A 238,609-nucleotide genomic window follows, 5' to 3' on the forward strand; every position below is an offset into this window, starting at 1 on the left:
TAGCATTTCTAATGCCATCTACCGAGCCCTATCTGACTTCTTTGTCAGGAACCTTGAAGAGGGCATATAGCCAGCCATTGTGACCATGGCTGGGGACCTGTGCCAAGCTGGAGTCTTTTAAATTCCGAATGGGCTTCTTTGAAACTTTCCTTTGTTAAATGTTGGGACTGGCTATGGCTGGGACCCAGGCACTGTGCTACAGTGGAAGGAAGGGCTCTGGAGTCAAAGGACCTGACATTTACCATCTGCATGACCTTGCGTAAGTCACCTAACCAACTTGGGTCTCAGTTTCCTTATTTATAAAATTGAAGGGATTGGATTAGATGACCTTTCAGGCTGATGATGGTCCTGGAGCAGTGTGCACATGAAAGGTGTCCCAGAGTGGGAGGGGATGCTGGGATGAAGGAAGAAGAGGGTGTGGCTGTGAACAATAATAACGAACTCCCATTTCTATATTGATTTGTAGTTTGCCAAATACTTGGATTCATAGTGGTTGGGTCGGCCCTTGCCTCTGGAATCTCACATCTCTCCAGTTTCTCCCTGGATGCAAACCAAAATTCTTTCCTTACGGCCTTGGGAAGTAGGCAGTGTAACTCTTATTATCACCATTACACAGAGGGACAAGCCAAGGCACAGAGTGGTAAGGCAACTTGTCCCAAGATCACACAGTTAACAAAGGGTGGATATTAGAAGCCAGGGCTCCCGAGTCCAGGGCCACTTTGTCTTCAGGGACCTGAATGCCTCTAGAGCTGAATGGTCCAGGGGAGGAATAAAGGTTTGGAGGTGGGTCCCTTCTCACTCCCATCTCTATCCCCCAGGTAGAAAACTTTACTAGCCCAGTCCCAGGCCAGGACTTTTCTACTCTATGCCCTCTCTACCCACTGGCTCTGGCATCCGAATTCAAATCCCTCCTCTGATTGGGCCTGTGTGACTTGGCTCAAGTCAATTCACCTCCCCTGGTCCTCAGTTTGCTTCTCTGTTAAATGGGCAGAAGAGTTGACTTTCTAAGGTCTCTTCTATCTCTAGATCCTATGATCCCAGTTCCTCCACCTGCTTCCAATAGATAATGGGCCTTCCCATGAAAGTTTTAGAACCACTAAACCTCAGAAGGGACCTCAGAGATTATCTAGTTAAAACCATACCAGACTGATTGCACAACACAGCTGTGCATCATCTCTTGTGCAACATACCTGACCTTTGGTCATCCAGCTTTTGCTTGCATACCCCCATGATGGGGAACTCACTACTTATCCAAGGTGGCCCATCCCATTTGGACTCTTCCAGTTTGGTCCCTAATGTTCACTTGTCTCATCTACCTCAAACCTTTTTTGGGCAGACCTGCTCCCTATTCAGGAGTACAGTGGATGCCATTGGGTTCCCCTGATCCACTCTGGGGATGATTTTAGTGGGTGGCTTCACCCCACCCCTGTACTTGGGAGTCAGCATCCTGCTGTCTATCAAATTTGTGAGGAAAAGAAGTGAAGAGCTGGGGATGGAGGGTGGGAGAAAGGTACCGGGGATTGTTTTCCTGAGGGGGAAAATATTGCTGCTGCTGCTGCAGAGTGGCCAGTACATCATTCTCATTCCCCATTAATATTTATGGAGGCTCTGATGATGGGCCGAGGCCTGAGAGCCCAAGAGCCTGAGAGCCCTGTGTGTTTGGGCCAGCAGCAAAAGCCTCCTTGTGTTAAGCTGAGTGCTGTGGGCTGCCCCTCCTTGTCCAGCTCTGTTTAAAGTGATTACCGGCATTGGGCCTTGGCCCTGCCACAGCAAAGAGTTCCTGTGGGCCCGGCCACAGGAGCCAAGGAAGCTGAGGCTTCTCTAAGTCCTCGCTGCCGGGTTGGCCATGTGCCTCCCCTCTGTCAGGCCATTTTGAGGGTCTTCTAGAGCTCCATCTTTACCCCAGGCTCTCCCACATATGGGGAAAGCCCCTTCTTCCCTCATTCCACCCCTCAGGCTGTAGACCCCACAATGTCCCTGTTCCCTTTTCCCACTGAGATGCCCCACCCTTCTAGCTAGGCCTTCTCCTGCCTTACCAAGCAATCCTTCAAACTAGAGCTCGGGCTCCCTGTGATTCACAAAACTTCCCATGATCTCCCCTTCCCACATTAGGCCTGATTTTCCTCCTGTCATCTCAGAGAACTTTATATTCCTTTTTTGTACTTATGTTTCTTGTGATAAAAGTAAATTTTTGTTGATGTCTTTTTTTGTTTGTCTGTTTTGTTTTGGTATCACCAGAATTTCCCCTAGGATCTCTCCCAGTTCCCTTCCCAGGAAGCCATTCTCTCTATAACAAATAGTATTTCTTTCAAAGACCAAAAAAGGGGGAAAACCAACATAACTCTTTAGTACACAGAAAAGAATCTGAAAATGTGTGTAACACTAAAGGACCTCCCACCTCTGCCAGGCTCTTCTATATCTCGTTTTTGGAGCCACACTTGGTCTCTAAAATTCTGCAACATTCACTCTTTTTTTTTTTTTGGTGGCTTGTGTTCTAATTTTTATTGCAGTTATTTGCATTTATTCCATCTGACCTGTCAGAGGTGATATGACATAGGAGATAGAGAGTGGTCCTTGGGCCCAGTAAGACCTGCTTTGAGACCTGCCTCCAACACATACCTATAGGAGATGGGGAAAGACAGGAAACCTGTGAGAATGTACATGTTCCTTAGTATCTCTGACTTGCTGGTGAGAGGCTCCCGGGAAAGGAAAGAGCCACCAAGTCACAGAGCTGTTTGACTCTGGACAGATTCCTGAGAGTACAAGTTAGAGAGAGAGGTTGCCTTCCTGTTGTAGAGGGAATTTCTTCCTCTGGGACTTCCCTATATCAATGAAATCACAGGTCCAGCCATTATCCCTCTTTCGATGCCCATGACTTGTCTCTCATCCCAGACTATAAATTGTAAATACTGCAGACTGTAAATTGTAAACATCATAGATGGCAAACTGTAAACACCAAGAAAACTGTAAACTGTAAACATCACAGACTAAACTATAAACACTGCAGACTATACGTTGTAAACCTCAAATTGTAAACACTATAGGCAATAAACTGCAAACATTACAGACTGTAAACTATAAACACTGTAGATTGTAAACTGCAAACACCACAGACTATAAATTATAAATACTGCAGACTGCAAACAGCCAAACTGTAAATTGTAAACATCCAAAGACTGAAACCTGTGCAGACAGCAAACTGAAAACAGCATAGACAGTAAACTATAAACAGCACAGACAGTAAAGTGTAAACACTGCAGATTGTAAAGTGAAAACATCATAGACCATGAATTGTAAACACTGCAGACCGCATATTGTAAACACAATAGACAGTAAACTGTAAACATTGCAGACCATAAAACGTAAACATCATTGATTATAAACTGTAAACATTGAGGACCATAAATTGTAAACATCATAGATTGTAAATTCTAAGTAATGTAGACTATGAATTGATAACATTATAGACTACGAACCCCCTGACAGTAGAGAACTTGTATGTTTTTCTGTCTCGAACAGTGTCCAGAGCTGCCCATGATAGTACATCATAGGTATTTAATACATGTATGTCAAATGAATGAATGATCTAATCTGAGCCTCACTTTCCTTTTCTATAAAACATGGGGAATAATCCCTATTTAGGGAAGTCCCTGAGTACCCTCCTATCTCCAACAGTACCACCTTTCCTGAAGGGCTCCTGCCCAGCCCTTGCTACCACAGAACATCTCATCAGTCCAGCAATTCCTATGCCCCAGAAGGAGAAATCCAGGCTCCTCATAGACTTGAAAGGGACACTAGCTCTCCCCCTAAAATGATGAGTTGTTATTTATATAAGGTTTATGAAGGAGTTTACAAATGTTACCTAATTTGAGCTTTGCATTAACCCTGTGAGGTAGGTAATCCAGGTGTTACGATCCCCATTTTATAAAAGAGGAAGATAATGTTTGGGCAAGCTTCTGACTTGCCCACGCTCACACAGCTGGGGAGTGTTGGAAACAGGATTTGAACTCAGGTCTTCCCTAACTCCAGGTCTGGGATCCTGACCACTAAGGAACACCATCTTCTCCTTCCAGGGATGGTAGGAGGTGAGACAGCAAAGGGATTTGGAAATAGAAGTACCATAGAATTACAGGATAAAATTTCACTCAGAAGTCCTGCTGAGGAAGTCAGTTTTCAGAAATTTGTTGGGCTGTCTGAAAACTTGGGTCCTTTTTCTGAAGAATTAATAACAATAGCTAGCATTTATATAGCACTTTAAAATTCACAAAGTACTATACAATATTATCTCATCTGATCCTCACAAATACCCCAGGAGGTAGGAGTTTTTTTAAAAAATTAATTCCCATTTTACGGATGAGGAAACTGAGGTAGACCAAGGTTCATTGATTTGCCCAGGGTCGCATAGCTAGAAAGTGACTGGAGACCACATTTGAACTCAGGACTTCCTGACTCCAGGGCCAGTGCTCTATTCACTATACCACCTAGCTACCTTATATATAAGAGTACTTTAATAGATTCCTGCATTCCTTAATGGAGGTACACCCTACACAGATTCAGATTGCAGCCTCTCCATTTGGTAGTAGCTGTGGCCAAAAATAGCCATCTCCTGGTGGTCAGTACTCTGGTGCTGCACTTGGTTGGGCTGGTCCTTGGACGACTCAGTGGCTAGGCCTGTGAGCAAAGCCCTTTTATCCTGGCAGAACTATAAAGGGATGTTTAGAGAAGAGATTGTTATTACAACCCAGAATCCTGGCTTCTATCCTCAGCCATCCAGAGGATCAACAATACTGTTCCTTCAAGGAAGAGGCAATGGAGGCACCATAGTACAATGGAAAGAGGGAAGGAAATAAGCATTTGTTAAGATCCTACTTTGTTGGGGCAGCTAGGTGGTACAGTGGATAGAGCACCGGCCCTGGAGTCAGGAGGACCTGAGTTCAAATCCGGCCTCAGACATAACACTTACTAGCTGTGTGACCCTGGGCAAGTCACTTAACCCCAATTGCCTCACTAAATTAAAAAAAAAAAGATCCTACTTTGTGCCAGACTCTATGCTAAGGGCTTTACAATTTATTATCTCAGTTGATCCTCACAATAATCATGGGAAGTAGGTGCTATTATTATTCCCATTTTATAGTTGAGGAAATTGAAGCAGACAGAGATTAGGTGACTGGCCCAGGGTCACATAACTAGTAGTCAGTTAACATTAATTAAGCATCTACTGTGTGCCAGTGCACTATGCTAAGCAATGGGAATACAAAGAAAGGCAAAAGACAATTCCTGCCCTCAAGGAGTTTACAATCTAATTGGGGTGGGGGCAACACATAAAAGGAAGCTGAAGAGTAGGGGAAGGGAAGGAAAGATACCCAGATGATAGCATGATGAGGTCCAGGGGAGTGTAGGGGTGGTGGTGGTAAATGATAAGATGGTTGCCCTGGGTGACCCCCATAAATGGAAGACTGTCAGAAGGAGGGAGGGGCCCCAGGGGCAGAGGGTTCAGAGGAGGTGTGAGTTTCAGGACTGATAGGATCTTATTGCATGATGAGATCTGGATAAAGTGTAGTAGTGCTGTAAGTGTCTAAGGTTGGAATTGAGCTCAGGTCTTCCTGACTCCAGGGCTAGTATTTTATCCCCTAGACCACCTAGAACTCATAATTTGAAGTAGGGGGAGCTGGGGTTCAATCCTGGTACCCTGTGCAATCTCAGACCATCTGGTACAATGGAAAGAGGGCTGATTTACGAGTTAGAGGGTCTGGGTTCAAATCCTGACTTACTGCCTTTGTAAGCTTAGGCAAGTGACTCTACCTCTCTGGACCTCAGTTTCCTCAACTGTAAAATGGGCAGAGTTAGATTAGATAGCCTCCGAGGTCCTTTCCAGCTCTGGAGCTATAATCCTTGGGGAGAAGAGTGAGGGGAAGCCCTGTGTGCCCCATTCTTGGATTCTCTAGGGAGTTCATGTCTGAGGGGGGAGAGATGGGGCATGCTTGTTGAATCTGAAGATAACATGAGGCAGGGGAATGTAGCTAGCATATTGGATGACAGCCAGGACCCTGGCTGGGGAATCCTGATCAGACTATAAACAGATGGGTCAAATTTAATAAGATTAGATTTAATAAGGATAAATGTCGGTCTACACCAGAGTTTAGAAAAGTCAAGGGCACTAGTATAGGTTGGGAGAGGCACAGCCAGAGGAGAGCCTGTAGGGAAGAGGTCTGGAGGTTTTTGTGGACTCTGAACTCAGGATCCAGTGAAAGATGGAAATAACAGTGAGAGATGGAAATAAAAATGGCTTCTGTGATCTCAGACGGCTGTGAAAGCCATGGCAGTGGGGAACCGCAGGGAATAAACAGTCCTGCTCTGCTCTGCTCTGCCCTGCCCTGCCTTGCCCACATCTGCAATTTTATGTTCTGTCCCAGGCACCTCATTTTAGGAAAGAAATCCATGAATTGTAGAGGGTTCAGAGGATTTATCTGGGTTTAAAAACCACCTTTAATGCTTAGGAACTGTGTGGCAAGTCAATCAAATCTCTTTGCAGCTCAGTTTTCTCAACAAGGGACTTGTATTTGACTCCCTCTGTGGTCTCTTCTAGGCCTACAACCATGATCCCATAATGATGAATAATAATAATAATAATAATAATAATAATCTTCCATTTATTTAGTCCTTTAAAGTTTGTACGACACTTCACATGTATTATTTCATTGGATTCTCACAAAAATCCTGGGAGGCAGGTACTATTATTACCCCCATTTTACAGTTGGAGAAATTGAGGCAGGCAGATGTTAAGTGACTTGCCCAGGATCATTCAGCTAGGAAATGTCTAAAGCAAAATTCCAACTCTGGTCCTTTCTTACTCCAGGGTAGAGAGATGTGTTTCATCATCAGCCTTCTGGAATTATAGTGTTGGTCACTCAAAAATCTGAGTTTCTGGGGCAGCTAGGTGGTGCAGTGGATAAAGCACAGGCCCTGGATTCAGGAAGACTTGAATTCAAATTCGGCCTCAGACACTTGACACTTGCTAGCTGTGTGACCTTGGGCAAGTCACATAACCCTTATTGCCCCCCCCCCATCTGAGTTTGTATGGCTTTTGGGGTTATTTTCTTTTGCATTACTATAATTGTGTATATCGTTTTTCTGGTTATGCTTTCTTCTCTCTGTGTCACATCAAATAAGTTTTCTCAAAGTACTCTGAATCCTGCAAATGGCCTGGAGTCAGGAAGATTCAAATATATTATTTTTATTGTCCAAAAAAGTACTGGTATGACTATTTGGGTGTGGGTGGGACTTTGCTTTATGTATTTGAGCTCTTTGGGATACATGCCTGGAAGTGAGATCAGAGAACCAAAAGACAGGAACAATTTTCTAACTTCTCACTTATTGCAAATTAATTTCCAGAACAGCCAGATGAACTCCCAGCTCTAATCTCTGTGTGTCTGAGTTTCCTGTCTTCCCAATGTCCCTCCACTACCATTTTTATCTTGTCTCATCTGAAAAATCAGATAATATATGTAAAATGCTTTCCAAACCCTAATGTGCTCAGAAAGGTTAGCTGGCATCATCCTTATCCCCGGTCTTCTCTGGCTTAGCTCAGCTCTCTCCTTCTTAGATGCAACGGCCAGTGAGGAGCCAGTAAGGACTTTGGCTGGGTCAAAACAAGAGGTCAGAGGGATCCTTTTGAATCCTGGATACTAAGGGGACCTAATAGAGAATTCACTTTTTAAACTGGTATATCACAACCTGAACTCATATTCAACTTTCAGGTCCCTAAAACCTTCCCATCTTTTCAAGATTAACTGTTGCCAGGGATTCTTAAACTTTTTGCCCAAGAAATTTTTACATGATCCCAGGTATATGGGTATATAAAATAGGTATACATACCCTTTTACTATTGCCAAAGTTTTCATGACCCCCACATTTCGTTACATGAGACAACCCACAGTTTAAGAAGCTAGGGTTGGGGGCAGCTAGGTGGCGCAGTGGATAGAGCACCAGTCCTGGAGTTAGGAGTACCTGAGTTCAAATCTGGCTTCAGACACTTAACACTTACTAGCTGTGTGACCCTGGGCAAGTCACTTAACCCTGATTGCCTCACTAAAAAAAAAAAAAAAAGAAGCTAGGGTCTACGCACATAATTCTCCCATTGTGGGTTTTTTTTTTGTTTTGTTTTTTTGGTGTGAGGCAATTGGGGGTTAAGTGACTTGCCCAGGGTCACACAGCTAGTAAGTGTTAAGTGTCTGAGGCCGGATATGAACTCAGGTCCTCCTGAATCCAGGGCCGGTGCTTTATCCACTGTGCGACCTAGCTGCCCTCCTTGAGCCAATTCTAATGAGATGGAGGTCTTTGAGCCAATTCTGATGAGTGTTAGGCTCATTTACTGCCCAGATTAAACAGATTACTACACCCAGTTGAGTGTGTCTGTTAGTCCCTCCTTGAGGCTGCTCTGATGAGTTTAAGGTCATTGAGCCTTTTCTGATGAGTATAAAATTCATTTACTGCCCAGATCCTCTCTCATCTCTTCCCCAACTCCATAAGCCTTTTCCTGTTACTTTCATGTAGGATTTCACTTCTGCCCTTCCCCCTCCTCCAGTGAATTCCCTTCACCCCTCAATTTAACCCTAAAGATGTCATCACCTAGCTAAATGACACAGTGGACAAAGCATCACCCCTGGACCCAGGAGGATCCCAGCCAAAACCCAGCCTCAGACACAAGACAGTCGCCCACTGTATGACCCCAGTTATGTCCCCCAGCTCCAATTTTTTATGGTTCTCTAGAGTCTTGTATTTGAAAGTCAAATTTGCCATTCAGTTCAGGTCTTTTCATCACAAATATCTGAAAGTCTTTTTCATTAAAGTCCCATTTTTTTTCCACTGAAAGATAATGCTGAGTTTTGCTGGGTAGGTGATTCTTGGTTGAATCCCATTTCCTTTGCCCTTTGGAATATCATATCCTATGCCCTCCGGTCCTTTAATGTAGAAGCTGCTAGATCTTGTGCTATTCTGACTGGGGCTCCACAGTACTTGAATTCTTTCTTTTTGGCAGCTTGCAATATTTTCTCCTTGACCTGAGAGCTCTGGAATTTGGCTATAATATTCCTAGGAGTGTTCCTTTTGGGATCTCTTTCTGGAGGTGATCAGTGGATTCTTTCAATTTCTATTTTAGCTTCTTCTTCTAGAATTTCAGGGCAATTTTCCCTGAGAATATCTTGGAAGATGGTGTCTAAGCTCTTTCCTTGATCATGGTTTTCAGGTAGACCAATAATTTTCAAATGATCTCTCCTGGACCTATTTTCCAGGTCGGCAGTTTTTCCCAGAAGATATTTCACATTGCCCTCTATTTTTTTATTCATTTGGATTTGCTTTATTGTGTCTTGGTTTCTCATAAAGTCACTAGCTTCCATTTCCTCAATCCTAATTTTTAGGCAATTATTTTCATCAGAGAGCTTTTGTACCTCCTTTTCCATTGGCCCATTTGACTTTTCAAGCTGTTGACTTTTTTCTCATGTCTTTCCTGGATCACCCTTATTTCTCTATCCATTTTTTCCTCTACCTCTCTAACTTTATCTTCAAAGTCCTTTTTGAGCACCTCTATGGCGTGAGACCAATTCGTATTTTTCTTGGAAGCTTTAGATATAGGGGCCCTGATGTTGACATCTTCCTCTGAGGGTGCCCCTTGGTCTTCCTTGTTACTGAAGAAACTTTCTATTGTCCTCACCTTTCTCTGTCGGCTTATCTTGCTTTTCTTTAACTAGACTTTTAGCTCCTTAAAGTGGGGCACTGTTTCCAGGCTGCAGTATCCCAAGCTTAAGAAGTCCCAGGTGGTATGATTTAAGGAGAATCAGGTTCTTCACTCACCAGGCCTGTTCCCTGGTCCTTAGAGCCCCAGAGCAACTTGCCAATCAACCAGCTTTGTGTGTTGTGGTTGTTAGCTCCTTGTGTGTTCTAAAGACCCTCCCAGCTCTGACATTCTGTGTTCTAAGGGCCCTCGAAGCCCTGACATTGTGTGTTCTAAGGCTACTTCCAGCTCTAAAATGCTTTAAGTTCCCTTCCAACTTTGCCAGCCTATCTTATATGTACTGAGTTTGTTAGTGGGTATGTACAGAAGTTGGGCAGCAAACATCCTTCATTTTGTGCAGGATTGCTTGGGAATTTATGTGTATGCATGGCAGGGTAGTGTGTATGTGTATGTATGTATGTATGTGTGTGTGTGCATGCAAATGTGTGCATATGTGTGTGTCTTGACATGGATCACAGGGCAGGAAATAGCCCCAGAATGGAGGCTGCAGGTAGGATGCATTGAATTGTATTCGTATTTAGAAGAAAGAGTGGCCAGGTCCTGTTGTCTTGGAAGATCAGGTCGCTAGTTATTTAATAGAAGACAAAACGTAGGAAAGTGACTTTTAGAAAAGGGAGAATTTGCAAAATTGCCCAACTTCCCCCAAAAGGAGATGAGTGCCACACCCTTGCCTCTGCCTCCTCTTCCTTCCCCAATGCTGATCCATTTAGCAATGCTCTCCCCTGATTCTCCCCACCCCCACCCAGTGTCCTTGTCCAGTTCCTTCAGGGACGGAAGTCAATGCCCTCTGTGGGAGTCCTCTGAACAATTAGTTCTATCTGAGAAAGAAAAGGAGTCAAACACAGGGTTGTGGCAAGAGCTCAGGTCTTTGAGTCAAGCAGACCTGGGTTCTTGCTCCATTCCTGTTACTAGCCACGTGACTTGGGGCACGCAGTAACTTCATCTTTCTAGGCCTCATTCCCCTGTTTTCTTTTTCTTCTTCTTCTTCTTCTTCTTCTTCTTCTTCTTCTTCTTCTTCTTCTTCTTCTTCTTCTTCTTCTTCTTCTTCTTCTTGGCAGGGCAATGAGGGTTAAGTGACTTGCCCAGGGTCACACAGCTAGTAAGTGTCAAGTGTCTGAGGCCGGATTTGAACTCAGGTCCTCCTGAATCCAGGGCCAGCGCTTTATCCACTGTGCCACCTAGCTGCCCCTTATTTTTCTTCTTCTTGCCCCTCAGCCCAATGTTAGGACTTCTTGTGTACCTTTGAGGATGTTCGATATCTGGGAAAGAAACGAAAAGATGTTTTCCTGACACATAGCATCTTAGCTACTCACTGTCCCAAGGGAAGGGCTTGTCTAGGTTGTTCTTATCTTTTTTCTTCTTTCTTGTATTGGGAAGTGAGAGTGAGTAGGAGGGGAAAGAGATTAAAGAGGTTAAAGGAGAGGAGTGAGAGAGGAAAACTTTTGTCCCACCCAGGAAATGGAGTCAGATATGGAACCCTGTAGTCCAGAAGATGTTGCCTTGGCCACATCTATTTTCTGGGTGAGGGTCTCTCTAATGTGTAATAAGTATGCTTACTCTTGTGGAATAGTATGTCCTAGGTACTACTTAGTAGGAGATGTTTTGATGCTACTGTTTTTACTATATCATTTAGTAAATGCCTTTGCTTTGAGATGATTGTGTCAACTGACTATCGAAGGTAAACACATTGGTGGGGACTCAGGAGTTATACTTTTAGGTTTGTAGATGCACTGAGTACCTTGAACCTATGTTAGCCTTCCCTCAGTGGAATCAACTTGTGTATGCAAATTTTTTTGGGGGGGTCTTACCCCAGAGATGGGACAACATAGGGAAAACTAGAGACACAAGGTTTAACAGAAAGAGATTGTGGTTTCAGAGCAGCTATTGGGCTTGGACGTTCTCAGATGGCTCATGGGAGTTGCAGTGCCAAGGATGAGAGGTGGCAGCTCTCCAGAGGAGATATTGACACCAAAGAGGGCTGGCTCATCAGCTTATGCTTGTTATACAGTAATGCTTCATAAAAGGATGTGAGCATAGGGCGGCTAGGTGGCGCAGTGGATAAATCACCGGCCCTGGATTCAGGAGTACCTGAGTTCGAATTCGACCTCAGACACTTGACACTTACTAGCTGTGTTGACCCTGGGCAAGTCACTTAACCCCCATTACCCCGCAAAAAAAAAAAAAAAAAAGGATGTGAGCATAAAAGGACCAGTGAGCATAGTTCTTCATTCTTATCTCCTGTCTTGGTCTGATACCTGTAGAAGCTAGGGTGCTACAGAAACTTCTCTGGGACTAAAATGAATACAATCATAATAACAGAGAGAAATCTTTCCAGCAAGGGGGAGGGAGGGTGGCAGGAGAAGGCCAAATAAAGAGTTATTAATAACCTAGATAAATGCAGAAACAATCAAATTATCCTAAGGAGTTGTCTTTATCTTCCAGATAGTTTATTCCTTCCCCATCTATTGCCAAGGGCAATGTCCTTGTCCTTGAGGCTTGCTACTTTCTTGGGAGGACAATACAACTTTTGGTCTAAAGATTTTATAACTTTCTCTTGAGATTCTACTTAAATGTTGCTCCAAATGGCGGGGATGGGAGGGCCAGGAACACTGCACAGATCTTAAAAAAGGAGGTCTCAAAATGAAGGTTAAGTGACTTGCCCAAGGTCACAAAGCTAGTAAGTGTCAAGTGTGGGATTTGAACTCAGGTCCTCCTGAATCCAGGACTGGTGCTTTATCCACTGCACCACCTAGCTGCCTCAACATAGATGTTTATAAACTCCAGTCTCTGATGAAATGGTGGCCCTTCTCCTGGATAAGGCCAACTGCTCTGTATATGACTTGGATCCTGTTCTTCACCAGATTCATTCTTCCTTTCTGATCTTCAGTCTCTTCTTAACTAGTTCACCCTTCCCTGTTGTCTATGAACATGCCCAAATCTTTTTTTTTTTAAGATTATTTATTTATTTACTTTCTGTGGGGCCATGGGGGTTAAGTGACTTGCCCAGGGTCACACAACTAGTAATTGTCAAGTGTCTGAGGCTGGATTTGAACTCAGGTACTCCTGAATCCAGGGCCGGTGCTTTATCCACTGCGCCACCTAGCTGCCCCAACATGCCCAAATCTTAAAAAACAAAACAAAACAAAAAACCAAACCCTCACTAGATCTTACCTCTACTCAAGGTATTTTCCTATTGATCTCTCCTCCCTTTCTCAGCCTAATGCCTTGAAAAAGTCCTCAGTATTCCCTATTTACACTTCCTCTTTTCTAAATTCTGTAATCTGGCTTCTTACCTTAGCATTCTTCTGAAACCATATTCTCTCCCATATCACCACTGATCTCTCAACTGCCAAATATTTTTTCTTTTTTCTTTCTTTCTTTCTCTCTTTCTTTCTTTCTTTCTTTCTTTCTTTCTTTCTTTCTTTCTTTCTTTCTTTCTTTCTTTCTTTCTTTTTTTTTTTGTGAGGCGATTGGAGTTAAGTGACTTGCCCAGGGTCACATAGCTAGTAAGTGTCAATTGTCTGAGGCTTGATTTGAACTCAGGTACTCCTGACTCCAGGGCCAGTGCTCTATCCACTGCACCACCTAGCTGCCCCCTTCTGACTCTTTTAGATAATTGATTAAATATATTGTGTTGTCATATCATTAAAGAATTCCCCATTTAGCCATGTGGGTCTCTTTAGACAGCACTCAGTTCTCTCTCTCTCTCTCTCTCTCTTTTTTGGCAAGGCAATGAGGGCTAAGTGACTTGCCCAGGGTCACACAGCTAGTAAGTGTCAAGTGTCTGAGTCTGGACTTGAACTCAGGTCCTCCTGAATCCAGGGCTGGTGCCTTATCCACTGAGCCACCTAGCTGCCCCCTCAGTTCTCTTTTTCAGAGAAGTCACCTGTCTTTGTGACATAAACATTTCAGAATCATCTTCCTAGCATTTCTTTTTTTTAAAGTTTAGTTTAAAATATTGGTTTTTTTAAACTGATGTATTTTGTTTTTATACCATTTTCCTTTGCACATTCATTACCCTCATTCTCCCTTATCCATTGAAACTTCCCTGGGATCATACACATGTGTTTGTGCTTATGTGTATATGTATGTATGCATATATGTATACAATATGTTATATATAATAGGATATATAACAAATATATATATATATAAAATAAATGTTCTATATAATATATTTGTTGTTGTTTAGTCATTTTTCAATTGTGTCTATCTCTTTATGACCCCATTTGGGGTTTTCTGGGCAAAGATAGTGTAGTGGTTTGCTATTTCCTTCTCCAGCTCATTTTATAGATGAGGAATTAAGGCAAACAGGGTTAAATGACTTACCCAGAGTCACATAGCTAGTAAGTGTCTGAGGATGGATTCTTGAACTCAGGAAGATGAGTCTTTCTGATTCCAGGCCCATCACTCTATTCACTATGCTACCTTGCTGCCTCTCTCTCTCTCTCTCTCTCTCTCTCTCTCTCTCTCTCTCTCTCTCTCTATATATATATATATATATATATATACATATATATATATATAACATATGCATGTATCTATATCTATAAATCTACATAGATATATTTAAAGGAATCCCAGACTTGAATTTAACTTCATATACTCTCATTAATAAGAAATAATCTGTCATCTTTTAGGCCCAGAAAAGTGGTGGTCAGCTGCCTTTTTCCTATTCAGAGTGATGGATGAAGAGAAGTCCTTCCGGGTAGATTCAGAATTCAGATACACCCTCTTCCCCATTGTTTATGGCATCATCTTTGTGCTGGGTATCGTCTCTAATGGCTATGTGCTTTGGGTGTTTATCACCCTCAACCCTACCAAGAAATTAAACGAGATCAAGATCTTCATGGTCAACTTGACAGTGGCCGATCTGCTCTTCTTGATTACTCTGCCCTTGTGGATTGTCTATTATTTTAACCAGGGCGACTGGATCCTCCCCAAATACCTCTGCAATGTGGCAGGCTGTCTCTTCTACATCAATGAGTACTGTTCTGTGGCTTTTCTTGGGGTCATTACTTATAATCGCTTCCAGGCTGTGACAGACCCCATTAAAGCAGCCCAATCCACCATGCGCAGGCGGGGCATCATTCTGTCTTTGATCATCTGGGTGGTGATTGTGGGGTCTGCCTCATATTTCCTCTTTTTGAATTCGACCAACAATGTTCCCTCAAAGGCCAATGGGCAAAATGTCACCCGCTGCTTTGAAAATTACGAAACGAGAAGCATCCCTGTGCTCGTCATCCATGTCATCATTGTTTTTTGCTTCTTCATCGTATTCTTTGTGATCCTGGTCTGCAATGTGATCATTATCCGGACCTTGTTGTCTCAACCCCTCCAGCTGCAAAACAACGCTAACATTAAACAGAAAGCCCTCTGGATGGTTTGCACAGTGATGGCTGTCTTCTTCATCTGCTTTGTGCCTCACCACATTGTCCAGTTGCCCTGGGTCCTGGCAGAGCTGGAGATGGCTTTTCAACATGATAGCCATGTCCATCAGCTCATCAATGATGCCCACCAAGTGACCCTCTGCCTCATGAGCATCAATTGTGTCTTGGACCCCATCATCTACTGTTTTCTCACCAAGAAATTCCGAAAACACCTTTCAGAAAGATTACAGAGCATGAAAGGGAGTCGCAAATGTTCCCGGGTCACTATGGACACAGGTGTAGAAGTCTCTGTGCCCCTCAACAACTACCCCATCAATCCCATGGACAATTAGCCCATGACTCCCCTGCCCCAGAGAACTATTGCCCTTGCAGGGGTTATTCTGGGATCCAGAAAGGAAAGAGAAGGCACTCCACTTGAGCCTGGACAGTACCCTCTGCATGGTTTCTCTGGACAACTCCAGGTTGAGTCAGAGTGAAGGTGAGACAACTTCCTCAAACCAGTATGGGAAGATCGAAATCTTGCCTGAACAGGCTGCTCCCTCTTCCCTTAGAAAAATGTCCCTGATCTTAGGAAATCCTACTCTACTGAGATTCCACGATCATGTTAGAGAGTCTGCATGTGCTAGTGCGATGGTTCCCCTTTAGTGGTTCACAAACTCCTTGGGGGTTTAGCACGATGCTGCTAAATAGAGTACCAGGCCTGTGTTCAAAAGCAACTGTGTGACCTGAGCAAGTCATTCAGCCCTGCTTGCCTCAGTTTCCTCATTTGTCAAATGAGCTGGAGAAGGAAATAGCAAACCACTCTAGTATCTTTGCCAAGGAAACCCCAAATGGCATCATGAACAGTCAGACATGATTGAAACAACTGAATTACAACAACAATAATAACAACTAAATAGTAAATTACTGTAGGATATCATAATTAGCACATAAAATTAATGTGAGAGGTTTGCAACACGTGTTCTTGGAGCAAAAAAATATTGGAAACCACTGCTCTAGGGAAAATAACACATGATTTGGTACCACAGGACTAGGATTCAAATCCTGGCTCTTTTACTTGTGGTTTTCATAGATTTGGGCAAGTCAATCATCCTCTCTGGGCCTTAGTTTCCTCTTCTGAAAAATGAGGGAGTTGGACTAGATGACCTCTGAGGTCATCTGTGACTCTATGACTCCCAATACTGGGAGATAATGTCAAAGTCAAGGTCAGACCCAGAACCCCAGTCATCTGTTTCTTCCCCCATTCAATGACTAGATTACTCCCTGTGAATCGTCAACATCTCAATAATCCTCTGGGTAAGAGCTCCCATAAAAGGTGCTTCTATGAAGGGCTAACTCGAAGTGGTGGTTGGAGTTTACAGGACAAAAGGAGGGATTGGGAATCCAGCCCAGTAGAAATTTTCCCTTTGGTGATGGGGGAAAGTGATGAATTTACTGCTTTATGCCATCCTCATTGGAGTCCTGAGCCACATTTCTCATGAGGAGGAACCAGGGGGCTGCAACTTAACCTACCCAGCTGATGAATAAAAGAGTTGAGCCAGATTTAGAGATCTCTGTGAGTCTGTAAGCCCACAGAACCTGGTGCAATGTCTTGAATGGAGGAAGAGTCTACTCATCATTTGTTGAGAATTTATGAAATGTATAATGGGAAGGGTAATGCACTTTGAATTCAGTTTTATCTGCAGATGTGTGCAGAAAAACACCAAATGAGATCACCCCAAAGAAATGTAGGGGAAAGAGCACTGGCTTCAGAGCCAAAGGACCTGAGTCTTAGGTCTGTGCTGGATTTAGACCTTAGGAGAGGAAATGGATCCCCACTTAGGGGAAATGACTTGCCCTTGGTCACTCAGGTACTAAGCAGCAGAGCTAGGATTCTAACTCTGGTCTTTCATTTTCTTTTTTTATTTCTTTTTTCTTTTTTTGGTGAGGCAATTGGGGTTAAGTGACTTTCCCAGGGTCACAGAGCTAGTAAGTGTTAAGTGTCTGAGGTCGGATTTGAACTCAGGTCCTCCTGACTCCAGGGCTGGTACTCTATCCACTAGCTGTCCCTCTTTCATTTTCTAAAACTAGTGTTTTTCCCACTTGGTCACAGCCTCTCTTTGGATCCCTGCTCCAAGTCTATTGGTATAACTTTGGGCCAGTCCTGCCTCTGAGCCTCATGTGCCTCATCTGCAAAAATGAAGGGATTCTGTTAGAGGATTCTTCTCAGGCCTATAGCCACAGAAAACCTGGGTAACAGTTACATAAACTTTGGTGATTTGCCAGCCCCAATGCTTCAGAGGGACATCTCCCATGATTTAGACTAAGATGTCTGGTCATTGATGTCCCTTCCAACTCTTAAATGCTGTGCTCTTCCTGCTTTATGAACCAAAGATGCAAAGGGGGCTTTTGGCAGGGATATGCTGGCGAATATTTAACCACTGGCTCTTTGGAAGAAAAATGTATACATCACACACTTTTGATATGCGTTATTAACATTTTCCCCATCACTTTCTTAAGTTGAGACAACCGACAAAACAATAAAGCAAACCCTGATTTCTGAGGTATAAATGCTCTCATGGAAAGTTGGACAGTCTGTCAGCCGGTTAGAGTTGGTTCCAGAATGGTCTCAGGGAAGGCTTGGGTCATAATCGATCAATCAACAAACATTTAAGAATCTACTGTGCCTGGCACTGTACTGGTCAATGAGGATACAGATACAAAGGATGGAACAATCCCTCTCCCGAAGGACCTCACATTTTAAGCCATGAGAAGCCAGGACTTACACAGAGCTCTGCACCTGAAGGCCTGAGTTTGAATTCTGCCTCCAACATTTATTAGCCATGTGATCCTGGGAAAGACACTCTGCCTCTCTGAGACTCTTTTATAGAATAAATACTTTATGGCCTCTGGATGGTTCCTTCCAGGTCTAAATCTATAATCCTATGCTGGGGGGTAATGTGCTTAGGTAGGACAGAGATGGTCAGGGGCAAGGAGAGGAGGTTGGGAGGAAGGCTCACTGTTCCCTAAGTGGTTGGCATCTAGCCCATGCCATGGGGAAGGTGGGCTGCCTGCCAGAGTTCCTGAGGTTTGTGACCATCCCTAATGATGCTGCTACTTTGAACTCTATTTCTGTCCCAGATTTCAGCAGAAGCAGGGTTACACTTGAATTTTTCCTGCGAATTAATTTTTTTCTATTCTGTTTTAATTAAATACTTTGCTGTTTGAGTTATGGTTTCTGCCTGATCTTTTGGGTAAGAATGTACTGAATGGGATCAGGCCAAACAACTTCCATCTTGAACCCAAGTAGCAATGTGATTCTGGAGTTAAGTAGGATACTTATTATTATAGTCAATATAGTTGGGAAAATAGGACAGAGTGAGAGTCCTGACATGTTGTTGTTCAGTCATTTCATCATGTCCAACTCTTGGTGATCCCATTTGGGGTTGTAACAATTGGAATAATTCTACCTGCTGGAGAGTTACTATAGGAAAGCTCCACCATGAGGAGAAGGCATCTGAGGGCAAGCCATGTGGCTTTCCTTGGCATCAGGAAGTGATGTTTGCTCGTGGGTGCTGTCAAACAAGGCTACCATCCAATCAACTTGAGGAGCCTCCCATTTCTGGGAGGAGGACTTGAAGTAAGAAGTGAACCCTTGGGAAGGGCTTCTTCCTCTTTTGGTTTGAGACATGGGCATGGTGGAAGGACTTCACATGGGCTGGTAGGAAAGCTAGAATTTCCATGCTATAAGAAATCTGTTCTCAATCTTTCTTTCTCTTTATTATCTTAAATATTTTAATAAATCCTTAAAAGCCTAAACTCTTGGTGAATTTATCAGTGATTTTAGCCAATTTCCCCCCAAAACTGGGGGGGGACAGATTAGAACCCACATTTAGATTTTTAAACAACACAGTTTGGCTAACTATGAAGAGGAAAGGTGAACCTCGATTTTCTGATCTTACAGTTGGGTAAGAAATTTCCCCTCCCCTGTACCTTTAAATTCAAAAGTATTGCTAAGTATTGGCTGTTCTCCCTTGTAATTTTCAAATGGATTTTTAAAAATTCGTAAGTACCCCTTTTCTAACTTTAACTTTGCTAATCAGAGAAGTGGAGATTAAGTCGGTACTTGGTCAGTTTGAATTTAATGAATATTTTTTTATTTCTATCCTTGGTTTTGTTGGGCTTTATTATGTGGTATGGAAAGTTTGGCATGTCATGGAGGACATTAGAATGAAGATTATTCCTCAGGATTCCCCATTAGGAAAGCTACTTATGGATTGGAATAAGGGAAAACTTAGAGCAAATACAACCATGACCAGAGGAGAGCTTATCAAACTGTGTTTTATGTGGCATGAGGCATTACAGGAAGAATGGCCCAAACATGAGTCATTTAATCCCCAAACGTTGAGGCATTTGCAAGGAATCCTATGCCAATGTCCACCTGAACATTCACTTTATTGGGAAATCTGTGCCAAAGTAAGCAGGGATTATCATACTGAAAGTATAGAACAAGGAGAATCCAGGCCCCAGCTTAAATCTGAGTCTGTCTTCCAAACTGAAATAATAAATGATCTGACTCAATCCAAGCCCAAGCTTAAAAACAAGGACTCTCGGGGCAGCTAGGTGGTGCAGTGGATAGAGCACTGGCCCTGGAGTCAGGAGGACCTGAGTTCAAATCCGGCCTCAGACACTTAACACTTACTATCTGTGTGACCCTGGACAAGTCACTTAACCCCAATTGCCTCACTAAAAACAACAACAACAGGGGCAGCTAGGTGGTGCAGTGGATAGAGCACTGGCCCTGGATTCAGGAGGACCTGAGTTCAAATCCGGCCTCAGACAATCAACACTTACTTGCTGTGTGACCCTGGGCAAGTCACTTAACCCCAATTGCCTCACTAAAAAAACAAAAAAACAAACCAAAACAACAACAACAAAAAACCACAAGGACTCTCAAATCGAAACACCCGATAATACAACTCAATCCAAACCTGAGATTGAATGCAAGGCCATTCAGCCTGAAATTCCAAATGACTCAACTCCTATTCCCTCTCCCTCTATTTCCTCCATGCCAACCAAACAAATAAATAAAGAAATAAATGATTCTCCTGTAGAGGAGACAGAGAAGATAAAAATTTTTCCCCTTCAAGAGAGCCTCACCCATGGTCAAAAAGGTACTATGTGTAAGCTCAGACAATACACACCTTTTACACACAATGATATGATTTCATGGAAACAAAACACTCCTAAATTTGATGAGGATCCCATAGCAGTTATCAGCCAGTTTAGGACAATTTTTAGAGCATATCAGCCCGCTTGGAATGATGTTACTGAGCTTATGGAAACAATATTATCCCCAGGGGAAAGAGCAGATATAATAGCTGCAGCAAACATCCTGGAAGCCACAGGTTGATATTGGGTGGTCTATTCAAGACCCTGACTGGGACCCCAGTAACCCTAGGCACTTTGATATGTTGAAAGATGCAAGAGAAACATTGCTGAAGGCAATGGAATCCTGTACTAGAAAGAGTGATAACTGGCAAAAATTTATAGATACAGTTCAGGGACCTGATGAGAGACCTAATAGGTTCTATGACAGGTTGTGTAAGTATGCCAGGCAATATGCTGGACTAGACACATTACACCCTAGAGACACCTGTATTGTATGTTCTCATTTTGTATACCAGTCCTTACCAGAAATTTGGAAATATTTCAAAAGGCAGTGTCCAGGTTGGAATAGTTTGAGTCCTGACAGACTTAAAGAAATAGCAACATATATTTATGAAGGAAATAAGAGAGAAGAAAGGAACAGACAAGACATTTTAGCTCCAGTACAGGAAACAACAAGGCAGTGAGACCGGACAGTTGACAATCACTATCAACCCCCTAGATTTTGCCATTACTGCAATAAACAAGAACACTTGTTGAGGGAATGTAGGCCTAGAAAACAGGAAATTAAGAGGGCAATGGCTGAGAGCCTTGAGGAATTTTTGGGGGGAAATTGGAATAATTATGGAAACTTTTATCAGAAAGGAAACAACTGAGGTAATTATAAGCCTTGTTACAGGTAGAATCAAAATGGATATAAATCTTTTCAGGGGAATAGAAAGAAATAGTATCAGGATAACAGTAGACCCTATCAGGGAGGTACAGAAGGACCGAATCAGAATCAGGGTAACCATGGACTCCCTCAGAGGGGGGCACAAGATTGACGAGATGAAGGGGAGGGGTAGAAAATAGATACTGAGAGCTACATATTCCCAGACCCTGATTATTTAAACCCCCTTATACCAATCTATTCACCTCCCCAGAGTAACGAACCTCATATGACCCTCAAAGTTGGGGACATATATTATGATTGTCTGCTAGATACAGGAGCCTCTAAATCAGTATTAGTGAGTAAACCAGACCCTGGATGTAAGGCTGTAGGATCTCTAAACGTGGTAGGAGTCTCAGGAAAAACCCAAAGAGTGGCAAAATTAACCCCTCACATGGTATCTATGGGGACTTTAACGGTGGAACATTCATTCTTACTTATGCCTGATGCCCCTATAAATGTATTAGGTTGTGATCTCCTTTGCAAGCTTAGAGCAACCATATCTTGTGCTCCAGATGGGGCTGTCTCCCAACAATTGCCAGAGGATACTGTTCATTTATTACCAATTTTGGTTACAGAAGCTCAAGGAGCAGTACGGGATACATCCAAAATCCCCTCTGATATTCCTGAGTCCTTATGGACCTCATCTCCTACTGAAGTGGGGCTCCTTAAATCTGCCATGCCTATTACCTTTAAAGTTAAAGGGGGACCACCCCATCTATTCCACAGTATCCATTGTCTAACAAAGCTATAGAAGGAATCACCCCTGTAATTGAGGCTTTGAAAAGCCAGGGTATTATTGTTCCATGCCATCATTCTCCTTGCAATATTCCCATTTTGCCAATTAAAAAACCCAAGCCTGGGCCAGATGGTAAATGTGTTTATTGTTTTGTATGAGATCTTAGGGCGATAAACTCTTATGTTATACTGAGACATGCCATAGTTTCAAGCCCTGCCATGATAGTGTCTTCCATACCATGTGCTGCTACATGCTTCACAGTGTAGACCTTTGCTCTGCCTTTTTCTCCATACCAGTACATGAGGACTTCCAATATTTATTTGCTTTCACCTGGAAAATACACAGTGGACCTGGACTAGACTCCCACAGGGATTTGTAGTCCCACATTATTTTCCCAAATTTTACAGCAGGATCTGGCCTCCATTACCTTTAAAAGCTCCACTTTAGTACAATATGTTGATGACTTACTTATAGCCTTCCCTAATGCTGAAATCTGTCAGGAAGATAGCTGTCACTTATTATTAAAGCTACACAAGAGAGGCCACAAGGTGTCCAAGTCAAAGGTACAATGGTGTTTGCCCCAGGTAGAATACTTAGGCTTTATTTTGGCTGCTGGAACTGGCTCTGTCTCTCCCTAATGCTATCCCTTATGCTATCCCTAACCCTAACCCTAACCCTAACCCTAACCCTAACCCTAACCCTAATGCTAACCCTAACCCATTCAACAACTTTCTGCCCCCACTACTAAGAAGCAGTTAAGAGCTACTATGGGAGCTACGGGGTTCTGCTAACAGTGGATCCCTTCTTTTGGGGAGCTCACTAAACCCCCGATATCCTTAATAAAAAATAATGTTCCAGAGCCTTTGCAGCTGAAAACCCAACATCTCTCAGCTGTAAAAGAATTGAAACAGGCCCTATTATCAACACCTGCCATAGGCCTCCTAGATTACAGTAAGCCTTTCACTCTCTTTGTGCATGAGCAAAGTGGGGTGATTTCTGGGGTTCTGACTCAATCACTGGGGCCCAACCGACGTCCCATAGCTTACTATTCAACCCAACTGGACCCTATAGCCTCTGGGGTGCCACCTTGCCTTAGGGCAGTGGCGGCCACAGCTCTTTTGGTAGAAAAAGCCTCTGATTTGGTCTTAGGTAACCCTCTAATCATGCAATGCCCTCATGAAGTAGAGGCTCTCTTACTACATCATAGGACTCAAGCCTTTTCAGATCAAAGGCTGGCTAAGTATGAAGTAACCCTGTTAGGCAATGAGAATATCACTCTAAAATGCTGCACAGTCCTTAAGCCAGTAACACTGCTCCCTAACTTACCACTCTCCAGGGAGCCATTGCATGACTGTGCTTCTTTAGTTGATATAGCTAAGAAAGGCCTGTGATGATCTTTTAGATACACCTTTAGAGAAGCCTGATATTGTCCTCTATACAGACGTTTCTTCATTTATGAAAGATGGGACTTGTTTCACTGGGGCCACTGTAGTTTCTGATTATGATACTGTCTGGGCAGCTTCTCTGCCTTCCCATTTTAGTGCTCAAGCTGCTGAACTTGTGGCTCTTACACAAGCCTGTAATATAGCCAAAAGGAATAGTGCCACCATTTTTACTGACTTGAAATATTCTTTTGGAATATGCCACTCGGTGGGCATGCTTTGGCTACAAAGAGGTTTTTTTTTTTTTTTTTTACATCTTCGGGCAAGGCCATTGCCAATGGGGACCTTATCAAGAACCTCCTAGATGCCCTGAAACGCCCCTCTGCTCCGGCCATTATTGTACATTGCCCTGCCCACACAGGGAATAGTGATCCTGTTTCAAAGGGGAATGCACGAGCTGATTCTGCAACCAAGCTCGCTGCTTTAGGAGTTCCTGAACACATATTTAACCTCTCACCTTCTGAGGATGTTCCTCTCAACCTAACTTATGGTGATTCAGAAGTGGAAAAATGGAGAAAGAAATTTAAGGCAAAACAGATCAATAGCATCTGGGTGTCTCCGGAAGGTAAGCCACTTCTTTCTTGGAAATTCTATCACTAGGTATGCCTCTCTATTCACATAAAAGGTCATTTTGACACACAAGACATTGTAGACTCAATTAAGAGGACCTGGATAGCACCAGGTGTGACTAACACAGCATTTCGAATCTGCTCAGGCTGCTCCACATGTCAATCTTATAATCAACATGCTTTCAAGACCACAGTTTATGGGGGACATCCTTTAGCATGCACACCCTTTGAGCACTTGCAAATTGACTATATTACAATGCCAAAGGCAGGACATTATAAATTTTGCCTTGTGATAGTTGATGAACTCACTGGGTGGAGGCACTTCCCAGCCCCCAAGCCTCAGCTGCCTTAGTTGCCAAGACTCTCCTTAAAGAGATAGTTCCTTGCTTTGGCTCACCAGCCTGCATTGATCCTGACAAAGGAACACATTTGACTGATTCTGTTTTATCCCAAATCTACTCTTTCTTGGGAGTAACTCCAAAATTACATACATCCTACCACCCACAAAGCTCAGGCCAGGTTGAACATATGAAATGGCCTGATGTTCTACCATTGGCATTATTCTATCTCCGCAGTAGACTGAGAACTTCATATATCTCCTTATGAGATGCTTTTTGGTCACCCTCCTATCCCAGCTAAAACTTTTCCCCAGTTTATACATCACTGGTGGGAGGTGATAATTCTGTTGCCTCCTATATACAGGAATTACAAACTAGGCTATGTGAACTCCATGAGGCAGGAGTTGCTGTACAAGCTGGTCCTTTAGATTTTTCTTTGCATGATTTAAGTCCTGGAGACAATGTATATATTAAGAATTTTCAGCAAACCAGTGGGACCCAGCCCACTTGGGAGGGATCCTTTCGTGTATTATTGACAACCCCCATTGCTATTAAAATTGGAGAAAAAGAATCTTGAATTCATTGTTTTCATATAAAGCCTGCACCATTTATAGGTAAAGAAATTTCAAATAAAACTCAAAAAGATGCTAGAGAGCAAAAAACCCTAACAATAGCAGCTGCTAAAGAACAAAGAACCCTAACAGGGTGCAGAGGCAATAGGTAGTTCCCATTTGATAATCCTATGAATCAGTTACATGCCCTGGGACTTAGTCTCTGTAAGGTATTAGGAGATGGAAATTACCTCTTTAGGGCCCTGGAAGATCAATTAGAAGGTCACTCTAGAAATCATCTCAGACACAGACAAGAAACTGCTGATTATATGCTCAATCATAGAAAAGACTTTGAGCCTTTTAGAGAGGATAACACTCCCTTTGAAGAATATGTTGCTGATTTGAAAAAAGATAGTATATGGGCTGACAATAATATGATTGTAGCCTTTGCAAAACATAACCAGCTGAATGTAATCATCCACCAGTTGAATAAACCCCTATGGCAAATTAGTGGTACGGACAAAGCCAATGCTAAAGAACTCCACATTTTCTACCATAAAGAACATTATGACAGCATTAGAAAAATCGATGACAATTTGGAAACCCCTGCCACTTTGGCATGCAGAGAATTGGGGAACCAGTTAAAACAATGTGCTGTGCCCCAAACTCTAGCAATATAATAACTTAGCTTTAACAATATTTTCCTTCTACAGGTAAACCACTGAGAGCACATGGCCTTGTTTTCTGGCCTACCTCAATCTCCCCAACCCCTTTCCCTTTCCCCTACTGAACCCTACTTCCTTAAAACCTCTTTTTTTTGGTTTGTTTTTTGAAAGGCATTGAAAAAGCCTAGAATTCACCACATACTTAAGTTTCCTCATGAACACAAAAGGGTACTTAGCAAACCTTTTGCTTTTTTGTTTTTGTTTTGTTTTTGACTTTTGTTTCTTTTGCTTTCTTTTTAACTCAATTTTGTAAACTGAGTGAATTTTCAAAGACATTTTAAGTATATGCTGTGGGGTCATTGGGCCTCAGAAGCTGAAGCTACAAAGAACCATGGGTTTAATGAGTTTGTTTATGGGATTATGTTTTTTAAAAAAGGGGGATTATTGAACCCTATTGCTTGATTGATCAAGGAGCATACTGAATATTGAGTCTTGCTGATTGAAGTTGTCTTTCTTTCTTTCTTTTTTTTTTTTTGGTGAGGCAATTGGGGTTAAGTGACTTGCCCAGGGTCACACAGCTAGTAAGTGTTAAGTGTCTGAGGCCAGATTTGAACTCAGGTCCTCCTGAATCCAAGGCTGGTGCTCTATCCACTGTGCCACCTATCTGCCCCGGTTTTTTACTTTAATGTTTTATTCCCTCCCAGTTACATGTAAAAACAATTTTTTTTTTTTTGGTGAGGCAATTGGGGTTAAGTGACTTGCCCGGGGTCATACAGCTAGTAAGTGTTAAGTGTCTGAGGCTGAGTTTGAACTCAGGTCCTCCTGAATCCAGGGCCGGTGCTTTATCCACTGCACCACCTAGCTGCCCCCATGTAAAAACAATTTTAACATTCTTTTTTTTCAAATGTTGAATTCCAAATTCTCTCCTTCCCTTCCTTTCTCCGCTCATTGAGAACATTTGTCAAATATTTATCATTTTTCTTTTCTGTCATATTAGCCAGTCTTATAGGTGTGAGGCAGTAGTAGCTCAGAGTTGTTTTAATTTGCATTTCTCTACTCAATAGTAATTTAGAGCATTTCTTCATATGACTATAGATAGCTTTTATTGCCTGTTCATATCCTTTTACCATTTTTCAGTTGAAGAATGGCCCTTAGTTATGTAAATCGACTTGGCTCTATACACTTGAGAAATGAAGTCTTCATCAGAGATAGTTGCTGTAAAAATTTTTTCACATTTATGATTACTATGTATTTCCCTTCAACATATTTCCTTCCTGTTTATCCTGTTCTCTTTCACTCTCCTTTCATTCTGTCCATTTTCAAAATTGTTTTGCTTCTGACTTTTATCTCCCCAAATCCTCTCTCCATCAGCTGCTCCCACCTCACCCCTTTCCCTTCTCTCCTTTTCCTCCTACTTTCCTGTATGGTAAAATAGATTTCTACACCCAACTGAGTGTGTATGTTATTCCCTCTTTAAGCCAATTCTGACAAAAATAAGGTTTACATGCTCCTATTGCCCTACCCACCCCATACTTCCCTTATCTTCTCCTCAACTGTAAAATCTCTTTCATGTTTCTATTATATCAAATAATTTACTTTTTTTCTACCTCTCCTTTTCCCCTTCTCCCAGTGCATTCTTGATAATATCCCATCATATTCAACTCACACCTGTGCCCTCTGTCTATGCATACTCCTTCTAAATGCCCTAATAATTTTTCCATGTAGGAATGTAAACAGTTTCATCTTATTAAACCCCTTATGATTTCTCTTTCCTGTTTATCTTTTGATGATTTCTTTTGACTATTGTATTTGAAAGTCAAATTTTCTACTAATTCTGGGGATCTCTAAGTTTTTGGTTCTTTCAAGGTGGCATGATCTATGGAGAAGTGTATTTACCACTCTCCAGTTCTATGCTCTGGTCTCTGAGAGACTTCAAGCACTATTTTCCACCCTGGAACTGTGACCAGTGTCCCCCACTTCCCTGAGGCCACAAACTCTGGAGTGCTAGTGCTCTTCCTCACCCCGGGAGTGAGACCCAGGATGAGACCCAAATCCAAGTATGGGCAATGTAACAGAGCCTTCAGTGCCAGCAAAGGGACCCCTGTAATCTCCTTCTGACCAGTTGTCTGACGCTCTTGCCATCTGTGGGCTGAGAGGTCTGGAAACCCGCACTGTCCCTAGTGATTCAATCACTCCCAAAGCTTGTTCCTGCTTTGCTGGGGTGTGATCTGTGCTGGACTATACTCCACTCTCACACTCTCATCCCTAATACAACAAACCTTTCCTGCTGTCCTCCTGACAATAATTGTCCTTTTGTTGGTTCTGCCTCTCTAGAATTTGTTTTGAGACTTTTTTTTTTTGGTGAGGCAATTGGGGTTAAGTGACTTGCCCAGGGTCACACAGCTAGTAAGTGTCAAGTGTCTGAGGTCGGATTTGAACTCAGTTTGTCCTGAATCCAGGGCCAGTGCTCTATCCACTGCACCACCTAGCTGCCCCTTGAGACATTATTTAAAGGCATTTGGAGAGATTTTGAGGAGAGCTCAGGTTAGTTTCTGCCTCTTCTCCACCATCTTGGTTTGCTTCTTTCCCTTATTTCTTTTGAGAGCACATTCTAGTCATTCTGGCTCACAAACTTGCTGTCTTTCTTGACTCTTTACCTTCACTTATCCCACTTACTCTGAGACTCTCATGGATTCCTAGCTGCCATATCTAGACATTCTATCATATTTCAAAGATCTGTGATTCCATCCATGCAGACTGCAACTTTTGACTTGTTGAATGACTGCTGAAATTCAAGGCAGCCACCTTAGCGGCAACCTGGTCATGAGACCCGATGGTCCTCAGACACATAATAAATGTTGAATTGTTTTGACTCCATCCCTGGAAGCCTTTTTTAGCTTGGTAGGACCTGGCTGGCATAACCTTCAAGAACCTAGGTAGAATTTTTTTTTTGATCTCCACCTAGGATTTCACTGGACTAGGGGATTCCCAGTGTGGAAACTCCTTACATGGACAAAGATTATCAACTACTCTGTAAGTTGTTTCTTAGAGTTGCAGAGAGAAATTGTGACTTATTGTTGGATTCCAGAGCTAGTATGCATGAGAGAAAGGATTTGAACCCAGATCATGGGATCATAAATAGGGACTCTTCATCTCCTGTGTCCATGCCTTTGCACTATCTGTCCTCCATGTCTGGAGTACATTCCTTCTTCACCCTTGCTTCATGCAATTCCTCTTTCTTCAAGAGTAGCTTACCATTGCTTTCTACATTAAGCCTTTCTTTTCTTTTCTTTTCTTTCTTTTTTTTTGGGGGCTAGGCAATGAGGGTTAAGTGACTTGCCCAGGGTCACACAGCTAGTAAGTGTCAAGTGTCTGAAGCCAGATTTGAACTCAGGTCCTCCTGAATCCAGGGCTGGTCCTTTATCCACTGTGCCACCTAGCTGCCCCTATGAAGCTTTTCTTGATCCCACTAATAGCTAGTTCCCTCCGTACTTCATATTTGTTGTTCTTGATCAGTCATCTTCAGTCATGCTCTACTCTCTGTGACCCCATTTGAGATTTTCTTGGCAGAAATACTGTAATGGTTTGCCATTTCCTTCTCCAGCTCATTTTATAGATGAGGAAATTGAGGAAAATAGGGTTAGCAACTTGCCCAGGGTCACACAGCTAGGATGTCTGAGGCCACATTTGAACTTCAGTCTCTCCTGACTCCTGGCCTGGCACTCTATCCACTGTGTCACATAGCTGCTCATCTATTTCATATTAGCCTCTTTATATTTATTCTATGTATACTCATAGTGGAGGAAGCATGTCTTTTTTTTTTTTTTTTGGTGTGAGGCAATCAGGGTTAAGTGACTTGCCCAGGGTCACACAGCTAGTAAGTGTTAAGTGTCTGAGGCCAGATTTGAACTCAGGTCCTCCTGAATCCAGGGCTGGTGCTCTATCCACTGTGTAATCTAGTTGCCCCGAAGCATGTCTTATAAAATAGAGAGCTGGTCTTGAAGCCAGGAAGGCCTGACTTTGATGCAAGCTAGATATGTGACCTTGGTTAAGTTAGTTAAGCTCTCAGTGGTCTCAGCAACTCTCTTAGTCTATAAGTTACAGAGCAAGTACCAAGCTTCATCAGTTGAGTGCATTTCCTTATCCAAGGAGTTCTTTTCATAAATAAAATCACAGGTCCAGTCCCTATATATGTATAGATGCACTGGTCTCCCATTAGAATGTATGCTTCTTGAGAGTAGGGATCATATAATTCTTTGTGCCTTTATCCCCAGTGTATGGATCATGGTAGACATTTAAGAAATATTTGTTGATTGATTTTTTTTTTTGGTGGGGCAATGGGGGTTAAGTGATTTGCCCAGGGTCACACAGCTAGTAAGTTCTGAGGTCAGATTTGAACTCAGGTACTCCTGAATCCAGGGCTGGTGCTCTATCCACTGTGCCACCTAGCTGCCCCGATTAATTTTTTTTTAAAGGGGAAATTTGATATATCAAATATCCATTATATGCCTGACCTCAAGAAACTTCTATTTTATTATTCTTTTTTGGGGGGACAGGGCAATGAGGGTTAAGTGACTTACTTCCCTAAGGTCACACAGCTAGTAAGTGTCAAGTGTCTGAGACCTGATTTGAACTCAGGTCCTCCTGAATCTAGGGCCAGTGCTTTATCTACTGCGTCACCTAGCTGCCCCCAGTTTCTATTCTTTTTTTTTGGTGAGGCAATTGGGGTTAAGTGACTTGCCCAGGGTCACACAGCTGGTAAGTGTTTAGTGTCTGAGGCCAGATTTGAACTCAGGTCCTCCTGACTCCAGGGCTGGTGCTCAATCCACTGTGCCACCTAGCTGCCCCTACCCAGTTTCTATTCTATTGTGAGGCTACAGCACATTTACAAGGAAGTAAACTCCAAGTCTGTATCCCACATAGTTTCAAGAGTGAGAGAACTGGGGCAGATCAGGACCAGCAGAGTATATGACGAGACATTTGAGTTATATGCTGAAGAAAGCTATGGATTCTGTGAAGCAGAGGTGAGGAGGGAAGATACTCCAGGTATCAGGAAGCACTTTGGCAAAGGTACAGAGACAGGGCATAGACCATGATATGTGGGTTGGTCTGGCATGATTTGCTCTTTATGAACACATGCTGGCCCACAGCAATCACTGTTTCCTTTTCCAAACTCTCATAAATGATAGTAAAGTATAATGTTAGAGATTAAATAACTCCTAAAGGGCAAGGATTGGGTCAACCTCATCTCCTTTCCTTTAATTGTTTTTGTTCTTTTTTTGTTTTTATTGTTGTTTTTTGGTGAGGCAATTGGGCAATTGGGGTCAAGTGACTTGCCCAGGGTCACACAGCTAGTAAGTGTCAAGTGTCTGAGGCTGGATTTGAACTCAGGTCCTCCTGACTCCAGGGCCAGTGCTCTATCCACTGTGCCACCTAGCTGCCCCAATTGTTTTTGTTCTTAAAGGACATTTATTATGTTTGTTGAATACCTGCCAGCATGGTAACTTCCCTGTTCTCTTATTAGCTCTAGGAGAATGTGTGTTCCAACAGGTATAACCTCAGAGAAGCCACCCATGCCAGCACCCATCCGAGTAGCAATCCTTTAGCAAAAAGGACTGCTGCCAATCTGATATACCCTGGTCCCATCCCAGCTCAAGCCATTAGCTTGCTTTTTCTTTAGGGTTGAAATGTGACACCCCTCCCCCAACCCACCTTCTTTTTATAGCATTTTTATTATTCGTATTTTTGTTTACATTACAATCATTTTCCTATATACTGTATTACTCTCCTATCCTCCCTAATACTAAAGTAAATCTCTTCATCAAAACAGACTGATATCCTCATCAGTCAGCAAGCATTTATGAATTATTTACTTTAATGGGTCAAGAGTTAGATTTGGAGTCTGGAAGATCTGATTTTGAATTCTATCTCAGACACTTTCTGGCTGCGTGATCCTAGTTGTTGTTCAGTCGTGTCTGATTCTTTGTGACCCTGTTTGGAGTTTTCTTAGCAAAGATACTGGAGTGGTTTGCCATTTCCTTCTGCAGCTGATTTTACAGGTGAGGAAAGTGAGGCAAACAGGGTTAAGTGACTTGTCCAGGATCACACTGCTAGTAAGTGTCTGAAGTTGGATTTGAACTCAGATCTTCTTGACTCTAGACTCAGTGCTCTATCCACTGAGTCACCTAGCTGCCTAAATGATCCTAGACAAGTCACTTAATCTGTCTGAGCCTTAGTTTCCTAATCTTTTAAATGAGGATAAGAATAGCACCTCCCTCACTGGCTTGTTGTGAAGATGAAATGAGAAATAGGTAAAGTGCTTCACAAATCTCAAAGTGCTATACAGATACTACCTATTACTATTATTATTTGCCTGATCTCTCAGTGCCTCCCCTCCATTCATAATCTCCAATTTATTGCATACATAACTTATTTGTACATAGTTGTTGGCACATTGTCTCTCCCCTTAGACTTTGTATTTCTTGAGAACTTGGACTATCTTTTGCCTTTCTTTGTATCTCTGGTACTTAGCACGTACCTACTACATAGTAAGTATTTAATAAATGTTTTTTGACTGACAGGTGTTGTTATCAGTGCTAGAGAGACAAAGAGAGGCAAAAACATGATCTTGGCTCTCAAGGAGCTCTATAGAGTAGTTGTGTTATGTCTGTTTCAGCCACATTTGGCACCCATAGTTATCCGACTTCAAGATTCAGTATTGGCTATTACATTTATTTTGTCCTCAGTAGCCTTTCTCTGTTGTTTTTATTTCTATTATTGTAGTCATTGTGTAAGTCATTTTGGTCCTACTTTGCTTTGCATCAGTTCATGCAAGTCTTCCCAAGTTTCTCTGATGACATTCAGCATTTCTTAGGGCACAGTAGTTGGCTATTCATATGTATTACTTTGTTAAACTATTCCTCAATGGATGGACAATTTGTTTCCTGACCTTTACTACCCCAGAAAGTGTTGCTATGACTATTTTTTTTTTGGTGGGGCAAAAATGCCCTGCTATGACTATTTTGATACATATGGGAAATTTCTTTTTGACTTTGAATTTCTTGTAGTATATATGCAACTGGGAGTGGAGTTGAAGGATTAAAGGGTAGAAACATCTTGGTCATTTTTCTCATATTTTTCCAAATTGTTTTCCAGAATGGTCAGCTCCACCAGCAATGAATTAATTTCCCTGATCTGCTTGACTCATAACCCCTTTAGCACTATTTACATTCCCCCCCCCCATCTTTGAGAATCTGCTAGGTATGAAGCGAAACATCAAAGTTGTTTTAAGTTACATTTCTCTTATTATTTATTCAGAGCATTTTACAAGGTTAATTAATGATAGTTTACACTTTCTCTGAAAACTATTATTATCCTTTGCCCTTTTATCTTTTCCCCATAATCCTAGTCATACTGCACCATCTAGTAGGACATTTATTTTCTACAACAAGAAACAAGGCTTTAGGGGGAAGGGGGTAGCCAAGATAGAGCAGAAAAGACATTAAACACACAGAGCTCCTGACACAATTACCCCCCAAACAGCAATAAAACAACCCCTGGAGCAGCAAAACCCACAAACAGATGGGCTGAGATTATTTTTCCAGCCAAAGACAGATTAGAGGGGGCTGTGCTGGGCTGCAAGAAGAGTCCAACCCCGCGATCATGCTGACACAGACCCCAGGCACACTGCACCAGAGGAACTTGCCCCTGAGCCTCTGAATCAGCTGCAGCACTGGCATCTTCTGGAACTAAGCTTATGGTTGGGTGAGAGGGCTGAATGACTGGTGGGGTGGGGCGAGGAAATACAGGGGTATCTGTGGGACACTCCATAAGCTTTTTCTTGTTTCTTTTATGTGAGATACTTTACCCCATTCCATCTCTCCCTTTCCCTTTCTCCCAGTGCATTCCTCTTACTCCTTATTTTAAAGATGTCATCATGGGGCAACTAGGTGACACAGTGGACAAAGCACCAGCCCTGGACCCAGGAGGACCCAAGCCCAAAAGCAGCATCAGACATAAGACACCCACGAGCTGTGCAACCCTGGGCAAGCTGCCCAACCCCGACTGCACCACAAAAAGAAAAAAAAACAACCCTGATAAACAAAAAAAAATGCTTTACAGATATCATTCCTTCATATTCAATTCATACCTATTCCCTCTGTCTAAATATATTCCATTCAGCTGCCCTAATACTGAGAAAGTTCTTATGAGTTAGAAGTATTATCTTCTCATGTAGGAATGTAAACAGTTTAACCTTTTAACATCCCTCATGATTTCTGAAGAATTCTTCTTAAAAATTTTATCAGAGGGGCAGCTAGGTGGCGCAGTGGATAGAGCACCGGCCTTGGAGTCAGGAGGACCTGAGTTCAAATTTGGCCTCAGACACTTAACACTTACTGGCTGTGTGACCCTGGGCAAGTCACTTGACCCCAATTGCCTCACTGAAAAAAAAATGATCAGACCTTTAGTTTTTTTTCAAATTACATGTAAAGATAGCTTTCAACATTCACTTTTGTGTGTGTGTGTGTGTGTGTGTGTGTGTGTGTTTGTGTGTGTGCTGGGCAATGGGAGTTAAGTGACTTGCCCAGGGTCACACAGCTAGCAAGTGTCAAGTGTCTGAGGCCAGATTTGAACTCAGGTACTCCTGAATCAAGGGCCATTGTTTTATCCACTGTGCCACCTAGCTGCCCCCAACATTAACTTTTTATAAGATTTTGAGTTTAAATTTTTCTCTCATCCTCCTTTCCCTCTCCACTCCTGATGTCAGCTATCAAACTGATATGGGTTATACATTATAGTCATGTTAAACATATTTTCACTTTAGTCAGGTTGTAAGAGAAGAGTCAGAACAAAGGGAAAAACCCCCACAAGGTAGAAGAAACAACAACAACAAAAAAGCAACAAGAAAAGTGAAAATAGTATGCTTTGATGTTCATTCAGACTCCATAGTTCTTTTTCTGAATGTGGAGAACATTTTCCATCATAAGTCTTTTAGAGTTGTCTTGGTTCATTATATTGCTGAGAAGAGCTAAGTCTACTACAGATGATCACGTAATGTTGATACTGTGTACAGTGTTCTCCTGGTTCTGCTCATTTCACTCAGCATCAATTCATGTAAGTCTTTCCAGGTTTTCCTGAAATCTGCCTGCTTATTGTTTCTTATAGCACAATAATATTCCATTACATTCATATTCCACAACTTGGTTAGCCATTCTCCAGTTGATGGGCATCCCCATAATTTCCAATTCTTTGCCACCACGAAAAGAGAAGCTATAAATATTTTTGTACATGTGGGTCCTTTTCCCTTTTTTATTATTTCTTTGGGATATAGACCTAGCAGTAGTATTGTTGGTCAAAGGGTATGCACAGTTTTATAGCCTTTTGGGCATGGTTCTAAATTGTTCCCCAGAATGGTTGGATCAGTTCACAACTCCACCAACAGTGCAAGACTGAACAATTCTGATCAAGACAAGGACAAAAAAATTATTTCAGAGGTTTCGCAATGAAATATGCCTTTCACTTCCAGTTAGAGAGCTGATGGGCTCAAAGTGCAGATTGAGCTCTATATATTTTATTTCTCTTGAAAGTAATTGCATATTTGTTAGGAGGGTTTTACTTTTCTTTCTTTTTCAGTGGAGGATTTGGGAGGTGGGAGGGAGAGAAAGTGGATTTGTGTTAATTAGAAAAGAAAAGGGATTCTGGGTTGGCCATGTTATGAGGATGTTGTGCAGCAGATGGTCCTTCTGATTTAGAGCATGGAACCCACAGGATTGGAGCTGGCTAACTTAGATCCAGGGAACTCCACAGGAATAGACCATCCTCCATGTTCTTGGCTAAAAGTTGAAATAGCCAGCCTGAAATCTTCTATTTTTGTATTCAGCACATTGGCAGGCCCAGATCCTCACTATGTCTAGTGATGGTAGACACTTCTGAACATGTGACTGTTGATGCTATTGTCTGTTTGCCTGTTGAAAGTACCTCCACACCAGAGTATCTCAAAACCCCTAGAGGATGGGGTTTTGATCACCATTAAGCACTCATCATATTACAAACTATATACAAGAACTTAGGAGAGGTTTTCCTTAAAACAAACAAATAAGCAAATGAACAAACAAACAAACAAACAAGGACTAGTAGCTGACCCTGGATGACCTCTTTCACAGCTAGAAAGGAAATGTCCTACTAAATGGGGCAGTAGGACTGCTGGAAAATGAGTTGTAAATATGGCAGCATAGGGCAGCTAGGTGGTTCAGCAGAGAGAGTATGGGCTCTGGTGTCAGAAGGACTCATCCTCCTGAGTTAAATCTGGCTTCAGACACTCAGTTTTGTCATCTGTAAAATGAGATAGATAGATAAGGAAATGGCAAACCATTCCAGTATCTCTGCCAAGAAAATCCTAAAAGGGGTCATTGAGAGTCATTCACAACTGAATAACAAAAATGGGGCTTTGCTCCTGGGCAGAAAATTTCAAGGGGCCTGAAAATATCTGATTGGGTATACTTCCTCTCCTGGAGGAAGTGTTTGTTAAAATGACTTTCTCTTGGTAGGATCACTTTTAGCAGTGTAGAAACCTCTGTGCACTAGGGTGTGATTCATCTAACCCTTCTCCCTTCCCTGCCCCCTACTTCTAATGAAATTCTTGCTAATTACAGATCTGTCAGTGGATATGGCACAGCCAATCAAGTAGGGATTCAGTTCCATGGGTGTCTTAACTATCTGCCAGCTAACTTTTTTGAAAACTAATTTGACATTTCCTTCTAAGAAGTTTGAATTCCCCCAGTTTCCTGTCCTGCAACAGTTTGGTCTTCTTAGAATCAGCCCTCAATTAATTTCATCATAACTTAGAAACAAAAAGCAACAAACATGAAACTCTCTCTTCCTGTCTTCTTCAATTTCCTGGCCTTCCTGGGACTAGATCTGTGTCAGGGTGACTGTGGGGTTGGGCTCCACTCCTGTCTTGCCACAGCAGCTCCCTCCTCCTGGCTTTCCAAGCCATCCTTGGTTGGAAAATGATCTCAGCGAGTTCTTCTTGGATTTTGCTGCTCCAAGAATTGTCCTATGGCATTATTTGGAGTTTTTTTGGAGAGACTGCATCATGAGTTCAAGAGCTCACTGCCTTTCCTACACCATCTTGGCTCTGCCCCAGAACTCCCAAAGGTAGAAGTTCACCAAATTTTTTGTGACCCCCATATTCAGTTATATGATCCCAGGTGGGGTCAAAACCCACAGTTCAAGAAACTTTGGTGTAGTAGAGTTGAGTCAGGATGACAGACTGACCCCTTTTCACCTCCTGTCTCTGACACAGCCCAGTGGCTGTGTGACCTTGGGAAAGTCACTTAAACTCTTATGGTCACAAGTAATTCCCTAAGAGTCTAAGTTGAAAAGTAGGAGCTGGCCTGAATTGAGGTACCCATGTTCTCTGACAGGGAACTGCTTGTACCAGTAAAGTCATGGGTTTGGTTTAAAAAAGAGGGAAAAAATCATCTTTTGTAGCCTGAAGTCTCAGGTATATTGTTCTTGAAAAGGACCATGACAATGGAGAGATGTCATGACTTGCAGTGAATTGGATTTAAGTGAGGGAGGGTTGTGCAAGGTCACCAACTTCACTCTCTCCTCTAGAGCCATCTAGGTCCAGGGGCAATGGATAACTGGAGATGGCTCTGGAAGTTTCAGGGAAATTGGAGTTAAGTGACTTGGCCAGGGTCACACAGCTAGTAAGTGTCTGAGATGAGATTTGAACTCAGGTCCTCTTGACTCTAGGGTCTGTGTTCTATCCACTGCACCACCTAGCTGCCTTTCAGATAAGTAGTTTTCAAATGTGTGTAGTTATTGTTGAGAACTTTGAAATACAAATTCACTTACTGAATTCATAGCGACCTTTTGTTATTAATCTTCCCAATCGGTGAATACTAATAATCCAATTTATACTCTGGGGTGGAGGAGTGAAATTTACTGAGATTTAAGAGAGTTCCTCATAATAATAATAAAAAAAGATTTGGAGAAGCACTGAGCTAGAGAGAGGGGTATGGGGTGGGGGTGGGGAAAAGGAACTCCTTAGGGACATGAAATTAGAAGTTGTGATGAAAGTCTGTCTGGGAAGGAGAGATCACAAACTGGGGTTGGAGGGCAGGAAAGAATTTGGTCTATAGACAGCCTGCCACATAAGCTCTCTGTAAAATTTAGTGGCTGAGCGTCCTAGACATGGAGCTGGAAGTCAGAGCAGTAACTAGTACAGAGTAATCACTTCCTATGGCAATGATTGTTGTTAGTGTTTGGACATTTTTTCAGTCGTGTCCAACTGAGTGACCCCACTCGGGGTTTTCTTGTCAAAGGTAGTTTGACAGGAGCAGTTTGCCATTTCCTTCTCCAGCTCATTTTATAGATGAGGAAACAGAGGCAAACAGGGTGAAACATCTTGCCTTGGGTCACCCAACTAATAAGTGACTGAGGTCAGATTTGAACTCAGGAAGATGAGTCTTTCTGACTCTGGGCCTGGCAGTTGTATGCACTATCGTGCCACCTAGCGCCCTATGGTGATTATGCTAGGTGGTAAAAGGCTAGCAGGGGACCAAGAAATTTGGAGAACTGCTCCAGGAGGACATTCAGGACCTACTCCCATGTTCTGTCCTGGGAGAAATTCCTTAGAGGAAGGTTGGTCCTCCCTTTATGTGGGAGGAGGAGGGAGGAAAGGATTTGTATAATGCCTACTATGCCACCAGGCCCTGTGCTAAGCACTTTACAAATACCTCTTTTGATCCTCACAACCACCCTGGGTGTTGTCATTATCTCCATTTTACAGTTGAAGAAAATGAGGAAAACAGAGGTTAAGTGACTTACCCAGGGTAACACAGCTAGAAAATGTCTGAGGCTGAATTTTTTTTGGGGGGGGGGGCAGGGCAATGAGGGTTAAGTGACTTGCCCAGGGTCACACAGCAAGTAAGTGTCAAGTGTCTGAGGCCGGATTTGAAGTCAGGTCCTCCTGAATCCAGGGTCAGTGCTTTATCCACTGTGCCACCTAGCTGCTCCCTGAGGCTAAATTTAAATTCATATTTTTCTGACTCTAGGCCTGACTCTAGGCCTGTGCCTCCTATCTGCCCTATGGATCACCAACTATTTTTTAAAAAATAATAAACATTTTTATTTATAGTTTTGGGTTCCAATTTTTATCCTTCTTTCCCCCTCTCCCCTCACCCCTTCCTGAGGTGGCAAACAATCAGATATGGGTTATACATGTATGATTATGCAAAACACTACCATATTTGTCATTTTGTACAAGGAAACTTGATTAAAAGAAAAAAAATGAAAGAAAGTGAAAAATAGCATGCTTCAGTCTGTATTCCATCAATATCAGTTCTTTCTTTGGAGGTGGATAGTATGTTTCATCAATAGTCCTTTGGGATTGTCTTGGATCATTGTATTGTGAATAGTCAAGTCATTCACAGTCCTTCATCAAACAATATTGCTGTCTCTGTGCACAGTGTTCTCTTGGTTCTGATTACTTCACAATACATCATTTCATACATGTCTTTCCAGGCCTTTCTGAAGTCATCCTTGTCATTTCTTACAGCACAATAATATCCATCATCATCATATACCACAGCTTGTTTAGCCATTCCCCAATTGATGGGCATTCCTTTGATTTCCAATTCTTAAGCCACCACAAAAAGAGCTGTTATAAATATTTTAGAACTTATATTGAATTGCTTGATTTCTCAAGGGGAGAATAGGGAGGAAGGATGAAGATTTGGAACACAAAGGTTTTTTGTTTGTTTTTGTTTTTTCTTTCTGTTAGACTTTTATTTTCCAAATTACATGTAAAAGCAAATTTTGACATCAATTTTTTTAACTTTGTGTTCCAACTTCTCTTCCTCACTCCCCTCCCACCCCCACCCCAAGAACTCAAACAATTCAACATAAATTATACATGAGTAGTCATGGCAAATAATTCTACCTTATCTAGGTTGTGGGAGAAAACAGATAAAAACAAAACTTCAGATTAAGGAATTGTCAAAAAAAAATGTGTTTCAGTCTGTTTTCAGATACCATCAGTTCATTCTCTGTAGATGGACTGCAATTTTCATAAGTTCTTCAGAGTTATATTGGATCATTGCCTTGCTGAAAATAACCATGTGCTTCCCAGCAGATCATCTTATACTATTGCTGTTATTTTGTACATAGTACATTTCTCTCTGCTTCAGTTCATGTAGGTCTTTCCAGGTTTTTCTGATAGCATCCTGTTCATCATAATTTTTATATAGCACCTTGAACTTGACCGAGAATTTTCTTCACAATAGCCCAGCAGAGTAGGTACCATACGTTTTGATATTGTAGTCAATCATCATAACTATTTCCCTCCATCCCATTCCCTTCCAATGATATTTATTCTATTATCTATCTTATTTTGCCCTAATCCTCCTCAAAAGTGTTTTGCTACTGACTGCCCCCTCCCCCGCTCTACCCTCCCTTCATTCACCCTTCCCTCCTTATCCTCTTCCCCTTCATACTTTTCTATAGGGTTAAATAGATTACTCTTCCCAATTGGGTGTGTGTGTTATTCCCTCCTTGAGCCCACTCTGATGAGGTTATGGCCTTTGAGCTAATTCTGTTTTCTAAATTTTTTTTCCTCCCTCCGTCCTCAACTCTCCTTATGAAATCAAGTAATTCAATATGGAACACAAAGTTTTAAAAATTGATGTTACAATTTGTTTTTACATGTAAGGTGGGAAAAACTCTAAATAAATAAACAAATAAATAAGTGAATAAATAAGTAAATAAGTGAATGAATAAATAAATAAAAATATTTGTGTACAAATAAGTCTTTTTCTCTTTTTGGGGATGTCTTTGGGATATAAACCTAGCAGTGGTATTGCTATATCAAAGGGTATACACAGTTCTATAGCCCTTTGGGCAAAGTTCCAAATTGCTCTCCAGAATGGCTGCATCTTTTCACAACCCCACCAACAGTGGATTAGAATCACAGTTTTCCCACATCCTCTCCAACATCCAATATTTTCTGTTTTTGGTATATTTGCCACTCTGATAGGTGATGATGAGGTGAATACCTCAGAGCTGTTTTAATTTGCTTTTCTCTGATCAATAATGCGATCACCAACTATTGAAGAGTTCCATTATTGGAATGGTTTGCTTTCATCTACCACTCTACACCAGCATGACTGCACTTGACTGTACTGTACATCAGAAGATTGTCCACATGACTGTGGCCTGGGGGCCCATGCCATGCAAGATCGGAAGTGATGGTTTGGTTGCGAAAGGTTCCTTTGTTGTGTGCCATTAACTCCCAACTGAATCTATAGCCCCATGCCACAATTTCCAATTGTGGCTCTTTTACAAGGTACTTTAGAGATCATTTTGTCTGACCCCACATTTTATGAGGATAAAACAGGCATGGACAGATTAAATAATAAAATTTGTTGGATTCAATATCCCCATAGCAAAGATGGAATTTGAACCTAGAACTTCTTGATTCCAAGGGATATCATTGCCTACCCTATCAAAATGTATTCTCAATTCTATAATATTATCACAATAGAGATAGGTAGTAGTACAAGTATTACAATGGTTCTTTTTTCCAGATGAGGAAACGAAGGCAAGTTGACTCATCTACAATCATATAGCAAGTTATTGCTAGAACCAAAACTTGCACCTGGGCCTACTGAACCCCGACTTCCTTAATCTTTTTGCTACGTCATGTTGCCTACAAAGGATATTTACTATCTTTAATAGAGGTCAAGTGACTTGCTTAGTCACACAGCAAGTTAGTGGCAGAAAGTGGACACGAGCCTAGGACTTCTATATAACCCTCTTCCACCCTCCCCTCCTTCCCCTCATTCGAAGTTCTTTCTTCTTTTTTTTTTTAGGCAATTGGAGTTAAGTGACTTGCCCAGGGTCACACATCTAGTAAGTGTCAGGTGTCTGAGACTGGATTTGAACTGAGGTCCTCTTTACTCCAGGGCTGGTGCTCTATCCATTGCACCACCTACCTGCCCTGAAAGTTCTTTCTTCTATCTCACTGTTTCCTACAGGATATTGACAGTCTTATCAGAGTCCCTTCAGGCCCCATGAATTATTATATTTTCATACAGCATCTACTCCAGAAAAAGTCTCCAACCTAGAAATCGGTGAGTATGACATTAAGTCTGTGATCTTGGGCAAGCCACTTAAATTTTCTTGGCCTCATTTTCCTCATCTGTTAGATGGGGATAATAATAGCATCTACCTCCCAGGGCTCTTGTGAGGATTAAATGAAAAAACATATACAAGGTATTTGCAAATCTTAAAGCACCATCCAAATGCCAGCTATTATTGTCGTCGTTGTTGTCAATAAAGATAACGATTATAAATCCATCCTGTTTGTCCATGTACTGAGGTTGGTGGAGGGGACAGCAAAGTAGGGGAATGCCAGCCAGCATGATGTACAGAGTGGACTATTTGTCTGCTATGATATACGTGAAGGCGTGGCAGAAATCCTGAAATGTTGGCCAACTGGGCTCTCACGATATCACTGACTGGGTTAGCAGTCCAGCCAGTGTGATGAAACTACTTGTATGAATCTAAGAAATAGAGAACATTACCTAATGTTGTGGGCTGGCCTGACCAGAAACGGTTGTAAGAATCAGCTTGAAACAGGTGACAGTAGAGTGGTCCCTTGGGTGAGAGAGCACTCTTACTTCCCCCATCCCTGGTGAAAGTCTTCACGCTAGCACAACACTTTACCACCTTGGTCCCTGATGCCATGGTGACTCTTTCTTAACAAAAGGCATCCTATATCTATTACCAAAAAATGAGAACATCTATGAATCCTCCAAATATAGGACAACTATGTGTTTATGTACTTTACACAAAGTATTCCCAGCCTGTATTTTTCAAGAAGAAAAAATAATCTATGAACATTTAGAAGAAAATAATATATTGGCTGAGAAAGAAAAAATGTGTGCCAAAGAGTCTCAAGGAGGGGCAGCTAGTTGGCACAGTGGATAAAGCATGACTGCTAGATTCAGGAGGACCTGAGTTCAAATTCAACCTCTGACACTTGACACTTACTAGCTGTGTGACCCTGGGCAAGTCACTTAACCCTCATTGCCCTGCAAAAACAAAATAAAAAACAAACAAACAAACAAAAAAGTGACTTAAAAAGTCTCAAGGGTGTAAAGAGTAACTTATTATTGATCACTGAACAAGCTACCTGAAAGCACCATAATATTTTAACTGCCTTTATTGATCATCATATGAATTTCTTCTCTAAGAACGTGTGGACACTTATTTACTTTCTGGGGTGGCTTGCTCATTCTCACCTGTCCTATCATTGGCAGGTCTAGTTTTCCAAAGAAGAACCACTGTTGTACTCAAATTCTCTCACAGTCTTAGGGATAATTCTTTTGTGGAGACAATAGAGTCTTCCTACGTACCACTTTAGCTCTCAATCTCCTACCAACATGTTGCCATTTATATAAACCCCCTTCTCATGATGATGACATTTTTAGATCTTAACTATAAAAACTCAGCAATAAGGCAAAATAAATAATAATAGAGATATCTATATATTTAAGCAAATGCAAGAATAATAAATATGTCACTCTTAAATCTGGGACATACTTTCCCAACAAAACATTCAGTATCTGCAGGGAAAGGTGGAAACACATAAAAACCTGGCAGGGAAGCCCATGATGGAGGAAAGTCTTTGTGCTTAGGGTCTGCCAACTTTCATGTCATTCATTTATTCAGGAACATCTGTATCACCCAAAGCCGCTTCTCTGTTATCTTCTTCACCTCTTCTATTCCATACTGCTGTCTAGCTAAGCAAAGCCTCTTCTTCTTCTTCTTTCAAAACAACAAACTATTTGCAATATCTTTCAACTTCACTCACCCTAAAAATGATTCTGAAAAAGCGTTATGTTCTTCATCTAGAGATCAATTTCTTTTAAGCCAGAAAACTACAAAGTTCATCATGATGGTTCTCTCTGGACAGTACAGACAAGCCCACAAGGATGCCATGCCATCCAGTTAATTTGTAGCAAAGTGAATCCCCAGAAAAGCAGATCAAGTTGAATCTCTGGCCAATACAGATATACATGGCAAGGTACCCACTCCTCAGAATCCTGCCTCCTCCAGTTAAATGTCAGCTTCTTTTTTTCCTGTACAGTAAAACAGCTGCAGAATCTTCTGCTTTTTCCTCTCAAATTAGAGAATAGCAGACACTTTTGAGAGGCATCTCTGATCTCAAACTAGGTGACACTGAAAGACAATAGCTGACTCTGAAGCTGTCATCTAATGAGACTCAGTTTCTCTTCAGATAATTAGAAATTTGATAGATGAAGTTTTCTATCATCTGCTTGCTCCTCAGTTGCTACTTGACATAGCTCTGACCCAGCTGAGATTTTTTGCACCCTGATGATTCTGCAGTTACTTTTTTTACTCTTCACTTCTTCATCCTTCACACACTTCTCTGAATGAAATAAACCAGAGCCTTCTGGTACTCCGTGATTCACCTTTCACTTATGAGGTAAAATCTCACCAAATTTACCCTTAAAAATCAATGGGGGTAGGGGCAGCTAGGTGGCGCAGTGGATTAGAGCACTGGCCCTGAATTCAGGAGGACCTGAGTTCAAATCTGCCCTCAGACACTTGACACTTACTAGCTGTGTGACCCTTGGCAAGTCACATAACCCCAATTGCCTTACCTAAAAAAAAAAAAAATCAATGGACATTATTTAATCATTCTGAAATCTTCAAGAACTTATATGGTTTTTAATTTTGTGAATTTTACCCATTTAAACTTTAAAACAGTTATAAGAAAATGACTAGAGGGGCCACAATGTCCTATAACTCTAGCCATTTTGTAATCCCCAAATTGTACTTTTCCATGGTCTTGTCCCTCAAAACTATCTTTCTTTATACTTACATTTTAAGTTTTTAATAAACAGAAGTTATTTTTATGCCATTTTTAACCACCAAAATGTTCACATATGATGGAAGCATCATCTTTCATCCAAGATTATTTAAACCTTTTTATTTATGCAAAAAGCTAATTTTCTGCGCCAAACTGCTTATATCCTGTCTAAAAACTGCACCACAGATGATATCCATATGAAAGAGATGAAAACTATGTTTCTTTACACTTTGAGCAGTTTTTATTAAACAAAAATTTTTTTCCTATTCCTTCCAGGTAGGAAACCATTTATGAAAGCAAAAATATCTTACATCCTTTGCCAGTTGATTGAAATATTTTTCTTTATGCAAATGTAATTTTTTCTGTCCTTTTTAGTACCAAACTGCTTCATATGAAAAGGCAGTGCATTAAAGTACCTCATATATATATAGCAAATATAAAAAATAGATCCAAGCATAATTCTGGAGTATTTGATATTTACATGGAAAACGGTTCTCGGGGCAGCTAGGTGGCGCAGTGGATAGAGCACAGGCCCTGGAGTCAGGAGTACCTGAGTTCAAATCTGGCCTCAGACACTTAACACTTACTAGCTGTGTGACCCTGGGCAAGTCACTTAACCCCAATTGCCTCACTAAAAATAAAAAAATTAAATTAAAAAAAAAAAGAATCATAGAAAACGGTTCTCTATTTAATATGCACTACTAATTCAGTAATATTAAGAACTGATATAAAAAAGCTTCCGAATAATTAGAGTTATCCAAAAGTGGAATGAGTATGATATAAAGTAAGGCATCTTCTAGAAAGACAGTTTAAGCCCACTATAATTCTGCCTGACTTTAAACTCACTATCATCACTCCTGAATAGAGCTAAGTATGGTTTTTAAATCAAAGAGGGAATTATATCAAAATATCATAATTATCACTTAATGGACATAGAGGTCCTTGAGTTATATGAGTCTACTAAAAATCTCACCAGAGTTTTTTATTTCTTGGGGTTTTTTTTTTCTGAAAAGCACATTAAACAGTTGCTTCATCTCATGGAAACTTAGTTCAATATCAACTTGTCATTTGAACTCAATAAACATAAAATTTTTAATATGCATCAGGAAAAAAAAAAACAGGACCTAAAGGCTTTGAGGTACATTTTGAGGTTTAATTGAATCAGTGGATGAAGGCAATGGCTAAAAATGCCTTTTGTTTTCTCCAAGCAAGACACATCTTTGCACAAGGCTGTCAAAGAGGAAACTAAAACTATATATTCAGAGACAGACTGGCAACAGAAAATCAAAGTTTAATGGAAAGAGAACACTTAACACAATTAATACCTATCCAATATATCCATATATATCCAATATGTAGTCTTATGTATTGCTATACCTCAGGAAATTAACATTAGAGCTAAATGGATTCTAAACAAATACCAATACAAAGATAATAAATCACAAGGCTTGCCACTCCAAGGTAGTTATAAGGAAAGGTGAATACTTCTTTATCAAAAAGCAGAAAGGAGGGCAGCTAGGTGGAGCAGTGGATAGAGCACCGGCCCTGAAGTCAGGAGTACCTGAGTTCAAATCTGGCCTCAGACACTTAACACTAACTAGCTGTGTGACCCTGGGCAAGTCACTTAACCCCAACTGCCTCACTAAAAAAAAAAAAAAACAACAACAACAAACCACAAAGGAAATTAATTGGTTAATTAATTAATGTTCTCAGAGGACACAATAAACAGGTTAAAAATTTGTAGAAATATTTTTGGAACAAAGAAACTTCATGAAGTAATAGTGAAGACTGGCAATAGGCATATGTCATTGGATTTGTGAAATGTAAATGAAAATGGTTTATTTCCAGTTGGACCCTGTGAAATCACAAAGATCCAAGAGTAGAATTTAAAAGCTTACCATGGGTGACATTCATATGAAGTTAACCAGTAATATGTTGAGAATGAAGTTTAGACCATATGGGTTGGTCATCTGGGCTTGTTTTTAGAAGCGGAGGGGTTTTTGATAACAATTCATGGTCAGGTTATTATCACTAGAAATTATAGAAGGATTATTTTTAAGAAGACTGGTCTTATTGATCAAAGCAGATTATGCAATGAAATGATGGAAACTGTGAAGCATATCACTGTAGAGTGCAAAAATTTAGCATCTATCAGATATGTAGCAAGACATGATCAGGGGAGTAGAATTAAACACCGGAAGTTTGTTATCCTTTATAAATTCACATCCAACAAATTCCTCTAATATAAACAGAAACCTCAAAATACCCTTGAGAATTCAATAGATAAACTGTACTGCAACTGCAATGTCATTAGACGTAGAACTGTTTCCCACGATCTCTTGGATATAATGTTAATTTCTAAACATTAAAGAACATTTAAAAAAGATGTTATACCAAATACTCATAATCTCCAAACAAGATGGAATGAAAAGCTTTCAAAACAAAGAGATCTAGGGGCAGCAAGGTGGCACAGTGGATAGAGCACAGCCCTGGATTCAGGAGGACCTGAGTTCAAATTCAGCCTCAGACACTTGACACTAGCTGTGTGACCCTGGGCAAGTCACTTAACCCCAATTGCCTCACCAAAAAACAAAAACAAAAACACAAAAAAACCCCAAAGAGATCTAGTGGGAGGAACTAAAACTATGTAGAAATAGTAAGAGTTATGTGTTATGCTGATTGTTCTGTCTGCTTCTGGAATTTTTATGGAGATGCTTTCCATGATCCTGCAGAAGATGAGCTTATATTTTATCGCTCTTATTTGATTACAAAGTATTATTTTATCTACCTGCTCATTTATAACTGAATATTAATATATAAAACATTTTACCTACAAAAATATGTTAATGATAATAGGGTAGCAACTTATCCTCAGAACATTTCTATCTGATCTCCGTTTAAAAAAGATGAGACAGGGGCAGCTAGGTGGCGCAGTGGATAGAGCACCGGCCCTGGAGTCAGGAGTACCTGAGTTCAAATCCGGCCTCAGACACTTGACACTTACTAGCTGTGTGACCCTGGGCAAGTCACTTAACCCCAATTGCCTCACTAAGGAAAAAAAAAAAAAAGATGAGACAGGGGGGCGGCTAGGTGGCCCAGTAGATAAACCACCGGCCCTGGATTCAGGAGTACCTGAGTTCAAATCCTGCCTCAGACACTTGACACTTACTAGCTGTGTGACCCTGGGCAAGTCACTTACCCCCCCATTGCCCCACAGAAAAAACAACAACAAAAAAACAAATAAAAAAGATGAGACAAATGAGATAATAGCTGTGATGTTTAAAATCTAAATGTGTGGTTGCCTTAAATTAGAAGCTTTAATACCAGTCTTTGGGCATTAAGCATTTATTAAAGCAAATTAGGTATTAATACAAAGGAAATCTCATGGAGTTCAGAAAGTTAAGAAAAGGCCTATCTAGCCTAGAGTTCCTGCCTGGTCTGATTCTTCCTCAAGTCCTCCACCATGAGCCTGCTTCAGTCACAAACTCTTCCCAAACTGAGTGTGGAAGCTTTTTATAGGTTTGGAGCAGAGGCGGTCCTTACACACTGCTTCAAGCTGGATTGGTTAGCATCATCCAAATCCATTGGTTCACTGGACTTGAAGGTGGTCTCGAGTTGAGTTCAAAGTCCTTAGCTTCTGAGAACAAAACCTTCTTAAGGGCCGGCCAGGTGTGGTTACAATCTAATTAACTTGAAGTAGGCTAACCAGAAAAGTCAATCACTCTCACTTAATTCAATCAGTTTAGATTCATCTCCAGGTGGGCCTTTGAGTATCTGACAAATTCCATTATTTTCTCACATTGCTAACATTCATGATGAACTTTCTTTTTTGTATCCCCAACGTATCATAAAATCATAGATTTTTTTTTGAAGTGTTTTGCTTCTTTTTTTGGCGGGGGGGCAATGGGGGTTAAATGACTTGCCCAGGGTCACACAGCTAGTAAGTGTCAAGTGTCTGAGGCTGGATTTGAACTCAGATACTCCTAAATCCAGGGCTGGTGCTTTATCCACTGTGTCACCTAGCTGCCTCAAAATCATAGATTTTAAATACACAGATAGTATCAGAGATGGAATTTGAACCTAGGCCTTTTGAGAACAGAGTCAATGCAATTCACTATATTTTACTAGTGGTTACATAGCCAGTGAGGGTCAGAGGTGCAATGTGAACAAAGATCATATAGAAATTGAGCACTCGATTCATAATATTTAATTCTTCTTTTTTGCCTATAGCATCAATTCCAGACTCCTTTGCTTTACAATGTGAACTTTCTGTAATTGATTCTCAATTTACCTATCCACTTTTATTTCCCACTAGTAACCAATACTGACTATCCATTCATATCTTATCTTCTAATCAGTCACCCTGCAGTTCATCTAATGGTTTTCTCATGGTCACAGAATCTCAAGGTTAGAAGGGACTTCTGAGGTCATCTGATACAATACACATGTAAACAGGAATTTCCTCTCCAATATCATTGACAAGGGTGTAGCTAGGTGGCATAGTGGATAAAGCACCCACCCTGAATTCAGGAGGACCTGTGTTCAAATCCAGCCCCAGACACTTACTAGCTGTGTGATTCTGGGCAAATCACTTAACCCTCATCGCCCCCCCAAAACAAACAAACAAACCAAAAACCAAACCAAAAATCCAATACCATTGACATATGATTATCTAGTCTGTTTATGGAGTGCATGGGGTATTCAGGGAGGACCAGCACCTCTGGTGTAAGGGCTTGCTGAGCCCTTTTCAGGGCTGCTCATCCACCTTTGGTGACTGTTTGATTCACCTAGCTCTCACTTGTGGCTCTAAAAAGCTGTAGAAGCAGCCGTAGCCTGGTAAAAATGTCTCAACAGACAGGCTAAACCAGGTCAAAGGTAACTGATGGGCCTCAAACCTGTTGGAGAGTTAGAGGGATATCTACCCCAAGCACATGAAAACCGTTCCCCAGTGGAATAGGCGGATGAGAACAATTTGTTCCAACGGCCATGGAGGTGGCTGAAGCAGGTGCCATGGAGTACTTAGAACTTGGTCAGACATCGAAGATGCCAAGGTCATCTGCTGCATCCTGGGCCATTGACAATCCTCCTGACTTTTGTCCTGCCACTGGACTTCCATGACTCTAGAAGAGAGAATGAGGCTGACAGCTTTGTGCAACTCTGCCTCGCTTAAATCCAATTATTGAGCAGGTCAAGACACCACCCTGTGATGTCATTGGTCCTCTTTGAAAATGAAGGATGGAGGCAGCTAGGTGGCACAGTGGCTAGAGCACCGGCCCTGGACTCAGGAGGACTTGAGTTCAAATCTGGCCTCAGACACTTGACACTTACTAGCTGTGTGACCCCGGGCAAGTCACTTAACCCCAACTGCCTCACCAAGAAAGAAAGAAAATGAAGGATGAACAACAACAATCTACTTAAAGAATTCTGCTGAGAGGAACCCACTTGTCCAGATGCAACTCATTCCACTTTTGCATAACTAATTATTCAGAAACTTTTTGAGGCTGAAAGTTGTTTCCTTGCAATTTCTACCCATTGGTCCTAGTTCTGTTGTCTGGGGCAAAGCAGAAAAGGTGTCAATTCTTAAAACATGTTAGGCTCTCAATGACTTGAATTTCCTCCTATGTCTTACCTTCTTCATGCAAACTATCTCCAATTCTTTCATCCCACCCTTAAATAGAATAAGGCATACAATTCCTCTTATCACCTTGGTGGTTCCATTCCTTTAGATGCATTCTAACTTATCAAGGTCCTTCCTAAAATGTAGAACCTAAGATTCTTCTCTGCCTGAAGGAAAATCACATGACTCTAGAACAACCTAAAACTAAATTGAATAGCAAAAGGATAGGGGCTATAATTTCATTGTTGTAGAAACTCACAGATAAAGAAACTCCTTCTACCAAATCAGACCAGCTCCTGCTCTATAACATATTATTGGAGAGTTGTCTAGAGCCCCAAGAAGTTAAGTGTCTTACTTATCCAAGGTCATATAGCCAATTTGGGTCAGAGTCAGTATCTGAACCTAATTCATCTTGGCTCCAAGGCTGGCTCTCTGTCCACTGTCTTTTGTCAAACTCACTCCTATTTTACTATTGAATAGCAGAATAGAGACAGAAAAGCAAAGTGAACAACAAATAAAATCAAGCAATCCTTAACTGTCACCATGGTGTGGGGGGGGTGTGATTTAGCTCATTGTTTGAAAAAAACAGGGCAGCCCTTCTTTGGTTAAGAGTATTGTAGTAGTGCCTCTCTTACCACTGCTTTGCTGCTGACCATTTCCTTTAGCCACCTGACCACTGAATACCTACTTTCTGCCTCCCAGCACTTTGATCTCACTTGCTTCTTTCTTCTTCATGTTTTTGGCACCATCTCCTCTTGTCTCCATTTCCTTTTGCTTTCCCAGCCTGCTCTGCTGAACAACCCTGAGGTTGAAGTGGGCTTCATTCCCTCTCTACCCCCCATGAGCTGGCTCAATGACCCTTGCTTGTTTGCTCTCTCAAGGGGTCCTAGACCATGAAGAGTGTGGTTCTGCTACTTACCTCTTTAGTCCTTTTTTTCTTGGCCTTCTCTTCTACCCTTCCAGCAAGCTTATAGCCAGGTTTTTCTCTTCTTATTACAATGCTTTCCTATTTATTCTACATGAACGGAGTCTTCCCTTTCCAATCTATAATGTACATTGTCATTAGGCAAATATTGCCTTTCTCATTTCAATATTCTACTTAAGAACTGGAAATGAGCCCCTATGGCCTTTTGTATCTGGTCTAAACCCCTCTGTGTAATTTTTTGGGTTTTTTTTGGTGAGGCAATTGGAGTTAAGTGACTTGCCCAGGGTCACACAGCTAGTAAGTGTCAGGCACCTGAGGCTGGATTTGAACTCAGGTCCTCCTGACTCCAGGGCTGGTGCTCTATCTACTGTGCCACCTAGCTGCCCCTTCTGTGTAGTTTTAAACACAGGTCTCCCTATATTCTATCTCTCCCATTGACCATGTAGATGCCCCTTGAAGACAAAAATGAGGTCATAGTAATCAGGGCTGAGGATGGGAATGGAGAAAAAGGAGGAATTCTCTATTTCTCACCTGGTGCAGAGGGAGGGCAACAAAGGGGACATTATGTTGGATTGAAAGTCAGAAAGCTCTGGAAGGGAATTCTACCTCTGATATTTGCCATAAGCAAAGGGGTATAATTTCATCCTTGCCAGTAGGGAAGGGAACCCTTCCAGGACAACTCATGTGCCAACATGAGGAAGGCTTATTTGGTAGCTAGAAGACCTCTCAAGGCTCCCCTTCCTGGTTGCTGTTCCATCTTGTGCCCATTCTTTTTTTTTTTTTGCGCAGGGCAATGAGGGTTAAGTGACTTGCCCAGGGTCACACAGCTAGTAAGTGTCAAGTGTCTGAGGCTGGATTTGAACTCAGGTCCTCTTGAATCCAGTGCCAGTGCTTTATCCACTGCACCACCTAGCTGCCCCACCCCATTCTTTCTCTGTAATCACTCTACCCTGTATCTGAAATTGTCACTCACACTTCTAATACAGAGCTTTGGCTGCTGTGGCTTCTTCCTGGTAGAAGGAAGTGTTATTGCTCTTTTATGGTGAATGGTGGGTTGCTGTGATGCAGCTAAAATTCTAGTTATACTGTCTTTAAATTTTTTTTTTGGTGAGGCAATTGGGGTTAAGTAACTTGCCCAGGGTCACACAACTAGTAAGTGTCAAGTGTCTGAGGCTGGATTTGAACTCAGGTCCTTCCGAATCCAGGGCCAATACTCTATCCACTGCGCCACCTAGCTGCCCCATGTCTTTAAATCTAATGAGTGGTTGCCAATAAATTAGAAGCTTTAGCAAGAGTTTAGACTTTTAAGCATTTATTAAGGAGCATAAGAATTTGGTGAAGGGAGAGAAAGAGGCCTAGATGCCTACATCTATCTCAGGGAGCCTGCGTCTCAGCTCCACTTCACACCAGGTCCCAGCAAAAAAGAGAGCCTTGCTCCTTCTCTGTCCCACAAGCCTCCTGTCTAAACCAGAAACATCAAACGTCCCTTACTGACTCCAAGGAACTGACCTTCCAAGCCACATGGCTTGCTCTCAGATGCCTTCTCCTCATGGCGGAGCTTTCCTACAGTGTCTCTCCAGCAGGGGATTTCACTCCAATTGTCACAATGGGGAGTGCTAATCAACATATTTTCAACTCCTCTTTGTTTTTTAAAAATATCTTTATTATTTTGTTGAATATTTCCCAATTGTCGAATATTACATAATTACATGTAAAATTTTTTTTAACATTTATTTTTAAAAATTTTGAGTTACAAATTCTTTCCCTCCCTCCTACCCCTTCCTACCCTTTGAGAAGGCAAGCAATATGATATAAATTATATATGTGGAGTTATGCAAAACATATTTCCATATTAGCCATATTGCAAAAGAAAACACACACACTCAAGAACAATAAAGAAAGTTAAAATATGCTTCAATCGGTATTCAGAGTTCATCAGTTTTCTCTTTGGAGGTGGATAGCATTTTTCTTTTTCTTTCTTTCTTTTTTTTACTCCTTAACTTTATTTTAAAGATGCCATCCACCAAAAAAAAAAAAAAGTCATCATAGGGCAGCTAGGTGACACAGTGGACAAAGCATCAGCCCTGGACCCAAAAGGCCTCAAGCCCAAATCTGGCCTTAGACATAAGCCACCTCACTTTGCCTGCCCCACAAAAAAATAAAAAAGGATAAACAAAAAAAAAGCTTTACAGATATCATCTCTTCATATTCAATTCACACCTGTGCCCTCTGTCTAAGTATTTTACTTTCAGCTGCCCTAATACTGAGAGAGTTCTTATGAGTTAGAAGTATCATCTTTCCATATAGGAATGTAAACAGTTTAACCTTTTAACATCCCTCCTGATTTCTTTTTCCTGTTTACCTTTTTATGCTTCTCTAGGGTCTTGTATTTGAAAGTCAAATTTTCTATTCAGTTCAGGTCTTTTCATTACAAATGCCTGAAATTCCTCTTTTTCATTGAAGTCCCATTTTTCTCCCTGAAAGATTATACACAGTTTTGCTGGGTAGGTGATTATTGGTTGTAATCCCAGTTCTTTTGCTCTCCAGAATATTATATTCCATGCTCTCTGATCATTTCATGTAGAAGCCGCTAGATCTTGTGTTATCCTTACTGTAGCTCCACAGTATTTGAATTGTTTCTTTCTAGCTGCTTGAAATATTTTCTTCTTTACCTTGGAGCTCTGGGATTTGACTATAATATTCCTGGAAGTTTTCATTTTGGGATCTCTTTCAGGAGGAGATTGGTGGATTCTTTCAATTTCTATTTTACCTTCTGCTTCTAGAATATCAGGGCAATTTTCCCTGAAAATTTATTGGAAGATGATATCTAAACTCTTTTTTTTGATAATGGTTTTCAGGTAGTCAAATGACTTTCAAATCATCTCTCCTGGATCTATTTTTCAGGTCATCTGTTTTTCCAAGGAGATATTTCATATTGCTCTCTATTTTTTTTATTCATCTGGATTTGCTTTATTGTATCTTGATTTCTCATAAAGTAATTAGCTTCTATTTGCTTTATACTAATCCTTAAGCAATGATTTTCTTCAGAGAGATTTTGTACCTCCTTTTCCATTTGGCCAAACTGGCTTTTTAAGCTGTTAACTTTTTTTCATGACTCTCCTGCATCACTCTTATTTTTCTTTCCATTTTTTCCTCTACCTCCCTTACTTTTCCTTCTACTTCTCTTACTTTATCTTCAAAGTCCTTTTTGAGCACTTCCATGGCCTGGGACCAATTAATATTTTTCTTGGAATCTTTAGATGTAAGAGCTTTGACTTTGTTATCTTCTTCTGAGGTTGTATTTTGATCTACCTTGTCACCAAAGAAACTTTTGGTGGTCCGCTGCTTTTTCTGCCTGTTCATCTTGCCCGCCTATTTCTTGACTTTTAACTCCTTCTTAAAGTGGAGCACTGGGTGGATAACATTTTTCATCATGGATCTTTTGAAATTGTCTTCAATGAACTCCTTTTTGTTAAAGAGGCCTCATCATGACTGGCCAACTGGTCCTCACAGACAAGTAAGCCCATGAGTCCTCAGAATAACAGTGCCCCTTTCACCACCCAGCCCTGTACACCACAGGCTCTGCTTCCAGTTTGGTTCAGAAGTCATCATTCAGAGTAACTGCCCCTGTGGAGAAGGGGCCAGCCAACATAAGTGCCACCCATACCAATTGCCATACACAGGACCAACAAACCAACCTTGCTAAAGCAGCAAGGCACCCCAAGAGAGGGACAAGAGGTGGCATGTGTCAGGTGGGACAAACTATCACCACCACACCTTAATCACTATCTCTCCTCATATCCCAAAGTAGACAGCCCAGGATCATAGTCACTTTGTTTATATAATTCCAAATAGCTTTCCAAGATGGTTGTATAATTTTTTTTAAATTTTAGGGTTTTTTTGAGGGGCAATGAGGGTTAAGTGACTTGCCCAAGGTCACACAGCCAGTAAGTGTCAAGTGTCTGGGGCTGGATTTGAACTCAGGTCCTCCTGAATCCAGGACCGGTGCTTTATCCACTGCGCCACCTAGCTGCCCCCAGCCCAGGATCATAGATCCAAGAGCTGCTGGAAATGCCAGTGTATCCAGGACCTTTGGTCCTGTTTCTAGGCTGAACCCCCACAGCTATATTCTAAGCAATCAACCCTTATAGAAATGTATCTGGCAATGTTCTCTGCTCAGTAGCCACAGCAACTGATGTCATGGAAAAAAGACAAAAGTCCTTACCACCAAGTGCTTGACACTGTCAGTTTCAACATCAGATATGGATGTGGTTTTATCAATGGAAATAACATTAAAGAATATGCTTTACTGTTCACTTTTCAGCAGTGTCCTAAGGACCACAGGGCCTTTCCATCTGATTTACCACTGAAACCTTATATGTGTTTCCTCCCCCAATTAGAACATGAGATCTTTGAGAGCAGGGACTATCCTGCTTTTCCATTTGCTTGGCATTCAAAGCCCTTCATAACCTAACCTTCTTCTACCTTTCCAGTCTACTTACATCTTACTGGAAAGTATCTGAGGCTGGATTTGAACTCAGTTCCTCCTGAATCCAGGGTTGGTGCTTTATCTGCTGAGCCACCTAGCTGCCCCTCTCCTTTATTTTGTTTTTTGTTTTGTTTTGTTTTTTTGTGGGTTTTTTTGGTGAGGCAATTGGGGTTAAGTGACTTGCCCAGGGTCACACAGCTAGTAAGTGTTAAGTGTCTGAGGCTGGATTTGAACTCAGGTCCTCCTGACTCCAGGGCCAGTGCTTTATCCACTGCACCACCTAGCTGCCCCTCTCTCCTTTATTTTTTAACTGCAATTTAAAAAATTTCACAAGTGTTTGTTTTCTCTCCCTTCCACTTCCCAACAATTTGAAAAGGAAAGAACAAAACAAAACAAAACAAAAAAACCTTGTTACAAAAAAGGAGCCGGTTAAAACAAATTCCCTTCTTGACCATGTCCAAAAATGTATGCCATCCAACTCTTTGTGAGGTGGTAACATAGTGCATAAGTAGTTGCCTAGAATCCTGGTTGGTCATTTCATTGATCAATGTTCTTAAGTCTTTCAAATTTGTCTGTCTTTATAATGTTGTTATTGTATGAATTGTTCTTCTAATTTATTGTAATTTTTTGCTTTGTATCAGTTCATACAAGTCTTCCAAGGCTTTTCTGAAACGATTAAAAATATGAGAGACATAGTTTCTGGGTAATTTAATATCTTTTTATTAATAAGACCATCAGGTTATTAATAAAAGAATGATCATTAGCTGTCTCTCTCTGACCAAAAACCAAAATGGTGATGGATTCACAGTTTATATACCCCTCTAACTATAGGTGGTCCATCAAATAGCAATCAAATCTAATTGATTTGACATGATTGGAGGTGGGTTATATTAAAATGAGGTATTGGGATACTGTGACTTAGGTCACTCAAATCTTGGTCAAAGAGCTATCAGAGAAAGAAAGCAGACCACACTGAAACTGAATAGAACACAATAGCTTTCACCTTGGTGTGGTCTGGTGTAAGAAAGTCCAAATCTTATCAGTAAAATCCTTCAGAAAAAACCATGAAGGACTTCAAAGGAAGGGGGTGATACTGAACCTTCCCAAGATACAGATCATTAATATTCATTTCTCACACGTCCCTTTCATCATTTCACATAGCACATGAGTATTCTCAGCACATCCACACTTTCCACCTGGAACAATCATGCCCACCACCACCATGGTTTGTTCCTTCATTCCCTAACTGATAGGTGTCCCCTTAGTTTACAATTTTTTGCCACTATGAAAAGAATTGCTAGAAATATTTTGTACATATGGTTCCTTTTCTTCTTCTTTGATCTCTTTAGGCGAGTGGGTCCCTTCTCTATGAAGGTTGCTCTTCTCAGTGATGGCTTCAGGGTCTTACTGTAAAAAAAACTGGTGGTCTGGGGAGCATTGTTTTTTACCAGGATTCTTGGGTTTAGGGTCCTGTGCTAGGGTCCTTCCACTAAGGTCTGAGAGGAGATGGTGGTCAGAGTGGTTTGATCCACCTGGCAAATGCTACTTCTTGCTTCTGCCTCAGCACATAGTAGGTGTTTAATAAATGTTTATTGAATGGTAGTGGTGGAGGGAGGTGATAGTTGTTCCCCTGACTGATGGCTGCTGGAACCAGACTGGAAGTATGGCTGGTGGTCTAGGGAAAGGCCTCTTAAACTTTTTCCACTCTTGACCTCTTTTCTCCCAAGAAATTTTTTATGCAACCTCAATTATACAGGTATACATAACCTTTTAGTGTTGCCAATTTTTTCCATATAAATATTTTATTATTTTCCAGTTACATTTGGAGATAATTTTCAACATTTGTTTTTATAAGATTTCTAGTTTCAAATTTTTCTCCATCCCTCCCCCTTCCCCAAGACAGCAAATAATCTGATATAGGTTATATATGCACAATCACATTAAACATATTTCTGCATTAATCATGTAATGAGAGAAGAATCAGAGCAAAAAGGAAAAACCTCAAAAAAGAAAAAAAAACAACAACAAAAACAATAGAAATAGTATGGTTCGATCTGCATCCAGATTCAATAGTTCTTTTTTTCCCCTGGATTTGGAGAACATTTTCCATCATGAATCCTTTGGAACTATCTTGGACCATTGTATTGCTGAGAAGAATCAAGTCTATCACAGTTGATCAACACACAATGCCATTGATACTGTGTACAATGTTCTCCTGGTTCTGCTAACCTCACTCAGCATCAGTTCATGTATGTCCTTCCAGGTTTCTCTGAAATCTGCCTGCACATCATTTCTTATAGCACAATAGTATTCCATTACATTCATATACCACAACTTGTTTAGCCATTCCCCAATTGATGGACAACCTCTCAATTTCCAATTCCTTGCCTTCACAAAAAGAGTTGCCAATTTTTTTGTGACCCCCTCCACATTCAGTTACATGACCCCATATGGGGTATGGAGCCACAGTTTAAGAAGTGAGGGTCTAAGGGTCACTGAGGATCTAGGGGTTCCCAGAGCTCTCGTTTCTACCTAATCAGACAATTGATTGATAACTAGTCTTAATGTTTGCTGGGATGGCAAGCCCCTTCCGCATAAAGGTTGCTCACCTCGATGACTGCAACGGTCTTGTTAGAAGCAGGACCAATGATCATAGAAGCCAGTGCACAAAGGGACCTTAGAGACAACCTCGTCCAACCTTCTTATTTTACAGATGGTGAAACTGAGTTCCATCCAGAGCATTCCTAGGCACATAGAGATAAAGTGACTTCCCCAAAGTCATACAGGAAGTAAGTAGCAGAGCTGGGATTTGAACCCAGGTCCCTTGACTCCAAATTGAGTGCTTTTCCCCTTACACTACACAGCACTGTCCTACATTTAGGTTTGAGAAAATCCTGGGGTTAATCTGGCTTTGGTCTGGCTAGGTATCCTTGGAACCACCCATGGAGCTTAATGAGCCTGGGGGACAGTTGGCTCAGCATCTTTTCTTTTCTTTTAATTTTTAGATTTTATTTTTTCTAATTATGTGTAATAACAATTTTTAACATTCATTTTTTAAAAATTTGGAGTTCCAAATTCTCTCCTCCCTCCCTTCCCCTTCCCCCTCCATGAGAAGGCAAGCAATTTGATATAAATTATACATGTGCAATCATGCAAAACATATTAGCCACATTGCAAAACAAAACACAGACCAAAAAGAAAAGAAAAGAAAGAATGTAAAAGAAAAGCATGGCTTTGATCTATTTTCATTCTCCATCAGTTCTTTCTCTGGTGGTAGATTGCATTTTTTACATGAGTCCCTCAGAACTGTCTTGGATTATTGTATTGCTGAGAATAATCCAGCATCTTTTCTTTCCTAGTCTTCTGATCTCATTCCTTCACACACACTCACACTTGATTTATCTATCATAAAAAGGTGGAAACCAGGGTGCAGAGGGCAGGAAATGACTCATTAAGGCCTTCTGCAAGTCATGGTTACTGAAAGAAGGAAACCTTATTTCCAGGGTTTGCTTCTTCAGACACAATTTTAATTTGTCTCCCAGGGGAAAAAGTGATAAGGATAACCTTTGGGAGCCAGACAGTGGCAGACCTGATATATTTGTAAGACCATGAATATTGTCCATGAATATCATCCTATTTCATTGAATATTTCCAGGCCCATAATCTTGGGTAGGTAATGTGGTATACTGGATTTGGAGTAGGTAGAAACTGGGTTTGGAGTAGGAGCACCTGGGTTCAAATTCTGACTGCTATTTACTGTGGGAAAATGGGTAGTTGTCTCCTCTCAATGAGGATATAACAGTCAATCATACTCCTCCTGACCTGTTTTTAGGACAAAGGTCTCAGATCCCCTCCTCCCCCTCTGGCTAACAAAATCACATGGTTCAAGGATTCCTGGTCTCAATAAGGTCCACTCCTGAATTGTGTTTATATAAGGAAGAATAAGGTTCACTCCTGAGTTATGCCCATATAAGGAAGAGGGATAGGAATACTGCATTCTGATCAACTGGTTTTTGTGGGTAGATTGTAACCCTTGAGTAATGGGATCAATGATGAAAAAGGGGAGGGTCCATTTGAGTTAGGGACAGGGCCTACAAGCCCCCTTTCTTTGCACCCACTAGGGTGCCTCCTTTTCAGGAGAAGGAAATAAAAGAGCTTTTGTCACGTTGCTGCTGAGTTCCTGAGAATTATTGAGAAGAGGATTGTTTCCCCTCACATTTACTATCTGGGTAATGTTGGCAAGTCACGATGACACAGTAGTAAAACTTCTGAGGGCATAGTTTTCCCTTGTATTCTTTGATCTGGTGACATTGGTCTCGTTGGTTTTTAAAATAAGATCTGGGCATTTGTATTGGCACTCAATGTACACTATGGGACTTGGGTGTGGGATAGCCTTTATTTCATACCCCTCACTCTCCCATCAAAGCACTTGTTATTACCCAGACCAAAGCCAGATTAACCCCAAAATATAAAGCACTAAAATGGCCTAGTAAACTCCCTCTGGAAGGTAAACACATTTTATTCAACACTATTGAACAAATACTGCCCAATAACCTCAGACTTGCCCTGACTGAAAAATTGAAGGTAATAGGAGGGTTGGCAAAGTCCAGATCTCCTGCCTCCCCATGGCTTGGCTTTTTTTCATTGGCTGGCAGTCCTTCTTTTCCAAAGAAGAAATGTCCCTTGAGGAGGCTTAGTGTTGGACCATTGAACTCAGGAAATCTCAAACTTGCCTAGAGATTTTCTCTCTCTCTCTCTCTCTCTCTCTCTCTCTCTTTCTCTCTGTTAGTCAACCAGGGTTAAGTGACTTCTCCAGGGTCACACAGCTAGTGTCTGAAGCTGGATTTGAACACAGGTCCTCCTGATTCCTCAGCTGGTGCTCTATTCACTGCACCACCTATCTGCCTGAAACATTCATTCTCATTTTAAATAGGGGACTAGCCAATAGAAGTTCAGTGCTTTGGTTATGTCCAGTGTACTCTGCCTACTACCAACTCACGTCAACGATTGGGAAGCTTGCTTCTAGAAATATGTTATGATGTGTAATGCAGGGGGTCCCCATTCCTGATTCAGATTATGTATAGAATATCTACACTGCATTGACCAAGAAAAAATTTTTAATTATTCGTTAAGCCAAAACTGAGGAATGTACAACAAACTCTAACAGAGAAACTCATGCTTTCTCTTTCTTGGTGGTGATCAGATTGTAAGCCTCCTGGTGGGAAGAGTGATAGGGAACATCAGCAGCTACTCTCCCCATCAAGGCTGTCATGTGACTGTAAATGGATGGCTCCTCTTATTTCTCCCTCTTTCTTGCTCTCATGAGAATGAGTATTTCATCTTTTCAAGACCCTTAAATGAATGAGTATTTCTGTAACCTTGTGAGCTCCAAAAGGTCTGAAAATCCAGGAGAAATCCAGAGAATGCCATAGCTGATGGAGTCAAGTCAGATGAGGAACTAGTGCAACCGCAAGGAGCAACCTGTGTGACCCCATCCAGCAGAGAATGTGCCTGGCAGTTGAGAAATTGTACCTTGAAGATAAGGGAGAGATTTGTTCCAAGGTTATGACACATTCAGGAGTGAACTTGGTGGGGTGAACTTTTTCAAGTGTAAGTCCTCTCTTTCCAGGGACTGAGGTGGTATAAGGGAGAGGGTACCCTAATTTGAGGGAGTATATGTGATTTCTATATTTTGGTCCTTGAGATATGTGTGTGTGGGTGTGTGATTTTTGTAATTTGGTTCTGTGTGTGATTTTTGTATTTTGGTTCTGTGTGTGTATGTGTGCATGTGTGTGTGTGTGTATACATATATACAGGGTGGGCCAAAAGTCAGTAAGGGGTCTAATGTTTTAATAATTGTTTGAAAATTATTTTTTCTTTATTTTTGCCATTTATAAGATTTGATTTTTCACACATAATATAAATTCATTTCCTATATATACTACGTATGATTTTATGGTATTGTAAATGAAAAACAAAAAATAAAGGAGTTATTAAATATCTATGATTTTTGGCCCACTCTATACACACACACACACACACACACACACACACACGCACAAACATGTGTTTATACATAGTATTGCAGTTAGATGGCTCACTGGATATAGTGTCAGGCCTGGAGTTAGGAAGGCTCATTTTTCTAAGTTCAAATCTGGCCTCAGACACTTACTAGCTGATTGACCTTAGGCAAGTCACATAACCCTATTTGCCTCAGTTTCTTCATCTGTAAAATAAACTGGAGAAGGAAATGTCAAACTACTCCATTATCTTTGCCAAGAAAACCCCAAATGGGATCACGAAGAGTCAGACATGACTGAAAAACAACAGCAAAATATATATTTCAGTAAATATTCCTTTATAAAAGCTAATTGGTGCATTTTATTACTATCACGGAGATATCAACTAGTTAAATGATACTGGGGAGATACTAGCTATCACTGGTGAATGGTACTAGGGAAGTATTTCTTTTTTTTTGGAGGCAATTGGGGTTAAATGACTTGCCTAGGGTCACACAGCTAGTAATTGTTAAGTGTCTGAGGCCGGATTTGAACTCAGGTCCTCCTGAATCCAGGGCCGGTGCTCTATCCACTGTACCACCTAGCTGCCCCTAGGGAAGTATTTCTGACAATTGAAACTGAGGGGAACACATTGGATGGGGGCTCAAGGTGATAACATTAGAAGAATTCCACAAACACCACAATCCTTTAGGGGCATCCCTAGAACTCTAGGAGGAAGATGGAGTGGTAGCCCTGCTCTGGGAACCCAACCTATCAATGCTCATGTGGGTTAGAAAAGAAACTCTGGAGTCTTGAAGGACACCATTGGTGCTAATCTGTGACCTATGCTAATCTGCATCTCTGCTCAAAATAAGGAAAGAGAAAGGGAGGAGATATCCAGGAACTTGAAGTCCCTAACCTCCCCTCTCAGGATACCTGGACAGGCATAGGCAGCTGACCCTAAAAGACTTCTTTCATCTGCCATTTTTGTTTGTTTGTTTTGCTCCTGGATAGCGGGAGGATTGCTGTTCTCCATCCCCACTTGCTGTATTCCAGTCTGGAAATCCAAAGGAGAGAACCTGTAAGGGAGGAGATGGAAGAAGAGGGATAAAAAGAGAATGAGGGGGCAGCTAGGTGGCACAGTGGATTCAGGAGGACCTGAGTTCAAATCCGGCCTCAGACACTTAACACTTACTAGCTGTGTGACCCTGGGCAAGTCACTTAACCCCCATTGCCCCATAAAAAATACAAAAAATAAAATATAAATAAATAAAAGAGAATTGACTTTTATGATTCCATCACCAGTGATCTTCTGTAGGTAGCTCCAGTCATTAGGGACCAATCAAAGGGGTTCCCACTACCCTTTTAGTCCAATTTGAGGAGCCACTCAGACACAGGGGAGTGAAGGGCATGTTAAGGAACCAGAGCAGTCTAGTTTGACCAGGACTGAGAGTTCTGGGAAGAGAGGAATATGAAATAAGAGGGAAAGACAAAGAGACAGAGAAGCTACAGGGTCAGCATTGGAGTCTTCCCTCCTAGACTGAACTCAGGTTTTGCCTATGACACATATTGGCTGTGTCATCATGGCAAGCCAATGAACATCTCAGTGCCCTTGTTATTGTTCTGTCATTTCAGTTGCATCTGACTCTTCAGGACCCCTCTGGGGATTTTCTTGGCAGAGATAGTATAGTGGTTTGCTGTTTCCTTCTGCAGCTCATTTTACAGATGAGGAAACTGAGGCAAAGAGGATGAAGTGACTTGCTCAGGGTCACTCAGCTAATAAGTGTCTGAGGCCGGATTTGAACTCATGAAGATGAATCTTCCTGGTTCCAAGCCCAGTGTTCCATGTACTATGACACCACCTAGCTGCCCCTTTGGTGCCCTAGGAAGCTATAAATCCCAGATAAATTACCAATCTACACCAAAGGAGAGTTTGCACACTTGGATTTCCCCATACCCATGTAATCTCAGGTTCAGACCCAAATAAATGAAAAATCTATTCTGAATGACCTTGAGAACTATGGACAGCAGACTCAGGTGGGTTCAACCTCAGTTTCTGGGTAGGGCTAAAGCCTTTGGTCATACCTCAAAGATATGCATAGATCCAGAGCTGCAAGGGATCCCAGAGACCATCTAATGCAATTCTCTTATTGTACAGATGAGAAAACTGAGGTCACAGATGGTTAAAAGTGAGTGCCCCAAGGTCATACTGTTGGGAAGCATCAGAGACATGATTTGAACCCAAGATTCCCTGTACCCCAGAAATGTTATATAGAAGACATGGGAAAGAAAATTAAGGACAGACAGTATGACAGGGACATTGCTCAAAATGAATAGCTATCTCCTCTGGGAAAGTTCATTTCACAGAAAAAAGTCCCAGAGGAGAAGGACTTAGCAACACAGCTACCGATTGCTCTCTCTAGACTTTTCCCTATCAGTTCATTTTACCCATTAAGTGCTAGGGAACTAGACATGTTGCTGCCACAAACCAACCCTAGTCTGCCGAGAAGCAGTATGGTATGTATCATAACAGTAACATCTAACATTTATGTACCCAACAACCCAGTGTGGTATTATCCTCATTTTACAAACAAAGAAACTCAAGTTAAGTAATTTTCCCAGGATTCCACCACTGGTGAGTGTCTAAGGCAGGATTTGAACTCCTTTTATCCTGTTTCTATACCAGAGGTAGCTGGTGGCACAATGGACAGAATGCTGAACCTGGAGTCAGGAAGACATGAGTTCAAAATTGACCTAGATACTTACTAGCTGTGTGACCCTGGGCAAGTCACTTAACCTCTGTTTGCCTCAGTTTCCTCAACTGTCAAGCGCAGATAATAATAATATTTACCTTGTGGTAAGGCTCAAAATGAGATAATCTTTGTAAAAAGCACTCAGTACATAGTTGGCACTATATAAATCCTTATTCCCTTCCCCTGTGTCCAAGTTCAGTGCCCTAACCCCATGACAAACTTCCTAAATGTAGAAATACTGGGTTTGGAATCAAAGGATCTTAGTTCTAATTCCTCTGGACTCTCTCTCTCTCTCACTCCTCGTGGGGCTGGCCCTTGGCTTTCCTTCCTTTATTCTAGGGTTAGGGCTTTCAGACACTAATGCTGCAGCCTCTTTTGTATCTAGAGGCTTCAGCGCTTCCATATACAAAGTGATGGAAGTAAGACACACCGGCGCATCATTCATTGGACCCTGGAATTCTAGGCACAAAAACTTCATCAATTGTCCATCTGGCACATCATTGATATCCCCTTCTGTTCCTTGGCTCAGGGTCTTGGGCTGATAAGACAGGACTGGGAGCAGAAAGAAATTGACTCTGACCTTCCTGGGATTGTAACTTGGGTAGAAGTATTTGGGGAATTAGATAATGAAGTATTGGCTGATTGTTTTACTTCCTTGTTATTTACTCGACCTTTGATTAAAGTCAATATCCTTTTGTTTTATTAAGTCACATCATAATTCATTTTAGCCAGGCCAAAGAGATTCAGGGAGAAAAGGGGGCTCTGTAAACAATCATTTTGAAAAGATAATGGCCTAAGATAGCTTCTAGGAACCTGATTGTGGGAGTGGGGCATTACATCTGCAAAATGGGACCAATGAAGCTAGCATGGGGTGCCTTGAGGGTTGTTGGATAGAGTGCTTGGGAAAACCTGAAAATGTGATATAAGCATCTGCTGTTGCCTTTTTTTTGGGGGGGGTTGAGGCAATTGGGGTTAAGTGACTTGCCTAGGGTCACACAGCTAGTAAGTGTTAAATGTCTGAGGTTGGATTTGAACTCAGGTCCTCCTGACTCCAGGGCTGGTGCTTTATCCACTGCACCACCTAGCTGCCCCTGCTGTTGTCATTGTTAAATTGCTCCCCATCCTGTTCAGTGCAAAGGTGGCGACTAGGGAGGAGGGTGAAAAAAAGTTGGCAAATAAGTCTCAGGAGTAATAAAGGAGAGTACCCGTGCTTAACATAGTAGCTAGCACGTGTTGTTGAGTTGCTTCAGTCACATCTGACTCTCTGTGACCCCATTTAGGGTTTTCTTGGCAAAGATACTGGAATAGTTTGCTATTTCCTTCAGTTCATTTTACAGATGAGGAAACCAAGGCACACAGAGGTAAGTGACTTGCCTAGGGCCACACAGCTAGTAAGTATCTGAGGCCAGATTTTAATTCAGGTCCTCTTGACTCCAGGGCTTGTGTTCTTTCCACTAACACATAGTAGGCATTTAATAAATACTAGTTGAATGATCAACTGACTTGAAGCACATATTCCTCAATTTGGAGGCTGTGGTGGAGGGACAGGCAGAGGCAGTAGCTTCCTTTATGGCCACAACACACATTTCCTTCTGGAGTCTCAATGTCCACCCCTCCATTCCTCTACTATACACATTCCTTTTTGAAGTCTCTTCTCTGTTCGCCCCAACCACACACCTTCCTTCTTGGAGTCTCACTGTTCTCTAGCTGTTGGCCTCTGTCTTGCTGTTCCCTTAAAAGCTGTTAGGTGGTACTGTGGGTAGAGTTCTGGGCATGGAATCAGAAAGACTGGAATTCAAATCTGGTTTCGGACACTGGCTATGTGACCTTGGGCAAGTTACTCAACTTTTCTCTGCCTCAGTTTCCTCAACTGTAAAATTGGGACAATAATAGCACCTACCTCTCCATTTTCTTGTGATGAGATAATATCTGTCAAGTGCTCAACTCAGTTCTTGGGATATTAATAAATGCTTGTTTCCTTTTCTTAAAATTTGTAAAGAATTAATTGTTATTTGAGGTTTTTATGCCTCGCTGCGCACTGGCCTGGGGCTCTGAAAACCGCATGGTGCTCCACCCACTGGTTGTAGCTGTTGCCAGGGATCTGGCACCTCAGGTCATCACCACTCACAGGCCCTACATGGGCTTGGCAAAATTATAATGATTGGAAGCCTAGTGAGGGCAGTCATGTGACTGTCAGAGTGGTCCTCCCATTGGCTGGGGCTGTGTGGGGTGTTTTCTAGGTTTGGGGGAGGAGAATTGGGCATTCTAGGTGGAAGCTGGAAAGCTACAGGCGTTCTGCTGCGTATTTTCAGCTGATTCCTGGGCGGTGGTATTTTTTCAGGTATTATAATTTCCCTTTCCCCATTTTATTTCCTTTCCCTTGATCCTACTGATCCTATTTGTGTTTTTTGTTGTTGTTGTTGTTGTTGTTTTGTTTTGAGGGAGGCTGCCGGTCTCCTTCCTTGCCCCAATATTGTGGCGAGCCGCTTAGCTAGCACTCTACAATTAAAAATTGGTCCCCACAGTTTTTGGAGTCAACCAGGAGTTGATTAACCCAGTGAATTTCTTTAACCAGCTCCCCCTCCCCCTTATTTGGCCACGAGCCAACTAACCTGGGGGACCTTCTTGCCCCTCCCCAACTGCCCCCTTAGGCAATCTCCCTTGCTCTTAAAAAAAACCCCAAAACCTTAGCGTTTATCTTGCTGGTCAGAGAAAAGCCAGTTCATTTTGAACTGCACCATGATTGAATATTTGGCTCCCCCCTTGTATATTCTAATTGGCATATTTTGGGACAGCATATTGTCCCGATTTAAACTGTTGGTCTGCTCAATACTTATTCATGGCATTGCTGGTTTCCTCCTCACAAACACAGTAAAAAATCTTTGGAACAATGGTATGGAAGAGTTTCTTTCCCACTGAGCACATATACAATATTACTGGAAGCGTTACAACTAAATTAGAACTTTACTATACCACTATCATTATAACTCAAATGGCTATAAATTTTATTCTCATTATTGTCATTATTGCAATGTGGTATTTTTTCCAAAAAAGCTGTAAAGAGAGGAAGGGATATGATCATAGCAGACCACGTGTTTAGAGGGATACCAGTACAGGTCCCTCTATTGGAGATGACCTGAGTTCAGAAACAGATTTAGACCAGTCTTTAGAATCAGATCAACAGAAACTGCTCCCCCTACAGAATGTTACAGCCCGCAGAGCAGCACAGCGTAAAATATATAGCCCATTCAGTCCAAAGGATCTATGTGCAAGGAAGAAACTTATACCTAGGTTTGATCAGAATCCGAAGTCAGTAATTTCACAGTTAAGGTCTATATTTAATACATATCAACCCACTTGGGCCGATGTCACTTGTCTTATGGAAATGATACTATCCCCAAGTGAAATTGCAGATATTGTCACAGCAGGAAATTCCTTGGTGGCCTCTGGGGAAACGTTTTCAGAGTGGCCTCTCCAGGAGCCAAACTGGGATTATAATGATCCACAGCAATTCCAAGAATTAAAAAATGCTAGGGAAACGCTATTGAAAGGAATGTAATCCTGTTCTAAGAAATCTGACGACTGGCAAAAGTTTTTAAAACTTGCTCAGGAGCCTAAGGAACAACCCTAATAGATTTTATGATAGACTTTGTGAAGCTGCTAGGCAATTTACAAGACTGGACCCACTAGACTCAAAAGATTCCTATATCGTACGGAATATATTCGTATATCAATCATTGCCAGAAATATGTAAATTTTTATGACACAGTGTCCAGGCTGGAAAGATATGGCTGTAGAAAGGCTTAAAGAAATTGCCACCTATATCTTTGAGGTGAATGAAGACAATATGGCTAAGCAAAGCATTCTGGCCCCAGCACTTTCAGGTCAGGCATTTAAAGGTCAGGACAAAACTCCTAAGGTGTGTCAGTACTGTGAAAAACACGGACACTCTTTGAGAGAATATAGAATTAGAAAGCAAGAACTCAGGTGGGCAGTAACTGAGGGTCTGGAATATTTTTTCAGGAGAAACCAGAATAAATATGGAAATTTTTACCAGAAAGGAAACAACCAAGATAATTACAGACCTTATTACAACCAGAATCAGTATACTCGTAGACCCTATCAGGGAGGTACAGAAAGACAGAATCAGAATCGGGGTAACTCTAGAATCCCTCAGAGGGAGACACAGGACTGACGGTGTCCAGGGGAGGAGTGGAAAATAAATACTGAAAGCTTTACTTTTCCAGATCCTGAATTTTTGAACCCCCTTATACCAATCCATTCACCTCTCCAGAGTAACGAACCCCATGTGACCCTCAAAGTTGGGGACATGCATTATTATTATCTGTTAGATACAGGAGCCTCTAAATCAGTCTTAGTGCATAAACCAGACCCTGGATGCAATGCTATTGGATCTTTAAATGTGGTAGGAGTCTCAGGTAAGGCCCAAAGAGTGGCAGAATTAACCCCTTGCGTGGTATCTATGAGGCCTTTAACTGTAGAACATTCGTTTTTACTTATGCCCGATGCCCCTGTAAATTTATTAGGTCGTGATCTGCTTTGTAAACTTAGAGCAACCATATCTTGTGCTCCAGATGGGGCTGTCTCTCTGCAGTTGCCAGAGGATACTGTTTGTTTATTACCAATTTTGATTGCAGATGCTCAAGGAGCAGTACGGGATACATCCAAAATCCCCTCTGACATTCCTGAGTCCCTATGGGCCTCATCCTCTACTGAAGTAGGGCTCCTTAAATCTGCTATGCCTGTTACTATTAAAGTTAAAGGGGGACCACCTCCATCCATTCCACAGTATCCATTGTCTAAAGAAGCTATAGAAGGGATCACTCCTATAATTGTGGCTCTGGAAAGTCAGGGTATTATTGTCCCATGCCATCATTCTCCATGTAATATTCCCATTTTGCCAGTTAAAAAACCCAAGCCTGGCCCAGATGGCAAACCTGTTTATCGTTTTGTACAAAATCTTAGAGCTATTAACAATTATGTTATTCCTAGACATGCTATAGTCCCTAATCCTACCACCATAGTTTCTTCAATCCTATGTGAGGCTACATGCTTCACAGTGGTAAATCTCTGGTCTGCCTTTTTCTCTATACCAGTGCATGAGGACTTTCAGTATTTGTTTACCTTTACCTGGAAAAATACACAGTGGACCTGGACTAGACTCCCACAGGACTTTGTGGACAGTCCTACATTATTCTCTCAAATTTTACAACAGGACCTGGCCTCTATTACTTTTTTGTTTGTTTGTTTTGTTTTTGTTTTTGTTTTAGTGAGGCAATTGGGGTTAAGTGACTTGCCCAGGGTCACACAGTTAGTAAGTGTTAAGTGTCTGAGGCCGGATTTGAACTCAGGTACTCCTGACTCCAGGGCCGGTGTTCTATCCACTGAGCCACCTAGCTGCCCCCCTCTATTACTTTTAAAGGTTCCACTTTAGTGCAGTATGTAGATGATTTACTTTTAGCCTCCCCTGATGCTGACACCTGTCAGGAAGATAGCCGCCATTTATTATTAGAACTATACAAGAGAGGCCACAAAGTCTCTAAGTCAAAGGTGCAATGGTGTTCACCTCAGGTAGAATATTTGGGCTTCATTCTGGCTGCTGGAACTCATTCTGTCTCTTCTAAGCGAGTCCAGGCTATTCAACAACTCACTGCTCCCTCTACTAAGAAGCAATTAAGGGCCATTCTGGGAGCAGCTGGGTATTGCAGACAATGGATACCCTCTTTTGGTGAAATTACTAAGCCTCTTATAACTCTAACCAAAAATTCTGTCCCAGAACCTTTACAGCTGTATTCCCAGCATTTCTCAGCTATAACAGAATTGAAGCGGGTATTGTTATCAGCACCCGCACTAGGACTCCCAGATTACAGTAAGCCTTTTACTCTTTTTGTGCATGAACAGAAGGGAGTGGCTTCTGGGGTCCTGACTCAATCATTAGGACCTGTCCAGCGTCCAATAGCTTATTATTCCAGCCAACTAGATTCTGTGGCCTCTGGGGTGCCACCCTGCCTCAGGGCAGTGGTGGCTACAGCCCTTTTGGTAGAAAAAGCCTCTGATTTGGTCATAGGTAATCCTCTTACAATACAATGTCCCCACAAAGTAGAGGTCCTCTTACTACGCCATAGAACACAAGCCTTTTCAGATCAAAGGCTGGCTAAGTATGAAGTAACCCTGATAGGTCATGAAAATATCACTTTAAAATGCTGTACAGTCCTTAACCCAGCAACACTGCTCCCTAACTTACCACTCTTGGGGGAGCTGTTGCATGACTGTGCCTCTTTAGTTAATATGGCTGAGAAACCCCGTGATGACCTTTTGGATACACCTTTAGAGAAGCCTGATGTTGTCCTCTATATGGATGGTTCTTCGTTTATGAAAGATGGCACCTGTTTCACTGGGGCTGCTGTAGTTTCTGATTATGTTATTATTTCGGCAGCTTCTCTGCCTTCCCATTTTAGTGCTCAAGCTGCTGAACTTGTGGCTCTTACACAAGCCTGTAACATAGCCAAAGGGAAGAGTGCTACCACTTATACCTACTCCAGATATGCCTTCGGTGTATGCCATGCTGTAGGCATGCTTTGGCTACAGAGGGGCTTTCTAACATCCTCTGGCAAAGCTATTGCTAATGGAGACCTTATCGAGGACCTCCTATCTGCCCTGAAACTTCCCTCTGCTCTAGCAATTGTACATTGCCCTGCCCACACAGGGAATAGTGATCTTGTTTCAATGGGGAATGCACAAGCTTATTCAGCAGCTAAGCTCACTGCTTTAGAAGCCCCTGAACATGTATTTAACCTCTCACCTTCTGAGGATGTTTCTCTCCACCTAACTTATGATGATTCTGAAGTAGAAAGGTGGAAAAAGAGATTCAAGGCTAAACAGATCAATGGAGTCTGGATGTCTTTGGAGGGAAAACCACTCCCCCCCCCCCCAGAAATTCCATCACCAGGTCTGCCTCTCTATTCACAAGAAAGGCCATTTTGGCACACAAGGCATTGTGGAGTCAGTTAGAAGGACCTGGTTAGCACCAGGTATAACTAACATAGCATCTTGAATCTGCTCAGGCTGCTCCACATGTCAGTTTTACAATCAACATGCTTTCCGTGCTAAAGCATATGGAGGGTGCCCTTTGGCATATACACCTTTTGAACATCTACAAATTGACTTTATTTCTATGCCCAAAGCAGGACAATATAAATTTTTCTTTTTCTTTTTCTTTTTTTTTTTAGTGAGGCAATTGGGGTTAAGTGACTTGCCCAGGGTCACACAGCTAGTAAGTGTTAAGTGTCTGAGGCCGGATTTGAACCCAGGTACTCCTGACTCCAGGGCCGGTGCTCTATCCACTGTGCCACCTAGCTGCCTCAAGGACAATATAAATTTTGCCTTGTTATTGTTGACCAGCTCACTCGATGGGTGGAGGCTTTTCCTGCCCCACGAGCAACTGCTGGCTTTGTGGCCAAAGCTCTCCTTAAAGAAATTGTTCCTCACTTTGTACCACCAGCATACATTGACTCTGATAGAGGTACACATTTTACAGATTCAATTCTCTCCCAGATTTATTCTTTCTTGGGAATAACTCCTATATTTCATACTCCTTACCACACTCAAAGCTCAGACCAAGTTGAATGTATGAATAAAGAGCTTAAAAGCATGATTGGCAAATTATGTACTGAAACCCATTTAAAATGGCCTGATGTTCTACCCTTGGCATTATTCTATCTGTGCAGTAGACCAAAAGGTGAACTCCACATATCTTCTTATGAGATGCTTTTTGGTCACCCTCCTATCCAAGCTAAAACTTTTTCCCCAGTCTATACATCACTGGTGGGAGGTGATACTTCTGTTGCTTCCTATTTACAGGAACTACAAACTAGGCTATGTGAACTCCATGAAGCAGGAGTTGCTGTACAAGCTGGTCCTTTAGACTTTTCCTTGCATGATTTAAGTCCTGGAGACAATGTATATATTAAGAATTTTCAGTGGACCAGTGGGACCCAGCCCACTTGGGAGGGACCTTTTCAGGTATTATTGACAACTCCTACTGCTATTAAAACTAGAGAAAAAGAATCTTGGATTCATTGTTCCCAAGTGAAGCCCGCACCATTTGTGGATAAAATAATTTCAGATAAAATTCAACCAGCTGCTAAAGAGCAAAGAAACCGAACAGAGCAGAGGGGTAATAGACAGTTCCAATTTGCAAGCATTATCACTCAATTGCAAACCCTGGGACTCAAACTCCGTAAGGTATCAGGAGATGGAAATTGTTTTTTCAGAGCCCTCGGAGACCAGTTAGAAGGTCATTCCAAAATCCATCTCAAACACAGACAAGAAACTGCTAATTATATGCTCAGCCATAAAGAAGACTTTAGGTCTTTTATAGAAACAGATATTCCCTTTGAAGAATATGTTGCTGATTTGAAAAAAGCTGGTACTTATGCTGGGAACGACGCCATTGTAGCCTTTGCCAAACATAACCAACTGAATGTAATCATACATCAGTTGAATGAACCTCTATGGAAAATTTGTGGCACAGACAAAGCTGATGCTAAAGAACTCCATATTTTCTACCATAATGTTCATTATGACAGCATTGGAAGAATCAATGATGATTCAGAAACCCCTGCCACTTTGGCATGCAGAGAATTGGGGAACCAGTTTAAAAAATGTGGTGTACCCCAAATTCTAGCATTATAAGTTTTTACCTCAAACAAGCTTTTCCTCCTACAGGTGAAGAACTTCTCCACCAAGAGCACATGGCTCTGTCTTCTAGAAAGGGTTATTGAACCTTATTGCTTGATTTATAAGGCAATTAATGAACATATTGAGACTCGCTGATGTTTTATTTCCTTTTGATAAATTGTTTATCATTTCAAGTATCTGTTATTGCCATTGTACTAGATAGAGAATTCATGGACAAGATGATGTGGTTTACTAATGTAAAGAATTAATTGTTATTTGAGGTTTTTATGCCTCGCTGTGCACTGGTCTGGGGCTCCGCAAACTACATGGTGCTCCACCCACTGGTTGTAGCCATTGCAAGGGCTCTGGCACCTTACGTCATCACCACTCGCTGAGGCCTACATGGGCCTGGCAAAATTATAATGATTGGAAGCCTAGTGAGGGCAGTCATGTGACTGTCAGAGCGGTCCTCCCATTGGCTGGGGCTGTGTGGGGTGTTTTCTAGGTTTGGGAGAGGAGAATTGGGCATTCTAGGTGGAAGCTGGAAAGTGACAGGCATTCTGCTGCGTATTTTCAGCTGATTCCTGGGCGGTAGTATTTTTTCAGGTATTATAATTACCCTTTCCCCATTTTATTTCCTTTCCCTTGATCCTACTGATCCTGTTTGTGTTTTGGTTTTTTTTAAAGTTCGTTCTTGTTAAAATAAATCTTGTTCTGTTTTGAGGGAGGCTGCCGGTCTCCTTCCTTGCCCCAATATTGCGGCAAGCTGCTTAGCTAGCACTCCCCAATTAAAAATTGGTCTCCACAAATTCATATATTGAAAAAAAGCTTATGTTTCAGCCCTTGTTATTTTCTGGGTCTTTTAGGTATCAGATAAATGGAGGAAATGCTGGGGGATAGGAACAAAATTGCTGGGAACTGACTATGAAAAGAGAATTGTTTAAGGCCAATGTTGCATGGAGTGGGTCCTTTAAAACAAAGATATTAATTCGTCTGTTTTATAGTAATCCCATCTTCACCTCTGATCTGTGCCTGCAACCAGGACATCCCTCCAGCTTCCTTGATGCCTTAATCACCTCAATCATACTCTTCCCTTTTCATCCTGTTCCTGCCCGTCAGCATGAGAATGCTGAACCCGATGCTCTGTGTATGCTGATGACACCTTTTAACAGCCTGGCCTCATTGTTTCTGGCCCTCTTCAACTCCAGTGACCTCCATCTTTACTCTACTCAGGCTACCTGCCTTCTTGGTCTCACTGAGTACATCCCTGTCATCTGGAATGATACCGTCTCTAAGATTGGCTCCTGAGCCTGAGTAAGAAACCAGATATACAGAGAGTTGATTTTCTCAGCTCAAAGGACTGGTCTTCCGGGAACTCAGTGATTTCCTGCAGAAGTAGAAAGGGTATTCCCACTCAACCCAAATTCAAGTTTCCAAGCATGAGCATTCTGGGATCAGACCTTTCGGTGAAAGAAAGGGATTTCCTGCTATAGAATACTTTTCAGAGAAAAAAAAGAGGAGAGTTTATATAATTACACTACAGTTTCCTACTTGGAGAGCAAAACCAGTGAATGATTGCTGGGAAGGGGATTGCTTTTTCAGTAGTCCATAAAGGATGTGCACCACCCTGAGGAGCTTAATTCACACTGTTACTATGAATCTTCAGGATCCCGAGTAAGATTTCATGGAAAAGAAAGACTTACTGGAACATCAATGAGTTGTCCTACTAATCAGCTATATGACCTGAGATAAGCCTTGTCATGTTCCTGGGTTTCAGTTCCCTCATATGGAAAAGGAGGAGATTGGACTAGATCAGAGATTTCAAACTTACACCCACAAAACTCTCCCCAGGGAACCAAATTAAAATGTACTTGGCGGGGGGGGGGGCAGCTAGGTGGCACAGTGGATAAAGAACTGGCCCTGGATTCAGGAGGATCTGAGTTAAAATCCGACCTCAGACACTTGATGCTGTGATGAAATAATGGGATTTAGCAGATACTCAAAGACCCACCTGGAGATTAATCTAGACTGATTGAATCAAGTGAGAGTGATTGACTGCCGATTAAGCCCACTTCAAGTTAATTGGATTGTAATCACACCTGGCTAGCCCTTAAGAAGGTATTGTTCTCAGAAACTAGACTGTGAACTCAACTTGAGAACACCTTCAAAGCCAATGGATTTGGATGACGCCAACCGATTGGTACACACCTTGAAGCAGTGTGTAAGGACCGCCTCTGTTCCAGAACTATAAAAAAGCTTCCACAGTCAGTTTAAGGAGGAGTTCCTGATTAAAACAGGCTCGTGGAGGAGGACTTCAGGAAGAACTCAACCAGGCTGGAACTCTAGGCTAGGTAGGACTTCTTTTTCATAACCTTCTGACCTCTTTGTAAATATCTGTTGCTTTAATAAATGTTTAATGCCCAAAGACTGGTACTGAAGCTTTTTAATTTTTGGTGACCACAATTAAGATTTTAAACATCACAATATTTACTAGCTGTATGACCCTGGGCAAGTCACTTAACCCTCATTGCCCTGCCCACCCCCAATGTAATTGGGAATGTTTAACCAATTAAGAAAAATACAATGTAACATAGATAATATTAATTTGTGGTTTTCTAAGTCAATATGTGGCCCAGATGTTCACTAAGATTTATTCTAGCTCCAAATCTATGACCCTATGACATTATCAACTATGTCAAAACTCTAAAGTGTAAACAGTATGAACAGCAAGCCTGCCATGGGGCATTTGGGGACAGCTTCTCTGTCCATGAAAAAGGGAGCCTTCCCTGTGTTCTCTATCTCCTCCTACTCTAATAGTAATAGTAATAGTAATAGTAATAATATAATAGTAATAGCAGCTAGTATTTATATAGTGCCTTAAAGTTTGCAAAGCATTTTTATGAATGTCTCATTTGGTTCACCAAATGAAGGAGGTGCTATTATTATTATCCTAATTATACACATTGGGAAACCGAAGCAGGCAGAGGTTAAGCGACTTGTCCAGAGTCACACAGCTAATAAGTATCTGAAGATGGATTTCAACACTGTTCTTTCTGACTCCAAGTGCAGCATTCTGTCCACTGAGCCACTTTCTTATCTATTCTAGGCTTCCATGTGTAAGAAACAGAAGCCTTCAATTTCCAGCATGTCTCCCTAAAGACATTGGGAAATTTCTCCTTGGCTGAGATTGGGGTCCCTCCTTGGCTAAGCTGAGATATCTCTCTCCCAGCGGGAAAGCTCATTCGCTCTTTGTACTTTCTGGTATATTCTAATCTGTATCACTTTCTCGGATTTCTGTTTGCTGTCTGCTTGGATAAGAGTTTATATGCTATTCACTATTTGTGATGGTCTCTGTGAAATTAGCATTTGGTGTGAAGGTGTCAAGCTTGGGGTTAATCTGTTTCCTTTAAGAAACAGTGACCTAGGGGCAGCTAGGTGGCACAGTGTATAAAGCCCTGGATTCAGGAGGACCTGAGTTCACATCCAACCTCAGACACTTGACACTTACTAGTTGTCATTGCCCTGCAAAAAAACACACAAAAGAACCCCCCCCAAAACCAAAACAAAAACCCCCCAAAAACAGTGACCTAGAAAGTGACTTGAACTTTACCAGCAATATTTAGGGGACAAATAGATCATTTTTTTTTAGTGAGGCAATTGGGGTTAAGTGACTTGCCCAGGGTCACACAGCTAGTAAGTATTAAGTGTCTGAGGCTGGATTTGAACTCAGGTCCTCCTGACTCCAGGGCCAGTGCTCTATCCACTGTGCCACCTAGCTGCTCCCAAATAGATAATTTCTAATCTAGGACCTCTCTCTCTCTTTTTTGTTTTTTGGTGAGGCAATTGGGGTTAAATGATTTGCCCAGGGTCACACAGCTAGTAAGTGTCAAGAGTCAAGTGTCAAGAGTCTGAGGTTGGATTTGAACTCAGGTCCTCCTGACCCCAGGGCCAGTGCTCTAACTACTGTACCCTATCTCTCTCTCTCTCTCTTTTTTTTTTGGTGGGGCAATGAGGGTCACACAGCTAGTAACTGTCAAGTGTCTGAAGCTGGATTTGAACTCAGGTCCTCCCGAAGCCAGGGCTGGTGCTTTATCCACTGCACCACCTAGCTGTCCCCCCACCCCCTCCCATCTCTCTTTAAGAAAAACAGAATGGCTCACCTCATGACCCCTTCTCCTGCTTCCCTCTAGGGAGGAACCAATGTTTCCCTTGCAGATAAGTGGAAAAGATTCCAGAGATATCAATGCTTTCCCTAAAGCTGCATCAGACAACCCATGTGGAAATATATAACCTACATGGGTAGCATACCTACCTTATACCCAAAAGGTCCCTCAGTACTACTCCTGGAAATCCCAGGTAGAGCACAGGATTTTTTTTGGGGGGGGGGGGTGAAGTGACTTGCCCAGGGTCACACAGCTAGTAAGTGTCAAGTGTCTGAGGTTGGATTTGAACTCTGATCCTTCTGAATCTAGGGCTAGTGCTTTATCCACTGCACCACTTAGTTGCCCCTAGAGCACAGGATTTCACTCCTTTGCTTAAGCAGGGTTATCACTGAAAGTTTTAATGCTGTATCTTTGTTTTTGCAGTTCCATTCCCTAAGTGCATTCTAATCTCTAATAAGAATTACATTCCTTTGGGTCACACAAAGTTGGAAAGAAATATGACTGAAACATTTATGATAACTTAATAAAATATTGATATGCTAATATGACAGTTCATAAAATATTAATTTGCCAGTGATCTCCACACTTTAAACCTCATGTCAAGCCTAAATGAAATCCAAGCAAAAACTAGGAGTTTGGGATTGAGAAGTGACATGGAGAAAATGGGGTTGGGGGTTTGGGGGTCCTTAGGAATTCCTCTTTAAAGAATTACACCCTCTTGCACACAAATAGATATCTTAGAATAAGATGGTAGTTTATTAGGGGCAGGGTAAGGGAAGGGAAAACAAGAGAGAAATCCTTGGACTTCTTCTCATGAGGAGAAGGCATGGCACAGAGCATGGCTCTGAGATACCAATCTCTCCGAGCAGAAGACAGGCAGGTTCTTTTATAGAGGACTGATGGAGGTGACCATCTGACTGTGGAAAGTTCCCTTAATGAGAGGAACATCCCCCACTGGTGGTGGCTGGAGGAGTTGGGTGAGGGGTGGTTGCAGATCTCTCAAGCCATCTCTCCTAAGGACACAAAAGCAGCAGCCACACCTAATCTTATCTCCCCAGGGGTGAGGGAGACTAGAATGAAGGGTGGGGGTCCCAGAGCTAGCTCCGTTGAGATCTGGTTCCACTTGAATAAAAGAAAAAATGAAAGAAAGTCTGTGTTCAATCAATATCAGTTCTTTCTTTGGAGGTGGATAGTATGTTTCATCAATAGTCCTTTGGGATTGTCTTGGATCATTGTGTTGCTAAGAATAGTTAAGTCATTCACTGTTCTTCATCAAACAATATTGCTGTTTCTGTGTACAATGTTCTTTTGGTTCTGCTCACTTTAGTATACATCAGTTCATACAAGCCTTTACAGGCCTTTCTGAAATCATTCTGCTTGTCATTTCTTATAGCACAATAATATTCCATCACCATCATACAACACAGGTTGTTTAGTCCTTCCCCAATTGGTGGCCATTCCTTTGATTTCCAATTCTTAACCCTTCAGAATTCTTTTTTTTGGGGGGGGGGCAGGGCAATGAGGATTAAGTGACCTGCCCAGGGTCACACAGCTAGTAAGTGTCTGAGGCCAGATTTGAACTCAGGGAGATGAGTCTTCTTGACTTCAGTCCCAGCTCTCTATGAACTATGGCGCCACCTAGCACAATTTAGCCCCTACACCTAAGTGACTTTGGACATGTGGCTTCACCTCTCTGGGCCTCAGTTTCCTTTTCTGTAAAATGATGGGACTGGACTAGATCAAAGCGTCTTCTTTATTTTTTTGCAGGGCAATGAGGGTTAAGTGACTTGCTCAAGGTCACACAGCTAGTTTGTGTCAAGTGTCTGAGACCAGATTTGAACTCAGGTCCTCCTGAATGCAGGGCTGATGCTTTATCCACTGTGCCACCCAGCTGCCCCTAGATCAAAGCTTCTTAAACTGTGGGTTGCAACCCCATGTAGCGTCACATAACTGAATGTGGAGGTCGTGAAAAATTTGGCAACAGTAAAAGGTTATGTATACCTACTTTATATACTTATGTACCTGAGGTTGTGTTAAAATTTCTTGAGAGAAAAGAGGTCATGAGTGGAAAAAACTTAAGAAGCCCTGGACTAGATGACCTCTCATGTCCCTTCTAACTCTGAATGTGTGAGGCTATGATTTAGGATCTCTTCCAACTCTGAGATTCTATGATGCTGAAAATTTCAAATAATCTTTCTCTCTGTAATTGTTGCTCTTACTATTCTTAGACAATAGCGGATGTTGCATTTCTTCCTGTTGCCTATTTCTACTTCTCTTTTCTGAAATATCCATTTATAGGGCTTGTCTGGTTGCTTCAGTTCTGATGGCTCTAGACCTAGAGGTAGTCTAGTCTGGAAGAGTGGGTAGACAGTTGGATTTGTAGTCAGAAAAACCAGGATCCAAATCTCACCTCGGAAATTTATTAGTTATATGACCCTGGGCAAGTCACTTAACCTCTCTGTGACAGTTTCTTCTTCTGTAATATGATAAGGCCTCTAGGATCCCTTTAAGTTCTAAATCTATAATCCAATGAAAATGGAAGGAACCAGAAAATGAAGAAGAGTATATGTTCCTTATAAGACCTGAATTTTCTTCCTCCCTCAATTAACAACTTTTTTCAGCAGAACTATATCCCAATATTTCCTCCCCTAATTAAATCCTCCCTTGTAACAAAGAAAAATTTGAGCAATATCTACCTGACCAAATGTCTGCATCCATCCATTCATCCATCCACCCATCCATTTGTCCATCCGTCTATCTATCATCTATCTTTTACCTATTTCTATATATAAAAAACTATATACATATATATCTTTACATATATCAGTATCTATATACACACATATGTGTATGTATTTACATGCACATACATATACATGCATGTATATGTATATTTATGTAAAATTTCATAACCATACTATCCTAATTCTCTTCTGAGAAATATATTTTTTTATCTTTTCTCTGGGACATTGCAATTTTTAGGGGGTGTGGTGTGAATTGCCTATGTAGTTAGTTACATGTGTCCACTTGGATGTGACTGAGGTGAGCTTGGGTCTTAGGTTTTTCTGTTAACCCCTTTTAGATACTATTGATAGCTACTATTTTGTTTTTGGTTTTTTAAAAAAAATTTTGGTGAGGCAATTGGGGTTAAGTGACTTGCCCAGGGTCACACAGCTAGTAAGTGTTAAGTGTCTGAGGTCAGATTTGAACTCAGGTCCTCCTGAGTCCAGGGCCAGTGCTCTATCCACTATGCCACCTAGCTGCCACAATAGCTACTATTGATAGGTTATCTATTAACCTTCCATCACATGGAAGAGAGCTAAAGGAAGCTCAGAGACATAGATTAGCAGTATTGTATTGGAATTACTGTGTTCATCATATACTTAAAAATGCCCAAAGTGTACATAATTGAAATTCATGGTTTTGACATGGGGAAAAATTTGGTAGGGGGTTTGGGGTAGGGGATTGGGGTTGGGATCCTTAGGAATTCCTCTTTAAAGTATTACACCCTCTTGCACACAAAAGCAATTAGAATAAGATAGTAGTTTATTTAGGGGCTGGGGAAGGGAACAGGGTAGCAAAATGAATTAGAAGGCAGAATCTTGTAATATGTTGTTTATAAGAAACATACTAGACTGATATTGAATTAAAATGAAGAACTGGAGCAAAATTTACTATGCAGCAGGTGAATTTTTTAAAGCAGGGGTAGCAATCATGGTCTCAGACAAAGCAACAGTAAAAATAAACACTTAAAAGAAATGAGCAGAATAAACATTATGCTTAAAGGCACCATAGATATTGAAATATATCGATATTAAGTATATAGGGACCAAACAGCATAGCATGTAACAACTTAAGGGAAAAGTTAACTAAATTACAGGAAAATATTGACTTTAGAACTATGGTAGTTGGGTATTTCAACAGACCCCTTTCAAAATTAGACAAATCTAATAAAAATATAAATATGAAATACATTAATGAACTTATTAGAATTTTAGAAAAGTTAGATATGATCAATTTTGTGTGATTATTGAATGGTAATTTAAAGACTAGGACATAGAGAGCCCACCCCAGAGTCAGGAGAACCTGAATTCTAATCTGGCCTCAGATACTTAGTAGCTGTGTGACCCTGGGCAAGTCATTTAACCCTGTTTGCCTCAGTTTCCTTAACTGTAAAATGGGCTGGAGAAGGAAATAGCAAACCATTCCAGAATCTTTGCCAAGAAAACCTCTAATGGGGTCATGAAGAATCAGACACAACTGATCAACAAAACAACAAAAATTTAAAGAATAAGCCTATTTCTCTGCTGTGAATAGCACCTTTACAAAAATTGATCATGCGTTGAGGCATAAAAAACCCATAATCAAAAGCAGGAAATAAAAAGTACTAAACACATACTTTGCTGACCACAATGAAATAAAAATTATAGTAAATAAAGTGTGTCTGAAGAAAGAATTCAAATTTAAATGGTTACTAAATAGTTTAATCCCAAGAATTGATAGGTCAAAAACAAATCATAGAAATAATAAGTTATTTCATAAAAAATTAATTACAACAATGAAACAACATTCTAGAATCTTTGAGGTGTAGTCAAAGAAATACTTAGGAGAGAATTTATATCTCTAGACTTTTCTATCAATAAAAGAGAGGGAATAGATCAACTGAAAATAAAACTTGAAAAAACTAGAGAATTAACAAATAAAAAATCCCAATCAAGCACAAAATAGACATTTTAAAAAAGAAAAAGACTTGTTCTGAAAAAGGAGATTAAATTGAAATCCTGCTCCCCCATGTCTCACTTTTTTTCTAAATAAAGCTAGGGTCTAAGTTTATTTAAATTTAGAAAATAGATTAATCTGTTGGCTAATCTGTTAAAAATCAAGAATTAAAAACAAATTACTGATATAAAAAATTAAAAAGAGATCTTACAACAAATGAAAGGGAAAGAAAAATAAAAATGCTTTTGCTTAATTATATGCCAATAAAATTAATAATTTAAAGGTTTTTTTAAATCACAAAAATATTAAATATTCAGATTAATAAAACAATAAATAGAAAATCTAAATATTCCAATCTCAGGAAAAGATATTGAGCAAAAGCAAAGAGACATTGCGCAAAACAAAAGGCAATTCCCAAAGGAAAACCAATCTCAGATTTAAGGGAAGGGATACAGGGGAAATTTTAGGTGATATTTAAAAAGATGCTACTGTGCTAGATTCAGAGAAATCTGGAAAGACTTGTATGAACTGATGCAGAGTGAAATTTATACAATAATTACATATCAGTCATGTTGTGAAAGAAAATGCAGATCAAAAACCAAAAAAACCAACCCATGAACAAAATAAAGAGAATGAAAAATAGTATGCTTTGATCTCCATTCAGACTTCATCATTTCTTTCTCTGGAGGTGGATAGCATTTTCATCATGAGTCTCTTGGAATTGTCTTGGATCATATTGCTGAGAATAGCTAAGTAATTCATAGTTGATCATTGTACAATAGCACTGTTACTGTGTACAATGTTCTGGTTCTGCTTACTTCACTTTGCATTAGTTCATATAAGTCTTTCCATGTTTTTCTGAAAGCATCTTGTTCATCATTTCTTATAACACAATAGTATTCCATCACAATCATAAAACTACAACTTGTCTATCCATTCCCCAATTGATGGGCATGCCTTCAATTTTTATTTCTTTGTAATTACAAAAAAATGCTGCTATAAATACTTTTGTACAAGTTGGTCTCCCACCCTCCCCCCTTTTTAAAAAAAATCTCTTTGGGATACAGACCTAGTAGTGGTATGGGTGGGTCAAAGGGTATGCATGGGGGCAGCTAGATGGTGCAGTGGATAGAGCACCGGCCCTGGAGTCAGGAGTACTTGAGTTCAAATCCGGCCTCAGACACTTAACACTTACTAGCTGTGTGACCCTGGGCAAGTCACTTAACCCCAATTGCCTCACTAAAAAATTAAAACAAAACAAAACAAAGGGTATTCACGATTTTATAGCCCTTTGGGCAGTTCTAAATTGCTCTCCAGAATGGTTGGATCAGTTCACAACTCCACCAACAATGCATTAGTGTCCCAATTTTCCCACATCCCTTCCAGCATTTCTCATTTTCCTTTGATGTCATAGTAGCCAGTCTGATAGGTGTGAAGTGGTACCTCAAAGTTGTTGTAATTTGCATTTTATAATCAATAGTGTTTTAGAGCATTTTTTAATATGACTATAGATTGCTTTGACTTCTTCATCTGAAAATTGCCTCTTCATATCCTTTGACCTTTCATATCATTTGGGAAATGACTTGTATTCTTAGAAATTTGACTCGGTTATCTATATGTTTGAGAAATGAGACCTTTATCAGAGACATTTGAGGTAAAAAAATTTTTCCCAGCTTTCTGCTTTCCTTCTAATCTTAGGTGTACTGGTTTTGTTTGTGCAAAAACCTTTTGATTTACTATAATCAAAATTATCCATTTTACATCTTGTAATGTTCTCTATCTTGTTTGGTCATAAATTCTTCCCTTATCCATAGATGTGACATGTAAACTATTCCATGCTCTCCTACTTTGCTCATGGTATCACTCTTTATGTCTAAATCACGTATCCATTTTGACCTTATCTTGGCATACAGTGTGAAATGTTGCTCTGTACCTAGCTTCTGCCAAGCTGTTTTCCAATTTTGCCAGTAGTTTTTGTTTCTTGTTCCAACTGGGGTCTTTGGGTTTATCAAACATTAGATTGCTATGCTCATTTTCTACTGTCCTGTATACTTATTCCACTGATCCACCATACTATTTCTTATCCAATACCAGGTAGATTTTGATAATTACTACTTTATAATATAGTTTGAGATCTTGTATAGCTAGGCCACACAGAAGATTGGCATCTTGACAGAGATAATGAACTGAAAATATTGTAGAACAAGTCATACATTCTCTGACATGGCCAGTGTATAGATTTGTATTGCTTGACTATACTTATCATAAAGAAGTGTATTATTTTGTTTTATTTGGTAAGTGGGCAGAGTTAGGGAGGAAAGAGGGTAATAATAGCAGTGCCAGAAAGAAAGAGAGGGAGAAAGAAAGACATGTGAGAATTGGAATACCACCCCCCTGCTGGAGAGATACTGTAGGGAAGCCCTGCCATGACAAGAAGCCTAGTGAGGACAAGTCAGGTGGTCTTCAGCGTCTGGAAGCTGGCCAGCTTGCATTTGTAGAGCTGCCTGTTAATTCTGTCAATCAGGGCTGCCAGCCAATGAGCTTGGGGCTGTGTGTGTGTGGATGGCCCTGTTTCCTATGGGAGAGGAGGCTTTTGGGAGAAAGCCAGGGAAGAGAGAGCTCACTTTGGCACGTGCAAGAAAGGGAGAGGGATGCTGCATAGCTGGTTATTTTTGGAACTATGGATTCTGGGTGGCGATGAGTTTGTGTTGTTGAGGCAAAGCTAGCTTTTTTGGAGCTAGTTGGGCTGGAGGCAGGTTTGGGGTGCCTGGGGCATTTTTACCCCAGAGATTTAGATTCTAATCATCTGGGAAGCGGGTCATATATTTTTCCTTCCCCTATTCCCTTTCTCATTGTCCCTAGCTCTATTAACCTCACTTATGTTTTAAGTTTGTTCCTATTAATAAACCCTGTTTTGTTTATTGAAAAGAGGCTGTTAATCTCCTTTCTTACCCCAATATTATGGCGAGCCACCCAATTAACTCTCCCCATACTAAATTTTGCCCTTACAGGAAGAATGAAGTAAAGAAAGGAAAAGGGAAGGAGGGAGGAAAGGAAAAAAAAAGAGGAAAGAAAGAAAAAAGCAAGGAAGGAAGGTAGGAAAGAAGGAAGGAATGGAGGGAGGGAGGGAGGAAGGAAGAAAGAAAGAAAAAGTCATCAATGAAGCATTTGTAAAATACATGTGATGTGGGATGGAATTAATTGATCAGATTGATTGTGAATCATCCCAAAAGAATTACAAGACTCAGTGACTCAGTTTCCCAAGTTTTATTGCAATACTATAAGTGAACACAGGGAGAGAACCAGAAAAGTGGAAAGGTATCTCTCAAATAAGGAAAGAAGAGACAGTTATATTTACAGTATGGATAAATTGATTATCAGTCTCATAATAATCTCTTCCTTAAGGAGGTACAGGGTAGGGCTTTTCTTAATTAGGAGTTCCTGGGGGCTTGAGTCAACTCCCAAGGTGGGTACCTTTTTCCATGGAGGTGTGTTTTGAGGGTTTACACGTCATAAGGTGAATCTGGGGACAAATTTGGCTTTTTCTGCACGTCACCTTTTCATTCCCAAGTCTAGTTTCAAAATATTTTCATTTATCAGTTAGAATTTCTATGCCCTGTCTGTATATCATTGTTTTTTTTTTTTGGTTTGGTTGGGTTTTTTTTGTTTTTTTTTTTAGTGAGGCAGTTGGGGTTAAGTGATTTGCCAAGGGTCACACAGCTAGCAAGTGTTAAGTGTCTGACGCCGGATTTGAACTCAGGTACTCCTGACTCCAGGGCTGGTGCTCTATCCACTGCGCCACCTAGCTGCCCCTGTATATCATTGTTATAGTTAAGGTCTCTATGACCTGCCTCTTTATGTTCTTGTTATGAATGCTGATTAATGTGGGTAACAAGAGCCTAGGCCCTGATTTGTATTAATGAAGACTTAAGTCTTTTTTTTTTTTTTAGTGAAGCAATTGGGGTTAAGTGACTTGCCCAGGGTCACACAGCTAGTAAGTGTCAAGTGTCTGAGGCCGGATTTGAACTCAGGTACTCCTGAGTCCACAGCCAATGCTCGATCCACTGCGCCACCTAGCTGCCCAAGACTTAAGTCTTAAGTTATCTTTTAACTGGGATCTGAATCCCTCTTAGAGCTCAGATCTAAATTAGAGCTTGGGTCTTAGGTTTTTCGGTTAACCCCTTTTAGGTATCATTGATAGCTACTATTAATAGGTTATCTATTAACCCTTTTAGCTTCCTCCATCACATGGAAGAGAGCTAAAGGAAGCTCAGAGACATAGATTAGAAGTATTGTATTGGAATTACTGTGTTCATCATATACTTAAAAATGCCCAAAGTGTACATAATTGAAATTCATGGTTTTGACATGGGGAAAAATAGGGTAGGGGGTTTGGGGTCCTTAGGAATGCCTCTTTAAAGTATTATACCCTCTTGTACACAAAAGCAATTAGAATAAGATAGTAGTTTATTTAGGGGCTGGGGAAGGGAAGGGAAACCAAGCGAGAAATCCTTGGACTTCTTCTCATGGGGAGAAAGGCATGGCACAGAGCATGGCTCTGAGATACCAATCTCCTCGAGCAGGAGACAGGCAGATACTTTTATAGAGGACTGATAGGGATGATCATCTGACTGTGAAAAGTTCCCTTAGTGAGGGAGGATCCTCCCCCACTGGTGGTGGCTGGAGGAGTTGGGTGAGGGGTGGCTGCAGATCTCTCAAGCCATCTCTTTGCTCCTCAGGCCACAAAGGCAGCAGCCACACCTAATCTTATCTCCCCAGGGGTGAGGGAGACTAGAATGAAGGGTGGGGGTCCGGGAGCTAGCTCAGTCTGATCTGGTTGCATTTATCTCTCTAGGCGTGTCTGTCCTCTGGTTTAGTTTCTCAAGGAGAAGGTTCTTTGATGTGTCTCAGAGAACTTCTGGAGTGCTCTAGGCCCATAACAGTTTCATATGATTTTTCTTTTTCTCTTCTTTTTAAAATATGGAAATGATCAAGTTTGTGGAAAATCAAGTTCATAATACTAAAATATAAAGAAGTGCTTTCTGCACAGCAACCCTGTGAGTTAAGTAGTGTAAGAAGGGTCAGAGTGGAGTTATGGAGCCAGGTCTTCTGGTTCCAAACCTCTTGCTCTTTCCATTATCTTCTGTGGTCTCTTTTTCCCAGCCCCTTCCTCTGGTAGATGGAGGGGGCTGTGTCTATAGCCCTTAAGCCTTCTTAAGTGCTGGGTACTTGGAAAAGCTTTGTTTTTATTCACTATCCCAGGCTCTGCTCAGGACTGGGGATGGATGCTAGGATGATGCACCCCATGACCCTTTATTTGTTCCTATGCCTTCATCTATTCATCCTCTTGGAGGAAGGCCACAGGTGGGCTGCTTGTAAGCAAGTAAGGATACCCTTGGTAGTTTCCAATTTTCTTTTCCTAAAACTACTATTGGCATCTGAGCAAACTGTACAGAATATTCTTCAAATTTTATTTTCATCCTATTGTGTTCCATAACCCACAGTTTTGTCTTTCCCAGATTCAAACCTGACCTAACTTTCTTTTCCCCCTGAAATACCTGATCCCTGACATCAAGGAAGGCTGCACATTGTGGTTGAAAGAAAACTGGGTGACCAAATGAGATAGAGAGCATTATGGGATATAAAATGGATAGCTTTGCTTACATTTAATTAAAAAGTTTTTACACAAACAAAACTAATGTAGTCAAGATTAGAAAGAAAGCAGGAAACCGGGAAAACTTTTTTTACATCTAGTGCCTCTGATAAAGGCTTCATTTCCCAAATATATAGTGAACTGAGTCAAATTTATAGGAATTTCCCCATCATTTTCATCAAACCAATATTGATATTTGTGAGTGTTCTGAACCAGATGAGTAAATGTAGTTGCTGTGCAGAAAACACTTCTTTATATTTTAGTATTATGAACTTGATTTGCCACAAACACTATCATTTCTGTTAAAAAAAACCAGAAAAATAAAAATCATATGAAATCATGAATTTCAATTATGTACACTTTTGGCATTTTTAAGTAATTGTGTGTTGGCTCATCTTTTCCTTTAAGTTAGCTCCCAACTGTTCAACCTTGGAGAAGTACTCTAGTCTGTTGATGTTAAGTCTTCTAGTAGTAGTCCTGACTTGGGACCACTTTGGTTGAAAGTAAATGTTTAGCCGAGAGGATAAGTCTATGGTCAATCCTGTTTCTGTACCACACATCACCTTTATCTCTCTCACATTCTGTCTGTCTCTTTTCTGTACAATGACATAGACTATTAAATGCCAATGTTTGGGGGCAGCTAGGTGGTGCAGTGGATAGAGCACCGGCCCTGGAGTCAGGAGTACCTGAGTTCAAATCCGGCCTCAGGCACTTAACACTTACTAGCTGTGTGACCCTGGGCAAGTCACTTAACCCCAATTGCCTCACTTAAAAAAAAATACCAATGTTTGCTGTGAAGGTGCATCCATGAAGTTTTATTGAGTTTAGGTAAACAGAAGACAGTGTTGGTGATGAGGTCATGAGATGCACAAGTCTTCAATAGTGACAGTTGCTGTTGCTGTTTCCAATTCTATTCTTCCCAAGGACTCCCATCCATGTCTGATAGTCTGTGCCTTTCACAACATGACTAATATGGAAATATATTTTGCATGACTGCACATGTATAACCTTTATCAAATTGCTTGCCTTATCAAGGAGGGGAGGAGAGGGAGGGAGGGAGAAAATTTTGAGTTCAAAAATATTATAAATGAATGTTAAAATTGTTTTTATATGCAATTGGAAAAAAGTTTTAAAAATCCAAATTACTTAAGTAATAAAATTGCACTTATTTGTATTTTTTTTAAAAGAGAACTGAGTTTGAGTCAGATGATCTAGTTTCAAGTCCTAGCTCTGTTAATTACCACTAGTGTGATCTTTTGCAAATTGCTTAACTGATTTGAGTTTCCGTTTTCCCACATGTAAAATAAGGTTATATGGGGGTTATCACCCTCATTCGAGAGATGACTAATCACATAGGTAGGGAGTTGCAGATGTCAGAGCTAATCTCAAAGTTGTCCCTGGTAGGTCATGCCTGGAAAGTTCTCAAGAAGATGTGATCAAGATGGGTTTCCTGTCCTCCCTAGCCCTAAAGAAAAGGAAGTCCCATCACTCTCTAGAGTCTATGATGAGGAGGGAGAAGTGTAAACATGTTTCCCACTCCATCTCTCAGAGGCCAGGGACCTTTGAAATGAAGAAAAGAATGCATGGATGAAATAAGCATTAATTAAGCACCTACTATGTGCCAGGCACTGTGTTAAATGCTTTACAATTATGATCTCATTTAATCCTGACAACAGCCCGTAGGCGCTGTTATTATAATCATTTCACACATGAGGAAACCGTGGCAAACAGATTAAATGACTTTCCCAGGTTCAGATAGCTGGTAAGAGCGCAAGGCTGTTTTTGAAATCAGGTCTTCCTAACTCCAGGTCCAAGCAGTTAGTATTCTGATTTTTTTTTTTAAGTGAGGCAATTGGGGTTAAGTGACTTGCCCAGGGTCACACAGCTAGTAAGTGTTAAGTGTCCGAGGCCGGATTTGAACTCAGGTCCTCCTGACTCCAGGGCCGGTGCTCTATCCACTGCACCACCTAGCTGCCCCTAGTATTCTGACCTGGTGTGGTTGACATAGGGTTTCTGAGAGGTGATAGACCTGGGTTCAAGTTCTATCACTAATACATACTAGTTATGTGACCCTGGAAAAGAAATTCTCAGTATCCCAGACAACTCTCTAAGGCTAGAAGGCACAGAGAAGATGGGGACTTGCATCGGTGGAGAATCTTTCCTCACCTGGAGAGTTCCCTATGCTATTGTAATTCTAGGTCCTGGCCCTATCCCTGTCTGAGAGGTGTCCTGGGGCAGTGGAAAGACGGAGCCAAGAGACTTGGGTTCTAGACATGGTTCTGCCATTAACATAGACAATAAGATTGTAGGACCTTGAGGAAGTTACGTAGTCTCTTTGAACGTCAGTATTCTCTTATGGAAAATGAGATGCTTACACAAGGTATATATCTAAGATACCTTCTCATTCTAGTACTCTGTGTTGTAGTGGTCCCTCCCAGCTTTGACATTCTATGTTCTAAGTACTCTCCCAGTTTTGATATTCTGTTCTCTAAGGGCCCTCCCAGCTCTGACATTCTGTGCTCTGAGGTCCTTCCCAGCTCTGACGATGTCCTCTTGGCTCTGACATTCTGTGCTCAGAGGTCCTTGGCAGATCTTTTCCTGTTCCACCTTCCCAGCTGCTAGTACCTTCATCCTCAAGGCTTCCTTGCATCTGTTTAACACTTATTTTCCATTTACTAATATAATGTCCCCTCTAGAAAATAGTCCTACTCCACCCCCAAGTTAGCCATCAAAGGTTGAAGGTTAGGGTTGGATAGAAGAGTGGGTGGGCAATTTCTACCCAGATTAAAAAGTACTTTATGGCTACACACTTTTAAAACTATCACTTACAATACCCCACTGATGAGTTTACCTTTAGTAGTCAGCTACTAGACATAATTAACTCAAAGCAAGGTGACAGAACAGTAACTATAAAATATTCCTCTGTAAGCCTGGAGTATACTCTAAAATACATAGAGACACAGGAAAAATGTATGATACCTATGGTACATAGATAACACTGGTGTAGGTAACGCATGTGGTCAAGGCAACTTATTTCTCTGGCCCATCAGGGTCCCAATGTACTTTCCCCTCTTTCTTTTTAAATACATTTTCTTTTTTCCAATTACCAAACATTTCTTTTCTCTCTCTGTCTCTTTCTGTCTCTCTCTCTCCCACCTCCCACCCCCTCCATTAAAAAAAGAAGAAAAATGAAACCCTTATAACAATATACACATTCATGCCACATACTAGTGCCTATCTCATTCTTCATCTAGAGTTCATCATCTCTCTCTCAAGGGATAGATAGCATTCTTCATTACTGGTCCTCTGGAATCATGGTTGGTCATTACATTGATTAGAGTTCTTTAGTTTTTCAAAATTGTTTTTACAGCAATCTAGAAATTGTTGTCTTGGTTCTACTCACTTCACTCTGTATCAGTTTATACAAGTCTTCCTAGATTTTTCCCTTTCATCATCTCTTATGGCACAATAACATTCCATTACATTCATATTAAGTTGCTCCACCATTCTCCACTTGATGGGTACCTCCTTAGCTCTACTAATGGTACAGTAATTTTCCTTTTTTCCTGCAGCACCTTCAACATTTATCATTTATTTGTTTGGGCAACTTTGCCCAGCCAATGTGTGTAAAGTGGAGTCACAGAATTGTTTTGATATACAATCCTCTAATTATCAGTGGTTTGGAACCTTTTTATATGGTTTGGGATAGCTTGCTTTTCTTGTTTTGATAACAGCTGGCTCATATCCTTTGACCATTTACATATTGAGAAAAACTCTCATTTTTATAAATTGGAGTCAGTTCTTATTATATATTCTTTTTTTTTTTTTAAGTGAGGCAATTGGGGTTAAGTGACTTGCCCAGGGTCACACAGCTAGTAAGTGTCAAGTGTCTGAGGCCAGATTTGAACTCAGGTACTCCTGACTCCAGGGCCGGTGCTCTATCCACTGTGCCACCTAGCTGCCCCCATATATTCTTTATATATTTTGGAAATGAGATTCTTATTAGAGAAACTTACTGCAAAGATTTTTGCCCAGTTAACTATTTTCCTTGCGTGCATTTGTTTTGTTTATGCAAAATCTTTTTAAGGTTACATAATTAAAACTGTCCCTTTTTCCTTTTGTCATCTCTCTCCCTTGTTTAGTTACAGACTCCTCCTTTATCAATATGTAATTTCTTCCTTGGCTTCTCTAATTTGCTTATAAAGTCACCTCATGTCCTAGTCATGCATTAGAGCATAAAAATGTCCCAAACAAATTCAGAAAAATAGTTATTAGGCACACTTAATGACCACAATGCAATAAAATTATGTTCAATAAAGGGCCACTGAAGAAAGAATTTAAAATTGTGTTCATTGTTTTCAGTCGTGTCGAACTCTTTTTGACTCCATTTGGGGTTTTCTTGGCAAAAATATTGGAGTGTTTTGCCATTTCCTTCTTTAGTTCATTTTACAGATTGGAGACAGTAATAATAGCAAGCATTTGTATGGTTCCTTAAGGTTGGCCATATGCTTAATTAGTATTATGGGGATGCATGTGAAAACTTCCCCAGGCGGAATGGGCAAATGAGAACAACTTGTCCCAATGGTCATGAAGGCAGTGGCTGAAGCAGGTGCTATGGAGATTCTAGAGCTTGGTCAGACATCAAAGACACCAAGGTCACCCACTGCATCCCGGGCCATCACCAGTCATCCTGACTTTTCTCCTGTTATTGGACTTCAATGACTCTGGAAAAGAGAGTGAGGCTGATGACTTTGTCACACAGCTAGTAAGGACCTAAGGCTGGATTTGAACTCAGATCTACCTGAATCTAGGCCTAGCACTACTTAGCTGACCTAATGGATAAAGAGTCAATAGTTCTAGAAAGCAATTTGGAATTATCCAGAAAAAAAATGGACTAAAATATTCCTACCGTTTGACCCAGATATCCCACTGTTAGGTAGCTATCATAAGGAGGTCAAAGACAGATCCTAAATACACAAAAATATCCATAGCAGTCATACAAAACTGGAAACAAAGTAGATAATCATTGATTGTGGAAAGGTTTAAAAAAAACTGTGGTGAATGAATGGAATGGAATATTATCATGCTGTAAGAAAATCTTGAATCTGAAGAATTCTGAGAATGAACTGTATACTCTACGAACTAAGGCAGAGTGAAGTAAGAAGAAACAGGAAAATAATCTACAGAATGACTACTATAATTAAAGTGAAAAGTAAAAAAAAAGAATTTTGTGTAATTATAATGACTTTTATAAAGCTTGGCCTTGTACAGTTCTGGGAAGATGCACCTCTTCCCTTCATTGGTGAGGTAGGGGACTATGGGTGTGTAGCATCGCATAGACAGACTGTCAGACTTGTCGATGCATTGCTTAGTTTTCCTGAAACATTTTAGAAAATGTCTTTCTTTTTTATTTTTTGTTTACAAGGGATAGCTCACTGGGTAGGAAAAAGAGGATATATTCCAAAATGAAGATGTAAAAACAAAAATTATCAATATAACATTTAAAAAAATAAAGGGGGGCAGCTAGGTGACACAGTGGATAGAGCACCGGCCCTGGAGTCAGGAGGACCTGAGTTCAAATCCGGCCTCAGACACTTAACACTTACTAGCTCCGTGACCCTGGGCAAGTCACTTAACCCCAATTGCCTCACTAAAAAAAAACAAAAAAGAAGGAAAGAAAGAAAAGTCTTAATCATCTTCTCCAAGTTTTCTTTTGAACTACAGAGATCTGGCATAAGACTGGCACTGGGTCAAATGGCTTCTCAGCATTTAGGCAGTAATAGATCCAAGCAACAGGCCTCTTTCCTCTTCCTCAGTATGTCATGCAAATGCCGCCTCCACTTGAAGAGTGGAGTAACATGAAAAATAGAAAACAATTGTTATTTTCTAAGGAAGTAGCTACCACTCACATAACCCTTGCACTTGTGGGCAACAAAATAAAATTAAATAAACAAACAAATCAATAAATAGGTGAATAGAAACAAATATAATAAATTAATAAAAGCACCTTAGGATGCCTGTGGAAAATATTCCTGATAATATGCTCCCCAAACTATTAAATTGCATTTACCCTTTGACCCCATAATACTACTCCTTGGTTTACAGCCCTAAAAAGATCAAAGAAAGACGAAAAGGACCCATATATCCAAAAATATTTGTAGTAGCTCTTTTTTTTTTTTTTGTGGTGGCAAAGGATTGGAAACTGAGTGGATATCCATTCATTGGGGAATGGCTGACCAAGTTATGGCATGTGAGTGTGATGGAATACTATTGTACTTTAAGAAATGATGAGCCAGATGGTTTTAGAAAACCCAGGGGATATTTCTATGAACTGATACAGAGTGAAGTGAGGAGGACAAGGAGAACAATTTATTCATTAACCACAAAGATTCAGCAACTCTGATCAACACAACAGTTCCAAAGGACTCCTGATGAAACGTGCTATCCACACCCAGGTAGAAAGCTGATGGACTCACAGTGAAGGTTGAAGCACATGTTCTATTTATTTTTCTTGTGTTTAAAATATTTGGGGTGGGGGGAGTAGAGGGATGGCTAATGTGGAAATTTGTGTTGTGTGACTATAATTAATAATGGGATCTGATATGGGGTTGGGACTATTAAAGTTTAAACTGGCCAACCTGCTATCAGGGCAGACACACCTAAGAAGTAAGGGGAGATTAAATTCTATAGCAGGAAAGTCAGGCATGGCTCCTACCTGAGCTAGGATACAGAGATAACTCCAGAGGTCAGGATTATCATTCCAAAAGAAAATTCTCCTTGACATTCAGGAATTCCCCGCCCCCAAAAGGGAACTTTCCATTGTCAGGTGGTCACTCCATCTACCATCTCTAAAAGCTTTTGCCGTTCTTCTGTTGGAGGAGAAAGGTGTCTCAGAGAATCATGTTGTCTTTAAGCCACCTCCTCTCCTCTAGAGGTGAGGTCTTTGACTTCCCTCTTGGTCATATTCTCTAAGTACCCCCAAAAAAGACTATTTTATTCTAATTGGGTTGTATGTGAGAGGTGCAATTATTTTTTGACACATATTCTTTTATTTCTTTATGAAAACATATTTTATAACATTGGCTGTTAAGTTTACTTTTTTCTTTTTTGTGGGGCAATGGGGGGTTAAGTGATTCACTCAGGGTCACACAGCTAGTAAGGATCAAGTGTCTGAGGTCATATTTGAATTCAGGTCCTCCTGAATCCAGGATCAGTGCTTTACCACTGTGTCACCCAGCTGCCCCTTATTAAGTCTACTTTTGACACAGTTCCCTTTTCCAAGTCTTGGAGAGGTGTAATTCTTGAAAGAAAAATACCTATGGGGCAGCTAAGTGGCGCAGTGAATAAAGTACTGGCCCTGGATTCAGGAGTACTGGAGTTCAATTCTGGCCTCAGACACTTGACACTTACTAGCTGTGTGACACTGGGCAAGTCACTTAACCCCCATTGCCCCGCAAAAAAAAAAAAAAAAAAAGAAAGAAAAGAAAAGAAAAGAAAAAACCCCACAAAAATACCTAAGGATCCCCACCACTTATTTGCCCCATGACAGGATCTATTCTTCTTGCTTTCTCAATGGATGGGGGAGGGAGAGAATTTGGAACTGAAAATAAAATAAAATTGATTTTAAAAGAAAGAAGAAAGGGTGGCTAGGTGGCACAGTGGATAGAGCACCGGCCCTGGAGTCAGGAGTACCTGAGTTCAAATCTGGCCTCAGACACTTAACACTTACTAGCTGTGTGACCTTGGGCAAGTCACTTAACCCCAATTGCCTCACTAAAAAAAAAAAGATGAATAAATAAATAAAAAGAAAGAAGAAAATATCCCTAACAAATGATGTGCTGCAGAGGACCTTTGCAAAGCATATACTTTGGGACCTGGAATATGGACAGATCACTGACTACTTCCCTTTCCCAGTTTCTCTCCACCCAGGTGGACTGTGGGAGGAAGGAAGGGTAAGAAACAGCCCTTGTTCCAGTTCCTCCCCATTCTAGATTAGCAGAATCAGAGAAATCCTTCTTCTCTTTTTCTCTTAGTTTCTCCTTCCTTTCTTGTTCAATTGTCACTTAGGGTATGAACAACAAAGTGAACCATACCATGAAACAACAGTTAGGAAAAAGGAGAAAGGAGGCAACCCCCTCTTGTATGTTTGTTGTTCACTTGTTTCAGTCACATCTGATTCTTCGTGACCCTATTTGGAGTTTTCATGGCAAAGATCCGGGAGTGGTTTGCTGTTTCCTTCTCAAGCTCATTTTACGGATGAGGAAACTGAGGCAAACTGGGGTTAAGTGACTTGCCTGGGGTCGCACAGCTAGTAAGTGTCTGATGCTGGATTTAAACTCACATCTTCCTGACTTCAGGCCCAGAGCTCTATTCACTGTATCACCTAGCTGTGGTGGGTCTCTAACAGTGGTGGTCTTGGGGCTGTTTTGTCCAAAATCATGACTAAAGCTGGCTAAATATAGGACTAACATGCTGGAGAGCACAAGGAAAGATGTTACCCTATGTGGTTTTTTTTGGGGGGGTGGCAATGTGCCCAGGGTCACACAGCTAGTCAAGTGTCTGAGGCTAGATTTGAACTCAGGTCCTCCTGAATCCAGGGCTGGTGCTTTATCCACTGTGCCACCTAGCTGCCCCCCTTTTTTTTATATAAAGGCATGTGTGCTTACTTTCCTCAATTCTTCACCTTTGAAATGAGCTACAGAAGCAAATGGCAAACTTCTGCAGTTTCTTTGCCAGGAAAACCCCAAATGGGGTCAAGAAGAGTTGGGCATGACTGAAACGACTGAATGACGATGACAGATATGGTCAAGGACATAAGATTCTGCATGCCACAGCATGTGGAGTTTATATTTATATAAGTAAAATTGTATGGGTTACAGTGAATGCTAACATGGCCCAGGAGGGGCTTCGAGAAAACAGATACATCAGTGCATTGTTGGTGGAGCTGTGAATTGGTATAGCCATTCTGGAATGCAATTAGGAACCATGCCCAAATAATTGCCAAGCCAGTTGACCCAGCCATGTCACTAGTAGGCCTAAACCCCAGAGAAAAGGGAGAAAGAAGAAAACGACAAAATATTTACAAAAATATTTATTGTAGTTCTTTTCATGATGGCAGAAAATGGGAAACTAAAGGAGTATTCTCCTGGGAAATGGCTGAACAAACTGGGGTGTATGAAAGTGATGAGAATGACAAGACAGATAGTTTTAGAAGAATCTGAGAAAACCTCTGTGAACTGATGCAAAGGAAAGTGAGCAGAATCAGGAGGATAATTTACAAAATGACACTAACATTATAGAGGAAAAAACTTGGAAAGTCTTTCAATCTCTGATATATACAATGATAAACCCTGGGAACAAAAGACCAAAGATAAAACTCACCTCCTTCCAGGGAAGTGATGAACTTACAATAAAGAGAAAGACATACATTTTGGGGCATGGTCAATGTGGAATGTTGTACGTTTGTATATTTATGATGAGGGTTTCTTGAGGGGAGAGAACTTGTTTTTGTTTAAAAAAGGGACATTGGAAGAGATAGATAATGAATACATATAAAGTTAATTACTTGACTAAAAAAAAACACCAAACACTCCCCATACCCCAAATGATAAAGTAACACAGAACACAATTTTCCAACTGATTTTCATACACACACACCCGTGCAGTTTTCTTGTCACATTAACATCTTATCCCTTACTGTGTATAGTTTTTTTGTTTGTTTTTTCGGTGAGGCAGTTGGGGTTAGGTGACTTGCCTAGGGTCACACAGCTAGTAAGTGTTAAGTGTCTGAGGCCGGATTTGAACTCAGGTCCTCCTGACTCCGCTGCGCTACCTAGCTGCCCCCCCTTACTGTGTTCTTGCCCATTGGATAATAATACAATTTAACCCACATAAGGAACTTTTTGGATGTCTCCTGGATACTTCCTGCTCTGATCAATCCATATGGACCATCACTTCACATCTTCCCAGAAAATTGGACTCTAATCCCAGAACCATTCTGGGCTTTGATAGGCTAGCTTTGGAGGCCAGGATTTGTGGAGGTCTCCCGAGACATCTACACTGGTTATTTTATACCTTCCCTCTTCCCACTTTCCAATTCTCCTTTATGTGTTGTCTTCCCCCATTAGAATGTAAATGTCTTGAGGGTAGGAAATATCTAGTATAATGGTGGTTTGGTAAACGGGCAGAATGGAGACAGCATCTCTACAAGGAGAATCTGGGAAGCCTGCTTCTAGGAGAATTGTGATCTGCAGATGTGTGAGGGAAATGTCTTGGAGAGAATGGAGTATATGTTGACTTTCTGTAACTGGTTTCAGTTGGATAACTATATGTTTTATATATATATATATATATATAATTTTATTTATTTATTTATTGCCGGGCAATGAGGGTTAAGTGACTAGCCCAGGATCACACAGCTAGTAAGTGTCAAATATGTGAGGCCGGATGATTTGAACTCAGGTCTTCCTGAATTCAGGGCCAGTGCTTTATCCATTGTGCTATCTAGCTCCCCCCTTTTCAAAACTTTCTTTTTTTGCTAACTATATGCTGAAGAAGAGGCATTTGGATGGGTTCATCCAGCAGAGATGAACTTGGTGGGACCAATGCTATGTAAGGACTGAGCTAAGTTGAGCCTATTCTCCCCAAACCCCTCCTCACTCCTCAGAAACCAAGGTGGTGAGATGGTATGGTGTCAGGGGAAATGTTTATATGGTTGTTCTGACTCTGCCTTTAAAGTAAATATTCCTTTGTAAAAGCAAATATGATATTAAGTACTTAAATGGAAGTAGAGGTGCTAGTTACTTATTGGCTCACTAACAATGGGGAGAACATAGCCCATCAGGGTTCAAACCAATGGCAGCAGAGAAAAAGCCAGACACAAACTCTTCAGGGTAACTTGGAACCCTGAAAGGCAAAGGAATAGGCTTAATTCTGGGATAGATGCCCAGAACATATATGCTATGTTAGCATGCCTTTATTTGTATCTCCACTGCTTAGCATTATGCTGGGCACAATAAATTCTCTCTCTCTGTATACATATACATATATGCATATATGTATTTATCTATATCTATTTATCTACATATTTATCTATCATCTCTATGTATATCTCTCCATCTGTCTCTCTATATGTATATCTCTCTCTCTATCTACATCCATCTCTGTCTATCCATCCCCCCTCCTCTCTCTCTCTCTCTCTCTCTCTCTGTCTTTCACCATACCACAACCATAAGAAGACTGGAACAAGTAGCTGAATTTAGAGGTTATCTCATTCAAAAAGGACTGACGATACTTTTATTTCATCAGCAGCATGGAAGCAACATAGCCTGGCCATCAGTTAATAAACATAGGTCATTGAAACAAGAAGCCAACAGCCAACAGGAGCTTGTGAACTCTGCGACTCAGCTCCCCTTCCATATGGGCTGCTCTCCTAGGGTCTCTAAGTCCCCATCCCTCCTCCCCTCCCCTCCCCTGCCCCGGCTCAGTTTATGTTGCTTTCCCCACAAGGAATAACTATTTCTAGTCACAGTTATGCCTCTTACTTAGTCTCTCCCTTATATTTCTTTTTGTTTTGTTTTGTTTTTTTTGTTTTTGTTTTGATGAGGCAATTGGGGTTAAGTGACTTGCCCAGGGTCACACAGCTAGTCAATGTCAAGTGTCTGAGACCAAATTTGAGCTCAGGTCCCCCTGAATCCAGGGCCGGTACTCTATCTACTGTGCCACCTAGCTGCCCCCCCCATATTTCTAAATACTGTCTTTTGTTCTTGGCTTTGTAGCTCCTATGAAGAGAAGTCACATGGCACAGTGGATTGAGAGTCAGCCTCGAAGCTCAGAAAAGCTGCAGCCATTGTCAGCCTCTGACATGAATTGTTTGATGTTTGGGCAAATCATCACACCTTTCAAAGTATTAACTGACTCTCTAAGATTCTATGGCAACTGGTGGTACAATGAATAGAGAGCAATGGCTCTGGAGTCAGGAAGACCTGAGTTCTGTGAGGGAAAATCAATCCTCTTCTCAATAATTCTCAGGAACTCAGCAGCAATGTGACAAAGGCTCTTTTATTTCCTTCTTGTGAGAAGGAGGCACTCTAGTGTGCAGCTAGTGGGTACCAAGAAAGGGGGCTCACAGGCCCTGTTTTATACCCTAGTTCCTAACATGAATGGACCCTCCCCTTTTTCATCATTGGTCCGATTACTCAAGGGGTTATAATCTACACGCAAAAACTAGCTAATTGGAACGCAGTATTCCCACCCCTCTTCCTTGTATGGACATAACTCAGGAGTGGACCTTATTGAGATCAGGGTTCCTTAAACCATGTGATTTTGTTAGCCTGAGGGGGAAAAGGGGATCTGAGACCTTTGTCCTACAAACAGGTCAGGAGGAGTATGATTGACTGTTTGTTTGTTTGGGTTTTTTTGTGAGGCAATTGGGGTTAAGTGACTTGCCCAAAGTCACACAGCTAGTAAGTGTCAAGTGTCTGAGGTTGGATTTGAACCCAGGTCCTCCTGAATCCAGAGCCGGTGCTCTACCTGAATCCAGAGCTGGTGTGCCACCTAGCTGCCCCATGATTGACTGTTATATCCTCATTGAGAGGAGATAACTACCCATTTTCTCACAGTTCAATTTTGGACTTTGACACTTGATAGCTGTGGAACCATGGGCAAGGCTTTTAACTTCTGTTTGCCTCAGTTTCTTCAACTATAAAGTGGGAATAATAATAATATCTCCCTCCCAGGGCTGTTCTGAGGATGACATAAGATATTTGTAAAGTGAGTTGCAAACCTTAAAGCACTATATAAATGCTAGTTATTAGGATTAAGTTGCAGAGAAGGTGCTGACATATCTTGATAGAAGGAATTTCCTTGCTTGAGAGTTCCTTATGCCAATGAAATCATAGGCCCAGTCTCATCCCCCTCAAGTCACAAATGTGACCAGGTATGCATCTAATATTAAACTCCTAATAAAAAGGTAAAAATCAATATTTTCCTGATTGATCTGTGATTTCACTGACATGGATACTCCCTCCAACAGTGCAGATTGCAGCCCAACCATGCCTATTCATTCTGTACTACTTTTGTCCATGTCCTTAAGTGAATGAATCCTCACCTAGTGGCTTTCTGGACTTCTCTGCAAACTTTGATACTGTTGTGGTGGAACGCAAACCCTAAGAAACTTAGAGACCTTGAACTTTAGCAGAAGTGAAAAACAATCCTTAAACTTTAAACACTGAAACCAAAGATTTCAGAAATGAAAAACAATCCCTGTTTCCCACCTCAGGAATGTGATTTTGCCAGGACACAGGGACCAGGGGTCATGAAGACCCTGGGATATTTAGAGAGTTCTATCTATGATATAAACAGTGATAAACATATAAAAGTCTGCAAGGAACATAGATGATATGTGAGTTCCATACTTGCATGTCAGTAAAATGTGTACATCACCTGACCCTTGAATACTCCCTCCCAATGCCCCCTCCTTAGTAGTTTTTGCAATCTCATTACTCTTGGCATGAAGCCTTCTTTGTCTGAAACTATATAAAAGGTAAATTCTCCTTCCATTCAGAGAGATAGTCTCCATCATGACTCTGTCCCAGCCATGTATTCCCCTCTCCTAATAAATCTCTCTATTTTACAAGATTTGCTGTGAGTCTGCCAATTCTTTGGATGAGCCAGCTCCTCAAACCAGCTTCCATTGTTCCACTGTAACAATCGAAAATTAAGGTAAATTGAGAGACAAGAATCTGGGCATGATTCATTTATTAGTTGGGCTAGCAGGAACCAATAGATTTGGTAAACGGCCTCTCTAAATGACTAAAGACCCTGAGTGATGGCTGACAGTCTTTTATAACAATTAGCAAGATGACAGAGCAAAATCTCATGCAATAAGTGTGTTTTCCAATTGGTCTGATATTACATCATGTTAATCCTGAGAGAATCAAATGTGCTCTCCTTAGATAGGGCAGGCTATATTGTTCAAGCTCCAGGGGCTTCTCCCCTTCCCCAAAATTTGCTTCCTTTTCCTGCTAAGCTAACAGTTACAATTGAAAGGAACCAGTGGAATATGTTCCCCTCAGATAAGGCAGGCTACATTGTTCAATTCCCAGGGACTTCTCCCCTTCCCCAAAATTCGCTTCCTTTTCCTGCTGTCAGCAGTCAGGAGAACTATGAAATCCCCGTCCAGAAGTTGTCCCATGGGTTGGGGTACATGTTTAGGAGTGTCACGAAGAATGTGAATCTGGAGTAGCCAGTTAGATGGCAAAATGGGGAAGGGAATCTTTGCGTAGGGATCTACTATATAAAGCTCCCTGCAACAAGCATGCTTTGCACAACTTCATTGAAAGTATGTGCCCTTTCTTGCAAGATCATAATGTTGTGGGCCCAAAGTACCCCAGAAGTTCTCTGGGGCACATCGAGGAAACTTCTCCTTGAGAAACTAAACCAGAGGACAGATATGCCTAGAGAGATAAGTGGAACCAGATCAGACTGAGCTAGCTTTGGAACCTCTACCCTTCATTCTGATCTCCCTTACCCCTGGGGAGATAAATTTGGGTGTGGCTGTGGCCCTTGTGTCCTGAAGAAGAGAGAGATGGCTTGAGAGATCCATAGCCACTCCTCACCCAATTCCTCTAGTCACTACCAGTGGGGGATGGTCCTCCCTCAACTAAAGGAAAGGGCAGGGGGAAGGGAAACCATGAAAGAAATCCTTGGACTTCTCATGGGGAGATAGATATGGCACAAAGCACGTGGCTCTGAAGTACCAATCTCCTCGAGCAGGAGGCTGGCAGGTGCTTTTATAGAGGACTGATGGGGGTGGGGGGTGACCATTTGACTGTGGAAAGTTCCTTTAGTGAGGGAGGACCATCCCCCACTGGTGGTAGGGGTAAATGGGTACTGTTGTGCTCTTGAATCCATTCCAGTGCACCACATCACTACAAAAAGGAGTGTGTCAGTTCAAATAGTAGAATCTGATACTTGTAAGGTTACCCTGTGTAACCATGATCTTGGGGTACAGCAGAGGATTAAGGAGTATAAGAGATACATGTGCTCAGAACCAATTTACAATACTAAGGGAAGTATCCAGGGAGATGAGTATAAAAAAGAACAATGCAACCCAAATAGAATGATTTTTGTAACATATGGATTTGGTATATGGTCATCAGAAGGAGGAACTGACCCGGTAGGAAGAATAGGAATATCCTTTGAAAATCCCATGGATCCTACATCCCCCTATCCTTTTAAAACTCTGGAAAAGACCTCCTCCAGAGGGGGAATTAGGAAACCCTGAGACTCCTGAGTTACAGGCCAGTGAAGTTAAGGATGCGAGACAGACAGTGGAGACAGACTGGGTTTGGAGATTCAAATGCTCAGACGGAATGGGTCAGTACTTTGGGAAGACCAGCTGCCCATACTCTAAGTCCAGATTTTAGTCTGGAGGGGTTCTTGTGTCTCCTTCAATTATACCAGAACGGGCTGGCAAAGGGTGAGAGTTGCAGGGATGTGGAGTTACTTTTCCCTGTAAAAAGGACAGCATACAAGATCATACCCACCTTTTTTGGAGTCCCAGGAAACCATCTCTCAAATAAGGAAAGGAAAGACAGTTATATTCATAGTATGGATAAATTGATTATCAGCCTCATTATAATAATCTCCACCCTGGGGAGGTACAGGGGAGGGCCTGTCCTTCTCATTATAATATTCTCCACCTTGGGGTGTTTCAGGAGAGGGCTTATCCTAATCTGGGGTTCCTGGGGTCCTAAGCCAACCCCCGATGCGGGTACCTCTTTCAGTGGAGGTGTGTTCTTGGGGTTTACACGTCATAAGGTGAATCTGGGGACAAATTTGGCCTTTTCTGTGCATGTCTCTTTCTGACTCCCGTGGCAAGTTTCAAAATATAATAATTTTTCATTAGAATTTCTATAGGTTATCTTTTTCTTTATTGTTATTTTGACCTGACCTGTTCTGATCCATTATGGATGTTGATCACTATGGGTACGAGAACCTAACATTAACTGGGATCTGACTTCCTTTTGGAGCTAATATCTGAATTAGAGCTTGGGTATTAGGTTTTTCTATTAACCCCTTTTTGCCTCCTACATCAAAGAGATAAGTGGCACCAGATTGGGACTGAGCTAGCTCCAGGACCACCACTCTTCATTCCAGTCTTTCCCACCCCTGGAGAGATAAGATTAGGTGTGGCTGGTGCCTTTGTGGCATGAAGAGGAGAGAGATGGCTTGAGAGATCCACAGCCAACCCTCACCCAATTCCCCCAGCCACCACCAGTGGTCTCAATAAAGTCTGCTCTGGTGTTGTGTCCATATAATGAAGTATAAGGTCCACTCCTGAGTTATGCCCATACAAGGAAGAGGGGTGGGAATACTGGGTTCCAATTAGCTAGTTTTTGCGTGTAGATTGTAACCCTTGAGTAATCGGATCAATGATGAAAAAGGGGAGGGTCCATTCATGTTAGGGACTAGGGTATAAAACACCCAATACCCCTGCAAAAGACATATAGCAGTGCCTCCCCACCATGAGCCTAACAAGCCAGAGTGCTGGCTTTTCCTTCCTCCCCATGGCAGTCCCTCAATCCCAAGGCTTGCAGCCTGAAGGCAAAGAATCCAGCTGAATGCTGAAAGTTTGGCCTTCTTCAACCTGGACATCAGGAACAGTTCTCACTCACAGCCGTCTCCAGCCTCAGCAGCTGCAGCAGCCTCGGTCTCCCCTCTTTGAGGCCAACTTTTTCAGGTCTCTCCACTCTACTTGGATTCATGCCCTCCATGCACCAACAAGTCTTTTCTTTCCCAGATTCTTTTTAACTACATTGCTCCATACACAAATCTCCTTTCCCTATAATCCATCTCACTATGGGTGTTTTTCCTGCCCTCTCTGTCCCTGTCTGTCTCATGGAAAACCACTACCACAATTAATTAAATTAGAACATCACAATGGTAAATTTTAACTACACCTGACATCACATAGAACCTTTGCAATGTCTCTGCTTAATTCCTCAGGCTCAGGAGTCAGGGGGGGCCCCTCTGGGCTCCAACAATCACTGTCAAAGAGCGCTGGGAGTACTGGAACATGGAGGGTCACTGCAGCTCCTTACATCTCAGTGGAACCTCCAATTGTGAGGGAAAATCAATCCCCTTCTCAATAATTCTCAGGAACTCAGCAGCAATGTGACAAAGGCTCTTTTATTTCCTTCTTGTGAGGAGTCACCCTAGTGTGCAGCTAGTGGGTGCCCAGAAAGGGGGCTCACAGGCCCTGTTTTATACCCTAGTCCCTAACACGAATGGACCCTCTCCTTTTTCATCATTGGTCCGATTACTCAAGGGTTATAATCTACACGCAAAAACTAGCTAATTGGAACCCAGTATTCCCACCCCTCTTCCTTGTATGGGCATAACTCAGGAGTGGACCTTATACTTCCTTATATGGACACAATACCAGAGCAGACTTTATTGAGACCAGGGCTCCTTGAACCATGTGATTTTGTTAGCCTGAGGGGGAGGAGGGGATCTGAGACCTTTGTCCTACAAACAGGTCAGGAAGAGTATCATTGACTGTTATATCCTCATTGAGAGGAGACAACTACCCATTTTCTCACACTCAACAAGGTAAGTGATCATGTGGTTTCTATGGGCCCTGTCTTCTCTATCATGATAATCCCATCTTGGGTCTACAGTTGGAACTGCTGTAGTTCCAGGGACCCCAGCCCAATTTCCAACCTGTGAGTATTCATCACCCACTTGTACAGCCAGTTCCCAAATCTGTTTTTTCTCATGGGGGTATAACATCTGGCAAGGATAATTTGCAAGTCGGTCCAGGAAAGGTCAAACTGCACTGTCACAGACTTAAAGCCATCTATGAAATTTGTGGGGTTGTCTGAGTAACACCCCAATTTCTCTTTAATCTGAGACAAACTGCTCATGGAAAAAGGAACCTGTATTAGGGTTGTACCCTTCCCAATGGGAAACTCCCTTAATGGAAACAGGGGAGCAGTGGAAGATGCTGGTAGGGACCTGGGTGAAGCCAGTTGGGGAGGGGATGAGGAGGCTGATGGAATATGTATAGTCACATGCAGAGGGTCAGATGGAGGAGCCAGGTTAGTCTGTGGAGTGGGTAGGGGATGGGTAAAGGGGACTGGGGGAATGGGCGTAGGCAACTGCAGATTAGGGAAAGCAGATGGGAGCAGCTGCTGAATGGAAAAAATAGGAGAATAGGAGAATAGGGAATGTATTAGAGCCCCCCCCCCCCGCCCAGATTGTAACAGGGGTACAGCTGAATAGATTGTGGAGACAGCTGTTGGGTGGGTGTGGGAAATGAGGCCTCCCCTCATAAAAGTTGAAAATGCTAATGTCCACAACTAGGGGCCAGGCTCCTCCCAGTCTAAAAAGGGGCTGCCTCCTCTCCCCCTCCCCAGCGAACTGAATCACATGATGAGGGAAACCCAAGGCTGGTTGTATGGGGGAGGAGTTTAGAGGGCTGCGTCTGTGTCGTTTCCCTGCATTGGCTACACTGAGTTTTGATTGGCTAATTTTTGGTGCCAGTGTCTTGGTTCGCAGATTGTAACTGGGGAAGAAGGGAGGGGATAAAAGGGCTCAGGGGCCCATGTTTTGCCACCATCTTACTCCATTAGGGAACAGCCCATTCTTGCAAGAATTTAAATAAAGACCTTTGATACTTCTCCAACCCTGAGTCCCAGAAATTTTATATGGAGTTTCTCATAATTGTAACAATTGGAATGACGCCACCTGCTGGAGACTTAACTGTAGGAAAGTTTCAACATGAGGAGAGGGCCTCTGAGGGTAGGACCATGTGTCTTTTCTTTGGCATCATGAAGTGACGTTTGCTTGTGGGAGGAAGAAGGGGGAGGCTGGTGCTCTGTCTGGGTGTGTGGACTCTGGTGGAGAGTGGAGCTAGGAATGCTCTCTCCCTTTAATAGATAGATGAATCTAGGCCTTTCTCTTTCTCTTCACCAAATTCTTATTCTCCTTAATAAATACTTAAAAGTCTAACTCTTGCTAAAGCTTATAATTTATTGACGACCACTTATTAGATATTTTAGACAGTATAGCTAGAATTTTAGCCCTTACACAATTTTGGTGCCCAGCATGGGGCTGGTCTGGGATTTTATGAAATTATGATTTGAAAGGAACCCTTTGTCGGGCCTCCAAGCCCAATTCTCCCTGACAAGGACATCTGGCTGAGCTCTTATCAGTTGTAGGGTGAGAACTGGGCATGGAGGCCTGAGTGGTTCCAATTAAGGGAAGGGACTCATGCAGTTGTTGGAAAAGTCTCAAATGCAGATGGATTATGTGAGCTCACAAAAAGAATTAATCAGAAAAAGGAATGGGAAAAATATTTTGGGGTGAATAAGGATATATCAGAGAAGGAATCAGGAACTGAGGAAGGGTGCTGAAGGACCACATAAGTCCATGCACATAGATCCTCATGGAAAGAAAGGGGCTGTTGAATGAATTCTTTCTGGGGGTGGTCTTGGCAATTTGGGGAAACTGAGGCAAACCCTAGCTGTGTCTGAGGCCGGACCTGAACTCAGGTCCTCCTGACTCCAGGGCCAGCACTCCATCCACTGCGCCACCTAGCTGCCCGATCCATTGTTCTTTAAAGCTATTCTTCAATTGTTTCATGCCTCTATGTGTCTTGACCTCCCAGATAAATTACAAGTTGAGGCTATGGACAATACCATACCTGTTCTATGTATCTGCCCCAAATCACCTGTCACAGTTCAGTCCTAGGGCTAATGCTCAATAAATGTTAATTAAATAAATAGGCACTGAGGTAAATTTCATAAGGAATAAGTGGGGGGGGGAGGGGGAGGAATGCCACTAACAATTCTAGCCATTCTTCATGTAGAATATAAACTCTCTGGGAGTTTTTTCATTTTGTCTTTATATCCCTAATACCTAGCACATCAGTAAGTACTACTGTGCCCATAGTAAGCCTTGTAAAATTGAATTTTTTAATGATACAGGCCAGTGGTTTAAGTGAAGGATTACTTTTTAAATCAATTTAAAAAAAATGTTTCCCCCCAATTATATGTAAGAACAATTGTTTTTGGGCAGGGCAATGAGAGTTAAGTGACTTGCCCAGGGTCACACAGCTAGTAAGTGTCAAGTGTCTAGGGCCAGATTTGAACTCAGGTCCTCCTGAATCCAGGGCCAGTGCTTTATCCACTGCTCCTCCTAGTTGCTCCCAAGAACAATTTTTAACATTGTGTGATGATCAACTGTGATAGAAAATATCTTCTCAGCAATACAATGATCCAAGACAATTCCAAAGAACTCATGATGGAAAATGTCCTCCACATCTAGAAAAAAGAACTGTGGATTCTGAATGCAGATTGAACCATACCATTTCCACTTTTTTGTTTTTTTTTTAATCTTTTTTGAGGTTTTCCCCTTTTTTTCTGATTCTTCTTTCACAACATGACTAATGCAGAAATGTGTTTAATGTGACTGTATATATATAACCTACATCAGATTGCTTTATGTCTTGGGGAGGGGGAAGGGAAGAGAGTGAGAGAAAAATTTGGAACTAAAAATCTTATGAAAACAAATATTGAAAAATATTTTACATGTAACTGGAAAATAATAAAATGCTTTTATGATTAAAAAAATAAATTTTTGAGCTCCAAATTCTATTCCTCCCTCTCTTTTCCCCTCCTCCTTGAGATGGTAGCAATCTGATATGGGTTATACATGTACAATCATGTAAAACTTTTCCATATTAGTAATTGTATTGTTTAAATCAATTTTGATTGATAGTTTTTGGTTTTGCCTGGCCTAGATTTTCCCTTATATACTTACCCTTCCGTGGAAATGTTTTGCATGACTGCTCATGTATAGCTTATATTGAATTGCTTGAGTTCTTTGGAGGGGGAGGGAGGAAGAGAATTTGGAATACAAAGTTTTTTTTTTTTAAATTGGTGTAAAAATTGGTAATTGCATGCAATTTGGGAAAAATAAAATTCTAAATAAATAAATATCCTTATCCTTCCCCTTCCCCTTTTTAGAAAGTCATCCCTTTTAACAAAGAAAAAAAGAAATAGGAAAATTCAACAAAACCAATCAATGCATCAAAAAATAAATCTGATATCATATGTAATGTTCTCTACCCTTATATTTCCCACTTGTGAAGAAGGATTATTTATACTTGTTGATTGTTGGGTTGAATAATTATAAGTACTACATTTTTCTTCAGTTTCCTCATCTGTAAAATGAGCTGGAGAAGGAGGTAGCAAACCACTCCAATATATCTGCCAAGAAAACCCCAGAGGAGGGTCATGAGGTGTGGGGCATGACTGAAACAACTGAACAACAACAACAACAACAATTTGTTCCAGCTACTAAATGATTACTTGAGCACAGAGATCAAGATAAGGACATCTTGAACTCTAATGTCCAAGTCTGGTTCCTTAGGAAAATGCTGGCATGTATTAAGAAGGATGTGAGAGCCAGCTAGGTGGTGCAGTGGGTAAAGCACCGGCCCTGGAGTCAGGAGGACCTGAGTTCAAATCTGTCCTCAGATACTTGACACTTACTAGCTGTGTGACCCTGGGCAAGTCACTTAACCCCAACTGTCTCACTAAAAAAAAAATTTTGGAAAAAAAAAAAAGAAGGATGTGGACTAGGAAAAGCTCAATTCATTTGGTATTTAGGAAGTTATTAGCAATCTAGGGAAGAGATTTGATAGAGCAGTGCTGGGAGCAAGTTGGGTAACATGTGGTTTAGAAGTGGGTGGGGTTAGCTTTGCTTCATCCACAGATGTGACAAGCGAGTCATGTATGGTCAAAAAAAATGTGAAACACTTGGATCAAAGATCAAGGACTATATTCTGAGGCACCTCCCAAAAGACCTCTCTCTAGGCTGACATATGTCCATTAACTATGATATTGGGGATCATTCAATCAGTTCTAGGTGCACCTGAATATACTGTCATCTAGTTGACCTCTCTCCATCTTTTTCACAAGGATATCATGAAATATTTTGTCAAATGCCTCGCTCAAATCAAAATATATGTAGTAAGTCATCACACTTACAGCTCTTTATCTTGTCTGCAAGGACATCCCTAGAGATTTTGTCAAATGCTTTGCTGAAATCAAGGTATACTGGGTCTATAGCATTTTCTCTGATATACTGTGAGAAAATGGGTAGTTGTCTCCTCTCAATAAGGGTATAACAGTCAATCATACCCCTACTGACCTGCTTGTAAGACAAAGGTCTCAGATCCTTTCCTCCCGCTCCGTCAAACAAAATCACATGGTTCTGGGAGCCTGAGCTGGTCTCAGTTAGGTCCAACTGGTCTCAGTTAGGTCAATAATTAGGGTTGGGAATACTGCATTCCAATTAGCTAATCTTTGCTGGTAGATTGTAAACCTTGAGTAATCAATTAGTGATGAAAAAGGGGAGGGTCTATTCGTGCTAGGGACTAGGGGATAAAATGGGACCTGTGAGCCTCGTTCTGGGCACCCATTAGCTGCACACTAGGGTGCCTCCTCAGGAGAAGGAAATTAGAGAGCCTTTGTCACATTGCTGCTGAGTTCCTGAGGATTATTGAGAAGAGGATTGATTTTCCCTCACATATACTAATCCCCCCTCCCAAAAAAAGTTATTTTGGTATAAACTGTTGTAGTCTTGATATTCTTGGGGGTTCCGTATCCCAATTTCTAGTAGTACTGGTAGATTGACTCTCTAGAAGGCTATGTTTCTCTTTCAAGGTTCAAGGGGGATCCCTGAAGGAAATGGGGCACTTTTCTAATTCTGTCAGCTCAAGTGCCCATTTCCCCTGATATCAATCACCAGTTACAGTTATTTCCTCTCTGTCACTGCTTGATTCAGTGGTTAGCCCCTCAATATCTAGCAAGATCAAGCAAGTTACAAAGCATTTCCTTCAACACTCTCCCCTTAGGCCCTGGGGAGAGTGGGCTCTCTACAAAGTGTTTGCCCCACCAAGTTCACCAAATGTGGCATAGCTACTGGACAAAGCACTGTCTTTTGTTTTAGGAGGGGGCAATGAGGATTAAGTGACTTGACCAGCTGGGGTCACACAGCTAGTAAGTGTCAAGTGCCTGAGGCCATATTTGAACTCAGGTCCTCCTGAATCCAGGGCCAGTGCTCTATCCACTGCACCACCTAGTCACCCCCTGTATTGTTTTTTGTTTGTTTGTTTTGCAGGGTAATGAGGGTTAAGTGACTTGCCCAGGGTCACACAGCTAGTAAGTATCAAGTGCCTGAGGCCAGATTTGAACTCAGGTCCTCCTGAATTGAGGGCCAGTGCTCTATACACTGTGGCACCTCGCTGCCTCCAAAGCACTCTCTTGATGAAGCAGGACACAGTGTCTCAGACCCAACCAACTGATGGCTGCCTAGGGCACTGAGCTTTTTAAAACAAGGAGCAAAAACAAAACAAAACAAAAAAACAAACAAACAAGGGGGCAGCTAGATGGCGCAGTGGTAAAGCACCGGCCCTGGATTCAGGAGTACCTTGAGTTCAAATCCGGCCTCAGACACTTGACACTTACTAGTTGTGTGACCCTGGGCAAGTCACTTAACCCTCATTGCCCTGCAAAAAAACCAAGGAGCAGGGTTCTCCTCATTATCTTATGCCCTCAGTCTTAGTCCTTTTTTGAACTTTCTTTCCTGGTCCAGGGCCTTAGGTCCCCCAGGGAGACCTCACCTTAGGTTATTGTGAACATTCCTAATCTTAATGTCTTCAAACTAGACTATGTCAAGTAATGGTTATTCACCCACTTCCATGAGGTTTGAGGTTCTTCAAATGTCAAAACCTGTCTCTTTCATTCTTCCTGGTAGTTGAGTGGGTCAAATCAAAAAGTATTTATTAATCATTTGCTATGTGGCAGACACTGTTAAGTGATGGGAAAAGATGGTTACTGCTCTCAAGGAGCTTACACTCTAGTTGGGGTAGACAATACAGAAAAGGGAGCTGAAAGAGGGACTGAGGGAAGGGAGAAGGAAGCAGACTATAGTGATGGGAGTCTTGAGACTCTAAAATGGAACTGGGAGAGGAGTGAAGGATGCATGGCTAGGACAGTTCCTCAAAATGGACTTTCTGGGAGGAACTCATCAATGGGAGGAGGGAGTTCAAGGCTGGGTAGAATCTTTCTGTGTTCAAAGCTGAGTGTGTGGACAAAAGGCACAACACAAGATAAATGAGGGGTAGGGGAAGGGGAAGAGGGTCATTGTTTTTTGTTGTTGTTTTTGGTGAGGCAATTGGGGTTAAATGACTTGCCCAGGGTCATACAGCTAGTAAGTGTTAAGTGTCTGACGCCAGATTTGAACTCAGGTCCTCCTGACTCCAGGGCTGGTGCTCTATCCACTGCGCCACCTAGCTGCCTGGGTCATTGTTTTTTTCTACCAATATAATCATATTCTCAGCTTTTTCACATTCAGAGACAGCCAGCTAGCTCAGAGCCTTTGAGGGCCTTTTCATTATTCTTTTACATGCAAAATTATAGTAAAAGGAGGTAAACAAAAGCACATGTAGCAGCCTTCTCCCAACTAATACATGTACCAGAAGGGTGGGTACCTAAAGGGGCAACTACCACCTCCTCCTATTCCAGGTGGTAACCATGAGAGGTTAGGCTTTTAACATTGTAGCTCACAAGCTCCCCCTAGCGTCCCACGAATAATCAATCTGTAAACTCATTGCTTAGAAAAGACATTGACTCTAATGGCACAGCAAGAACAGTACAGCTATCCTTTTAACATTGCAACTTTCCCCATCATGGTTTCGATATATCTCAGGGAGGCATAAGAAATTAAATGGGATTTGGCGGGGGGAGCTTTGTGGAAGCTGCAGATGAAACGTGAAGGTCAGCAGATGACACAGAGCCTATGGCTAAATAAATACTTAACCCAAATTTTACAGTAAGGTACTGTAACCACCCCATAAAAGAAAAAGAACAAATTCAGACTTTTTCTCTGGTATGAAGGAGGGCCAAAAAATTTGACGCAGATTTTCCAGATTGTAGGGGTATGGCACCCCTAATCTTCCTCTCCCCTTTTTGTTAAGTGGAAGGGATAACTGGAGTTATAAAGCATTCCTCTCTCTGCCCTGAAGTATTTTATTTTATTTTGTGGGGCAATGGAGGTTAAGTGACTTGCCCAGGGTCACACAGCTAGTAAGTGTCAAGTGTCTGAGGCCAGATTTGAACTCAGGTCCTCCTGCATCCAGGGCCAGTGCTTTATCCACTGCACCACCTAGCTGCCCCACTAAAGCATTCCTCTCAATCTGGGGTACAATGTGCCACTAATATATACAGAAGCCATGGGTCAAAGAGTCAGCACCAGCCTAATGTGCAATTGTAGTGAGGCATATGTGTAAGAAGCACATGTAGCCCAGGTAACTCACAATTCTTGAACCAATAGGCTTTGAGAACCTTAAGAGCCTCGAGATCCTTTCTCTCCTGAAGAGTTATCATGAAGTTTACTGAGGAGCACTGCGGTAGTGATGGAGAGGTCAGTTACTTTATGGTGAGGGGCACAACCTCTCAGCAGGACAGATATAGCTCAGCCGGCTTGCTCCTCCTGAGACTCTCTGCTGGAGAGGCTGAGATCTGCTCAGAGCAGTCTCTGTAGAGACCTAGCTTGGCCCCCCCTACTCCAGGTACTGTAGCTCCTTCTCCCTCAGTTACTGAAGACACAGAAAAGAAAGCTATCTGAAAAGTCCTTGACATTGTCAAATAGTACAACTTCAGTAATGGATGTGGTTTTATCGGTGGAAAATTTCACTAAAGAAGATGCATTACATTGTGTGTTTTTTATTATAAAAGTATTTTATTATTTTCCAGTTACATGTAGAGATAGTTTTCAACATTTGTTTTTATAAGATTTCTAGTTTCAAATTTTTCTCCTTCCCTTCCCTTCCTCCCCCCCCCAAGACAGCAAGTAATCTGATATAGGTTATATATGTACAATGCCATTAAACATATTTCTGCATTAGTCATGCTGTGAAAGAAGAATCAGAGCAAAAAGGAAAAACCTCAAAAAAGAAAAACAACAGCACCAAAAACAAAAGAAATAGTATGGTTCAATCTACATCCATATTCCACAGTTCTTTTTTTTTTCTGGATTTGAAGAGCCTTTTCCATCATGAGTCCTTTGGGACTATCTTGTACCATTGTATTGCTGAGAAGAATCAAGTCTATCACAGTTGATAAACACATAATATTGATACTGTGTACAATGTTCTCCTGATTCAATGCATTACATTGTGCAATGATCAACTGTGATGGACTTGGCTCTTCTCAGCAATACAATGATCCAAGACAATTCCAAAGAACTCATGATGGAAAATGTTCTCCACATCCAGAAAAAAAGAACTGTGGATTGTGGATACAGATTGAACCATGTGACAAATGCAGAAATATGTTTAATATGATTATACATATATAACCTATATCAGATTGCTTTCTGTCTTGGGGAGGTGGGAGGGAAGGGATGGAGGGAGAAAAATTTGGAACTAGAAACCTTATAAAAACAAATGTTGAAAACTATCTTTACATGTAACTGGAAAATAACAAAATACTTTTATGATAAAAAAAAAAAAGAAGATGCATTACCCTCAGCCTTATCTCAGTACCTTAAAGACTACTGAGTCTTGCCATCTGCCCTACAGATAAATACTCCTAAATGTGTTTTCTCCTTTAATTAGAATGGGAGCGCTTTGAGAGCAGAGACTGTCTTGATTTTTCTCTCTGCATCCCCAGCAGATAGTATAGTACTTGGCACATGGTAAATGCTTAATAAATGTTTCTCCATTTATTCATCTATCTCCCCCCATACAAAATGAAGGGAATATCTCCAGAGTTCTCATAATCTCTTGGAAGTTCATTACTTTCTCTCTATTGTTTTTCCCCCCTCCAAATTCTACCAGTTATGAATCCTCCCTCCCTCATATATGTACCATTCATTCAACTCAATACTTGGGACAGGGCAAAGGGGCAGGGGAGATCCTAGTACCTATTACATAATGAAAAATTACTTGAAAGCTGATCTACTCATATTTTGGATGACTACTCTCCTTCTACCAATTTGGGAAATTACTATTTTACCAACTTTGTTTTCAACTCCCCGTCTTACTGGGATCCAGCTGGGATATGGGAGTTTGTTTTAATGGACTACAAGCTTGTTATTGATATAGAAAATCACACAGCCTCTGATCTTGTCTATCTCACACAGACTCTGGCCTGGCTGTATTCTAAGATGCAGCTGCACAATCTCAGCTTTCCCACCTTGTCTGTCTCAGACAAGCTTTGGCCTTGAGGTACCCCAGCTACAATGCCAAGCCTCTCTTAACTCTCCCTTAACAGTATGCCAGCTGCAATGCCAAGCCTCCCCTAACCACTAGGCACCACTATGCATCCTTTGTTCGGTGAATAACTGACCTCATCTTCATTTGATAAACTTGCCACTATATCACACCTACTCTTGTTGTATATAACCAGGTGGGCTACAAGACTCATTGCGCATTGTTGGAGGGATGAAATCCTCCCCTTGAGTCTGAGCGTAATAAACAATCTCTCTCTCTCTCTCCACCTGGAGTACCTGGCTGAGTATTTTCTATGTCAATTGTGCCGTAACATTATGAGTCAATGAAGTAATATCAGCTAAGAATTTTGTGTGTGTGTGTGTGGGGCAATGAGGGTCAAGTGACTTGCCCAGGGTCACACAGCTAGTGTCAAGTGTCTGGGGCTGGATTTGAACTCAGGTTCTTCTGAATCCAGGGCCAGTGCTTTATCCACTGTGCCACCTAGCTGCCCCTAGCTAAGAAATTTAATATCATCTTGGGTTGCACTGAGAAGTGAGAGTCCTATTGTCCCCGGTCCTGGTCTGCCCACATCTGGAATGTTATTTTCAGTTCTGGGTACCACATTCTAGAAAGGACATTGACAAGCTAGAAGAAGGCAGCCTTGATGATGGGTGCAGGTTCCCCCTCTTTGGAGGTCTTTAAGCAGAGTCAGTATGATTCTCTGTTGGGTATGCTGTGGAGATCCCCCCTCCCACTGAGGAGAGCAAGATTCAATGTTCTCAAAAATCTCCTATTATAATCACTATGCATTTGCTAATGTGTTGTAATGTAATCTTTTTTTGTTTGTTTGGTAATATAATTTTTTTTTTTGTGGGACAATGGGGGTTAAGTGACTTGCCCAGGGTCACACAGTTAGTAAATGTCAAGTGTCTGAGGCTGGATTTTAATTCAGGTACTCCTGACTCCAGGGCCGGTGCTCTATCCACTGTACCACCTAGCTGCCCCCAGTAATGTAATCTTAAATCTGAGTAAACTAGAGTTTCTTGCCTAAGCAATGGTGTGACTTGCCATCACCGCCTAGTGGCTATCTATAGCCACTGCCTCTCATTTCAAATGCCCTGTGGGGGCAGCTAGGTGGCACAGTGGATAGAGCACCGGCCCTGGAGTCAGGAGTACCTGAGTTCAAATCCACCCTCAGACACTTAACACTTACTAGCTGTGTGACCCTGGGCAAGTCATTTAACCCCAATTGCCTCACACACACAAAAATAAGCCCTGTGGCATGAGGGAAGCTGCAAAGGAAACAATAGGCCTATTGTAGCTGAGGAACTTAAAACTTCCTTGGGAGAACTCAGGACAAACTCAATTCAATTCAGCAAAAACCAGGAAGCATTTTTTTTTTTAAATCCCTTCTATGTGCCTGCCATTGTGCTTTGCACTGAACATACAAAGACAAAAGCAAAATAGTCCTTGCTCTCAAGGAGCTTACATTCTAGCACAGGGTTATAATTTAAGGCAAATCAAAGGAGATGTTAGGGGAGCAGGAGGACAAAGAGGGAGTGAAGATAAGGGAAATCTTCACAGAAGAGATGACATCTGAGTTGGGCCAGAGTTCTGACAGGAAGAGTGAGTGGACAACATGGGGTACAGCTTGTACAAACATCTGGACCAGGGACAGATAGTAGTCCCAAAGAAATCACAAAAAAGAGAAAAGAAGCTACATGTACAAAAATATTTGTAGCAGCTCTTTTTGTGGAAGGAAAGAACTGGAAATTGAGGGGAATGCCCATCAATTGGGGAATGACTGAACAAGTTGTGGTATATGAATGTAATGGTGCTATTGTGTTTTAAGTACATAATCATACATGTATAACCCATATCTGATTGGTTGCCACCTCAGGGAGGGAGGAGGGGAAAGAGGGATAAAAATTGAAACCCCAAACTATAAATAAAAATGTTTATTACAAAATTTTAAAAAGAAAATAAAGAAATGATGAGCAGGCAGACTTCAGAAAAACATGGAAACATTCACATGCACTAAAAGAAAAAACAAAACCCAAACATTCACATGCACTGATGCTTACTGAAGTGAGCAGAACTAGAAGAACATTGCACATAATCAACCGTGATAGACTCAGCAATACAATGATCCGAGACAATTCCAAAGACTCACGATGGAAAATGCTATCCACATCTAGAGGAATAATTATGGAGTCTGAATGCAGATTGAAGCATACGATTTTCACTTGTTTTGGTTTTTTGTGGCTTTTTGCTTTTGTTCTGCTTCTTCTTTTGCAATACAACTAATGTGGAAATATGTTTACATGATTGCGCATGCATAACCTATATCCGTTTGCTTACTCTCTTGAGAAGGAAGGATAGGAAGGAGGGAGAAAAAAACTGAAACTCAAAATCATGTAAAAAATGAACATTGAAAACTATCTTTACATGTAATTGGAAAAAATAAAATACTATTTACAAAAAAAGATTAGGACTGAAGATATGGGTCTCAAAGTCATTTATATAGAGTTTATTAATGAATAGACAAGATCTGGCAGATAAGATCACAAAGAGTATATGTATATATGTATGGGTATGGGTATGGGTATATATATGTATATGTATACATACATATATGGAAAGAGAGAGAAGAAAGGAGAGAGACAAAGAGAGAATGAGCACACTAAGACAGAGCCCTGGGAGGTGAGGGTGGGGTGTGGATATTACCCAGTGAACATAAAATATACACCAATGACTATATTTTACATAATTATAATTCTAAATTGTATGAATTAGATTTTAAGCTTCTTGAGATCAGGGACTGTCGTTTGCCTCTTTTTGTATCCCCAGCAGTTAGAACAGTGCCTGGCGCACAGTAGGTACTTGATAAATGTTGGTTGGTTGATTCATTTATTGAATGCAAATACATGCAATGATTTTACAGTATTCATTGTTCACAGTAATTGGGGTCTGGCTTTATGAAATTATCTGCCAGAAGAGCTGGTCTCAAAATGAGGAAAACCTGGGTTCAAGTCCTTCCTTGGACACATAAAGGCTGTATGACCTTGGGTAAGTCATCTAAGTCTAAACGTTCCAGAGACTTGTAGAGTAGGGGCTGATCTACATTGACTGAGGAATTTCTTCCCTGGGAGCTACAAGTAAATGAAGAGAGGTCTGACTGTGATAAGAAATGGAGTTATAGAGATGAAAAGAAGGGGGTAGGGGAGGAGAAACACCATCACTTGCCACCAAGGAGTTTGCATTCTTTTCTTTTTATGATTTATGTTTTAAATTTTTAATTGATATACAGGATGTCCTAAAAGATATTAACACTTAAAACCACCCTAAGACTTTTGGGACATGCTGTAATTTGCTTTTCCATCATGAGCTGTTTCCCTACCAGAGGAATACAGTGTGTACACAGAGAAATAAACACAAGGTAATTGGATACGTAAGTATTTATGTAAAGAAAGCTATCTCAGTCTTGGCACATCTCTAGAAAAAGCTGTGAAATGTTACATAGGCTTTGGGTCACTACTAGGCAGAAGTTCTGGGGGTTGCAGGAAAGGTTTTAGTGGTTGGAGCCAGTGAGGATTATCAAGGATTCCCTTGCTATCTGGCTTCCTTCCCTACCCTTCTACTTAGGCTAATCTCCTACTGGGTCCCCAATGATCCCATTACATCAAGTCTTCAGTTCTCTTTCTCCAGGCACTGTAGTTCTCACCACTAATGAATGCCTCTTCTTTCTGGACACTCCTTTGTCCACTGGCTTCTTCTAATTCTTACCCTTTCTAGCTAATCTCTTCTTCACTGTCTGTTTTTATTGACTCTCTTCCTTTCTCCAATCCCCTTAAGAATTCCCAAGGTTTTTTCCCTTGCTTTCTTGTCACTAAACTTTCTCCTTAAGTGAGCTCATACATCCATAGAACTTCCATTATCACCTTTCTGCATTGATTCCTATGAATTTCCTCATTATCTCTTCCAAATCTTCATTATACTCCTGCCACCAGATCTGATCACCAGATCTACATCTCCAGTTGTCCAGAGTATTATGGGATTGTAGTTTTAGAACTAGAACAGACCTCAGAAGTTATCCATACCCAACCCCTTTATTTCATTTCATTTCTTTAAATATGTTTATTGGTACTTCTTCTTTACATATCTCTATTGCTTCCCCACAACTTACCTCTCCCATCCCTAAACTCTTTGTTGTGACATGTAAATGCAATCAAGTAAAACAAATCAACAAATTGGCCTAAATCTAAAAATGTGTGCCTCATTCCGAACTGATAGACCACCGGCTAAGGTCTGAGGCATGCTTCACCAACAGTCCTCTGAAGTACACTCACCAGAGCAGAGATGTCAGCCACAGCCCCCAACACTTTCAAGTGCCTACTGAATCAGATCAAAATATAATTGGGAAATATTTAACATAATAGCTAGGTGGTGTAGTGGATAGAACACTGGCCCTGAAGTTGGGAGGACCTGAGTTCAAATCTGACCTTAGACACTTACTAGCTGTGTGACCCTGGGCAAGTCACTTAACTCCAATTACCTTAAACATCTAAGGCCTTCTCCAGTCATTCTGATAATGTATCTTGCCATTGGACCCAGATGGTTCTTGAGGAGAGAGTGAGGCTAGTGATTTTGCACAGACTTCCCTCACTTAAATCCAGTTCACTGCAAGTCGTGACATCACCCCAATGTCACAGTCCTCTTCAAGAATGAAAGAAAAATGGAGAAGCTGTGGAAAAATTGGAACACTAATGCATTGTCTGTAGAGTTGAGAACTGATTCAACCATTCTGGAGAGCAATTTGGAACTATGCCAATAGTGACTCAGCAATACCACTACTAGGTCTGTATGCCAAAGAGATCATAAAAAAGGGAAAAGGACCCACATGAACAAAAATATTTATATCAGCTCTCTTTGTGGTGGCGAATTGGAAATCAAGGGAATGCCCATCAGTTGGAGAATGACTGAACAAGTTGTGGTATATGAATATAATGGAATACTATTGTGCTATAAGAAATGATAAGCAGGGGGCAGCTAGGTGGTGCAGTGGATAAAGCACTGGCCCTGGATTCAGGAGGACCTGAATCTGGCCTCAGACACTTGACACTTACTAGCTGTGTGACCCTAGACAAGTCACTTAACCCTCACTGCCCTGCAAAACAAAAACAAGAAGAAAGAAAGGAAGAAAGAAAGAAAGAAAGAAAGAAGAAATGATAAGCAGATGGACTTCAGAAAAACTTGGAAAGACTTAACATGAATTGATGCTGAGTGAAATGAGCAGAAACAGTAGAACATTGTACACAATAATAGCAACGTTTTGCGATGATCAACTGTGATAGACTTAGCTCTTTTCTCAGCAATACAATGATCCAAGACAATTCCAAAGGACTCATGATAAAAAATGCTCTCTACATCCAGAAAAAAAGAACTGTGGAATCTGAATGCAGATTGAACCATACTGTTTCTACTGTTTTTTTCTTTTTTGAGGTTTTTCTCTTTTGTTCTGATTCTTCTTCATCCACAACATGACTAATACAGAAATAAGTTTAATGTGATTGTGCATATATAACCTATATCAGATTGCTTTCTGTCTTGGGAAGGGGGGAGGGAAGGGAAGGAGGAAAAATTTTGGAGCTAGAAATCTTATAAAAACAAATGTTGAAAACTATCTCTACATGTGACTGGAAAATAATAAAATACTTTTATGATGAAAAAGAATGAAAGATAACAACAACAAAAGCAACAAATAAAAATATAATAAAAGATAGATAACTCTACATTTCAAAACTAAGTCAATGTGTGGCAGCAGGAATGCTTATGTCCAAGACAGAACTCATCATCTTTCTCCCCAACCCCACTGTTCTTCCTTTTCTTTTCCCTGTCAAAAGCACCACCACCCTTTCAGTCACACTGCCTCAAAACTTAGATGTCACCTCAACTCTTCACTCTCCCTCACTACTTCTCTCCCATATCTAAGCAGTTGGGAAGACTTGTAGAATTTGTCTTCCTGACATCTCTCATATGTGCCCCCTTCTCTCCTCTCTCTGTCACTACCCTTGTGCAGGCATTCATCACCTCACACCTAGATTATTACAAGAACCTCCTCGTTTGTTTCATTGCCTCAAGTTGCTTCCTATTCCAATACATCCTCCATTCATCTGTTAAATTGATCTTCCTAGAGCACATGTCACCCTCACAGTGACCTCCAGGATCAAACATAAAAACCTCCGTTAAGCTTTTTTTTTTTTTTGCGGGGCAATGAGAGTCAAGTGACTTGCCCAGGGTCACATAGGTAGTAAGTGTCAAGTGTCTGAGGCCAGATTTGAACTCAGGTCCTCCTGAATCCAGGGCTGGTGCTTTATCCACTGCACCACCCAGCTGCTCCCCTTTATAGTCTTCTTATACATCACTCTCCTCTTCCATAAAGTCTGTGATCAGTGACACTGGCCTCTTTGCTGTTGCTTTCATAAAACACTCCATTTCTCCACTCAGTGCAATTTCATCAGCTGTCCCTCATACCTCAAATTCTCTTCCTCTTCATCTCTACCTTTTGGGTCTCCTGGCTTCCTTCAGGTCCTGATTAAAATCCTACCTTTTGTAAGAAGCCTTTCCTGGTCCCCTTAATGGTACTGCCTTCTGTTTAAGATTATCTCTAATTTATCCTGTATAAATCTTGGTTGTCAATAGTTGTTTTCATGTTGTCTCTTTATTAGACTAGAAGTTTCTGGAGAACAGAGAGTTTTTGTTTTGTTTTGTTTTTCTCCTATGTCCAGCACTTAGCTGAGACATTGGTTGTTGTCCTTCATTCTCAAAGAGGGCTAAAATGACATCATTATGTTAGAGTCAGGTTACAGTGTGTCCTACTGTAGTTGATCACACCAATACAAGCTCAGAATGCTCTGCCACAGGTTGGGTACAAATAATCCATGTAAGCATTTGTGGATTCTCTAAATTTGTGCATCTCACCTTTCTTTTGAGCTACTTTGATTCTGCTTTGCTCATAGAGCATAGCACCTTCTTTGATGAGGCCACGCCATGCTGGGCAATCCTGTGCCAGTGTCTCCCATGCCATGCATTCAGTTCCAAAGTTCTTGAGAGACCTTGAGAGCATCCTTATATCACTTTTTCTGACCACCATGTCAGTACATGCCTTCTGTGAGTTCTCCATAAAGCAAATTGGGACATAGTAGAGATTCAATAAATGCTTGTTAGCTTGACAGTGGGGGCAAGTACGGCATGACTGTGTAGGTGCTGTGCCTAAGGCAGATGCTTTGCATGCGTCTAAATCTGTATCAACATATCAATATGTAGATATAGATACGTAGCAGAATGGAGCCCCACGTGTAGAAAAGGGCCTGTGGATGGTGAAAATTGCTATTAGGTGGGACTCAAAGCGAGGCAGAACATACATCTCTAACCTCTTCTCACCCTTCCTTCCCCAAGGGAGAGTTTCATTTCTGCTGGGAAGGGAAGCAGGAATGGCTAGAGGCCATTTTCCTTGAAAAGAGGAAGTACTGAGCTAGAAGTATATTCATCTGCTCCCTTAACACTGTTACTTTAAAGGATATGTTCAGGTTCCATCTAACTTCTGATCAATTTGTCATTTGTGGGGAATGGGGACCCCAAGCTCTATGTCCAAGGCTTGGCCCCTTTCCCACCAAATACCTTTTCCATAATGAACATACATAGATAATAGTTAAGAAACCCATTTATCCAAATTGTAACCAACTCAAAGTCCGAGAAGGCATAAATAGTGATGTAGGGATAGATTTAATTGATCAAATTGATCATGAGGTGTCCCAAAGAATTACAAGACTCATTGACTCAGTTTCCCAAGTTTTATTGAAATACTGTGTCGATCACAGGGAGAATTAACCAAAGGTGTCTGGAACAGGGAGAGGAAACAGGGTTGTATGTATAGTGAGAAAAGTAGGTTATCTCCTCATTATCTTAATCTCCTCCCTAGGGAGGTTCATATCCTATTTTAGAGTTCCTGGGCTCCTAAGATGTCCTCCAAGGTGGGCACCTTTCTCACTAGGTGTGTGTTTTTGGAGTTTAAATGTCTTAAGGTGAACCTAAGGACACATTTGGTCTTTTCTGAGCATGTTCATAAAGACATGCTCATACTTATCAGAGCCAGAGGGTCTCTCTGTTTATGATATTTCTTTACTTTACAATCTGGTTTCTAGGTGTCCTGTCATCTAGGAATGGTCCCTGGTTACCTTCCCTAAGCTTCTGTTGATATTGTTAGTTGATAGGGACTCGAACCCTCTTCGTTACTGTTGATAAAAACTTAGATCTTAGTTTCTCTATTAACCCTTTTAGCTACTATTGATAGGTTATCTGTTAACCCTTTTAGCCTCCTCCATCACATAGGACAATATATTCCAGACAACCAGAGTAAATGAGAATCCACAAATGGGGGAGGTGATGCAGAAGGAAAGCTAGCGCAATTGAGAGATGGAGAGCAAGATGGGATGAGTCCTGGATCTCATTCCAATGAGAAACTTTGCAGAAGTCTCTAGAGTAACAAGTTAGGGACAGCACATGATGAAGACTGCCTACTCCTCTCATGTCTTCTCTTTATATGCCTTTTTTTTTGGGGGGGGGGGCGGGACAATGAGGGTTAAGTGTGAGGAAAAAATCCATCCTCTTCTCAATAATTCTCAGGAACTCAGCAGCGAGGTGACAAAGGCTTTATTTCATTCTCATGAGAATGAGGCACCCTAGTGTGCAGCTAGTGGGTGCCCAGAAAGGGGGCTCACAGGCCCTGTTTTATACCCTAGTCCCTAACTCGAATGGACCTTCCCCTTTTTCATCACTGGTGGGGTTACAATCTACATGCAAAAGCTAGCTAATCGGAACGCAGTATTCCCACCCTTCTTCCTTGTACCAGCATAACTCAGGAGTGGACCTTATACTTCCGGAGAGGACCTTATTTAGACCAGGACTCCTTGAACCATGTGACCTTGCTAACCTGAGGGGGAGGAGGGGATCTGAGACCTTTGTCCTACAAACAGGTCAGGGGGAATATGACTGACTGTTATATCCACATTGAGAGGAGACAACTACCCATTTCTCACATTAAGTGACTTGCCCAGGGTCACACAGCTAGTAAGTGTCAAATGTCTGAGGTCAAATTTGAACTCAGGTCCTCCTGAATCCAGGGCTGGTGCTTTATCCACTTCACCACCTAGCAGCCTCTCCTCTCATGTCTTCTCAAGAGTCTTCCTTCTGTGATCTGAAATGGAGTCAGCATCTTCCAATTTCTCTTTCAAAGCTGGAAACTAGTAAAGCCTACAGCAATTCCCCATTAAAAGACTTGAGGCTTGACTAGTCCCAAAGGGAACTGGCCCTGAACAGTCTTGAAGGACTGGCTGAGAATTGAAACTCTCCCTTCTCCCCACCTTTGCCCTGCCTCTCAAGCAGGGCAGGGCCTTCATCTCCACCAATAAGCAGAGAGTCCTATCTCAATGGGCTTTGGGACAGAGGTTACAGAAATAATATACAAAATAATCCAAACTGAATGTTGTAAAATTATAAAGATCAAGATTAATCTCAAAGAAGAGACAAGAGCCAATCCTTTGCAGAGTTTGGGGTCCCCAGGCGTGGAGCATTGAATGCAGTCATATATTTCTATGTGTTGATTGGTTTTGCCTGATATATTATTTTGCTGAATTAAAAAACGTTATTTGTTAAATAATCTATTTTCCACAATCTTTTGCTCCCTGTCCCCTCTCCTCCCTCACCCATAAATTTCAAATTTCTTAATCCTTAGGTTTAAATAAATGTTGGAGTTACTCATCATTAACAGTGTAACAAACAATAAAACAAAAGCAAATAATCATTTACAATGTTTCTATTGTGGGAAAGATCACAGCCAAAGTCACCTTTAGCGACCTACAACTGCTGCCCCAAGAAGAGAATTTAATTAGTATCCTGAGAGAGCTGGATGTTGGGACTATTTTCAGAATTGAAAAGACAGCAGTTAGGGGGCAGATAGGTGGTACAACGGATAAAGCACCGGCCCTGGAGTCAGGAGGACCTGAGTTCAAATCCGCCTCAGACACTTGACACTTACTAGCTGTGTGACCTTGGGCAAGTCACTTAACCCTCATTCCCCACCCTACCCCACCCCAAATAAATTCTCTTCTTAGTGTATAAAGAACATGTGGAGCCCAGCAGCCTGACTCTAGCTGGGTTGAAGGGTAAGCAGTTTAACGATTTGGGGGGCATAGAGGCAGCTACATATTACAGTGGATGGAGCAGTGACCTTGGAATCAGTAAAACTTGAGTTCAAATCCAACCTCAAAACAGTTACTAGCTGCATGACCCTGGCTAGGTTACTTAACCTCAGTTTCTTTCTCTTTAAAATGAGGATAATAATAGCACCTACCTCCTAGGGCTGTTATGAGGATGAAATGAAATAATATTTGTAAAACACATTGCAAAGCTTAAAGTGTTATGTAAATGCTAGTTGTAGTAGTAGTAGTAGCAGCAGCAGCAGCAGCAGCAGTAGCAGTAGTAGTAGTAGTAGTAGTAGTAGTAGTAGTAGTAGTAGTAGTAGTAGTAGTAGCAGCTATGAAGTGCTTTCCAGAATGGCTGGATCAATTCACATCAATTTCATCAACAATGCATCCATGTGACTGTTTCCACAAAGTCTTTCCTACATTTATCATCTTTCTTTTTGGGTCAGTTCTCCCCATCCGGCAGGTGTAGGTGGAACCTGAGTTGCTTTAAGTTGCATTTCTCTAGTTATTAGTGATTTGGGACATTTTTTCCATATGGGCAGTGGATACTTTGGATGCCTGCCTGTTCATATCCTTTTGGCCATTTATCAAGTGGGAGAAATCAGGCTCCTCTATTTGCAAAGGAAGAAAGTGAGGCCCAGGGAGGCAAAGGCCAGAGGTCACACGCCACAGGGAGCAGAGTCGAATCCGAACCCAGGACCTCGGACTCATCGCTCTTTTCCTCCAGACAGGGCAGCTTTGCGCGCGCATCATTTCAAAAACCCGACAAACTGCGCAACCCGTTTCCCCTGAGCACGCACACGTGCCTGGGGATAAGGAACAGAAAGGCGGGCGCTTTGTTCCTCCCCCGCGACCTGCCCGTAGGTGGGAGGGGGTGTGTGTGGTGCGCGAGGAGCCAAACTGGAAAGGGGCGGGGGGGGGGGAAGGAGGGGGTCCGCCGGCACGCCGCTCGCGGGGCACAGCGACGCCCCACTCCACTCCCCCCGACCCCCGCCCTCAGACGCATGCGCGAGGAGAGGGCAGGACAGGGAGGAAGGGGTGGGCGCACCGTACTTCACTTCCGGCGCCAGGGGATGCGCATCCGGGTCGCGTTGCCGCCGCCGCCGCTGCTGCCGCCGTCGCCTCCGCCACCGTCGCTGCTGCCACCACCACCTCCTCCTCTTCTTACGCCGCCGCCGCCTCCTCCTCCAGCTCGGGCTGCCGCGGGGCCAGACGAGTCCCCATGCCCCTGTCCCGCCGGGGGCGCCGCCGCCGCCGCTGCCCGGTGAGTCCTCGCTTCTGCCCCAGCCCCGGCGGCCCGAGAGTGGTGTGGACTTTCGGGGCTCGGGGTGTTCGGGGCTCTTGGCGCCCCCGGCCCCGGCGCCTGCAGGACCTCGGGCTGCCCCCTGCTTGGCCGGTCCCCAGGCTGGGCAGGTTCATGTGAAAGTCCCCGGGTGTCGGCGTCGGAGCCCCGGGTGGGGAGTCTCTGGACCTGGGTTCGAGTTCTGCCTAGGTTGCCTAGGAGTTGTGTGACCTTGGGCAAGGCCCCGCCCCATTTTGGGTCTCGGTTTCCTCACTTGCAAAAAGAGGGAGTTAGCTTCTGTTTCTCACGTTTCTTTAGCCTAGTAATCTCCCTGGATCTCGGACTTCCAGGCACTCCTCACTTGCGGGGATCAGGATAGTCAGAGCCCTGTTAGGGGTATTCTGGGGTAAGAGCTATTTATTCACTTGAATTCGACCGACGGTGTAAGTGCTGGGGATCCATGGGATGGGACCGTGCTATGTGCATTCCCTGTGCCTAGTGAGAAAAGGAGGCGCCTAAGAAGTCAACAAGCATTTGCTGTCTTTATTATTCATAACCACAGTAGCGATAGCTAGCGTTCTTTTCACACTTTAAGATTTGGAAAGTGATTTACACGTATTTTGTTTTCCCTTCCTAACCACCTTGGGAGGTAGGTGCTATTGTTATTCCCATTTTATTGGTGAGGAAATTGAGGCCTAAGGAGTTTAAGTGATTTGCCCAGGGTCACACAGTAAGCGACTGAAGCTGGATCTGAATTCAGGCTTTACTGACTCCAAGCCCAGTACTTTTCACTGGGCCACCCAGTGTCGATATTAAGCACTTGGTAGGGGACTGTGCTAAGTGCTGGGGAAACAAAGACAAAAACTTAGTCCGTGCCTTGAAGAAACCTACATTCCAGTAGATTAGAAAACACAAAGAACTATGCATATGAAGAATATATACACTGCAAATGGTAGGTGACATCAGGGGGAAGGTGCAAGAAGTATGTGGGGTGGGAGTGAGATAGGCAACCAGGGGATAGCCTGGACTAGGAAAGACCTCCTTCAGGAGATGGAATTTTAGTTGTGTTAAAAAGGAAATGTTTGTTCATTGGTTAATAGACACCCCCCCCCAAATAACTCAAAGATAAGAAGAAAAATCTTGGATCCCAAAGAGCTTACTTTTTCTTGGGAGGAGGTGGCTGCAGAACCTTCATCCATGAAAAAAGTACAAGGAGAATTGAATCAGGGAGAGCCCTAACCACTTGGGTCCATGAGGAAATTTTGTTGGGGATGGTTATATGTGAGTTAACCCTTGAAGGAAAACAGGGACTCTCTTGTATCTGATGGGGGCACAGAGTTTGAGGAAGTAGTTCAGTTTGGCTGGAATTTAAGAGTTGGTTATGAGGATTAGTATAATTGATAAAAACGTTAATTCAGGAACTGCAGGGCTCCTGGGTGTGGATTTAAAGTCCTGTAGTAGAACTGCCCTGGAATTTGGAGGAATAACAACCTCGAGATTTTCCCACGGTTGTCCTGTGGGCCCTTGGCTTGGCCTGGAAGAATGAGCTTAGATTTGGGTCTCTGACACCCCCCCCCCCCCAGCCTCCCTATACAGCAGAGTCAGTAGATGCTGTGCTTATGACTGTGTCTAGCTACAATTTTGCGTGTGATTTTGTTGTTCATTGATGGCATAATCATCCATCATTCTTAGGTGTTTTATTCTATCTCAGAGGAAGTGTGGTATTCTGGAGTCACCTGAGTTCAGATCCTGCCTTTGACATTCATTAATTTAGAGCCATGGACAAGTCTCTCGTGAGTTCATTCTTTAAATTCAGTCAGTCCTCAGACTTTTGTTAAGCAATTACAGTGTTCCAGCACTGTACTAAATGCTGACTGTACTATACAAAGAAAGGTCAAAACTGTCTTCCCTGTGCCTTAAGGAGCTTACCTTCTGATGGGGGATGCAACTTGCAAAAAAACTCCACCTACGATAGCACAGTGGATAAAGCACTGGATCTGGATTCAGGAGGACCTGAGTTCTGGGCAAGTCACTTAACCCTCATTGTCCCACAAAAAAACAACAATCCACAAACAAAAAGAGGGGGGTATCTCTGGGTCCCCCAAGAAAAAAGCTCCACCTAGGAGATAGAGACAGTGTAAATGGAAGGTAGTCTCTATGGGAAGGTTCTTTAGAGGAGGAGAGGACCAGGAAGGGCCTCCTGCAGGAGCTGAGATGGGAACTGATTCTTGAAGGAAACTTTGAGAAGTGAGTGAGGAGGGAAGGCATTCCTCTCAGATAGGAGAGAGAGGAACAGTAAGAAGGCTGGTGTCCCTGGATCATAGAGCGTGGGGAAAAGGAGCAAAGTCTAAGAAGCCTGGAAAGGGAGGAAGGGCTTTTAGGGGCCAGAGGATTTTGTAGTTGGACTTAGAGGTAATAGGGAGCCCCTGGAGTTTGGAGGAGTGGACAGCTTCAATGTGAATTATCTGTCAGAATAGAGGATGGATATATACAGGTGAGCCAATAAGCAGGGCGGTACAACCAGCCCTGTTTTTCCCACAGGCTTTAATTATGTATCACTTCAGCATTTTCTTCTTTTGTGATGCCCAAGTTTTGTGCGGGTTGGAGTTTTAAAAAATGGAAGAAATTTTGCTATACTGATTCAGTATAGTGCTGAAATTATGTATTTCCTTCTCTTCTACCCCCCCCCCCAATATATTTTCTTCCAAAGACCTAATTTATTTTCTATGCACATTTCATAATGTCCATTCAGATTTAGTGTCCAGGTTTATATCTCTCCTGGTGCCTCAACAGTTTCCTTTTGTTTTTGTTTTCATGGTATTAAAAAATTCATATTGCTTCCTCTTTTCTCCCCTCACATAATTTCTAGTCACTATTCAACACCATAGGATGTTTGAGGGGGGGAAGTCTCTCATTTTACCAATGAGGAAATTGAAGCTTAGAGTATTTTAGCAGCTTGTTCTGTCACATAGCTAGCAGAACCAGAACTAGAACCTGGATTTCCTAACATCTAATCCTGTGGGGTTTTTCCATCCATTATAACTCTTTCCTCCTTCTCTGTATAGTATATTTTAATATTCTTCATCTCTGTTCACTTTTCTCTTCTTTTAGTAATTTTCCTCTCTGATACTTTAGATGCCATACTTTGAGCAATTATCAAAAAACTAGAAGGTTTCTTTCCTAAATCTCTTTTTGAAGATTATCGAAATTTTTGTTTTCTTACCTGTAAAATGAGGGAATTGGACCAAATCATCACTAAGGTCCCATGTATTGCTAAAATTCTGTAGTTCCTAAATAGATTATAAATCAAACATTTTGTTCTCATGGCATAAGTTTGAAGTATGTTCATTTTCTCTATTTTCTTCAATCAACAAACGTTAATTTTGTTCCATCTAAGAGGCTGTCTTGTAGTGTGTAGTGAGCCAGCCTTGGAAGCTGGGATGTCTGGGATCAAGTCATGAATGAGGAGAGGATATTTTCTTACCATGCTTCCCCAAATGAAATCACAGGTCTGATCCAAAAACAAAAGCACCAGGGGTGGTGCAGTAGATAAAGCACCAGCCCTGGATTCAGGAGGACCCGAGTTCAAATCCGGCCTCAGACACTTGACACTTACTAGCTGTGTGACAATGGGCAAGTCATTTAATCCTCATTGCCTTGAAAAAAACAAAAAACAAAAACAAAAGCACCAAGATTCTTTACCAAGTATTGGGTTTAGGAAGACAAAACCAAAACTGTTTCTGTCTTCTTGCATACTGTCAGGGGAAACAGCCTGCCCAGTACTCATCTAAGCACATTTTAGATAGATACAAAATAAATACAAGGTAACTAACATGGCAGTGAAGTGAGTGAGGCTTTAGCCTCTGGGACTAGGAAAGAATTCGGTACAGGGATGCCTGAGCTGAATTTTGGTAGAAGCCAGAGATTGACCGTAAGAGGTGGAGGGAGAGCATTCCAAGCAAGGGAAACAGCCTAGATAAAGGCCCAGAGGCAGGAGAGGGGCCATCTTTTTCAGAGAACAGCTAGTGGATCAGTATGACAGGGGAGCAATGTGTGGTGAGTTTAGACAGGTGTACTGGAACTCCCTCCCAAGGACAGCAAGCAGTTTGATATAGGTTATACATTACAATCATGTAAAACATTTCCACATTAGTCATGTTGTAAGAGAAGAATCAGGACAAAAGGAAAAAAAAACACAAGAAAGAGTAAACAAGAACAATAACAAAGAAGCAATAACAAAAGTGAAAATAGTCTGCTTCAATCTGCATTCAGACTCCATGGTTCTTTTTCTGAATGTGGAGAGCATTTTCCACCATAAGTTTTTTGGCATTGTCTTGGATCATTGCATTGCTGAGAAGTGTTAAATCTATCACAGTTGATCATTACACAGTGGTGTTGATACTGTGTACAATGTTCTCTTGGTTTTGCTCATTTCACTCGGCATCAGTTCTTGTAAGTGTTTCCAGGTTTTTCTGAACTCCATCTGCTTATCATTTCTTATAGCACAAAAGTATTCCATTACATTCATATACCACAACTTGTTCAGCTATTCCCCAATTGATGGGCATCCCCTCAATTTTCAATTCTTTGCTACCACAGAAAGAGCAGCTATAAATATTTTTGTACATGTGGGTCCTTTTCCCTTTTTTATGATTTTTGGGATATAGACCTAGTAGTGGTATTGCTGGGTCACAGGCTATGTACTGTCCCTAGGGCATGGTTCCAAATTGCTCTCCAGAATGGTTGGATCAGTTCACAGCTCCACCAACAGTGCATTTGTGTCCAATTTTCCCACATCTTCTCCAACATTTATTATTTCCCTTTTTTGTCATATTAGCCATTTGGATAGGTGTGAGCTGGTACCACAGAGTGGGGTGTTTTTGTTTTGTTTTTGTTTGTTTGTTTGTTTTGGGCAGGGCAATAAGGATTAAGAGACTTGTCCAGGATCTCACAGCTAGTGTCAAGTGTCTGAGGTTGGATTTGAACTTGGGTCCTCCTGAATCCAGGGCCAGTACTTTATCCACTGTGCTACTTAGCTACCCCCTCAGAGTAGTTTTAATTTGCATTTCTCTAACCAGTAGTGTTTGAGAACATTAAAAAAAAATATGGCTGTAGATAGCTTTAATTTCATTGTTTGTATACTGCCTGTTCATATCCCTTCACCATTTCTAAGTTGGGGAATGACTTGTATTCTTATATATTTGATTCAGTTCTCTATGTATTTAGATATGAAGCCTTTATCAGAACACTGTAAAAATTGTTTCCCATCTTTCTGCTTTCCTTCTAATCTTGTTTTCATTGGTTTTGTTTGTGCAAACACTTTTAAGTTTAATGTAGTCAAAATCATGCTGCATTTTGTAATGTTCTCTATCTAATCTTTGGTCATAAATTCTTCCCCTCTCCATAGATATGACAAGTAAATTATTCCTTCCTTTTCTAATTTGCTTATGGTGTCACCCTTTATGTCTAGATCTTGTAGACATTTTTTGACTTTACTTTGGTGTATGGTGTAAGATGATGGTCTATGTCTAGTTTCTGCCATACTATTTTCCAGTTCTCCCAGCATTTTTTGTCAAATAATGAGTTCTTATCCCAGAAGCTGAAGTCTTTGGGTTTATCAAACCTGAGATTTAAGCAATTTCTTTAAGCAGCACTTTCTTCTCTTTACCTTTATCATGAAGACAAGGCAACAAGCATTTATTAAGTACTTACTATGTGCTAGGCACTGTCCTAAGTTAAGTAGTGTAGTTAGAATATTACTTAAATAGTACTTAAAACAAAGTCTCCATAATTGTGGCATATCTTGGACCTCAGCTCATTCCAAACCCACTTCAGGCCTCCCCTGCTGTTTTTAGCAAAGCCTGTTGGATATAAGCCAGGTCAGGCCTGGAGGATGGTAACCAATATCCTCTAGGTGGTCTCCCCCTTCCCATCAGTGAGTTGTCAGTCAAGGAGCATTTATTAAGCACTTACTGTGTTCTAGGCAACTATGCTGAGCACTGAGGATACAAAGAAAGTCATAGTCCTGCTCCTGTCCTCAAAACTCACTTTCTTTTTTTCTTCTTCTTCTTTTTTTTGGGGGGGGGGGGGCAATGAGGGTTAAGTGACTTGCCCAGGGTCACACAGGTGGTAAGTATCAAGTGTCTGAGGTGGGATTTGAACTCAGGTCCTCCTGAATTCTAGGCCTGTGCTTTATCCTCTGCGCCACCTAGCAGCCCCCTCAAAACTCACTTTCTAATATAAATAAATAATCTTGTCCCTCTAAGGTATATACAGTGTAAATGAAAGATAATATCAGAAGGAAGGCACTAGCAGGTAGGATTGGGAAAGGCCTACAGCCAAAAGTGGGATTGGGAGTTTAGTGATAAAGGAAGCCAGAGAAATGTGGATGTGGAAGTAAGAGTGAATACAATCCAGTGTGAGGACCCGCAAGGGGGCCAATGTATCTGGATCAAAGAGTGTGGAGAGAGGTATGGGGTGAGACTGCTCAAGTAAGAAGAGGCCAGGTGGGGAAAGGCATTAAGTTCTAGACAGAGGAATTTGTATTTGATCTTAGAGGTCATAGGAAATGTGGTGAGACTTGCACTACGCTTAAGGAAAATCACTTTGGCAGCTGCGTGGAAGGTGGTTTGAAGAGAAGGGAGTCTTAAGGCAGGGAGAGCTGCCTTCTGGTAGTAGTCTAGACCAGAGATGATCAGAACCCATGCTGTGGTGGCGGCTGAGTGGAGAGAAGGGGAAGTGGATTAAAATTCTTGTGAAGAAAGAAATAAGATTGACAAGTGATTTATTATGTAACTGAGTGAGGTGTTGAGGATGACTGAAGTTGTGTGTTTGGGAAGGTGGTGGGCCTTCTCCAAGAAAGAGTAAATTGAGACAGAAAAGTTTGAGAGTAAGATAAAGAATTCTTTTTAAAAAATTTTTTTGGATATTTTGGAATTTGAGGTGACTGAGCCATCCTGTTTGAGATATTCAAAAAAGCAGTTGATCTGGGAATCATGTGTTGTTTAGAGGTTTTAGTTGTCGACCCCATTTGGGGTTTTCTTGGCAAAAATACTGGATGCTTTGCCATTTCCTTCTCCAGGGTCCCTATTTTACAGTTGAGGAAGCCAAGGCAAATAGAGGTTAAGTGACTTGCTTAGGGTCACACAACTAGTGTCTGAGGTTGGATTTGAACTCAGGTACTCCTAGCTCCAGACCCAGTCCGCTATCCTCAGCACCACCCAACTGCTGTGAATCATGTTTATAGAGATAATATCAAGTGAGAATAGAATAAAGCAAGGACTCTTAATTTTTTTCTATATTATAAGACCTCTTTGACAGTCTGGTGAAACCTTTGGATGCCTTCTCAGAAGAATGTTGGGGTTTTTTTTTTGTTGTTGTTGTTGTTTTGGTGAGGCAGTTGGGGTTAAGTGACTTGCCCAGGGTCACACAGCTAGTAAGTGTCAAGTGTCTGAGGCCGGATTTGAACTCAGGTCCTCCTGAATCCAGGGCCAGTACTCTCACTGCACCACCTAGTTGCCCTAGAAGAATGTTTTTAACTGAATAAAATACATGGATTTCAAAGTAAACTGATTATTGAAATGTAGTTTTCAAAATGTTATTTAAAAACACAAGTTCTTCCAGGACCCCAGCTTAAGAACCCCTGAGTGAATAGCGGAATGGGCCCTGTATTTGTACACTTGTGGTTAGTAGGTATGATCTGAATGAAGAGCCAGCAAAGGTGTCTGACAGAGTCAGGTCAGACAGGTAGGAGGGCACCTCCACTTTCATTTGACCTGCATTTAGTTCCTTTGCCCAGTGGTTTAAAAATAGCCCCAAGGCCAGATCTGGCATTTCACAATTTACAGTCTGTTGTTAGTTCTAGGGCATTGGTTCATAACTTGGATGAACTTATTTTTAAAAACATTTTGAAAACTATTTCGGTATAATAATCCTTTGTAATTCCATGTATTCTATTTTGTGCATTTCAGAATATTCTGAGGCATCTGAAGACTTCACTAGACTCTGCCAACAGAGTCCTAGCCACAAAAGGTTGAGCCCCTGCAGGCTCTAGGGTGTCTCTAGGTAGGTCAGACAGAGAACAAAAGGGGGCATATATCTGTTGGTGGTGGGCCCTCTCCTGTTTGACTGTGGTACTCCTGGGGCATATTGAAGGATAGACTTATAAGATTTAAGATCAACTCATAAAGAGCAGGCAGGAACTCTAGAACCCATCTGGTCAGCCTCAAATTTAGGAGAGATGCGCTGGTGCTACACAGCAGGTAATAATGAAGTCCTGCAGGTGTGCACCTGGAGTGGGTTTTGGCTTCATACAGCATGTGAGGAAAGCATCACATCTTGGTAAACCGTGCCCATGTGAGTGAGAGAATTGGGATTAGAACATCTGTGGATCTGTCCTTTCCTGGATGTGGATATTTCCTCCATTTGTGTTGGAGGTCACAACTAGCCCTTCTCTGTTCAGTCTGTACTACCCAAACTACTGATTTTTTTAATCCCGTGCTCAGAACATTCTACTTGAACAAACCGAGTGTAGAGTATCTCGTATATTGAGAAGTCTCTCTCTTCCTACACATCTGTGTAAATATCAAGCAATAGGCATTTATTAAGTGCACACTATGAGCCAGGTATTGTGCTATGCAGAAATAGATAGATGGATAGATAACCTGTATATATTTATTCTGTGGTAGTAGCTCTGTTTAAGGACTCTTAAATAAAAGAATAGTGCTAGTTTGTGTTGTTTCACAAGTTAACTGCTCTTGCTGTCTGATTAGTAAAGGACTATGAGGATGGGGGCAGCTAGATGGCGCAGTGGATGGAGCACCGGCCCTGGAGTCAGGAGTACCTGAGTTCAAATCTGGCCTCAGACACTTAACACTTACTAACTTACTAGCTGTGTAACCCTGGGCAAGTCACTTAACCCCAATCACCTCACTAAAAAAAAAAAAAGACTGAGGATGTCTGGGAGGTAGCAGTGGATAGAGCCAAGGGCCTGCAGTCAGGAAGATGAGTCTTCTGAGTTCAAACCTGGCCTCAGACACTTACTAACTAACTATGAGACCCTGGGTAAGTCACTTCACCCTGTTTGCCTCGGTTTCCTCATGTGTTAAAAGACCTGGAGAAGGAGATGGCAAACCACTCCAGTATCTTTGCCAAGAAAACTCCAAATGAGGGCACAAAGAGTCAGAGGTTACTGAACAACAGAAACAGGGAACCTGCACCTGAGTTTCCAAATTAAAATAGGGTCAGTAGTGATGGTTAAAACAGGAGAGAAACCAACCATACTATAGTTATAAACCATGTTGTAAACCATATTATTTATTTTATAAACCATAAAATTCCTATGCCTATTCTCCAGCCCCACTTTGTTGAACCTAAAGACAGTATAAAACGCATCTTTCACACTTTGACTTATGCCAAATGAGTAGCTTTTACGGTTTAAAATCCACAAGTAAATTAAAGTAATTGATATTGGATTAGATTGCTCCTTTTCTCTCTAAATTTTTGTCCTTGACGTCCCTTGCCTGGGAATCTTAATGAAAGATGCAGGGTTTTTTGGGGGGGTTTTTTTGGTTTTTTTTAGTGAGGCAATTGGGGTTAAGTGACTTGCCCAGGGTCACACAGCTAGTAAGTGTTAAGTGTCTGAGGCCACATTTGAACTCAGGTACTCCTGACTCCAGGGCCGGTGCTCTATCCACTGCGCCACCTAGCTGCCCCGAAAGATGCAGTTTTAAAAACTGGAACAGCATGCTTCTTACTTGATATCTTCATTTGTGCCCTAATGAAGAGTTTGCTTTTTTCTTTTTAAATCATGTCCGGGCTACCTTATTTTCACTCCTTTATATAGAATCCCCTAGAATTGTTTTCCTCCTAGTTTATTTAGTACAGTGATGCTGTAATACACTAATAATGGTATGATCAGAATTATGGGATGTTACAACCAGAAGGGGTATTAGAGGATAGCCATCTTCTTATTTTCCAAATGAAGAACCTGAAGTTCAGAAAAGATCTGCACTTGCCAGATCTCCTGTTAGGTTAGCCGCAGAGCTGGGCCTCCGACCCTGATTTCCAAGTCTCTTGTCTAGGTTTTTCTATGGGGCCATGTTGCTTCTCCTGGGATCTTGGTTATATTACTTCCCCTGGGGGGCTGGGAGGCTCTGTTTCTTCCTCTATAAAATGCGGAGACGATTAGATAGATCACTAAGATTTTGACACATCTGTTTATTATCTGAGGGTGGCATACCGATCTGTCAGTAGATAGAGGTCCTGAGTCTTTTGTCTGATTCCTGCCTAAATGTTTGAATGCTTGTCATCTGCCAGAGGGAGTAAACTTTTCCTAGGTTTTGGATCTGGAGGGCAGGATTAGGAGAAATGGAAATTTGCAAAGTGGTAAATTTAGGTTCCCAGTGAAGAAAACCTTTCCAGTGAGAGCTCCTCAAAATGGAATGGGCTGCAAAGGCTGGATGACTGACAGCCAGTGAGTGCTGTCGTAGGAAACATTCTTGTCCAGGTCTGACATAGATGGCCTCTCTGTTCTCTTCCAACTTTGGAGATTGTCATTCTGAAATGCTTGTTTATTAGAGAAGCCCCCAAACATTAACTTTCCCAGCATAGACATTATATATAGTCTTTGGATACTTGCAAAGCCAGAGTATTAACAAAAAGTTAATTGAACACACAATTGCATTGTGAAAATCTTTGGAATAATTAATCTTCCATAAACATCTGCTTTGTATGAAAGCTGCATGCTCAGGGATAGCATATTAGTAATGCATTGGCAAACGAGTGGTAAGTCCAATTGGTGATTGACTTAAAATAATACAGGTGTCTTACATGTGTAGACTGGGATCAAGCAGTAGAGTGTCCTGCTGATCTGAAAATGACAAGGCTGGTTTTGGAGACAGCGAGATCTTTGATCATCCGAAAGTACCTTGTGCCAGAACAGAAGCCCTAGTTTCACTCTTGATGTTTACTTCTCTATATCCAGAATCCGTCCTTTCTAATCGCTAGAAGCAGCAATGACTTTGATCAGTTGTTTTGGTTGTAATTCAAAACTAGGTTTTTGAAACAGTTATGCATTTTATTTTAACAGTAATGGAATCTTAATAATTTCTGTATTTGAATTTATGCATTGATATCTTTAGTCACAAAACTAAAAGGTACATTAAGACTATAATATATATTCCATACAGAGTTTTTAGAGTTTTGAGGATCTTGTTGATTACACTTTAGTTAATTAACTTGATTTATGACCATACTACTTAGATTTGTATATGTGACTGGCTAAACAAATGTAAATTGCAGTTTCCTTTTATGTGTAGTCTCCCCCCAAAAGAGTGTGAGCTCCTTGGGAACAGGAACTCTCACTTTTTCTTTTTTTATCAACAGTGCTTAGCACAATGCTTGGCACATGGGAAGTACTTAATAAATGCTTTTTTCATTCATTCCTATGATACAGTCTATTCAACAATTGTCTTGGGGCCATGTTTTCAAACTGTTCTTGTGAACCATAAACAGAGTGAGTGATCTGACAGGCTATGCATGAGGCTAACATTTGGACAGGTAAGAGAGGATGGATTTGCTTTTTTAAACACCTCTGTGTGAAAATTGACGTTAGTCAGGAGAACGGGTAGTATAACCGTTTCCTCTTTTATGAGTAAGAATGTGTAAGCTTTTTTTTTTTTTTTTTTTTTGCAGGCAATGGGGGTTAAGTGACTTGCCCAGGGTCACACAGCTAGTAAGTGTCAGGTGTCTGAGGCCGGATTTGAACTCAAGTACTCCTGAATCCAGGGCCGGTGCTTTAACCACTGCGCCATCTAGCTGCCCCCAATGTGTAAGCTTTTTAAATTAGGAAGCCAAGTACTGATTCTTTTCCTCTGTCCCTGCCTTGTTCCTAAGGCTGTACAGCTTTTTTGATCAGGTATCTAAACCAAGCACTTATTTTTTTCCCATCATCCTTTTTACTGAACCTGACTTTGGATAATTCACAGATCTTAGCTTTCTGTGTGTTTCTATGTGTGGTTATCAGTTAGTAAAATGCTGAAAAAACAAAACAAAACAAAAATTCTATTGCAGCTTTTAGAAGCATATTTTGAAGATGTTACTGTTAAATGCCTTGAGTTCCTTGTGGAAATGGATGTATTTTTTTTTTTTTTTAGTGAGGCAATTGGGGTTAAATGACTTGCCCAAGGTCACACACTGCATTTTTGCTGAGAAAGAGGGATGGTCATTCAGTATTGAATCAGGCCATAGGAAGTTAAAAAATTTCAAGGCTGAAAAATGAACATAGTGATGAGAATTGACTTTAAGCTCTTTGAAACCAATAGATTTATGAAATTAAAATTTTAAAAACCCACTAGGGGGACAGCTAGGTATTGCAGTGGATAAAGCACTGGCCCTGGATTCAGGAGGACCTGAGTTCAAATCCAGCCTCAGACACTTGACACTTACTGGCTGTGTGACCCTGGGCAAGTCATTTAACCCTCATTGCCCTGCAAAAAACATACAAACAAAAAAATCTACTAGAAGATTCTTTTGTTTTTGCTAAAAAGAGACTTTTTCCATATAGGGGCAGATGGTTGTTTTTGTTTCTTTTATGTTAGCTCTCATAGCTTAAGTCAGAAATATTAACTAAATATTGCATTTTAAGGTTTTTTTTTGGTGGGGGAGCGGGGCAGTGAGGGTTAAGTGGCTTGCCCAGGGTCACACAGCCAGTAGGTGTCAAGTGTCTGAGGCTGTATTTGAACTCAGGTCTTCCTGAATCCAGGGCCGGTGCTTTATCCACTGCGCCACCTAGCTGCCCCCTAAGTATTGCATTTTAATAATTTTTTTCCTAATTAATTTTCTGTCTTGGAAAAAAAGGGTATGTTTTGTAATGAAAGAAACTCAGACTTTTCTATAGACTTGCTGAAATTTAAAATGTTCTCTGCTTGGATACTGTAGCTTAATCTTTTAAAATATGTAGCAGTTATCACTTAGGTTTGTTTTTCCTTTTTCACCTGTCTTCTACATGAAGTTCTGAAGAAAGATCAGACTGTACATTAGAGTAGTCTGTTCGAGCAGTAAAAGTTGAGTAATGGAGCAAGTGCAAGAGTCTGGAGTATTACTAGTTTGTTGCTCTTTAACTTTGCTATGAATGGGAATAAATTTGAAATGATGAACTTTCAAGTGGAAAAGAATTTTGTTGTTTGTGTTCCATTGATTAAAAACAAAATCAGATGAAATAATTCCTCAGTTCCTTAAAACAAGAAAGATTCATTTAGCACAGTGAAGATGTTTAGCAAATACATAAAACCCTAAAGTCGCAAGCGTTCATTTTGCTTCTAGATCACTTACGTATAGTGCTCTGGTTTCCCCCTTATTAGCAAGCTTTGTAAATTCAGCAATGTTCTAGTGATCTTTTCCTATTTTAACCCAAAATTTATCCTCCTTTTTTTTGGGGGGGGGGGGTGAGGCAGTTGGGATTAAGTGACTTGCCCAGCATCACACAGCTAGTGTTAAGTGTCTGAGGCTGGATTTGGACTGAGGTCCTCCTGAATCCAGGGCAGTTGCTCTATCCAGTGTGTCACCTAGCTGCCCCTATCCTTTCTAATTTAGCAGTACATAGCAACTTCAAAAACTTGAAGTACTGCTGAATTAATACTAATTTATTCAAAATTTAGATATGCTGACTATAAAACAAGATATTTATAATAATGCCAATAGAACATAGAGGTGTTAAAATTTTGCCTCCTGTTTATCTCCCTCTTCTGGTCATAGAGATGATACATGTAGCCTCTTCAGAGCTTTGTCATCACCACAGGTTTTAGAGGGAGTCTGATTAAACAGAGGGCCTGGTGGGAATTTATTATGTTTGAATGATATCAAAAAAAGAATGGAAACACGAGGAAGAGGAACTACTTGGCCATAAAATGAGAGGAATTGGAATTAGAAGGAATTGTTTGATCTCCTTTGGGTTGAAGTGAGACGTAGAGCCCCTAAAAGAATTTGTTCCACACAGGGACTAGATAGATAGAGTTAACATTTTTTTCTTGTTTCTTATGTTTGTGTTTGTTCTGTTCATTATTGCCTCTGTGATTTACTGTTTCTCATTCTGCATACTTATTGTCTGATTTTTTTTTTTTGGTGAGGCAATTGGGGTTAAGTGACTTGCCCAGGGTCACACAGCTAGTAAGTGTTAAGTGTCTGAGGCCAGATTTGAACTCAGGTCCTCCTGAGTCCAGGGCCAGTGCTCTATCCACTGCGCCACATAGCTGTCCCAATTGTCTGATTTTTGATATAAAAAAATTAAACATTTCCTGAAGGGAGTGAGTTTATGGTACTCCCTGTGGACTTTGTTTTAGTCATAGATGTGAATGGCTACTTCCCTTAAGTTAGCTGGTCTGTTTCATTTTTAAAAAATTAATTGCCTAGTGGATTATAAATCTGTTCATTTAGTAAGCCATACCCAGGATGTTTTCTTTTTTTTCTTTATTGATATTTTTCTTCTGCGTTCTTTGATTTGTTTTTTGGAATTGGGGAAACTTTCCCCCAGTTTTTCTCTTGTTTTAAGTGCAAAAAAGTCGTATTTGGGAACTGAAGTTAGCAGAGGCCAATCATTGAATTAGTTTTCTTAAGTAACTTTTTCTCTTTCTTTCTTTTTTTTGCGGGCAGTGAGGGTTAAGTAACTTGCCCAGGGTCACACAGCTAGTAAGTATCAAGTGTCTGAGGCTGGATTTGAACTCAGGTCCTCCTGAATCCTGGGCTGCTGCTTTATCCACTGCACCACCTAGTTGCCCCTAGGTAACTTTTTCTAAGGAAAAATTTTAAAAATAACTAAAAGTTTACTAGTCCAAAGTAAATGTAGCCTTAGTCAGGAAAATTGACAATCCTAGACTAAAGGGAGATGAGAGATAATCCAGTTTAATCATCTAGTTATAGAGATCAGGACAGCAGAAAAGGGGCCCAGCGAGTTAGTAGCCAAGCACAGAACCTTGTGCGTGGCATATTCCCAGGCCATGTTCCTTTTCTCTGTACCCCACGATTGCTGCTGCTGCTGCTACCATTTCTCTTCCCTAATATGTGCATGGAATCACCATTAACTAAGATTTAAGTTCAAGTCTAGAATCAGGTTATAGAATTTAGAGGTGATCTAATTTAATCTCTTCATTTCATAGATGGGATCTGGAGATCCAGAGTAGTTAAAAATGATAATGAAGCTAAAAATTCTCTGGCTACCAGTAGACTTTGCATTATTAGACTCCTAGGCTATTTTAAAATAAATCAAGGCTTGTTTAACCCAGTCTCCTTTGCTGACTCTTCCTCTAGGGCAGACCTGCTAACAGTAGCATCCTCCTCTCTCATGACTTTGCCCCTGTTATTTACCAGCCACATATATTTGTGTTATCATTCTTTGCGCTTCAGTTTCCTCATCCGTAAAATGGGGATGATAGTTGTCGCATCTAACTCATAGAGTTGTTGTGACGCTCAAATAAGGCAGTGTAGGTAACATACTTCACAGACTTTGAAGAGCTCCCTAAACGGGAGTGGTTATTATTATTATTATTATTAGCAAGTTCTGTCACTTCTGCCTTCACAGTCTTGTATCTGCCCCTTCTCTTTCCATTTCTGCTACCCTAGTCCGTATGTCCTTATATCTTACCTGAATCGCTCTTTTAAAAATACATATATACATAAATATTTAATCCCCCCAATTTTACGTAAAAACAGTTCTTTTTTTTTGTTGTTGTTGTTGTTGTTTTTTTTAGTGAGGCAATTGGGGCCAAGTGACTTGCCCAGGGTCACACAGCCAGCAAGTATCAAGTGTCTGAGGCCGGACCTGAACTCAGGCACTCCTGACTCCAGGGCCGGCGCTCCATCCACTGCGCCCTAGTAAAAACAGTTCTTAAGATTTGGTTTTAAATATTTTGAGTTCCAAATTCTCTCCCTCCCTCCTTCGCTGCTCTTTGAGAAAGCAGGCAATTTGGTATAGATTATACACATACAGTTATGTTAAACATGTCCACGTTAGCCATGTTGCAAAAAAACAACAAAACGAAACCCAAAACAGACTCCCTCCCCCAAACTCCCAAAAGAATGAAGTTTAAAAAAATATTCTTCGGTCGGCATTTATACTCCATCAGTTTTTTCTCTGGAGGTGGAAAGCAGTTTTCATCTTAAGTCCTGAGTCATTTGCAGTTTGCTGAGAGTGCCCTCTACTCTTCACCTCCTCATCTCACATCACTCAGAGACCTTCTTCCACTGTCTCCTTCACTCCTGTCTTATATGAAGGCCCTTCTTGCTGAGGAAAACCCTCCCTGTTCAGAAATGATCCTATTCCATCCCCTCTTCTGTTATGTCTACTGTCTCACCTTCACATTGTCCCAATTTACTGGCTTCCCTCCTACAAACATACACGCATGTCTCCCCTCAAAAAACCCTCCCTACTAGTGATCATCCTCTCTTTTCACCTTTTGTGGCAAAATTTCTTGAGAAGGCCATCTATAATCAGTGCCTCTACTTCCTTTCCTTCCACTCTCCTTTTAACTCACTGCAGTCTGGATTCTAACCTCATTCATTATTCAACTGAAATTACTCTGTCCAAAGCTTGCAGTTTTCTCTTTACTACCAAATCAGATGAACTTTTCAGTCCTCATCCTTGACCGCTCTGCAATCTTTGATACTGTCAGTAACACTTTTCTCCTTGGTACTTCTTCTCTCTAGTTGTTTGTGTTTGCTCCAATTCTCCTCCTAGCTGTTTAACTTTGTTTAACCCAGCCTCCTTTGCTGACTCTTCCTTCCTCTAGGTCAGACCTGCTAACAGTGGGTGTCCCCCAGGGCTCCCTCTTGAGCCATTATTATTATTTCACTTAGTGATCTCATTGGGTCCCATGGATTTGATGACCATCTCTAGACTGATGGTTATCAGTCCTACTTATCCAGCCCTAATCTCTTGCCTAACCTCCAGACTCTCGTCTCCAACTGTCCGTTGAACATCTTGATATGTGACTGGATGTCATGTAGACATCTTATACTCAGCATGTTCAAAACCGAACTCATTTTTTCCTCCAAAACTCTCCCTTCTTCCTAATTTAATGTCTAGAGTACTACCACCTTCTCCATCCCCCAGGCTCATAACCTAGGTGTGATCCTTGACTCCTTACTCTCATCCCAGAGTTGGGGATGGAGTGTGCCCCCAATCAGTTGCTGTGGAATCTATCTTTATAACATCTCTCATTTATGCTCCCTTGTTTTCTTTGTCACTACAACCACTCTAATGCAAATCCTTAGTAACTCTCACTTTAACTATTGCAAGAGTCTGCCGGGTGGTCTCCCTGCCTCAAGACTCTCCCCACTCCAGTCCATGTTCCACTCATCTTGTCAAATTGATCTTCCTGGAGTGCAAGTCACTTCCTTCAGTAAACTCTAATGGCTCAATCACATGTAAAATTCTTTATTTGGCTTTTAAAGCCCTTCATAGTCTGACCCCTTCCTACCTCTCTAGTCACTCCACCCCACTTATTCTGTGATCCAGTAACTCTGACCTCCTTGTTCCTCCTTCTTCAGGGCACGGGCATTTTCACTGGGTGACCCTATTCCTGGAATGTTCTTCTTTGTCATCTTAGCCTCCTGGCTTCCCTGAAGTCTCAGTTAAAATCTCACCTTCTGCAAAAAGGCTTTTCTATGTCCTCCTTAATGTCGGTGCCTTCCTTTGAGAGAATTTATCCCGTATTTCGATTTGTGCGGTATGTAGTGTTTATATGTAGTTGTTTGCATGTTGTCTCCCACGTTAGACTGTGAGCACCTTGAGGGCAGGTATTGGTATTGTCTTATCTTGTATACTCCCAGTGCTTACCACTCTGGCTGCTTAGTAAATGCTGTTGACTTGTTGAACAAGAATAAGAAAACCAGTAAAGTGTGGACAGGAGTATTGTGTAAGAAAGTTGAAAAGTTAAGCTGGGGGGGGCAGCTAGATGGCGCAGTAGATAAAGCACTGGCCTTGGATTCAGGAGGAACTGAGTTCAAATGCAGCCTCAGACACTTGACACTAACTGTGTGATCCTGGGCAAGTCACTTAACCCTCATTGCCCCACAAAAAAACAAAAACAAAAATTTAATAAAAGTTAAGCTGGAGCCAGATCTTAAGGAGCTTTTAATGCCGGATCAAGGGGTTTTTTATTTTACCTTAGAGGCAGAAAGGATCCACTGCAGATGATTGATCAGACCTTCACTTTAAGAAAATCACTTTGAGGGGCAGCTAGGTGGCACAGTGGATAGAGCACTGGCCCAGGAGTCAGGAGGACCTGAGTTCAAATCCAGCTTCAGACACTTAACACTTACTAGCTGTGTGACCCTGGGCAAGTCACTTAACCCCAATTGCCTCACTAAAAAAAACCCAAAACACAACAACAAGAAAATCACTTTGGCATTTGAATGGAAGATATGGATAGGAGTGCAGAGAGACTTTGAGGCAAGGAGAGCAGTTCAAAGGCTTTTGCAGTTGTCCAGGCAACTAGTGCATCAGATTATTACTTCAGATGTTTATTGTCAGGAGGGTTGGTGGTGTAATTTTTTCACAAAACTGTGCAATAGCATAATACTACATCCTTTATTTCACATTTGACTTCCATAGCAGGATTATAGTGGTTTTGCTATAAAAATATTGGCAGCCCTTGCTGCCTGTTCTTGAAGACTAAGACAAGATCTGTGAGCCTCAGGGGCCGAGGGTAACCAGGATCCTGCTGCCAAGAGGCTCTGAGAGGTCACTGGAGTCTAGCCTACTTGTCACCTTTCCCAGTTATGTGCTTTGGGGATCCATACTTTTCTGAGACCTGGGCTGACTGGGTCGGAGTTTTGGTTGAGGAGACATTGGTGGCGGGGTCCTCACCCAGGACGGTTCTGAGGGGAGAACGCAGAGATACCTCTATGGTTGCCCTTTTTCAACCTCTCTGTACATAGGTCTGCTGTCTGTTGGCTGTGCCATGCTTGTGACTAGGGCTGCACTTCTGGTCCCCCCCAGCAACATTTTGTTCCTCCAGCTTTGTACTGCTAGCACAGCAATCCCCCTTATACATTTAGCTTTAAAACATGTCCTCTGCTGGGGGCAGCTAGGTGGCACAGTGGATAAAGCACCGGCCCTGGGTTCAGGAGGACCTGAGTTCAAATTTGGTCTCAGACATTTGACACTTAGTAGCTGTGTGACAAGTCACTTAACCCTCACTGCCCAGCAAAAAGACAAAAAACATGTCCTCTGCCTATGGAGGTGAAATGATTTTGCCCAGGGTAACAAAAGTAGTGTCAGAGGTAGAATCTGAGTCTTGTCCCTTTTATCTTTTAGCCTCCACCTCCACCCCCAAGCTTGAAATAGTCTCTATTTTAGGTTGAGTTAGGTCAACAGTTCTCAAAACTTTTTTATACTTAAAGATTATTGAGGACCCATCAGAGAGTTTTTGTTTATATGGATTATACCTATCAACATTGACCATATTAGAAATTAAAACATCTTAGCGTTATTATGAAAGTAGTTTTGACCTTGAGAACCTTCTGAAAGGGTCTTGGTGTTCAAGACCACTCTTTGTGAACTTTTTGATTAGGGTGTAGGCTGTGGTTACTTTTGAATAGTCTTTCCCCAGGAAGTTATCTGGCCTTCTGGGAATCAAATATATATACTTGGGGGCAGCTAGGTGGCGCAGTGGATAGAGCACCAGCCATGGAGTCAGGAGTACCTGAGTTCAAATCTGGCCTCAGACACTTAACACTTACTAGCTGTGTGACCCTGGGCAAGTCACTTAACCCCAATTGCCTCACTAAAAAAAAAAATTAAAAAAAAAATATATACTTGGCCTCATTAACACTGTTATCTTAACTAATGTTAATTTTTTGGAAATAAGATTTTATCTCAGAATCTATTTTAGGTACCATATAGTTGGCATTCAGCTGCTAACTTTTATTAAGCATTTAAATGACTTGGAAGTAAGGTGTCCTCTATTAGAGATTCCATCTCTTGGATTACTTTCAGCTCTACAAACTAGAGATCCTGAACTTCCTAAAGTTTCTCTGGAACTTTTGATAGCATTTGGAGTACTTGCCCCAGATTCCTGGCCAGTGACATATTATTCCTTCTTCCTGGTAGTCAGCTTGTTGCTTTAGCCAAGTCTTTAATCTATTGTTAGTGTTCCATCTTTCTCCTTATCCTTAGTGCAATAGAAGTTCCAAATTGACTTGTGCCAGGAAGTGAAGAGGACAGGTGAGAGTAATGAAATGTGTGATCAACCACTGGAAGATTTGAGTGCCCCCTGAGAGGTGCTAATTTGACATATTCTGTTAGTAGCTACAGGATTTAATCCAAGCAGAGTCACATTTCTCAGTTACTACTTTGGGTACATTCTTTTGGAAGTATAACATGTCTTGTGTTCTTTTTCCTGAAGTCCATGTATCTGCCAACAAAAAGGGAAAAAGCAAATAGTAATGAGCTTATATGAATGAGTGGAAATAACAAAATGATGTTACCTGGTAGAAATTATTTTTCTCACCAGTTAGTTGCATAATTTTCAACTGAAGTCAGGCATTTCTTAAATATCTACTATGTACAAGGTACCGCTTAATTCTGGGACAGAAAGTACCTGTCCTCAAGGAGTTTACAGTCTCCTGGAGAGGAGCTACAGCATATGCATAAATAAGTTGGTGGTGCTTTCTCCCTCAGATTATCTTGTATTTATTTATTGACAGGAACCATTGTGTTGGGACTAACTCTTCAGTTCTCACAATATTGTATGAAGCAATAGAAATATCTTTATAAATTCCACTCAAATGTCAGCTCCTTTCAGGACAGAGTCTGACTTTTTGCTTGTATTTATATCCCCAACACTTAGCACATTGGCCGGCACATAGTAAGCACCTCTAAATGTCTCTTTACTTATGTGGGGGTACCTTTGATAAAAATGGAATAATTTTGAGAATAATTATCTTGATTAGAAGTGGGCTAGAAGAACTAAGAACCATACTTAGCTTGTAGACCTACAAAAACAGGCAAGGTGGCCATGGGCTATCATTGGCTGGTCCCTGATTTTGTAGGTTGCCTGTCCTTTATGGGCCCACTCTTATAAGACAGCATTTGATTGGGAGTAATATACCTACTATAAAGGCTAATGAATGAGTCTCTCATTCATGTGGCAAGATCATACAAAATTACTTGAGAAGTGAAAGACAAAAAACTGTTTGGAGGCCTGGTTATTAACAATCAAGACAAATTTTTTCTGGTTGTAGAGACTGCCACGGACCCGAGCCCCAGGCTAATACGTTGGTTTTTGCTTGTCTAATAGTCCTGCTAGAAAAATGACCTAAAGCCCTGATTTCTCTTCTGACCATATGTCTGATTAGGGGCAGGAGCCTCAGAATGTGAGAGGGAGGCAGAGCCTCTGATTAGAGCCTTGACCACCACTTGCTCTGCTTGGCTGATTATAGCACCAGTTTCCCATTCCCCTTTTCTACCCCAGAAGACGGAGGAATTGACCTGATCTTAGCATGTATCCCTGGTGGGGGACCAGGCAGGCTCATCAAAGATCTTTCTTTGCTTGTATCACTGTAATGGTGCTAGGTTACTGTCTTCCTGAACCCACTGGCAATGCATATGAAAAGGCCTTTATGGCTTTACCTATTGCAGCCCTGTCTGCCACTTTCTGCCAGTTCTTATAGTCTTCTTCCTTTCCCCCTCTCAGAAGAGTGGTTTGTACTGATCACCAGCCCTTTTCTCTGGAATACCTTGACTCAAGGTTTTGGCTGTTAGAATTGAATCTTGAGAGGACTGAACGCTGTGAGCCAGATTCAGGGAAAATGTACTGATCCATAGCTTTAAGCAAGGGTCCCTGAGCATCTTAAGTATCATTCCTCCTAAAACCATATTAACCACCCTCAGAAGTCCCTGGCTAGGGTGACAATTACCACTGGTCTTTCCCCCTCCCCCCCACCCTCAGTCAACTTCCATGGCAACCATTTCCTGCCATGCAAACCCTCTTCCAGGGGTTTCTCCCTTCTGCCGTGACAGTTTTCTCAGAGATTGTCTTCCTTTACTGTGACATAACCCACTTAAGCCTAATTATATTGCTTAAGATAAAAGGCAGTATAATTTCCTGAGGCCTCAGTACCTATCAAGACCTAGCACCCATCTGGTCTTCCCTGATCTCACACAAAACCTCAGAGTTACAGAATCTGAATTGCTTTATCCACTGCGCCACCTAGCTGCCCCTTGCTCATCATTTCTTACATCACAGTAGTATTGCATCACAGTCCTATACCACAACTTGTTCATCCCCCAATTGATGGGCACCCCGAAATTTCCAGTTCTTTGCCACCACAAAGAGAGCTGCTATAAATATTTTAGAACATGTAGGTTCTTTTCCTTTTTCCCTGATCACCTTGGGAAACATTCCTAATAGTGGTATTGATGGGTCAAAGGGTATACACAATTTTATTTTGGACATAGTTGCAGATTGCTCTCCAAAATGGTTGGATCAGTTTACAGTTCTACCAGCTGTGTATTAGTGTCCCAATTTTCCCACATCTCTTTCAACATTTATCATTTTCCTTTTTTATCATTTTAATCAATCTGATAGGTGTGAGATGTTATCTCTGTTATTTTAATTTGCATTTCTCTAATCAGTAATGATTTAGAGCATTTTTTTTTCCATGTGACTGTATATGGCTTTGATTTCTTCATCAAAAATCTGCCTGTTCTAGGGGGTAGCTAGGTGTCACCAACCCTCGATTCAGGAGGACCTGAGTTCAAATCCAGCCTTAGACACTTGACACTTACTAGCTGTGTGACCCTGGGCAAGTCACTTAACCCTCATTGCCCTGCCCAAAACAAAACAAACCAAAAAAATCTGTCTGTTCCTGTCTTTTGCATTACCTAGCTTTTTGATGTTTTTCCTAAAAATAAATAACAACAATAATAATAATCCCTTGAAATAAACATAGTACTTCATATGTGGTCTGGCTAGGGTAGACTATAGTAGAACTATGACCCACTTACTAGTCCTGGACAGGAGGCCTCTTTATTGCAATCTGAGTTGGCATTAGCTTTTTTTTTTTTTTTTTTTTTTTGCGGGGCAATGGGGGTTAAGTGACTTGCCCAGGGTCACACAGCTGGTAAGTGTCAAGTGTCTGAGGCTGGATTTGAACTCAGGTACTCCTGAATCCAGGGCCGGTGCTTTATCCACTGCGCCACCTAGCCGCCCCCAGCATTAGCTTTTTTGACTGGTGTACCAACGCAATGTTTATTCGTATTAGGCTTTCAATCCACTAAAATCCCTGTATCTTTTTCAGATAAACTACTGCTGACATGTTTCATATTGTATTTGTTAAATTGTTTTTCGAACCCTTGTAGCATGTTACATGTAAATTTCATCCTATTAACTTCAGCCCAGTCAATGTTCTAGCTTGTCAAGTTCTTTCTGGATCCTTACTGCCATCTAGTGTGTTAGCTCTTCCAGCTCTGTGTCATTTGCAAATCTGATCCAAGTCTTGATAAAAAATGTTAAATTGTAGGGATCAAGATCCCTGGACTGGAGCCTTTCTTTACAAGTTGACTTTGAACCAGGAAAGATTGATTACTCCTCAGGTCTAGCCCTTCAGCCAGTCCTGTCTCCATCTAATTATTCCATTGTTTACCTCACCTCTCTCCACTTTGTTACTAAGAATAGTCTGAGTGACATTCCTCCCAGTTTAGTAGCCCTTCCAAAAAAAGCAAATGAGGTCAGTGTGCCTTGACCAGTTCTTGTCTTCATTCTATATCTTTGTGAACACTTTCTTTTCCAGATGTTCCCTATGTAGTCATTCTTTTAATAACATTGTTTAGAATTTAGTGAGGAATCTAAGTCAAGATTCCTGGCTTTAGAATTTATAGACTCCATTGTTATTCCTTTAAAAATAAATATATTGTGGCATTTGCTCTTCTCCGGTCCTGTAGTGACTCTTCTGTTCTCCATGATCTTTCAGAGGTCACTGAGTGGCATAGCCATTGCATGTGCCAGCTGTTTCAGTACCAGAGGATGTAGTTCATCTGGATCTAGTCACTTAGCTGGGGAACTTGTATGGTTCAATAGAAGGAATGCTGCATTTGGAGCCAGAGGGTATGGGTTTGAATCTTGGATCTGCTACTTACTTATATGCCACCTTGGATAAATTACTTAACTTCATGGGATTATTGGATTGGATGAGCTCTGAGGTCCCTATTAACTCTAAATCTGTGATCCTTTGAAGAATCCAAAGAAGCTAGATGGCACAGTGGATAGAGAGCTGGACCTAAAGTTAGGAAAACCTGAATTCAAATTCAGCCTCAGATATTTAGCTAGTATGTGTGACCCTGGACAAGTCACTTGATCTCTGCCTCAGTTTCCTCATCTGTAAGTAAAATAATAGCTAATTATAATAATAGCTTTTATATAGTCCTTTAAGGTTTGTACAAAACTGTACATGTTATCTCATTTGATCCTCACAACAACCCTGGGAGGTAGGGGCTATTATTGTCCCCATTTTACAAATGAGGAAATTTGAAGCTGAGAGGTTAAGTGACTTACCCAGGGTCATACAGCTTAGTAAGTGTCTGCTGCAGAGTTTGAACTCAGGTCTTTGTGACTCCAACACCCTAATTCACTGTGCCACCTACTTGCCTTAAATGCTTTAAGTGAGGATAATAATAGGACCCACCTTCCTAGTTTGTTATGAGGATAAAATAAGAGAATGTTTTTAAAAGTGCTTTGCAAACTTTAGAGCGCCATGTAAATGCTAGCTATCATACTAAGACAATTTTTTAAAAAAATTAAAATCTTTTGATTTCACCAAGGATAGTTGGATCCATTTGTCATTTTTGTTTTAGTCTTTCTGGTCCAAAAATTCTTTTCCTTGGCAGAGAAAACAAGCAAATTAAGAATTGAACCATAAACTTTTCATTGTCATCTCATCTTTTCTGAGCTATAGCCTTTTCCTTTCCTTGATTGTCTTCTTGGTTCTGAATATATGTTAATAACTAGCATAATACCAGCATTTGATATAGCAGTTTAAGGTTTGCATAGCACTTTACAAATATTCTCTCATTTTATCCTCATAACAACCTTGGATAGTTGGTGCTTTTTATTATCCCCCTTTTGACAGACGAGGAAACCAGGGCAAAAATCAAGTGACTTGTCCAAGGTCAAACAGCCAGTAAATGTCTGAAGTAGGAATTGAACTCAGGTCTTGCTGAATCCAGCACTGCATCTACTTTACTACCTAGCTGATTATCAGGAGTAGTGCTAAAACTCAGTTTTGTGCTTAAATACACACAGAGCACAAAACTGAGTTTTAGCACTCCTGATATTCTTCTTTTTTTTTGTTTTGTTTTGTTTTTAGTGAGGCAATTGGGGTTAAGTGACTTGCCCAGGGTCACACAGCTAGTAAGTGTTAAGTGTCTGAGGCTGGATTTGAACTCAGGTACTCCTGACTCCAGGGCTGGTGCTCTATCCACTGCACCACCTAGCTGCCCCCCCTGATATTCTTCTTAATCTCAGATTTTTGGATTCATCTTGTTACCTGTCCTTGTTTCTGTGTTCTGTATCTGACTTTTTTTTTTTTGTATCTGACTTTTAAAAATTGAGTTCTTCACACTGTAAATTCATGCCAGATTCTTTAAACAACTTCCCCTTTTCCTCATTGTTTTTGATAGCTTTTGTTTTGAAAGATTTTTGAACCCATATCCTCTGGTTCCAAATCTTCTGCCTCCTAAATTATCTGAGATTCTTCTACCCATCCTTTCTCTGAACTCTTTGAAATCTATTCCCTTACTTTGCATGCTAGACTTTGTACTGATTTCCTTTCTTCAGTCTGAAATTTTTAAATGGAATGGTCACTTGAAGATTCCCTTCATTTCCATCCTAGAAACCATTAAAGGTTCATTTTTCCTCCTGTAACATTATGTTCAGTTTTGCTAGGTAATGTAGACCTATACCCTTTGCCTTCTGGGATATTGCATTCCAAGCTCTCTGCTCCCTTCGGGTGATGGTGACTGTGGTTTCTAAGTACTTGAATTCATTTTTCCTGGCTATTTTTTTTTTCCTTTACCCAGAAGCTCTGGAATTTGGCTGTAATGTTTCTGGGAATTTTCATTTTGGGTTTTCTTTTAGGAGTATACCAGTGAATTCTGTTTCCACTTTGCCCTCTTGTTCTAAGAGATCTGGGCGGTTTTCTTTGATCATTTCCTGGTAATGGTATTCAGGTAGTCTGATGATTCTTAAACTAGCTTTACTTGATCTATTTTCTATGTCAGTTGTTTTTGCTATAAGATAACTTAGATTTTTCTTCTATTTTTTAGCCCTTTGACCTTGTTTTACTTTTTCCTATTTTCTAATGGAGTCATTGGCTTCTATTTGGTCCATCCTAATTTTCAGCGAATTTGTTGCTTTGACAGTTGTACTAAGCTGTTAATTCCCTTTCCAGTTCTTTCTTCCATAGTTCCCATTTCTTTTTCACTGTTTTCCTCTAGCACTCTCATTTCTTTGATTAAAAACTCTTGATCCCTTCCAGAAATTCTAGTTGAATTTGTGTATACTAAACTATATATATTTTTTGTTAGTTTTGCTTGTGGATGTTTTGGAGTCATTCTCTTCAGGGTTTGTGTCTTGGTTGTACCTGTCACCATAATGATCTTTTTTAATGATGGGATTCTTTTTTGTTTGCTCATTATTCCAGTATACTCCTTGATTTTGAACTCTATTAGGTCCAGTACTTCTGAAGGAATGTCTAGGCTGGTCTTGCTCTTTTTTTCTTTTTTTTGGGGGGGGGGGCGCATAGGGGTGGGGAGTATTGAGTATTGTGTTATTCCAGGATCTCAGATACAGCTCAGGCTGGGGACCTGCAAGCTTTCAGTGCTTTTCCAAGTGGTCTGGTCTAGGGCAAAGTCTAATTGTTGCTCCCTTCATCTTAATGCTGCAGTTTGCTGATAGGTTTGGGCCTGAGCAACCTAACATACTTGTGTTCCTGCCCCATTTGGAGTTCCAGTTGACTGGACTTAAGCAAATTCAGTGACAGAACTGTAGGCTTTTATTTTGGTTGAGGATTCCTGCCATGGTTATTCCGCTTCATGCTTCAGGATGGGCTTGATAGTGGACCTGAGACCCTGCTCTGCTTCGTCCTTTTTTTTTTCCCCCAGGGCAATGAAGGTTAAGTGATTTGCCCAGGGTCACACAGCTAGTAAGTGTCAAGTGTCTGATGCCAGATTTGAATTCAGGTCCTCCTGACTCCAGGGCTGGTGCTTTATCCACTGCACCACCTAGCTGCCTCTGCTTTGTTCTTAGAGCTCCAAGCTATACTACTGCTACTTGCTTCTAGATGTTGGTCCCCTTCTCAGTACACCCTGGATCTGGGATTCAGAATTGAGTAGTGAATGATAGACATTTGCTGTTACTGCACCTTATATCAAGTTAGGTTCTCTGCCAGATCTGGGACTTCATCTTGCTAGACCCAGTGACATTACTGAGCTAGATAAGTAGAGCAGAAGTTTTTTGTTTGTTTTGGTTTTTTTGCAGGGCAATGAGGGTTATGTGACTTGCCCAGGGTCACACAGCTGGTTAAGTGTCAAGTCTTTGAGGCCGGATTTGAACTCAGGGAGTCCTGAATCCAGGGCCAGTGCTTTATCCACTACGCCACCTAGCTGCCCCTGAGAGTAGTAGTTTTTAACCTATTTTGCCTCATGGCCCCCTTAGACAGTTTGGTGAAGCCTATTGATCCCTTTTCAGAATAATGTTTTTAGGCATATAAAATACATGAATCACAAAGGAAATAAGCTATATTTAAATACAGTTATCATTTTTTATAGAGCCACACACATATAAAAGCAAGAAAGTTTATAGGCCCCAGTTTAAGAATCTTGATCTAGAACAGTAATATCAAACTGAAATAGAAATGGGGGCCATGAATCCCTACTTAAGGATTCCTCCAGCAGCATATTGACTTAGTTTTTAAATGCAGTGTTGTCTCTTTTATTGTAAATTTATTTTGTTAAAAATTTCCCAATTACATATTAATCTAGTTAGCTGTTTGACACTTTTAACCTAGAGTGTCACCCTTTCTCTGTTCTTCATTATAAGTTTGGTACTACCAACTCTTAAAGGACTGCAATTTCCAACTGATCTCTTTTTACCTTGGTTCAGGCTCTGAGCCTGCCCCTTCTTCCTGTCTACTAGCTATTCATACAGCTGCATGGTAGGTAATATTAGTGAAATGCATCAAATCCTCAGACACTGGATACAATTCTAAAAAATCCCTCAAGTTTCATACTGGACACTCTTGCTTTCAGGGGAATTAATTATAGATGCAGTGAAAGAGCATCTTTCCTATCACTGGCTGATGATAGCAGTTCCCTCTTAGAACCTGTGATTGGGTTGGATGGGTGGGAATCCTAGAATGTCCAAGATGCCTAGCTTCAACTGCTGACAATACTGTCACACTGACACAGGGGGCTCTGTGCCTTCAGAAAGCTGATTGTTGCATTGACTGGAGTGGAGAGAGACTTGAGACAAGGAGACCAACTAGCAAGCTCTTGCAATAGTTCAACTGTGAGGTGATGAGGGCCTGGACAAAGGTGGGAGAAGTGTCAGAGAAAAGGAGTAGTATTGGAAAGATATTGTGAAGGTACAGTTGACAGGACATGGCCGTTTTTTGGATTGGGGGATAAGAGGGAGTGAAGATTGAGGATAGACAGCTAGGTTGTGAGCCTGGGTTAGAGGTGCTCTTGACAGTAATGGGAAAGGTAGGAAGAGAGGTGGCTTTTGGGAAAAGATAATGAGTTCAGTTTTGGACATGTTGAGTTTAAGGTGTCTATGAAACACTCAGTTCAAATGTCTAATAAACTTTTTTTTTTTTTTTTGGTTGGGACAATGAACATTAAGTGACTTGCCCAGGATCACACAGTTAGTAAGTGTCAAGTGTCTGAGGCCGGATTTGAACTCAGGTCCTCCTAAATCCAGGGCTGGTGTTTCATCTACTGTGCCACCTAGCTGCCCCCTGCTACCTAGCTGCCCCCCTAATAAACATTTAGGAGAAGAGGTGGCCAGGAGAGAGGTTAGGGCTGGACTATATCTGAAACCTATACAGAGATGATAATTGAACCATGGGAGCTGATGAGATCACCAAGTGAAATAGTATAGAGGGAGAAAAGAAGAGGGCCCAGAATAGAGCCCTGGAGGACCGCCATCTCTTAGGTATGACCTGGATGAAGATCTAACAAAGGAGACTGAGGAGTGTGGTCAGACAGGTAGAAAAAGAACCAGGAGAGTGTTACAGAAACCTAGAGAGGGGGCGGCTAGGTGGCGCAGTGGATAAAGCACTGGCCCTGGATTCAGGAGGACCTGAGTTCAAATCCAGCCTCAGACACTTGACACTTACTAGCTGTGTGACCCTGGGCAAGTCACTTAACCCTCATTGCCCCACTTAAAAAAAAAAAAATCTGACATACAGAAATCTAGAGAGAAGAAGGTATCAAGGAGAAGAGGGTGATTGAGTGTCAAAAATTGCAGAAAGAAGGATGAAGACTGACAAAAGGCTGTTAGATTTGGTAGTACAGAAAGAGTAGTAGTAGTAGTTTTATTTTAATTTTTTTAAGTAATAAACAATTTTATTTATAGTTTTGAGTTCCAATTTTTATCCCTCCTACCCCCTCCCTGAGGCAGCAAGCAATCAGACATGGGTTATACATGTGTCATTATGTAAAACATTATCTTATTAGTCATTTTGTACCAAAAAAAATTGAATAAAAGAAAAATGAAAAAAGTGAAAAATAGCATGCTTCAGGTCTGTGTTCCATCAATATCAGTTCTTTCTTTGGAGTTGGATAGTTTGCTTCATCAATAGTCCTTTAAAAGGATTGTCTTGGATCATTGTATTGCTAAGAATAGTTAAGTCATTCACAGCTCTTCATCAAACAATATTGCTATCGCTATGCACAATGTTCTCTTGATTCTGCTCACTTCACTATACATCAGTTCATACAAGTCCTTCAGGCCCTTCTTGAAATCATCCTGCTTGTCATTTCTTAGAGCACAATAATATTCCATCACCTTCACATACCACAGCTTGTTTAGCCTGTCTCCAATTGATGGGCATTCCTTTGATTTCCAATTCTTAGCCACCACAAAAGGAGCTACTAAAAATATTTTTGTACAAATAGGTCTTTTTCTCTTTTGGGGGATGTCTTTGGGATATAAACCCAGGAGTGGAATTGCTGTATCAAAGGGTTCTATAGCCCTTTGGACATAGTTCCAAATTGCTCTCCAGAACGGTTGGAACGTCCCAGCTTTCCTACATCCACTCCAACATCCAATATTTTCTGTTTTTGTTATATTTGCCACTCTGGTAGGTATGAGGCGATACCTCAGAGTTATTTTAATTTGCTTTTCTCTGATCGTTAGTGATCTAGAGCATTTTTTAATATGATTATAGATAGCTTTGATTTCTTTGTCTGAAAACTGCCTGTTCATATCCCTTATCAATTAGGGAATAACTTGTACTTTTATAAATTTGACTCTGTTTTCCATATAATTGAGAAATGAGGCCTTAATCAGAGATGCTTGTTTCAAAAATTCTTTCCCAGTTTTCTGCTTCCCTTGTAATCTTGGTTACATTTGTTTTGTTTGTGCAAAACCTTTTTAATTTTATGTAATCAAAATGATCTATTTTACATTTTGTCTTACTTTATCTTCTTTGGTCCTAAATTCTTCCTCTGCCCATAAATCTGACAAATAAACAATTCCATGCTGAGAGTAGTTTTATTTGAATGTGAAGTTAAAAGCCAGACCCTACAGAGTTAAGAAGAGAGTGAGAGGAAATAAAGTGGAAATACTGGTTGTAGATGGCCCTCCAAGGAGTTTGGCCACAAAAAAGAATAGCTATGGGATTATTACTAGTGGAGAGGAACTGATCAAGTGAGGATTTTTTGAAGATGAGAGAGATGGGGTGTGTTTGTAGGTACTATGCAAACAACCCGTAGATTGGAGGAATTTGAAAATAAATGACAGCAGTCATGATAGAAGAGACATTTTGTTGGAGTAGAGGGGATAGAATTGGGATCACTTGGGCATGATGAGATGTGATGAGAGGTTTCTGTCAGCAGTGACAAATGTCACGTCTTCATGTGAAATAGTGTGGAGGTTCATATGAGGTAAATACACTCAGGATGGAACTCCAAGGACTGAGTCAGGAAATGCCTCTTGAAAGGGAACTAAGAGTGAAGGACAGGATTCCGGGTAATAGCAGTTGCCTTATCCTTAATAAGTAATGTTTTGAACCTAGAGTCTGAACCTCTGCCTTAAAAAAAAAAATGACTGTATTTGATGACTATATTTCAAAATAGTTAATTACCTTTGTAATTCTATGTATGTTATTTTATGCGTTTAAAAACATTCTTCTGAGAAGGAAGTCCCAAGGCATCATAATATTGTCATAGGAGGTCCACAGCTACAAAAATGGGTAAGAACCCTTAGTATAATTTGACCTTATTTTAAGTCATCTTTCCAATTTAAAAAATCTAGTTTTTTCAAGATAATATGGGCAACATTTCAAATAAATGTTATTTCAAATAAAATATTTGCTTATTTTCAGAATGCTATTTATTTTTATTTCTGCCTATATTACAATATTCAACATATACTGCTCAATCACTCTTAATTGTTGCAAAAATATGTAAATTGAACATGAACAAGTCTTTTCACGTTCACTTGAACATTGGAATATTCTTGGAATTGAATGTTTTTCTATTTGGTAAATAAGAGCAAGATGTGTATAGTAGATTGCCTTTTGTCTTTTGTTCTTTTATTTTTTATTTCTTTTCTTTTATTTTATTTGCCTTTTGTCTTTTAAACTAGATTCATTAGAACTTTCCAAGGCTGGGACTAAGTAATCTTTCTCCTTTGACTAGGTTCCTGCTTTTTAGCTTAATGGTAAAACGGGGCATCCAGGGAATTGTTTTTACTTTGTGACTTAGGAAAGAAAGAAGCAAATGAATGCTTGAATCTTTCCATTCCCGGACTCTTTATAGCTAACAACAAAATGGTTCTCGTGACTGTGTGTCAGCAAGGCCTTCTTTCTTTTCTCACTCTCTTCACTTTGTACATTTCAGAACTCAGTTAAGTAGACTTCCTGGCCTGCCTGGTAACCAGAACACAGAGCGACAGCAGAATAAGCAGAAGCCATTGGATTTTTTTTTTTTTACCCCACTATCACCCCAACACCACATTTGTAGTTGGGGAGCTTTCTAATTTTAGGGGAATATAGTGCTCAATATAGATTGAAAAAGAAGAAAGTCAAGAATGGCAAAGATTGCAAGAATTTCGTAGAAAAGCGGTACAGGAAGGGCAGAGTGATGAGGGTATGTGGTGAGAGGACCATTGTCTTGTCTTCTGTTAGCTTTATGGACACAAAACCTTTAGAAATTATCTCATTTGATCTTCCCAACAACTGTATGAAGTAAATAGTACAAGTATATTATCTTCTCCATTGTGGAGATGAGGGTACTGAGGCAGAGTTGTGGCTTTCCTACAAAGTCACACAGGTAAGAAGGATCAGAGTGTGGGGGACGGCTAGGCGGCGCAGTGGATAAAGCACCAGCCCTGGATTCAGGAGTACCTGAGTTCAAATCCAGCCTCAGACACTTGACACTGGTTGTGTGACCCTGGGCAAGTCACTTAACCCCCATTGCCCCACAAAAACAAACAAACAAAAAAAAGAAGGATCAGAGTGGCAACGTGAATCTAGTTCCGAGTCCTGAGCCTTTCAGTGTGAGAGGGTATAAACAAACATGTGTAGGAAAGGGACAGGAAGGCCTGCCCATGTGAGTTTGATGGTGCTCCGTCTGGTGTTTCACCAGTGCTTTTGGAGGAGGACTCTGTACAAATTCCTCTCACTAGCCCCCACTGGCTCAGTCAGGGTGGGCTGCAGGTGAAGGGAGGAACATGCATTGTGACCTGAGGAAGTGGGAAGGTGGTGAGGCCTTAAGGCAAGCCATTTTTCTGCTGTGCCCCAGAAAGTGTTGGGCACATATGTATCTTATCTTCACAATCAGCAATAACCCCTCTGTTTCTAGAACAGATGTTTGCTTTTTAATATTTGTTGTGTTACTAAGTTAATAAACAAATTTCCAGAACATCTGCCAGAATTTTAGCCACCTCATGCTATGTGAGGCACCGCAGAGGCTATGAAAGGCATTGGCCATCCCTGAAAATCACACAGGACAGAAGTTGGAATCAGCAGGGAGTCAGCCATAAAGAACGACTTGGGTGTTTTTATATCTGCAGTTCAAAGTAAAAGAAAGAATGCCAAAGAATAGGAAACCAGTCAGAGAAATATGGTCCTAGCACTGTGCTAGCCACCTATCAGCTAGGTGACCATGGGCATACAACTGCTCTGAATTCTTTTCTTTACTAAAAGAATAATACTTGCATTGTCTATCTAATAGAGTTTCGAGATCCTTAGATGCTAGATTTTGAGCTGCAGGAACCTCAGGGGCCATTTATCAGGCCCCTCCACAGTCTGTTTCTAACCAGTCTACATTCTAAACAAACTGGCCTACCCTCTGGCCCTCTTCTTCTCCTTGTTTCTGTGACTTTGTTCATACTGTCCAAGTCTTACTCCATCCCCATGCTTGGAGAATGTACTTCCCTTTCCTCCATCGATTTCTTTTGAAGTTCCGTCCTTCCAGACCTAATTCAGATGTCACTTATCTTCCCTAACTATCCCTGCTTCCTGTGGGGTCTGCATCTCCTTCAATTTGCCTGACTTTTATTTGCTCTTATGTTCTACCTCATGTCCTATTTTATTTGCATTTGTGTCTGTTCCTTGCAGCTCCCCTGTCCCCCCTATATTTTTCAAGCTTCTTGGGGGCTGAGAGTCTTCTTTTTATATTTGTATTTGCAACACTTAGCATTATGTAAGCACTTATTAGACCCCTTAGAGATCGGTGTTTGTTGTATGAGACTATAAATTTAGAACTAGGAGGGGCCTTCATTTGAATCATTTCTTTTCTAAGCTATTATGAATTAGCTACTTAAGATTACCTCGGAATAAATGCTGAAGCATTACAGCCTTGTATATAGAATAGGACATTGGACTGGGTATCAGGAGACCTGGATTCTGGGTTCAAGTTCTTACTCATTAATTATTTGTTTGACTTCTGGAAACTGACAACCTCTCTGGTTCTGGTTCTTCATCTGTAAAATGAAGCTACGAGTTTAGGTGACTAATCGAGTACCTTTTGTTATATTAAATTTTGATCATATGACCTCTATGGGCTTCATTCTTCCCCTACTCTTGGTAAAATGAGGGGTTAGGTAATCTCTAAGAGCCCTCCCAGCTTTCCCATTTTCTGGTTCTAAGTAGCATATATTGAGATTTTTAATATATGTTAGTTACTTATGACCACTGACCAGTCCCTGCCTTCTTCATATTATTTTCTTTACCATCCTTCCTCCTCTTTTCATCTACCCATTTTGTTTCTTTTTTCTTTTTTTAGAATTTTATTTTCTAAATTACATTTAAAAACAAATTTTGACATCAATTTTTAAAAACTTTGTGTTCCAACTTCTCTTCCTTCCACCCTTCTCACCCTCCACCCCCAAGAACTCAAGCAATTCAAAATAAGTTATACATAAGTAGTTGTGGAAAACATCTCCACATTAGCTGGGTTGTGAGAGAAAACAGATAAAAACAAAACTTCAGAGTAAGGAACTGTCAAAAAAAAATTATGCTTCAATCTGTTTTCAGATACCATCAGTTCTTTCTCTATAGATGGATTGCAATTTTCATAAGTCCTTCAGAGTTATATTGGATCATTGCATTGCTGAAAATAACCACGTCCTTCCCAGCACATCATCTTACACTATTGCTGTTATTTTATATATAGTACATTTCATTCTGCTTCAGTTCATGTAGGTCTTTCCAGGTTTTTCTAATAGTATCCTGTTCATCATAACTTTTATATAGTACCTTAAACTTGACAAAGAATTTTCTTCACCATACTTTTTGCCATTATAATCAATGATCATAACTGTTTCCCCCATCCTATTCCCTTCCCATGATATTTACTCTATTTTCTAACTCTGTGTGTGTGTGTGTGGGGGGCAATTGGGGTTAAGTGACTTGCCCAGGGTCACACAGCTAGTAAATGTCAATGTTCTGAGGCCAGATTTAAACTCAGGTACTCCTGACTCCAGGGCCGGTGCTCTATCCACTGCGCCACCTAGCTGCCCCTGCCCCTATTTTCTTTTTTGTTTTGTTTTGTTTATACTGTTTAGTCTGGTCCTAGGTTTTTTTTTTTCCTGCCCCTATTTTCTAACTTCTTTTACACTATTCCTCCTCAAAAGTGTTTTGCTTCTAACCGCCCCCTCCCCTGCTCTGCCCTCCCTTTTTTCACCCTTCTCTCCTTGTCCTCTTTCCCTCCTATTTTCCTGTAGGGTTAGATAGATTATTCCTCCTAATTGGGTGTGTATGTTTTTCCCTCCTTGAGCCAATTCTGAAGAGATTTAGGTCTTTGAGCTAATTCTGTGTTCTAAATTTTCTTCCTCCCTCCTTCTTCAACCCTCCCTATGAAATCAAGCAATTCAATATAAGTCATACATGTGCAGTTATGCAGAACATCTTCATCATCTTCCTCAAAAGTGGTTTGCTTTTTACTACTCTCTCCCCCAATCTGCCCTTCCTTCCCCTCTTCCCCCCCATCTTCTTCCCCTCCCACTTGCCCTCAGGGCAAAATATATTACTATACCCACTTGAGTATGTATGCTATTCCCTCTTTGAGCCAATTCTGATGATAAAGTTCACTCACTCCCCCACTCCTTCCCCCTTTTCCCTTCCCCTCCATAAGCTTTTTCTTGTTTCTTTTATGTGAGCTACTTTTCCCCAGTCTACCTCTCCCTTTCCCTTTTTTCCAGTGTGTTCTTCTTACCTCTTAACTTTATTTTAAAGATGTCATCATGGGTTAGCTAAGTGGCACAGTGGACAAAACACCCTCCTGGACCCAGGAGGCCCTGAGCCCAAATCTGGCCTCAGACATAAGCCACCTCATCCTGCCTGCCCCACAAAAAACAAGGATAAAGAAAAAATAAATACTTTACAGATATCATCCCTTCATATTCAGTTCAGACCTGTGTCCTCTAAGTGTATTCCTTTCAGCTGCCCTAATACTGAGAAAGTTCTTATGAGTTAGAAGTATTATCTTCCCATGTAGGAATGTAAACAATTTAATCTTTTAATATCCCTCATGATTTCTTTTTCCTGTTTACCTTTTTATGTTTCTCCAGGGTCTTGTATTTGAAAGTCAAATTTTCTGTTCGGTTCAGGTCTTTTCATCACAAATGCCTGAAAGTCCTCTTTTTCATTGAAGTCCCATTTTTTCCTCTAAAAGATTATATAAAGTTTTGCTGGGTACATGATTCTTGGTTGTAGTCCCAGTTCCTATGCCCTCTGGTCCTTTAATGTAGATACTGCTAGATCTTGTTTTATCCTTATTGTAGTTCCACAGTATTTGAATTCCTTTTTTCTAGCTGCTTGCAATATTTTCTCCTTGACTTGGGATCTCTAGAATTTGGCTATAATATTCCTGGAGGTTTTCCTTTTGGGATCTCTTTCAGGAGGTGATCAGAGGATTCTTTCAATTTCTATTTTGCCTTCTGCTTCTAGAATATCAGGGCAATTTTCCCTGACAATCTCTTGGAAGATACTGTCTAAACTCTAATTTTGGTCATGGTTTTCAGGTAGTCCAATGATTTTCAAATTATCTCTCCTGGATCTATTTTCCAGATCAGCTGTTTTTCCAAGGAGATAGTTCATATTGCCCTCTATTTTTTTATTCATTTGGATCTGCTTTACTGTGTCTTGGTTTCTCATAAAGTCACTAGCTTCCATTTGTTCAATCCTGATTCTTAGGCAATTATTTTCTTCTGAGAGCTTGTGTGTGTGTGTGTGTGTGTGTGTGTGTGTGTGTGAATTGGGGTTAAGTGACTTGCCCAGGGTCACACAGCCAGTAAGTGTTAAGTGTCTGAGGCCAGATTTGAACTCAGGTACTCCTGACTCCAGGGCCAGTGCTCTATCCACTGCGCCACCTAGCTGCCCCTTTCTGAGAGCTTTTGTATCTCCTTTTTCATTTGGCTTTTCAAGCTGTTGACTTTTTTCTCGTGACTCTCCTGCATTGCTCTCATTTCTCTTTCCATTCTTTCCTCCACCTCTCTAAATCTTCCTTCTATCTCTCCTACTTTCTCTTCAAAGTCCCTTTGGAGTGCTTCCATGCCCTGAGGCCAATTCATATTTTTCTTGGAAGCTTTGGATGTAGGGGCCCTGAGGTTGTTATCCTCTTCTGAGGTTGAACTGTGATCTTCCTTGTTGCTAAAGAAACTTTCAATAGTTCTCAACTTTCTTTGCTTGTTCATCTTGCTGTCTTTTACTTGACTTTTAACTCCCTTTTACAGTGGGGCCCTACTTCCTTTTTGGGGGAGGGGGGGCTTGGGGCAATGAGGGTTAAGTGACTTGCCCAGGGTCACACAGCTAGTGTCAAGTATCTGAGGCTGGGTTTGAATTTAGGCCCTCCTGAATCCAGGACTGGTGCTTTATCCACTGCGTCACCTTGCTGCCCACTGGGGCCCTACTTCCAAGCTAAACTGTCCTCAGCTTCAGAGGGTCCCGGGTGTTTTGATTTGAAGGAGGCTAATTTTTCTCTCACCAGCCTGTTCTCTGATCCAAAGATAACCTCAAGCCAACTTGCTAATTAACCAGCCAGAAGAACTTTGTGTGCCATGGTTCTTAGCTCTGATGAGTCTCTGCCCCTCCCCCATCTGGGCCTCTCATAGCTCAAGATTTCTTCCTGGTTTCCAGATGGGGTGGGATAGCTGAATTCCTCCTTAGGTCCCACAGATACCGCTGTATTTCCTCCCCCCCCCCCCCCCACCTTGGCCCAGGCTTCTCACCCAACCATATGTAGTTCCAGAAGATGCTGGTGCTGCAGCTGATTTGTAAGTTCGAGACTAAGTTTCTTTGGCATAGTGTGCCTAGGGTCTGTGTAGGTGGGGTTGAACTCTGCTAGCAGCCCAGCACGGCCCCCTCTAAACTGTCTCTGGCTGGAAAATAATATCAGCCCATCTTTTTGTGAGTTTTGCTGCTCCAGTGGTTGTTTTATTGTTTTGGGGGTCTGTTTCTTTCAAATGAACATAGCGATTCTCCTTTTTTTCACTCCATTTCTATCTTCTGGAACTACCTCTTACTTTTCATCCACCAAGTCTTTACCCCACCAGCTTTTTTAACCTTCAGCCCATACCACTCTTAGAAGCTCTAAGCCAATTAGGTGAATTGGGTTTGGACATACACTTCCATTTAACATCTGCAAATCAGTTATCTTTCTTCTTGTGGCCCTTTGCTGTTGATCTACCTGTAAGTAAAGATGGCTGAACAAGAACAAACTGATAGAAAATATAAGAAATACAGGTGTTATTTACATACTCAAAGAGTAGATACCAAGGGGATGAGGACAATCTGGATTTCTGATCCTTTGGCCATTAGGATATGATCATCCAAGTTTTACAGAGTTTTTTCAGCACCAGGGACAGGCAGGATTGCTGGATTACTAGATGTTCTTTCTTTCCTACAGTATGGAATTTGGCCTACAATAAAAGCAAAAGGTTGAAGGTTGAAGGTTCTTACCCAAGGGAGATGTGGCAAGCTTAACTTCCAATGAGTGGATGCCATGTTGATGCCAAAGGGTTCTTCATGGAGAAAAAGAACTTCCCTGGGTGCCCCTTTTATTTCCTGTCCCCTCTCAATTTGGTGGTTGAGACAACATTAAAAACCCTGGGGATTTTTGGTGGTGGTGGTGGTGTTTTTCTGTAGCCTGGAAAAGTCTTTCTTTCAACATCTTGTTAGTTTCTATTCTTCCTATTCAGTCTCATTTAGAAATGTAATATAATAGCTATCAACTGTACTCAGAGTATGTGTTTCATAGAGTGGATTTGAGATAGCTGACAAACCTAGGAAGTAAACGTCTAAAACCAAACCAAACCAAACCAAAAGTCCCATAAAGGATTATTGCTTGCTGCTCTTTGAGGCCTTATGGTTAATTCAAATTATTCTAACTCCTGGTAGGCAAGAATATCTATTAATTCAAGATGAGGTAACTAGTCCTTTTGTTTATATTGCAAAACCAGGTATACTGAAACAAAGATGAGGTGTGGGAGGTGGAAGGATTCTACATTCTTATTTATGATAATAGAAGTGCTGTGGTATAGAGGAAAGAGTCCTGGAGCTTGAGTCAAAGGATCTGGATTCAAATTCTGTTTCTTGCCATTCACTACCTAAGTGACCTTTAACAAATTACTTAATTTTTATGAGTCTGTTTCCTTATCTGTGAAAAAATGAGGATGCTGGATAAGGGGTCCTAAGGGTCTTTCCAGTCTTCCGTCTGATCTCCTAATCTTCGAAGATAAGGAGGTATTCACTTCAGAGGTGAGCTGAGTAGTTGTCATTACTGATGTTCCCTTTATCCTCCTTTCATGGTCAGAAAAAGACCTGCTTATAACTAAAAGTAAAATTTTTTGAAGATAGAACTGAGAGATTTGAGAGAATTCTCTGTTCAACCTTTTCCCCTCATCCCATCTTTGCCATTTCCTGGCAGTGCTTAGAATAGTGCCTGGCACACAATAGGTACTTAATAAATCCTTCTTGACTTGGATAAATGCAGAATCTTGTAAAAAGCTAGAACTTTGGTTTTGCCAATCCACTTCTCTCCTCCTTCCTTTATGGTTGGTGTATAAAAGGGAGATGGAGAGATACAGCTGAGTTGGGGTAAAGCAGGCAGCCAGCCAGCGACTCAGGAATTCTCTCCTAAGGCTGAGCCTGTGGAGATGTGTCACTTCAGAGTGGCATCTTGCCTGAGTAGAAATACTTATGTTGTGAACCACATGACCCCAAAATTGCTACTTTCTATAGACAGCAAAAGATGTCCTTTATAGAGGTCCTCAGCACTGAAGTCTTGAGAATGGTCAGGCATCATCACCAGCACCAAAAGCTCAAGTAAGGAGGAAGGGGCACTAGAGTCTTCTGTTCTGTTAAGAGTCATTTGACTGGATGACCACAAAATCTCAGACTTGGAAGCTGCCGTGTCTTGTCCAGTCCACACATGAATCAGGAATCCCCTTAGAAATGGTAGGGAGCTGTCCCAAGCCCTTTGTGATAGTGAGAGATGAGCTTTTGGCTACATTTTTAATTTCAACCTTCCCTTCATTAAAAGGGGAGAAATCAGGGAGAAGAGGCAAGGGCATCTTTATCAATACTTCAAAATACATCATCATCTGATCTAGAAATAGGATTAAAATGTGACTTGCATGAATTCAAGCCACTCCCTTTGATTATTTTTATGACCAACCCAGTTATTTTATTGGTCTGGAGAACAGCTGAGACACTTTCTATACGCAGTGCAGATTTACACCCTCTCTGCAATTTAAGAAGCAAGTTGTCTGTCCCAGTTGGCCAGGACACAGAGGTTAAGTGACTTGGGTCACACAGCCAGCATGTGTTAGAAAAGGGACTTGACTGGAGATCTGCTTTGTATCCGTATCACCCTTCTCTCGTGCCCTTTAGAGTTCAGAAACATATCTACAGGTATTCTTAACCCGAAGTCCATAATTTGTTATCTGTGTTTCCATATAATCAGGTGGATTTTTTTTTTATTTTATGCATTTGACAATATTATTCTGATGAGTCCATAGGCTTCATCGGATTTGACACCAAAAGTTAAGAACCCTGAGGTAAGTTCCCATGATTACCAACCAGTAATGAAGAGAGTAAAGATGGGAACTTTTGGGTCTGTGCATAGGGTGTTCCTTAAAAATTCAATTCAATTGGTTATAGAGCTGGAAGGAACCTTAGGAAGCAGTCAGTCCAACCCCCCGCCCCCCTTTTTTTTTACAGATGAGGAACCCAGCCCAGGGCAATAAAGTGACTTGTCCAATGCATTTAATGGCAGAGATGGGACTTGGAACCTTGGTTTCCTGGCTGAGTCCAGTCAGTGCTTTTTTTACTTCCTTATTTAACAACCATATACTGATTTAGTTACAAATATACAGGTTTTGTTAGTCCTTTGGGGTGGAGGAGAGAGTTACACTCTTGGATCTGTGTAAGATGCATTCTTCCAGTTGCAGAGGGTTGAACTAGACTAAGCTCAAGGATTTTTTCCTCTGTTTTTAAGTTTGACAAAATCAGACTGGTATTGTCTTATTTTAAAAAATCATACTTTTCAGGGGAAGTTTATTTTAAATAAATTGAGGTATGGAATTAATATTTTTACTTTATTGTTTTGTTTTGGTTTTTTGTTTGTTTTTTGGTGGGGCAATGGGGGTTAAGTGACTTGCCCAGGGTCACACAGCTAGTAAGTGTAAAGTGTCTGAGGCCGGATTTGAACTCAGGTCCTCCTGAATCCAGGGCCAATGCTTTATCCACTGCGCCACCTAGCTGCCCCCTATTTTTACTTTATTTTTATTTTTACTTTAGCTGTTTAGTTTAATGAGAAAAATTTGGTATTTTTCTAAATTGTTTTTGTTTCCCTAGCATCTTGCACAATGACTACTGTGGTAAGATGTTTAATAAATGCTAATTGGATTTGTTGTCATTCAGCCATGTCTAGCTCTTCTTACCCTGTAGAGACCAATAGCACATCAATACTATCCATGGAGTTTCCTTAGCAAAGATACTGGAGTGGTTTGCCACTTCCTTATGAGGAAACCGAGGCAAACTGGGTTAAGTAACTTGCCTAGGATCACAGAGCTAGTAAATGTCTGAGGCTAGAGTTGAACTCAGGAAGATGTTTTTCTGACTCTAGGTCCTGAGTTTTATCCACCTATCTGTCCCTGGATGTGAATTACATCAGGGCTTCTTAAACTTTTTTCACTTGAGACCCCTTTTCACCCAAGAAATATTTATGCGACCCTGGGTTTATAGGTATATAAAATAGGCATGCATAGCTGTTTAGTGTTGCCAAATTTTTCAGGACACCCCCCCCCCATTCAGTTACATTGTTAATGCTATTTGTTGGGAAAAGAATGTTGTGGCCTATAAAACTATATGTGGTTGTCCAAGTATAGGGAAAATTAGCTGGGGTTTATTATGTATTTGTTACTTAGAAATTAGAGGCTACTGCACCAGTATTGGGCCGTTAAGCATTTATTAAAGTATATTAAGTATTAGTAAAAGATAGCGCACATGGCTCTGAAAGATAGGAAAGAGAAGAGAGAGAAAAGAGAAAATGGGGAACCCTAGTGGGCTGTATCTGCTCTCACCAAGTTCCTGGGCCAAAGAGAGCAGTCATCAAGTGTAAGCTCTCTGAGGGAAGCAAGAGAGATGGCCCTCTTACACATTGCTTAAAGCTAATTGGCTAGCATCATTCAAATTTATTGGTTCACTGGATTTGAGGGTGGTCCATGAGCAGACTGTGCTTAGGTCAGAGCTCAGAGAATAGATCCTCTCTGGGGAACAAGGCTTTCAGGTGGTTGTGGTTTTGAGTGAGGTAACTTCCTGACTCTGGGCTGGCCTTAAGAAAGGGGAGTGGGGGGGACGCCTCTCTGGGAGTCCCAAAACCCATTATTTTCTCATAATGTGAAGTTTCAATTTGTTGGATTCTGAGTTGTAATTGGTACATTGATAAATTAGAAACATGTAAATCAGGAAATCAGTAGTAGGAAGAGAAACTAGAAAATTCCATGTAAACCAGTATATCCAAATTTCTAGTTATTACTTAAAGTGACAGAAGATTAATATAGAGAGAACATGTTTTTTTAAATGTCATCTTGTTACGACATGACATTTTGGTAAGTCTGCATTCCCTTCTTCTTGACTTTTAAAAGCCTACTTTCTCCTCGGCTTTAAAGATACTGAATTTGATCTGGTGTTTAAAAAAACCAAACACATATCATGGAGCAGAGAATGGTGGCAAAATGGGTTGATCACAACTGGAGTTAAAACCTACCCCTCCAAGATACCACATCAGAGCCTAGAAATATTAAGATTTGTGTCGTAGTGCTGTACTCCTCATCATTACCAATGAGCACCTGCTCTGCTCATGTAAGGAACTTTTTTTTTTGATCATTGGTAAGTGACCAGTTTTCCAGGTTCTATTGTACAGTCCCATGATGCATCCCATAATACTTTTCAAGAACTCCCACAAAGCCAGTATTTTGCATAAACCATGTCCCTTCTTTGGTACTTCCTTTTTATTTGTTTTAAATTAATTAGCATTATCATTTGTCATTTTAGTTAACAATGGCAATGTTCAAACTTGGTTTCTGTAAGGCTTAGTTTTCCTTGAAACATAAAATTGTTCCTAACCTACATGGAAATGACCTGTGATGAAAATAATAGATGGTGTTTACCCTGGGAAAAAAAAGGTAGGCATGAAGATTCATGTCTCCATTTTTCTCTTTCCCTGTTTTGAGGAAATTAAAAATAGATTTTTCTGCAACTCGAGGTACAGAACTTATTTCTAGAGTATTACCTAGCAGATTTTTGAAAGGATGTTTCCATATTATGCCCAATTTGCCTAAGTTTGATGCTTGAAATAAATGAAAATATTAGATTAAAACTATTCAGTCATAGTTGTGACACTTTGTTAAAAAGAAAAATATTACCAAAGTGATGCTTTGGGTAAAAATGTACAGGTGAGAGCAAGCCATAAACATATTTGGAAGAAAGCAGTTAATCCAGATAAAAAAATGTCTTTGGGGTAGCTAGGTGGCACGGTGGGTAAAGCAGTGGGCCTGGATTCAGGAGGACCTGAGTTCAAATTCAGCTTCAGACACTCGACACTTACTAGCTGTGCGACCCTGGGCAAGTCACTTAACCTTCATTGCCCCACCAAAAAAAATGTCTTTGGTGGTTTTGTGACCTAGAATAATTTTAGAACGTTTAAATATGCATATATTTAAATATTTGCCAGTTCCTAGGCACATGATGAGCATACTTGTTGATTGAAACAACTTTTTGTATTCAATATTGGTAGACTATAGACTGTAGATTAGTTCCATCTGTATGTGCAGTGGAAGCTGGATCTAGGTGTGTTTGCATTCTGGTTCAGACTTGACTTCTTGCTCCTTTTAAGGAATGCTGATCCAAGGGGCCACAGAGGGATCAGTGTGCTCACAAGTAGAACTGGCCTGTTCCAGTCTTTCTGCTTCATGGGATATTGTCTGCCTGAGACTTTGAAAACTTGTCTTTCCTTCCTGGTGGGATTCTTTAAGTTTAGACAGGAAATGATAATAGTAACAATAATGATAATAATGATATTACTACTACCAATAACTATAGTCATATAGCAGTTTAAGGTTTGTGAAGCACTGTACACATTAGCCTCATCTGAATTTCTTTTTTTGGTGGGACAATGAAGGTTAAGTGACTTGCCCAGGGTCACACAACTAATAAGTGCCAAGTGTCTGAGACTGACTTTATTTGATCTTAACAGCCTTGTGAGGTACATGCATTTATTTTTGTTTTTAAATTTTTTTATTTTTTGGTGAGGCAATTGGGGTTGTTAAGTGATTTGCCCAGGGTCACACAGCTAATAAGTGTTAAGTGTCTAAGGCCGGATTTGAACTCAGGTCCTCCTGAATCCAGGGCCTGTGCTTTATCCACTGTGCCACCTAGCTGCCCCTTGCATGCATTTATTTTTAAGATAAAGAAACTGAGTTGAGAGTTTGTCTTTTGTCCAGGGTCACATAGTGGGTAAAGCTGGATTTGAACTCAGATCTTCTTGTTTCCACATTCAGCACTTTTATCTACTGTACCACCTGGCTGCTTCCATAGATAGTTTAGAGTTGGAGAGTAAGACATGTGATCATGCCCGTTCTCCCTTTTCTCTCTTCCCTTAGTACTTTCTCTATTATGTCAAGTGATTTAACAGTAAAAGTCATGTTTCAGTTTATCTATATGGCTCCATTCTTTCCTTACTTGGAGATGGATGTTGGCAGAGGAAGTTAGGGAGTTTGTAACTTTTAATGAAAGATTAGCAAATAGAACACACATTCCGATAGAAACTAGTCTCCTTTGCTTCCTATATAAATGATGTCTTTAGCTCCATTATTGTGCTGTGACTAGTTTTTCATGCTTTCTCTTTTTTCTTTTCTTTTTTTTTTTTTAAATAATGGGCTGACTGGGGCAGCTAGGTGGTGCAGTGGATAGAGCACTGGCCCTGGAGTCAGGAGTACCTGACACTTAACACTTACCAGCTGTGTGACCCTGGACAAGTCACTTAACCCCAATTGCCTCACTAAAAAAAAAATAATAATAATAATAATGGGCTGACTACACCCAAATATGATTCCTGTTGCTTGTTAGAATTTTTTACTGCTCTTAAACTCGTTTTCTTTTTTTTCCTCTTAATTTGAGAATTAGTACAGTGAATGATTTAAGAGCTAGAAAGATTTTGTTTAAGTAATCAGAGGTCTTTTTTTTATGAAAGTAGTTTACCTAAGAGTCAAATAGGTCCTTGGGCTTTAAGTAGTGATTAGTATGTAGTAACTTCAAAGATTATTCATTGTTTAACCTTGCCTAAAATAAATCTATGTGTGCTTGAGTGATCATATATAAACATGTATAAATATATACACACATGTGTTTGTATGTATATTTCATTTTGAATATGTCTGAGATTAAAAATATAGATTACTTCCTTTAAAATTGGCCAGATGTGGCTAGCTAGTTGTGGAAGCATTTAATTGATACTCTAGGCTGTCCTATTTAGTGATTTTTTTTTTTTTTGGTGTAACAGTTATATAAATGTTCTACATTAAAACAGGTTAGATGTTATCACTGCTTATTAGCATGGTAGGCGAGTTTTATCATTTATGATGTAACTGTTAATCCTAAAGAAATTTGTTTTAGTTCTGGGCACATGGCTGTCACTGTAAGATGTCCGATGTATTAAGCTCTAGAGTAACCATGTTTTAAATGCAGTCGAAATGGCTACACGTGCCGGCTTTGTAAGGCCTGAAAAACAATCCCGTATCCCTGCTTTGAGACTTGGTACAGCATTTCTATTTTGAAAAGCCACGTGAAAGTTTGATATTTGAAGATCATAAACTCATGTAGACAGGTGGAGGGAGCAATATAGAAAAAACTGTTCTACATGATGGCCTTGATGATAAGCACCTTCCAACCACATAAAGCTATGCACCTCCTTTTTTACAGACTGTATAGACTGCTGAGAAGACTTGCAAGCCAGTGACCCAAGCTTATTCCAGGAAGGGGGTACTCATGGAAGAGGAACAGGATTTACCAGAACAGCCAGTAAGTATTTCTTTAAACTTAAAGATAATGGTCAAAAAGCTGGGCTTAAGAAATTCAAGCTATTCTTCTGAATTCTTTGGTAGGTGTTAAATGACAAAGAACAAATGGGGACTGAGTTCCTTCCCGAGTGATCTTTGCTAGGTACTCTACTCCCAGTTTTGCTAGTATCTGAAACAGTCACTGCTACAAACTGATGGTGGACTAAACAGTGCTCCTCCCCTCCCCCCAAATGCCTGGGCTATTCTGAAACGTGCAGAAAAATAAGTGGGTTTTTACAACCAGTGTGGTTCTGCTGCTTTGGGGCTCTTACCTTGGTTTCCCCAGTTGTAAAATGGAGACAATATTCCAGTTATTTCTCTCGTAAGGCTGTTGTAAACTAAGCTGTAATGTACCATTATTTCAGACAGACAAGCTCTAACAAATGTGAGCTTCTATTTTCCTTTAAAGACTAGATTAGAGATTGTCAAGTTGAGATATTTAGGAAATGAAAAAGATAGGTGAACAAGCCCTTTTAAATGGTTATAGAAGAGATAGTGCCTTCCACTGCAGAATGGGGGGGGGGCGGTTGGTTATTTTTAAACTAAATTCTCTGATGAGGCAGGTTGCTTTCGTTAGAAAACATAGTTTTTAACTCAGTAATTGATGAAGCCAGACATGAATCTGTAGTCTAAAGTGTTGGTTTTCTGGTATCTTTTAGCTATCTATTAATGATCAAAGAACATCTGTCTTAATTATGTTGAATACAAATCAGTCAATATTTAGTAAGCGCCTACTATGTGCCAAGCACTGTGCTTAGTGCTGGGGGTATAAAAAGTGAATTCTTCTAGTGCATTTAAAATGGCCAGTGTAAAGAAAATCAGTTTACATTTGCATTTCATAAATTCCTCTCCTGTGTAATGTGAGGTATATCTCTTCTTGCCAATCATCCTTTAGGCCCTTTCATATGAGGATTAGTTGGTTATAAGCATGAAAGTTAAGACAGCTGTTGAATGGTCCTCATGGAGTATTTGAATTTTCGGCCCTTGTTCCTGAAATGATGTTGATGGGAAAGTTCAGATTATTGTCAACACCTTTATAATAGCAGAAAAATAGCCTGACAGATTGAGTACTGAGTGGCAGCCCTTAAAACTACAGAGAGAAATAGCCTATCCTGCTTCTTCATGTAGCTTGTTGGTGACAGACTCCTCTGTGCTTTCTCTTATACTGTGCTGCCTACTGGTTTCTCCTACACATATAGCCTCCACTTTCTCTCCTATCACTCACTTCCCAGTCCCTCGAAATTTGTTTTCTGACCTTATCAAGTGAGATTTTTTAAAGAGCTATGTGTTTGGCATATAGTAGGCACTTAAAAAATTCTTGTTGCATTCCCTCTTTCTGTAATCACTCAACTAAAATATCTCTTTGAAATAACCACTAATGGGGCAGCTAGGTGGAGCAGTGGATAGAGCACTGGCCCTGGAGTCAGGAGTACCTGAGTTCAAATCTGGCCTCAGACACTTAACACTTACTAGCTGTGTGACCCTGGGCAAGTCACTTAACCCCCATTGCCTCACTAAAAAAAAAAAAAAAAGAACGAACCACTAATGGCATTTTCTCAACACTCTCTGCAACATTTGACACTGTTGACCACTATTTCTTCTCTAGGTTTTTGTAACACTGCTCTCCATCTATCTCCTAAACTCCTCAGTTTCCTTTGCAGGATCATCATCCATATACCAACATCACCTGTGAATGTACCTCAAGGCTCTATCTTTGACTCTCTTCCTCTCTATCTACATTGTCTTTCTTGGTGATTGATCTCAGAAGCTCATGTGGGTTCAATGATCATTTCTCTTTTGATGACTTTTAAATCTATATCCACAGCCCTATTCTTTCCCTTGAGTTTCATTCCCCCATTTACCAATAGCCTATTGGGTGTTTGAATCTGGATGACCCATAGGCTACTTAATCTCTTTTGTTTTGTTTTGTTTTGCTTTTGCTTTTGTTTTTTGAGGCAATTGGGGTTAAGTGACTTGCCCAGGGTCACACAGCTAGTAAGTGTTAAGTGTCTGAGGCCAGATTTGAACTCAGGTCCTCCTGACTCCAGGGCCAGTGCTCTATCCACTGCGCCACCTAACTGCCCCGGCTACTTAATCTCAACATGTCCAAAACAACTCATTTTTCCCTTCAAAACTACCCCGTCTTCCAAACTTCCCTATTCCTTTTGAGGGTACCAGGATCCTTTCAGCCACGCAGATTTGCAATCTCAGAATAATCTTCTAGAATGTAATCTCCTTACATGTAGGGAATGTCGAAATGCTTTTGTCTGATTCCCCACTGTCCCAAAGGAGGTACAAAATAAATGCTTTATTCTTGATTCACTGATTCTCAGCAATCAGCTGTCAGTTCTTATTCATTCTACCTCCACAACATTCCTAACATATATCCCCTTCTCTGTGCTCAGAGGTGATCAAATGCTTGATCTTACTACCATCACCTACAAGTGTTCCACTTCCTTGTTTTAAAAAAATCATCCTTTATCATTCCATCTTTCCCTATGCCTACCAGCCCATATCTGCTGCCTTCTTGTTCCTCCTCACCATATTTTCCATTCCCTTCATCCTTCTCTTCAGAGAGAATCAGTAAACATTATTCAGCACGTACTATGTGCCAGTGACTGTGCTAATCCTTAGGGAAGAAGAGTATAAGACAGTCTCTGCCCTCAAGGACCCTACAGTCTAATGGGGGAGACAACATATAAAAAAGAGCTAAAAATCAAGGGGATGGCATGGTAAAGGGGTTATCCTGCTGTGTGTGGCATGATGAACTTCTGTAGCTGGGGTGGGAAGTGATGAAGAGAATTCTCCAAGTACTATCCTTAATGGAGGAGGATCCAGAGGGGGACCAGTGGCCACCAGTGGCAGAGGGTGCTGATGACATTTCAGTTTCTGAGTTGATTTCATCTTACAAATTGTTCAGTTTCTAGAAATGATGAAATCCTGGAAAGTAACGAAGTGGGAAATAATGTTCTTTGCCAGGATATCATCCTTGCCCCGGCTACCTTGGAATTGAAAGCTCCTCATCACATTTATGCACTGTAAGCAGGCTACCCCAGCCTAGGTGGCTGTTCCTCACCCAGAGCACTCTTCCCCCATCTCTGGCCTTTGTCTTCTCTGTTCCCCATGCCCTCAGCATTCTGCTCCCTTACTGTCCCTGGCTTCTTTCAAGACTGCTGAAATCTCACTTCATTCAAGGGACCTGGGTCAGAAGAGAGAGCATGGTACCATAGTGTGGTAGATAGAGAGCTGGCCTTGGAACCAGGACTTAAGCTCTGTTGCTAACCCATAGTGACTGGTTGACCTGGAGCAAGTCACTGAGCTTTGCAGACAACTCCCTGACATTGTAAGTTAGTGAGAAGGTGCCAGCCTGCCAGGCTGCAAAGGTAGAAGTAGTTTTCTTATCTGGGAGTTCCCTATACCAGTGACATTACAGGAATATGATTGCCAAGACAGTCAGTGAAGAGAGGGAAGGTAAGATTGAGGACTAAACATTGAGTGATACTTGTCGCTGGGGATGGGTGGGCAGGTGGGGAGGTGAGGAGAAGAGGAGCTTGATTAGTAGAGGAGAATCAGGAGAGAGCAATTCACAGAGGTCAAGTGAGAGGATTTAGAAGGAGAAAGTGGTTGGGGGTATCAAAAAACTGCAAGCAGATGCGGGGTCCCAGATGGATTCTTCACTATGCTAGCCATCCCAGCTACCAAGGAGATGGAAACTAGCAGATCTCTTGAGTTTAAGTGTTCTGAGCTCTGTGGTGGACTGTATCTATCAGATATCCAGACTAGGTTTAGCATTAACATGGTGAGCCCAGGATTTAGTGACCATCTAGTTGTTAAGGAGAAGTGACTTGGTCCAGCTTGGAAATAGAAGAGAACAACTCTCTTGGGCTCATCTGAGTGGTATCTGTCACAAATGGTCCTGACAATTCCAGGGTGAGACAGGGAGACCCACTCTCTTTAAAAACAACAACTGTAGGGGTAGCCAGGTGGTGCAGTGGATAAAGCACCGGCCCTGGATTCAGGACCTGAGTTCAAATCTGGCCTCAGACACTTGACACTTACTAGCTCTCTGACCCTGGGCAAGTCACTTAACCCTCATTGCTCCACAAAAACAAAACAAAAACAACTGTAGACAGGTCAAGTAGGATGAGGAGTGAGAGAGGGCCATTGGGTTTAGCACCATTGGGTGACCTTTGAGAGTGCAGTCTTAGTAGAATGGTAGATGGGAAGCCAGATTGTAAAGAACTGTTTAGTGACCCACTGGTAAGGAAGTTGGAAGCAACCAAGTATAGACTTCTCCTTCTAGGAGTTTGACTTTGATGTGGAAAAGATGACTTGATGGGATGGCAGGCTAAAGTGAAGGTGTTTTGAAGACAGGGAGACCCACATGCATGTTCATAGGCAAACTTTTTTTTTTTTTGCAAACCTTTATTTTTTAAGTGACTACTATGTGCAATATACTGTGTCATTCTCTGGGTTTACAAGGACAAACTGAAAACAGTCACTGTCCTTAAAAAGCTTATATTCTACTGGTTGATATAAACAGATAATTCTTTAAGAGAGTTGGAGAAGAGAGAGGGCTAACAATTAGGGGATAAGGACAATTTTGCTAAAGAAAGCATGAATCTCGAAAGAAGCTAGGGATTGCAAGGGGTGGAGACAAGAAGAGAATTTATTACAGGCTTAGAGGAAGAACAGGGAGAAGAAGCCAGTTGACCACCAAAAAAAATAAATAAATAAAGTTAAAATGAGAGAGTAGTAGGGACTAGTTTGATGGAGGAGATGCTGGGTGGGAAGAGACAGGAGGGCACTTAGGGGCACAAGGCGAGGGCAATGAGGAGAGACTGTCCAGTGATCAGAGAATGGGATGTCTGGTTTCAGGGTCACAGAGATGGGTCAGTTTTGTTTGATGATGAAGGGACTGGTAGAAAATGGAAATTTAGACTGGTTATTAAATAGTTGATGAACAGACAGGGCCAGGGTATGAAAAGAGCATTGATGTGAATGAATGTTTGACTGCGCTCTCGAGGCAACTGAATTCGTCTTCTCTCTGTCCTTATTTTGTACTCCATTCCCCATCTCTGTGTCTTTGTGTGTCTGGAATGGACTCCCTCCTCACCTCTTACCCAGACTCCCCTTCTTCTGTGAGAGCACAGCTCAAGCCCCGCCTGATCACCTACCTGCTAGTGCCCTCCTTCCCTTTTTGTATCTTCCCTAGTATTTACCTGCTTTTTATTTCTTTTGTGTGTACTCTCTATGTACATCTTGTCTATGCTTAAAGATGTGCCCATTGTTTCCTCCACCTGAATGTCAGCTCCTGGAGAGTAGAGGTCATTTTGGTTTGGGTTTCAGCTAAGTGGAACAATGGATAAAGTTCTGTACCTGGAGTCGGGAAGACTGGAGTTCAGATCCAGCCTCACACTCTAGCATTGTGGCCTTGGGCAAGTCTCTTAAACTCTGTTTGCCTCGGTTTCCCCAACTGTAAAATGGGGATAAAAATAGCAGCTCCTTGATAGGATTGTTATGAAGGATCAAATGAAATACTTCTAAAGTGCTTAGCACAGTACCTGGCACTTAGGAGGCACCTGATTGGACAGGGGGAGATTAGAGAGGAGAGAAGAGCTATGGTCACTGTGCAGCTCAGGGAACAAACTTGAATGGGGAAAGAGGAGGGAGTGCGTCTAGGGATGGAAGATGAATTCTGTTTTGTACGTACTCAGTACAGCTGATGCAGGGCTAGAGTTCAAGAAAGAGTTATGGGCTGGATGTAGAGATTTGTGAATCCTGTCTCGTTCTCCACCTCATCAGCATTTGACCAACTCTCTGCTTTTTGGCTCTGCTCCCCATGATTGCTTATCAAATGCTATCACAACCAGCCTGGCTGAGAGGACTGGTGTTCCTCTCTGAGTGGGGAATGTTGTGATACTTCTGTTATCTTTTACCCCATACCCTCTCTATTCAGAAACTCAGGAGGCAGGTGGGAAGAGGGATGATGACTAGCCATCACTCCCTGTTTTGGTGTGCCCTGTTTTTCTCTGGCATTAGCTGCATTTACATAAGAGGGAATGAACCACAGGGCACAGGACCAGGGAACTGGAAGACAAATAGGTTCAGAGACTTTAGGGTTCCATAGATCATAGATAGGGTCTTCTTGCCATCAGTGCTGCTGATGGGAAAGGAGATGCTTGGAAGTCCTGGAAAAGGCCAGTATCCACATTATTGTGACAGACTCATGAGTATTTATTGGCATTTTGATTCTTCTCCAAATGCCTTTTAATCTCTAGCTTTCTGTCATCTGCAGTGTGAAGAAATGACCATGGTCTCTTAAGAGAGCCTCACCAGATCATTATTGAGGAGAACTATTTTATAGCAAAGAATCCAAACCAGGGAATTTGGAAGGACTCTTAGGCATCTAAATTGTCATCCCTCATATTACAGATAAAACTGAGGTCTATGCATATGAGGCATCATGCATGATGTCAAGGCATGGTTGACTCAAAAGTTAGACAGTCTAGGTTGAAGCTCTCCGGCTCAGTCACTTCATGAACCAACAAGCACTTGGGCAGACCATTTCTCCTTTTTGAACCTCAGTTTCTTCATGGGTTAAATGAGGGGATTGGACTAGATAGCCCCTGAGGCCTTTCTCAATTCTGGTATTTTGTAATTCTGTCCTTTGATTTTAAGTGGCTTACCAAATGCTACTACTTAGTTAGTGGCAGTGCTGCAGACTAGAACGTTGCTCCCTTGGCATCCAGACCTGTATGTATTCTGTTCCATGAAACTGTCTTCTCTTTCTCTGTTTAATTTACAGTGCTGTCTTTACCTGTCAGATGTATTGCCTTGCCAACTCACATAAAGTAATTATTTTTCTTCTCTCTGAAAGACTCTTGATTTTGTTTGGTTATAGTGTACACAGCACTTTGTTCAGGCTCTACTGTGTGGCAGATGAAATTTCACAGACCCAAAGCCAGAGCTGTGCCTGACAGGATTAAATATTCTACTTTTCTTTAAGACCACCTTGGTTTTCTGTATCCCATGCTGTGTGTCTTTTAGAACTTTTCCCCCTTTTGTATCTTATAATTCTTTTTTTTTTTTTTTTGCGGGGCAATGGGGGTTAAGTGACTTGCCCAGGGTCACACAGCCAGTGAGTGTCAAATGTCTGAGGCCGGATTTGAACTCAGGAACTCCTGAATCCAGGGCCCGTGCTTTATCTACTGTGCCACCTAGCCGCCCCCCGTAACTTATAATTCTTGATGCCTGTCTTAACATTTTTTTTTTAAGCTTCCTCTATAGGTTAAGTCAATTTTGTGCATGTCTTGAGCTAAGCATTAAAGAGCACCTAATTTCAGGGATAAGATATAGTTCTTGCTTCAGATAGGGGCTTGGATCAGAATCCATTGTGTAGCACTTTAAGATTTACAGTGCCCTTTATAGATGGTAACTCATTTGATCCTGAATGGAACTATTCTAAATTTAAGTCTTTGGGTATTCTCTTGGCTCTAGCACTGTTGTACTGGGTGACCTTGTTCAAGTTACTTTCCCATCTCAGAGTCTCAGTTTCTTTACCAGCAAAATTTGAAGGCATTGGAGTGGATAATCTTTTAGATTTCATCCAGATCAGAGAAAATAGAATTAATGTTTATTTCAATACTTCAAGTGTCAGTGACATGATCTGTGCAAGAATGCTCTTTCTCCACTGCAGAGCTTAAGTCACTATGGCTTTTTAAAATGTGTTTTCCTCATGGTCAGCCCTCTGGTGGTGAGCCTGTCCCTCGGTTTATATTTGAAGCCTTTCTAGCTTAGTGGATGGAGAACATTCCAGACCTTATATTCTAGTAGCATAGTCTTTGAGAGCCCAGGGGTTCCTCCAAGCCACAGTGACTTGTGGTCTGTGGGCCTCTAAGGGTCCTGAAGACCTTTCCAGGAGATCTTTAAGGTCAAAACTATTTTCATGATACTATTAAGAACATTAGTTCTACTAACTACTAAGAGCATTTGCTTTTTTCACTCTCTTCTCTTGAGGACTCAGTGAAGTTTTCCAGAGGTTTACATGACCAGTGAATGAAAAATGTAGCCGCACACATGAGGACTAAGTTAATATCTTATTTGAAGAATTATGCTTTTGTTTTACAAATAAATGAATCTACAAACGTGGTTGGACTTGATGCTTTACTGGTAGTTATTTGATATGAGGATCTGAAGAAGCTCTTTTATCTCAACACTTCACCACCAACACAAGTGGTGCTGAACTAATCAGTACTGAGTCACTTTTGAATCTCATCATTCGTCCTGGAGTGGACCTTTGCACTGAAGATGTAGGAGTAATGACTGATAAAGCTGCTGGTCCCTTAGCACAAGTTAAGGCCCTGGCACCAAACTGTACTGGTAGTCATTGTATCTTTCCCTAGTTTCACTTCAGAGAGTCCTTGATGAAGCAGTAAAAGTATTAATTTTATTAAATTCAACCCTTGAGTACACGTCTTTTAATATTCTTTGTGATGACAAGAGCATTGTGCATAGAGCAGTTCTGTTGCATACCCAAGTACAGTCTTGAGGAAAAATACTTGTGCAATTGTTTGAGTTACTTAACTAGACCCCCCCTCCCCCCAAAGGAGAACCATTTGTACTTGAAAGAACAACTCATAAGTAATAATTGTTTAGACTTGGAGTGTCTTCTCAAAAATAAATGAACCTTTCACTTCAAGGAAAACTTTTAGGATTATTTTTGCTAATGATAAAATTCAGTATTTTAAGTGAAAATTAGAATTTTGAAAAACATTTATCTGCCAATGTAAACTTGATAGCTTCCCAATACTTTAAAGATTTTTCTAATGAGATCAGTGGTGGTATTATTAGTGAATATGATTTTTGATATTGTGTATTGTTATAATATGATGCATAAGAAATAAACGAGGGGAAAAAGGGGGGATAACAATGATACTGCCGCTTCTTCTTCTTTTTTGGTGAGGCAGTTGGGGTTAAGTGACTTGCCTAGGGTCACACAGCTAGTAAGTGTTAAGTGTCTGAAGCCGGATTTGAACTCAGGTCCTCCTGACTCCAGGACTGGTACTCTATCCACTGCACCACCCAGCTGCCTCTATATTATGTATTATAGTATAAACTGTTCTCTTGATTCTTCTTACTTTGTTCTGCATCAGTTCACACAAGTAGGTTTCTCTGAAACCATTCTTTTCATCCTTTCTTACAGCACAATATAATTTCATTATATTTATTACCATCATTTACTTTAGCCATACTCCAAATGATGGACACCCCCTTAATGGACAGTTTACCACTACAAAAAGATCTGCTACAAACATTTTTCTATGTATAGAGCCCCTTCCCCTTTCATCTCTTTGAGGTATTGACTCAGTAGTCATATTTCTGAGTCAAAGAGTATAGTAACTTTTGGAGCATAGTTCCAAATTGCTTTCCAAGATGGTTGAACTAATTCACAGCTCCACTAATAATGCATCCTATGTGTCTGTTTCCCCACAGCTCGTCCAGATTTATCATTTTTCTTTTCTGTCAACTTTGCCAAACTGGTGGGTATGCAGAAGAACTTTAGGGTTGTTTTAATTATTAGGGATCTGGGTCACTTTTTCATATGGTTGTGAATAGCATAGATGGCTTAGATTTCTTCCCTTGAGAACTACCTGTTCATATCTTTTGATCATTTATCAATTAGGAAATAGCTCTTATTCTTTTAAAATTGAATCACTTCCTTATATATCTTGGAAACGAGACCTTCTTCAGAGAAATTTACCACAATGGCGCCCCCCCCCCCCAGTTCATTATTTCCCTTCTAATCTTATCAGCTCTCGATTCATAATTTTAAGAAGAAAAGGCAGAGATGGCAATATGGCCTGCTATAAGCTTAAAGCAGAATAGATTTTATTGATGCCTTTTAATATAATAATATGAGCTTAGCATTTGGGCTGGTAGTGTATCCCCCTCCAATCAGAGTCTTCAACCAGGAGACAGGGTGACTTTGGAGGTCCCTTCCATCTCTGAGCTTCTGTAATTTGTTGTGCTTTTGTTCATTTGTTTAAAAAAAAAAAAGGGAAGACATCTCATATACAGTTGCTCCTGTAAAGTACAATAGATTCCTATTGTGGACATGTTTTAAATGTCCTAAAATTTAGCCCATGTTGTTGGTATAGCAAGGAGAAAACAGACTTTGGTAGAATTCGAAACATTCTTCGATTTCATCTAATCTAGGAGAAAGGTTACAGAGAGGCAGGCACACTTTGTCTCAGTATAAGGTAGAATAGACTAGCAATTAGAGCTATTCAGAAAATAGAAAGAATGAATGAGGGGCAGCTGGGTGGCACAGTGGATAAAGCCCTGGCTTCGGGAGGACCTGAGTTCAAATTTGGATTCTGACACTTGACACTTATTAGCTGTGTGATCCTGGGCAGGTCACTTAAACCCAATTGCCTCACCAAAAAAAAATTTTTAAATAGTGAATGTCTCATTCCTGGAGGTGTTCAGAACATGACAATGACCCTTGTGTGGTGTTAGAGAAGAGACTTGTACTTCAGGCAAAGGGTTGTCCCTGATCCTGATGCTCTTTAGTAAATACTTAAATACTCTTGCTAAAGCTTCTAATTTATTGGCGACCACTCATTAGATATTTTAGACAGTATAGCTAGAATTTTAGCCCCTTATAGTTGGAAATGGACTCTGAGGTCCCTTCCACCTGAGACAAAAGTCTGTACTGTGTCGTGAGGTCATCCATTCTGTTTGTAGATAAACTTTATTATTAGGAAGGTTTTCAGAGCCCTTGGATGGCTAAAATGTAAAAGAGAAGAAATTATGAAATATGGTGGCCAGAATATTTCCCAGATGATTTTCTTCACACCGTATGATGCTGGCTAGATGCTTTTCTTGTTAATATTCTTGTTCAGCAACTAGTTAATAAAAAAGATTTATTAAGCGCATGTTATATACAAGGCTTTTTACTAAGCTCTGGAGAGCAAAGACAAAATAATACAATCCTTGCCTCTATTGAGCTTGTGTTCTGCAGTTGTCATGTTAGGGGAATAAACATTAACTTTGGTTTTTAAAAACTTTCAAATACAAGGCATAACTTATTGGTAAACTCTCAATTTTTTTAACTTTAAAACAACTTTGGAAGGGGAAAATGATGATAGTTAAAAGAGAGGCAGTACATTGTAGCCAAAAGAACTCTGACTTGATTGCCTTAAGATCTGGGTTTGAGCCAGCTCAGTCACTGGCTCATTATGACCTCTTGGGTCGAATCCCTGCTTCACTCTGGGCCTCAGCTGCTTTTTCTGTAAAGGATTTGAACTAGTTGATTTCTTCTTCTTGCCCTAAAATTATCTGATTCCACAGGGCTTAAAGTCAGAATTTTTGTCCCGTCTCTTAGAAAATTGTAATTCTGTAGGCCTTCCACTTGAATACCTGTTTCCCTTATAAATAGAAAAGTCTTCTTGGACTATACACTGTTGGAGGAAGCAAAGTGTTCTACTGGAGAAAGCAGCAGAATGAGAGTCAGAAAACCTGACTCTTGTCCTGAGTCTGTGATTGAGCCTGGGCAAATGAATCACTTTTTCCTAGTTTTCTCATCTCTAAAATGAGTAAGGACTCAAAATAAGGTGGGGCTAGATGATGTCTAAAGTCTCTTCCAGCTAATGATTCTATTTAATTGTCATTGTGATATGTACCTTGAAGTTCCCACTGCTATTCTGATGAGTATGTTGTCTGGCGAAAGTTTAGCTTTGAAATCAGAATCTACAAAAAGCAGATTGGTGATGATGATGATATTATAAAAATTTTTTTGGATCCAACCAAAAGTTAGAGTAGCTCATTTCTTTAGCCATGGTACACAAACACTTGGGCTAATTAAATGTATTCTCGAAAGAATCATATAATAAGTAAATCAGTGATTGATTCCCAACAGAAATTTCCCAATGTAGCCCCTAGGTTCTCTGGGCCAGAAAAATCACTGTCTCATTTATCAATTTGTTTTTGCAGGTGAAGAAAGCCAAGATGCAAGATTCGGGAGAGCAGGCTTTGAGGTATGTAAAGTTCAATATTATTATAATCCATTCCAATCTTGTCTTTCTTATTTCTGCTTTTTCCATGTCATCATGGTTTGTGCTGATTCAGATAGAATGATGTCACAAATTTAACACTTTGTCATTTACTTTGATACTGACAAACAACTTGGTTTAAGATGGAATTTTTTTCTGCAGGATAAATGTTCTCTCCCTTATAATAACCTCCATTTACTGATTTCCAACAAGTATAGTACTAGTTGGCTGTTTAATGGGAATAGCGTCTATTCCAGTCACCTTTTTAGGGTTTTTTTTGATGAGTGGCCATGGGATTGGGAAGGGCATTGGCTAAAAGAAAGCAGTTATATTTTAAAGCAGCTGTTTTCACTTTGGGGATGTAGAGCACCTGTCAGGGAGGTGCAGAGAAGGTTCTTTGTATCTCTTTAAGGGAACTGGCAAAAATCGAGTCATAAAATACTTCAAAACTGACTAAACTAGGAAAATTTCACTACAGGTGAAAGTATATAAAAATAGGCCTCTAAATTGGTCATAATACTACTAATGGAAGGATTAAAAGTAATTTTTTTAAAGTCCTGAAATTTTCCTAGTTTAGTCAGTTTTGAAGTATTTTTATCCACTGCGCCACCTAGCTGCCCCCTGCTATTGTCATTTTACAGATGAAAGAAGGCAGCCATGGATGTTAAGTGACTTGCCCAGGGTCACATAGGTAGTGTATGTAGCTGTGAAAGTTCTAACCCAGGTCCTCTGACTCCAGACTCAGCACTCTTTCCAGGACATTTTGGATGCTTTTCTTTCTTTTCACACACCTCCCCCCTCCCCTTTCCCTTTCTATCACTTTTCCTTCCTTCCCTCCTCCATCTATCGTTCTTCTTTCCTTTGATTCCTGACCTCATTCTGGGAAATAGTAGAATGAGGACAGACTCCAGGGACAGATTTCTGAAATAAACTTTCAGCTGTCCCTACTCCTTCACCTTACCCTAGCCCCCAGCTTAGCTCATCACAAAGACTGATCATGGCTCCCCTATTTAACAAATCGTCATTCTCTTCTGGTCTCCAAGGTCCTTTGTCAACACCTACTCTTTCCCACTGATCGCAGGATCACTGTATTTGAAAGTCAAATGGGATCTTCAAGAAGGGAAACAAACAAACAAAAATAATTAAAGGGAGGTGGAGAGAGTGTTATATGAACATCTCTTAAAAGACTATAGGGGTGGGGCAGATAGGTGGCGCAGTGGATAAAGCACTGACCCTGGATTCAGGAGAAAAATCCAGCCTCAGACACTTGACACTTACTAGCTCTGTGACCCTGGGCAAGTCCCTTAATCCTCATTGCCCTGCAAATAAAAACAAAACAAAACAAAAACTAAGACTACGAAGATTGAATTTGGGATGCATATGAGCAAGTCCTTTGTACAAAATTAGCAGAGGGATATGAATCTGTGAAATTAAGACATGATCAGATCATGAAATGTTATGGGACAAGGTCAACAAGCTCTGCATATCTTAAAAGTTTCTTTTAATATCTAAATACCTGGTCTGGTAACAAGCTGGTTGATAAACACTTTTTCATTTGGTTTGATAGCATATTTCACCTCCATCTTTGTAACCTAAGAACACTTAAAATATTTCTGCAGGTCTGTTTTCATATAACTTGAAAGGCCTTGAAACTTATAGGTTGCCACAATTATAACTTTATTTTCTCTTCAGTTAATAAACAGCTGTGTCATATAATGAAATATTTCCCCAATACAGATTATATGGAGCAGCAGTTTAGCAACCAGCCTTTATTGGCACTAAGCAAACAGAATATAATCATTCTATAAGAGATAGGGGAAGGGGTGTAGTTTTTAAGTTACTGCTTGTACTGTGCACATTTTCTGGCTTTGAATTTGATTCAGAAAAATTGTGGTCAGAAATATTTCTTGGTGTACTCTAGATCGATAATGTTTTGGTGACTATAAAAATGATAATTGGATTGTCATATGTGAAGCTATTATTAAATACAGGGGCTACTTTTAGGCACAGAACATTCATCACAATTTACGCTGGACAATGAACGTGATTATAATGACAGAAAAGGGTATTTGCTGTCAAAGATTTTATAGACAGCATGGAATTAGTTAAGCCTGGAGAAGGATCATTTGATTTATAGATTTGGCCTTACCATGCTAAGAATGACCAGTTTGACCCCATAGGGAACCTGCAAATGCTTGTATGTGAGGCTTGTAAGCTTACTTAGAAATAAAGGCGTTTCACCAACACCTTTGACCTCTCAGAGGAAAAGACTTTCTCAAGAGCAATGGGTTTTGTTTATCTTCGTATTATACAAGTGACAGGAGCTCTGCTCTGTCCAGCATAGTATTGTGATGGTTAGGAACAAGAAACTACAACAGAACATCTGATCTCACTATCGGTATTCTCAAATTTTTCCAAGATGCTTCTTTGCTTGAATACTGGGGGCATGGATGGGCGAGGGGTACAGTCCTCTGCCCTGTGTTGATAACAAGCTGTTCTTTGAATTTCTTTTCTTTTTTCTTTTTTTTTTTTTTTTGTTCTTTGAATTTCTGAGGTTCCAGGACAGAAAATACCCTATTTTGAGTAAGTAGAAGTTCAGTATGCATTTTTTTTTCCTTACTGTGACTTAACAAAGGCCATATTCCACAGCACAGTGCCTTCCTGGCACTTAGTAGGTGCTTAATAAATGTTTATTGACTGACATCATTGCCTTGTTTTATTTATTATTATCTCTTGAAAGCTATATTAAAATTATTTTTCTTTTAATATAGGCTAGGTTTTTTAAATTAAGGCTTTATTTTGGGGGTGGATGCTAAGTTTAGTTCAAATCCATGCCGGTGCCATCTCTAGGTAGATAGAGACAATTACTCTTGATCAATTGATATAGAGAATCTTTTTTGAATAGTCATATTTGTAGATGCCTTTTTTTGTTGTTGTTGGGGTTTTTGTTTTTGTTTTTGTTTTTTGGTGGGGCAGTGGGGGTTAAGTGACTTGCCCAGGGTCCATTGCTCCTCAAAAAAAATAAGAAGAAGAAAAGGAGTCATAGTAGGATTCATTAAGTAGTAGGTAGCTTCCTTAGAGCGCTTGAGTATGGTTCTAAGTATCTCCCCCCCCCCCCCAGGTTTTCAGAAGTGCTGCCTACCAGTTTTACATCTCATTGAAGAATGGGGTTTACAGGAGTGCTTCAATGCTAACACTGATCTTGTGTGAAATAAGAAGTCAAGGAGGACCTCATTGAGCTGTCTAAATATTGTTTAGCATAATAACAGCAAACATTTACATAGTGCTTGCTAGCTTACAAAGTATAAGTTTTCTCATTTGAAGAGGTAAGGTTAAGAAAATACATTTTGTTAATGTGAGAAGGTATAGAAGTTGTCAAAGATGAGAATGAAATACCCAGAATTACAGTTTAGCTTAGGAAAACACATATATTTGGGAGAAGTTGTTTGAGGCAATCTGTGCTTCCATTATTTTCCTAATATACTTTCAGTACAAGACTATTGGAAAACAAAAGAATTTCTTTTCACTTGTCATTATTGTCCCTGGGCTTTGGACTTTGGCTTTGGTTGTACAGTAAAGATGTTTGAGACTCTGGTGGGTGCAACTAATGTTTCTTTCTAGTAAATATCTCTAACCTTAACCTTATTTTTTCCCCCTGTTCTTTTTTGACTAACAGTACATAGGTTGGAGGCTTCTAGTCCTGGAAGGCCTTTCTCCCCACCCCCATCCCCCCAACACACACATACACACACACATGCTCTCGCGTGCTCTTGTTCGTTCTCTCTCTCTCTCTCTCTCTCTCTCTCTCTCTCTCTCTCTCTCTCTCTCTTCCTCCCTCCCTTCCTCCCTCTAGTTTTTTTAGAGAAACAGTATGGTCTCTCATAAAGACTGTGAAGAAGCAAGAAGAGAGAGGGAGAAAAAGAGGGGAAGGGGTACGAATCAGCAGAAGTTGAGGGAGTATAGAAAAATATAAGGGAAAATAGAGAAGACAGTTGTAGGGAGGAACAGAGGGGAAACTTGTAGGGGAAATATACTTTATGCCTGTAAGGGTTGATCTCAGTCTTCCCAAGGTCACAGTCTGGGCCATACCTACCACCCCCATTCCAATTGTGCTTCTATATATGAGTCACCTTTCCTAGCTTGTTCTGTGATTTACTTGACTTGGGTTTAGGTGGATAGTTATTTAGGGTGAAGGAAGAGAGAGAAGAGAGAGTTCTGTCAGCTTTCTATTTGATGGAAATAATAAAGTAGGTTTCTTTCATAGTGCTGGTGTGTCAGGAGACAGGAATAATATCTCACTCATAGGCTAACACTGTTGTATCAGGGGTTTTTTGCTATCTTGTTATGCTTTGGTAACATAATCTGGTGGCTTGTATATTTGAATGTGTACAAATTAGTCCTCCTGACCCCAGCAGAACCCTAGTTTAAAGACCTACTGGGTCTTTAAACTTTTCCATTTCCACCTCTGTGGTGCTGTATGACTCTCTTAAGTGGAAAAGAAGCATTTAGGAGTTAATAATTGGATCATATAGTAATTATGCAGGTTTTAGTAATAATATCCTATGCCTACTGCCAAGCAGATACTTTCTGGAGTATCTGTATGCTATAAGGCCTTGAGGCAGCATCTTGGGGGCCCAGAAACCCCATAATAGAATTCTTGGAGATGCACCTTTGGGAACCCTGATGGTAACTTTTCCCTGGGAACCACAAAGAGATCCTATAGGCCTGAGGGTCTCAAATTCCCAGCACCCCCCATTGCCCTGCAGGGAGCTAGAGAGGCTTGGGTTTCTCTTCCAGACTCACCAGGAATATTTATTCATTCCACCCACAAATATGGAGAGTTCCTCCTATGTGTAGGTAAATCCCAGATGTTCTGGGGGAGATGTGTGGGTAAATAAAACTGGGTCTGTATCCTCAAGGAGCTTACCACTCAGTAGGTGAGTCATGAAATGTGTCCACAGAAACAGAAAGTGGATTTGAACACATGAGACTCCAAGAGAGGAAGGCAGACTGTTAGGGTCCCAGGTGGTGGGGTGAGACCCCTTCCACCCTAGAAGCCAGCATTTAAGCTTTGTTGGTCATTTCAGTTATGATATTGGTGGCTAATGTATTAATTTTGATTCCCTCCCAGTCAAGTGAGCAACCCTGAAGGCAGTGATCAGAAACCTGAAACGTCAAGCCTTGCTTCAAACCTTACCATGTCAGATGAAAGTAAGTACCCAAGAAACAGATCCCCTCAATAATTCATCTCCACTGTGTGCAAAGAAGACCAATGCCACTTTTCCTGGCCTACTGGATGGAGAACAAAATCACCCAGATGCTCATGCAGTGAATACCATTTAGGGATTTCTTTCAAGATCTACGTAGTGTCCTAGGGATAGTTCCAGGGCAGTGTCCTAGGGATAGCAGGGCCATGCTTAGCTACGGAAGAGCTTGTGAGTCCTCGTAGAACTTCAAAGCTTAACCTGGCAGCCTAAGACCAAGAGAAAAATTTGAGAGGTTGGGCAAATTAGTAATAAACTGTGACACTAATATGTGAAGTAGATCTTCTGAGAAGTGAAAGTCTGCTTTTATTTTCTAAGGTAGTCCCCAGACTTTCAGGTTCCCAAATTCTTCTCACTGATACCCCTCTGTCTTCCTTCCTTGCTAGATCACAGAAATAGCTAAGGGTACTTACTCCTCTAGGAAGTCCAAACACATTACAAAGATGGCAGTCAAAAAATGAAATGAAATGAAGAAGCAGTTATTAAGGGCACAGCACCATGCTTAGCACTTAGGATAAAACTGTGACAATTAAAAATATGAGACGTAGTTTCTGGGTAATTTAATCATTTTATTAATAGGCCAAGAGGTTATTAATAAAAGGATGGTCATTGGTTGTCTCTCTCTCAAACCAAAGACCCCTAATGGTCACAGTTTATATACCCTTATAACTGTAGGAGGTATATCACATAACAATCAAATCGAATTGGTTGACATGAGTGGGGGTATGTTATATTAAAATGAAGTTTTGGGGGATTGAGTTAGGTCACTCAAATCTTGGTAAAAAAAAGAAGACATCAGAGAAAGAATCCAGACCCACCTAAACTGATGGGGGGCACAGTGGTTTCCAACTAGGTATGATTTGGTACAGGCTAAATCTCAGCAGTAAAGTCCTTCATCCATTTAGATAAACTATATCTGTCTCCACCTAAGGGCTCCTCTACCCAGATGAATCCTACTTTCAAGGAAAACTGGAAGTTGGAGGAGGTTGGGGGGAAGTACTAAGAAAGAAAGGGAGAATCACTGGGTGCCCCTCAGGATAAAAGTTATAATTATTTCTCACACAAACAAATGAATCCACATCTTTCAAGGGGTCCACGTTCTAATTAGGGACAACCACACACGAAAGGAGGATTCAGCTTCATGCAAGATGGAAAGGAGAAAATTATTATAAAAGAAACAAGCTGGTCCCTTTGATACTAAATATTCCAGCGTGGTGGCAAACATGCCTATAATCCCTGCCACTGGGAAGGCTCGGCCTGGTGGATCTCTTGTGCTTGGGAGTTCTGAGCTACAGACAGGCTAAAGCCAATTAGAGATCTTCAATAAGTCTGCTACCAGTAGCATAAACTCCTGGTGGGCTGAGTGCTCACCAGACTGCCTAAGGATCAGTGAAGCTACCCAAGTTGGAGAAGGAGTGAGTCAGAACTTCCTTGCTGCTTATTTGTGGGATAGGGGCTGTGAATGGATTGTGCACCTCCAGCCTGGGTGAGAGAGAGAGAGAGAGAGAGAGAGAGAGAGAGAGAGAGAGAGAGAGAGAGAGAGAGAAAGACCTAGTCTGGAAGGAAAAGGAGAGGGAGAGGGAGATGCCAAACCGCTTCTTCTCTTCCACCAGATGGCCTTTAAAATTTTTCTTCAAGATTACTTTTCACCACTTTACACTAGAACAGGGATTCTTAACCTTTTTTGTTGGGTAGACTCCTCTGAATGTTTTCAGTTATATAAAATAAAATACTTAGGATTATAAAGGAAAACCATTATGTTGAAATGTAGTTATCAAAAGTTCATAGACTCCGCTTAACTCCTGCCCTAGAACATCCCATCTAACCACAGAGTCCTTTTCCATGTCTCTAATAGGCACTACCTTAGATCCATCCGCCTGTTCTCTGCCCCCAGCCCATGGAAAATCTGTCTCCTACAATGGCTTTTATGCTCTGAATATATTTCTCCCTCCCTTTAATTCTCCAAATGGCCACACTCGTCCAATCCATAACCAACCGTTAGAGGATCCCTTGTGCAGAACAGGTCCCTCTTTGACATAATATTTACCATATTTTCCTATTTTCTCCTCTTTTGACATTCCTAATCTATTTTACCAGTTAATTCCTTTCGGATCATTAAGTCTTCCTGGCTCTAAAGAAATTAGGGCTAAATCTCACTTGTTCTTGAGAGCAGTGGGAAAGATCTGATTAAACTCCTGGCCCACAACTCCCAGAATTTTTACTTTGTCTTCTCTTAAATAATATCTTTGAGGGCTGAAGTAACTCAGGAAAAAAAGATTTTAAAAAAGCTTTCAGGTGATAAATTATGATAAATGTCAGGTCTTCTGTTGAATGTGCCCCTCTGCCTATGTGATTTGGTATTAGAACTGCTTCAATAATAGCATTAATAGTAGGCATTCATATAATCCTTTAAGATTTTCAAAGTGCTATTATGTGTCTTATTTAATTTGATCCTCACAACAGCCCCGGGAGGTAGGTGTTCATTTTACATTTCACATTTGAGAAAAATAGAAGGTAAATGATTTGCCCAGGATCACACAGCTAGTATCTGAGTTGCATTTGAACTCGAGTCTTCCTGACTTCAGATCCAACGTTCTTACCCACTCTGCCGCCTCACTGCCTCATTTCTTCATTTCAGTCCAGATAACTTCTAGTTACTTAAGTTGTTATTTAGCTTACTTTTGAACATGGCATTTAAATTTTCAAGAGTGGTTTTTTTCCTTGCCTTCATAATAGACCAGAACCAAGTACTATGTGACACATGAGGTAACTTAGAGAAATCATCAGAATTAGGTGAAGCCTGTACATCATTGTCAGTTTTTCCCATTAAGTAAATTTTACTCCTTAAACTTAAAAGAATTTGGGGTGTTTCAGGGATTCACTCAAACATTGATTTGCATTGGCCCACACCTGCCCTGACTTTAATCTGAAGGAAGGGTCCTCTTGACTTCTTTAAAATCATCCATCAAGAGGCACTGGTTTGGTCTGTTTTCCTGTTGTTTAGCCTAGACGGCAGTCTTATTCATTTTAGACAAAGTAAAAGCTTGTCACATCTAGCATTTGTCCACATGTAGCTTGGACTTAACCCTAGAAGGCCCAATAGGATTTTGCTTCCTGCCATGAAGGCGTGGGCATTTCACCTTGTTTGCCTCTTAATTGAGACTTTGCTCCCTGGGAGCAGGGCAGCGGGTGTTGCTAAGAGAAGGCCTGTCACCGGAGGGAGATCTGGGAGCGCTCGGAAAACCTCTGGAGTCTGGACTTCTGTTTGTCCCTCTACACAATCGCTTACTCCCACTGTCTCTTTGGCTATTTTTCAGGGGATGGCTATCAGACGACCCTATATGACACCTTTAAATAAGAGACTATAGCTTAGAATGTGGACCAGGAGGCCAAAAGCCTAGGTTCTAGTCTCAGCTCCCCTGCTGATTTTCTGTGTGCCCTCATGTAAGTTCCCTTCTGGGTCTCAGTTCCTCCACTATAAAGTGAATGGATTAACCTGATGATCTTGAGAGACCTTTTCAGCTTTAAAATTCTGTGCCTGTTAGTTATAGGGAAGTCCTCGGCTTAGCTCTCTGCTGATTCTAAAGCAGTTTGGGAGTTGTAGTTTCCCCAGTCCGTCTCCTGCCATGTCGTTTGGATGTCCATTTAGGTCAGAAAAGTTGCCACTCTTAAAAGTCAGCAGAGGCAGGTGCGGTTTTAGAGCCTTTCTCTTTGCCTCTTGGCAAGACCGTGGCTCCTGCTCCCTCTCCCAGAGCAGATTGGAGAGGGCCAGTGAATGTGACCGTGACACTCTTAGGAAGTTCATATCTGAGCATTAGAAGGGCGCTGAAACCTGTCTTGGTTTGGAATATTCCTGCCCTTGTTGCCTTTTCTCCTATACTTGTTTCTACAGGAACAGAGCCCAGAGGAGCTCATCCTCTAGCCCTCTCATTTTGCCAACAAGGAAACTGATCTCTAGAGGGAAGAGAGATGCCTGTGGCCCCACTTGGTCACATCTGGGAATAGAATTCGGGTCTCTTGACTTCCAGGCCAGTCATTTTTCCACCTCAACACACCAGCCCTCCTGCATTAAAAGGATGTACTGTGGGAGATGGAAAAAGTCCATTTGACTTTATTCAAAAATTTGTTTCTATTTCTACTTATTTTATCTGATGCTCTTTTTTATTTCAGTTATGACATGTACTGATTACATCCCTCGATCATCCAATGATTATACCTCACAGATGTATTCTGCAAAGTAAGTTCATTCACTATTTTCAAAATTCACATACTGTTTCTCTAGATTTTTCACCAACTTTGCTTTGAATACTGAATTATTTTTTCTTATCTCTGTATATGTTTATGAGGCCCCGGGCATAGAGATGCACAGTGCATAAGCCAGACATTCTCATCATGAATCTATTAATCTGGGAATCATATAGGGAAGCATTCTGTTAGTAAGTGCTGAAAGTATGAGTAATGGCAGGGAGTCACTGCCTTTGACCACTTTCCCTGGAGGCCCGGGCCCTCTCTAGGGGCTAATGAGGAGCTTTAGCTCAGACCCCACACTGGCATTTCCCAGCTTGTCCTGTGTCCAGAGAGATGGGGCTTCTCTGAAGGTGAAATGAAGAGTGCCCCAGCCTTCTTCCTAGAGCTGTTGTAGGGAATGATATCACTAAATATGAAAGCATATTGAGCTCTCATGGAAAAAATGAAGACTATGAACAGAAGTATCATGATCAGTAGTGTGTGAGATGGACCAAACAGTAGCTGACACCAGAGAGAAGTACTCCAGTTGAAATACTTGGTTGTTACTGGTTTTCAAATTACGTGTGCTGTAGCTACTGTGCAAGTTAGGTTGTGGACTCTAGAGACCTTGTTTCTTTTTGTAATAAACATTTTTATTTCTTTAAAATTTTGAGTTCCAAATTCTGTCCCTCTTTCCCTCCTTCCCCTCTCCCCTCTCTGAGGTGGTAAGCAATCAGATCTAGGTTATACATGTGCAGTTATGTAAAACATTACCATATTAGTCATTTTGTAATGTATGGCTGAGAACAGTTAAGTCATTCACAGTTCTTCATCAAACAATATTGCCCTCCCTATGCACAGTGTTGTCCTGGTTCTGCTCACTTTACTATACATCAGTTCATATAAGTCTTTCCAGGCTTTCTGAATCATCTTGTTGGTCATTTCTTATAGCATAATAATAATTCAATCACCATCATATACCACAGCTTGTTTAAGCCATTCCCCAATTGGTGGGCATTCCTTTGATTTCTAATTCTTAGCCACCACAAAAAGAGCTGCTATTAATATTTTTGTACAAATGGGTCTTTTTCTCTTTTGGGGGATTTATTTCCAACCTTTGAAGAGGTAACACTTTTTATTTAGAGTTGCTCTTCAGGGGCAGCTAGGTGGTGCAGTGGATGGAGCACTGGCCCTGCATTCAGGAGGACCTGAGTTCAAATCCGGCCTCAGACACTTAATACTTACTAGCTTGTGTGACCCTGGGCAAGTCACTTAACCCCAATTGCCCCTCCAAAAAAAACCAAAACACACAATAGAGTTGCTCTTCCATCTGAGAACTCAGTTGAAGGTATCAGTTTCCTTGGCATCCTTGTTCTTTAGGCACTTAAGAATATGAAAAGGGGTGTTTTGTAACATTACTGCTTGGGTTCCTTGGCCTGGGGTTGTGAACATTTTTGCAGCAGAGAAAGCCCTCTGGGGTTGTTTAATATTACTAATATTAACTCTTCATTTATGTATTGCTCACATCCTCTTATATTAAATCCCTTTCCTGCTGCCAAAGAGTTTCTAGAGACTTTATCTTTGACTTTCTTCTCTCTTGCTATTCTCCCTTATTGATCTCATCCATACGTACAACATCCTTCACTTCTGAATCTTTTTTTTTTTTTTTTGTGAGGCAATGAGGGTTAAGTGACTTGCCCAGAGTCACACAGCTAGTAAGTGTCTAGTGTCTGAGGCTGGATTTGAACTCAGGTCCTCCTGAATCCAGGGCCAATGCTTTATCTACTGCACCACCTAGCTGCCCCCCACTTCTTAATCTTTGACTCCTGTTGCTCTGTCTTTGATCCTGACTTTTCCTCTGAGCCCCAGACTTTCATTCTTAACTGTCTTTTGTTTTTGTTTTTTTGTTTTTTGGTGGTGCAATTGGGGTTAAGTGACTTGCCCAGCTAGTAAGTGTCAAGTGTCTGAGGTCGGATTTGAACTCATGTCCTCCTGAATTCAAGGCCGGTGCTTTATCCACTGCGCCACCTAGCTGCCCTATCTTAACTGTCTTTTGAATGGCTTGATATCCATCTTCTACTAATACCTTAAACTCAACATATCCAAAGTGGAACTGATCTCCACCAACTTTCTCTTCTTCTTGTCTTCCCTGTCAGGTAATGAGATCACTAACCTTCCAGTCACCAAGGTTCACAGTGTTGGATTTGTCCCTCCTAACTCCTCCACTTCCCCCTCTTCCATACCTCCCACATGCATATCACCAGATTTTATAAATTCTGTCTTCAGAATGGTTCTCTTCCTTTCCCTCCTTTCCATTCTTATTTCTACTACTACCCTAGTTCAGATTGTCATTACCTGTTGTTTGAACTATTTCAGTAGCCTTGTAACTTTTACAGATATCCTTGACTTTCCTTCCTCTAGTCTTCCTTGTGTGCATGACCAGATCGATCATCCTAAACAAAACTATGACTTTGTTAATATCATGTTTATGTTTCTTCAAGGCTTCCTGTTGTCTATCAAGTAAAGCCCAAACTCTTTAACATGGGGGTTCATTTATCTAACACTTCCTTTCATGCACTCTGCTGTCATTATTATTATTGTCCAACCGTATTGCTTGTCCTTGACTTACTCTTTTATCTCTTTCCCATTTCCCCTTGGGGAAATTCTACCCATCTTTTAAGACCCAGTTCAATCGCCATTACTTCTATTAAGCTTTCCATAACCTCTACCCACTGAATCCCCCCAAATTTAGATACCACCATTTGTACATTTTCTCTGCCCCTGTAGTACATGATTTGTACCTCACTTGTGGCAACCATGGTATTCTACCTGTAATAGTTGTTTCCATGTCCTGTCTGTCATACTTGTAAACTATCTAGCGTAGGGGCTGTATCTGTACTTTGTATACCATGCCATGTTTAGCACATAGTAGGTACTCATTAAATGCTTTTTGAAATGTATAGAACGGATCTGTCTAATGTAAACAACTTGTTTGTTGTTTTTAATTTTTCTAGACCTTATGCACATATCCTTTCAGTCCCTGTATCGGAGACTGCTTACTCGGGCCAGACTCAGTACCAAACACTTCAGCAGTCCCAACCCTATGCTGTCTACCCTCAGGCAACCCAAACCTATGGACTACCTCCTTTTGGTAAGGCACATTATTTAAGTAATCTCTAGGGATATTGATCATAATCCTACAAACTTCCTTCCCAAAACAGCGGGCATGGCTGACATCAGAAGGACCAGAGATTGTTCTTTGTCTCATCTACATGTATGTTGGATGTCAGCAGTGTGCATGATACATGAGACTGAAAACTGTGCCTCAGAAATCCCTTTTGAGAGCCTCGTAAATCTCATGTCTAAGTCATTAGCTCTGTGGGAAAGGAGGAAAATAAAATTCACCCTTAGTTTCAGGTAAGGTCCTTGAGGGCTTAGACTGTGTTTGTTGAATTTATTTTGTGCGGAATATACTACTACCACCCACAGTGGGTACTTAAGAAATACTCTGGGAGGAGGTAAGTAATCAACTCTTTGCTGTTGCAACTAGGTAGACTAAAGTTCTTTGAAGTCCTTGCCCCCTCTGAGAATATTGTGCTGTATTTGACAGTAGTTTCCTGCTTTGGTTCTGACTCTTATCAAATGCTTATTCTCCTTAAGTCAAAGATATACTTCATGTGGAAAAAATGCAAACTTTCTGTAACAGTAATAATACCAGTAACATTTATGTGCATTTATTCTGTTCTTAAGCCGTGAAGCCATCTTTTACCAAAAGTTATTAGCAACTAAGGTCATTTCTAGATTTTTTTTTCAAAATGAGGTTTTTGCAGTGTGCTAATAAGGTTTCCATCTGCTTACCATTGATATGAAAAGCTGTATTTTTCTGACTGCCTGGTATTCACCAGACATCAAGAAACTATAGCAGTGGTAGCTGCCTTTGGCTTCCACTGGTGGTTTGGTTTTTTTGTTTGGTTGGGTTTTTTTAAGGCCACTTTGGCCTTTGTGTGGCAGTGGTAGAAAGCCCAGTTTTTATCACTCCCAGACTACATGTTATACCTTGATCTTGGCCAACTGAAGGAGTGGACCTAATGATTATGACAGTGTTTACTAGGTCAGTGAAGGCGTTCCAGAGTTTTTTCTTTTCTTTTTTTTTCCTTTCTTTTTTAAAAAAACTGTCTCATCCCCTGCTTACATTGTTATCCATGCCTATCAAGTTATCAGCCAATTCCCTTATTCAGATGTTTTGTCATATACTTGACCACCTAACCCTTCCAACTATGTAAGGCAGAGCCCATACAGACCTTATCCTCTGTGCTTCTTGTCCATGTTCTCCCATTCTTCCATAGAACTCTCTCCTGTGCACTGGGACACCTTCCAACATTCCATATGCTTACCAGGGTAGCACTCAGACTGTCCAGCTCCTCACTTCTCAATATGATACCAAGTGGACACCTGAATGTGAATGTTATAATTAAAGAGATTCATTAATTTTGCTTTATTTTTTAAATTAGAAGGAAATTTTGTAAAGTGTCGTTTTTAATGTATTTTGCTAGAAGCCTGTGTTTCTGTTGAGCATTTACGAAAGCATTAAATTACCATTGATAACAACATCTCTTAAAAATATTCTTTATGATCTATTTATCATATTTGTGAAAATTAAAAAGTAGAGAGAATCCCTGCATATACTGTCAAGGAAACCATCAAAACTAACCTTAATTTTGGTTAGATAAAATGGGGGCTGCAGTGGGGGGGTGGCTTTTCAACAGTGAGGAAAGCTGATATTTCAAAATATTTCAAAACTAGGCAGGAACAGTCTAATATCACCTCATCATTATTCATTTGATTTGACTTTAAGTAATGTGTGACTGACTGGGTTTAGGTTTGGGGTAGATTCTTGTTGGGAACATAACGTTTGGGAACAGGGGCCATAAGGTATAAGCATCGTTTGAAGAATCTGGGCATGTTAGGCCTAAAGAAGAGAAGTCTTAGAAGTCTGAGAGTGATAAGAAGTCCACTGTCAAGTGGCTTGCACACTCCTCTGTGGAAGAGGGATGAAACTTGTCTTTGGCTTTAGGAGTCAAAACTCAGCAATGGGGCAGGTTATGAAATAAGTAAATGTAGGTTTGTTTCTAGGAAAGGAAAACTCCCTGACTATAAAAACTGCCCCAAAGTGGAATGCCCATTGGGAATGCTGCTTCTTGAGATAGTGGGGACCCCTTCCTGGACATTTTCATGCAGTGGCTGAGAACCACTTTTCAGGGATGTTGTAGAGTGGCTTCTTGTTCAAGGCCTGGTTAGATTCTGTTGCTTCTGAGCTCCCTTCCTGACATTCTGTGATTTTCCCCAGTTGTACGTGACCATGGATGAGCAGATTGCCTAATCTAACTGAGCTTCTCTTTTCTCATCTGTAAATGGGTGATAATAAACTTCTATCTATCAGACAGAGCTGTTACAAGGAAATCCCTTTGCAAATCACAGGGATCTTCAGAAGTGTAAACTGCAGCTTAATTATTATGTAAATGTGCTGTCTGCTGGTTTTCTTATTATGATGAGACTTTTGTTTCTACACAGCTTTACAGGAGAATTTGTTTGAGGATGTTTATATAATTTTAAAGAAAGTGTTCACCCCCTTAAAAAAAGATGCCCTATTGGTCTCAATTCAGTCTCTCTTTGTTCTAGACATTCACAGGATTGTAAAAAAGACTCTGAAACATGGATAATGGCCAGAGGTATTTGGAAATGCCCCTATTATTGACCACCGTAGAGAATAATCATCTGTTTTCAGTGGTGGGTCTGAAATGGAGAAGCTTGGAGGTGGTGATTAGATGATCTCTTTGGAAGGAGATGAGAGGGGATGTCATCTCCTCTAATATGTGGGAGCAGGAGATAGATACGGGATGATGCTTTTCTGTTTCATATGAGAGATATTTGAAAAAAGGGGCCTGGTTTTTTTTTCATGTCCTTCGTGGTTGCTTACCTCCATTTTTTAATCAAATAATAGCTCACTATCAGATCTGCTGACTCAACAGAGACAAAGTGAGATCATCTGTCCCATGTTTTTCAGCAATGAAGTACTTTTCAGGTATTAACTAAACTAACCCTCACTAGGAATCTGGTTCAGTGCTGCTCATTACTGTGCGTGTGTGTGGTATGCATGTGTGTTTGTGTATGTACACACACATACATGTGAATGGAGGGTGGAGGGTTGATAGGAAGGACCACTGCTGCCGGGGAGCCCTGTAACTACCCATAACAAGCCTTGGTTTTCCAGGGAGCTTGTAGACATTGGTTTGAGGCTACCTAGGCTACGTTTTATCATGTTAGTGAGGAATGTACAAAATAAAGTCTTAGAGAATGGGAGGAAAGTGCCTGGAGACAGTATGGTGTTAGGGCATGGTGCAGAAGACCATGAGTTGGAAGGACCTAAGTTCTAATTCTGGGCCCTCCACTGTGTAAGTCACTCTGTCCTGCCCCTAGCCTCTGGTCTCCTCCTCTGTAAAATGAGGATATTGTACTAGATGATTTTGAAGATCTCTGGTCCTCATATTCACATATGAGGACCAGAGATCTTCAAAATCATCTAGTACATATTGCCATGGGGAGGTTGAACCTTATTAAAAGAGAGTCAGATGACTAGTATACAGAGTGATAGAATGTCATAATAACCAAAGGCGGCAGTGGAGCCAGAGAGAGGATCTGGGGCATCCCCTAAACATTTCAGAAAAGCATTGCTTTGCCCTGGCGTAGGGGAGCTCTTCCAGTCTACCTTAGGGGTGCTTTTCTTTGGCCTTCCCAAATAAATGAACTCAGAGAATCATCAAGGAAGAATAGAATTTGAACTCACTTGCTATTTTCCTCATCACTTGGACACAACAGCTACTACACCTTCATTGTTTTCCTCATTGAAATTTCCACAGCTTCATTTACTTCTAAAAGTTGTATTAAACAAATCTGACAACCAGCTTTCAAAAATAGCAGTGAAACATCTGGCCAGCTGAAGGAGTGCCAATCCTCGGACTTAAAGAATTAAGTTTATTGTACTGTTAGTGAATCCTCTTTGGTTTAGGGGTACATAGACTAAATTAATACTGAAATTTAAGGGAAGGGAAGAGAATAAGCATTTTTCTAGTGCCTACTATGTGCCAGGCACTGTTTTAAGTGCTTTACAGATATTATCTCATTTGATCCTCACAACAACCCTGCAAAGTGAGTCCCAGTTTTATGCTTGGGGTAACCGAGGCAGACAGAGGTTAAGTCACTTGCCCAGCTAGTGTCTTGAGAGTCCTGGTGCTCTATCCACTGGGCCACCTTGTTGCCTCTCTAGTGTGACCTTGACACTGATTTCATGTTTCTTATGCACAAACCTGCTCTGAACTACATCTTGGGATACTAATGACTCTTCAGGCAAACTTAGCCACCACCACCCCCCCCCCAAAAAAAAATTAAGAAAGAAGCATCCAAGCCAATGAGCACTAGAAAGAGTAGTCACAAAACTCATGGCCAGCAGCTGATTGGCCAGCCAGTGATGACCCTTAGCAGCTTTTCTACCCTTTTTGAAAGAAACAGTTCTTGATCTGGTGTTCTAGACTACAGGTTACTTCAGTATTTCAAATGATCTGTGATTTTATCTGTTAGCATTCCCCAGTCTGACACAAGGCATAGCCCCTCCATACCTTGGTTGATGATCTCCCATGAGTTTCTGTGACCATCAGCTATGGCTGACCAACTTGGGGTAAAAAACCCACAGAAATACAGTCATTACTAAGCCTTTACTCAGAGCCTTTCCGGCTTGGTAGGAGCTTATTATACTCGATTGACCTAGTCTTTTGAGATTCCATGGTCACCTCCACTCCTTACTGAGGCTTTTGGAGGATTATGTTGGAGAATGGGACTTGTAACAGCTGTTACAAATGAAGAGATGAAAGAAGCAGATACACAAGTGTAAAACATACAATATTCTAGAGCTGGCGAGTGGAGGAGCAGGCAATTTTATACGTGCAGCAGCCCCTGAGACTATCACTTTATTACAGGACAGTCATTGTTCATGTGCACTGGAAGGGGCTTAATTCTATTCAAGGTACTTTTTAAGAAGGCCCAGGGATATAGAGATATATACTTATTTATATTTATATTTGATGTATTTTAAAAAGATATCCACCCAAAGTGGGTAAAAGATGGATTTTTTTAAAAAATTTGTCTAAAGGAGTAAGTGATTTTTGTAGAAACCTGACACTTATGTGGATCCCCTTGGGCAGTGACCAATAAATGAAGTATCCTTGGTAACTGAGATGAAAACATTTTCCTGTGGAGAGGCCAGCATGAAGTCCAGAATAATTAGGGCCTAACAGCCTCTCTGGATCACGGAGCTAGATGCCATCTTGGCCTTCATTTCACTGCTGAAAGTTGGTGAATTTCCCCAGAGCGTTGAAATGAGCCTGTGTGACTCATTGAGGCCATTGGCTTCAGCAAGATAATGTCTTGTCTTTGTTCTTTCTTGCCTCGTTCTAATACTATGTACATTTATTTGTTAGTTGAATATAACTAACTTTAGGAGGATCAACAATTTTCTCTTACAAGCAGCTTTAACTCTTTTCTATGACGTAGAACAACTGGCTGACGTTTTCAGGCAACAGACATGCCTTTGGTCCTGGTATTTCGTTTGTAATTGGTCCAATTTATCTGATTCAGGTGCATTGTGGCCAGGTATGAAACCTGAAAGTGGTTTAATTCAGACTCCAGCTCCAAGTCAACACAGTGTTCTTACCTGCACTACAGGGCTAACCACAGGCCAGCCAAGCCCAGCACATTACTCTTATCCCATTCAAGGTAAAGAGGCATGGTTTTGTTGTTTTTGTTTTGTTTTGTTTTTACGTCTTCATATTTCTCCCGATGGTCGGGGAAGCTCTGCCTCCCTAAACAGAAGGGTTGCGATGTGAATTTGTGCATGCATTCTGTGTTTGGTGAGCCAAGGCAGACACCAGCCCTGCCCACCCAAATAGCACTGTAGCTTAGCTCTTGGAATGTCAGTTGTACCATGCATCCTGCTTTTGGGCTTATGAGCTGCCACAGTAGAGCTAAAAGCATGCTTGTGTGCATGTTAGTGTGGAGAAAGGCTAAAAACCAGGGTCTTAGCAGTGCTGCAAGCTAGTGTGGAGAGTGTACTTTGTGATCTGGAACTTGGAGAGGTTGTTGGTATGAAAGGTTTCCCTGGGAAGACATGAGGTGTGGAATGTCTTGTGGTTTATAACCAGGATTGTGCTGGTATGTGTTTAACAACCATCTCCCTGTGGGGGAAATACTGTGTGCACGACAAATTTTACATTCAATCTGCATTGTTAACATGCCCTAATTGGTAGTATTTGCCAATTTCTGAACTGTAAATGCTCTAACTGAAACATGTCGAAGTGGCTCTTGCCAGCCAGGGTGAGCTGGCTCCGGCACACTGTTCTTTATAATCACTTCCTCTGTAGTCCATCACACAGATTGCTTTGTGCCCATGTTCCAGCGAGAGGATTGTGGCAGCTCAGTTTAGCAGGAGAGGATGGCAAATGAGGAGTTGGGAAACCAGGCTCAGTCATTCCCTAGCTTTGTGCCTCCCTGGGCCTCAGTGTCATCCTGTGTAAAGATGAAGATTCTGTGAGTTCCATGCACCAGGATTTGCCTGAGAATGTCATCAGAGCACCTACCTGTTTTAGGGCACATCTACCTCAGACTCTCAACAGGTCACTCCCCTCCTCCTGCCATGGCTCCCTACTGCCTCTGGGTTGCTTCTCTGTGTTCAAGTTTTATAAGGACTAGAAAGGAAGTCCACCACAATGCTCAGCCTCAGCCCTGTGGGAGGAGCACTGCTCAGCTCAGGCTTCGACTTTGCTCCTTTGGCTTGAAGGGAGAAGGAAGAGTGGTCAGGAAATTAGGGAAGGCTAGTTCAGAGCCCCTCCATAGGAGAGGCTCTTTTCCAAGAGCCTCTATTTACTAGATCTTTGTAGATGCTGATTTGGTGCTGAATGGTGAGTAAGGAACCTGCTGTGCCTTCTCTCATCCACTTCTGTTGACTTTTATCTTGCAAACTGAAATCCATCTAGCTCTTAAATTGGGGAGCTAACTCCTAGATCTAAAACAAATATGTTGATCCCTAGCACAGCTAAACTTTTTGTTCTGATGCCCAAGAAATGTTTTCCAGTTTATGCTTTATTTCTTCACTACCCTGATTTACTCCCATAATTTCTTAAAGAAAAAAAAAAGAAATCAAAACAAAACTCCATCAGATTTATTAGGGCAGAAGATGGAGGAAATAAAAGGGATTGTAAAATTAATGGCAGATCATGGAATATGACAAAGACCATCTGTCGTTTGAGGATTAACTTAGCTAAGTTACGAGGGATTCATCATCATATTGACCTATAGGATGATTAATTGTGGGTTTTAGCCACATCTCTCTGACAGTCAATCCAGGTGGTTAGATGAGTAGCAATCTACGTTGGTGGAGGATATACTCCCTCCCAAAGAAATCAAACATCACTGAACTAAGGAGAAGCATATGTTGATGATACACCTTCTTTACTTTTAGAAGATTTTACATTGAGAGATTGAACAGGATAATATTACATTAATTTGGCCTAGTGCAGTTTTGTACAAAATGCACTTAATTTCTAATATCCCTAATTTGCCCCAGATGAGCAGGAAGTAAATTAGTTCTGTGCAGCAGAATTTATCAGTTATATCAGGCTGGTACTCTGATTCATCTTCCACACAGCTACTGAAGTGATTCCTCCCTCCCTCCCTCCCCTCTCTCTCTCCCCTCCTTTTTCTCCTGTGGCTCACTGTTGCTGTTTGCTTGCTCTCCTACTCTTCTGTTTGCCTTTTAATGCCCACACCAGTCTCTGGTTTCCTTCAAAACTCAACTCGATCCCCAGCATTCTATATGAGACCTTTCCTAATCCCATCCCTCTCTCCAGCTACCCAGACTCTTCCCTCAAAAATCCCTTGTATTATTTTGTATATTTTGGTTGTCCCCACAGTGGGATAATAAGCTTCTTAAAGAAAGGGATTGTGTCCTTTTAGTCAGTGTATCTCCATCATCCTAGTATAGTGGCTGGCACAGAATGGGTGACTGATAAATGCTTGTTGACTGATTAAGTTTGGGGGCCCATTCAGTCTTTGCCTTCCCGCTTTGTTGGAGGGAATTAACATCTTACCTCTCTGAACCAATACACTAAAGACTGTTCCTTCTTGCTCCTGAAGTTAACCCTTGGGGAATAGTAACTTTTCTTATCCTTACGAATGCCCCAAACATTCCACTCAGCTTGTCCCTCCACTACTTGTTTGTCATATGTTCTTATAACTAAGGGAGTCCCTCGACCAAACTATTTTTAGGGAATGGCTCTCATTTCTGTCATACAGTGTGACCAACCATGCCAGGGATTTCTTTTTTCACTGAGATTTCACCTTCTTCCCTGGGATAAGACCCATGATTTCGTGGAATGTTGTTGTTGATTAAGCCTAAGCTATTGTCTCTGTCCATTGAAATTTGCTAGTTGGGAAAAGTTGCCTGTTACTGTGGGAACTCCCTCTTGGAGAAATAAGTTGTCATTCACTTCTCCAAAATTTCACTCATCTTTGTACACCCAGAACATGGAGGGTGTTCTGCTACATCTGTGATTTGTGGAAGCTTAGACCATGTAGAATTCCTCCCATTCCTAACCCACCATCTCTTTAATTTTCAGGATGACTAGCAAAGTATTTTGGGGGGACATGGCTATTTAGTGGTGATATTTATGGAACATAATTATTGAGGTTAAAGTTTTATATGTATTTGTTTAATTGCTGATGCTGGTCATATCCCTGCTCTGCCATGAGGCACAGGTGATTTCACTTCCCTCTTTCTGTACCTCAGTTTCCTAATTTATAAAATTAAGGACCTAGCCTCTTGTTCCTTTAACTAATGAGATCCAAGGATCATTGGCCTGGAGCTGGGAGGAACTTTACACGTTATCTAATTGAACCCCCTCATTTTGCAGATGAGATAAAGTGACTTGCTCAGAGTCCATTTAATAGCAGGATCTGGATTCAAATCCATATCCTTTGACCCCAGGATTGGCACCCCTTCCACAATACTAAGCTTATCCTTTTACTTCTAAAGTTCCATGATTCTGTGCATAGAAAAGCTATTGAATATCACTAACTTCCTACCAGGCCCCTGTATTTTATTAGACAAACTTTGTCCCTGCTGTGGTAGCCAGAAACTCATTCTAAACTACAAGGCAATCTCATGAATTTGATACTACCTGACTACCTGGCTTAACCTGCACTTAACTTATCCGTCCGTTAGCTGGGGAACAGAAATAGAAAACATGAGCACCTGTCAAGATACTTGTAGTTGCATGTGTCCTTTCCATTCCCCCCTTTGATTTCATGACCTGCAAACCACCGAATAGATGAGGATAGACAAGCTAGGTGAGTGGCCTTTCCTTGCTACATTCCATCTTGTGTTCTTGTTTCTCTGTTCTCATGTAGCCGTGAAACAGAATAGCTGTAATTAGGCCCTTAATAGGGATGGCAGGCCTGCTTCTTGTTGGCATTGCCTTGTCTGAGATGCTGTTGTCAAGGCCCAATGAGATGTGAGGTCACTTTGAAGGAAGGCATTAGATGGTTCAGGTCTAAGCCTGTTCATCTCCATTTACAAGGGAAAAAATGGTGAACTAACGTAAGAGATGTATGGTCGGACCCACAGCCATATAGTCACGCTCATACAGAACTGTGGCCTACATTGGATCCCAGTAACCAAAGCAGGGAAGCACAATTGAAAACATTTGGATAAAGATTACTGCAGGGAGAAATGAATTTTACGGTGGCCTGGTGCTACAGATCGTCAGGATATAAAGAAAAAATAGATGAGGCATTAGGCAGGCTTTCTGAATCAGGAGACTATATCATGTAAGATCAGAGAAAGTTAACCATAAAAGAGAAAATGTTGGGGTGAGGAGTAGATAGTATTCAAGATTTTGAATGGCTATCTTAAGTTAAGGGGTGGGGTGGGGAAATAAACTTGTTTTACTTGAGCCTAAGAAAAGATATAGGAGCAAATGGCAAAACTTGTAGAGAGGAAGATCAAAGGTTAATGTAAGGAAAAACTTTCTAGCATTTAAAGTTACCTATACCTCAGGGACTTGTTCAAATCCAAGCCACAGATGTTTACTAGCTGTGTGACCCTAGGCAAGTCACTTAACCCTCATTGCCCTGCCAAAAAAAAAAAAAGAGCCGGAGAAGGAAATGGCAAAACCCTCTGCCAAGAAAACCCAAAATGTCAGTGAAGGGGCTCCAGGAACTGATGCTTAGCGGGTCTAAACACCCCCGTTCTCCCCTCCCATCCTCAGCACTGTGGAGGATTCATGAGAGTGACTTCATCATGTGACCTTTGGCAAGTCACATTCTTTGTGTCAGTAAACGGGGGGGGGGGGGGGGGGGGGTTACTGTCTAATATTATTTACCCGTCTGACTGGAATCTTGTTAACATTCATTCACTTAACCATTTATTCAGGCGATCATGCTGCCTTCTTTGTAGGGCACCTTAGGGACAGAGTTGGACACTGATGGATTCTTCCTTTTGAATGGTTGAGGTTTTTGTTACCTCTTCATCTACCCTGTTGGTTCTTGACAATTACAATGACTAACGAAAAGTGGGCCTCAACTATTTTAATTCTCCTGATGATGAAGCCTTTTTGGTGTGTGTAACACTTGTGAACTGGCACTCATTGTGATCCTTTCTATGAATAAGAGGGAGGAAAGATCCAAGTTAGCATCTCCAAGGTGCAGAGTCATAACCTGGGAAGCACCATGGAGGTGAGCTATAGGCAGATACCAGGTTACCTTGGCTCTCCTCTTCTCCACATCTGCCCTTGGAGCCGTGCTGAGGTCTCTGGAGACCCTTCATTTCAGTTAGTTCCCAACCCAAAGGACCTTGGGGGACTTAATTTATGCATTAGTGTAGACAGTGAAGAGGATTTCTTGGCATATGTCAGCATGTCTCAGTAGCTTGCACTAGACTGTCCTTCTTGGGACCAGAAAAAGTCGTTTTCTGCATTTCTCTGGGTTTATTGGCAAGTTCCTTCATACCGGTCAGGGTAGGTGTTGCCTTCTTTCTAGATCCCACCCTGGGGCCATGCTTGATGGGAGTCCACCTCTTCCTGCCCCATTGCACTCCAGTCATTTTGCCCTCCACTGTCTCCTCTCTCCTGTCCTGTTTTCTTGGGCTGAGAAACAGGAAATGAATCAATAATACCATTCCTAGAAAAGGTGTGTGTCAGTTCATTGTCAAGTGCCAGCTCTATGAATAAAGAAACCAAAACATCCAGCCCCCATTACCACTCCCCCATTTGTGTTTTATCCTATTGGAATGTAAGCTCCTTGTGGGTAGGAACTTTTGTTTTTCATATTGTATTCTTGCTGTTGCTATCTCTATTGTAGTCTTGGCTTATCACTTTGCTTAGTCCATAGTAAGCATTTATTAAATGGTTTTTTATTCACTTATTCATTCTTTCATTGTCTGTCAAACAAAATAGATTCTAATAATCAGGTTTAAGACATTATCTTAAGTTATTCCAACAGAGATTTATTAAGGGCTTATTACATGCAAGGAAGATAATGTGTCTTAAAGGGACTTAGAAGGTCAGTGCCTGTCCACAGTAATTATTTCACTCCAGGAATTCCAGGATTTGGGGATCATGGAGCCAAACAGCCCATACACGTGGATTTATCATAGAGATTTTGTGAGTTTCTATTGACTTCCCTCAGCAGGTCATATTACAGATGATTCATTCTCCAGCAGCCAGAGATGATGCGCTGGGGTCACGGGGTTACATGTGTGTCTAACTTGTGCCATTGTTCTCATGAGGATACATTGTGTGTGCTGCCTTAGGAACTTGAGAACTTGAGTTTTAAGTAGTGAGCTTCCCAAGCCAGGGACAGTTGAGGGGTCTTCTGTTTATAACTAGATGTCTGGTCCGGTTTGGGGAACTTTGATCCTGATAGTATGGGACCCACTGCCGCCTTCTTGGCCAAAGTGTGTGTAGCCTGCGCCCTGTTGCCCTACACACTTAATGCATTTGCAGCCTCTTCTGGACTTTCAGAGCTGCGAGATCGTATGCTAATATCTTTTGACACTCTGAATCTTGCAGCTTCAAGTACCAATGCCAGCCTGATCTCCTCTTCATCCACAATTGCCAATATTCCAGCATCAGCAGTTGCCAGCATCTCAAACCAGGTAATTGGCTCTCTCCATTCCTATTCGCTAATCCAGGTTACCTTTCTTCTCCAATCCTTCTTTCCCTTCTGCCTTCAGATGTACACTTATTCCCACTCCCAGCCCCAAGTCTTGGAGACATCCCTCCTACCCCCCAATCGCCTGTAATTGAATAGCTATGGAGCGCGTCCCTGATTGTCAGCAGCTCCAAGGCCCTGCTGTCCCCTCCCTGCTCATCCACCCTCACAGAGCCGCCTCCTTTATCTCTCCTTCCTTCCCCAGACAGATTTAGCATGTCACACTCTCTAGTCCCCTTGGCCTTAGTCCCCCGATCCACTTGGCAGTTCACATGGATATCAGTCCTTATTCTTCTTACTTTCTCTGCAGCATTGGATGCTGTTGCCCCTGGCCCTCCCCTGCCACTCATTCTATCTTGAAATGCCTCCCTCCATGTATGTGACCTGTTTTGCCCTTATTCTTTTCCTACATTTTTGAATGTGCCCTTTTTCCCCATTACTGGTTCCTCATCGCCTTCTTAGACTCTGAGTTCAGAGCTTCATTCTTGGGCCTCTCTGCCCTTGTGTTCTTGTAGATGCCAGGCACTTGGCATTCAAAGATGAATATGAAATGGTGCCTGCTCTCCAGGAGCTTCTGTTCTATTAAGGAAGATAGCATGCACATTTCATGTGAAATGAATGCAAAATAAAGCCAAGATAGTTTGGGCAGGAATGGGCACCAGCAGTCGAGGAAGGCCATCGGAAAAGGCCTCATCTTCCTTTACCCCCACAGCTCTCCCTTCTGTACAAAAGCCTGCCACCAGGCCCCTTCCCCTCCCCATATCTCTAGTTTTTACCTTTCTCCTGGCCTCGAGTAAGTTAGTAAACATGAATTTAGCTCCTTCTATGTGCTAGACATTGAGCTAAGGACTGAGGATGCAGAGGAAGGTCACAGACGGCCCCTGCTCCCAAGGACCTCCCAGTCCTTGCCACAGACAACAACGGTGAACAAGCATGCTATCTAAGGAACAGCTGGGGATGGTGCACAGAGGGAAGGCCCGAGCATAAGGGAGAGCAGGAAGGGCTTCCCCTAGAAGGCAGGATTTGAGCCGAGACTTAAAGACAGCCAGAAGGCAGAGGTGAGGAGGAAAATGCAGGCCAGGTATGGGGGACAGCCAGAGCAACAGCTGGGGGCCATGGCATTTACCAGTTGCTTCTTAGAGCAGCCTCTTCATCTCTCCTGCTCCACCAACCACCTGCACCGTTCTTCTCTGACTTGCTGGCGTCCCAGACCAGAGTCCTCCTCTCAGGCCCAGGCCTGAGCTCTGTTCGTTGTGTCCTCCTCCACTCCTGATGCCTCTGCCTGCCCCTGGCTGAGCACCTCCAGCATGGAGTACACGGTAGGGCATTGCTGGGTCAGGATTCAAAAAGGCGTTGGTGCAGACACCCCCTCAGACCTTTGCTAGCTTGGGACCCCAAGCCAGTCCCTGAGTCCCTCCAGGCCTCAGTTTCCCCATCTGATCTCTCTCTGTTCTCATCATTTCTGTACACACTAGTGGGAAAATCTTGTGAAAGCACTGCTCCCATTGTATCTCTCCCTTCCACTGTCTGCAGGATCAGGCACAGACCCCTCAAGCACTAAAGGCCTCCCAGAGGCCAGCCCCCAACCGGCTTTTCCAGCCCCTGACGGGCCCTTGGTACATAATGCCGGCTTATCTGCTTACTTTCCAGAAGGGAACCAAGTGAGCGTTCCTCTTCAGTTTCTGGGCCCACACGTTTGCTCATGATCATCCTACCCCACGTCCTCCTCTCTGTACATCCTTCCTTGTCTAAGGCCCAGCTCAAGTTTGATTGCTTCTCTGAAGCCTTCCTGGGCCATTCTGAACCACCATGATACTTTCCCTTCCTCGCACATGCTGATGGCCCTTACTGTTTATGTATTGTCTTGTGTTGTTCACTTTCTTCTCTGTGTCAACTAGCCTGGGGGGGGATAAGGAGGGGTTGTGTCTTTATGTGATTGTCCCCCTGCCCCACATCCCTTGCCCGGTGATTTGTTGTTAATGGTTCTCTTCTCTGTTAGCCACATAGCTGCTTATCTGACACTGACAGGAGTGTCTGTAGAATTGTAGAAAACATTGAGGTTGAGTATTCCCACAGTAACTGGCATTATTAAAGCTACTTTTCAGACATTATTTACCCACACAGTTCCTCTGAAGAGTATCATTTTAAAATGGAGAGCCTGAAGTGAATGTTGTCTGTCCCTTCCTAATTCCCTTTTCTGGTCTCCAGGACTATCCTACATACACCATCCTTGGCCAGAGTCAGTACCAGGCATGCTACCCCAGCTCCAGCTTTGGGGTCACAGGCCAAAGCCACAGTGACACTGAGAACCCCACGTTAGCAGCATCCACATACCAGACCGAGAAGCCCAATGTCATGGTGCCTGCACCAGCAGCACAGAGACTTCCCTCTGGTGAGTAAGCCTGGTCACTCCTTTTAACAGGTATTTCCTAATAACCGAAGGGACCTTTTATTTAGCCGGTATTAAGACAACGTCACGGCTTGACTGTCTTCCCTGGATGAGGTACATTGGAACGTCATCTTTCTCCTTGATATTGTGAGCCAGTGATCCAAGTGGACCAGATGAATGTAAGCCCCAGTTCTTGGAGCCTTTGTCAGCAAGTGCTCTTTCCCCCTGCTCCCTTGCCATGGTCACACGGTATTGCCAGACCCTGGAGGCAGCTGCAGCATCCTCCTGTGTATGCTCAAGGTTGCGTGAGCCTGTGTCTGTGTGAGGGCTCCCTGGGCACCTGCTGGTCCTATGCTGCTGCAGAATGTCTGGGCACTTTTCTAACCAGTACATTGGGTAAGAAATGTGGCTGGAGCCTCATGATGTGGAACTGACCTAAGCTGATTTTCTGGAGGAGAAGATGGCTTAAGGAGGACATCCTAGCTGTCTTCAGGGATCTAAAGAGCTATCCCATTGGAGAAGGCTCAGCCTTATTCTCTTGGCTCCCAGAGCCAGAACCAGGAGCAGCAGGGACAGGGTGCAGGGAGGCCAGGAGGCTGGACGTCAGGAAAAACATGCCAGACAGTGGCCTGGCTGGCCCGGGTTCCCCTTCATGCCAGGCAGATTCTCAGGCAGAGGTAGAGGGCACTCTTGTTCAGATACAGATAGGAGGCTTAGGCAGGCAGCCTCAAAAGTTCCTGCTGTGTGCCAGCTGCTTGTAAATTAGGATATTCTTTGATTCATTGAGGACTTTAGACGTCAGCTTCTTTGCATTTTTGTGTGCACTTAGATGTGCATTTGTTCCTACTCTATCTTGAGGAAATGAGTGTTCGGTTTACCTATGCCTCATATAACTTGGAAGCAATTGCCTAAATTAGTGGTCCTGTTTCACACTCACACCTCAAGAATGTGAGGGTTAGGCCAAAGTGATATCATCTAATTTCACTTCCAAGTTCAGGAGCCCTAAGAAAAGGTAAGAATTTCTGCTGTGTAAAATTTTCAATTTTATTTTTCTGACCGAAAGACCATAGCTACAGGATTGGCAGGGACTTTAGATGTCATTTGGCCAGTTCCCTCATTTTATAGATTCAGAAACAGGGGCCCAAGGACAGGATTTGAACCCAAGACCTTTGATCCCAAACCCAACACCACTCAGAGTACCATGTTGCCCTGCTCACTAACTAGTTAGTGTTCTCACATTGTCGACACATCAAATGACATAAACCAGGTTGAGTGGCAAGGGACACGGGCTACACACAGCACTGTATAAAAAGCCTTGTGCGGATAGCAAATGCTGCTGGAAGCCCAAGAAGAGAGAGGGCTCTGTGCCCCCTGAGGAAAGGGCAGGACTTAGAGAAGCAGACTTGGGAGCAGGAGTGGCTGGAGCATCGAGGTGAGGCAGAAGTGTTTGATGCCAAAGCATAGCAAGAGGCCTGTGAATAGACCCATTTGGGAGTAGTGGAAGGTTTGTATCAGGGAGCACCAGGGATAGATGGGAATGAGATTGTCAAGGATCTTGGATGCCAGACAGAGGAGCGAGGATGGTATTCTGTACACAGAAGGCCCCACTGGAGAAATGTGAGCAAGAAGGCTGTGATGTGCAAAATGGTGATTGCACCTAATAAACAAATTCTAATCATTTCCTTGATGCCTGTTTGTTACTGAATACTACATCAGATTTCTGTCTCCAGTAGTGGACATATTATTAAAATCATCCTTTTATGTAGTTGAAGAAAACAGTGACCAATAAACATACATTTATAGCTATTTACACATAAAAATAATTTTCTCCATGTAAAAAGTCCATAACAGCTTATTAGGGATTCCTTTTCTGTCCTTTTCTCTCCTCTGTTCATCCTTTGTTATATGATGTAGATAGAGATTCCCCCCACCCCCATAATTTTAGTGTATATACTGTTTGCTTGTTTTTTTACCTTCATGTTACTTCATACAAGTCTCTATGTTCTTCATATCCTCTTATTTTCATTTGACTGGCACTGTAGTAAAACCTTTGATTAACATACAGTGGTTTATTTAGACATTCACCATCTGTTGGACATTTAGGTTGTTGCCAGTTCTCTGCAATTACAGACAGTGCTTCTGGTTATGTTTTTGAATAGACCATAATTTCCCCCTCCTTAGGGTGAGGCCTGTCTCGATTTTGTGTCTGTATCCCCCAGCAATCAGCGAAGTCCACAGCACATAGAGAGCCCTCAATAAAAGCTGTACCTTCATTTAGTGTATGTCTCCTTATCCTGACACTCAGAGTGGACATTCCAATAATGGGAACATGGGTGCTAGGGTTAGGGGTTTTGTTTCTTACTTTGAACTGCGAGACAGCCTTTCAAAGGATTCTGCTGCCTTGCAGTTCTGTTTGACATGTGACACTACCCCCAGCACTGATGGGAGTCTCTTTGCCCCTGTGATGGGCATGAGGTGGGACCGAAGATAGTGTGGTGTCACACCCATCAAGTCACCTTTCCTGGGACAGACTCTCCCAACTCTATTGCTGACATCTTTGAGTAGAGTTTACTGTATGTCTCTGTTTCTGTTATAGGAGACCCTTCCTCCAGCCCATCTTTGTCCCGGGGTACGCCAAGTAAGGACGCTGAAGAGCAATCTAGGAAAAACACGCCTGCCAAGAACCGGGGCAAGAGGAGAGCTGATGCTGCACCTGCCCCAGACAATGAGCTGGAAGTGTGTGAATCTCCTGCTCTTTGTCTCTTTAGTTTTCTTTGCTGTTCACTGACATCACCTGGCGCACGCGCGCGTGTGTGTGTGTGTGTGTGTGTGTGTGTGTGTGTGTGTGTGTGTGTGTGTGTGTGTGTGTGTGTGTGTGTGTGTGTGTTTTTTTTCTATGAGCTGTGTTTGAGTACTTAGCCAGACAAAGCAGAGCTTGGAGACCAGGGGAATACCAGGTCAGTGTTGGGTGGGAAGTTAAGAAGTTTAAGTAGGGCTCATCAGGTGATAAAATATAATGGAAAAGAGAAAACAAATTAATACATAAGGATATAAGAGATATGCAAAGCAGGGGCAGCTGGGTGGTGCAGTGGATAAAGCACCAGCCCTGGATTCAGGAGGACCTGAGTTCAAATCTGGCCTCAGACACTTGACACTTATTAGCTGTGTGACCCTGGGCGAGTCACTTAACCCTCGTTGCCCCACCCAAAAAAAGAGAGAGCTGCAAAGCCAAATGTCATATGAGTTCTGGTAGGAAGGAACATAGTGACTGAAGAGGAAGAGCATCAGGGAAGGCTTCGTGCAGGAGGTGACACATAAATGGAGTTTCAGAGATGGCCGGCCTCCTTCTAGAGGAAGAAGCAGTGTCTTGCCTGAATGCCCAAGGGGATTTCCCAAAGAGAGAGAGGAGGTGGCGTTTTTATCTTCGGCCATCTGACAGATAAGCCCAGTTGTGGGAGTTGTCTGGGACTGATTGCCAGATTACAGAAGCTGCTTATTATCTAGACCTCCTGTGCGGGGTTTCAGCCAGAGTGAGTGAATTAGGTTGTTTTGAGCCAGTGTCTTTGGGGTGACTGACGCTGTTACAGGGTTTTCATTTGCCTGCACCTTGCAGCCTATGTTCTGGTCATACAATGTGGGCACTGAGCTCTGGAGCAGCAGATGTAGAACCTCCTCTCCTGGCTTGGGTCTGCAGAGTTTAGTTCCAGCAATAAGGGAATGCTCCGTGATGCTTTTGGGGGGGGGGGCGCTAAATGATGTAAATGGTGCAGAGACCGCTAGACGAGGACTCACAGTACCGTGGCATCCTGGGGTCAGAGGCCATCAGGTCCAACCCCATCCTTTTCCAGAGGAGGAAACTGAGGTCCTAAGAAGTTCAGTGACTTCCCCAGGACCACACAGTCAGTAAGTGTCTGAGGTCAGAGTCAAGCCCAGCTCTCTTGACTCCCAGCCCTGAGCTCTCTCCACTGCACCACGTTGCCTCTCATCAGGCGTCCCACAAAATAACTATGTGATGTTAAGTAAGTCACCTCGAATCTGTGGGACCTCAGTTTCTACAGCTCCCAATTGAGAGGGTTTCAACTAGATTCTCAAGGGCCCTTCTTAGTCTAAAATTCTGTGTGTCCCCAAACTGCAGACTTATGTATCTGCTTTTCTCTCTCCTGATTTCTCTGCCCAGCGAGTGTTTCTCTGGGACTTGGATGAAACCATCATCATCTTCCATTCTCTTCTCACAGGATCCTATGCCCAGAAATATGGAAAGGTAAGTGTGAGCCGTTCTTTCCCGGCACTGTCCCTGCCCCCAAAGGAAAACACTCAGCTACACAGAAGCTGCTCAGCAGCCTAGATTGTTTTTGTTCGTTTTTATGAGCGTCCTTCAAGTTCAGATTTACTTCACATCTCAGCATGCTCACTGCTTTAAGCTAAGAACTCTGGAATGTTCCCTCTCTACTCTCTCCTCTTCACCCACTGTTTGCTGTTGCCTTTTAAGTAGTCAGGAAAGGAACAGGGGCTGAACAGCCCTGGTGGTGAAGATGGAAACACGAGACCAGGATTAAAATCTTGTCTCAGAATGTCCTGTGGAGTGAATGCCAAGCTCCAGGCTGGATGCAGCATGAAGTCAAAGATCAAAGCCAGGTGCCAGTGTTCTGACTTTTAGGATCCACTAGGCCCAGGCTGCTGATTCTGTTCAGTTAAACAACTGACAGGCAGGTAGGTGGGCCAGGGAACTAGAACTCCCAGAAATCTCTCCATAGGGAATCCCTTAGCTTCCATTCTGAATGCCCTGATTAAGCAGTGTGCTCAGTGGAAAGGAAAACGGATGTTTCTGGGCTTGTTTTGGCTTGGCATGGTGCTTTCCATACATTATCTCATTGGATCTTCACAGCTTTGTGTCTAAATGCTGGTTATTTATGTCAGTTTTACAGTTGAGGAAACTAAGCCTTAGAAAGGTTAAGTTACTTGCCCAGAGCCACACAGCTAACAAGTCTTATAAAGCAGATTGTGAACTCAGGTCTTCTAAACTCCAAGTTCTGTGCACTATTTACTGAGCTGCTTCTACCACCTTAGGGGTCAGGATAATACCTCTCCGAGGTATTTAGTTTCTTTGTCCACAATATGCAAATAATTGTAATTGCACTACCTACCTCACAGCCTTGTTAGAAGATCACATGAAATGAGGTCTGAAGATGTTTCACATACTGGGAAGTATTATATGAATGTGAGTTCTTATTACCATAGCCAAAAGAAAGCTGATTTCACAAGTGAAATTTAACAAAAAGGTAGACCAAGGCGTCTTTCCCCAAGCAAGATAGAATTTTATTCACAGGATATAAAGCCTGAGAATAAAATGGATCAATAGCTGTTTCAGTTTTCCTCCAAAGACCCTGAGCAAAAGGATAGTTCCCTTTTTATAGGTTTTGGGGAGCACAGAACAAAGAACAGAGCAGGGTGGGTGATTTCATGGGGTTGAGAACCACACAGTTGGTTATGTAGTTGAGCCATGGGAAACAATATGATGGGTTGGAAGTTGGAAATGAGGGGTTAGTAACAGCCCTCACCTCCCCTCCTGTAACCAAGCAAAGTTCATTGAGTCCACCTGCAAGATAGTGGCCCAGACTTCTTTGGATAAAAAAAACCAGGTGTCTTTGAAAGATAGCTTGGTGGTGTGAAGATATTAGGCCAGACTCCCTGATGGCAAGCCCTATCTCCCAAGGCTAGCAAAATTCCTTGAGGCAAGATAGAACAATGATATTAGCAAGAGAACTGGATTTCTTTTTTTTTGTTGTTTTTTTGGTGAGGCAATTGGGGTTAAGTGACTTGCCCAGGGTCACACAGCTAGTAAATGTCATGTGTCTGAGTCTGGATTTGAACTCAGGTACTCCTGAATCCAGGGCCAGTGCTCTATCAACTAGGTGCCCTGAGAACTGGATTTTCTAAACTTAGTCCATTACAGGCCAGTTGACTTCTGAACTAAGTTCAGAAGCAGAGAACCATGACTTAGTTACAGGACAAAATCAGTTAATTGAAAATAGAATCACTAAGAAAATGATAAGAGCTCAATTTCAATCTTCTCACTAACCTTATTAGAGCTATAATCAGCCATTTTGCTCCTGCAATAGAGACAAAATCAAAAGTATTAGTGAGAGATCTTGGACCTTGGAAACCAAGGTTCCATTATAGGGGAGACCTTTTCCCTGAGAGTGAAGGTAGATCCTGTGTCACTGAGGGCCTCTGTTTTCTGGAGAGACAGGAGGTGTGAGCCTAGTAAGGGTGCACTCACCTGGAATGGTTAAGTCTTCTTGCTAATTAGGTTCTAGGATAACATATTGCAGTGTGAAGAACGAATGCAAATACTGTTGGCAACCTCTCAAATGTAACACCCAGCAAAAAGCCACATCATCCCACCCTAGTTACATCTAACATCTTAATCTGTATGCTTATCTCTTGCACATCAGAGGGGTTAGGGACATGGCACCCTCTCAATCTGGAAAATCTGCATGAAATCTTTTGGCCCTCCCTTTGTACTGGAGAAGAAGCCTGAATTTTTTTCTTTTTCTTTTCTGGGGTGTACCTTATAGTAAAATTTGGGTTGATATTATACAGTACTATACATATATTTTATGCATTTCTGAGTTTCTAAACTTTTTCTGTGTTGTCTGCTGGCCTATGGTCTGTGTCGGCTGTGATTTCCACAAAACTCTACCAAAATGCCCATTTAATTATTATTATTTGGGGGGGGGACAATGAGGGTTAAGTAACTTGCCCAGGGTCACAAAACTAGTAAGTGTCACATGTCTAGGCTGGATTTGAACTCAGGTTCTCTTGAATCCAGGGCTGGTGCTTTATCCACTGTGCCACCTAGCTGGCGTGTGCGCCCCCTCCCCCCCATTTAATTTCTTATGCTGACCCTCGATATAGTGAAAGCACAATGGGGAAAGTCACAATGTGGAAGGGATAATTGTAATTAGATCAGAGTTTTTAAAAAAAATTTTGTTTGGTTTTTTTGGTTTTGGGGTGAGGCAATTGGGGTTAAGTGACTTGCCCAGGGTCACACAGCTAGTAAATGTCAAGTGTCTGAGGCTGGATTTGAACTCAGGCCCTCCTGACTCTAGGGCCAGTGCTCTATTAAAAATTAAATTTAAAATTAAATAATGCCTCATTCAAGAATATTATTAAAGAAAGAAATATACCACATCAAATTTGCCCTTTTAAAAACCAAAGTATTTTCAACTGTTTTTCATTGAAAACTTTTACAAAGTTTTTATATACCTACTTTCTTAAATATTGTGGCTGACCAAACTCAGCAAGGCTGAGCCTCTTGGTAAGAAAGAAGTGCTCCAATATTCAGCCCGTACCAGAAGACTTTTCAGCTGCCGGAGCCTAATACTCCACTAGCAAAGCCTTCAAGTCCTTAGGGTCTGCCCCACTCCAAAGTATAGCACAGGACTCTTACTCATCAAGTCAGCAGTGCCTCCAAGTTCTGGCCTTGCCTTAAACCTACAGGACCAGAAAAGGGTGAAGAATTCCAGGTCTCTAAAGATTTGTTTATTAACAAGCAGGAGCCTATTAAGGAACAGGTTTCCTTGTCTTGTCTGTGACAGTCAGTGTGTAACAGTGGTCAGTAAGTTTCCTTCTTTGATCCTCAGATTCATTGTCTGTAAAATGGGGATTTTACTGCCACTATCTAGACGACAGGATGGTTGTTGAGAAAGCACTTTTTTTTTTGTTTGGTTTGGTTTGTTTGTTTTGGTTTTTTGTGGAGCAATGGGGGTTAAGTGACTTGCCCAGGGTCACACAGCTAGTGTCAAGTGTCGGAGGTCAGATTTGAACTCAGGTCCTCCTGAATCCAGGGCCAGTGCTTTATCTACTGCACCACCTAGCTGCCCCAGGAAAGCACTTTGAAACTTGGAGTGCTGTATGGGCCAGATGTTGTCATTGGGCATTCAGTCACACACCTATACATTTGACACTACGGGAATCCTTGACTTGCAATGAACTATTCTAGAGGGCAAGCCTAATCCTGGAGATAGCCAGAGAGCTTGCAGAGTGAATTGTTCAACAGCTTCTGTGTCTGTGCAATGGAATCTTGTTTCCCTGGGTCCTTTTATATGAAATGAGCCTCCTGTTCTTTTGACGTTTTGCCCTTGTTGGAATTGCCATGTTGGAGGGTTGATCTCTCTGGGCTCCTGGCCTAAGGAGTATCTTCCCAGCTCGATATCCTCATTTAGTATAATGTAGGAGTGGATGGGATGTCGGGGTGGGCAGCACTCTTTAACTAGATGCACTGACATTCTTTGTTTTAATATTCTACCATCTAAGGTAGGTCACAACTCATCTCTGATATTCTATATGCTCACCAACGGATATTTTTGGTGTGCTACCCTGCTCCCTGAGCTGGGTCAGGGTTTTCTTGGTTTTCTTTGTCTAGATTCAACTCAGTATGAAAGAGTAATCCATTGAGGTGTTAGATAAATGTGTATTGCTAAGATTATTATCCAACCCTTAATGTCATTTTTCAGGATTATTTTCTGATGTGTTGCTTGCTCAGTCAAAGATGATTTTCATTTCCATACAAGTTAATATGTTCACATAGTTCTTGCTTAAATCAAACTTTCACTTGTTTCTTAAAGTCCCTTGCTTGTTCCTATAATGTAATATGCTTTCTACGGGCTGGGCCAAGAGTTACGATGTTTTAATAACTTTTTGAAAATTATTTATTCTTTATATTTTGCTATTTATGATATTTGATTCTTCACACATAATATAAATTCATTCCCTGTATACACTGTAAATGATGTTATGGTATTGTAAATTAAAAACAAAAAAATACAGGAATTATTAAATATTGAAATCCCTTCATGACTTTTGGCCCACCCTGTATAATCCAACAAGGAAGCTGTAGTGGTCTGTGATTGCATTCTTTCTTTCATCTGCTATCATAACTCCAGGGCTCTTTCCCTTGACTCTAAGTGAAGCAAATGTTCATCTTGTTTTCTTGTAGGATCCAACAGTTGTGATTGGCTCAGGTTTAACTATGGAAGAGATGATTTTCGAGGTGGCTGACACTCATCTCTTTTTCAATGACTTGGAGGTATGTTGGGGATTTTCACCTTCACCCAAGCATTTGTAAGTGCTCTTGAGGACAGGTCATACAAGGCCTGAATGTGCAGATGTCATCTGGTTGAGAACAGCAGCTGCCAGTGGACGCTGAACATGACATACTAATGGGAAAGAATGCTGGCACCTCCCCAGACAAGAGTCCTTGGCCGAGGTTTCCATCACCATCTACGTGAGCCTCAGCCTCACTCCAAGCTCGAGTTTCTTCACATGTCAGATGCAGGGGTTGGATTTGGATAGGGACTTTTCCAGCATTTCTAAGACAGTTTAGCTCAATAATCCACCTTCATCATAATAAAAATCTGTTCAATTCAGTGATTAAGTTCACCAGACATTTATGAATGGCCTATTTTGTGCAAAGCCCTATGCTAGCTGCTAAAGGAAATACAAAATTAGGGCCTAGTTCCTGCCCTCCAGCTCATTACAGCAGCCTGGTGGGATGAGGCATGTCCTTAATCTGGTGCAGAACGGAGCGTGCTCAGGTTGCGGGAGAAGTTCGGGGTGCTAGGAGAACTCCAAGGAAGGAAAGGATTGAGGTCTGGGGGGCACAGGCTGAAGCACCCTTTGCCCTGAGCCAGGGATACTGACAGGTGTGGCACTCCCTGCCGTGAAGGGGCTATCTGTCTGTTGGGGGGGCTCCAGGCATGTGGACAAATGTCAGTGCCATGAGGAGTACCAAGCAAGCTCAAGGAAGGCTGTAGAAGAGAGCTGGCGAGGGGCAGCTAGATGGCGCAGTGGATAGAGCACTGGCCTTGGAGTCAGGAGTACCTGAGTTCAAATCCAGCCTCAGACACTTAACACTTACTAGCTGTGTGACCCTGGGCAAGTCACTTAACCCCAATTGCCTCACTAAAAAAAAAAAAAAGAAAAAAAAAAAGAAGAGAGCTGGCGGCCACAGGCCTTAAAGGACAGAGGCAGCCTGGGTGTCTGGAGAATGCTTGTCCTGCTGGGTGGGCTGCCACAGCTCACTTGACTGACCTGCTTCTGTGCCTTTCCCAGTAGCTGTTCCAATCGACAGGAGCATTGACCCAGTAAGCTAAAATACCATGTGGTTTGTCTTATTCACAGGAATGTGACCAAGTGCATGTGGAAGATGTGGCATCTGATGATAATGGACAGGACTTAAGGTAATGGAGAACCTACAGGCCTGATTCTTCTCCTCTTTGGTCACAAATTCCTATCAGAAAAAAGTTAATTTCACACCAGATAATCTTATCTGAACACAGCCAGCCCAGAGTTCCCAGATCAAGCTGACTTTGGTGAGGGCTGCCATATATTTTGGTGATGCCAGGAGCCCTGGGAGGAAGAAGACAAGAATAGAGCTACAGTGAAGGTGAAATTAAGGAGGCCCCAGTAGGGAAGCACCACCTCAGCCAGCCTGGGCCACATTCACGTCGCCCCAGACTAATGGTCTAGTCCCGGCCTTCATCTCACAGAGTGTGTCCCACGTTCTGGGCAACCCTGATGTCATTCCACGCGGATCCCTTCCTGCCTCACAGAGGTCTCTAGAAAGAGATTTCCTTTCCCAAATCCCATTTATGCACATCTTATAGGACTGGAGATTCATTTTGTGGTTTTTTCTTTCCAGTGATCCATCTAGAAGTCCCATTCCGTTTCTCTACATATAACATAGTCAAGTCCAATAGCCCAATAAAAAGAAGTGTGGTTGGTTTGGCATGCCCCGCTCCTGATGAAGCTCTGCTGGCTCTTGGGGATCCCGGCTTCCCTTTCTAGATGTTCCCCTGTCATCCCTCTAATAAGACATTACAAAAGTTTTCCAGGGATCAAAGTGAAGGTGTTCCTTTAGACCATGGGAAAAATTCAGTGAACCTTTGGAGTTAGTAATACAACGCCAAGAAAGGCTTGAGACCCCACCTGGCAGCTAGTCGGGAAGGATTTTAATCTCCCATGTTTTCTGTCGTACAGCAACTACAGTTTCTCAACGGATGGTTTCAGCGGCTCAGGAGGTGGTGCCAGCCATGGCTCTGCTGTAGGTGTACAAGGGGGAGTGGACTGGATGAGGAAGCTGGCTTTCCGCTATCGCAAAGTGAGAGAAATCTATGACAAACACAAAAGCAACGTGGGTGGTGAGTGTGCAGGCTAGCCTGACTTCCTATTTCACCGGGCTGTTTTTACCATTTTTTTTTCATCTGAAAGTCATAGCTGCTAAATATCATTTCCTTGTTTGCATAAGAAACTTTTTCTTAAGAAACTACTTAACTGTGTACCTGTGATATGACCAGATCCTCTGGAAAATATTCCTCTTGGTAGAAATTCTTTTTTTTTAACTCTTGCCATGGCCAGAATTACAACCACTTGAAAAGTACTTTTGAATGCTTATGGATGTTATAGCTTTTGTGAACGACATTTTTAACTATCTTGTCCAAAATATCGTTGGAATCTCTGAAATGAAATATTAGTGATTTCTGCAGTGGGATTGTGGAGGCTTCTGGCCCTTTGGTCCCTGGGTTTTCATTTTCTTTCTGAGTATACCTACCAGCAACTGAATCTCTTGAGATGTTTTCTACACATATTTCAGTAGCCTTTTCAGCTCATAGACATAAGTCTGCAAGGCTCCACAACTGACTGCCTTTGAAAAGGAGGCTTCATGTCGATAGCAACACAGCCTGGAGTTAGAAGCCCGGGTTCAAATAGTGACTCTGCTTCTAATTCACTATGTGACCTTGAGCAAATCACTTCCCTCCTTTAGACATCAATTCAGTCCTTTGTAAAATGAAGTGTTTGACTGGATTCACTCATTCAACAAGCATTTATTACATTTTAACTCTCTGCAGCTGGATGTTAGGGAAGTTACAAGGATAAATGAGATCTCACACTGCCCTGTCTAGTAGCTGTGAGAAGACGTGGATCCAGAAAAATCTACTAACAATTAGAATGGAACTGCATATTAGGAATATGTCATGCTAGAAGATCAGGTGATGGAAATCTTGAGGAGGGAGAAGAAATTTTAGGGATAGTGTCTTGGAGAAGGTGGCATTTCAACTGTCTTAAATTAGTCAATAAACATTAGACTGTGTTAGGCACTGTGCTAGTAATGAGCAGTGGGGACATAAAGGAAAAGACCATCCCTGCCCTCAGGGAGTTCACAGTCTGATGGGCCTGCAAAGGACCATGAACAAAGAAGTTGGGTGTAGGATCAGGAGCTAAGTGGATCAGGAAAGGCTTCTTGTGGAAGAAGGAGAGGAGGAGGAGGGGGAGCATCATGTGGGAGGAGAGTGAAGAGGCTGGTGTCCCATTGTCATAGAGGAGGTGTAAGATGACTGGGTGGGCTGTGAAGGGCTTGTTATTTGGTCCTGGAGGCTGTAGGGAACCACCAGCGATGGCAGTCTCTTCCCTCTAAAAATCCCTGCTCCCTTGATCCACAGGGCTTGAGAAAGTGCATCTCGCCTCTTCAGTGGAGCTGTACATGGCTTCAGGATCTTCTGGTCTGTGGAGGAGGTTAGCAGTCCTCCATCCTCTGACCCCACACCAATAAGCACACAGCTGCTCTCATTAGACAAGAAGTAGAGACCAGGATAATTATTCATTTCAGCAAATGTTTATTAGTTACCTAACATGTGCAGACACTAGTTTAGGCATTGTACATTTAAAGACAAAAATGAGACAGTCCTGCTCAGTCACTAAACATTTACTAAGCTCCTACTGTGCACCAGGCACTATACCAAACTGAAAGATACAACTACAAGTTTAAAAAAAAAAAAAAGACAGTCTCCCCTCAAGAAGCTTACACTCTAACAGGGAAAGACAACATATAAAGGGAGAGAATTGTCCTTCTGAGGTTGTAACTACTCTTCTCACAAGTGGAGAATCACATGGGGGTTGAGCATGAAGAGAGGGGCTTCACTGCTGAAGATTATTCAGACTCTATAGAATAAACTAGGCATAGTGTTACAGCAGAAAGAGTCCAGACCTTCAGAGGTGAAAAGCTCTTAGAACATACACATATTATTAAAGCCATGTTTCACAGACCAGAAAGCTGAGGCCCAGGGAAGGAGCTGCTTTGCCCAAGGTCATGTAAGTTCATGGTGGAGCTTGGACTGCAACTGGGTCTTTGTCCCCTGGTACCCTGCTCTTTGATTTTTGCTGAGTATCACCACTCATGCAAGAATCCACTTCATAAAGTCCCACCTGAGCTGAGCTCCAAGAAAAATGAACTTTATAAATATCAGTGCTTTGTCCTAAAGAACACCCCATCCCTGTTGCACTCTTCTTGAGCTACTCCAAATCTGCGAAGTCAGTGTATTTCCCACATGTTCCTGTGTATTCTGTAAAAGTGCCTGAAAACATCTCTTCCCTGGTCTGTTTGATGCCTAAATGTATTTCTTTATATTTTATGTCTATCCGTAAGCTACCTATGGTCCTTTTGGAGATAGGCAAGCCAAATCAAAAGAAACTACTTACTTGGGTTGAGTGGAATGCTTACATTGAGTACCCGAATTGAAGTGTTCTGATGTAGGTAGTCACCTTTCTACAAGAGAAGACTGTTTTGTTTTACTTGGGTGCTCAGCTTCCCCTCTGACAGGCAGCATCCAAGAAGAGAGATGGGCATTCACTGGGACAGTCCTAGTTTGGGCCCTGGGCATTTTTGAGTTAAAGAGAGAGTCCTTTCCCCTGCTACCACCAGGACTTGATGTCAGGAATGAGCTTTGTCTGGTTTTGTTTCCAAAGGCCTTCTCAGTCCCCAGAGAAAGGAAGCACTTCAGAGACTCAGAGCAGAAATTGAAGTCTTAACTGATTCCTGGCTGGGAACGGCACTAAAGTCTTTACTTCTCATCCAGTCCAGGTATGGAATTGATCTTTACAAGTTAATGGTTTCAAAACAGGGAGGGCAGGAGGAAGGAGGAGAGCAAGGTCTGTGAGTGCTGGAGCTATGAGGAAGAGCTTCCTTGAGCAACTGCACCCTAAGGTGGCTGACCCGGGAAGGTGTGGAGGGTTTGAACAAGCATTTCTGGGGCTAGGGATAGAACAGGGGGCTGTTCTTTCTTATTCTGACCTATCTTAGAAGCTGCTGTATGAAAGGACTCACTAATCCAGAGGCACAGCATGTGACAGTACTGTGCCCATCCATGCCCAAGCAGCTGCTTTGGTGGTTTAGTAAATGGAGGGGTCTTTACCTGCTTCATAAGGCATGAGAAACCACATTGACACCCCTTCCTCTTTCTAACACTTCTGGCCTCTGGCCCAGAATATTCACTTAAGGCCTAGGCCAGGAGCCCCAACATCAGCTCAAGTATAATCCCATTTGGAATGCCTCCTCTCCCCCAGACTCCTCTCCTGTCAAAGGGAACTTTCTCATTGGGTCATGCTTTATTTTTCCATTAACTTTAGCAAGTATTAATTGTGTACAACTCCCAGCCATGGCACCATGGAGAATACAGTGGTGTGTGCCTTCCCTGGAGAGCCCTGCCTTTAGGTGTTTGTGGTCTTGTTGGGCAACCAAGCTTCCCTCCACATCAGACAGTTAGAATGCTCTTTCAGTCATGATGGTGGTAATTGCTCCTAGTCACAGATGTGTGTCCTCAGAAGAGCTCTGTGGGATGGGTCATAGAAATACCTCCCTCCCCTCTTTGCAGAGAGCTTGCTGGGGCTCACACATAAGTACTGAAGCTGAACACTGCTGCTCCTGACCTTTACCTCAGGTGCTCCTTCCAGAGATCACACATCAAGGATGTCTTGTTAGGCTTGATATCGGTGCCTCTGGGTTTAAATCCCAGCTTCACTATTTACTAACCATGTAACTCTGGGGAAGTCTGCTCACTTCTCTGAGACTCTGAGACACCCTGCGGAGTCATGAGGAAAGCACTTTATGAACTTGAAAGCAGCACAGGAATGTGTGTTGGTATTGTTTTGATGTTGCAGAGGGAGCCATGCTTGAGGAGTGGCCATGGGCGGGTACCATCATTTCTGACATTCTCCAGCTCTCCGATTTTTTTAGCCTGTTATACTTGTCACAGTCTGGTTTTCCTTTTTCCTTAAGTCACCAGCTGTTGTCGTGAAGCCGTGTATTAGGGTTTTGACTTGAATTTTCTCTCCTCTTCTCCAGAAAGAATTGTGTGAACGTCTTGATCACCACCACACAGCTGGTGCCTGCTTTGGCCAAGGTCCTCCTCTATGGCCTGGGAGAAGTGTTCCCCATCGAGAACATCTACAGTGCTACGAAGATAGGTACCGCATGCATCTGCCCCGCTTCTTGGGGGCAAACACCAGCAAAGGCGTCCCCAGCTTGTCCCCCCAGGAAAGAAAGCTCGACTTTGTGCATCCTTTGAAGTCTTAGCTTACAGTCAGGACTGCTTTTAGTGGAGCTTTAGGAATGTGGCTCTGTGTACTGGGAAGACCCTGAACTCAGAGCCGGGAGAGCCGGACTTTGAATCCCACATGCAGCACTTAGTAGCTGCTTAACCAGAGGCAAATCACTTCGTTTTGCTCTGCCTCAGTTTCCACATCTATTCAATGAGTTTACTGATGCTATTAGTGTACCTCTTGCAGAGCTCTTGCAAGACTTCAAGGAGATGATATGTAGAAAGCACTTGATCTAGTACGATGGGGATGTGCCCAATTCCAGAACTTCCTGCCGATGTGGCCTTGAGCAGAGCACCTGACCTGCCATTCTGAGTTTTCTTGTCTGTAGAATGAGGATGTTGGACCAAACGACCTCCAAGCCCCCTTCTTTCTGGCTTTATGTCCTCGATCCAATCACTACAAAGTTCTGCCTGAGATTTCACTGTTGTCGTCACTAACAACATCGTCGTTATTATCAGGTCTGCTGCTGTTACCTGGGGCCATAGCAGGGTGGCTTCATACAGGGTGCCCAGCATGGTCCTAGAGAGTGGAGGGCAGTGACGTGATTGTACTGTCCACTTAGACAGTGTTGTCACACAACATTTTCTCATTCTGTAGGCTCATAGATTCTCAAAATCGGAAGGCATTTCTTAATTCTGGGTGCAGTTAAATAACTCTAATCTAAATGTAAGTAGAACGCTGACCCATTTTACTGATCAGAAAACAAGAGAACTGAGGCACAAGCAGATGAAATGACTTGGCCACAGTCACACAGGTAATAAGTGGTGGGACCAAGACCCAAATCCAGACCTTCTGACTCCAGACTCTGCTTCTCTGCTTCCCACAAGGATAAGGTGGGGAATCTAGACATGCTAATTAAGAAAAGATGGCATCCTGAGAAGGCACCTTTTGGAAGCACTCTTGGCTTCTTAAGCCTCTTAGAACAACCTTCCCATCAGAAACATCACGTTGTTGTTGGCTGAGTTGTGCTCACTGGAGTTTGCTTCCAGGACTGACTGGGGATCACAATCACAGAATTTGATAGAGAAAAGGGACTTCAGCTGCCATCTAGTCCAAATATAAAAGGAATACTCATGTAACGTTAGGAACATCCCTAACAAGTGGTCTTCCAGTGGGCAGCCTCCACTTCTCTTCTGGATGGCTCCCAATCTTAGGAAACCTGATTTTTTCTCTGTAGTAAGTACCCCAACCCCCACCATTGTGCTGGCTTTGCTCCGTGGGGTCAAGCGAACCAGTCAATTCCCACCTCAACATGAGGATTCGAGTCCAACTCAGCCATATCAGTGACTCTGGGTGAGGGGCTTCCTCATGTGAAAAATGAAGGGTCGGATTGTAAAGATGTCAGAAAAGTACGAGAAACAGAGAAAGAAACAAACCCTCTAGAAGTCTGCCCTTTTCTGTGGTCTTTTTCTTGATCCTTTTATGTGAAATACTGGACTCCATTCCACCTCTCTCTTTCCTTTTTTCCCAGCCATTGTCTTTGCTCAGTCCTAATCTTTCCTCTTTCTCTTTAGCTTTTGACTCCATTGACCTTCCTACCTGTTGATCTGACTGACTATTCCTTTTTCAGCCTTCTTCCTTTCAGTATCCACAGTACCCCACACCCCAAGTATTTCCCCAACACTCTGTCTTGGGTCCTTTTTTATCTATATAGTTTCTCTTGGTGACCTCAGCAAGATCCATGAGTTCAGTTATCATTTCTTTCTTTTTTTTTTTTTTTGCAGGGCAATGCGGGTTAAGTGACTTGCTCAAGGTCACACAGCTAGTGCGTGTCAAGTGTCTGAGGCCAGATTTGAACTCAGGTCCTCCTGAATCCAGGGCTTTATCCACTGCGCCACCTAGCTGCCCAGTTATCATTTCTATACAGATAATTAGTAGGTCTGTACATTTAGCCCTGGGACAGCTAGGTGGTGCCATAGTGCATAAAGTGCCAGGCCTGGATTCAGGAAGATCTGAGTTCAAATGTGATGCTTACCAACTGTGTGACCCTGGGCAAGTCACTTTACCCTGTTGCCTCAGTCTCCTCATCTGTCAAATGAGCTGGAGAAGGCAATGCCAAATCACTCCAATATCTTTGCCAAATGGGGTCATGGAGAGTCAGGCACACCTGAACAACAAAATATTTAGCCTTAGTCTCTGTTTCCAACTGAATGTCATAGAAGCCTCTCAAGCTCATGTTAAAAACAGGACTCATTACATTTACTTGATTTTTAAATTCTTTTTTTTTTTAATTCTCAAATTCTTTCCCTTCTCCACCCCTTGAGAAAGGAAGAAAAACAATACCCATTACAAACATATAGAGATATGCAAAACAGATTCCCATGTTAGCCGCGTTCCTCACGAAAGAAAAGGAAAGAGAAACAAATATGTCCGCATTTGCTCTCTGAATCCATCTGTTTTCTCTCTGGAGGTGGATTGCAGGTTTCGTCACCAGTCCTTTGGAGTTGTCATGGATCATTGTGTTGATCATGAAGTCGTTATATGTGCCCTCAAACCCACCCCCTCCTCAGCTTCCCTAGGTCAGCCCGATGTGGCTAGAAGACAGAATGGTCTTAAGGGAAATAAGCTGGAATCTGACAGACTGGGAGTTCTCACATGCAGGCCCAAGGAGCCTGCATTTCATTTTAGAGGCAGGAACGAGCCACCAGTGGTGCTTGCATGAGGAGGTGCTGTGGTCTGGTCAGGTCAGGTCTGTATTTGAGGGTGGTTATTTTACTAGCGGTCTGCAGGATGGTTTGAAAAGGGAAGAGACCTAGACTCCAGGTTTGGAGGCACCTGGCAATTCCTTGGGTTACCAAAAGAGAGGCATGCCAGACAGCATCAGCCTTGATAGTGGTGGTGAGCTCTCTAATTGAAGACATTTCGGTTAGATGTGGTTAGGTTTAGGCAGCCCCTCGTCACGTGTGCTGAAATCTAGGCTGGATGAACTCCTGAGGGCATCCGTGATTCACGTGATAAGCATTTGCCCTCAGAATGGTAAAGTGTTCAGATCCTGATTGGGATTCCAAATTGGCAGCATCCTTTTTAAATTGTCTTTAACATAATGAACTTAACGTCAACAAACATGAGCCCTTGGATACTTTTTTTTTTTTTTTAGTGAGGCAATTGGGGTTAAGTGACTTGCCCAAGGTCACACAGCTAGTAAGTGTTAAGTGTCTGAGGCCGGATTTGAACTCAGGTACTCCTGACTCCAGGGCCAGTGCTCTATCCACTGCGCCACCTAGCTGCCCCCCTTGGCTACTTTTTAAAGAGCAGAAGAGGCTCATCGTGAGCACCTGTTCAGGGGAGCACAGCAGTACAGCCCTGGCCTGCTTTCTGTTTCCTTCTGAGGTTTTCTGGCATTGTCATTATGGTGGATTGTGATCCTTGCATTCTGGATGAGCTGAATTGAACAGAGACCCAGCAGCTTTCTTTTGATTTAGGCCAGAGAATGTGGGAGAGAGGAAGGGAGAGTTCATTAGATACCAGAACAGGGACTCAGGCCATCGGGGCAGCTTAGCTGTTGTGGATTCACACCAGCATCCATGTACAGCTCTACCCCCCCCCCAACCCCCACTTTGTGAAGCCTTCCTTATGGCCCAGTCTTGTTAGTGTTTGCTTCCTTCTTAGATATCTGGATACGTGTTGTATTCCTCCACCTAGGAGAACCAGGCAAAAGGCACTTTAACAGGAAGCCCCCCCACCCCTACACACACAGCATCTTTAAGGTCAGGGACTGTTGTTGCATTTGTACGGTGTAGGTTCTGGATAAAGACTTGTTGAATTTAATGTATGGAGTCCTTGGGGTACAGAAGGTAACTCCAGCCTAGGGTCTGAGAGCCAGAAGGGACTGTAGAACTCCCGTAGCTGACCTGCCATCTGCAGATGAGGAAATGGCTAAGAATAGAACAGGGACCAAGAGCCACGTATTAAGCAGCTGCTGCTCTGTGGAGGGCACCACGAGGAGCCGCTTGATAGGGCTGAGCTTGGAGGAGTTAGGAATTGGGGGTGGGGAGGGGGGTGGTAATTGGGCATGGGGGCGTGGGAGATAAAAGGGAAGGATGATGGGAGCAAGTGAGCACAGGAGGGAAAAGAGGAACTTCCCTTTTCACTCATATTTAGACTGAGTCAGGTGGTCTGCATTCTAACCCTCCATATGTTCCTCACCTGTAACAAGTCACTTCTCCCTCAGCCTCAGCTTCTGCTGTGGAGGCGTTTACTCTAGAAATGTTCTCTCTGGTTCCTTCCAGCTCTGACTTCCTAGGCTCTTATGTTCTTCATTTTCTATTGGGTGTTTAGAGAATAAAGGATAACTCGGATAGCAGATCTGACATCCGTATTTTAAATTTCAGCTTGAAAACAAAGGTCAGCTGGCGATACGGGGAAAGAGACACTGGGAGGGGGGTCTACAAACTTCTGGGTTTCTCAGACTGAGTTCAGCAAGCATTTCTTCAGTCCCTGTGGGGTGTGTAACTGTGCCTGGGCACCGGAGTGGTAAAGATGCAGATAGTCCCTGCCCTCCCAGAGCTTCCCTTCTGCTTAGGGGATGTGGCACGTACAATACAGACACCAAGGGTAGCTTTGGTCGTGTTGAGGAGGAGATTAGGGGAGGCCAGAGGGAGAGGGCTGCATCCCAGAAGGCATCCATTCTATCCAGAAAGCTGCCCAATTGCTTCCATTTCCTGGGATGAGTTTTGGTCATGCCACACCTGCTCTTGCACCTCTGCGCACAGAATTGAGGCGGTGCTGTTGGGAAATGGGATGCTTCCCTAGCTGGGGTGGGGTCTCCCTGGGGGTCAGGGTCCTAGGGCTGAGGTGAGTGTCAGAAGTTGATGGGGCATACCCTCTTTTGGGCACACTGATGGCTGAGGCCAGGACCGACCCTCAGTTAAAACTTGGCAAAATGTCCTTTCTACCTTCGAGACCCCTCATTTGCCTTGGTACTGACTTTAGATGGAGAAGCTCATTCCTCCTCCCCGAGTGGAGAGGAAGCACTGCCTAAAAGAAGACCCTGCAAAGGACAGTGGGAAAACCTAAAGCCAGTCAGGCATTGCAGCCTCTTAGCCTTTGCAGGATTGCAGGGAGGGGGTCAGGTCCCTGGGCTTATTTGGGGGAACTAAGTGGGCAGTAGCTAGTCAGCTCTGGTGCACAGCCAGCCCTCACCAAGAGAATGACAGAGACATCTGTTAAGGGGTCATATGTTGAGAAATTATTTTCCATCAAGCTGATGAAGCAGCCTTCGTCACCACCACGTCCCACCAGCCCTGGGACGTGAGCATGACATGATGTCTGGGGTACAAGCCTGGGCTCTTGGGCCTGGGACTTTTTCCATGGGGAGGCCTGTGGCAGTAGGAAGCTGGAGAGGAAGTTTGGCTCAGCTAGGTTGCAAAATGTCCCTCTCCCGGCCAAAAAAAAAAAAATAGAAACGGAAGTCACACCCAGACTGTCCTTTCCCCCTTCCCCCAGGTAAGGAGAGCTGCTTCGAGAGAATCGTGTCTCGATTTGGCAAGAAAGTTACATACGTGGTGATCGGAGACGGACGGGATGAGGAAATTGCAGCCAAACAGGTAACTCCAGGAGAGAAAACAAATTCTCACACAAGGGTCACGTGAGCCATGAGGGAGATGGAAAAGCCTGCTGCTTCCATCATCCCCGTCTTGTGAGGTGCCCCTGCCCTTCACACCTTCTACTGGAGAAGGGTCCTTGTGCTCCCTTGAGGCAGTCTGCTGCCCTGCTAATGAGCATCTGGAGGGCCCCGAGCAACAGCACCGGGCAGCGTGCCCTTTTCCCTTGCCTGGCCCTCTCACCTTCTGTTTGTCCTTATTCCTGCTTCTCCAGCCCTTTGGAGCTTGTGGCTTTGAAGGACATGGGCTTCCCTAAAAGGAGAAGACCCCAATAGCAGTGGGGCTTTGTGGGTGTCAACCACGTTATCCCTTTCAGGCTGCTCTCATTTCCTTTGTCAGGCCATGAGGTAAGACAGGGGTCAGTTGTCTCCTTTGACAGATTGGGGTGAGAATGTAGGGAGTGTGGGTTTAAGTTCTGTGGGACCTGAGGCAAGTCCCTTCCCCTTTCCCGACCTGGGGTATAGAAGATGAGGGAGGGAGTGCTTAGAATTAGAAAAGGATGGCCGGGGCAGCTAGGTGGCGCAGTGGATAGAGCACCAGCCCTGGAGTCAGGAGGACCTGAGTTCAAATCCGGCCTCAAACACTTAACACTTACTTACTAGCTGTGTGACCCTAGGCAAGTCACTTAACCCCAATTGCCTCAACCCCCCCCCCCAAAAGAAAAAAGAAAAAAGAATGGCTAGGAGTGCACTGTCTTCTAGAAGAAGCCGCCTGAAGTGATCAAGTGTGAGGGAATTTGAAGGTTGTTGGGGGGCTTTCTCTGATGACTCAGCAAAAGGGGGTGGAATAGATACTGCAGATGGCTCTAGGTGCAGGCCCTGGGGTGAGCCAGGCCTGGAGAAAGTTTAGAGTGGAGGTGCTAAGGCCTGAGTGTCGGCAGGGGCCCCCAACTGCCACCCAGGGACTGGGCCTCTACAGAGGTGGGCACAGGCCTCTGCGGCTGCTGGCAGTTGCCATGATCCAACAGTGAGGAGAACTGTCGTGGGAAGGGTGGGTTTCTCATCATCCAGTGCAGAGGCTGGACAGCCTCAGGTCTAGGAACGGTGGAAAGGGAGATGGTCACCATTAATGCAGTGAATGGGTTGGTGCTGCTCTCATTTCGCCCTCTGCGTTATCAGCCCTGCCCCACAAAAGCCTCCCTGCCTTTCCATATAAACGAAGGACCAATGTGTGAATTTCACATAAATCCCATAGCAAACACAAATTTTCTAGAACAGAGATTTAGGGGCTTTACTGCTTTCCCACAGTCTCATTCTAATTCGTTAATTATTTTTTCAATCAGTGAAAATCCACCTTTTTCCTCCCTCCCCCCAAATTAGAAAGAAAAACAAAGCTTCTGTTACAAACATATAGAAAAGCAAAACAAAGTTCTGGGTCGGTTCTGGGTTCTCCTCCCCCCCACCCCACAGAATTGTTTCAGTTTGCCCCCTGGAGATAGCCACCAGTTAGGACCAACAAGGACTTTGAAGATCATCTAATTTGCAACCCCCTTATTATACAGGGGAGAATAGGGACCCAGAAAAGTGTCTCCTTTCTGTTCTTCTAGATTATCTGACTCACTATGTCTCCTTCTTGAGGGGTGGATTGATTATAGGGCCGAGGCCAAAGGCACCATCACCTGTGGGTCAAGCCTGGCAGGAGACTGGGAGAGTTGGGAAGGTGACCAGAACCCAAGGGAGGGTGTGTGTGTGATGAGACGCATGGAAGGAGTGTGGGTAACCAGGCATCCCCTATCTCTTTCAGCACAACATGCCTTTCTGGCGGATCACAAACCACGGAGACCTTGTGTCACTCCACCAAGCCCTTGAACTGGATTTCCTATAAGGCCGGGAGCTGAGGTGCCAGCCCCATGAGCCCTTCTCACTCCCAGCCGGGGCACTCTCCTCTCCTCTGGATGAGATGCGAGTCCAGCCCAGCCGGAGCCCAGAGCAGGAAGGGACAGTTTGTTTTCTCCACGAGGGGGACCCATCCTAGGGCACACCCTGGTACAGAAGGTGGAGACGGATGGAGAGAACGGCAGTCTCACCTTAGCTACAGTGATTTCATTCTTCTCTTTTTGTTTTCTTTTAAAAAAAAAAGGAAAAAAATCCCTGAGGCAGAGTTGTGCTCAAATGTAGAGTGTGATGGGAGAACACAGTGCCATTAACTTGTGGTCGATAGGTTAGAAGCAGAACACTCTGGTGACATCTCTCCGTCCTTTGTAGTCTATTTAGCTATTGAATTTCTTCCCGGTGAATGGATGTGTTATTTTTCTGGGTCTGGTCTCTGAAGCAGATTTTCTTTGTCCCTTCGTTATTAAGCCAAAATGGGGAGTGGGGAGGCAGAAGGATTGATTTTCTTGGAAACCATGAATGGTCTCAACTTGAGGTTGATGCCCTAACCACCACCCCACCCCACCCCAGCTGTTCTGAACCATCTCTCATTTGGGCCCGCCCCTCCTGCTGAGGAAGTGAAGGAGATGTGGGGGGCATCCATGCCTCTGCACTGCAAAGCGCCCCCACAAGTGACCTTCTGTCATTGTGACGCCTGTTCTTAAAAAAGATGTCCTCTGTCCCCTGGGCCTCCCTTGCCCAACCCAGGTGAAACCACCTGGATTCCCACCCTGCCAAACACCAGGGTGTTTGCCCAACACTCAGATCCCCAGGCATCTCAGCTGCTGGGCCAGGCCAGAGAAACCAAAGAGAAGGCCCTGTGCCTCTTTGCACATTTCCCATCTCTATGGTGCCCTGATGCCTGCTCCTTTTTCCTCTCTCCCTGTCACCCAAGACTCTTCCCTTGTAGCTGTGCAGGCTGAAGCTGCCTCCCTAGGCCAGGACACCAGCCTCCTCCTCAGGCTCAGCCCACACCCCCAGGGCAGCGCTGTCTGGGTGACCTTTGGTGGAGCCAACTCTTCCTCCAACAGATGTGGGACCTCACCAGGCTCCTTCCCCAGGAAGATGATGCTGCTGGGTCTGGGCTGCTGTGTTGGGACCTTGAACCTAAGGCAGGTGATCAGTCTCTTTCCAGCTTCAGCCCCGACTCCCATAAGCTAGCCTTTGCTCTCCTTGGCTGAGCTCAGAGAATCCCAGGCATGGCTGCCAGAGAACTTGTAACCACTTGGGCTGTCGATGGGACCTCGTTTTCCATTGACGCCTGGTTTGAAATGGCATCTTTAGGGCTCCCTCTGCCAGTCTGGAGACCCTGAGAAATGCCAGACGTGAGGAACATCTCTTACTGGCAACAGCCCGAATCTGCCTCCTGCACTTCTCTAGCCTCAGCTGCCCTCACCCTTGGCCTCTGGCCAGAGAGGAGACACCCCTGAAGCCACTGGGCCTTGTGGCAAGAGCAAGAAGCAGACACAAGACGTCCCCAGCACCAGACAGGGCCACGATCCTAATGCCCTAAGAAGCTGCTCCTTCCTCGTCCTTTACAACTGGCAGAAGGATCTCCATCAGATGTACCTTCTTGACCTCCATGGCAACATCAGGAAGATGAGGCTCCTTTCTCTCTGGCTCCAAGCTTCTTTCACACCTACCCCAGAGGATGCTATGTCATGGACTGGGCAAAAATTGTAGAGGAATCCACCCTCCAGCTTCCTACATACATCACCACACAGAAAATTCTCCACTCCTGTGACCTAGGGAGCCTAGAACCCTGTTTTTTTTCCCCCCAGTGCAGAGGCTGAACCCATTCCTGGCCAACAGCTGGGTGCAGGTTGTTCCCAGATGAACTCTGACTTTGCCAAGGGAGGAAGAAGCTCTCTCAAGTGAAACACCGTTGGTGGGCGGAGGGGGGCAACCAAGCTACTCTGATCCCCTTGGGTCCCTGTCCCCCCTGTAGCAGTTTGCAGTGTTCACATTTCACTTTTCTCCAAGAGGGATCTCTGGGATGGTGAGGACTATATGTTGGGCTGGAGCTGAGGAATGTTATGAATCCTTTAGTTTCCAAGAAAATAGCCTAATGGAACATGCCCTTTGTATTTGAGACAATCCCCCTGGAATTAGCCGAGTGACCGACACTTCCACCCAACATTGGTTCCTGTAAGATGGGTCCAAAAACTCCCCCTGGTGATCCACAGGCACCAGGAGAGCCCCAGGGTCCTAGGGTGGCCTAACTTTCGAATGTAAAACTGACCGTGCCTTAGTGTTACCATGTCCAGAGCACTGATGGGGCAGTGCATGTGTCCATGAAATGGCCCCCAGGCTAGCCCATAAGCCCGCCTAGCGCTCTACTACAACATGTGTTTTCATTGGCTTCATGGTTTCCTGCATTATCTGCTTTGGGGTAGGTGTAGAGGCTGTGAGCAGAGCTGCCATTGTTGCTCCAGGTACCCTTTACTCCAAGGCCTGGTTCAAAGAAAGCTCAGGGGGCAGTAGATTGAGTGGGAAATACCGATGGCTGCTGGGCTCTTTCCAGCCCTATGGACCACCATCCGGGGTGACCGTGTGGATGCTGCCAGCACCTAGGGAGAGCTGCAGGGTGTAGACTATGCACAAACGACTGGCCCCCTTCTGGGAGCCATGATGGGCAGAGGGTCAGAGCTGGCTCTGGGAGGGGCAGTCTCACCTCACAGAACTTCAAGCCCCTGAGACAGGTTTCATTTCTCGATACTCCTTGTTTCATTATTCATTCAGAAACAGAAGCATTCAAACTGTACAGACCAGATTGATCCTGGGAGGTCTCAAGCCACAGGAGCGAAATCTTCTCGTCCTCACCCTGGGGGGATCTCAGTAGCAATGGTCCAGGCCTCCCTTTGCTCCCTCTCCCAAGAAGACTGGAAAGCGAAACTCCTTGGCTAGTCCCTAATGCACTGACAGGAACCATCCCCTCAAGGACTGATTCTGCTCAAAACTGGATTTTTCCCTCTGGACTTTAGATGCCTCAAAGCAGGAATAAACATTGGATTTGGAATATTTATGTGACTGAGGGCATTCGTGGCTGTAGATTCCTTGACCATAATGTTATATGTAATGGGAACTATCTTATAAACTTGAAAAAAATAAAGTTTTTATTTTCTATACAATTAGCTTCTGTTCCTTCTTCTAAAGAGATGCTTGAGTATTGGGACACGATTGACCACCAGGGCAGAAGGGAAGTCAGTGTCATCTCCATCCTTCACAGGTGCTGCCCAAGGAATGGGCCAAAGGGAGCTTCTGTCCCCCCAGCCGTGCCCTTTGTGCTTGGTCCAGAAGACAAACTCCCCAACACGACCTCCCTCAGTCCTTCCCTCCCTCAGTCCTTCTGCAGCAGAGGCCTGGCCACTAAGTCCCGTTGCTTCCCTACCACCCTAAGTAAGGCAGCAGAGCAGGAATTCACTCCATTTGGCAGATGACAAAAGTGAGACCTGAGGGGTCTCCCACAGCTAATTAATGGTGGGGCCCACAAACACTGATTAATAGGGAATTTGAGTTTAAGACTCAGCATGGCTCCTCCCCAGCTTGGATGAAATAAATGAAAGTCAGTGCAGGAAGCTCTACTCAGGGATGCCCCTGCTGGCTGAAGGGAGACTTGGTTTCTCATTCTGGCTCTTCTGCCCCTGGCTTGGTGTCACCTTGAACACATCCTTTTTCGGGCCCATTTCCTGGACTAGGTAATTTCTAAAGTTCCCTAGCACTGAATCAGCTGACAAAGCATCAGCCCTGAGCTGCAGGGCCTGAGAAGAGGGCACCTG

General features: G+C 41.9%; 2 protein-coding genes across 3 annotated transcripts in view; both read left to right on the plus strand.

Annotated features, from left to right (window-relative positions):
- PTAFR (platelet activating factor receptor) overlaps nt 1-15,902 on the plus strand; it is a 20,547-nt gene extending 4,645 nt beyond the window's left edge. The window contains exon 2 of the mRNA XM_043997786.1: nt 14,431-15,902. Coding sequence (XP_043853721.1) covers nt 14,475-15,512 — 1,038 coding nt within the window. The 5' untranslated portion in view covers nt 14,431-14,474 and the 3' untranslated portion in view covers nt 15,513-15,902. The remainder of the gene's footprint in view (nt 1-14,430) is intronic.
- A 110,227-nt stretch (nt 15,903-126,129) lies between these two features.
- Nucleotides 126,130-237,958, plus strand: EYA3 (EYA transcriptional coactivator and phosphatase 3). 2 transcript variants are annotated; one of them, XM_043994930.1, is made up of 18 exons: nt 126,130-126,306; nt 172,531-172,629; nt 184,665-184,708; nt 189,855-189,934; nt 194,158-194,224; nt 197,229-197,365; nt 202,903-203,040; nt 209,388-209,473; nt 211,738-211,921; nt 214,515-214,654; nt 216,096-216,179; nt 220,920-221,009; nt 222,104-222,162; nt 222,962-223,122; nt 225,725-225,839; nt 227,100-227,221; nt 232,802-232,902; nt 234,703-237,958. In XM_043994930.1, the coding sequence occupies exons 2-18, from the start codon at nt 172,597-172,599 to the stop codon at nt 234,781-234,783; spliced, it is 1,722 nt and encodes a 573-aa protein (XP_043850865.1). In that variant the 5' UTR covers nt 126,130-126,306; nt 172,531-172,596; the 3' UTR covers nt 234,784-237,958. The 2 variants fall into 2 exon arrangements, with proteins under 2 accessions (XP_043850865.1, XP_043850866.1); XM_043994931.1 differs by lacking the exon at nt 202,903-203,040.
- Nucleotides 237,959-238,609: the final 651 nt, after the last annotated feature.

The sequence above is a fragment of the Dromiciops gliroides genome, chromosome 3 (genome assembly GCF_019393635.1).
Source record: "Dromiciops gliroides isolate mDroGli1 chromosome 3, mDroGli1.pri, whole genome shotgun sequence".
NCBI lineage: Eukaryota > Metazoa > Chordata > Mammalia > Microbiotheria > Microbiotheriidae > Dromiciops > Dromiciops gliroides.

Bases quoted from the DNA above. Each gene is read 5' to 3' on its own strand.
- EYA3 (XM_043994930.1), top strand. From the start codon at position 172,597: ATGGAAGAGGAACAGGATTTACCAGAACAGCCA. The intron at 189,935-194,157 runs GTAAGTACCCAA...TTTTTATTTCAG, and splicing joins CCTTACCATGTCAGATGAAA to TTATGACATGTACTGATTAC. The intron at 209,474-211,737 runs GTAATTGGCTCT...TCTGGTCTCCAG, and splicing joins TTGCCAGCATCTCAAACCAG to GACTATCCTACATACACCAT.